Below are 267,583 nucleotides of genomic sequence, written 5' to 3'. Positions count from 1 at the left end.
ATGCAAACCTAGGAGTATAACCTTAAGGAGGTGAATTTTGGATCTTGACCAAAGAAAGAAAAAGCAAAGATTAAATTGATAAAAAGAACTAAGTCAAATCCGTCAAGACATAGATAAAATTTGACTTTAAAAGAATAAAAGGACAAAAAAAAGATTGATAAAACAGACTAAGGTTGCGATCATTTACTCATCAACATAAGGAGAGACTCTAAGATTTGAATTATGTTAGGATTTTTAACTAAATTCAAGGGTCCTAGGTGCAAAATGAGGATTATACTATCAATGATTATGAGGACTATGTAGTGGAGGATTATGCAAAATGCAAAAGGCTTAAGTGCAAAATGAGGTTTATACTAAGGATCAAAAAGAGGACTATGCAAGCTACTTGGAAATGCAGAATGCAAAAATGATCTAAGTACAAATTGACATGTATACAGAGGCTAAGGTTATGATAATGTAAAAATGCAAGGATTATATGCAAAATGAAACCTAAGGGTCATGCCACAAGATCATAACGCTGCAAGTTTAAGGTTCCATGTTCTTAAAATATGTATGGCAAGTTTGATGTTTAAAAAGTATGTTTCAATGTATGAAGGTGTTTGTGAATGTCTTTAAAAAAAATGAATTATCTTGATTAAATAAGAACACTCACACAAGACACAAAAGACATAATGGTTTTTGTTAATGAGCACGCTACAACTTAGGTTGAAAGGACAATATCCATTGAGTTCTCACTTGAACAAAGTTCAGTCACTCTTATCTAGAGCAAAAAACTTAGAAGCTTGGTAGCACATGCTCCCCTTATAGTCCACTCACTTCTCAGGCATACCAAGCTTCGATTCCTAAGGGGCATCACTTCCCAAGGGATTGTTATCTCTACTAAGGAATGTGAGAGTGTGGGATGTCATGTGCTAAAATCCTATAGGATGTCTCCCAACCTTGAGATCCAAGGTTTGATGCACCTCAAAGAGTACTGGAGGAGAGTTATCACCTAGCCATACTGTCGACTGGTTTTTTGTCACAAACATGTATTTAAATAGTAGTTAGGAGGAAGACCTAACTTTAGACTATTACTGCTTGAGATCATCCCTAAGCAAATTCAAATTGAACGCCTTGGAAGAACAACAAATATGAAGACACATCAAACACTCAAAAGAAAATATCTATTTTAAGTACCAAATGAAGTATTTTCTAATTACTAAAAGCACACATAAAGTCTTGACAAACACACAGGGTCTTTGCCAAATGTCCTACATCAAATCCATTAGTAGTTTTGCATCAAACCATTCATCCCACGATTGCTACAAGCTGGAGATAGACCATCAGTAACACTAAATCACTATTCTAAGTGCAGATACATGGCTTTGGAAGTTAGAAATGCAAAATTGAATCAACTTGAAAGCAAAACTAACCAACTACAAAACAATAGTGATAACTACGTAGGTTAGATTCAAAAATAGACCAGAAAGGCCCAAAATACAAAAATAGGGTGCTAAACACTCATCTAAGCTACCAAGTGTGCTGCTAGATGACCAAGTGTGGAAGGTACATAATTGGTCCTCAGAACTGCATAGTTGAGAACCTGAGGAACATAAATCCTAATACAAGAGCATCCTAGGGTAGTTGGCTATCCTACATGATTAAGGGATTTTGGTGGGGATGAGTGGACCTATTTGGGTCTTGGGTGGTTAATTTTGATGCATTTAATAATTATTGTAAGCCTTTAAAGGCATTTGGTATTTAATTCCTATTAGAGGCTGACTTGTGGCTCTTCAAGTAGTTAATGTAAGGGATATTTAATTTGTAGCATACTAGGCTGACTTGTGGCTTAGATTGGTATAAGTAGGGGTTGTGGTGAAGTCTTTAGCCATTATTCATCCATCTTGGAGAAGAGGAGGTGGTAGAGGAGCAAATTTTGTAGAGAGCTAGTAGATGAGGCTTGGGAAACAAGGAGATTGCTTGGTGGCTTGCGAGCACAAGCTGAGATCTTGGTGGTTTCTACCAGAGTGTGGATTTGGACTAGCTAGGGTTTAGATTGAATTTTGAGGGATCTTGCAAAACTATTACTTGCTTTGTATTTGGTCATAACCAGGAAGGCCTTACAACTCGACACATTGCATGTAATCAATTATATCTATGAATAAATTATTGTGACTTGGCTTCAAATCTTGCATTATTGTTTATCTTCTATTGTGTGGTTGTTTGTTGGAGACTAGGACATCTCCTTTGGGGATTCTCCTACCTTGCACTGCATCAAAACCCTAAGGAGAAAAACCCTAAACACTTATCTAAGTCTTGAAAGCTGAAATGTACTACCAAGTGCAAACCTTAATGACCAAGTGTGCAAGGTGCATAGTCGGTCACTAGAACTACAAAATTGGGACACAAAAATGTAGAAAGAAACCAAAGTTATACCTTACACAATTCTAAAAAAGGATTGGAACACCCAAGTGCACAACTATAGTACCAAGCGCACACATCTTCACTAGGACCTATAAGAATACATCAAATCACAAAAATTAGTTAGCTCTCATGATTCACCTCAAGTTCACCAAATGTAAGACTAGAAAAAGGCATTAATAACTATTTACTCTATCATTCATATGAAGAGTGTTCACCACACTATTGTAGAGAAACTTGGCTTTTTGATGAAGAGTTTTTCTATTGACTATAAAATATCAACAAAATCATAGTTCTACAACCTTATAGTTATGAGCTCGCCATGAGCAATAATGTCAACATTACTATGCACTACTGTGCATGTATATTTATTCAAAAATTTATTAAATTAATTTACATCTCGTAAAGTTAACTGCAAATATCCCTAGAGTTAAAAATTAATCTAGAACAACATCTCTAGAAACTATAGCTATCCATCCTTGAGGCCCTAGATTGGTCTTAGTGACCATTGCTAGTGGAAGAACAACAAGTGGCGCAATAGCAGCTGGTGGTCCCATGTTTTCCTTCATCAATTCTTTATTTATTCTTAGTGCTTGTTCAAAGGTAGGAGGGGTTTATAAATTCTCCTCAACTATGTATCCAAATGTAATCTCTCTTTTCAACATTGTAGCAGCACCCTCACTCGGTAGTTATTTGAATTTTATTTCATTGACCTTTAGAATAAGTGTAACCTGCATAGAGATGTTAAATTATATGAGTCTCCTTAGAGACCTAGTAAGATTCCTAGAAATACCAACAAAGATGTTAGCGTGTCTTTTTTCCCACAAAATCCATATAATTTAAATTAAGATCACAGACTAAAAGAGATTGCAGCTATTCTTGGTATTTAGATTCTTTCCTATTATAACATTCGTTAAGTTACAATTCCAATATAAATTGTTGGTAAACAAATTTTTCTTTCTTATTCCTTGTGACAATATGACTCTCAATGCCCAAATGTTGAACAACATCTACTTACAACAGTTGAAAAGCCATCTTCTAATTACCAACTTTTCTCTGAATTTATAGGTACAGCTGCCTATGTGGATGATTTTCAAAGAATTATGTTTTGTTCCTAAAACTAATACGGGGTATGCTCTTAACCCGAGAACAGAAGAGGCTAACCAAACTAAGTCTAACCAGAGCTTAAATTAGGCAAGAAAAACTTTCTAATCTATAAACCAAGTGATAGAACTCACAAATCTTATGAATCCATATACTCAACATCTAATTAACCTACAACAAATACTAACAGAAAAATAAATGAGATGATTAAAGACTTCTAATGAATCTTTCTCTGAATACCCCAAAGCACATCCTATTGTGGTTAATTCATATCCTCGTGACAAAAGAATAAAACATCTTTTCTCTCCTTCTGTAATTTGGATTTTAAAAGAAAGAAACATAGAAACAACAATTCCTAACTAAATGGAACAGAAAATCATTGACATAAAATCCTCTTTATTGGCTCTGCAATATCAGTATGATACATCAACCATTTTGCCAACCCTTTACATTGAGTTTCTTATAGTCTATATAGAAATTTTACAGCACATAGAGTTCGTAGGAACTCATGATCTTCCAGCTTCTTTGAATACAAATAGTCATGAAATAAAACATTATAAAAACATAAGGAAAATGGATCAAGTCGACCCTGTCTCTTTAGTTATCTTGATCTCCTTTAAGAAGGAATCTGAACAGTCCTCTATCGTGAATAGTAAACTATTTATCACAAAATTATAAACGTTCTCCAATTTTTCCATGCCTTTATTTTATTGTCTAAAATTTTGAATTTGCATCAGACATAAATGAAAAACCATTGTTCTTTAATCTTCAATACATTGTTCTTCATTCACGAATAATAATTTTATTGGATCACTGATTCTCTTGTTGGAATTATGATATATTTATTATTAGTGCAAACACTTATTCGGTTCTGAATGCTTACCGAGCTCATCACTTAGTCTATAGTATATACCAAGCATTCAGTAGTTACCTTATAAGTTCAGTAGGTAAACAGTTCTCACCAAGCATTCCAGAGGTTACCGAGTGAATTGGCAATTCAGCAGTGTTCACCGAGCAAACCAAGGTAAATGAAGAACTTAGTGTTCACCGAGCAAAGCAAGGTAAATGAAGAATTCAGTGTTCACTGAGGAAACCAAGGTAAATGAAGAACTCAGTGTTCACCGAGCAAACCAAGGTAAATAAAGAACTCAGTGTTCACCGAGCAAACCAAGGTAAATGAAGAACTCAGTGTTCACCGAGCAAAGCAAGGTAAATGAAGAACTCAGTGATCACCGAGAAAAGGAAGGTAAATGAAGAACTCAATGTTCACCAAGCACAGGAAGGTAGATGAAGGACTCAGTGTTCACCAAGCACAGCAAGATAAATGAAGAAGTTAGCTTTTACTGAGTGACACTATATCTACCGAGTCACCAATGGTTACTGAGTCCCAAGTAGTATTGTGTGGCTAGTATGAATAGAGCCTCTACTTCTACCGAGTGCATGACGATGCCAAGTAATAAAGTAGATGCCGAGTATCAGAAGGTCACCAAGTCAGCTTGAGGAACCTGAGTTTTCTACTATATGGCCGACTCAGTAATGTTTTGTTCACTTATGTTTTAGCCGACCTTGTAATTGTAAATATTGGAATGGTATATATGAAATGTATGATATCATTTGTAGTATGGCATGATGTGTAGAAATAAGAGTAATATTCGCATATGAAGAAGGTATTGATATATTTTGAGAAAAGTAAAAGCAAATTAGTCGTAGAATAAAAGGGAATACAACAAGGTCAACATAGGAGCAAAAAAGTTATGCCTATTACATCAGGTGATCAATGCAACAAGGATCTTATTAGCAAACAGTTGTAGGCAGATCCACTGCTTCATCCTAACAGGTGAATCAGTTCATAAATCCTTTAACCGGGTGGACCTAACATTCTTTTTGTAAATCTCCTAACAGAGTGCATACTTCACTGTATGTTTGTAAATCCTCTAACATGGTGGATCTAGCAGTCCTACTTGCTCCTAACAGGGCAGATCACTAGAAGTGATCATTGTAAGCCTTAACAGGCCAACTTTATACTGCGGTATTGAAGTTTTGTGGGTATCATCCCCACCCCAGTTTTACTTTCTATTTTGGAAGGTTTCTGGGTCACCAAATCTCTGTGTACATGTGCAATGAATGTTTGTTTCTTCAGTTATGCAGTAGTTTAGATGAATGAATGGTGAATGGTTAAAATGCTGAATAGGATAAAAGTTTTATAAGTTACTGATTCACCCCTCCCCTCTTAGTAACCTACCTTATCTTGAATATTTCCAACATCTCCTTCATTTGATATTTTTGTGAATCATTGCTCCTTAACTTCAGATATCTTTGTTCTTGTACAGTCTCCTTAGCATACAAATTTTTAGAAATTCACCTTTTCAATCTTCATCAATATTACTCTCTGCTCTTAGTTGACTAGACCATTGAGTTATCAAAACATAGCTCTGGTAGAGAAATATATCGAATTCCTTGCATCAATTTCTGCAACATCTTACCATTCAAAAGCGACACTTGTCTTTAGAACAACAGAGAATCCATCATCTGTGTGAGTTAAGAGTCTTTGGCCCATGATCATTTGATGCTTTGCATATATTTACCTTCTTTGAAGTATAATAAGAAAAGAAGTTTCAAAATTTAAAGGCTTTGATTGTCTGCAACAACCCGAACTCTGCAAAGCACATCAATTCAGTGCATTTCCATAATAAAAGAAATCACCATTTCTTTTCATTGTTTTAAAAATGTTATGCACTTCTAGGCCACAATTCTTGAAGGAGGAAGGTTCTTTGATCTATTTGGGAATAACCCATGTGATCAGATTGAAGAAGGACGTCGAAATCTCCAAGATATTCACTGGTGGGTTTTGGTACTTACAAGTGTGAAATGCCTCTTCATTGCAGAAAAAGCACTGATCGACTACGAAATCTACTTGGCGTAGGTCATGGGTGTATTTTTTCCCATCAAATTTAGGTGGATGTGCATTTAGCACATGCTTCCTTTAATCTTTTAAAATATCATTATAATATGCTTTTAAAACAATACTTAAGTTGGTAGAAGTCACACCCACCAAGTGTGATTTCCGCACAATGAAAGCTCTCAGCTTTGCAAAAATTGCACTTGATGAGTATGACCTCCGTAATGGAGTAGCTAGATTCCAAAAACTTGTCAGGCCCATTCTCGTCCATTCCTACATCAAATGACCTCCCATTTTTTGCAATAGGATCGTGAGACCTTGTAGTTTCGATCTATGCTTTGCATAATAGATATCATCACCTTTCTTTTCACTATTACAAATGCATGGAAAAGCCAGTGTTTGGCTCTAACATACTGATATGAAGGAGAACAGAGTTCTTAAAGAACTCTTTTTATAGTATGCCACGATCTATTCAACATCTTCGGATAATAGTTCTTGCTTTTATTAGTGGTGTCACATATTGCATTTGCATTAGTGTACAAGCTTGAGAACATAAATTGCACCTCATATGCATTGCACCTTGTGTAATCATCAACACATTCTCATTGCTATACAACCATCAGCACAAGTCCACCACTGTCTCAACTTCGTTTTGAAGATTGCATAAACAAAGAATAACATTTTTATTTTCAAATGATCAATGGTTATAAAAATGCACCTATTATACTTTGAGAAGCTGTTGTTTCCTTAATCAAAGCCAATTCTTTTGATTTGATAAGACTCAATATAATGTGGCACTGCTATATATATAATGAAACTTATATAATTATATCTCCGCTTATCTTCATAGCAATGTATTGATGACATTAATTTATCTTCTCCAAGTGATCCTTTTAATAAAAGAGCCTTTAGAAAATTGAAGTCATAATTTCATAACAATAAAAGATTTCTTTCCCAAGCACCATTGTTTGAACTTTGCCAAAAACTATAAACAATCTGAGATGTGGTTCAATCTTTAACTATCCATAATCTGCTCCTGAAAACTGAATCAACCAGTAGACATCAGGTATACATATGCATTCCATTACAAGGAATAAAATCTGAATCTTCTAAGGCCACCTTTGTCAATATGTCATGTGAAGAAATTTCCTTTGATTTTTATTAATGCTTGAGAATCATGATTCCCACTCATTCCTCTAAAATAGGTTGCTAATAAGAACATATCATCCTTGCTAGGTTGGGATCTATGACCTACCCATTATGAAAAGACTTCAGAACAACCCGCCCGGCTAAGAGAAGAAAAGGCAATAACAAGGAAACCCGACAAAGAAGCCTACCTAAGAAAGACTTAGACCTAGACTCAACCATTACCAGACTTGACTATAACATCAAAATCCTCCATTTTGACAGCATGGGTATAGGATAAAAAGTGGGGCAACATAAATAAAACCCAAACATGGCCCATAAATCTCTAGAAAATATACACTCAAAAAATATACTAATGACTGTTTTGAACTTCCTGCAACATTAATAGATGCTAATGTCTCCATTCATTTTGAAGATAAGTAGCTTGCGCAAAAGGAGATGCCATAAGAAGAAAACCACATGTCAATGCCATAAATTATCAAGTATAGACTCCCACTTTTTGTCACTATATGATAGGTTCTAGCTAAGGTTGAAGAGGCAGAGGATGTCCTCATTATCAATGAGCATATTATAAACAAGTTTGGTCTTGGTACAAAGAAGAGGGATACCATCACTCCAGGAAAGATTTGAGGATCTACCAATAGAAATGCTTCTAGGGAACAACCAAGGTTCACATGCTTTCTTAATCAGGTGTAGGTTCTCTTCTAAAATGTGAGGCAAGTTAAGTTTAGAGTTGAGGCAATCCCAACTAAATGGCACCCTTCCTCCAAAATATCATCAAATGTCTTGATGTCCACACAGTCCTATTTTTTATCAAAGCACCCCTAGGTGAGTGCAAGAAGTTTCTCTCCATGTCTAAGATTTCACTAGGTAGAATTTTGCCCATAGATCTCCATATCATTATTGATTACTCTATTATTACTAATATGCATTTGAGTATTTTCCCTACATTTCCATATTCCTTTGAATACATTAGAGCCTTTAACTTTAACTGCAAACTTTCCTCATAGAAGGTCATTTATATTTAGTCATTTCCAGTTAGAGGCCTTAACTAGGTGACCTCTTGAGATATTATTCCTTATAGTAATTTTACATGATGACTCATTTCCCTATGTGGCTCTTGCGATCCATTTCACTGCTAGGGATATACCTTACATTCTAAGGTCTTCAAGTCTCTATCCTCCCAAGGACTTTCTCACCGTACACCACTTCCATTTTATTGCATGAGGTTTTGTATTACCTCTTCCATCTGACTGTAAAAAGTCTCTAATCAATAATTTAAAGTAATTGATCTAGCTTTGGCTAAACATCTAGGCTAAAGCATAGTATTTACTATATAAGGAGAGGATCTTTGACAAATATGAACCCTTCCTAATAGTGAAAGGAGCATGTTATTCCACTTATTAAATTTCTTATCAAGCTTATATTTCACTGAACTCCACATCTCTCCTAAGTTAAGGCACGTAGAGAAGGGGATTCCTAAATATTTGACAATGTGATTGGGTCCTCCCCAAGCAAGACCAAATTGTTCACACCATGAAGGGGGAGAGTCTTGTCATCCCAACATAATGGATTCAGGGAGAGAGACCTTACTACTAGATGCTCTACAAAAAAGGTCTAGTTTTACCATTAGGTTTTGTAAATTCCTTACTTCCCTTATTAAATTTATGGTTGTATCATCTAAAAATTAAACATTGGATATTTCTTCTCCATTAGGGAGGGAGATACCTTTCACCCTAGGTGAAATGCAATTATCTCTGAGGATATATCCAATTGCATAATTTGTTATTACAAATAAGGTAGGTTTTTAAGGGGCAACCTTGTCTTATAGATCCTATGAGCATAAAGGATTTAGATATGCACCCATGAATCTCAATACAAGCATTAATATCTTTCAAAAATATTTGTGCCATGCAACAATAGAATTATGAAACCCCAACTAATTCATCATCATGGTTATAAAGCCCCATTCAATCTTGTCATAAGCCTTTTCATAGTCTAATTGCACCATACATGCTTGTTGGTTGGATTCCTTTGCCTAATGTAATGCTTCCCAACAAGTTATTAGGTTATCGAGGATGTACATTCCTTTCACAAGGCTAGTATGAGTTTTATTGATGATTTTTGGTAATATATTTTCTAGCCTAGATGTCAAGATCTTGGCCAATATTTTATAAGAGACATTAAGATGGGTGATTGGCCTCCAATTTTTTATCATACTTCTATCTTCCTCTTTATGGATTAATTTTATGACTCCAATATTTATGTTTACTACAAGGGGGTTCTTTGAGAATTCTTCAGTGTATACCTTTAGTAATTCTTTCCCAATCCATTTGTTGTTATGCTTATAGAACTCAATAGGTAAGAAATTAGGGTCAGTCACCCTATTATTATTGATGCTCTAAATAGCTTTATTTATTTATGCCTTTGAGATGGTTTTGTCCAAGTCTAGTATATCTTCACGCTTTAGCTTTTTTTGGAATGAGTTTGTCTATAATAGACCTAGCACTTTACATGTTGTGTCTCGAGTCTTTTGAATCAAATAATTGTTTATATAAGTTTGCAAAAGCCTAGAGAATATCCTCTTGGTCCTTCAATTCCCTTATTTTCATATTTGATATATTCAATTCTTATTCTATCTTCTTTCATCTTCTAGATTTTTAAAAAGTACTTAGTACCCCTATGTCTTAGGTTGTCCCAATTGAGTTTTCCCCTAGTTTAGGCTCGTTAAATATGTTGGTGTTGTAACCTTCTAAAGGTGTCTTTTGCATAAATTACTCTTTCATTTAATACCTTATAGCCCATTTTGTTCTGAAGGGTAGGTTCTACTTCAATGCATTCATTTTGAAATTCAAATTATGCATTCCTCCTATCTAAGGCCTTTTTTTTGCAACTGTTTGGAATAGGGTTCTCCAAGATTTCACTTGAAGATCCCATGTTGTCTATATCTCCTACATTGTTGTTGAACCATTTCATGATATTCACTACAACATCCACATCTTCATCATTTAACAATGAGGTATTAAGGTAGAAACCATCTTATTTTCCCTTCCCTGAGTTTTGATCACCCATCAATGATAGGAAAGATAATGTGGGATGATGGTTAGACATGGAATAGGAAATTACAATTATTAGGGTATCATGAGAACACATTAAAAATCTAAATAAATATCTATTGGCATAGAATCGGTCTAGTTTGCAAAAGGCTTTCTTCCCTCCTGCCTATAGATTGGACTAGGTATACCATATTCTTTTGTGATTCTTTTTTCTCTTTCTAATGGGTCTCTAACTCTCAATTTTCTCACCATCTTGTTCTAAAAGAATCTCTCACTTCCTTTCCACTTGAATTTTTTGCTTCCCAATTTATCACTTGTCATAACCACCATGTTAAAGTCCCCTCCCAAAATCTAGGGCAAGTTAGGAATTGTACACAACCATTTCCATAGTTCAACTTAATCTATATGGTCATTGGGGGCGTAGATGTTATAGATACGAATCTCTCCCCCATTCCCTTGGATTCTAATCCATATAGCTCTATTGCAAGGTGGTACTCCCCAATCTATAATGTTACAATTCTAGTTTGGTCTCACTAAGATTATTGCACCTCCTTTACCTTTGGAATAGGAGGTGGTGTATATTTTTGCATCTCTACATATGCACTTGAGAGCAACATCGAGGCCAAAGCCTACAACCTTTACCTCTTGCAACATCAGAATATAAATTTTCTAATTGGATAATAGGAATATTTTAGCAACATACTTTCTATCTGGGGACTTTAATCCCTTACATTCCAAGACGCAATGTTTAACTCTGTCATTGTGTGGTTTGATATATTTTCTCTTCTGGGGATTGAAATGTTAGAGTAAAAGGTTAATTTAATTTCATTTATTAAATTATCTTTACTCCCTTCATAAGATTTCCCTTTATGCACTTGCATTTCCATTTAATAATTAATTAGTAATTATTAAATGTCTTTTACCTCTGAGGGTTTCCCTTTTAGGTTTTTTGATCTCCTTCTACAAGGATTGATCTTTTGTAATTTTCATAGAGAATTGTTAGTCTCAAAATGGTTTTGACATTTGAGTGCCAACACACTTAACCATTTTCTACATTGGAGCCCATCACACTATGTATGCCGAGCCACAACATGAGCCGAGTCAGGAAATCCAACAAGTGTCGAACAATCTTCAGGTGCCAAGCAGTCTTCAGGTGTCGAGTGAAGAACAAGTGCCGAGTGACTTTAGGTGTCGAGTGAAGAACAAGTGTCGAGTGATATTTGAGTGTCGAGTTACAAACGATGTCGGGCAATACATAAATGCAATAGCAGCCAAGTAAGCTAGTTTGTTACATGTGCCAAGTATCTGGAATCAGTAAGTGCCGAGTAACACAGAATGTACATATGAGTTTGTAACTTTACTAATTCAGATGTAAACCATTTTTATGGCTGACATATGATGAATCTCGAAGGATTAAAATGATTAGATCAAATCTTTTGTATTTCCTATGCAATCTACATGCAGCCAATAAGAAAAATGGAGAAGGCATGCAACCAATAATAAAAGTGCAAGGAATGAGCGGGAAACAGAGATTCAATATGGGTCGTAGATCCACATCTAACCCTAAGTCTTTGAATGTCTTTATAAGGAAGACTAAGTCTCATTGAATACAAGAGTGAATGGATGAAGGTGTATAAGGGAAACTTTTTCAGAGTAAAGAGTATTAGATCTCAGAGGATCAAGATTAGAGAAAGCAGATCAAGTGCATGTATTCAACAATCAAAGGATTGTAAACTATCAGGTTTATCATATCTAATACTCTCTAGCAATTGTATTAGAAAGGAAACCCTATGATGATAGGTTAGCTTAATAGCTATTTTGTAGATCCTTTAAATAGGTGATTAAATCCTTTAACAGGGTAACACTTCATATAAAGTGTTTGTAAATCCTCTAACAAGGTCACATTTAAAAATGTGTTGTAGCCTTTAACAGGGTAGGCCTTTAATAGGGCAGATCATCAGAAGTGGTCAAACATTATTGTTGTAGTGATTTTGTGGGTATCATCCCCACCCCAATTTTACCTTCTTATTCTTGGAGGGTTTCTAGGTTACCAAAATTTCAAGTGTTATGTGGTGATGCACATGTGTTTTTCATAATTGCTTAATGTTGATATGCATGCATGTACCATTTCAATATTATGTTATTAAGGATTTGTGAAAAATAGGTGAAAAGCTAGTACTTTTGATTCACCGCCCCCCCGCCCCCCCCCCCCCCCCCCCCCCCCCCCCCCTCTTAGAAGCATTCTTTCCATCAAGATATTTCAACAATTGGTATCAGAGCGACAAGGTTCTCACAAGGAGAAGTCTAACAGCTTGGAGAAAAAGATCTGAATATGGAAGTCTTCAAACTTGGAAAGATTATTGACAATCAAGTGATTGATGTGCAACTGGCTCTACACAAAGTAGAGGAAGCAACGGAGGAACTGAGAAAATCCTTGAAAAGAAGAAAGGATATAGCCATAGCTGAAAATGATACAAACTACAAGGAGATAGAAACCACAAAACTGTTTGCCAATGAAGACACTAAAGAGTTTGATGCAACAATAGTAGAACTGATGAAGCAAAACAAAGTTCAAACAGATGAGATAAGATCTCTCAAGATGGAACATGAATCATAGGCCATAATGTTATGTGAAATCACTGAACAAAAGAAAAGAGCAGTTAAGGATAGAGTCATGATGGAAGATGACAAAAGAAATCTTGCAAACAGACTTGAAGAAAAGTGTATTGAATTAACAAGGGTCTCAAACGTGCAGATGGATACACTTGCCCAAATGATGAACCTTCACCATGAACTCAATATGAAATATATTGATATCTCTACTTTGAAGATGCAAAATGAACAACTGGTGAATGAATTGAACAGAAAAAAAGAGGTAGCAGAGAATCTAAACAAGTCCAGTGAAACCATCAAGTACTTTGAACAATTGATCAAATTTCCAAGATCTGCCCATGATACATCAGGACTTGGATACAAGAGCACAAAAGTAGGAGAATCATCAAAGAGTGTTGAGCAAAGAAGTGACAAATGTAAGGATTCTAAACCTACTTGTCAATACTGTAATAAAAAGGGGCATATTACTAATATTTGCAGGAGTAGAAGATTCAATCAGCCAAAAACACCCAAAAACAAAAGTTACTGTCACAAGTGCAACATGCAAGGACATATGACACAAGATTGCAGATCCAGAGTTACAAAGACACAAAGATTTGATGGACATTGTCATAATTGTAAGAAGTATGGACATAGAGCATTTGAATGCAGATCAAAGCCTATGTAGACATCAAATCAACCAGCAAAAATAAAAGGAAATGAAAGTCAGTACCATTGGGATTAAAACACCAGGTATAACTGTCATTATTGTTAGGAATATGGACATATACCCCAAAACTGCATAAGAACACATTTTAAAGGGAACTATAAAAGATGGTTGTACCAAAACACATGTTTTCTTTGCCTGAAAACTGGTCATAGCAGCAGAAACTGTCGTACAAGGTCAAAGGCACCAAAGATTGAAGTAAACAAGGGAAAAGAAAAGATTGATGTGGAACACATAAGAACAAACATGAAGAAAACATGGCAGAAAAAGAATGAATCAAGCTCGTCCATTGAAAGGGTCACTTCACCCACAAGGTCAAGTGATCATTTCTCATTCAATTAAACACAAGAAAGAGCCTATGGGGCTAATACATATAAGGAAGTATCATACATCAGCCCTAAACCACAAAGAAACAATGCAAAGTATAAATCTACATGAAACAAGATGCCAAAACAAAATTTTAAATGATGATGCCGAGCTGTCTTTGGATGCCGAGTAAAACTCCAATACATGCCGAGTTCCTAACAGTGACCGAGTTGATAGCTGATGCTGAGTTGAGTAACTCCTATGGAAGCCGAGTAAAGTGGAAATGTAGTGCAAGCCAAGTAATGTTAAAATCTTTTAGAAGCCGAGTTTGCAGTTGAGCATTTAATGTGATGGAAATAGGGTAAATTATCGTGATTTCAATCATTTTTCCTCATCGCGATCAAGAAGCAAGGAAGATAAAGAGAGCAGAGTGACTTCTTAACAGTGAATCTAGCATTCCAAGCAGATTGCAACCTCTTACAACACGTTTTCATCGATCTTGAGGTATTTTCATTTGCGTCGAGCTATGCAGTTTCATATTTCTGTGTAAAGGAAACCCTAGTTTGCATAAATGGCTTCGAGTTCTAAGACAACCCAGGACAAAGAATCGTTTGAAGTCCAACTAATATCTAATGAGGTTAGGTAGCTTGATTTTCGCCCTATCCCTGAAGTTGCATACAAAAATGATCCCACCAGAGATCTTTCTTGCATACCCCCAAATGTTGTTATGGTTCAGGATGTAAGGAGATGCTATAATTGCAAGATAGGAGCCATAGGAGACATGGAAATAAGAGAAGCCTATGCAAAGTTGTGTGTTGATGGAGCCTTGAAAGATGAATATAAAATTGCTGAAAGGAAGGGTTTAACACGAGTTTTGAGTTTTCCCACCGTATTCAAAATAGAATGGATCAGACTTGTGTTGAGCAGAATTCATGATGGTAGTCTGTGGTTAAAAGATGTCCCAGTCAAGATCACAAAAAGAATCATTCATAGGGTAACTGGATATCCTACCCTAGATCGGTTCAAAACCTTGAGAAGTGAATCCAAGGAGGTTATTGAAAAGAACATAGGTGCTCAGTGGAACAAAAGAGGAATGATAATTCACACCATTCAGGATCCTCTAGTTGAGTTTGTTGTTAGAGTTATTGCCCACAAATTCTATCAATCCAATAGACTCAACAGTGTGCCATGTATTGCAGTAGATGTAGGCTACAAACTGGTGAAAAAGGATCATACTTATGATCTTGCAAAATTGCAACTACAACAGATTAATGAAAACCTATTCCATAAGAAGGACAAAGGGTGCACAATGCAAATTTGGAGCAATTCTTTTTTGTGTATTCTTTTATGTTCAGAATGAATTTCCCTCTTTTGGAAAAGTTACATGGAGAAGTGATAGAACTATCATATCCCAAATTAATGAATATATAGAAAAAATGGGAGACAATTTTGATACCCTAATGACAAGCTATTTTGAGGATTTTAAGAAATCCATGAAGCAAAGGGTGAGAATACCAGCTTCCTTAGTGGAAAAACATATTAATTATATATGCTTCTTAGTTGATATTGACTTCACCTATATTTAAGCAGCAATTCCAAGGGTGAGATGGCTAAGGCCATTTGGTTATGAGATCAACATAGATGAAGCATCTGCAGCCATAATCACATTATTGGCAGAAGAGATAGATAAGAGTGCCCCACACTTTGGCACTTATGATGTGGTAAGGTCAAAGATAAATATGGAATTTAAAACTACCTCCACACTGAAGAAGAAAGACAAATTGATGAAGAAAATTAAGAAGAAATTTGGTGAAGAAATAGAGGCTGAAGCAGAAGAAGATGATGATGAAAATGATGATGATGAGGATGAACAAGAGCAAGGCCCAATGGGATTAACTCAAGGCCTAGGTGAAGACAAGGAGGAAGGTGCTGAGGAAGAAGAAGCCAAGGAAGCACCAACCCAAGCCAAGCTAAAGAAGAGAAAGGCAACAAAACAACCTCCAGCTTAGCCCACACCAAAGAAAACTGCCATGCCATCACCCCAAAAGCCAACAACCAGAGCTGCAACAAGGGCCTTCACACAAAAAGCTAAAGAGGAAGCCACAAAGAAGAAAACAATCAAGAAGACACAAGAAGAGCCAAGGAAAAGAAGAAAATATGTGGCTCAACCTGATACTGATGAAGAAGATCAATCTAAAAAGGTAAGCCATTTTTCAGTTGATACATTATGTAAAAAGATTGGAAATGGAGACTTAAGCAACATAAAAAAAGTTGATTTCAATAAGTTCACTAAAGATGAACAAAATAGAATAGAAGAATCAGTATACAGAATGATGGCATAGTTCAAGTATACTCCTCTTAAACTAGATGGACAATTGCCAAATGAATTGTTTAAAATAGTAGAAGACATATGGCATTTTTGTTTGAAAATGGAGAAGGAGATGAGAGAATCAACCCTAGCAAGCATACTGCCTTATTTGACTAAGGAGCAAATAGAGAAAGCAGTCAAAAGGCATAATACTAGGTTTACACCTAAGTAAAGGGTATTCTTCATTCTCCAAAACAAAATGGAAGAAATTGTACAAAGAACAACAAAATCATGGAAGAACTTGTACAAAAAGATTGAAGATTTTCTTGAAGAAGAATACAAGGAAGAAGCTACTGCTCCCCCAGAAGAAAGAAGAAAAAGGAGAGAAGAGAAGATAGAAGTAGATCAAGGTAGAGAAGAAAAGAAGGAAGATGAAGAGAAACAAGAAGAAGAAAAGAAGGAAGAAGAAAAGAAAGAAATAGAGGAGGAGACACGAAAGCAAGATGAAACAGCAATAGCTGGGTGAGAGTAGCAACAAGACCAGAGTGTGCAAGGCACACAATTGCCATATTCTAGCCCTCCTCATGTACCCATCACACCTGCAGAAACTGTAACAGTACAAGATGTTCCTGACACTTCTGCTCAGAACATCAATCCATTAACTGTAGAGGATCTGAAAAGAATCCTTGACCAATCCACACAACAAGCAAAATTGTGTACAGATCCAATATTGGGCAGTGTGGATGAATTACAAAAACTAGTAGAAAACACAGTTATAGATAAGGTGAATTCACAAGAACCACCTTCCATCATCTCTACAGCTACTAGTGGTCAACTTCAAATGCCAACAGTTGTCTCATCTGGCATAGTTGACACCACTGTACAAAAGCCGAGTGCAGTAGAAGATTAAGGAACAGAATAAACAGGACAGACTATTACATCTGATCCTACAGCACAAATACAAGGTGCACTTCCTAAAATTACAATAATTGATCAAGGTAGTAGACAATAGGAGGAGAAAATAGAGGAAACCCCTAAAGAGCAGGAGGCAATACAAACATTGATAAATTTTCCTACTTTGGGGACTCCTGCACAACAACCACTACAAATATTAGCACCAGGATCAAGTTCTACAAAAGTTGGAAGGGTACTTCACTATGGAGACCTTGAACTAGATGAGGAGATAGTCATACTGAGTTATGACTCAAAAACAATAAAAAATGATCAAATCAATGAGGTGCAGGAAGCATTAAATAGAAGAAAGAGGCAAGAGATACTCAGGAAGGAGTATCAACAAAAACAAACATTACATGAAATTAAAGACATATTTATGGATGCCTTCAGTATTCAGTCACCAGATGAGTCCAAGCATATAATGGAACAATTGACAGATATTGTTGACCAGGTGACAAATGCAGACCAAGAGACAAATGTAAAACTTATGGAATTGTCTGAAAGAAAATTTCAAGGGAAAGTTAATGAGAAAATATCTAGTGAAATAGCATTTTCACAAATTGAATTGGCAAAGGTCATAGACAAAGTGAAAAAGGTACTTGAGAATATATTCTCATTGTACAAAAAGTTGTGTGACTTTTCATACTTCACACAGGAGACAAGCCAAAAGATAATAAGCCTGGAGAGGAATTTGAATGTTTCAAGCATGCAGCTACCAAAAGATCCAGCCCAAAGTGAGAAGCATTTTTCTCAAATGCTTCACACTCAGAAAGAAATAGTTGTATTAACAGAAGAAGAGGCCACCATCAAGGCAAAACTAATACATCTCCAATCCTCCATTACCCCTAATTTAGAAGTACTCCATAAAGAACAGGTCTATGTTGAAACTGTTCTCAAGAAAGATCCTAATCTTTCTACTTCAGAAGGACTTATTCACCTTGCTGCCGAGACTGTCATCCAGTACAAGTCATTGGAAATTGCTTTGCATAATTGGGGTGTAGCTCTTAGGATGATTATGGAGGTAAACAACACATTTTTGGCGAAATATGGTCTTAACCCATAAAACCCTTTGACATAAGTGTCAAAAAGGGGGAGACAAGATGAGATGGGGAAGACAAGAAAGGGGGAGACAAGATAAAATGGGAGCATGGTATACATCATAAAATTTTGGTTACTAAGATAGCACAGATAATGGTACAATCAACTCAAGGGGAGTTACAACAATTTTGAGGTATATATTGTATATTACAAAATTTTGATCAAGTTTTTAGAACCTCTGTATATATCGAGAAGATTACTAAATGTACTCATAAGGTCAATTAAGTGTTTTTGTCACTCATGTCAAAGGGGGAGATTGTTCGTCTCAAAATGGTTTTGACATTTGAGTGCCAACACACTTAACCATTTTCTACATTGGAGCCGAGCACACTATGTATGCCGAGCCACAACATGAGACGAAATGGAAATCCAATAGGTGTCGAGCAATCTTCAAGTGCCGAGTAGTCTTCAAGTGTTGAGTGAAGAACAAGTGTTGAGTGATATTTGAGTGCCGAGTCACAGACAATGCCGAGCAATACAGAAATGCAACAGGAGCCGAGTAAGCTAGTTTGTTACATGTGCCGAGTATATGGAATTAGTAAGTGTCGAGTAACATAGAATGTACATATGAGTTTGTAACTTTACTAATTCAAATGTAAACCATTTTCATGGCCGACATATGACGAATCTTGGAGGATTAAAATGATAAGATCAAATCTTTTGTATTTCCTATGCAATCTACATGCAGCCAATAAGAAAAATGGAGAAGGCATGCAACCAATAATAAAAGTGCAAGGAATGAGCGGGAAACAGAGATTCAATATGGATCGTAGATCCATATCTAACCCTGTCTTTGAATGTCTTTATAAGGAAGACTAAGTCTCATTGAATACAAGAGTGAATGGACGAAGGTGTGTAAGGGAAACTTTTTCAGAGTAAAGAGTATTAGATCTCAGAGGATCAAGATCAGAGAAAGTAGATCAAGTGCTTGTATTCAACAATCAAATGATTGTAAACTATTAGGTTTATCATATCTAATACTCTCTAGCAATTGTATTAGAAAGGAAACCCTATGATGATAGGTTAGCTTAACAACTATTTTGTAAATCCTTTAAATAGGTGATTAAATCCTTTAATAGGGTAACACTTCATATAAAGTGTTTGTAAATCCTCTAACAAGGTCACATTTAAAAATGTGTTGTAGCCTTTAACAGGGTAGGCCTTTAACAGGGCAGATCATCAGAAGTGGTCAAACATTATTGCTATAGTGATTTTGTGGGTATCATTCCCACCCCAGTTTTACCTTCTTATTCTTGGAGGGTTTCTGGGTTACCAAAATTTCAAGTGTCATGTGGTGATGCACATGTGTTTTACATAATTACTTAATGTTGATATGCATGCATGTACATTTCAATATTATGTTATTAAGGATTTGTGAAAAATAGGTGAAAAGCTAGTACTTTTGATTCACCCCCCCCTCTCAACAACATTCTTTCCATCAAAATATTTCAACAAGAATTTCATGGAACAAAAATTCTTCGAGCATTTTCATGATGAAAGGAAGCTATGGTAAACTTCGAGTAGCATTTGAAGATCGAACACAGATTTCGAGTAGATACTTGATTTTAGAATGTAATTGACAATTTTTTCATGTTTGCAAAGTACACAATTAATGCAAGTTCAAATTGAATGAATAAGATGGAGTACAGACTTGATTACCACTTCATTGTGATCACATTAGTAGCATAGAGCACTCAGAAGTGACTTGACAAGGTGATTTTGAACTAAACCTTATTTTGGAAAGAGGTATTTATCATTTCTCTGTAGAATTTCTTTGATAAACTTTATATTTGATAAAATCATGGATGTGTCAGTAGTTCATAATGTTGAGAATGAGCAGAGACTAAAATTGAATATTGTTTCTATAAAACTCATAGAAGGAAACTGTAATTCAACATTATCTATTACTCCAAATAATCTAGTGTGTTTGGAAGATGTAGAAAGTTATCTTAATAACAAGTTTGAAACTATTGGGAGCGAGTATATGAACAAAGATATGGAAGTTGTCTTTAACCATGATATGTTAGTAAAGCCCAAATTTTAACATTTGAAAGAACTAGACCTTTTCAAATATTATTTCTATTGTGAACTTGATACTGAGGAATGGACAAAAATCATACTAAGTAGAGTTCATGATGGAAAATTATGGATGGAAGACAACGTAGTTGACATTTCAGCCAACCTTATTCATGAGGTAACTAGTCTTAGAAAACAAGGCAATGTACCTATAGGTGAGAAACTAGTTAAGAATGTTGAGAGCTACATTAAAGAAGTTTATAATGGAAAGGCCATGGTGATCAACACCATTAAAAAATATGATGTGAGATTCCTAAGTAGAATCATTGCCTATTCTATATGTGCAAGTTCTAAGATTGATGAATGATCAGCAAGATTCATCTATGCAGCCTATAAGCTTTGTATTGAGAAAGAAAAAGTTAACCTTAGTGAAATTCGTAGAGTGCAACTCCTAAAAAACTTAGAGAAAACCAAGAGGACCAAATGGTGTGTTTAAATTTCAAGCATTGATCAATCATATATTCTTTCATGTACTTGAGAGATTTCCATACTTATCATTTACAAAGATTATGAATAGTGAGAGATGTACTATGGAAAAGATTATAGATGTATGTAGAAAACATTTGGTAGACAAAATCTTGGATAACATAAATTTGACCATGAAGCTATTTCAGAATGGGATGAAACAAAGATTCAGAATTGCACCTCCAATTGTAGAAAGATTCAAAGATGATATATGTGTTATGGTTGATACAAATTTAACTCATATTCAAGCAGTAGAACCTTGAGAAACATTCCTTGATCCCTTAGGTTATAAGTTAAGTGATGATGTAGCAATTGGATATATTAATCTATTGTTAAACTCTGAGAAGGACCAAGCTGAGCATAGATTTGGGACATATGAAGAGATTACCCAATCAACTCATCAAGCATATTTAGAGAAAGCATATGACAAAAAGATTGAGACAATAATGAAAAAATCTCTAACTGAGGCCGGTATGACAAAAAGTGATTCGTAGGCAATTAGACAGACAATGAAGCAAGGAATAATGTATGTGCAACCACTATCAATTAGGCAACCATCTAGTGTGTTTATTGTAGAGATACCTTCAGAACAAAGCATTCCATATGTTGTAGTATCAACTGAACAATCGAGTGAGCCGAAGAGAAAATCAGAAAGATTAGTGGAAATTGTGACTACCAAATCTAAAAGAGTCAAGCAACAAGCTACTAGACCAAGTAAAAGATAAAAGACATTGTTGACATATGTGGAATCCAGTGAAGGAGAAGAAGAACAACAAGAAGTTAAATAGGTAGAGAAAGTTACTATTTCTAAATAGTCAGTAGGACAAGCAAGACAACCTTGGAAGCCGAAGATCGAGAAGATAAACTTAACAATTGCAAATGAAGGGGACTTTATTCAAATGAACAAATTTTATGATCTATATAATGATATTGAGAAAGATTATATATATACATATATATATAGTGAGTTGAGATATATAATTGCTAACAATTTGAAACTTAAGGATGTTGAAGGCACAATAAATCAGAAAGTCTACAACAAAGTTATAGAAAAAAAAGCACCAGCTCAGGAAGAAGACATAGAACTTTAGAAGTCTATGATAAGGACAATATGCAAAATAAATGATGAGGAAGAAGTTAAGAAATTGTTGAACAATCTGCACCTTACTTAAGGAATGAGGTGAGACCATTTTTATTTATGGTGGGTGAGAAGGATAAAATAAGGAGTGAAACATATGTAGCTATTAGTCAGATGCTGATAGAATCAAAGGCAACACCTTCACTTGCACTTAAAACTTTGGAAGTGTCAGTAAGTGGTGACACTATGTAGATTGACCAGACCAATGTTACTATTAACATTGATGACACTAACCCTTTTGAGAGTTTTGGATAGCCTGAATCTCAAGCTGAGGTTATTCAAGATCAATTGAAACTAATTGAAGAGGAAAAGAGGCAACTAGAGGAATAAAAGAGAAAGATCAAAGAAGCCAAGTAGATATTGCTTGAAGAAGAAAAGAAAAGAAAACTTGAGGAAGAAAAGAAAATAAGAGTAGAGGAAGAAAAGAAGAGGAGGAAGAAAAGAAAGAGAAGGAAAGGAAAGAAAATGAAGACAAAGAGAAAGAAGATAAAAGAGAAAAAGAGGTAGCATAGAAGAAGTAAAGGGAAGATGAAACTAAATCATAGAGTTCATCTACTCCACTTTCACTTGCTAGCCTAACAAGTGATGATGATGTTCAAACTAACTTGATCTCATCTCTAACAAAACTCATTGAGAAGAACAGAAAGGTAAAGAGTTTACAAAGAACCTTAATGGAGGTAATTGACAGATTACATAGTACTTTGATAGTAAAGAATATAGAGGCATATCATGAATAGAGGTCACAAGTAGTATTAAAGTATTTTGATGAGGAATTTACAAATTTTTTGAATGTTGCAAAATCCAAGGCCCAAATTTCTCATGATGCTAATCTATTTAGCACCATTTGTCAAAACATCAAGAATGATTTGCTAAGTCTTGATACTTGTATCAAGGAATTTTAGAGATGTCAACAAGATGGAAATTTATTGTACATTAAGTGTACTTTATCTCATAAGTTGACCAAGGATTTTGATTGTAAGATTGAAGAAAAGCCGAGTGAGCTAGAAACTCTATCAAGCTAGATACAACAAACTTCCAACAAAGTTGATGACTTTGAAGGACAAGTGGTCAGTGTTCACAGTGATATCAAGAAATTGGAACTTTAGAAAGATTTTTTTTGAAGAGAGTATCATAATTCAGATAGTCCATTGCTCTGAAGATATCATCTATTGAGAGACAGTTGGAGGAATGTATCAAAGCCAAGGACACTTATTCAAATTGCTTATACTCTGATCTGAATGCAGTTGAGATTGCATCATATGACCTATGTTCAATTCTCATTTCTACTAAAACAACCAAGGATACATGGGTAAAAGGTTCAAATAGTCTCAAGGCAAGTTTTGGCAATTGCATGAAGACGTTATCAGATTAAGGTAGATGAACAAAGTTTTTGATAGTAGATGAATAGTTTTTGACATTTTAACCTTTGTCATTGATGTCAAAGGGGGAGAAGATGGATAAGAAAATTGTAAGTAAGGTAAGGTATAAAATCATATCAAAAGAGGGAGCATATGTAAGATGGATAAGTTGTAAAAGATGATTAATGTATTGTTACTATAATATTTTGGACAAGTTTTTGTTACTTAGCCAATTTTCCCTATTTTGTTGCCATCAATTACAAAGGGGGAGATTGTTGAAAATTGGCTAATAAAGATATGTAATTGTTGTCATTTATGACAACACATGATTACATGCTTGTAGAAAACTTTGAAAATAAAGATACTTAGCTTTTGGTACCTAGAAAATTGTCTAAGTATGAAATTGGTTTACAATAGTGTATTATTTTGTAACTTGTTACTAAATCATATTATGATTAGCAAAGTTAGATGGAGATAGTATACATGTTGATGATGATGTGTATAACCTCAAACATTAGCACAGACTATACAAAAAAGAGATATTCATATTTTACCAGTGAAACAAAATGACAAAATTAAAGGTAAAGGAATTATTTTGTTTACAAAATAATTGTTGAAAGATTGGTTGGTAGCATGAATGCTGCTGATATTCCTATGGGGGAGTACCACTATGATGATATGTTAGATTCATGACTGAGTTTATCATTGATGTCAACATAGCATTTTTCTATGATATCTAACAAAAGAACAACTGAAAGATCAAGTTGGTATGGATGAGTAGTTGAGCATTGTAATAACCTGAGGTTATGGGATATACTTCTAAGTATCTAGTATATGCAGTTAACATCAGAAGAAGAAAGGATAAGTCTAGAAGAAGTTATGTAAATTTTGGTGATGTATGTTCTGAGATAGAGTTTACAGAGGCATGTTCTAGTAAACTTGTTATGTCTCTTAACAAAGTTGATATCTTGAGGATTGAGGTTGAGAACATGGAGAAGACATGTTGGTGATGATGTGGCTAAGCTTGCTCATCATAATATTGCATGTACAAAAAGTTATTCAAGTTGCAAGGTGGAAGATTTATGTTATCACTAAGTGTAATGTATTCTTAATGAGGTCCTATAATAATTAATTGAGAAGGTCTAACAACTAACTTAGGGAATTTTTTTATAGACTCAATATAAAGGAATGACATTTTCCTTTATCATGATGTATGATGATGTGGATTATGAATGATTGAGAAGCAACAAAGAGTGTGTAATGTGAATTCGAGTAGAGAAAGTGTGGAAGTGAAGGAAACTTCATTGCCAAGGTTTTGTTGAGTGCTCTGAGGTTCATGACCCGGTCTACAAGGTCTGAAAATGATTGGTCTAGTTGATAAGATAGAGGAAAGAGGAACATAATACTAAATTACATTTTTGAGTAGTGAGCTCTTCTTGTAGTTGAAATTGCATGTTTGGGTAGTGGGCTCATCTTGCATACATTTTACTACAACTCCTAACAGGGTTGGCACAACTCCTAATAGGGTTGGAATCTCCTAATAGGGATTCAAGGTCTCCTAGCAAGGGCTCTATGTATTAAATGTTGTAATAGACTCCTAATAGGGTCCATCCTCTAACAAGGAATATTTATATTAGTACATCATCTTGTGGGCATCATTCCCACTAGGGTTTTCCTTCTGATCAAGGGTTTCCCTAGTCAACATATCTAGTGTATTTGTCTATGAGCATTTTATTATGGTTGTTGTTTAATTTGGTTGAATAGTTAAGTTTTTTTAAAGAAGATAAATGTTTTAATTGTTGGATAATTGATTCACCCCCCACCCCCCTCTCAGTTATCTTGGTGGACTATTGCTTCTAACAATTGGTATCAGAGCATCAAGTCCTTGAAGATAAAGTTTAACAACTTTGGGAGATCCATGGTGAACATATTCAGAGAATATAGTCCTAAGTTAGATAGTGGAAATTTTGACATAGAAGATAGAAACTCTTAGTGAGTTATTACAAGAAGACATGAAGATCAAGGAAGGTATTGATATGGTTATAAGAAGAGAAAAGGAAGGTATGGAAAATTTTTCTTGTTGGACATGTAATGAGTTTGGTCATTTTTCATCTACATGCCTTAAGAGAGTAAGGAAAACTAGAACAAGTTTTCTTTCTGATGAAGATGAAGAATTTAAAGAAAGTACGAAAAGATTTTTGAATGGTTGTGATAAAGATAATGAGCTTGAATTAGTTAAGGAAGATGAAGTATTAGAAGAGATAATTTTGGTAACTATTGTTGATCTAGAGGCTAACCATGAAATGTGGAAGTTATCATTAACAATGATTTGCAAAATGCAAATCAGATTGAAGAATAGAGATCTTATCCTAGAGCAGAAGAAAGAGTTGAGTTGAAGACCACTGAACAAAATGGCATTGTAAAGAGAAGGAACAAATCAATTATAGAAGCTGCAAGAGCTGTGTTAGTAGAGAATGATGTATCCAAGACATTTTGGAGAGAAGATGTGCATACAACAATCTACACTATGAAAAGAGTGCAAGTCAAGAAAGACACAAACAAGAAATCTTATGAACTATGGTTTGGTCATTCATCTACAATTAAGTATTTCAGAATTTTTGGAAGTAAGTGTTATATCAAAAGAGACGATGATATTGGTTAGTTTGGTGCTAGAAGTGATGAAGGTATGTTTCTTGGTTATTCATTGAAAAGCAAGGCTTATAGATGTTATAATCAGAGAACTAAGACTATTATGGAAAGTGCAAATGTGAGAATTGATAAAAATTTCAAAATACAAGAGAGAATAGTTGATTACAATTTAGATGATGATGTTGTTACTAAGCCAAGGAATGATGAGGTATTTCTTGAGACTAACAATGATTTTCAAAATGATGGAGAACCAATGCAAAAAAGAAGAAGCTCAAAACCTTCAGTAGAGCCAAGAGTTGAGATAGAAATTCCTACTTTAGGTAAGAATATGATAAAGAATCACCCATTTGAATAGATCATTGGAAGCAAAGACAAAGGTGTGATGACAAGAAGAAGAATAAATGAAGAACTATGCTTGATATCTCAAGTTGAGCCTAAGAATGTAGATGAAGCATGTAAACATGATTATTGGAAACAAGCCATGAAAGAAGAAGTGGATCAGATAGTAAAGAATGAGACATGGGAATTGGTCCCTAGACCAGTAGAAAAGAATGTGATAGGAACTAAATGGGTATTCAAAAACAAGATGAATGAGCAAGGAGAAGTTGAAAGAAATAAAACAAGATTGGTATGTAAAGGTTACTCACAACAAGAAGGAATAGATTATGAGGAGACTTATGCTCCAGTGGCTAGAATAGAAGCAGTACGATTATTATTAGCCTATGCAACACAAAAGAAATTCAAAGTATATCAGATGGATGTCAAGTCAACATTTCTGAATGGAGAACTTGAAGAAGTATACATTCAGCAACTTGAAGGATTTCCTTTGATAGATGACAAGGACATAGTATGCAGACTAAGGAAATCATTGTATGGATTGAAGCAAGCACCAAGAACCTGGTATGCGAGGTTGGACAAGCATTTGACAAAGCTTGGATATAGAAAAGGTATGGTATATAGTAATCTATATTGGAAAGAATTGATGATGGTTTGATAATTTTGGTAATATTTGTTGATGATATCATATTTGGAGGAAATGATAAAGGAACTGAAAAGTTTGTTGAAGAGATGAAGAAATAATTTGAAATGAGTATGATAGGAGAGATGAAATATTTCCTAGGATTGTAGATTGTATAGAGTAAAGAAGGAATCTTTATTTCTTAGACTAAGTACTTGAAGGATTTACTGAAAAGGGTTGGTTTGAAAGCATGTATACCCATTGGAACACCTATGGTAACTGGACACAAGTTATCTACAAAGGATGAAACACCTACTATTGAGAAGATAAAGTATAGATCTATGATTAGAGGTTTGCAATATCTAACTCACATAAGGCCAGATATAGCAAATGCAGTTGGAATTATTGTAAAATTCTAGGCTAATCCTAGAGAAGCACATTATGCAGTAGTAAAAAGGATATTTAGATATCTGAAAGGAACTTTAGAATTTGGATTATGGTATGAAAAATATGATGATTTCACTAGAAGTGCTTATACTGATGCATATTGGGCAGGCAATTTTTAGAAATGCTTTAGAATAACTGGGGGGGGGGGGGGGGGGGTTGAATTAGTTATTCAAGGTCCAGATGTCCTAATAAAACTTTTTCATTAAGTATAGTAAGCCCATTTAAATTAACCATGCATCCAAGCTAAACATTCTTCTTAGCAAGTTATTGATAAATCAACATGCAAGAATAAGACATGATAGATCAATACATAACACAATGATTTATGTGTAAACCCAATTTGGGAAAAACCACTAGTAACATGCTACTCCTTTTTCACTTTTTTGAAGTGATGCCCTATGAGAGGCCTACCCTATTAAAGGCTACAAAACATGCTGTTAAATGTGATGTGGTTAAAGGATTTCAACCACCTTGTTAGAAGTGGGCCTACTTAAAGAACTTTAGAACATTCACTTGGAATGTCACCCTATTAAGGGATTTACAAATGGTTGTTAAACCAACCTAATTCCATAGGATTTTCTCTAACATATACAATTGCTAGATAGTAATAATAAGTGCTTTTGATCTAATAAAACTTACAACATAACTTGCAGATTTCAAATCTCAATTTAGCTCACAAATTTGCCTGGTTGTTAGTCTCTAGAGGTTTGACAACTTATCCTCCATTCAAGCTTTGTCTCCTTGAGTCTCCATGCTTGTTGTGCCAGTGCAATCACCTCTTTGGTCACCTATCAGAATAGAGTCTCTGTACTCTATTCCTCCCTCTTGATGCCCTCTCCTTGACACTACACACACTCTCTAACCACTCTTGCTTCTTGACCTGTAACTCCTTAAATAGAAGTCTGGAATACTTTTCCTACTCTAATCTTCTTTCTCTTATTTTTGGTTCGAATGGATTAGGTAAGATTCAATGAATCTACCCCTTATCTTGTTTCTTCTAGAAACATCATGTAGAATCCACCTGTATTCGCCCAAAAATGGTTTACCTAAAATTCTGTGCCACCAAGTCAACATCCTTATCTTCCATCTAGTTTACAAAATTCAAGATAATAGACTTGTTGGCTCAGATCTGGAAAATCTTTAACTTTTCAAATAATGTAGCAGCTCAACACTATTGAATTTCTGATGCTCAACACATACTATGTTACTCGACATCAACTAAGTTTTTCTGATGCTTGGCACCTACTATGGATTCACTCAACATCAACTAAAATTTTGCTGATGCTCAACACCTATTACTTTTCTGTCTAGCTCGACACTTACTGATAATCTGCTTAGCATGAACTAACTTGCTTGGCACCCATTACTGAATTTAGTCAAGCTTTGCAGACAACTTTATCACAACTTATTCTTTTGGAGTTTCTAAGTGTAGCCAACCTCTATATCTTCAACTCCTCCTTTTTGTTCTACTCCCTCTCTGATCTTGTCATCCTGATTGATTCTTTTGTTTCTGCTTCTCCCTCTTAGTTGTTGTTTCCTTTCTCCTTCCTTTTTGCTATTTTTTCCTCTACACATTTGATCCTATAGATTTTCTATTTCTCCCTCTACATGTCTGATCATTTTCTGCTATTTCTCCCTCTTTGACAACAATACCAAAAACATATTACTTCAACATCTTATTATGCAAGTGTAACATTTGCAAGAACTCCAATTTCTCCCTCTGTCACCTTGCCTGTGACTTATTTGGAATTTTAGTACTTTAATTACTTTAGGCAAAACCTAAAGTAAGTATCCTCTACATCAATTTATAACATTTTAGCAATCAACTCATTTTATGCAGGGCAGTCTTGTTGTTACTTAAACAGCCTTGGATAGGGTATCACCCCTAACTTACCTCTAAGATATTCAAATGCATCTTTGGGTAATGGTTTTGTGAAGATGTCACTAATTTGTTCTTTTGAGTTGATATATTCCATCTTCACTTGTTTGTCTTCTGCTAGTTCTCTTACATAGTGATACTTAATTGCAATGTGTTTTGTTTTGGCATGCATCACAAGATTCTTTGATATGTTGATGGCACTTGTGTTATCGCAATAGAGTATCATAGGTTTAGTTATCTCTTCCTTCATACCTTTTAATAGATGCTTGATCCATACAATATTGGTGCAGTTGATAGCAACATCAACATACTCAACTTCAACTATGGACTGTGAGGTACAACTTTACTTTTTACTAGTCCAAGTGACTAATCTTCTACCTAAGAAGAATGCTCCTCCACTGGCACTTTTTCTGTCATCAATATTACCTCCCTATCTGCATCATTATAGGCATTTAACTCAAACTTCTCACTCCTCTTGTAGTATAATCCAAAGTCATATGTTCATTTTAGGTACCTCATTATTATTTTTATTGCCAAGAGATGATTTTCTCTTGGGTTTGTAGAAAATCTTGCCACTATTTCAATAGATAATGCAATGTCTGGTCTACTATGTACAACATACTGCAACTTTTCAATCATTGATCTATACATTGTTTGATTTACTTCAGCTAACTCATCATTCTTGGATAACTTATGTCCTGTTAGAATTGGTGTACTAACTGGTTTTGAATCCTCTAAGCCAAATGTATTGAGTATCTCCTTGATATATTTTGATTAAGTCACAAATGTGCCATGTTTTAGTTAATGCACTTGCAATCCAACAAAGAATTTGATTTCCCCAAACATTGACATCTCAAACTCATGTTTCATCTGATCAACAAAGTCTTTATATAATGCATCTTTTCCTCCAAATATTATATCATCAACACAGATTTTAGATATCAAAATGTCTTTACCTTTCTTTGCCTTGATATACAAGTTGTTGTTGTCATCTATTTTCTCAAATCCTATCGTCACTAGATACTTATGTAGTTTCTCATACCTTGCTCTAGGCACTTGTTTCAAACCATAGAGTGCTTTATGCAATTTGCAAACCATATCCTTGTTGTTGTCATCAACAAATCCCTCTGGTTGTTCTATGTAGACTTCCTCTTCCAGTATACCATTCAAAAAAGAAAACTTTACATCCATTTGGTAGACTTTAAAACCTTTGTAAACAACATATGCAAGTCGAGTTCTTACTCCTTCCATCCTTGCAATACAGGAAAATGTTTCCCCATAGTCCAGTCCTTCTTCTTGTGCATAACCTTTACTGACTAATCTTTCCTTATTTCTTGTGATCTCACCATTCTCATCTAGCTTGTTCCTAAACATCCACTTGGTACCAATCACATTCTTACCAGTTGGTCTTGGAACTAAAGTCTAGGTTTTGTTATTCTCTATCTGCTCAATCTCTTCTTCCATAACTTTACACCAGTCATCATCTTGTAGTGCATCTTTCACTATTTTGGGTTCAATCTTGCTTAGCAGACATGATTCATTTCATAGTTTTTTCCTTGTCATTGGTTTGGCTTCCTTGTCACCAATGATTTGTTCATTAGGGTGATGTCTTCTCATATACTTGGATAGCCTTAGTTCTATCCTTGTTTCCATGTTTGGTCTTTCAGTTTCAAAGTCATTGTGCACATGTCTCTAAGGTAGCTCAACATCTCTTTCATGTGTATTGATTTCATAATTAGAATGTGCATTTTCTTTATTCTACAACTCAGTTTCTAAATGCAACTCAACATTCAATGGTTGTGACTTGATTGATACTATAACTTGTTGTTGATTCCCAACTTGATTGGCAGCTTCTTCTCCAGTAGGCATTGCTTCATAGAAGTATACAAAGGATCTGTACTCTTTTGGTTTCTTAATGGAATCATCAACTTGAACTTCTATATGCTCATCAAAGTTTACATTTGCACTCTCCACAATTTTGTTAGTGTTAGCATTTAAACACTTATATGATTTACTTCTAGTGGAGTATCCAAGGAATATGCCTTCATCACTTTTTGCATCAAACTTGCCATTTCCAAAATCTTTAAGAATATAGCATAAACAAACACTTTGAAATGTTTTACATTGGGTGAGTGACCATACCATAATTCAAAAGGTGTTGCATTTATAACTTTCTTGATTTGTACTTGAGTTAGGGTGTAGACTATTGTACTTACAACTTCTCTCTAGTACTTTAGAGCAATGTTCTTCTCCATCATTAATGTTCTAACACAATCAATCACTGATCTATTCCTTCTCTCTACAATTCCATTCTGTGGTGGAGTTCTAGGTGCTGATGTTTGTCTCTTATTCCTTTATCATTGCAAAATGTCTCAATTTTTTTTGATGTGAACTCTCCTCCTCTATCTGATCTTAGGCACTTTAGACTCTTTCTTGTTTCCTTATCAACCCTATCCAAGTACCACTTAAACATTTGAAATGCATTAGATTTTTGCTTTAAAAATATGACAGTCATCATCCTAGAGAAGTCATCAACAAACAAGATTATATATATGTCTCCTTTGTAACTTTGCACTTCTATTGGGCCACATAAATCAATATGAACTAATTCTAGTACTTCTTTGGAAGTGTAGGTTTTTCTTTTGAAACTTGACTTGGTCTTCTTTCCTAGCTGACACTGTTTGCACATTGTATTGTTAGGCTTCTTCAGTTTGGGCAAAGCTTTGACTTTCTTCATTTTGCTGATGTTAATCAGATTATCAAAGTGGACATGACAGAGTCTTTTATGCCATAGCCACACATCATAAAATTTTAGAATAAGATAGGTTGCATCCTCCATATCTAGGTAAAATATATTGCTCCTAGTTTGGTCTTGTTGAGATAATGGGTGTTGCACACATTGCATAATATTTTTATTTTATTATTTTATTTTATTATGTAATTTTGTACCTAGATGGACGTGCAACATGTAAAGATTCCCATGGAATATTCTTGATGAGTTGTATTAAAACATTGTGATAATATTTGATGTAATTATTTAATATTGGGGCAAAGAATTAAATGCCCAATATTAAATGTGGGGTCAGTGGGTTAGGTAGCACATGGTTTTAGCACATGGTTTATGTAATACCACTTGGTGGTTTTGTGGGACTTGCTACTATATAAGCAACCACAAGGGTAGTTGTTGTATAGAGAGAGTAAAAGAGTGACAAGGAGAAGACAAAAGGCAAGAGTCGAGTGAGACAAGGCTTGACAGGTTAGCCAAGGGAGCATTTGTGAAGGTTGAAAGTATGGCATGGGATGTGTGGACTCATGCTTGTTCACATAGTTTTCTCGATTGTGGCTATGGCCATGAAGGCTTCCATGGTTGTATGGCAATGGTATTTTTTGCTGAATAATACATGGTGATGGATGCTTTTGGAGGCTAGGTTTTTCCCTCAATGAGGGTTTCCCAAGGTATATCTTGTGTCACAATTTTGTGGGTATGTTGTCTATTCTCTTGCATGTGGATTTTAATTCCGTGATTATTTTAGATTTATTATGGGTTATGTGGAAATGGTTATATTCTTTATTGCCAAGTTTCCTTACAAGTGGTATCAGAGCTATGGTTTTATTATTTGTAACCCTAGATTGAATCCATGGGAATGCATGAGAGGATAAAAAAAGAAAAGGGAAAGATATATGAATGATTTATTGCAGATCTGAGGGTTTTGGATTTGCTGTTATGATGGGATGTTAAAAGATTTGGGCATGTGAAATTGTTGGACAAAAGATTTTTCGGATGTTTCATTTAAAATGAGGGTTTTGGGGGTAGCTTGCAGAAATGACCTCCTGGGTAAAAACATACCTCACCATTGGATCCGTGTCGACATTTCCATAAAATTTGATATATAATATGCCCTAGTTTGGCCATGTTCAGAGGAAATGAAAGAGTTTTTTAGTTTCAGCCCATGATGGCCGTCAAATTTAATCCCGTCGGAATTTTCGTCACTGAAAAAAATTTAAAAAATGACAAATCGTACTGAAAATGGTAAAAAGACTATCTTAGTAAAATGGTCATAACTTTCTCTCAAAATATCGGATTTTAGAGTTCTTATAGGCGTTGGAAAGCTAATTCAGAGCACTACAAGATGGTGTAGGTTTGGTTCTATGATTTTGATATTTACTTAGGTTTTAAGATCCCTAAAGTCAGATGTTGTTTATTTTGAGCATGAATTGGGGCATAACTTGGGCATACGGAGTTGGATTTTAGACTTCGAGTAGTCAACGGAAAACTCTTGGAGAGTTCTACACATTGGTTCAGATTTGGTGCAGGTTTGGCATGATTTATTTGTTGATATATTGATCTGAACAGTTTATTGATATATTTTGACTATGGTAACATTGTGAGTTTATGGCATTGGAGATTTAAGTTTTGATGTCATTGTATACTCAAGTTTGGTCTCATGATGATATGGTTATCAGTGTTTGGTTTGGATATGCATGATGATTTGTTGGGTCTACAAGTTGTGCAGTGTTATAAGTGGTCTATACTTACAGGTTGCATTTATGGCTTGGTTATGGGTTGTCTTTGCCCATTGATCTTTCATTATTGATGTATATTCAGATTGGTGGCTTGGATTTGGGTTGTCTATGCCCTAAGTCACATGATTTACTATTTTCTTCATGTAGAAGGGATGAGATGTTGTTACCAAGTACAGTCATGGTGGAAGATTATGGTTGACTATGCTGACAGGTTGGACACATTGAGAGCCAGATGCTCGGTTCATGGATGTGATCATGGTGCCATGGATTTTGGCATGACATGATTGGATATACAGGTACATCCTTGATGTTCATTAGCTTGGATTTCTTATTCAGTTATGGTGGTATATTTTCTTAGTTGAGGATCATAGTTATTTGGTTTCTTTTGAGGAGCTCATGATGTACACTTTGAGTTCTTTAATGGTTTGATGCCTTGGTTGATTCTCATGGTTAGAGGATGGGTTTTCATCATGATGTCATGGATAGCTTGGATACATGGTTTAGTGAGAGCTTGTGACAGTGATGGGGTGATAGTGCAGGATTAGTTCCTGGTTTGATTTGGATTTTCATATAGAAGATGGATTTTATGATGCCATAGGTGACTTGGTACCACAATTGAGTGGGAGTTGTTGGCATTGATATATTTATTGAGTGTTTGCAGATGTTGGAGGTTTGTCTTAGATCCTGTTGCTGTAGAAGCATCTTTGACATTTGCATGGTGCACTTGTTTTCTTCATGGTGTGTGAAGATGGTTAAATCTTGAGGAATCATGGAGTTCTTGGTTATCTTCATGGTATGTGGAGATGGTTCTTCCTGGTATGTGCAGATGGTTTTCTTCATGGTGTGTGGAGATGGTTGCATCTTGAGGAATCACAGGGTTCTTGGCAAAGGTGTGGTTTATGCTTTTATTTGACATGTTATCCTTGGTATGAGGATGGTTTCATTATTATGTCATGGTATACTCTTGATACGCGTTTAGAGTTGTGACATGTTATGGTGTGTTCATATGGAGCATGTTATCTCTTTGGTTGAGATGGTAAGATCATGTTGTCATGTTTATGTTCTTGAGGCCATGGTTGGAACTTTGACATTGATCTTGGTTTAGTTTCTTGGTATTGAGTACACTGATCATAAGCTGGATACTTCATGATATTGTTATGTTGCATTTGGAGTTGGCATGGATTGATTAGTTACAAGTGCTCATGGATACTTAGAGACAGTGGTGATGCTGATTTCTCTTGGATTAGAGAAGTATTTGTTGGGACAGTTGATGGTTTCAACAGGAAGTCCGAGGGGCAGTCACCTGATATGGACTTGAGAGGAGATTGTTCTTAGATGAGTCTTGGTTGGAGACTTGGGTATCTTGATGAGCATTCTCATTCCCCACTCTTGGTCTACTCGGCGGTTTGCTACTTGAGAGGTATAGCCCATTGTTTCTCTCAGTTGCATTATATTTATGCTTGTCTTTCATGGATATGGATCTTGAGCTATGGTACATGAGTTAGTTCTGGAGGGTTCATTTGAGAGATGGTTTAGCATTGGTTATCTCCATGTGCATATGTTGTTATGCTGGTTTAGTTTGGGAGATGGTTTTATATTGGGCATATTCCTTGGATTAGGAATGGTTATTGCTTTGTTTAGGAATGGGTTTATTGAGTTTGATCTTGTTGTGAAAGGCTTACATCCATGATTAGCTATATGGTATGGTTTGGGTGTTGTTGAGGCTTCTTGTTGGGGTTTTATGGAGGAGATCATACTTGCACAGTTTACATCTAGAGGTGTGTGTAGAAGGACATGATACAGGTTATGATTTGCATGGTTTCTCTGGTCTTGGTTATCTTCCTGGATGTTTAGTTTTGCTTACATTGGATTTGAGATTGGTTAGAGATTGTGATCACTAGTTTGTGCTCATGTATGTCATGTGAGAGATGACATGGTTATTCCTTTATCTCTTTCCTCTGTTGGTTGTGGTGAACTTGGGAGAGCATTGGAGACTTGTTATGAGAGTTGTTCTTGCAGGATATCAGTTTACATGTTGTGGATGTCCTTGATACTACATGGATTCACTTCTTTGAGATGTGTTGAGTGGATTGGTTATAGATTTGACATTATCTTTTGCAGTGGGAGCTTCTTGGTATATATGTGGTAGGTATTGCTCTTGAGGCTTGTAATTGCAGGTTATAGATTGGATATGTCGGTGATATAAGATTCACTTGTTATACCTTTGAGGTATGGATAGTTGGATGGGTTTGGCACTTTTTTGTGGGTGCTATTTCAGCTATGGATATTTTGACAACTATGGATACATGTGATTACCTTTGGATCAGGTTTTTTTGTGCTTGAAATTTCAGTTGGTACAAGATTTTATGATCTTCTAATGCGACAGGTTGGGTGGCTTTCTCTTTGAATGGCTTCTATGTATGTCTAGTGGGAGTGGCATAATAGGAGGTGAGATCATTCATGTTCGAGATGCTGGATACTTTGATTTTGTCGTGGGTACCAGGATGGAGCACTTGGTGTATTTTGATCCATGATGGTGGATGTGCTAGGAGGGATTGTTCCCTTGTTCATTTATGTGGCTACGGATTGACCCTATGCAATGTATACAACAAGTGGGAGATTGTTGAGATAATGGGTGTTGCACACATTGCATAATATTTTTATTTTATTATTTTATTTTATTATGTAATTTTGTACCTAGATGGACGTGCAACATGTAAAGATTCCCATGGAATATTCTTGATGAGTTGTATTGTAACATTGTGATAATATTTGATGTAATTATTTAATATTGGGGCAAAGAATTAAATGCCCAATATTAAATGTGGGGTCAGTGGGTTAGGTAGCACATGGTTTTAGCACATGGTTTATGTAATACCACTTGGTGGTTTTGTGGAACTTGCTACTATATAAGCAGCCACAAGGGTAGTTGTTGTATAGAGAGAGTAAAAGAGTGACAAGGAGAAGACAAAAGGCAAGAGTCGAGTGGGACAAGGCTTGACAGGTTAGCTAAGGGAGCATTTGTGAAGGTTGAAAGTATGGCATGGGATGTGTGGACTCATGCTTGTTCACATAGTTTGCTCGATTGTGGCTATGGCCATGAAGGCTTCCATGGTTGTATGGCAATGGTATTTTTTGCTGAATAATACATGGTGATGGATGCTTTTGGAGGTTGGGTTTTTCCCTCAATGAGGGTTTCCCAGGGTATATCTTGTGTCACAATTTTGTGGGTATGTTGTCTATTCTCTTGCATGTGGATTTTAATTCCGTGATTATTTTAGATTTATTATGGGTTATGTGGAAACGGTTATATTCTTTATTGCCAAGTTTCCTTACAGGTCTCCTTTTCCTATAAGATTTCCTTTAGAGTCATAGATTTTGGCAGTTTTGTTTCCAAATTCTACTTTGCATCCTACATTGCTTAGTTGTGACACACTTAGCATATTGTAGTTCAATTCTTCAACATAATATGCTTTATCACATGGAATTTTCTCTATAATCTTAATGAAACCTTTTCCTTTGATTAGACATGGAGCATCATTTCCAAATCTAACACTATTTCCATCATATTGAGTTAAGGTAACAAACTTACTTTTGTCTCCTGTCATGTGATGCGAGCACCCACTGTCTATGATCCACTTGTCATTCTTGTTTACATAGGTTACCAGTGTTGTTGCCTCATCTTCATCTGAGTCATCCTTCATGGCTACATAGATTACCTCATCATTATTTTCATCAAAATCCTCTTCTTCAACAATGCAACACTTTTTGCCTTTGTCCTTGTAACCTTTGTTATCATCTTCTCTTCTGTTCTTGTGCTTGTTGCCTTCTCTATAGTTCTTTTTTTGTGTGCACCTTGCAACAATATGTCCTACTTCATTGCAATTAAAACAAATGATAGGAAACTTACCTTTGAATTTAACTTTGCCTCTGTTAAATCTTTTGGCCAACAATGCTTCCAATTGTTCAACATCTTCTTCATCTATGCTGCTATCATTGGATGCGTATTTTATCTTTCTTCCCTTCTTCCTTGGTTTCACTTCTTTAGTATCTTTCAACAATAGCTTGTCCTTGAAAGTAGATTCATGATTCTCAATTTTTTAGTTATCAAAGTTGGATAACTCAAATGTAATAAGTCTTCCCACTATACCTTCAAGAGTTAGCTTGTTTCCTAGTATGCATCTTAACTCTTGGATGGCTGATACTCTAATAGCATAGATGGGGAGCAAGGTTCTTAAGAATTTGATGTTGATAATATCATCATCTAAATGACCACCCAAACTTATTATTGCACTTACTACTTCCTTTATTCTAGAGGCATACTGAGAAATGTTCTCACCTTCTTCCATTCTCATGTCATCAAACTTTCCTCTGAGGCTTTCTCTTTTTTCTCTTTGGACATTCTAATCTCCTCAATAAATATTTGTCAAGGCTTTCCACATCTTGAATGTAGTGTCACATCCCTTGATTTCATCAAATTCAACATAGTTGAGGGCAGAGGCAATCTCCAACACTACCTAATTATGCTCCTTCTTTTTATTCAAATCTTTTGTAGTAGGGACTCCAGCTGGATCAACATGTTCCACTTCAATTGAGGTTTGTGCATGATCACCTATTGATCCAAGGTGCAACTTCATTAGACTTTTCCATACAAAAAAGTTATCTTTGTTAAGCTTGGGAACTTCTCTCTTGGACATCTTGATCTTTTTGCTTCTAGTACCTTTAAACCAAATTAGTAGATGGCTTTGATACCAATTGTTAGAAATGCTTTAGAATACCAAAGGGGGGGGGGGACAGGGGGGTGAATCAATTATTCAAGGTCTAGATGTCCTAATAAAACTTTTTCATTAAGTATAGTAAGCCCATTTAAACTAATCATGCATCCAAGCTAAACATTCTTCTTAGCAAGCTACTGATAAATCAACATGCAAGAATAAGACATGAAAAATCAACACATAACACAACGATTTACGTGGAAACCCAATTTGGGAAAAACCATCAGTAACATGCTACTCCTTTCTCACTCTTCTAAAGTGATGCCCTATGAAAGGCTTGCCCTATTAAAGGCTACAAAACACACTGTTAAGTGTGACCTAGTTAAAGGATTTCAACCACCTTGTTATAAGTGGGCCTGGTTAAAGGACTTTAGAACATTCACTTGGAATGTCACCCTGTTAAAGGATTTACAAATGGTTGTTAAACCAACCTAAGTCTATAGGATTTTCCCTAACACACACAATTGCTAGAGAATGACAATAAGGGCTTTGATCTGATGCAACTCACAACATAACTTGCAGATTTTAGATCTCAATTCAGCTCATGCATTTTCCTGGCTTTTAGTCTCTGTAGCTTTGACAGCTTGTCCTCCTTTTAAGCTTTGTCTCCTTGAGTCTCCATGCTTATTGTGCCACTGCAATCACCTCTGTGGTCACCTATCAAAGTAGAGCCTCTATACTCTATTCCTCCCTCTCGATGCCTTCTTCTTGACACCACACACTCTCTCTAACCACTCTTGCTTCTTGACCTATAACTCCTTAAATAGAAGTCTAGAATACTTTTCCTGCTCTAATCTTCCCACTCTTATTTTTAGTTCGAATGGATTAGGTAAGATTCAATGAATCTACCCTTTATCTTGTTTCTTCTAGAAACATCATGTAGAATCCACCTATATTCACCCAAAAATAGTTTATCTAAAATTCTGTGTGACCAGCTCAACATCCTTATCTTCCATTTGGTTCAAAAAATTCAAGGTAACAAACTTGTCGGCTCAAATCTGGCAAATCTTTGACTTTTCAAATAATGCAACAACTCGACACTATTGAATTTTTGATGCTTGACACATACTGTGTTCAACTAAGTTTTTCTAATGCTCAACACCTACTATGGATTCACTCATCATCAACTAAATTTTATTGATGCTTGACACCTATTACTTTTTTGTCTAGCTTGACACTTACTGATAATCTGCTCAACATGAACTGACTTGCTTGGCACCCACTAATGAATTTAGTCAAGCTTTGCATACAAATTTGTCACAACTTATTCTTCTGGAGTTTTTAAGTGTAACCAACCTTTGTATCTTCAAGTGTATTATCAATACATCATTTTACCATTGTCTTAATTGATCCTTATACTTCATTACAAAACCATAACTCAACCTTTCCCTTAGGTTCTTTTGTTACATCTTATTGATTAAATCCTCTTCATCAATCAACTATGTGATAGTACTTGGATCTTATTGTAGATGCTCAAAAATGGTTCACATCTATGATTTCATCACTTCTTCCATACTAATTCATCCTATTTTCTCATTCTAATAACTCCAATATTTTGGCCAAATTGATCATACTTTATTATTTGTATCCTCTTCCACATCAATTTCAACATCATCAGAAATCATATCAAATCAACTTGAAACCATTTCAAATCAACTCAAAATCCCCCAAATCAACCCAGAATCACTCAAAATCAACCATAATCATCACAAAATGTATCAAACATCTCAAATCAATCATCATCTATCCAATCCTAGGCATCATTGTGGCTTTCAGTGCCTTGGAAACCTATTAATCTATCAATCTTATCAATCTAACCTTAGTACTGTCATGGCTCTCAATGCTAGGTCAAACTATCATTCATGTCATCCAATTTTTGACATCATTGTGACTTTCAATGTCGGATCATGGAATCATCAACCACTTTAATAATATTGATAGCATTTTTCGATGTTATTATGATCAACCATATCAATCAATCTCAATCTCATAGCATTTACAATGTTAGTTAAATGTTACGCATTAATCAATTCATGTCACGTGTCCTTGGCATGATTATCAATTTCAATCAATCAATCAATTTGACCATGGCTTTGGTCTACCTATCATCATCCTATTCAATCCATATCATCATCACATTCTCATCAAAGGATACTGTCACATTTATTTAATCAATTTGGCCAATCATTTACTAATTTTCTCTATAGGATTAAATAACCCATAATTTAATCCTATGTCATTCTTACTAATTTTTCTTCTTAACTATCATTCTTAATTAATTAATTGATTCATCATCCAAAAACCATGGAAATTCACAATTATCTAAGTCACATTTTCCATCATTAATTCCATTTTTTACTAATTTCTATTTTGTGGAATGAAGGATTATTAAATTCAAATATTCCATAAAATATTGACATCATCACGACACTTGGGTATGACACCTCGCAGATTCTCCTTTGACACTTGGCTAAGAGATTTCATAATCCAATATTCTTATTCTCTTATGCATGGCTATCTTTGGCTTCTTTATCATAGTTTCTTGGCTTTAAGTGGGTTGAGGTGTCTTATAACGCATCATAGATTCTCTTCCACATTTAGCCAAGTTTGACTGTCATGTGTTATAGAATACTACATTTGGCATCTTTTGTTATATGTGTCATGGATTCTCAAAGGATTCTCTTACTACATTGCATATCTCAGGGTAAAAAATCCAATGCTCTCATCCTCCATGCCAATTATAAAATGAGCACTCTTCCTCTCATTTCCGGTCCTAATTCTTGAGTTCTTGAGTCCCTAGCTTCTTTGCTTTTTCATACCATTTCTCTCAAGCTAAAATCAGAACTTCTAGTATTCTCATAGAATTATCATTATCATAGGCTTTTGCTTCAATTTTGTGTGCACTATAAGCAACTTTGGAGCTACATCATTTTGGAGAAGAAAGAAGGACATGGGAGCTACAAACGAAAGAGGGAGTTTTAACATTGTTTTCTTTCTTTATTAGTTTGGCTTTCATGGTAGACTAGTGGGTGCTAACATATGTTGATTGAGTTTGTGATTTTCTCATAGTATGTTATGCATTTAGCCCATTTTCTAGGTCCTACAATTGGTGAATTTGGCATGAACATGCATATCAAACTTGGATTTTCTTGTTTTGTGCTTGTAGGTACAAGGAAGGAGCTCACTTGGAAGGGTATAACGACTATCTACTCTTCCTTTTCACACCTAGATTAATTAGGGGGTCTAGTAAAATGCTTGTATGCTCTCATTTCATGCATTTTGTTAGCTTGCTATCCCAGGGTGCACTCTGCTCTATCAGGGCGCACTTGGGACCCCTAGGAGCAGTTTTAGGAGTCCATGAGCCACCAAAACCTCTTTCTATTGTTTCTGACTTGCCAACTACATCCAAAAATTACCAACTGCATCATTGATGCAATCTGCACTATTTGGGCTCACTTAGGAGTGCAGCTTTCAAAATTTGTAGTTTCTAGGTCTCATTTAGGGCACAATTCCCCACAACTTGCACTTGGGCTCCCAACTGTGCCTAGAAACTACCAACTATGCCCAACTAGGCCCCATCTATGTCATGAGTGTATTTAGCACTATTTGGGTGCACTTGGGGGCATTCTAAGCCATTTTGGCCTTCTGGGGTGTAGCCTGCTATGTTAGAGCACACCTAGTTCACAGGGAACACACACATAACACAGAATTTGCATCTAAGGTTTCTATCACTCTTTAGGACATAGTTTAGATGATTTTGTGTTGCTGATGGTTTGTTTGTAGCATGTGTCAATCATTGGATGAAGACATGATCATGAAAAACTACTAATGTTTGTTTATAGGACGTTTTCAAAGACCATTATGTGTTTGTTAAAACCATGTGTGTGGATTTCCTAGATTAGATAACACTTTTTTTGGTGCTTAAAATAAACTTTTTCTTTTCTGTCTAACATGTCTATAGTGTTTAATCCCTAGGGGTTACATTGGACGTATCCTCTCCCCTTGCCATTCATGGATCTTGGGTGTAAGAGAGATCCATGTAACTTCTATAGGAGGCTTGCCTTGGACCAAGATACTCAATATTGGGTATGCCAGGGGACGACCTCAAAGTGATAACCAACCAAAAGCCAGGTCAACATTCTAGCCACTATATAAAATTTGATTACGGTGAAAGTCATGTCAGCAATATTGCTGTGTGATAGCTCTCCTCCAGTGTCCTTGTGGTGTGTCAAACCTTGATTCTCGAGGTTGGGAGACCTTCTGCAAAAATTTATCATTCACTTGTCGAATGGAATGCCCTTACTAAAAATTGTGTTTTAGTGGCCAAAATCCTTTCTATCCCTTGGCTCAAGGGGTCACCCATGCCCATGAAGACATCCTACATTTTTGCGGTCCTTAGTAGAGGCAACAGACCCTTGGGAAGTCATACCCCTTGGGAAGCGGATCTTGGTAGCCCTGAGAAGTGAGTGCGCTGTAAGGGGGAGCCTATGGTGCCAAGATCCTAGGTTGTCTACTCTGGATAAGTGTAGCTAAACTTTGGTTCAAGTAGGAATTCAGTGGATACAGTCTTAAAGCCTAGGTTGTGGCATGTTTGTTCACTTTTAACAATAGCTATTCTTGTCTTAATGTGTCTTGTGTGTATGTGAAACATTAATCAAGATAATAGCCAACATTAAAATTTACACCTTGAACCTTCTCCAAACATTACACATTGTCAAAACATTTCAACCTTTGTCCAAACTTTGCAAACTTTGGTTCAACAAATTCAAAGCTTAGAAAACATGGCAACTTGTGATCCTAAATGTGCTTGGAAAAACGTTGATTTCATTCTTGCATAAACTCCACTTGCATTTACCCTAGTCTAGGCCTCATTTTTGCATCATATAGACTTCATATTGCACCTTTTAGGCCTCATTTAGTATCCATTACCTTTCATATTGCATCTGTTTGGGTTTAGTTTACCTCCCTTAGTTTTTGCATTCCAATCTCAAAACTTGCATGTTGCATTGTCCATCTCATATCTTTGCATACCTAACCTTCATCTTGACCACTTTAACCCTCATTTTGAGTGTCCTACACATTATTTTGAGCATTAATTTTGGTATTAACACTATCCCCTGCTATTTACCTCTCTGTGACATCAATTTGGAAAACATAACTCCCAAAATTGCCTTAGTTTTAGCCTAGTTTACCAACTGCATCCTAAAACTACCAACTGTGCCCAAAATAGAGTGCACTTGGTGGTCTAAGGACCCAATTTGGGATTCCAGATAACATTTTGAGGCCTTTAGAGTATCCTTAGGTACCTGGTTAGCTCCCATTGCATTAGCTTGCCTAGATTTGCATTCTGCACCTCCTAGTCTTTATTGCCTTCACTTAGGACATCATTCCTTAGGTAATAACCTCTATTTTTCATCTCCCAACCCATAATAACATCAAACCCAACATCTTAGCTTCTTGGCATATCAATTTGGTGACCATACCTCTCAGAATCAACATACATTCAACCCAGCTTACCAATTGCGCCCAGAAACTACCAACTGCATCCAAACTGGCCCCAACTATGTCATAGGTGTAGTTGGTACTATTGGAGCACACTTGGCACTATCAAGGTGCACTTGGGCACCTGCATGACCATTTTGGGCCTCCAAATTGCACTTTGGAACCCTAAAACTGCATCCAGGAGCCTCTGTACCTTCTCATTCTGCATTCGACCCAAAACTGCATCTTGCACCCAAAATCTTATTTTGGACCTTAGGGCCTTTGCATATCACATATCTGCTCAACATCATCACCATTTTGAGTCTTCTAAATATCATTTTGAACCCCAAAACCTTTGAACTTAGTCAAAAATCTGAACAAAGTATGAGTTTTAGAGTATCTCCTAGTGTTAACAGATGATGGATCTTGACTAGTCATTTTATCTTTTCTCATAATTTTCTTTGGTCAAACTCTATCTATGTCTTGATATATTTAACCTTATCATCTTTTATCAATTTGATCTTTTTTGTCTTTTATCACTTTTTTGGTCAAGATCCAAAGTCCATTATCACAAGGTTAAACTCCTAAAAAAAATACTTTCTAAAGGTTTCACCTAAGTTCAAAACTTTCCATATACACTTGTCATTGCATTGTCATATTTTGAGTGTCCCTAAACATCATTTTTACTTATCTTAGTGGCATATCCCCTTCATTTTTCATTGTTCAAACCTTAGCATCATTTTCACTATCAAACCCTATCAAATTGTCCATCAATCAAAACTATCTTCCTGATCATTTATCCTCATTTTACATAGCCTAAATGTCATTATCAACCCTTGAACACCATCCCTTGCATAGTTTACCTTGCATACATCAACCTTTAGCATTCTTATCAAGCCCAAAACATAACCCTAATCTTCATTTTGCATACCATAACCTTCATTTTGCATACCTTCAAAACGTCACCTTGCATTTGCATTTGCATAACATCCCTAGGACATTTAAACTATGCACATCAAAACCCTAGCTCATTTAGAATTTCCTCAATTTCATAAACTACCTAAACACTTAAAAATCCCAAAAACACTCATATCTTGCATACCCACATCTTAGTTATCAAGTTTTGACCTCTTTTACCAACTACACACTTCAAGTGCACAGTTGGTGTTTTAAGGATGCACTTGGTAGTTTCAAAGTGCACTTGGTAATTAGGTGTTTCATTCTATGTTCTAGAACCCTAATCTACACTTCAACACCTTGCATTGCATCCCAAGACCTTAGGAAACACTCTAAATCACTCAAAACACTCAAAATTTGCATTTTAGGCACCCTAACACCTTTATTTACCCATTGCATGCCTCTAACTTACCAACTACTTACCTTTAGGCCCCCAACTATGTCATGGGCATACTTGGTACTATCTGAGCATAGTTGGTAGTTTAGGTGCACACTGCACACTTGGGAGGCAAAAAGTCCATTCAAGTTTCCCTCCATTGCATCTACATTCTTAGGTATCATGCCAGCACTTTCTAGGATAGAATCAGCCCAGAGACCAGAAGAACTTTATCAACCCTTATTTTTTGAGGCACCAACACAACCAAAACCTCATCCAAGACAAAAGAAGAGCAAGAAAACCCAAAAAACCATTGACGAAGAACAAATTGAGGCATCACAACCTTTACTTGCAGACCCCTTAAACATGTATCTACAAGAGCACCATAATCAAGCTATGACACAATAAAACTTAAACAATGCACCTACCATGAGATTTTCTCCAAACACTTCCCCCACACATGGGATGGTTCAATGGAGTTATGACTTTGAACCTATATTTGTGCCGATACCACTTGGAGGTGAAAGTGTACCAACCACACCCGAGGATGAACAAACACATTCCTTTGAATTCAACAAACCCAATGCAAGTACCTTCAACTATAAAACATCAAACATAGAATAAGGTAATCTACACCTAAGTGATGACTCTAACACTGATTATGGCATCACTAATGAAGAAATGGCTAGGGCATGTCAAGATAATTTTTTTTGCAAGAACTTTAAACTTTTGGCAGCCCAAGAAATTGTCAAATTCAACCCAAATGTGGAAGGACCTAAGTCCAAACATCAAACCAACACAAAAATTGAAAGCATACAACCCATGATCAATTTGGACTTAGATAAGGGAAAACAACCTTTGGAGTTTTCAAACACAATAATGGCACCTATAAAGTCTCATCAAGAACCAACAATCTAAATCCTTCAAAGTACGTTTGAACACATCAACATTAATCCCTTATTTGATGAACCACAACCAATGAAGGTAAATAAGACTCTCCCTAAATATCCCAAGAGGACATTAAGACTTGATTTTAGTCACATGATGCAACAACAAGATGCACCTAAAGGGACTTGTGCTCTAGGGATGCCAAACATACCTCCTTTAGAGACAAATCAACAAAGTGCACCTTTGCTCCTAACTCTACCAAGTGTTATGACATCAAATGTTATGGAGCCTCCCACAAGTACACTATGTGAAACATCAAATACAACAATCCCTATTGACATGCAAAGGAAAAGTCTTATTGACATTACACTATTGGTAAATAGATCTGTTCTTCTTCTTTTCCTCTTTTTATGTGCCCAAACTTATAATGAAGAACAACTTTACGCAACAGTTGGGAAACCGTTTCTAAGAATATATAGTTTCCCTCTGAATTGAGGTACAACTCCCTATGTGAATGATGTTCAAGGAATTCTATTTTATTCCTAAGACTAATGTGGGGTATGCTCTTAACCTGAGAGCAGAAGAGGCAAACCAAATTAAGCCTAACTAGAACTTAATTCAGGCAAGAATACTTCACAATACTGAAACGGATTCACACATCCACATTTCTTATGAATTCATAAATCCACTCACACAAAACTAAAATAAGTTGAAAATCAAATCTAAACTACAACTAATGAATTGGAAAAAGAGAAACTAATAGCATCCTTTCATCAAATGAATTGTAACAATTCTTATTACATTCATTCGTGTTCTATAAAACGGGGGAAATGAAACTTTGTTCTTCCTCAGTTCTCTATAACATAGAAAGGAAATACTAACTAATCACAATACCTATTGGAACAAAAAATGATTGAAACAAAGTGCCATTCAATTGTCTCTGCAACAAATAGTACTTCACACCAAAATTTTGCCGACCTTTCATTAATCATTTAACTTCATACATATAAGGTTGAGAGATGACCGTTACAATAGGAATTTCAATCGGTTCATCTTCTGAATATGACAAATGGAAAAATGCCAGTTTGTCAAATTACAAAAATTTACAAAATTTGCAAAATTTATATCAGGAAGTGGAAAGGGAGTTTAAATAAATCACTTAGATTTCTTTCCTTTTTCAAAATTTACCCTATATGTTCTGGCAGCCACTATAATTGGAATAATTTCTTTGTGACTAGGTACATGTACATTGGTGAATCTTAAGAGCCACTTTGAATGATCTCGAGCCAACTCCTTTACTGCATTCAGCTGACTTGTCAACTCTTTAGACGCCACATGTATGTATCCACCAAGTGTCTACAACTCTACCACTCTGTTTGGACCGCTTGAAGTCATCCCAGATAGATTACTCAAGTATGTGGAGAAGTTATTTTTCATTACTTCCACTCCAATGAGAGCCTTTCCTTGCCCACTATTTTTTGGATCAGTGTGTAATCCTCGCATGAGCTCAAATGCTTTGTCTTGGATCTTCTTCACCCTTTCATTTGTTTCTTTGACTCATCTCCTACTTGAATTGCATGTTTTGAAGCCATTCGAACAAAGGTTCAATCCCCTTCTTCAAAATATTCACTTCAACTGCCTCTTTTGCCTTCATTTGGATGACCATATTTAGGAGAGAAATGCATTCGTCACACCTTGCCTTTTCTGCGGCCAAAGTGTTGTGATTAGAAGTGATATTATCCTTCTCAATTTCTAACCGAAGGATAAAATTTCCAATTTGATCAATCAGAATGGCTCCATCTATATTGAGCTTCTCAATCCATTCTTTTCTGATCTGGCCAAAATGTCTATCTTTTTGGAGCTGTGAGATGAAGGCTTGCACTTCTTCTACAATAGGGTTCTCAGTAGCAGGTACGCTAGTAATGGTTGCTAATGGAACAACTAGTTGCCTGATAAATCTTTTCAATTCTTCAATCTCTGCTTTCATTCTGATTTTTGACAATTTGAGGTTCTCCAATTATTCTTCTATCACCTTGTTATTTGATCTCCATAGGCACACTTTTGTATCATACCTAGCTTCCCCGAGATCAATTGAATGTAGAGTGAAGTCCTTTGGCGTCATATCTTCGATTCTCCTTGCCTTGTTTGGTTTTTCTACCTCCATAGTTAAGTGCCCTGTTTCTGGATCTTGTCCCAATATTGACAAGGTCTTTTTCTTTTTAGCTTTTACTATGGTAGATCCTGAGTGAACCACTTGAGATACAACATCCTTTGAAGGAAAACTTTCATCTTTTCTTTTCCTCTTCTTCACCAAAGTATCTTCGAGCCAAGACTCTATACTAATCACTTTGGAGGCTGTTCCAAGTGATTCAACGCTAAACATTTTCTTCTTCATTGGAGTCGTTGTTGCTGTAGCTATGAAAAAGGGGGTCTTTGGATCTTGAGAAAGAAGCCTAGATGAACCTGGAGCTTTCTCCTCTTCTTGAGTTTTCTTTGCAACTTCATTAGACTCAATGGTTTCACTACTACTACTTTTATCATCTCCAATCTCTACTATTTGAATAGGAGAACCAGCAAGCTTAAGAAAAGGGGCACTTACAGCTGGAGTAGGGCTATGATGAGGGGATAAGATAGGGGTGACATGAGGAGATGGAGTTGGAGTGACATGTGGAGGTGAGACTGGAGCAGGAGATCCATCTTTCTATTCTTCATTTTCTTTTTCAGCTTCAGCTTGAGCTCCAATGACTGGTAGTGATCCACCTTGACAGGTTGGGGCTATTGGAACATTCTTCTCTGGGGGTTGATCACCTCTGCCTGTAGATTGAGTTGGGTCTTGAGTAGGTGCAGTAGTAGCACTGGGTGTGGCACTTTGAGATGAAGCGAGAGTAGCTGCAACTGGAGAAGCTTGAGTAGTTTTGCTCTTGCTCTGGCTTTTCTTAGCTGTCCACTCAACCCACTTCCAAGTCCTTTTGATAATTCTTGCCATCATGACATCAAAGTCTTCTTCTATGTCAACATATGGTTCGGAACTAATGGGAGCATTCCTAAACTTAGTCAAATATGTATTACTGTACATATTTTGACCATCATCTTCCAATCCCTCCACATCTAAATTTATACCATATGTCTTTACCTGATTAATTGTAAATCTAGCAAAGGCACGATCTTGACTCTCCAGTTCATTTTTACAATCTTCCCAATAGTCTTCCATGGTTGTCACATGTTTGATTATGCTTCCAATTTGGAGCACATCTCTGGCATATCCATTATGATCAAATAGGGGCCTTACTGCTTAATACTCTTCCAATTTGTATTTGCTTTCAAATGCTTTGAGTATATTCTTTGCATCTGATCTAGTTTCACAACTGTATGCTCCAGCTTTTATAGGGAATTCATACCCTTTCTTCCTCAAGTTGGTGCTCAACACGTTCACTTGGATTGCTTGCCTCACTATCTCCATGAGCATGATCATATCATTTGGATACTTGGGAAGCTTCAGTGGAAATCCATCAAATGCTGCAAGACACAAATAAGAAAATGATGAGAACTGAATGAAATAACTACCAAATTGACCAATGGTCACCATCACTTCTAGACTGAATCTCCACCCAGGACACCCTTGGAGCTCCCTACAAATCCTCATGGTGAATGCATCATTTACCCGGATGTATTGTACATAACTATTCTGTAATTGCAAGCATGGATAAAACTCATAACTTTTTACATTGTCAGGAAAATTCTATATTCTAGGGAGTCCCGACCACAATTGAAGGGAAGCCAACATGTACATCAAGAAAGAGGACATATAAAATGAATTATAAAACTTGACTGCACTGAGAGCCCTAGAAAGATGCTCACTGACCTCATACGCCCAGTCAATATATTGTGTGTCTGAGAAAATAAATTGCACCAAAAAGAAGTACTTCTCTACAAAATTAAAAGCTTCTACCTCACCTTTGAGTCAATGCAATAGAACCAAAATGTCAACAATTTCTGGTTTAAGGTTTGTGCTGAAAAGAGTTTTAGGGACTTTACTCTTAGGTCCCCTTGGCTTTTGAAACCAAGACTGCATGATCTCCCTCCTCCAAACCATCTTCTTCAAAGAGTACTCAGACATGGCTCCACTCATTGTTAAATAAGAGAACTCCTACCATTTTGGAATCCACAAACAATTCACCACTGCTTGTTGATCAATTGAAATTAGCACTGTTTGGTCAGGCAATAGAATTTGCTTTGTATCCGGGTTGTAATGATTGATGCATTCCAAAATCAACTTTGAGGCTTGCACTGCTACAGGGAACCTAGTTGCTTCCACTAATCCACTTCCCTAATTCCCTATTTATAAAATAACCCTAGATTTGCCCATTGAATTTCATAAATTGCACCACACGAGCAAAATTAAGTGTAAATCCGTTGGATTGGTGGATGTAAAGGTTCTAATGGATTTATCTTTGTCTTTTCACTATTTCTGTTGGCTCAACGATAACTCTCATTAATTAATGGTTTACTTTCCGTTTCATCCATCTTTCCAAAAAACAAGAATGGAGAACTCCCTAGGGCAAAATTTGCTTAACTCAATTTTGCTTGCAAAAGCCTTATCAATTCATTGATTTTCTTCTATTTACTTACCCAAAATAGTCTGCAATCAATTCATGTACTTACCACACTTGCAGGAACAATTTTTCTTCAAATGCGAAAAATGACCTTCGAGGGTAAAAAACTCACAGCGGAGAAGCAGATTTTCGATTTTCCTCTTAAGCTTCCGCTTTTACCTTTCTACCTTAAGAACTTTACTAAAAACCTTGGAGAAACATAAAAGAGGCTTTGCGAGCGAAAAATGGGGCCTGCTAGTAACTTTACCTTTCTATTTAGGCCTTTGCAAAAAATTTACCTCTTAGGTCGAAGTCCGCCAAAGGAGCAGCTACTTCTGAGTTTTTTGACGATGCTTATCCTAATCATCTTAATGGGTTCTAAGTAATTCCCGCTATGAAAACATGATAATTCTAAATTATTTGACCATAATATGGCTTACCTTTCCTTGTTTCAGCCTACAGATAGCATTTATGGATCGCTGCGGAGTTTCACCTTTTGGGTGCGAAAACTCGCTATGGAGAAGAAGAAACTTTGCTTTTCGCCAATGCCCATTGTTTTACTTCTTCTACCCCATTCACTTTATTTTAAGCCTCTGGAAAACACAAAAATGACTTTGGAAGTGAGAGATGGGGCCCATTGGCTCTCTTAATTCTTTAACATACATCTCTTCAAAAAATTGACTTTTGACTTCGGAACTCGCCTCGGAGAAGCTCTTTTCTGACTTTTCGCCGATCACTATTTTGGCTACTTTTTGGACTTTAAAATGATTCTCTTTGTGAAATCATGACATCATTTGGGTGATCTTTTCGTAACCCGATTTGTTTTACTTCAATAAAGTTTGCCAATAGCATTTGCCAATCTTTGTAGAATTTCACCTTTGGGGTGCGAAAACCCTGCTACGGAGAAGCCAAAACTTGCTTTTCTGCCAATTTAATTTCTCTATTTCCAGATCAAACGAGCTGCAAGAAAATCAATTAATGTAGCACAATTTGAGAATCTCCATCGAGTATGGTTTTAAACTACCCTTTAAGGCTCACGAAAATCAAGAAATACCCACCCGAGTTATATGTGACATGGGAGAAGGGAAAAGATGAAAACCCGATGGAGAAACTCAACATCTAAAGAGGAAAGACCTATTGACCAAACTTTGACAGAACATGAAATTAGTTCACTTTCCACTTTGCAAAATTTTTATATGGTGAAAAGTGGGGCAACACACACCTATTCCCAAAAGGAATGCACCTAATTGTCAAGTCAATATGATGTCCCAAGGAGAAACCTCTAACACACAAAGGTGCCAAAGTAACAATTCCAACATCGTGGTCAATTTGCAAGGACTTAGTAAACTCCCACAACAACATCAACCTATGGTGGTACAAGGACCTAACACTTCCAACCCTCAACCAAGTCTACATCCACTTAATGCACATTCCACATATCAACAGCAAAATCAACCACAACAAAAACAATCTCAAGTGGTGCAAACATCCAACATCCCTAATACACAACCCAATGTAAACCCACTTGACTTCTATGTAATGTATCAACAACAAGAGCAACTCAAATAACAATTGGAATATCAAAGACGCCTTGAGAAAAACATTGCATACTAACAACATTTGTTACAAAAATAACACGTGCCACCACAACCTCAACAGATACCTCTACAAAAACAATCACATACATGGTCTCACATACAACCAATAGAGGTATCCCAATAACAACCACAACAAATGGCACAACAACAACACATGGTACATCAATCACAGTCAATACCACAACAAGTGCCACATCAAATACCACAACAAGTACCCCAACATATGTCACAAGAAGGATCCTTTTGTCTTCGAGGTACCAACATACCTCCACCACCTAGTAACACATCACTAGACTCATCATGTATAGAAATGTTAGAACCAAGTAGACATAGTTCTTGCCACAGCAAACAGTCTACTCACTGACACAAAATACTTGAAGGAAATACTATCACACAAAATCCTAGTGAAGAGCTATTACAAAAATTCAAACAACTTTGCAAACAAGTCGAGGCATTGGGAGTCCAAAAGAAACATGCTTTATATATGAAAAGGGACTTACATACTAATCCATTTGATAAAAGTCTGTATATGCCTCCATTCCCAAAACACTTTGAGGCTCCAAGATTTGAAAAATACTGAGGAAAAGGAAACCCTATTGATCATATCAAAGAATTTTGTGCCTCATGTATCGAACTCAGTGATGAGCCCATTTACCTCATGAGATTATTCCCTCATTCTCTGAATGGTACTCCAAACTTCTCGGTAATATCAAATCTTGGTTAGAACTCATAGACAAGTTCATCTCCCACTTTTCCTTTAACATTACAAATGAGGTGACCCTTTACAATTTGTGCTCAACTAAATAGAAGATGGGAGAACCATTTATCACATTCTTGCTATGTTGGTGAAGCCTAGTCAGTTAATGCTCACTAGACATCCCTAAAGAACAACAAGTTAACTTGTGCATTGAAAACTTAGTGCTAGACTTAATATACGAACTCAAAATCAAGAGTCCAAGCACTATTTCTAAACTGATGAAAAAGGGGGCTAGTATTGAAGATGCTCTTATCCATAAGGGAATCCTCAAGATAAACAAGGAAAACACAAACACCAGTTCCTCTAATGACAAGCCAAAAATTTTCTCCAAAAACAAGAATGTGACTAATGATGGTATCATGGATATTAGCATAACACAACCTCAACTAACTTTGAAAGGTGCAAACCCTACGAATTCACAAACCTCCAATCAAACATCAGTGCCACAACAAAAAACTGAGACTTCCACGCAGGAAAAACCCTGAAGACATCCTAGATCCAAGGACAGGAAATTCATACCATTGGGGATACCTCTTGAGACTGCACTACTACAGTTACTGAGTAATAACTTCCTATAGTTACCCCTGATCAAAGATGAACCATTGACTAAAGCCAATTGGTGGGATGACAAAAAGTACTGCGATTACCACCACACCACAGGACATAAGACCTCATCATGCTTCCAACTAAAGCATGTAATACAAGACCTCATTGATGATGGTGTAATCACAGTTGATCTATCATTGTTAGTATCCAACTTTGAGCACACTATTTTCAAAGATCCTTTGGATAATGACGACAAAGAGAAGCCCTCCAGTTCAAACTCAAACTCACAAACTAATTTGAATTACACGTGCATGGGATATGACTACACTATCAACTATTTCAATGAGTTCGATTCCCACATATCCACATTCACTTTAAAGGTTGAAGACCCTCATTGCACTGTCACTACATGCCGTACCAAGATCAACCTACCTAGAGCCCCATCTAGACCTACTACTTCTACTAGACTTGCACCCCCTAGTAGACCTGCGGCTCCTACTTCATCTAATTATAGCCTTTTTGAACAACTCAACAAGACCCCTACGCAAATATCCATCTTGGACCTATTGTGTGCATCTCCCCAACACCAAAAGATCTTGGATCAAGCCCTTAAAGAGTCAATAGTCCCAGATAACATGGATGTCGCCCATTTCCAAGCCATGGTTGGGAACCTATCCACCTCATAGCATATTACCTTTTCCCCTCGAGATAGTCCTAAGGAAAAATCTAATCACAATGATCCCCTTCATCTCGAAGTCTTCATCCATAATGCCAAAGTTAGACGTGTCTTAATAGATGGGGGAGCAAGATTGAACATCTATACTCTTAAGGTTGTCAAAGGTTTGGGTTATTCTGAAGATGATGCGGATCCCTCTCGAAGAATCACAATAAAAGCTTATGATGATGGTGAATGCTTCTCCAAGGGCGTCATCACATTACCTGTCAAAGTTGGCCCAACTACTAAAGACACATTGTTCCATGTCCTAGATATTGAAATGAACTACAACATGATACTGGGATGTCCTTGGCTTCATGCTATGAAAGCAATCCCTTCTACATATCATCAATGTCTGAAGTTTTCCTATGATAATGTGGAGGTTACCATTCCTGGCGATCTAGATCCTTTCCAATTTTGTGCTAATCTAAGAGATGCTACTACATACCAAATCCCAACAAACAATGAAGCACAACCCACAGATTCCTCTAAGTATGTGGATGCTGATATAATCCTCAGTAAGGCCAAGGAAAAGATGAATATTGAAGACAATGGGTGTGGAGAGTACTTTATGTCTCAAGTCTCTCACATTAGGGAGTTGCCACTTTCTCCCCTATCTTATGGTAAATCACAATTATTGCAAGACCAACACTTTGAGATCGGTACACAAAGTGCCACTTCTACCAATGAGGATACATCTGTATGTATTGAGAAAGAAAAAGCAAACCAAGAACCCACTTTGATATCTCCTAGCCAGTACAAACTTGGGTTTACAGTCATGCTGAAACTAAGATATGATGGCTATAGCAGTCTTGGATCTCAGAAACAAGGAATCATTGAACCTATCACTACAAAAGGATGACCTCCTAGTTTGGGGTTGGGATTTAAACCATTACGAATAGGTCCTCCTAGTACTACAGTACCTACGTGTAAGACTATGGATGTTTTGAATGATGAAAAGACATCTGAGGATATCCTAGCTGAATCCAACAATTCTCTAGCTTTTGAGCATAACCCCAATGATACAATAGAATCTAATGCACATATCCATACCTTTCACCAAAGCCCATTTAGCCCTAATGATGACATCCCCTCAAGTTATCCTAAACTATTGGATTGGGACCAATGTGGACCACCAATTTTTGATCAATTCGACAATGATGATACTCTCACAATAGACTTTGAAATCTATGAAGGCATTATGATTGACAATCATAAAGAAGCAATTTCTTCTAAAGAGAACACATTGGCATACTTTGGGGAGCCAACTCCATCTTCTAGTTACAAAGCTAAAAGCAAAGAAAAAAATGACAAAATTAGGTCTCTTGGTGAAAAGCAAAAGGCGCCATTAGACCATAAAAAATCAAAAGCTAAGCAGCTCCCAAGGATACAAAATGAAAAATATGATGCCATGATTATCAGTGTTCCAGTGTTCAACATGCCACAAAGTCTTTTGGAGCTCTCTCGATCAACATTCATGTGGAAGGTCATTGGTCTCAACCCTCCCAACCCTCCCTTATATCCAACTGTTTATCCCCAAATCCTACCACCCAACTTATCCAAAAATGACCATCGAGCCTTTATCTATCAAGCCACTATATATGTCATCATCGGTGACACCCTTTACAAGAGATCCTTTGACCAAGCCCTTCTTAGATGCCTTGACTTGCAAGAAGTTGAAACTACCTTGCAAGAGGTTCATGAAGGTATACGTGGAGGCCATTTCAATGGTCTAAGTCTAGCCAAGAAACTTGTCAGAGATGGGTACTATTGGCCTACCATAGAACAAGATGCCCATGACTTTGCCAAAACATGTCATAAGTGTTAGATACATAGCATTCTAATGCATGCACCAACATAAGAATTGCAGCCAGTCATATCACCATGGCCCTTTTCACAATGGGCATTTGATCTTATTGGAGCTATTTCTCCTCCATCCTTTGATGGTCATAAGTTCATTATCACATCAATAGAATATTTTACCAAGTGGGTTGAAGCTATCCCTTTGACCTTCACCACTGGCAAGCAGATCTCAAGGTTTATTCTAAACTACATCATATGTCGGTATGGAGTCCCCTTGGATATTATTACTGACTATGGTAGTCCATTTCAAAACAAAGATGTAGACAAGCTCTGTGAGAAGTACAACATATACCATGGATATTCTAGTATTTACCATCCACAGGGCAATGGCCAAGCATAAGCATCTAACAAGACCATTGTTAAGATTCTCCAAAAGACTATCAATGATTCGGCTCGAGACTGGCACCTCCAACTAAATCTAGCTCTTTGGGCATACCGAACAAGTGTGCATGCTCCTACTGGTGCAACACCATACTCTCTCATCTATGGCACTGAGGCCATACTTCCCATTGAAGTTGAAATTCCATCGTTGAGAGTATCCCTACAAGATGTTGTTGATGATGAAAACTACTGAATATCTAGACTCCATGAGCTAGAAATGCTTGATGAATGAAGATGAGCTACCTTGACACATTTGCAGGCTCACCAAAATCAACTCAAACAGAGCTATAACAAGAAAGTTTGAGGTTGTCATTTTGAGGTCAGTGATTTGGTCCTAAAGATGAACTACAAGACTCAACAGCATAGAGAAAAATAAGGCAAATTTGAGCCAAATTGGGAAGGACCTTATGTAGTTATTGAATCATTTGGGTCTGGAGTATATCAGCTTGCAACTCTAGATGGTGAACCATTGCCCATGTCCATCAACAACATGCATCTTCGTAAGTATTACACTTGATCCTGTCTAAAAGTCCTGAAAAAATATCAAAAAAATAGCAAAATGTCTTGAAAAAAGGAAAGAAAAGAAAAGAAAAGAAAATTTTTGGCTGCCTTGATGAAAACTTGGCAAATAGGCATCTTGGCACTAAAATTTGAGTCAATAGAAAAATCCGATCCAAAAGTGAAAACTTGGCAAATAGGCGCTTTGGGCAAGTACCATGGTGAAAACCTGGCAAACAGGCATCATGTGTAATCAATTATTTCTCCTCCATCTATCAAGATTCCATCTAATTTTTCCCCCCTCTTTTTTTCATTCCTTGATCATATCTTTCATATTGCAAGACATCTTTGGCTCCTTGACCATGGCTCACAAACTAGTTAATATCCATTGTTATACTACCTAATGCATCACTAGTCTGTACATGCTCTGTCATTGGCCTTTGTACATAGTTTGAGTCTTGTCCGGGGGCATATTTCCTACACATTGCTTGAGTTTGAACTTGGACTAGGGGCATGTCCCTAAGCACTTTTTATCCACTGGACCTATCGCATAACAGATTGGAGCTAACACTTGTATATGCTTTTACATTCTTGAAAAAATCCTAAAAATTCAAATACGATCCTGAAAAAATCATAAACATTCAAATATGATCCTGAAAAAATCCTAAAAAATCATGTAATGTCCTAAGAAAATCACTAAAAATCATAAAATGTCCTGAAAAAATCACTAAAAATCAAAAATTGCCTTGAAAAAAGCACTAAAAATCATAAAATGTCTTGAAGAAACTAGTCACACAGAACATCAAATATCCCTAAAAACCCTAAAAATCAAAAAACCCACCAAAAATCTACAATGAACCTTGTAAATATTCACAGTGGATAACCACCCCTTTTGTGTACACACTTGCACTTTGCAGATTGAAACCCAAAGCACTACACTTTCAAGACAATCACACTATCTGAGCAATGTGAACCAACAATCAATCCAACATGTCGCTATGAACCTATCAACTGAATCCTCAAATAGAGCTATCACATCATCAACATGTCAAACACCATCTAAACACCTAAAACACTAAAAAATAAGAAATAATGGACAAAAATAGCTATTGGCTCATGCTGTTTAGTGAGTGATTTAGTTTTTTCTTTGTTTATCTTTGACCATGTTCCTATGCCACTCGATGATATAAACTGATCTATGAGAGTGGCCAGGATGGTTCATAGTCATCTTTTTCTATTTCTATCTATTGCAATGTACCTTGGAGAGTTTGGGGCATGTGCATATGTCTCAGAAAGGACAAGGTCATTTCTTTTGTTTGCATCGTGCTTGTTTATGCAAAAGGCTTGCATTTGCACTTTGGCCCTTTATGCCATGATGCGTTGCATTCCGTTTGCCATATCAAAATAAAGCTCCATTTGACATATAGTGCACTTTACAAAAGCAAAAGTCTTTCCATTATACTAACATCTCCTCATCTCATCTTTCTTCTTCATCTTGTTCTCCATCACCATGATCATGTCTTCTGATTCACCAAATCATCTTCATCTTGCATTCATGCATTCCTGCATCATCCTACACTATCAATCAACTTTCTGTGGCTTTCCATCTGGTTCAACCTCAGTCTACCATTTTTCTAACAATTTTTGACTAAATTTGACCATGTTTGATTGATTTTCACTCATTTTAGGACATCTTTTCATCATTTTGGGCATGCACACATAGTTTCAGGTCATTCCAAGTCCAATCAGGCTGATTTTGAGCCTCGAAAGCCTTCTAGGGCACAGTCTGTACTTTCAGAGTGTAGTTGGGCTTCCCAAGTGCATCTTGGGCACACTTGGTACTATCATGGTGCACTTGGGATTACCAAGTGTGCACTGGATGCACTTGGATGAGTTTTGGGCGCACTTGGGCACCTACGATGCCCAGAATTGCTCCCAGAGCCCCTATGTTGCACTCTAGAGGCCATAACTTTTGCATTTCAACTCTAATTTATGAACCATTAGTTGCATTGGACTCATGCATTTTTAATGAAAAAAATGAGCTATCATTTTCATTATTTGGTCACTGTATTGAGTGGTCATTCTTACAACTACTATTAGGCTCTTGCTTGACCCCCGTCATGTTGATTTTGGCCCCCTGAGCTTTTTAGGGCACATTTCACACTTTTTGAGTTCACTTGGGCTTCCCAAGTGCATCATGGGAACACTTGGTAATGTCATGGTATACTTGGGCTTACCAAGTGTGCACTGGATGCACTTGGATGAGTTTTGGGCGCATTTGGGGCAGTAGGATGCCCAAAACTACTCCCGGAGCCCCTATGTTACACTCCAAAGCCCATAACTTTTGTGTTTTAACTCAAATTTGCAATTCGTAAATTGTGTTGGATTCTTATCTTCATTTTGGAAAAAATGAATTATCATTTTCATCATTTTGTGTCTTTCTTGAGTGGTAACCCATGCAATTACTCTTGAGCTCCTGATTGACCCTGTTCTGCACTCTAGACTTCATAACTTTAACATTTTAGCTTTGATTTGTGATCCATCAATTGCTATCATTTTCTCTTCTCATTTTTGACAAATTGAATTATAATATGCTTATCTTAGTCAATTTCTCAAGGGGGCAACCATATATATCATCCCTACTAGGGCATATTTTGGCTTTCTCACTAGTTATTCTTTGACACAACACTCTAAATCACATTGTATCAAAGAGAGGCAAAATGTAGACGCTCAAAAATGGTTTGCATCTATGTGTTGTGGTATCCATAACACACACCCCATTCCTCACTAGGAATGGGGACCCCCTACTTTTTTCGACTCCTAGACTCATAGTTCGGGAGTCGGGAGAAGAAAACTCGATTAAATAAGTCAGAGTAAAAAATAAATAAAAATAAAAAATAAATAAAATTTAAATTAAAAAAAATAAAAATAAAAAATAAAAAATAAAAATAAAATCTCGTGCACGCGCTTTGCAAAGACAACGAAGGAAGGGAGGTTATAAAACCCCCTTCCCCCTTTTTCACTTCATTTTTTTTTTAGAATGCTGAGAGGAAGGTATGAAACCTCCCCCCCTCCATCCCCATGAAGTTTTCATGCTTGCGTGCGTGCATAGGAGAAGAAGTGCACGGCACGTGCCCTTTTTGACGCGCGCTCTGCCATGGTGCCTTTCTAGGTTGCGCGCGATGTTGCGCTGCTGTGGCGCCTTTCTGGGCAGCCGCGCCCTTCTGGGTGCTGTGTGGTGTTGTCGCCGCGCCTTGGGATGCCTGTGGCACAACGTCACCACCACACCCTTCTAGGTGTGCGTGCGACACTGTGACCTTTTGGCACGTGTGCGCCGCCACCACTGCGCCCCTTTAGGCCGTGTGTGGGTGCCCCCGCATGCCCATCGCTGCGGGCACTGCCACACCCTTTGGACCATCGCCACCGCGTTTTAACCCCTTCTTTTTTTTTGTTTTTCTAAAAAAAAACAATTTTAATTTTTAATTTTTTTTTTGTGTAAAGTCAAAAACCAAAAAAATAAATTAAAAAAAAAAAGTTCTAGAATATCGCTTTTTAAAATATTTTATATGTATCCAGTAATTAATCATTCTTTTTCTTTGTGAGGTGCAGGTAATTTAATCAAAAGGCGTCCACATCCGAATCAACAACAAAGCTAGTTGTGTACAAGTTCCAAGGCGTAACCCTGAATTCACGATTGCATGATGAACACTGTGAGATCAAAGACGTAGAACTTGGACACACAGACTTGGGAGAGTTTTTGAGGGTTTGTAACAACCCAACTGAAAGATCTTCTTTGAGATCCACCTTAATTCGGTCTGGATTGGTAAATGCAGCATCACATCTTGGGACCGTTCAGTCAGCTGAATTGGTTATGACCTTATCTCGACATTTTGTTCCTGAGGAAAGGGTGGTAAAGAGTGTCACTGGGGAAGTGGTCTTAGATCTACGAACTGATAATATTGAGAGAGTTTTTCACTTACCTAGAGCTGATCAGTTTATCAGGCTTTCATATGAAACAGCTGAGAGGTGGCATAAGGATCATCACCAGAAGGCCATCGACATTGTATATTCCTCATACTTCATTGAGAAGGCATCTTGGGGAAAGACAATCAGTAAAGTAGATATGGCTCAAGGATACATGAAGGATGACATTGGATATTCAATCATTCTCCTGAGCAGAGTTATGAGATTGCCTGCAATGGGTCATATCACTCCATTCATGGTTAACTTCATTGAAACCATCAGACACACAAAGATGCCACTGGATTGGGCCACCACACTTAGTGAGAACTTGTGTGATTAGTTGCAGACAGTAAAGGACAAGAATAAGTTCTACATGACTTCTTCTGTGGTATATCTACTTGTAGTAAGAGCCACTGACTATCTCGGGTTGTACAAGAAGGGTAGTATGTAGGATCCTAATGCATGGCCGTATATAGTTTATCCTCAGCTAGTTAAGAAGAATCTCTCACCGCAAAGCAAAGAGTACATGATTGTGAATGATGCCTTCATCTTTGCCATCATTCAATTCATCAAAGGAGATTATGGGAAGAGATTGTTTGATGAGGCCAAGTCATAGATCATAGCTCTTGGTGCATATTTCATCCAATTCTGGACATTCACATACATTCAGGTTGGTGGTGCATCCATTCATCCAAGGAAGCTCCCAAGGTACCCAAGTGACAAGTTGGTTCTAATGGAAATTTATCAGCAGATTGAGTTAGCTTATGAGAGGATCAAGAAACAATGAAGGCCTTGTTGGGATTGGTCATTTGTAATAGGAGCATACTAGGTAAAGAGAAAGCAGGATATCTCGACTTTCAAGTGGGAATGGGAGAATTATCCTCTCGAAGAATATAATTCCCCACGACCATTCTTCGACAATGTTGGTAAAGTGAAAAATCTGCCTGGAAAAGAGTTCTACCATGAAGACACCATTGAAGATCATTGGATGAATGCCACAAATGACTATGATGTTCGTATCAGGGACTATTGTAGAATGACTTTGTATTTAGCAGAGAAGGCTCTCCATTTGACCATCCCAGATGAGATAAGGTTACAGGATTTGCAAGAGCTACTGGATCCCTTAAATTCAATACAGATAAAGTTGGCAAAAGGCCCATCCTAAATGCAAAAATTGATAGAGAGGAAGGATATGATATTAATCATCGAGTAAGACATATCATTAGAATGACAAAGAGTTGGATCAAGAAACCCTTTCCACTTGATCCAATTCCAAACACAGTGATATTCCATGCACATGCTCACCCAAAAAGGGTAAAGGGGAGGAAAGTCATAGTTCCTATCTTTGCACTCTAGTCTCTTATCAGGCCAGAAATAGTCTACCAGCTTGATCATCCAGTGGGATACTACCATCCTTTAGAGAAGAAGAAATAAAAGAGGAAGAGAGCCTCTCCTTAGAGGATCTAGATAGAGAATGTTGAAGAACATGCCCCTTTGCAACAACATGAATCTACTCCCCAAGACCCTTGAGACCCTAGAATTTCTCATATCCAGGTTGATTTTCCATTGCCTCCTATTTTGTCAAGCCAACAAGAAGAAGGAGAGATTCCAGAGACATCCATTCATCCAATGCATGAAGAGCCCACTTCTCCTATGTTTCCATAGAAGCAAAGGAGGGTTAAGGTTAGAATGAACAAGAGGAAAAGAGTTCGTAAAAGATTAGTGCCTAATCCATCTGTTCCTAAAACCATTCCCGAGGAAGAATCAGATGAGGATGAGATAGAGTCAGATGGGGAGGAAGAAAAAGTGCCTCTACAAGGGAGAACCCGATTGGCCAAAGCCACAAAATTGGAAAGAAAGAAGAATTTCACAAATACCCCACCACCCACCCAAGCTGAAATGGTAGAGCTCTCTTCTTTAGAAGACGAAGTACAATGATGGGTGAATGAGAAAAAGGAGCTAGGTGATGATATTCTCTCCATTCCAGATTTTGATTTCATGCCAGTAGGTACAGAATTGGTTGGAAATAAGATTAGAGATACTCCTACAGGTGAATTTCAATAGCAAGATTGGACGCAGATGCCACTTGAGACACAAGGTCCTCATCCAATGCCCCCATCTTTACCTCAAGCTATGATGGTAGATAAGGTTTCACTGACATCTCCACCTTTGAGTTCAGAGGAACATGTTTAGAAGGAATCATCATTACAAGGAGAACCAGAACCAAGGACTACTAGTGAGCCATCAAAAGAGGCACAAGTAATGGAATGTATACAACAACCTTCCCAGGAAGTTGAGGATCAAACTAAATGATCTATAGAAATTGAGACTACAAAAGAAGAACCCTCACAATAGGAAACTTGAAGCAAAAGCAACAGAGGGAAGGAGGTAGTTGAACACATCCCTTCATCATCTAGAGCCAAGGTTATAGAAAGACATATCCCGAGATGGTTCCGAAAAGAAATAATGAGAAGTTCTAAGCATCAATTCCTTGCTTCAAAGGATGATATTTGTGACATTGCAGAGATTTTGAATAAGCCCGACTCTCCATTATAGGATGCAACACCATTTGCATTCATTAGCACTACTCAAAACTAGGACTTATTTGCACAAGTGGCTCACCCTTCGAAAGGTACAGATGAAGAAGCTATTAGCCTTCAGGACTATGAAGTGAAGGATATCATGTTAGGGAAGCCTACAAGGGATACTTCTCGACAGATGATGACTATGGGAGTCAAAGAGGTTCTTAACCATATGGAATGTGATGAGATTGAAATTAGAGCACTTCAAAGGCAAGTTGAGATCTTGAAAGGATATCTAGCTGAAGTTATTGGTCCTCTTGATTCTGAATGCCCTGAGGAGACTTTGACTACCATTCTTAAAGAAGGGGAAGGTGTACGACTCAGTCCATTCTTGAGAGCTTGTCAGGATTGGCGAGACAACCTTGAGGATAGGGGTGTCACTATAATTACAGGAAGTTTGAAATTATTACATGCTACACAAGACAATGTTGATAAGATCGTGGCAATTTTGAGGTAGGACTTTAGTATTATGGATGAGGTACGGGTTTGGAGCAAGGATTTGCAAATTCTACAGGCCATAAAAGGACAAAGGTACCGTATTCTGATTGATGTATATACCGAAGAAGAGTTAGACATGATAGATGATTGGATAGAAAAGATTGCAGAGGGAAATAAGGTGATGGAGACATTGCATGATGAGATACATAGGCTCAAGGACCAAGCTCGAGAGCAAATTTTGGAAGCAGAAAAGTTATATAGTGATGCATGCTTGGATATTTTTGAAGATGAAGAACGAGAGAAGCTTTTACCAGTTGAGGTAGTTGTGGAAAACTTCAAAAAGACTTTAGAGGAAGCATCGAGTGATGAAGACATCAGACAAGCCTTCAGGACAGAAGAAGCATTGTTAGAGTTGGATACCAAACTTGGAGATTTTGCAGAAACTCAAATTAAGGTGGAAAACTATAGACAAAAGGTCAAAGATAAGTATGAGGCTTTAGATCTTCCTGATGTTGCTAAGATTACTAAGATTATAGAGAAATTCAAGGGAAAACATCCAAACATATCTTTAGGATGAAGATGAGTAAAACCTAGATGCCAAAATTTCAATTTTGACACTAAGTAAAATTTTAAGATTTTGACCCAGTCGAGGTCTGCAGCTCCACAGCTTCGCAATTCAGAGGTGCGCCAACAGTTGACTGCTAGTTCCAAAAATAACACTTTCCATGCATTGGAAACACATTTTGATGGCAAGTTAACTCCGACACACATCAAGTGAAGGGCCAACTTCTATTTTTGGTGTCTCAATGCACTTCTACTTTGACTGATGGCTTCCTCCTACTTTCTCTCTCATGCTTTCATTGTTTTTGACATGTAAAGGGCTTATGCATCCAATTAATGAATAAAATATGGATGGAGTCCCTCTAAGCACCAGTTAGATTACCAGTTTGTATATATTTAGTTTCTTTTAATGTTTTAAAAGCATTTTATTGCATCAAGATATCTCTCACTCTTAACAAAAATTGAGGAGATGATTTCTTATAAATACCCCATTGTAAAATGTATAAAGGGCTACCATTATTATGCAATAAATTTATGCTTTTGGTGCTAGCATTCAGAGTGTAGTTATTCTTGCTTGAATGTGTCATTATTTTATGGATTTATTCATGAGATTGTGATTGAGCCAAAGGTTTATTGCGTTGTTTCTGGTTGTGTGATCTTTTAGTTCTGGTGTTTGCTACATATATATGAATTTCGTTGATGTAATGAGCTTGAGAAGAGATCACCCGATTGTGTCTATATAGCTTTTTGTCTCACATGAGTGCACTTTTCGTAGCCTTGTGATTTGATGAAGAGTGAAACATCATTCGATTTGTCAAAGATTCTCATCGACGATTGCATCAGTGGATTCTAGGAAGTGCTGCTCCTGTTTTCATTGGTTTCCTATCAATTTCTTCAAAGGTTTAACTCGCAACATGTTGTGTTCTATAGCTTATGTCCATTTAGGAATTTCAATTTCAAGTTATTTGATTTCATGTTATTTTCTTTCAGTTTTGTTATTTGCTTTGCTAACCCCCCTGTTAGAATAGGACCTCATAGTAAGTTGCATTGTTAGAGTTGCATTCATTGAAAAATAGAAAATACAAAAATATTGTTCTTTTAGTGTGATATTTTGAGATAGCAAACATATTTTACTTGATTCCAAGGTAAAAGAGTTTTTGGAACTAGCAAAGGCCTCCTCGTGAACATTCACATTTATCTTCTACTAAGCAGATTTTGGTACGTCACAAGACAAACACTGAACCTTGGAGTGGATCCTTAAAAAGATTTGCTTTTCAAGAGAGGAACTACACTATGGATTCCTGCTGTTGACCTCGTGCAAAAGGAATGCCCAACACTATAGTTTCATCACTTCTTCCATACTAATTCATCCCATTTTTTCATTCTACTAACTCCAATCTTTTGGCCAAATTGATCATACTTTATTATTTGTATCCTCTTCCATATCAATTTCAACATCATCAGAAATCATATCAAATCAACTTGAAACCATTTCAAATCAACTCAAAATCACCCCAAATCAACCTAGAATCACCCAAAATCAACCATAATCATCACAAAATGTATCAAACATCTCAAACCAATCATCATCTATCCAATCCTAGGAATTTTGGTGGCTTTCAGTGCCTTGGAAACCTATCAATCTATTAATCTTATCAATTTGACCTTAGTACTGTCATGGCTCTTAGTGCTAGGTCAAACTATCATTCATGTCATTCGATCTTTGACATTGTCGAGGCTTTCAACGTTAGATCATGGCATCATCAACCACTTTAATAATATTAATAGCATTTTTCGATGTTATTATGATCAACCATATCAATCAATCTCGATCTCATAGCATTTACAATGTCTGTTAAACGTTACGTATCAATTAATTCATGTCATGTGTCCTTGGCATGATCAGAAATTTCAATAAATCAATCAATTTGACCATGGCTTTGGTCTACCTATCATCATCCTATTCAATCCATATCATCGTCACATTCTCATCATAGGATACTGTCGCATTTATTTAATCAAGTTGGCCAATCATTTACTAATTTTCTCTATAGGATTAAATAACCCATAATTTAATCCTATGTCATTCTTACTAATGATTCTTCCTAACTATCATTCTCAATTAATTAATTTTATTAATTAATTTATTCATCATCCATAAACCATGGAAATTCACAATTTGCTAAGTCACATTTTCCATCATTAATTCCATTTTTTACTAATTTCTATTTTGTGGAATGAAGGATTTTTAAATTCAAATATTCCATGAAATATTGACATCATCATGACACTTGGGTATGACACCTCGCGGATTCTCCTTTGACACTTGGCTAAGAGATTTCATAATCCAAGATTCTTATTCTCTTACGCATAGTTATCTTTGGCTTCTTTGTCATAGATTCTTGGCTTTCAGTGGGTTGAGGTGTCTTATGACACATCGTAGATTCTCTTCCACATTTAGCCAAGTTTGACTTTCATGTGTCGTAGAATCCTACATTTGGCATCTTTTGTCATATGCATCATGGATTCTCAAAGGAATCTCTTGCCATATCGCATATCTAAGGGTGAAAAATCCAATGCTCTCATCCTCCATGCCAATTATAAAATGAGCACTCTTCCTCTCATTTCTGGTCGTAATCCTTGAGTTTTTGAGTCCCTAGCTTCTTTGCATTTTTCATACCATTTCTCTCAAGATAAAAGCACAACTTCTAGTATTCTCATAGCATTATCATTATCATAGGCTTTTGCTTCAATTTTGTGTGCACTATAGGCAACTTTGGGGCTACATCATTTTGGAGAAGAAAGAAGGACATGGGAGCTACAAACGAAAGAGAGAGTTTTAACATTGTTTTCTTTCTTTATTAGTTTGGATTTCATGGTAGACTAGTGGGTGCTAACTTATGTTGATTGCCTTTGTGATTTGCTCATAGTATGTTATGCATTTAGCCTATTTTCTAGGTCCTACACTTATAAGCAATTGTCATTACAACAAATAGCAGGTTTGACATCAATGATAAAAGAATGATTGAAAACATTCTTTATCAACATTCTCCCTTCTTTAACAATGATCTTTTCAATCAGATTTCAATAGTAGTATGGATGATAGAAAAAGCACCAGTGGAGGAGCTTTCTTTGTTGGAGGAAGATTGGTTTCTTGGTTAAGCAAGAAGTAGGATTGTACATCTCAAAGTATAATAGAAGTAGAGTATGTTGCAGTAGCAAATAATTGCAATCAAGTCATTTGGATGAAGCAAATGCTAAAGGACATAAGGATAGAAATTAGTGAACCTACTATCATACATTGTGGCAACACAAGCACGATAAATATGTCTAATAATGTAGTGTTGCATTCGAGGACTAATCACATTTCTATTAAGTATCATATGTTGAGAGAAAAAGTTGTAAGAAAGGAAATTAGATTGGAGTATGTGAGCACTAAAGAGTAGATTGTAGATATATTCAATAAGCCTCTTCCCAATGAAACCTTTGAGTATTTGTGAGGTATGCTTGGGGTTATGCCCCTTCCCACATTAGAGTAGAAGATGCAAGAGTGCATCAGTCCAAGGTAACAGAACACCATTGTTTTTCTGGACTTAATGCTAATGCTTCCTGTATGGGGAAGTATCTGTGATGAATAGAGTCATCTAGGACTCTTGTTGATGTTGTTTTGAACATTGTCTATTGACACTTGAGCTAGTAAGTATCAATTGTTGTAGAGTTTTGAAGTAGAGATGTTGGTTGCTGAAACCATTGACATTGAAGTTAATGGGGGATAATATTGCATGAAAAACATTATGCTAAGGAAGATGTTTGACATAAGCACAACATAGAATGACAGTTTGACAGGAGCACATTGAAGTATATCAATGGGGGAGAATGATTGATGAAGAGGATTTGAAGATGAACAATCTTTTGTTGGTATTCTTGGAACTGGATGTTTTTCATCTATGTTACCATCAATGCCAAAGGGGGAGATTGTTGGAAGATTGGTTGGAAGCATGAATGCTAATGATATTCCTATGGGGGAGTACCATTGTGATGATATGTTACATTCATGACTGAGTTTTCCATTGATGTCAATATAACAATTTTCTGTGGTATCTGATAGAAGAAGAACAAAAAGATCAAGCTGGTACAGACAACTATTTGAGCATTATAACCACCTTAGATGACGGGAGATACTTCTGAGTATCTAGTATATGTAGTTGACTTTGAAACAAGAAAGGATAAGTCTAGAAGAATTTATGTAAGTTTTGGTGATGTCTATTCTGAGATAGAGATTACAAAGGCATGTTCTGGTAAACTTGTTATATCTCTTAGTAGAGTTGATATCTTGAGGATCAAGGTTGAGGATATGGAGAAGACATGTTGATGATGACATGACTAAGCTTTCTCATCATAATATTGTGTGTATGAAAAGTTATTCAAGTTTCAAGGTGGACGATTTATTTTATCACTAAGTGTAACATGTTCTTAATGAGGTCCTATAATAATTAATTAAGAATGTCTAACACCTGACTCAAGGAATTTTTTTATGGACTTGATATAAAGGAAAGAAATTTTTCTTTATCATGATGTGTGATGATGTGGATTATGAATGATTGAGAAGAAATAGAGAGTGTAGAATGCGAAGTTGAGCAGAGCAGTGTAGAAGTGAAGGGAACTTCATTGCTGAGGTTTTGCTAAGTGATTCGAGATTTAGTATTTGGATTCAAGGTTCATGACCTAGTCTACAAGGTCTAATAGTTATTGGTCTAGTAACCAAGATAGAGGAAAGAAATAGTAAATTACTTGTTTGAGCAATGAGCTCTTCTTGTAGTTGAAATTGCATGTTTGGGCAGTGGGCTCATCTTGCATACATTGTACTACAAGTCCTAATAGGGTTGGAATCTTCTAACAAGGATTCAAGGTCTCCTAACAGAGACTCGATGCACTAATTTTTGTAATAGACTCCTAAAAAGGTCCATCCTCTAACAAGGAATATTTATATTAGTACATCATCTTGTGGGCATCATTGCCACCAGGGTTTTCCCTCTAGTCAAGGGTTTCCCTAGTCAACATATCTAGTGTATTTTTCTTTGAGCATTTTATTATGGTTGATATTTACTTTGGTTGAATGGCTAAGTTTGTTTAAAGAAGATGAATGTTTTAATTGTTGGATAACTGATTCACCCCCCCCCCCCCCCCCCCCCCTAGTTATCTTGGTGGACTATTGTTTCTAACAATAATTACTTGACCAATTAGGGCTGACATCCTAGATGTTTACTCTAAGTTGCAAAAGTATATTATGGTCTTAACTAACCTAGCAAAAATTTGTGAAAAGGCATGGTATTTATGCAAAGGACATCTTGCAAATTTAAATGTGGAAGAGAAGAAGTGTGCATTTTGTATTGTGATAAGTGATATGTGAACTTTTGTAAAAGTGATATATGTAAAGCTTTGAGAACCTAGTTTTTTGATCTAAGATTGAGCTTTGATCAGAGATTAGTCAAGAAAGAAGTTACAATACCTATATATCTAGAAGACCAATTTCTTTTTTGGGTAGTGAGCTCTTCTTGTAGTTGGAAGTGCATGTTTGGGTAGTGAGCTCTTCTTGCATCTACTATACTACAATTCTTAACAGGTTTGGAATCTCCTAATAGGGATTCAAAGTCTCCTAACATGGACTCTCTATACTAAATTTTCTCATTGACTCCTAACAAGGTCCATCCTCTAACAAGGAACATATATATCAATATATTATCTAGTGGGTATCATCCTCACCATGGTTTTCCCTTGGCCAGGGTTTCCCTAGTTAAAAAAAATGGTGTTATGAGTTATCTTTGTGCATGATTACTGTTACTATTTAGCATTACTTGTTTACTTTATTATGTACTGTTCAAAGTAATAAATAATATTTAGTTGGTGACTAAAGCTTGCAGATTATTGATTCACCCTTCCCCTCTTATTAATTCCTATTTCTAACACCATCTGCATTCTTAGGTTTAACTTGAGATATCAAACATAGTTCTTCATTGATTCTACTTCTTGTCATCACACCTTTATCTCTACTTTTGATGAGCTTCTCAGGTGGATGATTCTTTGTCATATTCTTACCCAAAGTGGGAGTTGTTATCTCAACTCTTGGCTCTGTTGAAGGTTCTACGCTTTGTTCTTGTCTTATCTCTCCTTCATTGTACAACTTATTGTTAGTGATAACTTCCACATTTCATGGTTAGCCTTTAGATAAACAATAGTTACCAAAGCTATCTCTTCTACTACTTCCTTTCCCTTAACCAATTCAAGCTCACTATCACAAGCATTCAAGAATCTTTCCATACTTGCTTTAAATTCTTCATCTTCATCAGAAATTGAACTCTTTCTAGTTTTCCTCACTCTCTTAGGGCATGTAGATGAAAAATAACCCAACATATTACATGTCCAATAAGAAAAAATTTGCATAGCTTCTTTCTCTATTTTCATAAGCAAATCAATACCTTCTTTGATCTCCATGTCTTCTTTGGATTTAAATCTATCTTTACTTGCGCCTCTATCCTGAAGCTCAATGTTTAATTCTATACACAATTCTAATCTCTCAGTAAGAATCTCCATCTTCTAGGTGTTGAAATTTCCTCCATCAGACGCAGGACTATCTTTTCTGAAATAACTTGTCACTGATCTCCCAAAGATGTTTAGTTTTATCTTTAAGGACCTCATGCTCTAATACAAATTATTAGAAACAATAGTCCACCAAGATAATTGAGAAGCGGGGGGGGGGGGGGGTGTGAATCAGTTATCCAATAATTAAAACATTTATCAACTTTAAACAATCTTATCCATTCAACCAAAGTAAACAATAACAATAATAAGATGCACATAGATAATTACACTAGATATGTTAACTAGGGAAACCCTTGATCAGAGGGAAAACCTCAATGGGGATGATGCCCACAAGATGATGTACTAATATAAATATTCCTTGTTAGAGGATGGAACCTATTAGGAGTCTATTGCAATATTTAGTATATATGAGTCCCTGTTATTAGACTTTAAATCCTTGTTAGTGTTGGAAATATAAGAGGAGTAATTGAGAGGGGAGGGGTGAATTAGTTACTGCTAAAATAAATCTCAGATCCCTTAGATGTCAATACAAAATGCAAATTGAAAACTGGATTTTGTTGAAGCTCAGTAAACACATACAAAATGCTATAACTCAGTAAATGCTTGACATTTAAACTTTAGATGTTATTTGTGAATACCATTACTTTAAATTAGTTTCAAACACATAAAATAAAATAGCTTGTACACATTTGACACCAGGATTTAACGTGGAAACCCAATTTGGAAAAAACCACCAATTGCAACTAGTTACTATTTTCACCCTTTTGAAGTGAGCCCTATTAGGAGCCAACCCTGTTAAAGGTTGCAAAACACACCATTAGGTGTGACCTTGTTAAAGGATTTAATCACCTTGTCAGGAGTGACCTTGTTAGAGTTATTTAGACAATTCAATAGAACTGCCACCTTGTTAGAGGATTTGCAAATAGCCATTAAGCCAACTTTGTTAGGAGATTTAGATCACTGCTAAAATGTGTTAGGATTAAACCATAGATAGAAGTAACAATTACGTGCAAATATAACCAATAACAACAAAATTAATAGATCACACAGAAAAGAACACAAGGCACCAAGATTTAACGTGGTTCACCCAAACCCTAGGCTATGTCCACCAAACAACAAGTCTAATATTTTTATGATCCAGTGATTACAACTTGATTACAATCCGTAATCCCTTATAGCTTAATACCACCGCAAGAACCAATTTTGAATCACACTTATGAAACAATCCCTAACCCTAAGACCTTTTATACAAGTATTTTAACCGCTTTTAGGGTTATAATTAATAATTACATGTTGGCCCAAAATTCTAATAAAATAGAGCCCAATTTTTTTTTCCAGGGCAATGCCCCGAACCCCAGAGAATTTATGAAGTATGTACATTACTTTCTTGATCAGTCACCACAATCTAACAATCTCCCACTTGGGGACTGATTAGGCTCCACACTAAACAATAATCTCCCACTTGGAGACTGATCCTATAGCTATGCTGCTACTCTATGAGGCTCCCACTAAATCAAACCACCCTGGACTCTACTATTTTTGTATTCATGTTCAGTTTAGAAGACCAACATAAGTTAAAGAGTAGTGCAGCTTCTCCCTTGTTACTATCTTTGTTAACATATCTACTAGATTATCATTTTTATGTATCTTCTCTAGCTTTAACTTTCCATCCTCTAAAATTGACTGAATGAAACGGTACCTCAACTGTATGTGTTTGGTCTTTGAATGCAGAGCTAAATTCTTTGCAAGATGATTGGAACTCTGGCTATCTGTGAACAAATAATTATCCTTCTGAGGATGTCCTAATTCTTGCAAGAAGAACTGAATCTATATCATCTCCTTAGCTACCTCTGTAGAAGTTACATACTTTGCCTCTATAGTGGATAAAGAATTAACCTTTTGTAACCTAGAAACCCAACTCACAGCTGCCCCACCAACAGTAAAGACATAACCTGTATTATTCCACTTGGTATCAATATGCCCTATAAAATCCGAGTCAACATAGCCCTACAAATTAGTAGTAGAGCCCCCAAAGTGTAAACACTTATTAGATGTTCCTCTCAAATATCTGAGAATCCATTTGACTGCATTCCAATGCTCAATTCCTGGATGACTCATATACCGGCTAATGACTCCCACTCCATGTGCAATATCTAGCCTAGTAAATACCATAGCACACATCAAGCTTCCTACAGCTGAAGCATAGGGTACCTTGGACATCTTATCCTCCTCTTCTTGTGTCTTATGACACATCTCCTTAGTCAACTTCAAATGACTAGGTAAAGCTGTGCTGATAGCTTTAGCATTCTCCATAGAGAAACGTTGCAACACCTTCTCCACATAATCAACCTGAGATAGTGTTAATGTTCTATTCTTCCTATCTCTAAAAATCTTCATGCCAAGGATTTTTTTTGCTATCCCCAAATCCTTCATAGCAAATGCATGTTCCAATTGGCTTTTCAGCCCCTTAATGTGATCCATGTTAGACCCAGCTACAAGCATATCATCAACATATAAACATAAAATAATGTAGCTATCATCATCCAACCTCTTAAAGTAGACACAATGATCTGAATGACACATAATGTAACCATGCTCATGCATAAAACTATCAAATTTTAGATACCATTGCCGAGGTGCTTGCTTCAAGCCATATAAACTTTTCTTCAATTTGCACACTAAGTTCTCCTTACCTTTGACTGCAAATCCATGTGGCTGAGCCATATATATCTCTTCATCCAATTCATCATGAAGGAAGGCTATTTTAACATCCAGTTGCTCTAAATGCAAATCTTCAATAGCCACTAGACTTAAAAAAGTACAAATAGAAGTAATTTTAACAATTGGAGAAAATATCTCATCAAAATCAATTCCCTTTTTCTGTGCAAATCCTTTTACAACTAACTTGGATTTAAATCTTTTATTACCTCCTTCCTCTTCTTTCAACTTGTAAACCCACTTATTCTGTAAAGCCTTTTTACTTGTAGGCAATTTGCACAAATCCCATGTCTTATTCTTCAGCAAAGATTCCATTTCATCTTTCATTGTAGACTCCCACTGAATCTTAGTATCCACCTACACAGCTTCATCATAACTTTCAGGTTCACCAGCACCAGTAAGTAAAATAGAATATAAAGAGAGATAAAATCTTGGTGGAGGTCTAATTTGCCTTGTTGATTTTCTAACATTCATCGGTGTGTGTTGTATTTGTTGTTGCGGTTGTTGCACATCATGAGGAATGGCTAGAACATTAGCTTTTGGAGTATCATCCAACACTACATAATCATCTTTTTTCTTCTCATGTTGCTGCAACAGATCTTTGTACAACACTTTCTCATTGAATATGACATCCCTGCTTCTTACAGTTTTATGATTTTCAAAATCCCAAAGCCTATAACTAAACTCATTAATGCCATATCCAAAAAATACACATTTCTTTGACTTAGCTTCCAACTTGGTTCTATTTTCAGAGTCTATATGAGCAAATGATTCACAACCAAAAGTTTTGAGAAAAGAATAACTCACCTTCTGACCAGTCCATGCTTCCTCTAGAATAACACAACCCAAAGGAGTAGAGGGACCTCTATTAATCAAATATATAGTAGTATTGACAACCTCTTCCCACATCTGTAAGGGTAACCCAACATGTAACCTCATGCTCCTTACACGCTCCATTATAGTCCTGTTCATGCGTTCAACCACTCCATTTTCTTGTGAAGTCCTTGGAATAGTTTTCTATCTATAAATACCATTAGTGGAGCAATAATCTTCAAATTCATGACTACAATACTCACCACCATTATTAGATCTAAGACATTTTAATTTCTTACTAGTCTCATTTTCAACCAAGCATTTCCATTTCTTAAAAGTTTGAAATACATTAGATTTCTATCTAAGGAAATGAACCCATAATTTTCTAGTTGCATCATCAATAAATGTAACATAGTAATGAGAGCCACCAAAAGAAGATACTTGAGCTGGTCCCCATAAATCAGTATGCACAAGCTCTAATTTCTCCCTTTTATTTTCCTTCCCAGTCTTTGCAAAACTTACTCTCTTTTGTTTTCCATACACAAAAATTTCACAGAAATCCATATTAACACATTTTAGATCTGGTAAAACTTTTTTTGAATGAAGTACTTGTTGGCGCTCAAAATTGTAGCCCGAATTTTGAGCACTATTAAGAAAGTTTGGTCCTATAAACACTTTTAAATTCATATGTACCTGGCTGTACCTTTGAAGCATAAGAGGTGTTTAATATTTCTAACACCTTCCTTTTAGTGTGTCTACTTGTTCCATGATGTTAAATTTTCATTCCAAGCCATATTGTGAAGTCCCATTTTGAGCAAGTTCCAAATCTGCATTTTCACCTAAGTGTTAGACAGTGATATGAGGTTGTGTTTGCTATTGAATATCTCGCACCCATAATTGTGTCATGACTCACCGCCTTGGGAGTATCTAAATATCCATACTTGATAACCTATGTTTTAGATTTTGAGTCATTTTGAGTTTTTTTGACTAGGTTTTGAATCCCTCAAAGTTGGTTAGTTACTATTTCACGCTTTTGTGTAATTGTGCAAATTTTGGGAAGCCCTGTTTGACGAGTTATAACTTTTGACCAGTTGACCAAAATGATGAATTTTCTTTTGTGTTGTATTGTAGACATCAGATAATTATTATGTTTCAAGTTTTAGCTTATGAAAAATCTGTTTGATTAGTTTTCAAATGCGATTCCAAATGCAATTTCTATCTTTTTACTAGTGTTAGCATTTGCAGAATTGTCAGGACCCCTGTTCGAGATATTATAACTTGTGATATGTGATTGTCTAGATTGAATGGATTATACCACTATGTTTTACTCCAAAAATACTCCAATTGTGTCAGTTTTTAAGTCTTGATGAATCCATATGCACACTTTTCCAAGTCAATTCCATTTGCAAAAAATGTTTTCTGTCAGTGCTTTTAATCTACAAATTCTGAGTAGCTCACCTTTACCACTTGCCATTTGTGCCCCATTATTTTTCATGAGCCCAAATTGCAGATCCATAATGTCCTCATGACAGAGAACCAATGCCCCAGTTTTCATTTCCCCATGTGCTCATTTGCCTAGTTTTCAAAGCCAAATCCGAACGCAATTTATTGTTTTATGACATGTTTATCTGCTGGTGTTTTTAAGTGGTCAACTTTGACAACGAATATCTTTTGAATCTGAATTCATCATGAGACAAGATTTGACATGGTACAAGTATGCGGAGTAGAGATTTAGTATGCCAAATTTTAGAGCTCGATCAAATGTTTGGATCAAATTTCAAGGCCAATCAAAGGACCTCCTAGCACCAAATTCATAGTTTGCAAAAAGTGGGTAAATGAGTTTTTAATGATCAAATTAATGCTTGAAATCACTTTTAGACAATTTGAGGTGATCACTGGATCATTATGCAAAGTCGGTTGCTTGAATTTTTTTTTTTTAGTTGGACCTGTTTTAGGGCCCGACTGGTTCCACCAGATTGACAGAAACACTGAGGTTTTATGATTGTTTTAAAAGGGAGATTCAAGCCCATCAGTTTGGCTATGGTTTTAATGGTAATGCCACCCAAGAGGAAGTATTTAAGAATACAAGATATTTGGTACAATCTTCTATTGAGGGATATAATGTTTACGTATTTGCATATGGGCAAACTGGTTCTGGTAAAACCTTCATTGCTTATAGTTCAGATAGAGATCCAAATCTTACCCCAAGGGAAACTGGGGAGCTCTTTAAAGTTTTGAGCTGTGATAGTAACAAGTTCTCCTCATTAAAGGCGTACATGGTGGAGTTGTATTAGGATACACTAATAGATCTACTTCTAAAAAATGTTAAGCGAAGGAAACTTGAAATTGAGGAAAGCAATTGAAGAGAAAGTGAAGATCATCCAAGTTTTAGCTGTTGCCAGTTTTAAAGCTATGCTACATGAAAAGGGTGATATTAATGAAAATAGCCATTGGTCAAGGATCAAAGATGGCTTGCGTGGTGATTCAAGATATAGAGCAGTAGAACAAGAAGCTGAGTGGGCTGCCAAAGCAAAGCGAGAAGAAGAGGCTATCCTAAGCTACACTGAACGTAGATCTATATTTGATCACTATGTTCGCACTCGTGCAAATGAAGAGAGAAAAGAAAAATGAATAGCTCAAAAGGCTATCATTGAGGCTTTTAAGTAACTTTTAGAAGAAGCTTCAGATGATATAACTTACGAAATAGATTATGCAACTTTTGCTAAAAAATGGGGTTATGACCCACGATTTGAAGCACTAGATCGTAAAGAGAGCTCCACCCATAGTAGACAGGGCAGCCGGCTAAAAACCAAGTGCAGGAAGCAAAGTAGCCATTCAAAGGTGCCATGAAGAGGAAGGAGCGCAAGTTTGTAAGGAGGTGTAGATCTGTAGCGTACAGGAGAGTTGACAATAGTTCACACCAAGGTAGAGAAAAAAATCCAAGAAAAAAGCCCAACACGTAAGCATATAAAGGAACAAGCAGCATGCAAAGAAGCAATCCAAAATGCCATTAAAAAAAGTTGGCATCATAACAAATGGACCCCCATGCAAAAGGGAAAGCCGCAGGTGCAATAAGAGGCATCACAAAATGGAGCTCCATGAAGACTCCCCATGCAGATCAAAGGAGCTCCCACACAATGTAAATAGAGCCTCTCACATAGGTCAAAGGTAGCGCTAAAAGCATGGGAAGTTTCTATGAAAGATTAAGATGCAGAAAAGAAAAGGACATCAACAAGAAGAAAAGAAGACCATCACACTACAGGCAGAGATTCAAGTGAAACTACAAAAGAAATTAGGAGCCACGTGGTATAGAAGGAGGGACAATCCATTTTTTTTGTGCCACATTTGCCAAGAGTAATGTATTTCAGCTTTTAAATACAAGTGCACTCCAACCTAATGTGTCTAGAAGACACCAGGCTTTTGAAAAGCTATGGCCACGTGGAGGGGCCCGTGGGTCTAAAGCTAAATCATTTTGACTTGCAAAAATTTTGAGCCATGTGTATAAACGTAAGGTGGTTTCAAAGTAATTATGATGTCACGCCCAAGCGTATGAGTGGAAGGCAAAATTTGAGGGTCTCCGAGCTTACGCTCATGCGTAAGAGTGGAGGTTAATATATGAAGGCTTCCTGATGCTACGGGAAAGAAAGCATCCTGTATGGATGTAAGAAATTTTTTTGAGAGCTTTGGTGATACATGTAAGCATAAAAACATAAAGGGGTCCCTCAAATGTAAAAGCATAAAGAAAATTTTCAAAGGCTCCAAGGATACGCTCAGGCATGAGAGCTTAAAGCCATTTGGAGCCTGTATGAATGTAAAGGGTAAGCTAGAAGGGTGTCAGGGCTACGGGATGAATGAAATATTAATAAAATATTAATATATTCAGCGTGTGAGCATAATGAAAAAATAAGAGCAAAATTTTGAAGAAATGGATTTAAAGAATTAATTAATCAAAAATTAATTAATTAAAAGCATTGTAAAGATGGTTGTCGAATCAGATTTTGACACATAGCATTGTGGGCAGAAAAATGGATTATAAAATTGAGATTCAAAGTGATTCAACGCATGAGTTTTCAAATTGAAAAATTTGAATGAATTTCATAGTTTTATATTGTCCAAACTATATACTTTTAAATTTTTTTCATTTTTAATGCTTGAAGCCACAGTCTAGGACCAGATTTTCAAATGGCCATAACAGGGGCATTTTTTGTCCAAAATATGCCTTGTCATATACCATCAAAACCAGGAGAACTTGAATTTTTCATATTTGAAGTTAGATTGTGCATAGGTTTTTACTAGTTCGCGTGGTAAGTAGTTTTGTTATTTTTGGGGTATTCTCAGTAAAAGGGGCAAAATTCATCATGGGATGTTAGAATCAGTTGGGGAACATATATTGATGTTTGTTGATGCTTAAAATGAATTCTAGAAATGTTTTTACTCTTCTTGAGTTCATTTTTAACCAAATTTTACTGTTCCAGATCAAGCATCAAATCAGTTACTTATTCAATCAGATATTTTAGATGTTTTGTGCTTTTGGAGGCATAACTGATTGAAGATTTGATTCACCAGTTGAGGGGAGAGATTAGAGAGTTGTTTTTAACCTATTGAGAAGGTTTTCTAGATGGATAGATGTCATGTTCAGATTAGATTTGGGAATGAATTCTTCTCCTATATCTTTCTTTTTCTCATCTATTGTATAGGTTCCATTTTTTCACTGTGAGAACATTGTTGGTAGAAAATTTTTAGTCATTCTGTGAGACCACTTCTTTGGATCTAGAACTGTGATTCCACCTTCATTCTTCAGCATATTCTCTCTTGTATGAACAACACTAGGAAGGAATATACAGATAGTTCAGATCTGTTAGGTTGTTTTATGTTTTTCATTTCATGCATATGATTGTATAAGTTTTAAGGAAATTAATACAAAGAGTAGCAGATGATTGATTTTCAATTGAATCTTGTCTCCATTCTCAGTGAGTTGTAATTTTTTATGACCTTTGAACAAAGAGCCTAGGTCATAGTTGCAGTCCCTTAAGGTTGTATGTTGTTTCATTTTTGCTGATAATTCAAAGAATTGTGTAAATGCTTCATAGAAATCAACAGGGTTACAGATTTATTGAGGAGGATATCAAGTAAGAATGAGATTTAAACTGAACATGGATGTTTATTTACAAGTTGAATAGATAGATTAGATTTCTGAAGATACACATATGTCTTAGATATTCATATGTATGTTTTTGATTCATAGATTTGCCCAATGGTTAAGGCAATGATCAGTTTATAGGATCATTAGGTCTTACTGTTGCATATTTGAGGATTTGTTGAAAATCAACATTATTAATCAAACATTCTTTCCCTTTTATGTTGAAGGACCTAAATGTAATACCCTCACTCAGCTCCTGAGATTCATAGATCTGCATTTAGCTACTGTAGATTGATGTTATTTCATGAGTTATTAGGAGATATAAGGGTTTTCATTTGCTTAATAGATTCAGGGATATCTTTTTGCATTGGTACGATATCATTTGAATCTCAGGTCCACCCACCTAGGTTTACCAGAGCCTAAAGTAGAAGAAGGGTCATGCCTTATAGTTGGCCTTTTGTCAGAAATGGCATGTTGAAAATGGGAGTTAGCTGCCCCTAGATATGTTAGTTTCTTAGTGGGATAATTGAAAACCCTCAAGCAATTTCAAACACCAACAGTACTTTCATACCTTTCTCACTCATGTGCCCAAGTCTGGTGTGCCACAACGCTGTATCAGAATCTACAACAACTATTTGTTCTCCTTGCTCAACTGCAACAATTGTTCCTACACATTCATTTTTCTCTAAAACAATTAAAGTAGAAGGAACAATATGACCTATACAAAGATATAAGGTGCCTAATTTCACACCTTTTTCTACTACAAGGGAACCTTTTGAAACCTTCCAATGTTTATCATTAAAAGTAACTACAAAACCCTCATTACTAAGTTTCCCTACTAAAATTAAATTCCTACTCAGCCTTGGAACATGTTTTACCTCATGTAGTAGCCAATGATTCCCATTCTGCAAATTAATCTTAATTTTTCCTTTTCCAACAATTTGATAGGGTTCATTATCCCCTAAATAAACAAGCCCAAAATCCCTTTGGACATAATCAATGAAATACCCTCTATGAGGTGTAGCATGAAATGAAGCACCAGAATCTACAACCCAGGAATCATCAACACTTTCTAAAGATAGAAGCAAAGCATCCTCTTTGGATTTGTTACTTACCACATTTGCCTCCTTGTCTCCATCTAATTTATCTCCTTCATTTTTCTTTCAATTTCAGTAGTCTTTCTTTTTGTGCCCTAGTTTTCCACAGTACCAACAGTCGTTCGGTCCTCTTGATTGAGAGCTCCTCCCCTTTGACTTTCCTCTTGATTTTCCACAATTTCTAGAAGTACTTCCTCTCTTAGTCGTTTTGCCCCTGTTTTGTACATTCAAAGCACTTCCTGATGTAGATCAACCTGAGGTTTTCCTACGAGTTTCCTCACTCAAAATAACACCAATCACATCATCATATTTTAGGGTACTAGATCCAAGAATAGAATTACTCACAGCCATTACCAAGCCATTCCAACTTTCAAGCAAAGAACACAAAATCAAGAGAGCCCTAATTTCTTCTTCAAAATTGATACCCATAGAAGATAACTGACTAGTAATAGTATTAACTCATTTAAATGATTTATAATAGATCCACCTTCTGCCATTTTCATATTAAATAAACACTTCATGAGAAATACCTTGTTTGAAGCAGAGGGCTTTTCATATAGTATTGCTAGGGTTTTCGTCAATTCTTCTGTCATCTTTGCTTTTGTAATATTAAATGCCACCGATGGTGCTAGGTATAATCAAATGCTTCCAAGTGCCTTTCTATCCAAAAGATCCCATTCATCATTTGACATAGATCCTTGATTCTTGGCTTTGCCTTCCAACGGCTTCCATAAATCTTTCTGATACAGATAGTCTTCCATTTGCATCTTCCATAACTAGAAGTTCTGCCCATTAAACCTATCAACCCTCAGCTTACCATCATTCACCATTGCTCCCACTCAATCATGAAACTTTGCTACAGAAGATAACTAAAAAATAACTAGTCTTTGATACCACGTGTTAGGATTAAACCACAGATAGAAGTAACAATTACATGCAAATATAACCAATAACAAGAAAAATAATAGATCACATAGAAAAGAACACAAGGCACCAAGATTTAATGTGGTTCACCCAAACCCTGGGCTATGTCCACCAAACAACAAGTCCAATATTTTTATGATCCAATGATTACAACCTGATTACAATCTGTAATCCCTTACAACTCAATACCGTCGCAAGAACTAATTTTGCATCACACCTATGAAACAATCCCTAAACCTAAGCCCTTTTATACAAGTATTTTAACCACTTTTAGGGTTATAATTAATAATTACATGTCGGCCCAAAATCCCAATAAAATAGGGCCAAAACCCCAAAGAATTTATGAAGTATGTACAGTACTTTCCTGCTCAGTCACCACAATCAAACACAATGGTTAGAGAGTAACAATGAGATGAACTAATTTTAATGCAACTAATTTTCTGATTATAGATCTCTATTCTGGCTTGTACTTGATCCTTCCTAATTGAATATAGCTTTTCTGCTTCACAAGGTTATTCTGCTTATCCTTCAAATTTGCTTCCTCTTCTCATCATTAAATCTTAAATAACATCTTCATGCATTACATCCACCACATTGAAATCACAACTTGACCTTATAATTATATCTTCTACTTTTTCAAGTTGGCTCAAATACAACTTAGAATGATTAATATTCATCACCTCAGTCGGCTGGAATCAATAGATAAATAAATTAAGCTTACTATGCCAAAATAAGAAAATCCTTCGTTAGCTGACCCAGCTCGGTAGAAATTAACTCAAAAATGTTTTCCTTTGTTAACCAATAGAAGCTTGGTTAACATTGCAAACTTTGCAAAAATCCTTTTGCAACCAAGTGAGCTTGGTTAGCACTAGTTCCATCCAACTTTCCTTCATTAACCGAGTGAGCTCAGTTAACACTCACTTTTTGTATACTTTCCTTCGATGCCTGAGTGAACTCAGTAGAAACTACCTTTTGGAGTAGGGAATCTTAGGAATGCTTGGTACCAATCACTGTCATACTTTTTAGACAAGGTCATGAACCTTGGATCCAAGTATCCAACTTCAGATTACACAATAAAACATCAACAATGAAGTTTCCTTCACCTTCACTCTTCTCTTCTTATCTTCTCATTTCGCTCTTTGTGTTGCTTACAATCATTTTCATTCCTCCATACATTCATCATACATTATAAAGGAAAATTTCCTTCCTTTATATTAAATCCATAAAAAAAAACCTAAATTAGTTGTTAGACCTTCTCAATTAATTATTATAGAACCGCATTAAGAACATGTTACACTTAGTGATAACATTAATCTTTTGCCTTGTAACTTGAATAAATTTTTGTACACATAACATTATGATGAGAGAGCTTAGCCATGTCATCACCAATATGGATTATTCACATCTTTAACTTTGGCTTCTCAAAATAATAAATCTACTAAGAGATATAACAAGTTTACCAGAACATGCCTCTGTAAACTCTATCTCAGAATAGTCTTCACCAAAACTTGGATAAATTCTCCCAAAATTAATATCTTATTCTTTTGAGGTTAGTTTTGTATACTAAACACATAGTATAATCTCCCTTTAACCACATTACTGAAAGTACTCAATGATTTGTTAGTATCAACTTGATCTTTACCACTGTTCTTTTGTCAGAAACCATAAAAAACTACAATGTTGACATTAATGACAAATACAATCATGAATGTAACATATCATCTTGATAATGATATAATCACGTTTCTATAGTACTCACCCATAGGAATATCATCATCATTCATGCTTCCAATACATATCTTGTGTCAAAGTGTTATGAATGTTTTATTGCCTTCATTCTTTCATGCATGCAATTAGATCAAAACAATATATGAAGGATTAATTGGTGAAATAAGGTAAAGTTTTATTGGTTCTTGATTCACTCCTCTCCTCTTAGTAACATTTCCTACCTTATATTTCCAAAAATATTCATGACTTACCATATCCTTAGAGATCTCGCATCTCAAACTCTTTCGCAACATTGTTGGCCAAGCTGGATTATCACAACTAATCGTGAAGATGCTTTAAAAAAACCACTGAGAAAACCATGTCGCACCTTCACTAGCCAAAATGGGACTTTACTTCTAATCATAGAGAAGCTATAGAAGCCTTGCAAAAAATTATGTTGCATCATCACAACCTTAAAACAACTAAGGATCTATTGACCAGAGATGTAGCACTTAAGGGAGAGATGTGACTTCACAACTTAAACATTATAAACCCTCTTGAAGTGAAAAAGGACATATGTAAATGTTTGACCTAGGGGTTTAAAACATGGAAAGGGAAATAATAGGAAATAAGGCATACATGAACAAAATTTAGGAATTTTATAGCAAACCCTCTGCAAAGTTATATGTAAACCCTAATGTCATGCATTTAACCTAAATTTTTATAGTAGACTCTTCAAAATTTTAGAATGGCAAAAATACAGGCCATTAGGTTTCAATCTACTTGAACTTAATAGATAAAAGTAATTAATTTTAAATAATAATAATAATAAATCTAGGCATCTGCCCATTACCTATCAAAAAAGAAATGTTCTTGATGGATTGTCACCTATGAGGAGTATTAGTCATTTTATGGATCTAATTTTGGAAGCAAGTTTTCCTAACAAAGAAGGACATTAGATAAAACCTATAGAGAACAATGAATTAGATAGAAAAGTACAAGAATTGTTTAGTGAGAGATTGATCATAGAAATTTTGAGTTCTTATGTGGTACATGATGCATTAGGACCAAAAAACAATATAGAATGAAAGATGTGTACCAATTATATAGCTATAAATAGGATAATTGTGAAGCATAGATTTCTTGCTCCTAGGATGGGTGATATAATAGATTTCTTGAGTGCAATAAAGTATTTTAGGAGGATTGATTCAAATATTGGTTATTATTAGATTAGGATCAAATAAGGGGATCAATGGCAGATAAAGTTCAGACTCATGAAGGATTGTAATACCTTTTGGATTAGCTAATGCACTAAGTACTTTCATAAGATTGATGAATGAGGTGTTGAATAAATTCTTGGGTAATTTTGTGATTTCTTACCTTGATGACATTCTAATTTTCAGTAGAAGTAAAGATCATTTGATACATATGAGATAACTATTGCAAAGATTGAGGGAAGAGAAGTTGATAAATATTAATAAGTTGTCTTTTTTGAATTTTTATGATCTCAAAAGATGGATCTTGAGAAGGTATTTAATAATTGAGTTTTTTACACCTATAAATTCTCAAGACGTAAGATCATTTCATGTATTAACAAGTTTCTACCAAAAGTTTACAAATAATCTTAGTTTGGTTTGTACCCGCATGATTGAGATGATAAGAGAGGAAAAGAAGGAATCCAAGTCGACTCATTGAGAAAATAATTTTTTTGAATTGTTAAAATAGAAGGTAAGTGAAAAATCTTTTTTATCTTTACCTAATTTCAATAAGGTATTTCTAGTTCATTATGATGCAAGTGGAAATGCAATTAGAGATGTATTGAGTCAAGAAGCTATTTCTTATTTTAGTAAAAAGTTGAATGATGTAAAGAGAAGATATTTAGTTTATGATCATAAAATTTATACTATAGATCAGGCTTTGAATAAGTGGAGACAGTACCTGTTGCCTAAGAAATTTGAGTTGTATATCAATCCTAAAGTATTTTAGTATTTGAATAATCAAGATAAGTTGAATCATAGACATATGAGATGGGTTGAGTTCTTGCAGAGTTATATGTTTGTGTTGAATCATAAAAGTGGTAAGTCAACCATGGTTGACGAATCTTTGAGTAGAAGGAGTTTTCTAATAAAAATAAGAGTTATAGTATTAAAATTTGATGTGTTGAGAAGCTTGTATGAGGATGAATGTAATTTTACAAAACCTTGGAGAGATTGCAAAGAACCTATTACAAAACACCATAGTAAATGGTTGAATTATGTCATTCAAAAAGGTATTTTATTCAAAGGATCCCAATTGTGTATACTTAGGCATTCAATGAGGGTTACCCAATTAAGGAAAAAATTGTGGATGATTATTAGGACACTTTGATATTGAAAATATAGTGGCTTTAGAGAGTGAGAATTAATTTTGGGCTCAAATTTATAAGAATGTATGAATTTTGTTTAGAGTTAAAAAAAAATTGAGTCACTAAAAAGAGTAGTTAGAATATTAGATTGTATACATCTTTAAAAGTGCCAACTAGATTTTAGGGAGACAATAGCATGGATTTCATACTTGGATTACCGAGGAAAAAAAAATGTAATTTATCTATAATTGTGGTTGTAGATAAATTTTCAATAATTTTATAATTCATTCCTTGTAAGAAGATTGCAAATGCAATAGATCTAGTGGATTTTTTTTCAAGGAAGTTATCAAATTACATGCGTTATCTAAGAGTATAGTTTCAGATTGTGTTAGTAAGTTCATTGGTTATTTTTGGAGAAGAATATTGGTGAATATGTACACTAATTTGAAGTTTATTTATGTTGAATTTGATAAAAGCTCAACCCCACAACTCCCAAGAATCACTGCATGCAAACACCTGTTATAGAAAAAGAGGAGCAAAAAACTATAGAGGCTCGAATTGTTAGATCCATAGAAGATGAGATATTCTTGATGCGTAAAAAAGAATTGAAATTTGTATTGTATTAGATGAATTATTACAAAGAGATCAATCCTTATAAAGGAGAACAAAACCCTAAAAGATAACTAACCTAGGTTACATGATAATAATTAATAAAATAAATAATTATTATATACCCAAAGTTTAGCTTAAGTAAACTAGAGATAATAAGTGACTTAATAATTAGATCAATATGATTTAATTAATAAGAAAATAATACTTTATTACTCTAACTCTCCCCCTTAAGATAAACTTAGGGAGTAGCTAAAAACCTAGAAACTATTATTGAAAGTAAATTTGGGTCTTGGCAACAAAGCCCGATGAGTTACCTAAGCACAACTAAATATTTGTAAAAAGGATAAATAGAGAAAACCACATGAACAAAAGATGATCATGTAGAACATCACTAAAGCATGTAGAAGTTGCAAAGCTCTATCAAAAGTAACTACTGATCTGAAGAACCTCCACCAAAATAAAACTAACTAGCTAGAGAAGACTATAATTTGCACGAGTGCTCTTAGAAGATATTACTCAAATTAGGAGGCACACAAAGGAAAATAACTAAAATTGAAGATATAGATGGCATAAAATACCAAAGTCTAAAGAGCTGATCAATCAAACATGGAAGGCTATATCCAAAGTAGGAATGAAAAGAAGAGTGTCTATATGGTAAATGGTCCATCTCACCAAAATGCATAGGTACCCAACCAATGCATCCATCTAGTACATAGGAAAAAATACTAAATACATAGCTCACTCCATTGAACCAAGGAAGCATGATAATCAATAGAAGAACCCCTTAATGTAGACAAGGGTGAGGTGACATGCAACTGGAAAAGTGGGCCAAAAGAACTGCATGTCAAGGAACCATGATCAAGATGCACAAAAGAATACATATGTGTGTACTGAGGTGATTAATCTCAGACACATCATGAGGCTAATGTCATAGAAGGGATACTCACTAGACAAAGGAAGATGGAAAAGAAAGGCAAAACATCAAACCCCATGGCACTTTAATTTGTGTAGTGCATGTACAATAAGGCACAAGATATGGTGAATCCCAAGAATACAATAATCTACATAAGTGTCCTTAGATGATACTGCTCTAATAAGAAGACAAAAAAAGGCAAAAACAACTAAGACAAAAATACAGATGTAATATGACCCTTTATCTCATCGCGTTTGCAAAAATGCATACAATAGATGTCTACAAAGACTAGAAGTGACATAAGGCTGATATAATAGATGGTAAAACCCATGACAAATAATATAAAACAAAAAAATTGATTCTCAAACCTAAAACAACCAAGATATCCACTAGAATGCAAACAAGCAAAAGATTGAATAGAATGTGCTTGGAGTAGAATTTTAAAAAACAACCAACATCACTAGAAAGAGCTTTAAAAGAAATTTCCAACGATATAAGGAATTCCCAAATCAAAGATCCAATGCTCAAAATATCTCTCCTAGAGTGCAAAATAGAACCCCTAACTTTGACTGCATAAATAGGCAACCAAACAACATAAAAAATAAAAAAAACCTACACCATCATGATGTGCTTAGAAAGAGATTTCCAATGGTATATGATTTGTCAAAAAATACCTCTGTATGCCCAAGATATAGGTAAAAAACCATTAATAGGTTTTAAGGACAAAACAAATCATACACGGTGGAAAGACCATCAAAATTTGCCTAAAATTTGATGATGTTAGCACTGAAATGCATCAATATAGTGCTAAGATACATTAGACCTGCCAGTACTAGGCTAATGTCATCATCATTTTCTAAAAAGGTTTCTTTTTATTTCGTTTTTGCATGCCTTTTTAACTATTTACATGGGCCCTTTAAATTTATGAAATAAGTTTTTTTTGAACGCTTCAAAAAATGATTTCTTTTCTTTTAAAAAAAAATAAAAATTTTAATAAAAAAAAAATTGCTCCCTTGGGAAGCATTTCAAATTTGGAGACAAAATTTTTTTGCCTCAAATTGCAAATGTGTCAAAATTGGACAAATTTTATATGGAAATAGGGGTTTTTGGGTGCTACAAATCCAATAGTGAGGTGAGTTTGGGCTCAACATGCACCAAAAAAAGTGACCCCCTAATTCAATACAAAAAACCTCTAAAAAATAACAGATATAATAACTAAAACCAAACCTCTCATGAAGAGAACAAGGGCATGAAAGTCTAAAGCTTTGATACCATGTTGAAGTTGATGAAAGCTCAACCCCACAACTCCTAAGAATCACTACATGCAAACACTAATTACTAAAAAAGAGGAACAAAAAGCTATGGAGGCTCAAATTCCTAAATCCACAAAAGATGAAACATTTTGATGTGTAAAAAAGTGTTAAGTTTCCTAGATCGTTGCTGCAAATGTACATTGCCTGTAATAAGGTATATGTTTTCCATATGCAACATCCTCTTTTTATATTAAACATAGGTCATGAATAGACATGACCCTTCATGGGATATGTCTATTCAATAATCAAATAATTATTTTATATAAACTTAACTATTGTTATATATATATATATATTTCTCTCATATAATAAGTTTATATCTCACATAAAATTATATCTCATAGATAATTACGTATACAATCACATAGTTATCTGACTAAATCTACCAAACATTAATACTCCCTCTTAGCAAGGGAGGATAAACACAAGACAAATATTACACCATTGGTACTATTAGGAATTTAAGGAAAAATCAGAAGTTTTCTACCATTAATATCCCGTACGATATCAAGAGTATTGATCTCCAAAATATCAACATATGATATTCATCAATTACTCAAACTAGGGTATGATATCACATTTGATGTCAGGAGTCTTGATCTCCTAGCATATTGACATCCAATATTCACCAAGTACTCAAATAAGGTTTGATACCACATTTGATATCAAGAGTATTGGCCTCCCAGAATATTAATGATATTCATGATTTACTCAAAACATTTAGATATCACATTTGATATCAAGAGTATTAGCCTCCCATAATATCAATGATATTCACCACTTACTCAAAATATTTAGATATCACATTTGATATCAAGAGTATTGGCCTCCTAGAATATCAATGATATTCACCAAATACTCTAAGAGTAATGTCCTCCTAGGATGTTGAGATACAAGACATTCACCATTTACTCAATTTATTAGATCTCATAATACAAGTTGATTGAAAGATCGTCACCTTACAACAGCTTCTCCCAAATACAAGTGATAATCATTTAGAAGTCTTCACTTCCTCATGATACACACAAGGGAGTAGACCCATTAAAAATCACATGGTCACAATGTATGAATCACAGTCCTCTTGACTACTACAATTCAATGATCACTAGAGAAACCATCTCAACATGGTTTACTCCCTCTCAATCAATAAGACAGATATAACAAAGGTTAACTTAATAAATCCCACAATTTCTCCCTCTCCTTCCAAGATTGCCTCTAATAACATGTCAAGCTCCCTCTAAATCTCAATATCCCTCTTCCTACAATTACATTCTCAAAGGAAAATATTGAGGCACATGGCTCTTATGATAGAAGATAGAAACTAGACAATTGTAATGCTCAAGGAAAATACCTATCAATATCCTTGATTGTCTTCATCATCTTTGATGTGGTGATTTTACATATTATAACACTCAATTTTTTCCACCCTTCTTATAATATATTATATTCATCTCATAAAATATTAATCATTTTAAATAAGCATTATTTATCTCAACTATCTATTTTAAGAAATTCAATTTTTCTACACATCTCTATGAATAATACATACCTCATACCCACCTTTACCATGGTTATGTCTTCAACACCTTATAATCATATCTTAAAATAATAAGCATCATTATTATTGTTAAATGTGTAAGGGTTCAATATTTATTACTGCAGATCCCTTCATGTTACTCTGATAATTACAAAGATCGTTGTGTATATTCTCCTTCAATAGGCTTGATGAAGTTCACCATAACATCCCAAGTAAGAGCAATCGTAGCCAATAAGACTCCTGCCATTATAAACATCTACTGTAGCAAGGTAATGTGAAAAGGCATACTCATAAAGAATGTCTCAATTTAACATCATATGAACTAACAACACCATGAACAACATAGGCACTTCAAATTTAAAACAACACAAAGCTCCTTGAATGCCAACCAACCATAATACTAAAGTTGAATAATCATTATATAAATTGAATCAATGAAAATGAAGAAGGAACCTTGAGTTTCATAAATTATTGATGTAACGTGGAAACAAATTTAGTCACCATCTTCGAACTAGAGCAAGAAAGATGTTGAGTACATAACACGAAGCTCCATGCACATTCCTAGCATTGCTTGAGTGAAACAAGAAATAGTTGCACGATAACCAAAAGACACTCTTCTATAGTGAATATGACAGTGAAGGTAAGATTTTGGCAAACAATGTGAGAAAGACTATGACCACTTCTATATTTGATGGAAGAAGTATTTGCAATGCTCACTCCTCTACATGAATTAAGTGCTTGAGATAACTCCAAACTTAATTGTAGAAGACAGAAAGAAAAAATTATGTTCCCAAAAGAAATTTTGAACATAGAAGTTTCACTCTTGCAACACTTTCACCTCTCCAATATATAATTCCACACCTCCTAGAGAAGCCAGTGATAGCTACAACATGCTAGAGAAAAAAAATTCCTTAATTTTTGTTATTGAACTTGCTCTGATACAATGTTAATGTTGGAAATCTAATTGAAAAGCTCATTGTTGAAGGTCGAAGAGGGAGATTTTTGTAGAGAAGGAAGATTGTTGTTTTCAATCATTGTTTTGTCATTGATGTCAAACCTACTATTTGTAGGAATGAAATTTACTTATAAGATCCAAGTACTATCACTTAGTTGATTGATGAAGAGGATTTGATCAACAAGATGTAACAAGAGCACCTAAGGGAAAGGTTGAGTTATGATGTTGTAATGAAGTGCAAGGATCAGTTAAGAAAATGGTTAAATGATGTATTGATAACATATCTAAAGATACATAGGTTGGTCACACTTAGAAAAATTGGAGGAATAAATTGTAACAAGGTCAATTGCAAAGCTTAAACTAAGATCATTAGTGGGTGTCGAGAAAGTTAGTTGAAGCTGAGAAAATTCTCAGTTGGAGCTGAGTAACAAAAAATTCTAGTGTGTGCCGAGTGATCTTTAAGTGCTGAGTGAAGTTTAGGTGCTGAGCATCAAAAAATCTTAGTTAGTGCTGAGTGATCTTTAGGTGCTGAGCATCAGGAAAAACATAGTTGATGTCGAGTAACACAGTATGTGCTAAGCACCAGTATTTCAATAGTATCGAGCTATTGCATTATTTCAAATGATAAAGATTCACCAAATCTGAGCTGAGAAAATGGTTACCTTGAATTTTGTGAATGAGTTGGAAGATAAGGATGATGAGCTGGTGGCACAAAATTCTATGTAAACCATTTTTGAGCAAATTCAAGAGGATTATTCAAGAAGTTTCTAGAGGAAACATAATATGGGTTAGACACAATACATTCTACCTAATCCATATGAATTTAAATTAAAGAATGGAAGAATTGAGTGGGAAAAGAACTCCAAGACTTCTATTTAAGGAGTCATAGATCAAGAAGCAATGCTACTGCTACTATTGCTGCTAAAGTGCCAAATTTGCAAAGTGGTTAGAAGGGTGTGAAGGAGAAGACATCTAGGAGAAGGAAGAGCATAGAGGCTCTGCTTCCACAAGTGGTCATGAAGAGATAATAGCACTGTTACATTGAGCATGGAGACTCAAGGAGAGTAAGCTTGAAAGGAGGGCAAGCTGTCAAGAGTTGCAAAGATTGAAGACCAGGAAATGGTATGAGCTGAGAAGTGATTTGAAATCTGCAAGTTAAGTTGTATGTTGTAGTTAGGTCAAATATTTTTCTAATACTCTCTAGAAATTGTATTAGATATGAAAATCCTATGGACTTAGGTTGGTTTAATAGCCATTTGTAAATCCTTTAACATGGTGGCATTCCTAGTGAATGTTCTAAAGTCCTCTAACCAGGCCCACTTCTAACAAGGTGGTTAAATCCTCTAACAAGGTCACATTTAGTAGTGTATTGTAAGCCTTTAACAGGGCAGGCCTTTCATAGGGCATCACTTTAGAAAAGTGAGAATTGAGTAGCATGTTACAGGTGGTTTTTCCCAAATTGGGTTTCCACATAAATCACTTTGTTATGTGTTGAATTCTTATGTGTTATGCTTGCATGTTGATTTACAGTAACTTGCTGGTTAAAAAAGTTAAAGCTTGGATAAATGAATGATTGAATGGGATCATTATAGTTAGTGAAAAGTTTGAGTAGGACATTTGGACCCTGAATAATTGATTCACCCGCCCTCTTAGTTATTCTAAAGCATTTCTAATAGTTAAGTTTCTCGGATCGTTGCTACAAATGTACTAAGCATTGCCTATAATAAGGTATATGTTTTCCATATGCAACATCCTCTTTTTATATTAAACATAGGTCATGAATAGACATGTCCCTTCATGGGACATGCCTATTCAATAATCAAATAATTATTTTATATAAACTTAACTATTGTTATATATAAATATTTATATTATATATATGAATATAAATATATTTCTCTCACATAATAACTTTATATCTCACCTAAAATTATATCTCATATATAATTATGCATACAGTCATATAGTTATCTGACTAAAGCTACCAAACATTAACAAAAAGAATTACAAATTGCATTATATTGAATGAATTATAACAAAATGATCAATCCTTATAAAGGAGATCAAACCCCTAAAAGGTAACTAACCTAGGTTGCATGATAATAATTAATAAAAGAATTTATTATTATATGCCCAAAATTTAGCTTAAGTAAAATAGAGATAAGAAATGAATTAATAATTAAATCAATATGATTTAATTAATAAGAAAATGATACTTTATTACTCTAACAATTTCTACACTTCATCCACAAATAGATCGATGAATAGAGGTAGTAAATAAGACTTTATGAGATTTGCTAAGATGTCTAGTTTGAGATGAATTTGGGAATATATATTTGGTGTTAGTACAAGTAGAACTTTTTGTATCTCAATTCAATGATTAGAAGTAAAATAAAGAGACCATTCAAGCTAGTTATAGGCATAAATCCCAAGGGAGTATCAAAGTTAAGAAATATTAGCTAGGAGGTTAAACAAATTGTAGAGCAATAAGAGTTCACATAAGTCATGAAATTATTACATGATGAAGTTAGATAGCATTTGGAGAAGATGAACTAGAAGTATAAGGAGATCTACAGATATGAAGAAAAAACACAAGGAATTTGTAGTAGGAAATGAGGTCATGGTTTGTTTGAAGAAGGGTATATTTCTATTTGGAATGTATAATGATTTGAATATGGGGAAGTTTTGGTCATGTACGATCTTGAGGAGATCTTAATTATCGAATGCTTATGAAGTGGAATTGCCAAAGGACATGGAAATATCACCTGTATTCAATGTTGCAGATTTGTATGAGTACCATGAGGTAGATTTTGAAAACACTAGTGGATCATATGTTGAAAAATAACATCCTAACAAGAAAATGGATGATGTGGAAGATATTTTAGAAAAGAAAATTGACAGAAGTACAAGAGGCACATAGATAAAAGAGCATCTTGTAAAATGTAAGGGTAGATTAGTTGATGATTCTTCTTCAATTTCTCAAAATGAGGTTGACCTTCCTTTAGCTCAGGTATCTAATGTAGGATCATCTTAGGTTAGATTAGCAATATTGCATCAACCAAAAATATTTTATTTCTAGTTTCTTTCACTTTTTCTATCACTAAGTATCTTTCCATCATACCTTCAGTTTGGATCATTATGTATTACACACCTCATGGAGTATTTATAGGTTCATGATTTATCTTCACTTATGTTTACACCATGATTGGTTACTTTTCATTTGAGTCATTTAGACTTCTAGCAACACAACATTATTCTTTAAATTTCATGACAAGTTTTTGTTTCTTCATCACAGGAAGGATTTCCCTAGTTAGTGTAGCTTCATGACTTATCTTGTGACAATTCTACATTGTGGTCAGCCTATTTTTGGTTTTTGATTGTGTTTTACATTTTTTTTTATAGATTCCCATGATTTTGGGTCCCAAATTATAATATAATACACTTTCCTATTCAAATGTAATATTTTCTTAGGCTAACTTGATGCTTGCGAAGGTTTTATGAGTTGTTGTAATTGCACTTTAGTGGATTTTAGTAGTGGAGAGTTGATGACTATAAGATTTCTTTAGAATTTAGTAATATGTAGTATTAAAATGATAACCTCTTAAGGGATCATAAAATTAGGCCTATATGTCTAGAATATAAGATGGTATGTTGCAAATCCATCATACTTGTTATATGATTATTCAAAGGATGATCTCTTATAGCTCTCGATTATTTGTGTTGATAGACATGTTTTTTGACCCCTACTTTAGGGATTGGACTCTAGAACTTATTTGTGGTCCCTCTTATCCTTTCTTGTGTTAAAGTTACTAGAAGATACAACTAAAGCACCAAGGCCTACACTAGAACAACTCAAGGTCACACAAGTTAGGGTAGAATAATGCCCTACCAAGAGATTAGTGGAGATTGAAGGGACTAGTCTTGATCCCTAGAATTACAGTTAAAGGAAACCTAGGAGTACAACTAATAGATAGGTCAAATAATATAATCCCACCAACTAGAGAAGAAAATAGAAAAACATAGAAGAAGAAGTCAAAAGTGAAGAAGAAGGCTACTAAGAAATTTGTAGAGACAAAGCCTATTGAGAAGAGGAGAGCTGTGAAGAAGAAGGAAAATAAAAATGACGAGATAAATAATGTGAAGAAGAAAAAAGAAGTAATTTATGAATATATATTGATAATGAAGCTACTAAATATGATGAAGGAATAAAGACATTTAAAATAAAAAATAGCCATCAAAGGACCAAACTTGTACACCTAGTGGTGGAACTCAAGTGAACAAGGAGACAAACTATTAATCTAATTAACAAGATATGGATATTAAGGATTTTGTAAAGAGTATTTCATTAGAAGGTACATTAAAGCTAGTACCTAATTTCTATGATAATTTTTATGAAGAAGGGAAAAGAGAAAATTGAGGAAGAGAAAATAAGATATCTATCTAGATTCAAAAAATTAGTAATTGAATTTGAATTAGAACTTTCTGAAAGCATGTTCACCATTATAGATGTTACAAAATATTTCACACTAGCTAAAGAAAAGAGAAAAGGAATTAGAACAATTATGTCCAATAATAGATGAAGAGGAAGTAAAGAGAATCCTAAAGTAATTTGAATATAATTTTAGGAGAAAACATATAATGCATAGACTAATGTTAGCGAAGATTGGAGATGTCATAATTTTTTTTTGAGAAATTAATGAGATAGTATCTTAAGAAGAATAATTATGAGGCCATAAAAGAGGATTAAAGAGAAATTTCTTTAATGTATAACTAGGTCTCCCCATAACAAGCATCTCTAATGATGCAGTTAAGAAGGAAGATGAGATAAGTAGTACACAAGGAAGTTAAGGCACATGTGCAACTAGCCAACGTACATGTTTCAAAAGTTTCATATGCTATAGTTGCAATAATAAATTATGTGGATGTACCTAAGATAATCATTGCAAATATTGTTGATGATGCAAAGAATACCCCAAAAGTTATAATAATTCAACTTGATACTACAATAGAGATCTTAGAGAATAAAATGAGGCAAGAACTAGAGAAAGAGAATGAACAAGAGGAAGAGAAGGAAAATAGAAGAAGGAATTGCAAATGAGAAGGAAGTTGAAGATGAGGCAAGGAATGAGAAAGTACCTAAAAGGAATGAATAGGTAGAGGTAATTTATGCTCTAGACATAATGATACCAATATTTACTGAAGATCCAAATGTAGAAGTAGAAAGCAAGGTTGACATTATTGACAATGGAAGGGAAGTTATGAAGGCAAGAGACACTTGTAAATCAATGATGGGATATTAATAGTTTAAATCTATGGATGTTGAGCCACAGATCCCTAAAGGGACATTTAGTTTGTCCATACTCACACCTGGGAAAACCTTAGATTTATAAAACTTTTTGAAGCTCAAGCAAGGGAAGAAACAAAGAGGCACTACATGGATGAGAGGAAATTAATGGGTGAGGCATCTAAAGTGATTGAGAAGATAGTACCAAAATTTGGCAAAGATGCTACAGTAAGTCCTTCCAACACCTTCAAGAAGCTCAATGGCAAAATAAGTTCATAGTTTGAATCCTTTAAGAAAGATGCTAGATTTAAGAATAAAAGAAAAATTGATGAGAGGAGATTCAATGAGATAAAAAATACTTTAGCTTATCATAGAATTTTTATAGAAGAAAACATCAAGGATGCCCAAACTACTTTAATTAAAGGTGTAAACATTTATAAGTCCTTTCTCCTGTTGGAAATGGAAAGGAGTAATTGAGAGGGGAGGTGTGAATTAATTACTACAAAAACAAATCCAAAAGTCTGTTTTAATGTGTCAACACAATATAAAACCAAATACTTGATGTAACTCAGTTAACATTGAATATTTTGTTCTAACTTGGTTAACACCAAATATGTTACTTTTACTCAGTTAGCACAGAGATCTTAAGATATTAATGTGATTATCCTTTATTAACTTATTGATAGAAACATAAAGGTAATAACATGAACATAAGAGACAACAATATTTAACGTGGAAACCCAATTTGGGAAAACCACCAATTGCAACTAGTTATTATTTTTCACTCTTTTGAAGTGAGCCCTATTAGGAGCCAACCTTGTTAAAGGTTACAAAACATATTGGTAGGTGTGAACTTGTTAGAGGACTTAATTCACCCTATTAGGAGTGGCCTTGTTAGAGGTCTTTAGACAGTTCAATCTAGAAATGCCACCTTGTTAGAGGATTTGTTGAATAGCTATTAGGCTAACTCTATTAGGAGATTTGATTAATTGCTACAATTATTAGAAAGTAACAATAACTTGACTTGATTTCTGATGCAACTATCTTTGCTAATTAAAATCTTGATTGTGGCTTGATTACTTGATCCTCCTTGATCAGAATGTTCTTTGTAGCTTGGTCAACTTGGATGCTCCGCCCTTTACAAATATCCTTCAAATTCACTTCCTTAATTCATCTTGTTCAATTTCATATTTCAATCCTCAACTTGACCCTTCATATATATGCTTCACCTTGTCAAATAGTCTTGGATATCATTTTAATCAATCAAATATTATCCCTTAAGTAAGCTTATACTAACTAATAAATTTATTAGACTCAATATGCTAATAGTCGGCTAATACAGAATTGAGTACTTGGTCAACACTGAGAATCCCTTTGTTAACCAACCCAACTCGGTTAGAACAATAGTTCTAACATTAACCAACCCAACTCATTTATTACTGAATTCATGCTAACTTTTCTTTGGTAACCAAGCAAACTTAGTCAATACAAGATGTGCTTCATTAACCAACTGAGCTTGGTCAATACTATTTCTAAACTTGGTTGACACTGAATGCTCGACATACACAGGAAACTGCCTTCGATGCCCCAATGAGCTTGGCTATCATTGATTGATCAGTAAAGGCTTGATATTTTGTGTAACATTAAAGACAACATACAATTGAATAATTTTTTTCAACAATCTCCCTCTTTGGCATTGATAGCAACACAACATGTCATAATATAAAGAAATTTTAGGGAAAAATAGAAGTACAGATAATATCCTTAGTTTTATTTTGATTCTCATTCATGAGAACTCCTCTATCACTGAGAACTCCCTTTGACAAAAATATCTCCCTCTGGAATAATTTTCTTTGATATGAACTTGTTGATGACAATAAACTCTCCCTTCACAAAATTTCTACAAAATTTCTCTGATATCTGATATGACATAAAACTCTCCCTCTTTGACATCTCATTCCAAAGACAACAATCAATGCATTTTTAATGTACCTGATGTACTGATTCATATGCAACCTACTCTGACAATACTGCATCAACTTGATTGATCTTCAAAATTCTTGGTTGATGCACCACTAAAATATGATTAGTGATAGGAGAAAAAGTTAGCGTGAAGTCAGTGATGACAAAGTCAAGTGTAGACCCAATAGATGAAGTTGCAATTAGGAAGCCAACTCGATGACATGGTTTAAGTGCCTTGGTCTAAACATAAAAAATACTCAAATTGTGAATTCGAGCAAGTTTAATGTTTAGTTCAAATTACCAAGCTTAAAATCACCAATCCACTGGTTCAAGCTACTAGATCTAAAATATTCAAAGCCCATTTTAGAAGCTTACTATGGGTTTTCAAGTGTGGGCCCATGGATTTCATGTTTAGGTTTAGTGATTCAAATTTTGATGATGGAAATATAGAAGCAAAGTTTGAACTCAAGTTTTGAGTTTGAAATAAGAACATGAATTCGGAAGTTTAGAACATGGAAGCCAACATTTGAAAAGTTTCATCCTTTGAGCCACGATGTCCAAGTTCATCTATTAGATTTTGATTGAGTGCATTACCAGGAAATGATCAAAATGTTCCCCATACTATTTTGATTGATTGACATGGCCTTTTAGATGGGTTTAGTGTACATTGCATATGTCAGTACCCCATTTATACAAACTCTATGAAATTGATGTGCAATTATGCATATGTATGGGTAGCTTGTCCAACTATTTGATAGAATGCATGAGTTTGTTATGCCACCGCTATAGTGACATAGACACTCACATCTTTTAGATTCAAATGATATTATCAAATCTCCAAGTACAAGGTTTAATGCTCTAAGTGGATCAATGAAGTGTCATAAGATGCTTGGCTAAAATTTTTTGTGAGTGGGTATTCTTTTCTGACACTAGTTTTCCATATGTTTCATGCTCAACCTTCAGTAAGATACCAACTATGTTGTTGAACCCTCATTACTAGGAATGTTTCAGATGGTGAAACTATCCATTGAAGTAGAAGATCAAATATAGATCCCACATGACTCCATCCAACTCCAAGGTGAGACTTTTTGAGTATAAACTTCCATCAATGTAATTGGGTCACATTAGAGATAAGACAAAGTTTCTTTCTTCCATGATCATAAAGATTGTAGGACAAGATCACTAGGTATGTGACCTAGTTGTGATGTTGTCATCGAGTGGTGAAGGATATGGCATTATTTTAAGGTGAAAGTTGAAGACAATACATGGTCAAAACATCATGGAATCATATGTGCATGTGGATTGGAGGTGTATCCTCGATGGAGATTATATGCTTGAGTTCTCAATGCCTTCAAGCTCATTTTCAACAATTAATCACCATTCCTTTTACTTCACATCTGCTAGTTGTGCATGTTCACAAAGTGACATTAATGAATTCGACTTCATTGATAGGGGAAATCTATCAATAGATACCGCATGAAAATAATTGACAAAATTTTTAATTCATAAGAATGCCATCCTAATGAATTTTTGGTACAAGTCCTATACTAGACATCAAGGAGGTCATACCAATACATAGTTTCGATAACATGTCATGATTTGAGTCAAGTGTAATGCTAAAGTTACTCTTCTCACATATGAACATTTAAGGAGAAAGTACCATCATATGAAGGAACTGAAATTTCCCTTTACTGATTTTGTATGATATTTCAAGCCTCAAATCAGATATTTAAAATCAAACAATCCAATATTACAAAGATCCACCAATTTCTCAATAAAACCCAAATCGGGTATGTCCAAAATAGTGCCAAAAACTTCACAACTTCACAAATTATTAATAAATCTGAAAATGGAAATTTTTACAGAAATTTCAGCAGCATAACAGCCTATAAAATGACATTTATAGATCTATAAAGCCTTTACACAATAGTTCACAAATGTAGGACAAAAACTATGCTCATCGGGCTCCCGAAATTAACACAAAAATGCCCGAAAACACCACAAAAACACTAATAATCTACCTTAAAAGTTTAATCATGTCCCAATATATATATTCAGCTCTATTTTAATATCTTAAAGTCTGAAATACAGCAGAAACCCAAACTGATATGAAATACTCAACTAGAAACACCAAACTCATACAAAAAACACACCCAAAAACCCACAAATCTGCACTGTTCAGCACAAAGGCAAACTCTGTATGAGCATGCACATGGAATGGCTTCAAAATCCCATCCTTAGCCTTCCTAGAAACCTAAAAACTCCCATTCTTGGGTCTCCTTCTCCACAGGTTTGGCAGCCTCTGAAGAACAACAAAGAAATGAGCAAAAATAAAGTTCTGGAATGAGCCCAAAATGCCTCCAAACCCCCTTAAAAGAGGGCATAACCCTAACTCACATCCAAGAGGGGTTAATAAAATATAATTTAATAATAATTTTTATTTATTATTCCATTGGTTTCCAAAGATTAGCCCCTTTTTCCAAAACTTCACCATTTTGGAGCTTGCCTGCCTTAGCAAAGTTTATTATTTTTTAATTATTTGAAAAGGGGACATGACAGGAACCTATCAATTAATGTGCGTATGCACCCAACATTAGTTCTCTTAATATTTGGTAAAATATTAGAAGATAGGATTTCTAATGACTTAAGGAGAATTGGTTATTGAATAAATTCAGTTCGCACCTAAAAGAAATTCATTATTCCTTAAAAGTTCACTTAGGAAAATAGGGGAAAATAAAGAAATGAGTTAATTCCCAAGAATTAGTTGCCCAAACTGAATAGAAACTAACAAGAGGAAAAAGATAAACATGCAACTCAAAGCCAAAGAGAGGGTTCTTCTCTTTCAAAAGGAAGCTGACGATGTTTCTTCTTTTTGGGGATGGAGAGTCATGTAGTTTTCCATTGTTTGTGTAGACTATGTGATGTGTGAGAGGGGGAATGAAAATTGTGTGGAAGGGGCAGTTTTTGATTGTAATTAGAGATTCCTATTTTAATTTATTTTTCTTTTCCAGTTCTCTTCACATATTTTGATTGTCAATAGTAGTATTTTTGGATTGAATGAGGATTTTATCATTTCAAATATTATGTGATTTGGAGTTATCTCATTCTTGGTTTAGGTGTGAATGGAGACTAAATAACGGAATCAAATTCTACTATTATATTCATTTATTGCAGGGCTTGTCCTCATTAGTTAAATATTTTCTCAATCTTTCTAAGTACATGTGTGGATGGAAGAATTGTGTGTCTCCATTTCTGTATGCGGGAGTCTTTTCTTTCTATTTTAGTTCTAATATTTCCCCCCCTATCCAAGAATAATGTGGGTAGCCTTTGCTTTTAGGTTAAAAGAATTCTTTAAACCTTATTCATTGTGTATCCAATCGAGGAGCTACACCTTGCAAAATTTAGAGGGCACTTGCACAATTCCATTATAATGTGATCCAACTATTGGTCCTATTTTGTCTTCAATTCTCAGCATCTTGGAGTCATTTTGTAAGAATTTTAGATGAAGACAAATATGTTTACCAACAGAGTTCTAACATGTTACCCAATTTTGAGTTCATCTCATTTTGCTTTAGGTTGAAGTCAAGTCAATGTGTCAATGTTTTGATTCTATGTCTAGAGTGCCCCTAGGATGAACTCTCTTCTCATTACCCCCTTTCAAGATAACCTATGTGGGAAATCATGTGAATATTGCAATAGTCAAGGGATAGGTGATTTAGGATTTGGTGGGTTAGTTATAAGCATTTCCTTGATGAGAAGAAGGTCTACAAATCCTAATGATTCATCATCTAAATATTTAGAAGGATTATGAAGACCAAGATTTACAGTGGTTTTCATTTTAATGGAAGACATCATAGGTGATCGAGCTCTGAATAAAGGAAAACTAGTTATTTTAGTAGAAAAGCAAGTTAAAATCCTTAGATATATTGAAATATAAAGGCAAGAAAATATGCATCATTGATCTCTCACACAAATAGTTTAGATGCGATCTTAATAGCTACGTAGGTGGTTAAAAAAGTCAATCGACAAAAGGAACACATGCTATTGGTTGGTTGAAAATTCATGCCCTTAAGTATTTTAAGTTGTGATGATGTGGGGGATAACCACTATAGTTAGATTAAATTTTTTTGCACCATCGCAACCAATTAAAGTTATGCATGAATTAATGTAGCAAAAGATGAAGATTGAATCATCGCTGGTAGTTAATAGTAACCTGAGGTTAGGGTTGTGAAAGAATGAAAGCATGTATTCATAGCTTCATAGGGTTAAATGATGACTTAGAGTTTAAGTTGTGACCTTGCAAATGAGGTAACAGTTAAACTCAAAATGGTCATTTCAGTGTTGCAGATGTTAAAGATGACTTTCAAATTCAAGTTGCAATGAAGCAAAGAGCATAAAATGATAGTTAAAGGTGGAAAAGAAGTTTTCCATGAAGTTATTTCTGCATTAGAAGGTGTTAATGTTAACCCTCAAAGAAGGTTGCAAGGGTGTGAAAAGGGTGCTACATGTCAAGAAAGAATAAGGTGGACCCACAGGCATCAATACAAAGGATAAATCTCAATCATTGATCAAGCACAAGATCAATGACACTTCTTCATTTTGGGAAATTTTCCTACAAATACAAAATTATTCTAGAAAATCTCCCTAAAATGTGCCACATGTTGTTTTATGTTAGAAATGAAGATGCCGGCCCGCCCCCCCAAGTTTCCAAGTGATGCATCTTTCCAGCTATCAGATCTTAAATGATCAACACCAGTCACTTTTTCACTTTATAAAGATGCATGAAGAATAACCAAAGTGAGAATGTGAGTATTGGACATGTGTGCATAGATGGACCCACAAAGGAACTCATAAAGGAAAAAATAAGAAGGATTGCTAGGTTTTAATCATGATCGTTGATTTAAGATCGACAACCAAAATTCAAACTTATTGTGAACATTGAGATAGGAAATACATGGATTTGGCACCAACAATAGAATATGAAGGAAATGAATATTTTCATAGGGCATCTAAAGCTACATGAAGATAAATGGTTGTTAGGTGTTTTCAGAGGTTCCTGTTGGAATACTTTAGAATAACTAGTGGGGGGGGGGGGGGGGGGGGGGGGGTGGGGGGGTGAATCAATTATCCATGGTCCAGATGTATAAATAAAACTTTTCACAGCTTAGTGAACCCATAAAAAATTTATCATCATGCATGCATCCATTAGATTATGCAATCACTTAAATCTTGTGGGTTACTATTAAATCAACTTGTAGAAATGAAAACATGAAACATAACAGATTTAGCAACACACTTGACACATTTACATGAAAACCCAATTTGGAAAAAACCACCAGTAACATGCTACCCTTTTTCACTCTTCTGAAGTGACACCTTGTGAAAGGCCAACCCTGTTAAAGTTTACAATACACACTATTAAATGTGACCTTGTTAATTTGTTAAAAGGATTTCAATCGCCCTGTTAGGAGTTAGCCTTGTTAGAGGACTTTAGACCATTCACTTGGAATGTCACATGGTTAAAGGATTTACAAATGATTTTTAGGTCAACCTTAATTTAAAGGATTTACCCTAGACTAATACAATTATTAGAGAGTAACAGTAAGGCTTGATCTGATAACAACTTAAAACTCCATTTTTAGATTATAGATCTCTATTTCAGTCCTCCATTTTGCTTGGCCTCCACACATTTCAGCTCTGATAGGTTGTTCACCCTTCAAGCATTCATACCCTTAAGCTTTTTTGCTTAACATGCCAATGCAAACTCTTCTCTTAGGTCACTTGATGAAGCAAAACCTTTGACTCTTTGTCTTCCTTAGGTTCTCACACATGGAAACCCTTGCTTCTAACCATCCATTCCTATGAATAGGAAATTAAGATATTTTGTCGCTTATTCTCCATTGTCCAATTTAGGGTTAGGATAGATTAGGTAGGATACAATGAATCTACCCCATATATCATCTCTTCTAGAAACTTCTCCTCCAATCCTCTTTGAATTCACCTTAAAATGGTTTACCTTGAATTTTGTGCCACCAAATCATCAATCTTATCTTCCACCTGGTTCACATAATCCAAGAAAATAAACTTGTTAGCTTAGATCCTCTGAGTTTATGATCTTTCAAATAATACAACCATTTGACATTAACTTGCTTCTGATACTTGGCACATACTGTGTTGCTCGAGATCCTTTGTAAAACCACTCGGTACTAACTAAAGTTTACTAGTGCTCAAGATTTTAACTAAACTTTACTCGACATCCACTATTTTTCTCGACATACACTAGAATAGACTTTTACTCGGCTCAAACTAATTTTCTGCTTGGCTTGCACTAACTTTTCTCGGCTCCTACTATCCACTCGGTCAAGCTTGGTAGACAAACTTTGTTTAACTTGTTCTTCTATACTTGCTTAGTGTAACCAGCCTTTGTAACCTTAAGTATATTATCAACACATCATGTTATCACTATCTTAGCTAATTCTTGTACTCCTTTACATATCATAACTCAACCTTTTATTTAGGTTCTATTGTTACATCTTTTGATCAAATCCTTTTCATCAATCAAATAAGTGATAGTACTTAAATCATATTAGCAGTTGTCTTACCAAAAAATACTAGGTTTGACATCAATGACAAAACAATGATTGAAACATATTGATCATACTTGTGTCAATTTGTTCTCCATAGTCTTTGTCTTCAACAGTCTTCCTCAATCTATTCTCAACAATCTGCCTCTTTGGCATTGATGGCAAACCAAACTGATCAACAAAACTGACTAGGTTAAAATAGTATGACCAAAAAAATACCAACAAATAAATCTCTCCTTCTATCGAAATCTCTCCTTGTATCAACAACTTTCATCTTCTGAATAGGTTACAAAACTCTTCCTTATAACTCCCTATGAATCACTTCTTCTATCTCCCTCTTACTAGGTAGATGTTAGGATTTCTCTTTCTTTGTTCTCTCAATTCTTTTAATCAGTAACTATCTCCCTCTTTCTTGTATTTCCCTTGATCAACAATTATCTCCCTTTTTGACAACAATGCCAAATACTTGTCATCTTAATATGCAGATATGAATTTCTTCAGTTTCTTCCTTTGTCACCTTGCTTGTGATTGATTTGAAGTTTTAGCTCATTGACTACTTTAGGCACCTCCTAAAGTAAGATCCACTATATCAGTTTGTAACGTATGAAAATCAACGTGTTTGATGCAGTGCACTCCTTTTGTTACTTAGATAGCCTTTGATAGGGTTATCATCCTAGTTTACCTCTTAGATACTCGTGAGCATCCTTGGGTAATGCTTTTGTGAAGATATCAAGAATATTCCATCTTCAACTCTTTATCTTGAACTAATTCTCTCAAGTAGTGATACTTGATTGCAATGTGCTTAGTCTTTGTGTGCATAATATGATTCTTTGATATATTGATATCACTTGTATTATCACAATAAAGTGTCACTAGTTATGTGATCTCTTCCTTCATACCTTTGAGTAACTGTTTGATCCATACAATATTTGTACAATTTACAACAACAACATATTCAACTTCAGCAGTAGATTGTGAGGTGCAATTTTGTTTCTTGCTAGTCCATGGGACCAGTGCCTAGGAAAAATGCTCTTCCACTGGTGCTCTTTCTGTCATCAATGTTTCTAGCCCAATCAACATCAGTATAGGCTCTTAATTCAAATTTTTCATTTTTCTTATCGTATAGACCATACTCCTCTATTCCTTTAAAAAATCTCATTATTCTCTTTACAACCATCAAATGATTCTCCCTGGGATTAGCAACGAATCTTGCAACTATCCATATAGATAATGCAATTTTAGGTCTGCTATGTACTACATATTGTAATTTTCCAATTAGACCTATACAATGTTTGATTCACCTTAGCTAAATCATCATTCTTTGACAACTTGTGTCCTATCACCATATGTGTGTTTATAGGTGTGTCAAAATTTTCATCTAGTTTGTTTCTGAATACCCACTTGGTGCCAATCACATTTTTGTCTTCTGGTCTAGGAATTAGAGTCTATGTTTTATTTTTCTCAATTTGTTCAAACTCTTCTTCCATGGCTTTACTCTAGTCCACATCTTCTGAGGCATCTCTCACTAATTTAGGTTCTTTCATGCTCAATAAACATGTATCATTTCTCAATCTATTTGTTTTCATTGGTTTAATATCTTTATCTCCAATAATTTGTGTAGTAGGATGATGTCTCTTGACATATTTGGACAATCTTGGTTCAACTCTAGTTTCCTAATTTTGTCTTTCAAATTTAGTTTCACTGTGTACATCTCTGTTAGGTATCTTAGCAACTCTTTCATGTACACTAATCTCATAATTAGAATGTGCTTCAAGTTCATTCTATAACTCAATATCTAAATGTATCTCGGTTCCTAAATGCAACTCGACATTCATAGTATGTGACTCGACAATCATTGAAACTTGCTGTTGGTTTATAGCTTGATTTGCAACATCTTCTTTAGTAGGCATACCTTTATAAGAGTATACAAATGATTTGTATTCTTCTGGTTCTTTTATAGTTTCAGCCTCACACACAGACACACACACACACACACACACACACACACACACACACACACACACACACACACACACACACACATCACAATTTATATTTTCACTTTCCACAACTTTGTTAGTGTTAGTATTTAAACACTTATAAGATTTACTTCTTGTGGAATATCTTAGGAATATACCTTCTTAACTTTTTGCATTAAGTTTACCATTCTTGAAGTCTTTAAGAATGCAACATTTTCTTCCAAATACCTTAAAGTATTTTACATTGGGTGAGTATCCATACCATAGTTCAAAAGGTGTTGTATAAGTATCTTTCTTGACTTGTACATGGTTCAAGGTATAGACAGCTGTACTTACAGCTTCTCTCTAGTATTTCAAAGCAACAATTTTCTCCATCATGAGTGTTCTAGCACAATCCATAATTGATCTATTCCTCCTTTCAGCTATTCCATTTTGTGGAGGGGTTCTCGGGGTAGATGTCTATCTTTTGATTCCTTGGTCATTACAAAACATCTCAAACTCATTTGATGTAAATTCTCCACATCTGTTAGATCTCAAACACTTCAAACTTTTACCTATTTCCTTTTCAACTCTTTCTAAGTACCATTTAAACATTTGGAAAGCATCAGATTTCTATTTTATAAATATAACTGTCATCATTCTAGAATAGTCATCAACAAGCAACATAATGTACTTATCTCCTTTGTAGCTTTGCACTTCAATTTTTCTACACAAGTCAATATGAAAAATCTCTAGTATACCTTTAGAGGTATGAGTTTTACTCTTAAAACTTGACTTTGTCATTTTGCCTAACTAAAATTGTTTGTACATTATATTATCAGGCTTCTTCAACTTAGGCAAACCTCTAACTTTTCTCATATTACTAATATTGACCAAGTTATCAAAATTAACATGACATAACCTTTTGTGCCATAGCCACACATCATCAAATTTTACAATTAGACAAGTAGCATCCTCTACATCAAGATATAATAGATTAACCCTACTTTAATCACCCTTCCCAATCAATTTCCCATCAATGTCATATATCTTAGAAATCTTGTTTTCAAACTCAACCTTACATCCAAAACTATTCAATTGTGACACACTCAAGAGATTATAGTTAAGTCCTTCAACATAGTAAGCATTGTCACATAAAATCTTATCTATGAGTTTGATAGAGCCTTATCCTTTTATCAAACATGGTGCATCATTACCAAATCTCACACTATTTCCATCATAACAATTCAAGGTAATGAAATTACTTTTGTCTCTAGTCATGTGATGTGAACACCCATTGTCAATGATCCATTTTTCATTCTTGTTCACACAAATCACAAGTGCAGTTGCCTCATCTTCATCAGATTCATCCTTCATTGTGTTGGTGTTTTAAAACTACTGAACAAAAAAGGCTCAATGCCAAAATAATAACACTCACACAATCTAAGGGTTAGCTATTTCCTATCAAAAATTATCTGTGTAAACTATTTGGAATCAACTTCAACAAAACCAAGACTTGCTTTCTACTCTTTAGGCTCTGTAGAACCAAGGTGGGTGTACCTAAGGGATGACTCAGAATGAATGTTGTTACATGAGAATAATATTAGTTTCATTTTGATTCTAATCTTCATTCCCTAATACATATATATTTTATTGATTTCTTCACACTCTCAGATGATATACACCCCTTGTAAAAAGATTTGGTCACAATTCTTCTCTGATTTTCAAGTACTTCCAGCAATAGCAGCTAACTAAAGCTAAAATGTTTCATGCAAACAAGTGTTGAACACCTTTGAAACTTGTTAAAATAGTGAAATAAAATTGATTTTGATTGTAGACTTGATGCTTATTCATGATCTACATTTCTACAGACTGGATTAATTTGATTAGTGCCTATTCCATTAGGATTGAGAGTCTACTACAATTTATAGATCTGATTTGTTGCATTACAAAAAATATGATCGGCAATTCTTACTAGAATTCATTCTTACATAAATCCTTTATATTACCATGGCAATCCCATTAAACTCATTAAAGCCTTTAGTTAATTCATTGAATTAATAGCAATAATGGATTGACATACAACCTAAGTGAATTGCATTCAATTGGATGAGCTTTACTCCACACAATATTAGAATAACTAGGTAATGAAAAAAAGACAAAATCAATAAGAACAAAAATGGGGAGAACTCAATTTTTGTATTAATTTTCTTTGAAAATTGTACACAATTGTAGTAAAACTCAAAATGACTCTAAAAAGACACAAGTATCACATGATATCAATGTATTTTCATAACATTTACAGAGAAGATACACCATAAAGTTTTTTTTATCATAACTGGACCGAAACATACTTAGTGTAATACTAGAATTGCATTAGAAATCAGACCCTTCTCTAGTCTTGGAATCTCACTTATATAATGTGAGATGCAACAAGCTTTAGGCATAGAGAACTAACAGGTGTCCTTTGCAAAGGGTATTTACATACAACTATCACAAAAAGACAAAATTTTTTGTAACAAAAAGACTTATACATCAAAATATTCTTTTGGTAGGTCCCCCTTCTATTACATCTTCTTGTGTTGTTGATTTCTTGATTGGCTGTTATTCCGAATCTTCTGTGTATGCAACTACTAGACCATCTAATGACGAAGTTTGTTCTAGCTATTGAAAATCAATCTCAACCCGAGGGTTTTCACTATCTTCGTCATGGACTAAAAAAAGTTACTTTTACTCCTCTTTCTTCCTCGGTCATGTCAACATCTTGGACCTCTAGACCTCCAACTGAGACTGATTGATTACCTTTATTCTCTTCTTCCTATTGGCCTTGTGTGATTGTATCAATGATTTGTATTTCATCATCCTACACCTCATCACTATCAATCTCAACTTCTTCAAACTATTCATCAGGAGCAATGTTTTCCATCCACTTGTCAAGTAGTGTGTCATCTAACCAATCAAATTGTAGAATATCCTATTGCTTCTTGATAACATATTCACCTTCTTTGTCAATATCAATAAAATCTTGTTTCAAAGAATCAAAGAATATTTGGGCTTTTACCATTTCTTCTATTGTGGTGGCCCACCATGCATGTCCTATTTCATTTATGATTTTATTCATCCTCAAATAGAATAAATCATCTATTTCTTTAGCCCATTCATCTTTACTTTTCAATTTATTCTTTCTATCTGGGACATGAGGGAATAAATCAAATTTCTAGCTTTTATACTTACTCAAGTAGCCAACTATTATTCTTTGTAGGTGAACCATTTTATTATCAAATTTTGGAAGATCATTAACAATATCATAGGTTTTTTCAATTTGATCATGTGAAGACCTTATGACAGATTAGCACAAAATTGTCATTTCTTTCCTCCTCTTTCTCTTTCCCCACTTATTCACAATAGGCTTCAAAGCCTCATCATTTGCTTTTATTTAATCCCATATATTTATTGCTCTTGCTAGTTGATCATAAAATAGTGGCCGTTCAATTTTATCTCCTAAATACATGAGAGTCTTCCTTAAATTGTCTTCATACTATACATTTAGCTCTACATGTAATGCCCACAAATTGCTCTTTTCCTCTTCAAAATCTTCACCTGTATAATACTCAAGCCTCTATGGTGTATCTGGGATCTCTATAAGTGTAGTAGATTTAAAAGGTTCCATTGGAGGGAAAGGATATGTAACCCTTGGTTTGGAAGACCTTCCCAACACCTTATTTACTAGCTCAATCCTCTTTTGGACCTCTTTATTATAAGCTTCCAAAATTGTCTCATACTTGCTCTTCAATTCAAACATTGCCTTTTCTTCCTTTTTTGTAGTTGCCAAAAAAAATTGAGATGTTCCAACACCCATATGAGTAGCCTATACATGGAAAGTATCAACTACTCTTCATACAATAATATTTCCCATCAATCTAGATTCATCTGGCTATGATGAGGTAGATCTTGATCCTTTCCTTAATGACCAAATGACTAAGGCAGCTTGGTCTTCACTGAATGCAGTACCCTAGGATTCCTTTTTATTTGGGTTTTGTAAATCCAATTTATTTAAAACAGAATTGAAAACCAAGGCATCAACTATGTCCCAATTAGGTAATAGTAAAATATTTGATGCCTTTACCATCTGCCTTCCTTCTTTAGGGCTTATATTTTGAAACTCTTGTATCATTTCTCCTTTCACCTAATTCTGCAGAGTAGTCTCCTCCATTTCTGGATGCTCTATTCTCAATTTATTACATCTTTCTTTATATTTTCCCATATTGGCCTGCCATGCTAATTGGTGGAAGGATCTGAATTTAACAAAGCTATCATCTAATAAAAATTGATGACTAGCTTGCTCTATGATAGGGTCCAATTCCCTACATTTGTAATTTGCCACTGTCAATTGAAGGCTTGGCATAGGAGCCTCTTGAGGGTTTCCCTCATCTAATTCTACCTGAGTAATAAACACACCTCCCTATGACCCCATTTTTTCAATTTGTTCCGTAATGAGTTGCTCTTCTCTAATATACAAAGGGGATTGAGTAGGCAAATATTCCTCAACATGAGGATCCTCTTCCTTCATTATTCTCTGCCTCTTAGGAGAAGGCTCATCAGATCTCTCTTCTAGGACAACACTGGTGTATCCCATTATTTTTTTACCCTTATCCACAATGGCCTTCTTATTTTGAATTATTGTATAACCTGGCCTCTTTTGGACAATCAAATGTCTAGATCCTACGTTAGGGGTGAATGCCAACCTCCTCATGACCTCCTTGGCCTTATCTGGGTAAGAATTAATAAAGAATTATTTCTTCTCATTTTTAGTCTTGATTATTTCAAAAAAAAGTATTCATGAACTTTTTAATCTTATTTTCCTATGTTACAACATTATCCAGAGGACTATAATCTTTATCAAAACAATGTATAAATTCCAGAACCTTTGAGTAAACTCTCCATTTTTCTTTTCTAGTTTCCTGTTCATGCAAGGTAAACTCATTTCTTATGATGTCCTTAGGGTAATAAAATTCATGGTCAAATATTCCAAACTTAATCCTGTGTCTAAAAGCCAAGTTATAAAATCCCTCAGTATCACAAAAATGGTGATGAGAAACAACCATTTGTACTGATCCAAAATTTTATGCAGAAAAAGCCAACCCCCTTTAGTGATCACAAATTGATGGGCTATAGTACAAGTAGGGAATATTGACCCCCTTTGCCTTTTTATCAAAAAAATTTCTTCTAGTCCCCCTAGCCGCCACAAAAAATCAGCCATCCCTATCTTTAGAGGTACTTGGTAAGGCAGTACATGAGGGGTGCCTTTAAAACCATAAACCCTAATGATAGTAGAGATAGAGTATGGGATAATATCTCCCCACTTATGTGAAAATTTCAAGCCAATAGGATTATCCATAGGCCTAATGAGACTCATCAGTGCCTTAGGCACTCTAGGATTGTCACTTAATATGAGGCACCTCAACTTTGATGCAAAGTATCTATCAAACCTGCCAAAGTTAGCCTTCTCTGCATCCTAGGCCATGTTTGCACTCCATAACTAGACTGGCAGTGCTTCTCCATCCTATTCTCTATTTAAGTCCATTTCCTTACCAAAATATGTTACTCCTTTAAACAAGAACATATGCATCAACAAAGAATGATGGCCGAAAGTCTTCTCCACTTTCCACTTTGTAATCCCTACTAGGCTAGTATGAATTTCCTCTGCTAAATAAGATGAAAAGTCAAAAATAACATCCACACCAAAGGAAACAATCTAAACCATCATGTACATAAGACTGATGGGCATGACATTCTGTTCATCCTCACCAAAAACTCGACATAAAGTCCTGTATGTCTCTACAACCCTGGAAGTGAAATATTCTTTCTTGAAAGGTTCCCTAGAAGTTGCTATAATTACTAAAAAATTCATGATTGCACCAATATGGGCCCTCATTACACCCCTCCTAATTACATCCTTCTTTGACACATATTCCTTTTCTAATTCTTGTAAATTAATGGGCACATTATAATCTGTCAAAGGCTCTAGACAAAATACCTCTCTAATCTCCTGAGGACTGATTGTAATCAGAGGCACACCATGAGTTCTTCTTACTACTCTAATTGATTGGTCATAATTATTTGTAATGGCTTCAAGAAGGTCATAATCCATAAAAACACTGGGAACCACTAATTTCCCTAAATCAAAGTTCCAGATATTGGCATGTGGGGAGAATAGATTCCTCTCTGAAAACCATTTCTTGAATAGAGAAAGACTAGTTTGAGAAGTTTTTGCATCCTTGACTAAGTTCCCCTTATCATATAACCCATCTTCTATTTTGAGCCTAGGGTTTAATGAAGTTAGCTTCTTAACTTGTACAGTCTTAGTGGTGGATTCAGGGAGTAATTCAAGTAAGTCATCATGAATATTTCTAGCTAAATAGTCCTCATGCCTTGAGCATACCTTCTTTGGAGGTATTTTGACTATAATTCATAGAAATTGAAATGGTATATAGATTATAGTATATGGGGACTTACTTGATCTTCTGCTTGCTCTTCTCTATAATTTTGCAACCTCTCACGAACAATGGGGAAACTGCTTCACATTCCAATCAAGCTTAACACAATGTTCTCAATAATTTTTCCTGCTCATAAAGCTTGAAATATTGTTTGTGTAAGATGAAAATGGTGCAATCTTCTGCAATATACTCTATTTTTTCTCGCATGCAAAGCCTTCATACCTCAAATGAACTGTAAGGGAAATAGAGTGGCGCCACCTTCCTTTTTCAAATTTCTGCCATTAATCTCAGAAAATCCTATGATCCAATAGTGAAAATAGGGATGAATCATATTCTTCTTGACATGCTAGTAGTCAAACCAATGAAAAGTCTCTAGGTGTACCTTTCTTTCACTATTGGCATTTCAAACTTGACCCACTAGTCTTCGAGGACACGTGTCGCCATGTCACTATCTCACTATGTATAGAGAGTGAGCATTTACCTATGCGAGATAGCAACAACCATTGATCTTATTTTGATTAAGCAGCAGATATTTATTTCATTATTTAATATAAATATGGTGGTTCCCCTTTCCACTTGCTTTAATCACTGTGTAGCTACCCTTAAACTTCGAGCATTTCTCCATAGTGACTATACAATAGTAGTAGATCTTACTTGATCTAAAGGCGAGGAAATTTCACTTCAATCACATAAAATATGGTGGGTCCCCCAATCACCAAGTTGCTATGGGTAAACAAAGCATAATTTCTTATAATGACTTGGTGATGATCATTGATCTGATCTTGATCCAACGATCATCATTGTTCATCTGACATTTAACTTAGGTGTGGGTTCTCATTCTTGATAATGTGGGAAAGTCATGTCATGTTGGCATATACCTCAATATTTTATTTGTTGTTTTTGACATCACACTTTTTGTGCCTTGCCATTTTTCTCATTTTTAGTCTGGGTGCTATATCACTACTAGTGATGCGCATAGATTTTCTAGTCATTGACATAGTGACCTCTGATGGTTTTGAAAATTATGGCACATACACACTTCTAGTAGGATGCCATCATGTCACAAGATTGCATGACTCATTTTTGACAAAGCATTCATTGGGACCCACCTTTTGGAATAATTACCGCATTATTATTTTCCCGATGTCATTACCGGTGCAATGCATTACTTTTCTGGTCACAACATAGTGACCTCCCATGATTTTGTTAAAATTTGTTGCCAGGAAAATATCTCAAACATGATAACATCAATCAATACTATTGACACAATAATAAAGGCACAATTTCCATAATATCTTTCTTGTGATCTTCGTAGTTACTATCCATTTCAAAAGAGCACTATCTTTTATATTATCCAGTCAATTGCTATGTCACTATCGGTGAGGTGCGGTGATTTTTTGGTCGTGACATAGTGACCTCGGTGAAAACTATATTTCGATGACAGGGAAAATATTACCTGTCAATCATGATCATATTAGTTAGTACTTTTGTTAAAACAATGAACATGCACATTTATGATACTACGTGGGAATTCTACGGTCACCGTCAATTTCAAAGGTTGCTGCTTTCTTCATTCTTTGGCAAGGTGCTATATCACTATCGACAGGGTGCATAGATTTTCTAGTTATGACATAATGACTTGTCAAAAAATCTAAATTCTGGTGACACCAATTGCAACTGGTTCCATGTGCATCCTTTTTTGATATTGACAAATTCTAACATGAATTAATGATGAAACCTCCTCCAAAAAAATACACCTTTTTGGTGTGGGCTTCCACTTTATGACACTGCACTTCAAATTCTTGGTAGTCACTATGTTGTTGTAGCAAAAAACCTTGTACTTTCTCATAATGACGACATGAAAACTGTGGATATTACAAAGATCAGATGGTGGGGAACAAATTGAGAAAAAGACATTTGGCACCACAAAAGATTTAAGTAGGACAAGGACTAGTCACATTTTAAAAGGTTTCACGCCTGAATAAATTCAAAAGTAACAAGACCTAGGGTTTGACAAAGAATTTCAAAAGGTACCAAAAATGCAAGACCAAAACCAAAAACCCTAGCCTCCAATAATGAACTCAATTCTAATTTTTTATGTCCAAAATGGAAAAAATTTATCATGTGAAAAATTAGACAAACAATGGCTCTATTTGTGGATGATAGACTACCCAGGTCTATGCAAGAATATAGAATCTATGGTTGAGCAAACTACATACCTGACTTTCTTTGGAACCTAACAAAACTTAGAGAGAAACAACAACATGGAACAATATGTATAGGAGACTACACAAAGATCAAAGAATTTACAAATGTACAACAAAAACCTAGACTACTGTTCATGGAAAAAATAAGTATTTTTAGGAAAAATACCTCTTCAAGAACTATCCATGAATTGACAGTTCAAAAATGTTGTTTGACAAATCTTTGAGAATATAAGAGTCTTCTCCCCATGTATTTTTAATCAAATAGGGACCTAACCATATAGGATCACACTTACCATGTTTTCCTTTATCCTCAATTCTGGCATTCCATATGAGGACTAAATCTTTATCTTCAAAATTTTTGCTTACTATCCTTTTGTCATATAATATCTTAACCTATAATTGCAACTTTTGGTTTTTGAGAGATGCTTCTCTCCTGGTCTCTACTAGTTCCACAAGCTCATCCATCTTTTCTTGCATATCATTAATGATATCCTCATCATATATTTGAATGTAGTAACACAAGCTCATTAGGTTATTCTGTGGCATCCTTTCCTGAATTCCATATACCATATCAAATGGGGTTACACCAATGGCTTTCTTCATAGTCACCTTGTCTGCCCATATTGCTAATTGCAACTTGGAATCCTAAGCCTTCTTATTGTCATCCAAGTTTCTCTTGATTATTTTCAATAAAATCTTATTTGTGGACTTAGCTTGTCCATTTCCTTGTGGATGATAAGGGGAAGAAGTTGATCTTGTGATTCCAAACTTGTCACAAAATTTCATGAACTCCTCAGACCTAGAGCACATTGCATTTATCTGTTACAATTTTTTGAGGACAACCAAATTTGGAAATAATTTTATTCAACAAAAAATGATTGACAACTTTACTGGTTGCATTTCTTGTAGGGACTACCTCCACCCACTTTGTGAAATAATCAGTAGCAACTAAAATCCAAGAATAACCAGTGCTAGATTTAGGAGAGATCTCACCTATAAAATCCATACCTCATTGCTGAAAAGGTGCATGAACCTCAATTGGTTTTAATGGAGGATTACCTAAAAATTTCAATTTTCCAACAAACCTTTGACAAGCATCACATTTCCTAACCATGATCTAAGCATCCTTAAAAAGGGATGGCCACCAAAATCCAACTATGATTACCTTGTGTGCGGTAGTCTTGGCCATATAATGTCCTCCAAAAACTCTAGCATGCATTTCATTTAAGATTTCTTTTGCCTTTTCTTGATAAACACATTTCAATAACACTCCCTCAAAATTTCTCCACGATAAATTGCCCTTGACAATTATGTTCCTGATGGCTTGTAATTTAATGCTCCTCTTCTCATTCTCAGTCAAATGGGATGGGTCTTTCATGTGTTGTAGATAATGAATAACATTAGGATACCACTCATAGTGATCCATGTCACATAAATCAGAGCTGAGGTCATCTATTACCATATTAATCTAATTAGCATCCAAATTATATTGAGCCATAAGTTTAACTAAACCTTAACCTCTTACCAATTTAATTATCTGTATTTCAATGTTAAACTCTTGGATCCTGTTGGTCCACCTACATCTTCTCCCTGACACTTCTTGTTGAGAAAATATGTCTTTTACAAGAACACTGGGCACAAATGCAATGACAATAGCACCTATTAGGTAGCATCTAAAAGCCTTAGCAACCTCTACCAAAGCATATGCTTGTTTCTCATTTATCTCATATTTCAGTTCAATAGGTCGTAATGACTTACTGAAGAATGCAATTGGTTGCTCATATCCTTCCTCATTTTTTTGCAACAAAACTATAGCTACAGTATGGAAAGATGTAAAAGAAAATATGTGCATTGGTTTTGTATAATCTAGGGTCCTAAGGACTGGAGTATTCTTTATGGTAGTTTTAATATCTTGAAATGCCTGTGAAGGTTCCCCATTCCAATTGATAGTGTCTCTTTTCTTGAGCATTTTTGAGATAGGTCTGTTAATCTTAGCAAAGTTAGTGACAAATCTCCCTAGGAAGTTAACTTTCCCAAAGAAAGATTGTATTCCCTTCACATTCTTAGGTTTAAGAACCTTATCAATGGCCTCTACTCTCTCAAGGTCTATCTTCACTCCATCCTTTGATACTATATGTCCCAATAATTTTCCTGCAGTTACCCCAAATGTTCACTTCTTAGGGTTTAATGATACTCCATATTCCAATGCTTTAATAAAAATCTTCTCCAAATGTCTATAGTGGTCTTTAGCCTTTTTGGAATAAGCTATTAAGTCATATTGATATACAACCATGAACTTGTTGATGTACTCATGGAAAGCCACATCCATGGCTCTTTGGAAAGTGGCACCAACATTAATCAATCCAAATGACATTCTCATATATACATAAGTTCCCCAAGGAGTTGTAAATGCTATTTTAAACTAATCTTCTTCTTTTACTAGGACCTAGTTATACCCTAAGAACCCATCCATCAAAGACATAAGTTCAGACCCAGTTACTTGCTGCAACATAGCTTCCATGTTTGGCAATCCATAATTATCTTTTAAGGAAGCAATGTTCAGATTTTTGAAATCCACACACAGTTTGGTGTCTCCATTATTTTTTCTGATAGGTACTAGATTTGAGACCCAAGTAGAATGTATAATTGGTTTAATTATTCCCCCATCCCTTAACTTCATCAGTTCTTCTTGCATTTTAGGGGCTAGAGTGGGATTGATTGGTCTCTGTTTTTGCCTAAAAGGTTTTACATTGTCCTTCAATGGTATAATGTGTTGAAAAAGATCTTCTCTATAAGCTTTTAGGTCATCATACGACCATGCAAAAATATGTCTATATTTTCTCAGTAGGTCAATCAAAGGCTTTCTAATTTTAGCTGAATTTTTTTGACCAATATAGACTTTCTTAGGGACCTCATTAGTACCCAAATTTCTCTCTTCTAGCTCTTGAGGTTTACAATCCTTAGCCCCAGGCCTTACCCTATCTTGGTTGTCAAACGTGTTCTCCAAAACAACCAGACCTTTAGGTACTTTATTAGTTTTTAATTGTATGACCTCTTGACCAAAGATTGTTTCCTTCCCATCTATGGTTTCAACCAAATCACTACAATCCAACTCTTGACCATGGTACTTATCTTCATTTAACAAGAAATTGAAAATGTCTTTGTCATCATCAAATACCTACCAATGTTCAATATTATTAGGTATTGAGGGTCTATCTTGGACCTCAATCTATGAAATTCCTGCAAATGATACCTCCTGTGGCTTAATTGCTACATTTGATAATAAGTTAGCCATCTTATTCTAAGTCCTATCTCTCCATGAAATAAAAATACATCAAAGAATTCTATTTGATCCCAAATAGCATTTCTATATTGTTTCAATCTCTTATTTTTAGATGCATATGTCCCCTTTATTTGCAAGATGACCAACTCAGAATTACCTATTACATGAAACTTCTTAATTCCATGATGGATAGTAACCTTCAATCCTAATAGTAGAGCCTCATATTCAAATATATTGTTGGTGCATAAAAAATTTAGGGTTAAGGAGTATCTAAAAGTATTCTTCTTTGGAGAAACAAAAACTATCCTTTCCCTTGAACCTTCTTTAGAGCTGGCCCCATCAAAGAACATGGCCCATAATAATGGTGAATCCAAACAACATTCAACCTCATGCTCAATCACAATAGGTAAATTTTCAACTTCTTGGATAATCAACTCAGCTTTGAATGCATTCACACCAGTGTCTAAAAAACAAGTAGCATCTTTATCAATTTCTTCCCCCAAAATGTGACTAACCCTTGGCTCTCTATTTACCTTGATAGCCTTATCTCCTATGTGAAAAGTGGCATAGGTTAGGTCATATTGTAGGCTACCTCCCATAGCTACACTCCATTTTATAGAAAGTAACATCCCATAATGTGGAGGAATATCAACTACAAGGACTGATGTGGTCAACTCTACCTCAGGGTATGTAGCTAACTTAAATGGTAAAGCATTTTTAGTACCTATGACAAGAACTTCTCTAGCATCCATACCCCTCCATCTGCCTTGCTTAGTGTCTACTTTCAACCCTAGGGCTTCCATTACTTTGGATGACATGATGGTGTTAGAAGCTCTTGAATCTATCATGCAATTCTTTAGGGTTTTTTCTTTTATAATTAAATTGAGAAAAAAAAGGGTCAATATCTTCTATATATTCTATTGATGAATCATCCAAGAACATTTGGGAAATTTGAGACATAATACCACTATCTTCTACTGCCAATGGGGTTTTCTAAATGATATTTTGTTCTATGTTTTTGTTATTATCTCCTATCCCTCCCAACCATGACAAAGCTTTGCTCTTATGTTCTTCAATTCTAAACAATTCAGATAAGGGCACTTTCATAGTAATTTGTGATAACATGGATATCATGTCAATAGGATCAGATATAGTGGGTTTCACAATCATGCATGGAATGGGAACCTTTTGAGCAGCAGGAACTATTGTTTGCTTGATAGTATGAGATCCTAATCCCTTTTCTTGCAAAATTGCTTTTGTTGTTTCATTTGTTTGGAATTGAACTTTCTTCTTGGGTTCCCATTTCTTGGCTTTGATGTCTTTAATCTTAACTATCTCTACATTAGCCTTCTTGTCTTCATCTTTCATCTTATGTGTAATATCTTTTATGAAGATACCAGAAGGTTTCCCAACATCATTGTTAACTATTTGGTTTCTCAAATTGTAATTGCTATGTACTTGGGAAATCATCTCTGCAGTGATCCTATCAATTTCCTCTTTGGAAGGCATTCTCAAGTTCACATGACCAACTTCAGAAGATGTAGCACATATTTGATCTTCATCATACCCTTCATTATTTGAGAACACTTGTTGATGGTGTAACTGATAAGAAATTTTCTTATCTTCAAGATCACTTTCTATTTCTTCCAAATCAGAATCTAGATGGTCATTGCACATGCTCACCATATTACAACTTACATCATCATGGATTTTTTCTTCTTCCTTCTCCTCATTTTGTGCACTATGATCTGAAGAAAATGACTGAGCAACAACACAATACTTTGAAGAGTGAAGAAACTAACAAATGATATGTCATGGTACGTCATCATTCATATTAATAGAGCTTTTTTGTAAAGGATCTGGTGTACCTTTGTCTTTCACATTTTGGGTCTAGTTAGGAATAGGCTTACCATCCTTCCATTGAGTGGTATAAGGATAGTTCTGTATTCTGGGTTGTCTATTGAAATTTCTATTATTCATTGGGGCTTTCTCACCAAAATTTGGCTTATAAGTATTGAAAGTAGTTGGGTTCATCTTTTTTAACAAGTCCAATACCTAGCCTATTGTGGGTTCTTCATTCTTCTTTCTTACAAGGTTTTTATCAACATCCCTTTTGTTGTTAGTCTTGGGATTGAATAACTTTGGATCATCTCTCCTACCAAGCTTGCTAGATGCTTTTCTATTATTTTCAATATTCACTACAAACTTATAAGCATCCTTAGAAGTTTTGAGATCTTTATCCCTCAATTGGTAAGCCATCTTGCTATCAAAAGCATTAAAATAAGTTATAAGACTAATATCCTCATTCAACCTCATAACTTGGAATAATTTGCACATACCCTTTTGGAATCTTACATTGAAATCAAATGTAGATTCATTAGGGTTTTTCTTGATGTTATTGAAGTCATTCCACATAAATCCAACACTAGTATTATCTCCATACTATTCTTTGAAAAACTTTCCAAATCACTCCATGAACTAATGCTGTCATCAGGTAGTCTTCTGAACCAATCTCGTGCATCTTTAGTCAAGGCATGAACAAACAACTTCATCACCACATCCTCATGTTCAACCTCAAAGTCATTTAGCATGTCTATGAAAATTGTTAAATGCTTTTCACCAGTAACAACATTATTCACAGAGAACTTGACAACTTTAGCTCTCAAAGTAAAAGATATAGGGTGTGGGGCACTGGGAATACCTACAAATGAAATTTGTCTATATTTATCCATATAGATAGGTTTCTTCTGAAAACTATCCAAATTTGAGATCCTTTCCATATTGGCTTGGTTAAGAACAACACTCTGAGATTGTTGAGGTTGGCCAAAAGGAACTTGAGTACAGATAGTGGATGATAAGGCAGGGGTAGCTTGAGATCTTCCCTGAATTGAAATTAATGGACCATAAGCTGGTACAAGAGTTACAGCTGGGATAGACAAATTTGGCCATGAAGCCAATGCAGAATTAGATTTTATGAACTAGATTTTCCTCCTAGTTTCTATGACTTGGGCTTCATTCTCAACCCTTTCAAGTTCTTTTGCAAGATCTTCTTTCTCCTTCCTAGCCTTCTCCAAATCTAGATCAAACTTAGATATGGGAAGGTTTATGGATTTTCATGGTAGAGCTTGGGGTTCATTTATTTGGATTCCTATAGCTTTTCCTTTGCCTTATCAATAGCTTTCATAGTAGGTTCTATAGGGTCCACTTGGATAGGCTTATATGCTTGAACTTAAGTGATGATAGGTTCTTGCTTTTGGCTTAGAACTTTTTCTTGTTCTAGAACCTTGGATCTTAGAGTATCTATATCTCCAAACACATTAGTATGAAGGATAGAGGTCCTTTCTTATAACTTCTTGTTTTCTTCTTTTACGGAAGTCATCCTTCTAAGTAGATTATCTCTCTCAACAATAGTGTCTAGGGTGGCTTGCTCCTTCTCCTTTTCTAGATGAATGCACTTAGCTTCTTCCTCAGCAACCCATTTCTTCAAAAAATCTATCTCTGATTGTACTTCTTTAGGATCTACAGAAGTAGCTTCCGAATCAACAGGGTCATCCAGGTCTATAAGATTAGGTTCCATGTATGGGACTATTCTAGGATTAGAAGGATCTCCAAATGAACTCTTGAGTCCTAGCCTATGATGCATCTTAGCTATCAGATCTGTTGGTCTGACTTTTTGTGTGAAAGAAGTCTTTTTTCCCATTGTAGAAAAGTCAGATTCTTCATTCTAAGTGGAACATAGGGTTTCTAGATAATCCATCCGTTTGCTAGCCTTTGAATGAAAAAACCTTGTGAAAACCCTACTTTCTTTCTATTCTTAAGTTGTCAGGCGTGAAACATTTGAATTTTCAAATAAGGCAAATATTCTGTCATCTTTTATCTTCTGTGCCCCCGAGATACCTTTCCTCTCATATTCCCCAGCCGTTCGATCTAAGTAGATCCACCATTGTCGTTACTTCACTATGCAAACATGGGTACTTTTTATGTATGGCGAGGTAGCGAGTGCTGAATAGTTTATAAAACGAGACCGCAAAATGAAGATACGACAGTCGGAGCTTTGTTTTCTGGCTGATTTATTATTCAAGTACCCATTGCAATTACCATCAAAATAGGAAATGGGACCCAACATAAGCAGTCTGAAGTCAGAGCCAGAATGATGATTTTTTCAATGCTTTGCTACCTCGTTGTCAAAAAAATTTGACATCTCGCCGTTAGCGAAGTAGCGAGGCCCATGAAATTGAAGAGCTAGTGACATTGCAGTTCGTCAGTACCATGACTTATCTAGGTGGCATGACAAGTAATAACTACCATTATCATAAGTAATTTAATAGTAGAAATAATAGTCTGATGGACCCTTACATTTCACAGTGCCAAAATTCATTAAAGTTGTCGCAGCTCACTACCTCACTATTGGAAAAATTTGACATCTCGCTGTTAGCAAAGTAGCGAGGCCCCGTGAAATCAAGAGCCGGTGGGACCTTTGGTGACATGGGATGATGATTAAGACTAAAGTAAGATCTTAAAAGGGTGCCAACTATGTAGAATTTCATACTTCATCAATGCCCTTTTGATCAAATGTGCAAAGAGATCCCGAGTGTCAGATTATAACAGAATCAACAGTCCTCGCTACCTCGCTTTGAATAGTTTCATTTTTTTAAAGCTATGCAACGTAGCGAATATGAATCAAAAGACTATGTGCAGTTTCCTCACTTTTGATTAGACCTATGATCAACGACCGTCATATTCTCACTACGAAGAGTTGCAGGGGAGATATGTATAGCGACATAGCGAATAGGGCCCACCGCCTTCTTCCTGAGAAAGCCCAGTAACATATCATCTACCAATTTCAGATCAGATCAATGGTTTTCGCTGATTCACTATGGAAAGGTGCTCATTCTTTATGCATAATGAAGTAGCAACCTATTGACACGTGTCCTCAGTTGCCAGTGGGTCCTAATATAAGCGCCATCAAGGAAAGAGTTATGTACGTGATAAGTTTTCATTGGATGAATTGACCAACATGTCAAGTGCAACACCTAGTTGTTCTCTCTGTATCACATGATCGTAGGATTTTTGAAGATCGACGACACAGCTTTAAACATAGAATGTAGTGCCACTCTCTGTATTAATTAGACATGAAAGCATCGCGCATGAAAAAATAGAGTATAACACAAAAGATTTCATCAGTTCATCTTATGCAAGCTAAGATTTTGAGCCATTCTTGTGCAAAAGCAATTAGTTAAGGAAAGTGTACTGAAGTTTGGTAGAATTTGTAAAATTGTCTGTTCGTAGAAAGATTGCAGAAATACAGAGGAAAACAAAGATAGAATTCAAGTAAGTAGTACTACCATAATCTTCATAGGTTTTTCCAGTTCTAAAAAATAAGTCCAAGATGCCTCCGAAGAAGGGATTTTCAGGTCAAATAAACTATTTGGATAGAAATGTGTATGATGACTTACTTGAGTTGCTCCCTAAGTCTACTGTAGAGACAGTGCAAGTTAAAAGGTTAACCTCTTTGAACCCTAGGCTAAGGATACCTGCTGGATTGTATGATAAGGGTAATTGGGTCCAGGATGCTCAAACTTCTCAAACTGGTTTGATTTTGTTCAAGAAATGGTTTGTAGAAAGGAAATTATATGCCCCTCATGCCAATATATGGAATTTTGATTTGGGAAAGCTAGTTGTTCCCAGTGTGTTTATGGATTATGACCTTCTTGAGGCAGTGGCAAAAAGTTATGATCAAGCCACTAAGGTAGTGAGAAGAATGGATGGTGAAGTTTTAATTACCATCAGTCCAGAAGAAATTAGGGAAGTTTTTAGTCTGGGACCTCTCACTAGGTATCATGTGCCCATTGATTTGATAGAGTTAGAAAAAGAATATATGTCCAAAATGGATGTAGTTAGACAAGGTGCACTAAAGGACCACATAGGAAAAATTGGAAACATACCGACAATAACATCATCTTCTAAAGAACCTTTCAAGAAATCATGCTTTAATGCTAGGGCAATAGAGATATACAGGACCCTGTGCAAAGTGCTCAGAGAGGGTGAAGAAGATTTTATTCCTGTGAGCTTCATGTATATAATCACCCAAATCTCCTCTTTCGGTGTAGAAATAATTTTTGATTTTGCATCTTACCTGGCTAATGAGATTCACAATGGATTGGTGGGGATTGCAAAGGGCAAGGTGGAAAAGGTTTGGGGTTAGTACTCCCTATTGATGCATATGTTTCTATTTAAAGGGGTTACTTATTTCGATAAAGAAATGGTATTAAATAGGGAACAAGAGGGGGAAGCACTACTAGTTCAATTATAGAGTGTAGACATGACTGGGGAAGCAGAAAATTCTAGTTTTGTTAGATTTGATAGACACTTTGCTTCTAAACTAAGATGCCTCATATTGAGTGACAATCCCAGAATTCCTGAGGCACTAATGCACCTTGTTAGGCCTATGGATAGACCCCATAGTCTAAAAGTTTCACATAATTGGGGAGATATCATCCCATATCCGGTCTCAATTATCATTAGGGTTTATGGATTCAAAGGGACACCCCATGTACTACCCTATCAGGTGCCTTTAAAGGTAGGAGTAGCTGAATTTTTATGGTAGTTGGGAGGAGTGGAGGAGACCTTTTTGCACAAAAGGGGAACATGATCAATTTTTCCTACTTGCACTGTAGCTCACCAATTTGTAATAACTAAAGAGGGGTGGATTTTCCTCTACAAATATTTGGATCAGTATAAGATGGCAGTATCTCACTCTCGTTTTTGTGATATAGAAGATTTCTTTAATTCTGCTCTTAGACATAGGATCAAGCTGCATCCATGTCAGCATAAATTCTATTTCCCTGAAGATGTAATAAGGAATGAATATTATCTCTAGGAGTAAGAAACAAAGAAAGAGAAATGGAGATTCTATTCAAAAGTTTTGGAGTTTATTAATTGTTTTGACAAGGATTATAGTCCTCTTAGTAATGCTGCAACTAATGAAAATAGAATAAATAAGCTCATGAGTACATTCCCCAAAATAATGGAGGTAATGAATGAGAAGAAATAACATTTTATTGATTCTTTTCCAGATAAAGCCAGAGAAGTTATGAGAAAATTGGGTTTCACCCCTAACATAGGGGCAGGTCCACTGGTTGTGCAAAAGAGGACAGGATATACTGTTATTCGGGATCAGATGCCCACTGTAAACAAAGGAAAGTAGATAATTGAATCTACTAGTATTATTTTTGAAGAAAGACCCCCTAAAACTTCTCCCAAAAGAAGAAAAATAATAAGGGAAGAGGAATCCCATGATGAGGGTTACTCACCTTCCCAAACTCCAATGAGAATTGAGGAGGAGCAGCTCACTAATGAGCAAATTGAACAAATAGGGTCACAAGGAGGAGTTTTTGTTACTCAAGTAGAAATTGATGAAGGGAACCCCCAGGAGCCTCCTATGCCGAGTTTTGAATTAACTGTAGTAGATTTTAGGGGAAGGAAATTAGACCCTATTTTGGAATAAGCCAGTTAGCAATTTTTGTCTGATAACTGTTTTGTAAAATCTAAGGCTTTCCATCAGTTTGCATGGAGGGAAAACATGCACATTTTTGAGAAAAGATGTAGGAATATGAAAATGGAGCATCCAGAAATGGATGAAGCCTCTATTCAGAATCAAATAAAGGAACAAATGATACAAGAGTTCCAGAATATAACCCCTGAGGAGGGTAGACAGATGGTGAAAGATGCAAATATTTTATTATTTCCAATTTGGGATATTTCTGATGCCTTAATTTTTAATTCTGTGTCAAATAATTTAGGATTACAGGATCCAAATAAAGAGGAATTCTTGGGAACAACATTCAGTAATGACCAAGCTGCTCTTGTTATGTGGTCATTAAGAAGAGGATCCAGGACTACTCCATTACAGCCTGATGATTCAGGACTAACAGGGAGTATCATTGTGAGGAGGGTCGCTAATACTTCACATATATAGGTAGCCCACATGAATGTGGACTATTCTAAATTTTCCTTGGCCACTGCAAAAAAAGAAGGAAAGGAAATGACTGATCTATAGAGTAAGTATGAAATAGTGGTGGATGCCTACAATAAAGAAGTAAAAAAGAGAATTGAGCTTGAAAACAAGATATCTCAAATGGAGAAGATACTTGGGAAAAGAAAGGTGGGAGAATCCAGTACACTTAGAATTGCATACCCTTCATAGTCATTTGTTGGATCAACCCCTATTATTGAAATACCTCACACCCCTGAAAAGCCCCAATTCTATACTGCAGAGGACTTTGAAGAAGAAAAAACAAAATTACATGAGTTCCAGATAGTATTAAGAAATCAATATGAAGAAAAATTAAAGCAGGGTGTGATATATTTGAGGGATAAAATACAATGGTCAACATTTTTGATCAGTTGACAAGAATTGCAACCCTCATGGATGAGTTGAACAGAGATAAGGATAAACTGACTCCTCTTGCACAGAAATGGAGGGAGAGGAATAATGATGTTACAATCATATGTATATCTCCAGTCCAAATGCCTTATCATCAAGTTGAGAAAATCTTTGATTTATTAAATAAGCTAGAAAATTTTGATGATAAAAGAGATTCTTTATAGAAAAGATTAACACTCTGTTTTTCCTGATATATTGCTGAAAAATTCACTTTATTTCCTTGTGCTTTAGAATCTGTTGATACAATAAAGGAAAAAGAAAAGTGGAAAATGGAGTTGGACAAGTTATTTAATGAAAGAATAATAAACATCATGAGTGAAACTAGCCACTGGTTCTAGGCAAAGACAAATGAAGAGTTAGTAAAAATACAGTTATTTTATATTGCTATGAGAAAAGAATTTGATGATTTAGAAGAAAGTGCAAATTCTTTAATAGTGATACAAAGAGAAGCTCTAAGTTTTGATTGGCCAAATGATGATGCTTATAATAAATGGAAAAACCAGTTTCTAGAACAAATGTCAGAAGATGAGGAAGAGGAAAATGTAAAAGTAAAAGTTACCCTCATAGTTAGTAATGAGGACATGGAAAATCCCTAGGTTGAAATAAATTTGCAAGTAACTAAAGATGATACATCACTTTCAAACCTCATGGCTATTTACTCTGAGGATGAAGAATAATTGAAGAATCAGATCTTATCTTCTTGTTTCAACAACTGAGAAGCATAACAAAAAGGGACCCACCAAGGAATGTTTGATGTAATAAGCCTTTCTGTTTTTGTCTTTTTGACAGAAGTGTATGTAAGTGCCTTTTAAAGGACATCTGTCATTTGTCTTTAGCCTGAAGCTTGTTGCATCTCACACTATTTAAGTGAGATCCCAAGGCTAAAGAAGGGTCCGAATTCTATTGTTCTAAGTATTATGCTTAGTCTATTTTTGGTCCAAATTTTGAAAGCAAGTTCAAGATGTATTTTCTCTATCAATTCTCTGAGAATACATGAATATAGAATGAGTTGTGCTTCTTTATGAAGGTCATTCTGAGTCTATTGTAAAGGATATACCATTTTCAAAGAAGATGAATACAAATTATGAACTGTCCCCATATTATTCTTTCTGAATCTTGTCTCCTTTCAATTACTTGGTTGTCTTGATATTGCATAATTAAAGGCTTGTGCAATTGAATGCAATCTAGTTAGGTTGTATATCTATTTATCATTTATGTTAATTCAATGGATTAAAGAAAAGCTTTGATGAATGTGATAAGGTTTCTTTAGTAGTGGAAAGGGTTTTTGAATGATGAATTCTGATAAGAATTACTGATAGAACTTGTTGTAAGGCAACAAACTAGATTTGAGAACTTGCTGTAGACTCTGAACCCCAATGGATTAGGCACTGATCAGATTGATTCAACTAAAGGAGAGAGATATCATAAATGGTTATCAAAATGCAACATTAAATCAAACTTTACTTTTATTTCCTGTAGATCTTCAAAGTTGGCCAGCACTTGTCTGCATGAAATGTTTTAGCTTTAGTTAGCCACTATTGTTAAGAACATCTGCAGATCTATAGAAGAATTATTGGCCATATCTATTTTATGGGATGTGTTTATCAAGTTAGTGAAGAATTATGTATATGTTTGAGGATTTTGAAATGAGAATCAGAATGAAACTAAGAATAATCCTGATATAGTTGTTCCAATTTTGAATCATCATTGGGTACACCCACCCAGGTTTTGCAGAGCCAAAAGAGTAGAAAACCATCTGTGGTTTTGTTGAAGTTGGGTCCAAATACTCTACATATGCAATTGTTAATAAGAATAGGCTAGTCTTTAGATTGTGTATATACTGTCATTTTGGTATTAAGTATTTTTTCGCTTAGTAGGTTTAGTACATTTTAAAACACCAACAAAATGGCGACTCTGCTGGGGAGTTGTCCAACACATCTGTGAAAAGTACTGCAATTTCTTTGGTCCTGCTGTGTACGTGTGTGTCATGTGATCTAGGTTTTTCCCATGGTTATAAGGGAATCTTTTAGTTTCAAACCTTGAGAATTTAAAGAAGGTAGAGCCCAAGTACCATTGGTACACACTGACATATCCAGCCTATCCAAGTTTCTTATCTAACAAGCAAGAGTTGCAGTCTTACAACATCAGTGATTGGTCTGTCTATGCCATATGTTTTTGTTTCTACTTGTGTATTTTTTTCCTTTAGTCAGAAAAAGTGTCATTATATATTTTCTCGAAATAGGGTGGTGACTCAGTCAAGGTTTTGAAGCTAGTGCTTATTGTAACAAAAAGGTGGACATGGCTGACAAGAGAAAAAACACAAGAGCTTACATGAGAGCCAATCTCGATGTATCAATGTATACTGATCTACCCCAAGGTGGTAGGAAGAACCAAAATAAGAAAAAGATAGATCCAAATCCCACTTGGAAACCTAGAGGTAATACATCCATCAATTCCCACTATCAACTAGTAATAGGAAGAGAGTCTTCTTTGTTGGAAAATGAAGATGGGGTAACTGAGAGGGGAGGGGTGAATCAGTTACCACAAAAACAAATTCAATAGTCCCAAAGATGCCTTAAACTTAGTTGTTGCTGCTACTTGGTAAACACATAAATTGCTGCTTAAAACTGGATAGATGTTTAGTTAATTTATTAAGCATTTACTGAAATAAGCAACCATGCAAAAGAAAGCAATCATGAACACAGTAGACACCAGATTTACGTGGAAACCCAATATGGGATAAACCACCAGCAACTAGTCACCAATTTTCACTCTTCTGAAGTGAGCCCTGTTAGGAGCCAACCCTGTTAAAGGTTACAAAACACACTGTTAGGTGTAACCCTGTTAGAGGATTTAATCACCCTGTTAGGAGTGGCCTTGTAAGAGGTCTTTAGAACAATTCAACTGAATTGCCACCCTGTTAAAGGATTTATGGAATGGCTGTTAAACCAACTCTGTTAGGAGATTTTGGAATCACTGTTACAATGGTTAGAAAGAAACAATGAATGATCTGAAAATACATGCAACTTATCTTGCTGAATACAGATCTCAGTTTAGCTCCACAAGATCCTTACTGATTAAATATATCTTTGTAGCTCCAAGATTTCCTTCTGCTCAACTCTGCTTAGGCACACACAAGTCTCTTCATTGCATTTCCTTGCACTATTCGTATACACTCTTTTTCCACACTTTTTCGCATCTTGAGCCTCTCTTTATATACTATACATGATACCAGGTCAGCCCAACCAACTTGACAAAACATATTCCAAAAGTCAGCTTGAACTAATAATCAAAACAAAATTCTTCATTGGCCGACTCTGCTAAAAAAAAAAACTGCTTCCTGTGTTAATCGGTAGAACTCGGTAAAAACTACAGTTACCAAGGAAATTGGTAAACCTACCACTTCTTTTGGAAACTGACTATACTCAATAAAAGCTATCTTCGATTACCGAGTGAGCTCAGTGAAAACTAAGCTTTCCTTAGCTTACCGTGCGAACTCGATAAGCACTAACCGTTCGCTACAAAATCCTTTGATACCCGAGTGATCTCGGTAAGAACTAAACTTTCCTTAGCTTACCGTGCGAACTCGGTTATCACTAACTCACCGTGTGACATACAGGAATGCTCGGTATACACTGCAAAAGGCTTTACTGACCGACTGAGCTCGGTAGACTCTGTAAACTATTTTCCTGACCGATAGAACTCGGTAGACTCTATCTGATAACTGATATGGCATTTGTGTAACATCAAAGACAATACACAATTACTTAATTGTATCCAACATTCTTCGCTTAGCTCTGAATCCAAAACCACAAGACTCTTAGGAAGCATTTTCAGTACCCCATTACTAGATGAGAGAGTCTTTCAAGACAAAAATGTGTCTACAATAGGAGTTGCTTCATCAAGACTAGATCCTATAACATATATGAACTATAGTCTAGGATTTAGGAGTTCATTTGATAATCCTTTTAATCTCAGAGTAGCCCCATATGTAGAACCAAATCTTATAGATCTGGATGACCCTGTTGATTCAGAGGCAACTTCTGCAGATCTTAAAGAAGTGTATTCTGAAATAGAATTATTGAAGAAATGGATTGCCGAGGAAGAAACTAAACGCATTCATCTTGAAAAAGAGACGGAGCAAGCCACCTTGGATGCCATAATAGAAAGAGATGCTTTTCTAAGAAGGACGACTACTCTGAAGGAGCAAAATAAAAAATTAGAAGAAAATACCACAACTCTCCATAAGGATGTTTTTGGAGATGTTGATAGTCTGAGAGCTAAAGTTCAAGAACAAGAGAAGCGCCTAAATCAAAGGCAAGAACCAGTTATTGCTCAAATCCAAGCTTATAAACCTGTTCAAGTGGATCTTGTAGAACCCACTGCAAAAGATCTAGATAAAGGGAAAGGCAAGGCTATAGGAATCCAAATAAATGAGCCTCAAGCTATACCAAGCAAACCTATACAACCCTCTATGTCAAAACTAGATCTAGATCTTGAGAAGGCTCAAAAAGAGAGGGAAGATCTTGCAAAAGAACTTGAGAAGGTTGAGAATGAAGCTCAAGCTGCAGGAACTAGGAGAAAAATCCAATTCATAAAGTCTAATTCTGCATTGGCTTCATGGCCCAATTTGTCTAACCCACCTAAAAATCTTGCACTAGTTAGTGGTCCAATAATCTCGACTCAAGGAGTACCCCAATCTGCTCCTACTTCATCTTCCACTATTGGCACCCAAGTCCCATTTGTCCCACCTCAACAATCCTAAGCTACTCCCCTGAGTCAAGCTAATGTAGCTAGTACTTCAAATGTTCCTGGTTTCCAGAAGAAACCTGTATACATGAAGAAGTATAGACAAATATCATTTGCTGGTATTCTTGGTGCTCCACATCCCATATCGTTTGATTTAAGAGATAAAGTGGTTAAGTTCTCTGGGAATAATGCTGTTACTGGTGAAGAACATTTGAGAATTTTCATTGATATGTTGAATGATTATGAAGTTGAACATGAAGATATGGTAATGAAATTTTTTGTGCATTCACTAATAGAGGATGCAAGGGATTGGTTTAGGAGGTTACCTGATGATAGTATTAGCTCATGGAGTGATTTGGAGAAATTGTTCAAAGAGCAATATGGGGACAACACTAATGCAGGATTCATGTTGAATGAGTTCAACAATATCAAGAAGAATCCAAATGAGTCCACATTTGATTTCAATGTGAGATTTTAGAAAGGTATGTACAAACTTTTTCAAGTTATGAGGTTAAATGAAGATGTCTGTCTCACAACATATTTCAATGCTTTTGATACCAAAATGGCTTATCAATTGAGGGATAAGGATCCTAAAACTTTAAGAGATGCCTATAAAATTGCAATAAATATAGAGAATAATAGGAAGGCATCTGGAAAACTAGGTAGGAGGGATGATCCTAAGCTTTTTAATCCTAAGAACAATAATAAAAGGGAGGGTGACAAAACTCCTATAGGAAAGAAGCCTGAAGAACCTACTATAGGCCAGGTTTTAGAAATGCTCAAGAAGATGAATCCCACTAGTTTCAATAAACAAAATGTTGTTGAAAAACCCCCTGTGAATAACAACAATTGCAATAGGCAGCCGAGAATGCAAAATTACCCTTACACCACTCAGTGAAAAGATGGTAAACCAGTTCCCAACCAGACCCACAATGTGAAGGATAAGGGTACTCCAGACCCCCTACAAAGGAACACTGTAAATATGAATGATGATGTACCATGGTGCATTATATGTCAATCACCTCATTCTGCTAATTATTGTGCAGTGGCACAGTCATTTGCCCAAGGTCAAGGAGTGCAACATGAAGAAGAAACTGAAGAGAAAAGCCATGATGATATTAGCTGCAATATGGTGAGTATGTGTGATGATAGATTCTAATTCAGAAGAGCCTAAAAAGGATATTACTAGCCAGAGAATTGCTTACCAGCTACATCATCAGCAAGTGCTTTCAGATGATGAAGGGTATGATACAGATAAGGTATGCAGTACATTTTTTGATGTAGGTCTTACAAGCTTAAGAATGCCCTCCAAGGAGGAAATTGACAGAATTATAGCAGAAATGATTTCACAAGTCCATAGTAATTATAATTTGAGAAATAGAGCAATAAATAATGATGTAGGAAGGCCATCTAGTGTATTCATCAAAGACATCACTCATAAGATGAATGATCAAAACAAGAAAGTTAATGTAGATGTGCCTAAGATCAAGGAAAAAAAGGGTAAGAAATGGGAACCAAAGAAGAAGGTTCAATTTTAGATAAGTGAAGCAACAAAACCAGTCGTGCAACCAAAGAAATCAAAACCTGATGTTATCAAGCAAAATGTGGTGCCTACTACTCAAAAGATTCTAACTCCAGGTACTATTGTAAAACCTACTATTGTTGAACCTGTTGATATGATATCCATGTTATCTCAAATTACTATAAAAGTGCCCTTGTCTGAACTTTTTAGAATTGAAGAGCACAAGAATAAGGCTTTGTCATGGTTGGGTGGAATAGTAAACAATAATATTGTTGTAGATCAAATTGTGTCCCAACAGACCCCATTAGTAATAGAGGACAGTGGTATCATATCCCAGATTCCTCAAATGTTTCTAGATGATTCCTTAGTGGCATTTATAGAAGATATTGATCCTTTTTTCCTCAGTCTAATCATAAAAGGGAAGACCTTAAAAAATTGCATGATAGACTCAGGGGCTTCCAACACTATAATGCCTTTCAAAGTAATGGAAGCCTTAGGATTGAAGGTGGATACCAAGCAGGGTAGATGCAGAGGGATGGATACTACGGAAGTCCCAGTCATAGGTACCATAAATGCCTTACCATTCAAACTAGCTGCATATCCTGAAGTAGAATTAACCATGTCTATCCTTGTGGTAGATATACCTCCACATTATGGAATGTTACTCTCCAGAAAATGGAGTGCTGCCATGGGGGGAAGCCTGCAATGTGATCTCACTTATGCCACTTTTCATATAGGGGACAAAGCTGTCAGGGTAAATAGGGAGCCAAGGGTTAACCACATTTTAGGAGAAGAAATTGACAAAGATACCACTTGTTTCCTAGATACTAGGATTAATGCTTTTAGGGCTGAATTAATTATTCAGGAAGTTGAAAACTTACCTGCTATCATTGAACATGAAGTTGAATGTTGCATGAATTCACCAAAATTATGGACAATGTTCTTTGATGGGGCCAATTCTAAAGAGGGTGCAGGGGCAGGTGTAGTTTTTGTGTCCCCTGAAAATAACACTTTTAGGTATTCATTCACCTTGAAGTTTTCCTGCACTAATAATATTGCAGAATATGAAGCATTGCTGCTAGGACTCAAAGTTGCCATACATCATAGAATTAAGAAATTATGTGTCATAGGGGATTCTAAACTAATTATCTCTTAGATCAAAGGAACCTACTCATCCAAGAATAAGAGATTGAAACAATATAGAAATGTAGTCTGGGATCAGATAGAATTATTTGATGCATTTGGGATCTCATGGAGAGATAGGACCCAAAATAAGATGGCTGATCTGTTAGCAGATGTAGCAATCAAGCCAAAAGAGATATCATTTGTAGGAATCTCCCAGATTGAGGTGCAAAATAGACCTCCCATACCTAAAAACATTGAAAATTGGCAGGTCTTTGAAGATGACAAAGATATTACGAATTTTTTGTTAAATGAAGACAAGTACCACGGTCAGGAGATGGATTGCAGTGGACTGATTGAAACCATAAATGGGAAGGAAACCATTTTTGGCCAAGAGATAATGCAATTGAAAACAAATAAGATGCTGAAGGGGTTAGTAGTCTTGGAAAATATTTTTGATAGCCAAGACAGAGTAAAATCAGGAGTTAACGACCCCAAACCTCAGGAGTTAGAAGAAATAAACTTGGGTACTGATGAAGTTCCTAAAAGGGTATATATTGGCCAAAATCTGCCTGTTAAAATCAGAAAAACATTGATTGACCTACTTAGAAAATACAGACATGTTTTTGCTTGGTCATATGATGACCTTAAGGCTTACAGGGAGGATCTGTTCTAGCATTTTATACCATTGAAGGAAAATGTAAAACCTTTTAGGCAAAAATAGAGACCAATCAATCCTACCCTTGCCCCAAAAATGCAAGAAGAACTGACAAAACTAAGAGATGGTGGGATAATCAAGCCAATCAGGCATTCCACTTGGGTTTCAAACTTGGTTCCTGTTAGGAAGAAGAATGGAGATATTAGGCTATGTGTGGATTTTAGAAACTTAAACATTGCATCTCTGGAAGACAATTATGGCTTACCTAATATGGAAGCCATGTTGTAGCAAGTGACTGGCTCTAAATTAATGTCAATGATGGATGGTTTCTCTAGATATAATCATGTTCTAGTAAAGGAAAGTGAACAGTTCAAGACAACCTTCACAACCCCATGGGGAACATATGTATATGTGAGGATGCCTTTTGGCCTGATCAATGCAGGAGCTACCTTCCAAAGAGCCATGGATGTAGCATTTTAGGATTATATTGATAAATTTATGGTTGTGTACCAGGATGATCTTACTGCATATTCTAATAAGGCTAAAGATCACTGCAAACATTTGGAAAAAATATTTATGAAAGCTCTGGAATATGGGGTTTCTTTAAACCTAAAGAAATGCACATTCGGGGTCACAGAGGGCAAACTATTAGGAAATATAGTGTCTAAGGATGGGATGAAAATAGACCCTAAGAGAGTAGCGGCTATTGACAAAGTCCCCAAGCCAAAAAATGTAAAAGGAATTCAATCCTTCTTTGGCCAAGTTAATTTCCTTAGGAGATTTATTACAAATTTTGTTGAGATCAGTAGACCTATCTCAAAAATGCTAAAAAAGGGAGCCACTATAGATTGGAATGGTGAGCCTTCACAAGCATTCCAAGATATTAAAATTGTAATAAAAAATGCTCCAATATTGAGAACCCCAGATTATTCAAAACCCATGCATATTTTTTCTTTTGCATCCTTCCACACTGTAGCTACAGTCTTATTGCAGAAAAATAAAGAAGGATATGAGCAGCCTATTGCCTTCTTCAGTAAGTCACTATAGCCTACTGAACTTAAGTATGAAATAAATGAAAAGCAAGCTTATGCTTTAGTAAAGGCTATAAAAGCTTTCAGATGTTACCTGATAGGTGCTACTATTATCGCTTTTGTACCTAGTGCTGCAGTCAAGGATATATTTTCTCAGCAGGAAGTATCAGGCAGGAGATGTAGATGGATCAATAGAATCCAAGAATTCAACATTGATATACAGATAACAAAGTTAGTAAGGGGTCAAGGTTTGGCCAAACTCATGGCTGAAGCTAATCTAGAGACTAACCAGATAAATCTGGTAAATGATGATCTCAGAATTGACTTATGTGACATGAACCAGTGTGATTGGTACACCAATGTCATATATTACTTGCAACACATGGAAGCTCCTCCCCATTTGCCTGAAAATGAAAAGAGGAATACTAAATTGCAAACCATCAGGTATGTAATTGTCCAAAGCAACCTATGGTGGAGAAATTTTGAGGGAATATTATTGAAATGTGTTGATAAGAAAAAGGCAAAAGAGATTTTGAAATAAATGCATACTGGAGTGTGTGGGGGGCACTATATGGCCAAAACTACTGCACATAAGATAATGAGGGCTGGATTGTGGCGGCCTTCCCTTTTCAAGGATGCTCAAGTTATGGTTAAGAAATGTGATCCTTGTCAGAGGTTTTCTAGAAAGCTAAAGTTCTCAAGAAATACTCCATTGAAGCCTATGGATATTCAAGCACCTTTTCAACAATGGGGTCTGGACTTCATAGGAGAGATTTTCCCCAAGTCTAGCACTAGCTATTCTTGGATTCTGGTTGCTACTAACTACTTTACAAAATGGGTAGAGGTTATCCCCACAAGAAATGCAACAAGTAAAGTGGTCAATAATTTCCTATTGAATAATATTATTTCTAGATTTGGATGTCCATAGAGAATTATAACAGATAATGCTATGTGCTTCAGATCTGAGGAGTTCATCAAGTTTTGTGATAAATATGGAATGACAAGGTCATCATCTGCTCCATATCATCCACAAGGGAATGGACAAGCTGAGTCCACAAATAAGAGCCTATTGAAGGTCATTAAGAGAACCTTGGATGATAATAAAAGGGCGTGGGATTCCAAGTTATAGTTGGCAATATGGGCTAACAGAGTAATTGTAAAGAAAGCAATTGGTGTAGCTCCATTTGATTTAGTGTATGGGATTCAAGCCAGAATGCCTCAGAACAACTTGATGGGACTCTACAATTACATCCAGCTATATGATCAAGATACTACAGATGAAATGCAAGAAAGAATGGATGAATTGGTAGGATTGGCAGAAACCAGAAGAGAAACATCACTAAAGAATCAAAAGCTGCAATTGCAAGTTAAGACACTCTATGATAGAAGAACTGTAAGCAGAAAGTTTGAACATGGAGATTTAGTCCTGACATGGAATGCTAGAATTGAGGATAAAGGAAAACATGGCAAATTTGATCCTATTTGGTTAGGCCCATATCTAATTGAAAATACTTGGGGTGAAGATTCTTATATACTCAAAGATGTATTTGACAGTATTCTTGAATTGCCAGTTCATGGACAGTTCTTGAAGAGGTATTTTTCTTGAAAAATACTTATTTTCTCCATGAACAGTAGTTTTAGGGTTTCCTATTGTTTTGTACATTTTGTAGTTTTTGTAAGTCCTTGTAAGTATCCCTGTGCAGTTTGGTTGTTTGTTTCTATGTGTTGTTTTGTGCTCTCTGAAGAAGTTGTCATTTTTGCACCAAGTATGTGGTTTTCTCTCCCATAGATTCTAAATTCTTGCATAGACTCAAGTAGTCTATCATCCCCAGACAGAGCCACTGTTGGTCTGACTTTTTGTGTGAAAGAAGCTCTTGTCTCATTGTAGAAAAGTCAGATTCTTCATTCTAAGTGGAACATAGGGTTTCTAGATAATCCATCCGTTTGCTAGTCTTTGAATAAAAAAACCTTGTGAAAACCCTACATTCTTTCTATTCGTAAGTTGTCAGGCGCGAACATTTGAATTTTCAAATAAGGTGAATATTCTTTCATCTTTTATCTTTTGTGCTCCTGAGATACCTTTCCTCTCATATTCCCCAGCTGTCCGATCTAAGTAGATCCACCGTTGTTGTTACCTCACTATGCAAACATAGGCACTTTTTATGTATGGCGAGGTAGCGAGTGCTGAATAGTTTATAAAACGGGACTGCAAAATGAAGATACGGCGGTTAGAGCTTTGTTTTCTAGCTAATTTATTATTCAAGTACCCATTGTAATTACCATCAAAATAGGAAAGGGGACCCAGCAAAAGCAGTCTGAAGTCAGAGCCAAAATGATGATTTTTTCGATGCTTCGCTACCTCACTGTCAAAAAAATTTGACATCTCGCCGTTAGCGAAGTAGCGAGGCCCGTGAAATTGAAGAGCTGGTGACATTGCAGTTCGTCAGTACCATGACTTATCTAGGTGGCATGACAAGTAATAACTGCCATTGTCAGAAGTAGTTTAATAGAAAAAATAATAATCTGATGGACCCTTGCATTTCATGGTGCTGAAATTCATTAAAGTTGCCAGAGCTCGCTACCTCGCTATCAAAAAAATTTGACATCTCGCCGTTAGCGAAGTAGTGAGGCCCTATGAAATCAAGAGCCGGTGGGACCTTTGGTGATGTGGGATGATGATTAAGACTAAAGTAAGATCTTAAAAGGGTGCCAACTATGCAAAATTCTGTACTTCATCAGTGCCCTTCTAATCAAATGTGCAAAGAGATCTTGAGCGTCAGATTATAACAGAATCAACAGTCCTCACTACCTTGCTTTGAATAGTTGCATGTTTTTTTAAGCTATGCGACGTAGCGAATATGAATCAAAAGACTACGTGCAGTTTCCTCACCTTTGATTAGACCTATGATCAAAGGCCATCATCTTCTCGCTATGAAGAGTTGCAAGGGAGATATGTATAGCAACATAGTGAATAGGCCCCACCGCCTTCTTCCTGAGCAAGCCTAGTAACATATCATTTGCTGATTTCAGATCAGATTAATGGTTGTTGCTGCTTCACTATGGCAAGGTGTGCGTTCTTTATGCATAACAAAGTAGCAACCTGCTGACACATGTCCTTAGTTGCCAGTGGGTCCAGATATAAGCACCATCAAGGAAAGAGTTATGTATGTGGTAAGTTTTCATTGGATGAATTGACCAACATGTCAAGTCCAATGCTTAGTTGTTCTCTCTGTATCACATGATCGTAGGATTTTTGAAGATCAATGACACAGATTTAAACATAGAATGTAGTGCCACTCTCTGTATTAATTAGACATGAAAGCATTGCGCGTGAAAAAATAGAGTATAACACAGAAGATTTCATCAGTTCATCTTATGCGAGCTAAGATTTTGAGCCATTCTTGTGCAGAAGCAATTACTGAAGGAAAGTGTGCTGAAGTCTGGCAAAATTTGTAAAATTATCTGTTCGCAGAAAGATTGTAGAAATACAGAGGAAAACAAAGACAGAATTCAAGTAAGTAGTAGTACCATAATCTTCATAGGTTTTTCCAGTTCTAAAAAAATAGTCCAAGATGCTTCTGAAGAAGGGATTTTCAAGTCAAATAAACTATTTGGATAGAAATGTGCATGATGACTTACTTGAGTTGCTCCCTGAGTCTACTGTAGAGATAGTGCAAGTTAAAAGGTTAACCTCTTTGAACCCTAGGCTAAGGATAGCTGATGGATTGTATGATAAGGTAATTGGGTCTAGGATGCTCAAACTTCTCAAACTGGTTTGAGTTTGTTCAAGAAATGGTTTGCAGAAAGGAAATTATATGCCCCTCATGCCAATTTATGGAATTTTGATTTGGGAAAGCTAGTTGTTCCCAGTGTGTTTATGGATTATGACCTTCTTGAGGCCATGGCAAAAAGTTATGATCAAGCCACTAAGGTAGTGAGAAGAATTGATGGGGAGGTTTTAATTACCATCAATCTAGAAGAAATTAGGGAAGTTTTTAGTTTGGGACCTCTCATTAGGTATCATGTGCCCATTGATTTGATAGAGTTAGAAAAAGAATATATGTCCAAAAGGGATGTAGTTAGACAAGGTGCACTAAAGGCCCACATAGGCAGAATTGGAAACCTACCAGCAATAACATCATCTTCTAAAGAACCTTTCAAGAAATCATGCTTTAATGCCAGGGTAGTAGAGATATACAGGACCCTATGCAGGGTCTTCAAAGAGGGCAAGGAAGATTTTATTCCTATGAGCTTCATGTATATGATCACCCAAGTCTCCTCTTTCGGTCTAGAAATAATTTTTGATTTTGCATCTTACCTGGCTAATGAGATTCACAATGGATTGGTGGGGATTGCAAAGGGCAAGGTGGAAAAGGTTTGGGGTCAGTACTCCCTATTGATGCATATGTTTCTATTTAAAGGGGTTACTTATTTCAGTAAAGAAATGGTTTTAAATAGGGAACAAGAGGGGGAAGCACTACTAGTTCAATTATGGAGTGCAAACATGACTGGGGAAGCAGAAAATGCTAGTTTTGTTAGATTTGATAGGCACTTTGCTTCTAAACTAAGATGCCTCATATTGAGTGACAATCCCAGAATTCCTAAGGCACTAATGCACCTTGTTAGGCCTATGGACAGACCCCATAGTCTAAAAGTTTCACATAATTGGGGAGATATCATCCCATATCCAGTCTCAACTATCATTAGGGTTTATGGATTCAAAGGGACACCCCATGTACTACCCTATCAGGTGCCTTTAAAGGTAGGAGTAGCTAAATTTTTATGGTAGTTGGGAGGAGTGGAGGAGACCTTTTTGCACAAAAGGGGAATAGGATCAATTTTTCCTACTTGCACTGTAGCTCACCAGTTTGTAATAACTAAAGAGGGGTGGATTTTCCTCTACAAATTTTTGGATCAGTATAAGATGGCAGTATCTCACTCTCATTTTTGTGATACAAAAGATTTCTTTAATTCTGCTCTTAGACATAGGATCAAGCCGCATCCATGTCAGCATAAATTCTATTTCTCTGAAGATGTAATAAGGAATGAATATTCTCTCTAGGAGCAAGAAACAAAGAAAGAGAAATGGAGAGTCTATTCAAAAGTTTTGGAGTTTATTAATTGTTTTGTCAAGGATTATAGTCCTCTTAGTAATGCTCCAACTAATGCAGATAGAATAAATAAGCTCATGAGTACATTCCCTGAGATAGTGGAGGGAATGAATGAGAAGAAACAACATTTTATTGATTCTTTTCCAGATAAAGCCAGGGAAGTTATGAGAAAATTGGGTTTCACCCCTAACATAGGGGTAGGTCCACTAGTTGTCTGAAAGAGGATAGGATATACTATTATTCGGGATCAGATGCCCACTGTAAATAAAGGGAAACAGATAATTGAATCTACTAGTATTATTTTTGAAAAAAGACCCCCTAAACCTTCTCCCAAAAGAAGAAAAATAATAAGGGAAGAGGAATCCCATGATGAGGGTTACTCACCTTTCCAAACTCCAATGAGAATTGAGGAGGAGCAGCTCACCAATGAGAAAATTGAACAAATAGGGTCACAAGGAGGAGTTTTTGTTACTCAAGGAGAAATTGATGAAGGGAACTCCCAAGAGTCTCCTGTGCCGAGTTTTGAATTAACTGTGGTAGATTTCAGGGGAAGCGAATTAGACCCTATTTTGGAACAAGCCAGTCAACAATTTTTGTCTGATAACAGTTTTGTAAAATCTAGGGCTTTCCATCAGTTTGCATGGAGGGCAAACATGCACATTTTTGAGAAAAGATGTAAGAATATGAAAATAGAGCATCCAGAAATGGATGAAGCCTCTATTCAGAATCAAATAAAGGAACAAATGATACAAGAGTTCCAGAATATAACCCCTAAGGAGGGTAGACAGATGGTGAAAGATGCAAATATTTTATTATTGCCCAATTGGGATATTGCTGATGCATTAATTTTTAATTCTGTGTCAAATAATTTAGGATTATAGGATCCAGATAAAGAGGAATTCTTGGGAATAGCATTTAGTAATGACCAAGATGCTCTTGTTATGTGGTCATTAAGAAGAGGATTTAGGAATACTCCATTACAACCTGATGATTTAGGACTAACAGGGAGTATCATTGTGAGGAGGGTCGCTGATACTTCACATATACAGGCAGCCCACATGAATGTGGACTATTCTAAATTGTCCTTGGCCACTGCAAAAAAAGAAGAAAAGGAAATGACTGATCTGCAGAGTAAGTATGAAATAGTGGTGGATGCCTACAATAAAGACGTAAAAAAGAGAATTGAGCTTGAAAACAAGATGTCTCAAATGGAGAAGATACTTGGGAAAAGAAAGGGGGGAGAATCCAGTACACTTAGAATTGCATACCCTTCACAGTCATTTGTTGGATCAACCCCTATTATTGAAATACTTGACATCCCTAAAGAGCCCCAATTCTATACTGCAGAGGACTTTGAAGAAGAAAAAACAAAATTACATGAGTTGCAGATAGAATTAAGTAATCAATATGAAGAAAAATTAAAGCAGGGTGTGATATATTTGAGGGATAAAACACAATGGTCAACCTTTTTTGATCAGTTGACAAGAATTGCAACCCTCATGGATGAGTTGAACAGAGATAAGGATAAGCTGACTCCTCTTGCATATAAATGAAGGGAGAGGAATAATGATGTTACAATCATATGTACATCTGCAGTCCAAATGCCTTATCATCAAGTTGAGAAAATATTTGATTTATTAAATAAGCTAGAAAATTTTGATGATAAAAGAGATTCTTTACAGAAAAGTTTAACACTCTGTTTTTCTAGATATATTGCTGAAAAATTCACTTTATTTCCTTGTGCTTTAGAATCTGTTGATACAATAAAGGAAAAAGAAAAGTGGAAAAGGGAGTTGGACGAGTTATTTAATGAAAGAATAATAAACATCATGAGTGAAACTAGCCACTGGTTCTGGGCAAAGACAAATGAAGAGCTAGTAAAAATACAGTTATTTTATACTGTTATGAGAAAAGAATTTGATGATTTAGAAGAAAGTGCAAATTCTTTAATAGTGATACAAAGAGAAGCTCTAAGTTTTGATTGGCTCGATGATGATGCTTATAATAAATGGAAAAACCAATTTCTAGAACAAATGTCAGAAGATGAGGAAGAGGAAAATGTAAAAGTAAAAGTTACCCTCATAGTTAGTAATGAGGACATAGAAAATCCCCAGGTTGAAATAAATTTGCAGGTAATTGAAGATGATACATCACTTTCAAACCTCATGGCTATTTACTCTGAGGATGAAGAATAATTGAAGAATCAGATCTTATCTTCTTGTTTCAACAACTGAGAAGCATAACAAAAAGGGACCCACCAAGGAATGTTTGATGTAATAAGCCTTTCTATTTTTGTCTTTTTGACAAAAGTGTATGTAAGTGCCTTTTAAAGGACATCTGTCATTTGTCTTTAGCCTGAAGCTTGTTGCATCTCACACTATTTAAGTGAGATCCCAAGGCTAAAGAAGGGTCCGAATTCTATTGTTCTAAGTATTATGCTTAGTCTATTTTTGGTCCAAATTTTGAAAGCAAGTTCAAGATGTGTTTTCTCTGTGAATTCTTTGAGAATACATGAATATAGAATGAGCTGTGCTTCTTTCTGAAGGTCATTCTTGTTGGCATAAAGTTATTTACCATTAGTGACAACACACACAGTTCAAACCGAGCACTGAAGACACAGTTCAAACCGAGTAATACAATGCAGACCGAGTGATGGCAACACAATTCAAACCAAGCACTGAAGGCACAATTCAAACTGATCACTGAAGACATAGTTCAAAATGAGCATCGAAGACTCAGTATTAACCGTGTAAAGTTGCACTTAGTGTTAATTGAGTAAAGATACACTCAGTATTAACCGAGTAAAGTTGCACTTAGTGTTAACTGAGTAAAGATGCACTTAGTATTAACCGAGTGAAGTTGCACTTAGTGTCAACCAAGTAAAGATGCACTCAGTATTAAATGAGTGAGGAAGCACTTAGTGATAACCGAGCTCAGAAGGTTAATGAAGAAGTTAGTTTCTATCGAGTGACACTATATCTACCGAGTCACCAATGGTTACCGAGTTCCAAGCAACGTTGTATATCTAGTATGAACCAAGCCCCTACCTCTATCGAGTGCATGACGATGCTGAGTAACATAGTGGATGCCATGTATCAGAAGGTCATCAAGTCTGTCTGAAGAACCTGAGTTTATTTTACCATTTGGACGACTCAGTTATATTTTGTTTACTTGTGTTTGGCCGACCTTGCATGAATAATTATTGGAATGGTATATATATGTAATGTATTATATCATTCAATATATAGAGAGATAGATACAAGACATAGAATATTGCAAAAAGAAGGGACATAAGATATGATATGCGAATTCATCAGCAAAAAGAAATACTCAGCAAGGTCTACCAGAAGCAGAAATGATTTCATCAATCACAGAAGGTGATCTACAATAAAGAACTCAGTCAAGTTGTAAGTTGATCTATTGGTTCATCCTAACAGGTGAATCATTTTTGTAAATCCTTTAATAGGGTAGACTTAACTGTCTTTATTCAAATCTCCTAACAGAGTGCATACTTGTAAAGTATGTTTGTGAATCCTCTAACAAGGTGGATCTAGCAATCCTCTGTGCTTGTAACAGGGCAGATCACCAGAAGTGATCATTGTAAGCCTTAACCGGCCAACTTCATACTACAGTAACAAAGCTTTGTGGGTATCATCCACACCCTAGTTTGACTTTCTATTTTGGAAGGTTTCTGGGTCACCAAATCTCTGTGCATATATGGTTTAAATGTTTAATAGTTCTTTTATGCAGCAAGCTAGATGAGTAAATGTTGTATATGGTTATTCTAAATTGACTTAAAAGTTTTATTGTTACTGATTCACCCCTCCCCTCTTAGTAACCTATTATATCTTGAATATTTTGAACAATTGGTATTAGAGCATTTTTGGTTCTTAGGACAAAGTTTGATAGCTTGAGCAAAGATCTAAGTTATGGAGATATTCAGACTGGAGAAAGTTATTGAAAATGAAAAGCTAAATCTAAAAATGGCCATGGTTCAACTTAAAGAAGCAAAGGAGCATCTCTCTCAACCCCTAAAAAGAAGAAAGGAACTTGCAAGACAAATGAATGACCATCACTATGTTGAAGAAAAGATTGAAGATTTGTTACCATCAAGTAATTCAGAAGAAGTTGACAAAGCAATCAAAGAACTTCAAGAAAAGAATGGATCTCTGCCAGAAGAGGTAAGAAATCTTAAAAGAGAGCAAGAAATACAATCAATTAGGCTATGTGAAGTTTTGGAACAAAGAAACAAAGCATAAGAAGAATTGGAAGATAAAAGCCATAATCAATCCCATCAGCATGAAGACCTTATAGACCAACTCTCTAATGCAAATGAAGAAATCAGGATTCTCAGAGTACAAAATGAAAGTCTACAGAATGATTTAAGAACTGAGAGACAAATCAATGAAAACTTGGAAAATGATCTAATCTTTGAAAGGCAAGTCAATGAAAGAATGATGAAATCTCAAGCAGATATGAATCAATTAAATCAACAAAATGAGGAAAATCTTTATAGACATAAATGTTGGATAATGTTGTCCTTGATGTCAAACAAATTTCATATTAGTCATTAGTCTCAAGTTCACCGAGCTCAGACAGTCTGCAATGCAATTTATAGTGCCAATCGAGCTCACTCGATCATCAAAGGAAATATGGAAGATAGTGTTAACCGAGCTAACTCGGTCAATGAAGGAAATGTGAAAAGCCAGTGTTAACTGAGCTTCACTCGATCTCCAAAGGTTAGTTTCCACCGAGCTCACTCGGTCATCAAATGAATAATGGAAAAGTCAGTGTTAACTAAGCTTCACTCGGTCTCCAAAGGTTAGTTTCCACCGACCTCACTCGGTCATCAAATGAATTATGGAAAAGTCAGTGTTAACCGAGCTTCACTCGATCTCCAAAGGATAGTTTCCACCAAGCTTACTCAGTTATCTCAAGAAACTCAGTACTTATCGAGTTCTCCTGGCGACTGAAGGATTGTCACTAAGTTCACTGTATACACTGAGCTTAGTCAGTTAACACATGAATTATTTTTTGAACAAAGTTTTTTGTGCAAGGTCGGCCAGTATTAGGATGTGCAAATTAATTACTTTTAGCCAACTATTGTAATTGTTTGTTTTAGTCAGTAATTCGAGCCGACTTAGATAATATGAAAGGTATATATGGTCATTCAAGTTATGGATTAAAGTGTGTGATTATGAAAAAGGTTATGAATGCGAATTATAGCATGAAGAGGCGAATGTTGAGAATAGTCTGATGAAGGATCAGATGTGTTAAAGGAGCTGAAAAGTTGTATTTGATCAGTAAGGATCCAGTCAAGCATAACAGAGATCTGCAATCAGCAAAGATAAGTTGCACATTATATCAAGTCATTTCATTGTTGCTTTCTAACCATTGTAACAGTGTATTCAAAATCTCTTAATAGAGTTGGTTTAACAGCCATTCAATAAATCCTCTAACAAGGTGACAGTTCAGTTGAATTGTTCTAAAGACCTCTAGCAAGGCCACTCCTAACAGGGTGATTAAATCCTTTAATAGGGTCACACCTAACAGTGTGTTTTTGTAACCTTTAACAGGGTTGGCTCCTAACAGGGCTCACTTCAGAAGAGTGAAAAAGTTACATTGGTGGTTTTTCCCATATTGGGTTTCCATGTTAAATCTAGTGTCTCTTGTGTTCTTAATTGCTAAATTACTTTGTGCATGATATCATATCAGTTCTTAATATTTATCATTTGCTGCATTATCAAGATTCAATATTTTATTAATCAGACCAAGGGTATATTCAGACATCTTAGGGACTGTGGAAAGTTTTTGTAGTAACTGATTCACCCCCTCCCCCTCTCAGTTACTCTATTCTCATTTCCAACAATTGGTATCAGATCTTTTGGTGCTTGCAAGAAAAGATTTCAAGGATCTAAGCCAAAGATCAAGATGTCTTACAAAAGAGAAATTCCAAAACTCAACAGAGATAACTTCTCCGCATGGCAAGGATTGATGAGACTTCATCTGGCTACTGTTGGTGATACTGGACTAAAATACCTTGAAGAAAAATATGAAGAACCTCCTGGCACATTGTCTGTCAATGACATTGCTGAAAAGAAGACTCACAACAATATGATGATAGACATAGCATCCGATCTTAGTTATGAAGAATTTGATGACATTAAGGACTGCACAACTGCCTTTGAGATGTTGAACAAGCTAAAAGAGATCTATGGAGGAGATGATAATGTAAGAAGAGAAAAAGCAGAAAGTCTAAGAGGACAATTTGATCAAATGAGGATGAAAACATTGCAAATTATGTTGAAAGAGTTAAAGCATGTGTGAGTGCAATCAGAGCATCTGGAGGTGATATCAAAGGAGAAACAGTTATAAGCAAAATTCTCAGAACCTTGCTTCCCATTTCTGCAATTCAGGAAAGAAGGTGTGAAGCAAATCATCAGATAAATCTTGAGGCCATAGTTGGAAGACTAACTGCATTTGAACTAGATAACTTTAATAACTACGTTCCAGCCTCCAAAAACATTGAATCAACATTTCAAGCCAAGCTCTCACTCAAGGGGAAAAACAAAAAGGAGAAGGAATCTTAGTCAGAAAGTGAAGATGAATCAAGTCAAATTTCAGACAGTGATCTCGAAATGATTGAAGCTCTACTTGCAAGAAGATACTCTAGAGGTAGAGGAAAATACAAATGTAAAGTTCCTCTAATTTGTTTTTCTTGTGAAGAAATTGGTCATATTGCAGCAAGGTGTCCAAACAAGCAAAACAATGATGAAAAGAAAGATTACAAATGGAATGGCAAGAAAGACTTCAAAACATTCAAGAACAAAGTTAAGAAATCATGCTTCATGGCTGAAAATTCTAAAGACTCTGATAATAGTGAGGATGAAATTGTTTATATTGCCGTTAAAGATGATTCTGACAGTGATGAGGAAGATAAAATGGCACTTGTCTCTCATTTAAGTAAGAATGATACATGGATTATAGACAGTGGTTGCTCACATCATATGACTGGTGATAAAACTAAGTTTGATCAGTTTGAAGACTATGATGGTGGCAGTGTAAGGTTTGGTAATAATGAACCTTGTTTCATAAAAGGAAGAGGAAGAATCTTTCTAACCAAAGAACTTGTATGTAATAATGCCTATTGGGTTGAAGGTCTTAAACATAATTTTTTAAGCATGGCACAATTACTCAATATTGGATTCAAGGTGGAATTCATGCATGGAAAAGCAAGACTGTTGAATGAGCAAGGAAAGCTGATAGGATCTGGCACTCAAACTAAAGGCAACTTGTTCTATCTAGAACTTGGGTGAATGCTCATGTTTTATTGCTCAAATTAAAGAAAGTTGGTTATGGCATAAAAGGTTGTGTCATGTCAATTTTGATAACCTAGTAAAAATAAGCAAATTCAAGAAAGTAAGAGGCATCCCTAACATTAAGAAACCTGAGGTTGGACTATGCAAGAATTGTCAGATTGGTAAAATGGGAAAGACTAGTTTTAAAAGTAAGAACTATCAGTCTAAAGATATATTGGAAATTGTGCATACTGATTTATGTGGACCCATTGGAATAGAAAGCTATACTGTAGAAAAGTTTTTCATTCTTTTTGTTGATGACTACTCAAGAATGATGACTGTCATGTATCTAAGGAATAAATTAGAAGCATTTGAGAAATTCAAATGGTATTTAGCAAGAGTAGAAAAAGAAATAGGAAAAAGACTAAAATGCTTAAGGTCAGATGGAGGTGGTGAATTCATCTCACATGAATTCAACAACTTCTGCATTGAAAAAGGTATTAAAAGATAGGTCTCAGCACCAACAACTCCTGAAAAAAATGGAATAGCTGAAAGAAGAAACAGATCCATCATGGATTATGCAAGAACCTTGATGATAGAAAAGATGGTTGCTATCAAATACTGGAAGGAAGCCATCAACACTGCAGTTCATACCTTAAACCGAGTACAGTTGAAGAATGACTCATTCAAAACTCCGTATGAATTATGGTATGGCTACAAACCAAATGTAAGTTATCTAAAAGTATTTGGAAGCAAATGTTATATTTTGAAAGAATCTAGAAAAGGAAAATTTGATGTAAAAGGTGATGAAGGAATATTTTTAAGATATTCTTGCAAAAGCAAAGCATATAGATGTTTAAATCTATCCACTCACAAAGTTATAGAAAGTACACATGTGAAAGTTGATGAGTTTGCAGACAAATCTGAAAAAGAAAACAAAAAGGTACTTGAAGATTACAGAAGATTTGTTTACATTGAACCAGATACTATACCAAGCATACCGTTCACTCAAGAATCCTCAACTCCCGAGTCATCATTAATCGAGTTACAAAAAGTTCAAATCGAGCCACAACAACATTCAGACACTACCAAGCAAGTATCTACCGAGTCTGAAGCACTTGAGCCAATTCTTACCGAACCAGAACAACCTAAATATGAAATTGAAGCACAAGGAGATAGCAATGAAACTCATTCAAGAGGCAAAGAACCTATATTAGCTAAATATGTTAGAAGACATCATGCACCAGATCAGATCATTGGAGACAAGTCTGAAGGAACTTTGACAAGAAGAAAACTGAAAAATACTTGTTTACTTGCTGATTTTGAACCTAGAAGCATTAAAGATGCATTGACAAATGATAGCTGGATTGAGGCAATGAATGAGGAAATAGAACAGATAGAGAAGAACAAGACATGGACTCTAGTACCCAGGCCAAAAAATAAGAATGTAATTGGAACCAAGTGGGTATTCAGAAACAAGTTGACTGAAGATGGTAAAGTATCCAGAAACAAAGCCAGATTGGTATGCAAAGGATACTCTCAAGAAGAAGGCATAGATTATGGAGAAACCTTTGCTCCTGTTGCAAGATTGGAAGGAGTCAAAACCTTACTTGCATATGCTGCTCACAAAGGATTCAGAGTTTATCAGATGGATGTCAAGTCAACATTCCTCAATGGAATATTGGATGAAGAGGTTTACATTGAACAACCTGAAGGCTTTGTTGATCCAGATAAAAAGGACATGGTCTATAAATTACACAAGGCACTGTATGGTCTAAAACAAGCCCCTAGAGCATGGTATGAAAGATTGCATAACTATCTTATTCAGATTGGTTTTCAAAGAACTAATGATAATAGTAGCTTGTATATAAAGGAAGGACTAGATAATAAGATTGTCTTGGCAGAAATATTTGTAGATGATACTGTTTTCACAGTGCATGATGATCTTTGCAAAGAATTTTTAGAACAAATGAAAAAAGAATTTGAAATGTCTATGTTTGGTGAAATAAATTTTTTTGTTGGTCTTCAAATTCAACAAAATAAGAATGGCATCTACATCACTCAATCAAAATACATCAAGGAGATATTGAAAAAGTTTGGTATGGAGGACTGTAAACCTGTTGGAACTCCTATGTGTAGTGGATTGAAACTTACCAAAGATGATGAATCCAAAGAGGTAGATCAAACATTGTATAGATCTATGATTGGAAAATTGCAATACGTAGTTCATACCAAGCTAGATATTGCCCTTGTAGTTGGTATTGTTGCAAGATTTTCAGCAAAACCAAGAGAAATTCATCTGATGCCAATCAAAAGAATAATGAGATATTTGAAAGGAACTGAAGATTATGGCTTATGGTACAAATTTGGAGGAAATTTGAATTTGAAAGTGTTTACTGATGCTGATTGGGCAGGAAACCTTGATGACAGAAAAAGCACAAGTGGAGGAGCATTCTTTCTTGGAAAAAGATTAGTTTCTTGGACAAAAAAAAAGTAGAATTGTACATCCCAATCTACAGCAGAGGTAGAGTATGTTGCTGCAGTAGTAAACTGTTCAAATATTGTTTGGTTTAAGCAGTTATTGCAAGGAATGAAGATGGAAATCAAAGAACCAATTGTCATGTTCTGTGACAATACTAGTGCAATCAACATATCTAAGAATCCAATGATGCATTCCAAGACCAAGCATATTGCAATAAAATATCATTTTGTCAGAGAATTGGTGCAAGACAAGGAGATCAGATTGGAATATGTCCATACAAAAGAACAAATTGCTGACATATTCACAAAACCTTTACCTAAGGATGCATTTTTGTATCTCAGAGGTAAGTTAGGGGTCATTCCCCTATCAAAAGTCCACTAAAAAATAAGTTCTAATGATGCATCAATGCATACAGGATTGAAGATCTATCTGTTGATGCAATTTTATTAGAAATCATTGCATATGAATCAGTACTAAAGGTACATTATAATTCACTTAACTTTTGTTGTCTTTGGCATGTGTTGTCAAAGAGGGAGAGATTTTACTGTCATATCCTTCTGAAATTTGTGAAGATTTGAAAATTTTTCTATGAAGTCCCTTAATAGAGGGAGACTATTGAAAGAGGGAGAAGTCTGTTATCTTGTTGAAATTGTTTTCAAAATTTCATTTTTGTTATGACATATTGTGTTGCCATCAATGCCAAAGAGGGAGATTGTTGGATAATGTTGTCCTTGATGTCACACAAATGTCATATCAGTCATTAGTCTCAAGTTCACCAAGCTTAGATAGTCTGCAATGCAATTTACAATGCCAACCGAGCTCACTTGGTCATCAAAGAAAATATGGAAGACAGTGTTAACCGAGCTAACTTGATCAATGAAGGAAATGTGAAAAGCCAGTGTTAACCAAGCTTCACTCAGTCTCCAAAGGTTAGTTTCCACCGAGCTCACTCGGTCATCAAATGAATTATGGAAAAGTCAGTGTTAATCGAGCTTCACTCGGTCTCCAAAGGTTAGTTTCCACCAAGCTCAATCGGTCATCAAACGAATTATGGAAAAGTCAGTGTTAACTAAGCTTCACTTGGTCTCCAAAGGATAGTTTCCATCGAGCTCACTCGGTTATCTCAAGAAACTCAGTACTTACCGAGCTCTTCCGGCGACTGAAGGATTGTCACTAAGTTTGCTGTATACATCGAGCTCAGTCGGTTAACACAGAAATTATTTTCTGAACAAAGTTTTTCGTGCAGGGTTGGCAAGTATTGGGATGCGCAAATTAATTAATTTTAGCCGACTGTTGTAATTGTTTGTTTTAGTCAGTAATTTGAGCCGACTTAGATAATCTGAAAGGTATATATGGTCATTCAAGTTATGGATTAAAGTGTGTGATTATGAAAGAGGTTATGAATGCGAATTATAGCATGAAGAGGCAAATGTTGAGAAAAGTTTGATGAAGGATTAGATGTGTTAAAGGAGCTGCAAAGTTTTAATTGATCAGTAAGGATCCAGTCAAGCATAACAGAGATCTGCAATCAACAAAGATAAGTTGCACATTATATCAGGTCATTTCATTGTTGCTTTCTAACCATTGTAACAGTGTATTCAAAATCTCTTAACAGAGTTGGTTTAACAGCCATTCAATAAATCCTCTAACAAGGTGACAGTTCAGTTGAATTGTTCTAAAGACCTCTAGCAAGGCCACTCCTAACAGGGTGATTAAATCCTTTAATAGGGTCACACCTAACAGTGTGTTTTTGTAACCTTTAACAAGGTTGGCTCCTAACAGGGCTCACTTCAGAACAGTGAAAAAGTTACATTGGTGGTTTTTCCCATATTGGGTTTCCATGTTAAATCTGGTGTCTCTTGTGTTCTTAATTGCTAAATTACTTTGTGCATGATATCATATCAATTCTTAATATTTATCATTTGCTGCATTATTAAGATTCAATATTTTATTAATCATATCAAGGGTATATTCAAACATCTTAGGGACTATGGAAAGTTTTTGTAGTAATTGATTCACCCCCTCCCCCTCTCAGTTACTCTATTCTCATTTCCAAAAATAAAGGTAAAGCTGGTCTTGGTTACAAGGAAGAAGGTGAATCCTCCAAACAAGGTGAACAAAGGAATAAAAAACCCACTTGTAATCACTGTGGCAAGTTAGGTCATACATCAAACAAATGCTGGAGCAATGGAAAAGAAAAATTCAATGGTAAATGCTTCAATTGCAATCAGCATGGTCACAAAGCAAATGAGTGCAAGGAAAAACCAAAATTTGAAGGCAACTATTACAAATGCAAAATACATGGTCACAAAGCATTCCAATGCAGATCCAAATCATTCAATCCAGTTGAACATCTTGTCAAAGCCACATTTGGATGGGACTACAACACCTAGTACAGATGTCACTATTGTGGAGAATATGGACATACTGACATAAATTGTGCAAGACATCACTTAAGGAAGAAGGACACTCCTGTAAGGTGCTATACATGTACAAAACTTGGTCATATAGCTAGAAATTGCATGAATATAGAAAGAATTGAAGATGAGAAGAAAATCAAAGCAGACAACATTCGGAAGGAAATGAAGCAATAGTGGATTCCAAAATCTACCAAACAAGATAAGCCAAGCAATGGCAATATCACTCAAGAAATGAGTGATTCAACCATTTTCAATTAATATTCATAAAAGAAAGTATGGAACTGTATCCTCCAAGAATTATCCTAAATAGTTCCACAAGAAGAAAGATGATCAAAAGAGTATTTAGATACACTTTGATCCTAGACTCAACCGAGTTCAGTCGGATGCAATAAAGTTTCACTAACCGAGTTATATCAACCGAGCATGGTAGGTCCATGACCTTACCAAGTTAGGTCGGTACATCAATGTTTTCTTTTGGTTGCCGAGTTGATAGTATCTACCGAGCAAGTGGATGACAACCTGTCATTTCATTTACCGTCATACCAAGCATTTATGATGAATGTTTCATCAAAAAGGGCAAAATTTGATCTCATTCTTCACTATGAACTTTGAGCTAAGTTATCTTCTACGATTCCAAAGTAAGCTTAAAGCAATTCTAAGAGAATTTTTTAAAAAAGAGCAAAGAATCTGTTTAGAATTTCTCTTCACTTACCGAGCAGCAATGGCATTCGATAGCAACAGCTCCAAGGCAAAGAGAGGCTAAGAAATGCTGGTTAAAGGTGTGGAATGGAAGACGCTGAACTTCAAATTGGCACCAACAATTGCAGAATCACTTGACCCTAATGGTGCTCAGTCTTGAATTCCTCCAAAGGTACTCCTTATAAATGACATTTTCTCTCATTTCAAATGTTCCATTCAAGAACTTGGAAACCTAGAAATTGATAATGCCCTAGGAGAAATGAGCTTAAATGAAAATTTGAAACCCGAGCATAAGCATCTTGAAACAAAAGGGTTAACCCACATTTCACATTTGCCAAGAAATTTTCAAATTAAATGGGTTAGGTATGTATTTAGTTGGGTTCACAACGGGCAATTGTGGTTAGAGAAACCAGTGCTTATCACAAAGAAAATGATTAACAAGATTATTGGCCTTCCCATGTTGAGCAAAGCTAAGACTACCAAAACCTTAGGTTGAGAAGAATTGTAAAGACTAACCCAGGCAGAATGGGATGGTAGAGGACTTAAGCTCAATACAGTAGCTAACGCTGAATTAAAATTTGGTATTCACGTCATTGCACATAAAATTTACAGTTCTAGCCATCCAAACAGTGTACCTTGCAAAGCAGTAGATTTAGCATATAAGATAGTAAAGAAGAATGTTGAGTTTGATCTGTTTGAATTGCTTTTGTCTCAATTTAATAAACATATGGAAAGCATAAGAACTTCAAAGAACAACTCCTCCAAATTCGGTTCACTTTTGATCTGTCTATTTTTATATGTTCAAAAGTCTTTTCCATCAAAAGGATCAGTAGTATGGAGAAAAGATATTCCCATTTTTTATCAAATAAATGAGTTCATTGCAGAGTTAGGTGAAAATTTTGACAGTGTTTTGGATAATTACTTTAAAGATTTTAAGGAAAGAATGAACAATAGGTTCCGAATTCCACCTAAACTAGTCGAGGAATACAAAGAAGATGTATGCTTTATGATAGATTGTGATAAAGTATACATATAGGTAGTCAGGCCCCAAGTTGCATGGGTGAAACCTCTTCCTTATGAGGTTAATATTGATGAAACCAAAGATATCATAGAAGCACTAGTGAATGAACTAGTAGACTCAAAGCAACTAGTCTTTGGAACTCATGATGAAGCTAAAGCCAGAATTGAGCTTTCAATCAAAATCCCTCAGGTCATTAGCAAAGGAAAGAGGAAGATTGCAAAGCTAAAAATAGAACTTGGTCCTCTAATGATTATTGAAGGGAAAGGAGAAGATGATGAAGAAGAAGAGGAAACCGAGTCAGAAAAAGAAGAGGAGCCTCAACAAAAGAAAGGTAAGGTGATTATCACAAAACCTAAAATGCAAGCTACTGCAGTCTTCTCTAGGAGAACAAGATAGGGGAAGAAGGAAACTGTACTTATCAAGCCTCCACTCACATTTGAGGCAAGGTTGAAGCAATTAGAAGAAGGTACTACCTTCAAAAACTTCAAAGCATTGAAGTTTGAGACAAGAACAGAACAGGAGAAAATGTAGATTGAGGAGTTGGTATTGAATAAAATGGGAAGATGGAAATACTCTTCGAACGAGATTGCCTCTTAGATCCCTAAAGAGCTATTGGAGAGGTTGCAACCAAGATGGGAAATTGCAACCAAGACTATTAAGGATATCTTTGAACAAACCCTGAAAAATCTCCTGCCGAGTCTCACTGATGCAGAAGTGAAGAAATCACTGAAAGATCATGAAGGTAATATGATGATTAGATTCCACACTTGTTTGATACTAATCAAAGACATTGAGCATGTTGTCAATGATGCAACAAACATGTGGAAACATATCAATCATCTACATACATCCAGTGAGGATATTGTTGAAATCAAGGACAATGAAAATAGTGATGATGATGATATTGAAGATATTCCAGGGGATCTGCATTCAATGATGATAAATGTTGAGGAAGAATTCAAGGAAGATGAAATGGAGGAAGATGAAAAGGAAGATGAAATGGAGGAAGAAGAAGCTAAGGAGGAAGATGATCCTGTAAAAATTACAGCCAAAGTCATTGCATCTCTTCCTCACTCTCCACCTAAAGCAGCTACATCAACTGTGGAGATAGCCTCTACTAGTGAGATTGTGTGCACAACAGCTTCATCAATTGCTCAATCTTCACCTATCTCCTCTCAGCTCCGGGCACCATCTATGCAAGTGTCTACCACTTCATTAACTGAGTTGCAGCCATCTTCATTGACTGAGGCATCATCAGCTACAATAGTAAGTTCATCAGGCATATCAACCTCTACTGCAGAGTGTACAATAAGTGTACCCACTAGTACTTCAATTTTGACAACTTCATCTGCTCCAATTTTTTCATCTGTTAGTTCTCCCATACCAACCTGTACATCAACCTTGGGAAGAACATCAATTTTTGATACTATTAGCACTTCTCTCAGTTTTCCTCTAGCTAGTCCTATTCCGGTTTTGTCAGCTAGTCCAACCTTATCAACTATTGTTTCAGATTCAAAGGGAAAAGGTGAAGTCACTGTAGGAAAAGTAAAAAGATACATGATTTCTAGCAAGGTAGTGGATGAGGAAATAGGCTTGGATAAGGACATTTTCATTCCTAAGATAGATCTGGATAATGCATTAGTTGATGAAATGAGAATGATTAGTCAGCTATTAGATCAGAAGGCAAGGCAAAAACAACTGAGGCATGAGAGAGACCAGGAATATAGTATTATTGAAAGTGCTAAGAATATTCTAATAGAGGCTATAGGTGTTGAAGTAGATTCTACTCAACACATTTTGATTCAGTTAGAAGAGGCTATATATAAATTCAATGAGGATACCTCTGGCCAAGAAAAATTGATTGAAAAAGCAGAGAAGAAATTTGACAATAAGGTGCTTGAGCACATTGCGTTAAAACAGGTAGAATTGTCTACAATTTTGAGTAATTTTGAACATTCCTTTAATAATGTAACTTCACTTTTTGGAAAATTTTGTGATGTTACCGAGTATACTAAGGAAATCAAAGAAAAGTTGAATAAAATTGATGATGATATGAAGGTTAATGCACAAATGTTGCAGCTTGACCACAGTTCAAGTTCATCCCATCATCTCAGAATAAGATTTTTGTCAGAGAAACAGGCAAAATTTTTGAGAGAGGAAGCAAGGATTAGGTGTACTCTGATTGACATCCAAAATATGATCCTTCCTATCATGGACACAATGCAGAATCATATTGCCCATTCCAAAACATTGATTCATGACAAAAACTTCTCAATTGCAGATCATATGATTGAACTCTCTGCAAAAGTCCAAATAGCACTCTCCACCAGCAAACTTTTGCAAGAAAATTGGGATAAGACATTGGCTCTTATTCTCAAGGTACATTATGAGTTTATCTCTCATTTTGGACTCTTTATGTAAATATATATTGTTTAATTTGGCATTATTTTCAAAAAGGGGGAGATAGCACACTCCAAGAGATAATTATGCAAGAAATATGCGTAATGACTTGTAAATACTGTGCATATTGTATGGGGGAGATACATGTAAGAAAAATATGTGTAAATAAGACTTGCAAAGAGCAATTTTGAAAATTCAGAACTGTATGTCAATTTTTGCACATAAACTTTGAATCATAATTGTTTTTGTCACTAATGCCAAAGCGGGAGATTGTTGGCATAAAGTTATTTTCCATTAGTGACAACACACAGAGTTCAAACTGAGCACTGGAGACACAATTCAAACCGAGTAATATAGTGCAGATCGAGTGATGGCAACATAGTTTAAACCAAGAACTGAAGACACAGTTCAAACCGAGCACTGAAGACACAGTTCAAATCGAGCATCGAAGACTCAGTATTAATCGAGTAAAGTTGCACTTAGTGTTAACCGAGTAAAGATACACTTAGTATTAATCGAGTAAAGTTGCACTTAGTGTTAACCAAGTAAAGATGCACTCAGTATTAATCGAGTGAAGTTGCACTTAGTGTCAACCAAGTAAAGATGCACTCAGTATTAACCGAGTGAGGAAGCACTTAGTGATAACCAAGCTCAGAAGGTTAACGAAGAAGTTAGTTTCTACCGAGTGACACTATATCTACCGAGTCACCAATGGTTACTAAGTTTCAGGCAACATTGTATGACTAGTATGAACCGATCCCCTACCTCTACCGAGTGCATGATGATGCCGAGTAACGTAGTGGATGCCGCATATCAGAAGGTCATCAAGTCTGTCTGAAGAACCCAAGTTTATTTTACCATTTGGCCAACTCAGTTATATTTTATTTACTTGTGTTTGGCCGACCTTCCATGAATAATTATTGGAATGGTATATATATGTAATGTATTATATCATTCAATATATAGAGAGATAGATACAAGACATAGAATATTGCAAAAAGAAGGGACATAAGATATGATATGCGAATTCATCAGCAGAAAGAAATACTCAGTAAGGTCTACCAGAAGCATAAATGATTTCATCAATCACAGAAGGTGATCTACAATAAAGAACTCAGTCAAGTTGTAAGTTGATTTGTTGGTTCATCCTAACAGGTGAATCATTTTTGTAAATCCTTTAACAGGGTAGACTTAACTGTCTTTATTCAAATCTCCTAACAGAGTGCATAATTGTAAAGTATGTTTGTAAATCCTCTAAAAAGGTGGATCTAGCAATCCTTTATGCTCCTAACAAGGCAGATCACCATAAGTAATCACTGTAAGCCTTAATTGGCCAACTTCATACTGCAGTAACGAAGCTTTGTGGGTATCATCCCCACCCCAGTTTTACTTTCTATTTTGGAAGGTTTCTGGGTCACCAAATCTCTGTGCATATATGGTTTAAATGTTTAATATTTCTTTTATGCAACAGGCTAGATGAGTAAATGTTGTATATGGTTATTCTGAATTGACTTAAAAGTTTTATTGTTATTGATTTACCCCTCCCCTCTCAGTAACGTATTATATCTTGAATATTTCCAACAATTCTGAATCTATTGTAAAGGATATACCATTTTCAAAGAAGATGAATACAAATTATGAACTGTCCCCATATTATTCTTTCTGAATCTTGTCTCCTTTCAATTACTTGGTTGTCTTGATATTGCATAAGTAAAGGCTTGTGCAATTGAATGCAATCTAGTTAGGTTGTATATCTATTTATCATTGCTGTTAATTCAATGGATTAAATAAAAGCTTTGATGAATGTGATAAGGTTTCTTTAGTAGTGGAAAGGGTTTTTGAATGATGAATTCTAATAAGAATTATTGATAGAACTTGTTGTAAGGCAACAAACTAGATATGAGAACTTGCTGTAGACTCTAAACCCCAATGGATTAGGCACTGATCAGATTGATTTAGCTGAAGGAGAGATATATCATAAATGGTTATCAAAATGTTGTATTAAATCAAAGTTTACTTTTATTTCCTTTAGATCTTCAAAGTTGGCTAGCACTTGTCTGCATGAAATGTTTTAGCTTTAGTTAGCCATTATTGTTAAGAACATCTGCAGATCTATAGAAGAATTATTGGCCATATCTATTTTATGAGATGTTTTTATCAAGTTAGTGAAGAATTATGTATATGTTTGAGGATTTTGAAATGAGAATCAGAATGAAACTAAGAATAATCATCATATAGTTGTTCCAGTTTTGAATCATCCTTGGGTACACCCACCCTAGTTTTGCAGAGCCAAAAGAGTAGAAAACCATCTATGGTTTTGTTGAAGTTGGGTCCAAATACTCTACATATGCAATTGTTAATAAGAATAGGCTAGTCTTTAGATTATGTATATACTGTCATTTTGGTATTAAGCATTTTGTCGCTTAGTAGGTTCAGTACATTTTAAAACACCAACAAGATTGGTCTAGGGGATTTATTCCTTACTGGTGACATATCCTTGTCTTGATATGTTCTTTCATGTGGTTATGGAGTACTAAATGTTCCTCCTAGGAGTCTCGTGGTTTCTGATTCAAAACTAAGTGAAGAAGACTCTCTTCTTACCATTGGCTGGTATTGAGAAGTAACTAATACACTACCTCTTGGTTTCCAAGTGGGATTTGGGTCTGCCATTTTCTTATTCAGATTCTTCCTACCACCCTAAGGTAATTCAATTTACATTGGTACATTAGGGTTGGCTCTTGTGTAAGCTCTTATGTTTTTCCTTTTGTTGGCCATACTCACTATTTATAAAATTAGCACTAGCTTCAAAACCTTGACTGAGTCACCACCCTATTCTTAGGAAAAAGTAACAAAAAAATATCTCTTGGCTTTAAGGAAAGGACAAGAGATAATATATCACATACAATACACAACATAACAAATCACACAAATCATAAGACTACAACTCTAGCTTGTAGGATAAGACATGTGGAAAGGGTGTATACATCAGTGTGCATATATGTGGCTTCCCTTTTCTACAAAATTCTCAAGGTTTGTCAAAAGACCTAACAAATATGCACACAACATGACCAAAGACACCATAGTACTTCTCACAGATAGATTACATAAGTCCCCAGTAAAACCGCCATTTTGTTGGTGCTTTAAAACTACTGAACAACAAAGGCTCAATACCAAAATAATAACACTCACATAATCTACGGATTAGCTATTTCCTATCAACAATTATGTCTGTAAACCATTTGGAACCAACTTCAACAAAATCAAGACTGGCTTTCTACTCTTTAGGCTCTGCAGAACCAAGGTCGGTGTACCTAAGGGATGACTCAGAATGAATGTTGTTGTATGAGAATTATATTAGTTTCATTATGATTCTAATATTCATTCCCTAATACATACATAGTTTATTGATTTCTTCACACTCTCAGATGATATACACCCCTTATAAAAAGATTTGGTCACAATTCTTCTTTGATTTGCGAGTACTTCCAGCAATAGAAGCTAACTAAAGCTAAAATGTTTCATCCAAACAAGTGTTGAACACCTTTGAAACTCTTTAAAATAGTGAAATAAAATTGATTTTGATTGTAGACTTGATGCTTAATCATGATCTACCTTTCTGCAGACTAGATTAATTTGATCAGTGCCTATTCCATTGGGATTGAGAGTCTACTACAATTTATAGATCTAATTTGTTGCATTACAACAAATATGATCATCAATTCTTATTGGAATTCATTCTTACATACATCCTTTATATTACCATGGAAATCCCATCAAACTCATTAAAGCCTTTAGTTAATTCATTAAATTAATAGCAATAATGGATTGACATACAACCTAAGTGAATTGCATTCAATTAGATGAGCTTTACTCCACACAATATTATAATAACTAGGTAATGAAAAAGAAGACAAAATTCAATAAGAATAGAAATGGGGATATCTCAATTTTTGTATTAATTTTCGTTGAAAATTGTACACAATTGTAGTAAAACTCAGAATGACTCTAAAAAGACACAAGTATCACATGATATCAATGTATTCTCATAACATTTACAGAGAAGATACACCATAAAGTTTTTTTTATCATAATTGGACTGAAACATACTTAGTGTAATACTAGAATTGCATTAGAAATCAGACCCTTCTCTAGTCTTGGAATCTCACTTATATAATGTGAGATGCAACAAGCTTTAGGCATAGAGAACTGACAGGTGTCCTTTACAAAAGGTATTTACATATAGCTGCCACAAAAAGAGAAAATTGTTTGTAACAAAAAGACTTATACATCAAAATATTCTTTTGGTAGGTCCCCCTTCTGTTACATCTTCTTGTGTTGTTGATTTCTTGATTGGCTATTATTCCAAATCTTCTATGTATGCAACTATTAGACCAACCAATGACGAAGTTTTTTCTAGTGATCACAAATCAATCTCAACCCAAGGGTTTTCACCATCTTTGTCATGGACTGAAAAAGTTACTTTTACTCCTCTTTCTTCCTCAGTCATGTCAACATCTTGGACCTCTGGACTTGCAACTAAGACTGATTGATTACCTTTATCTTCTTCTTCCTATTGGCCTTGTGTGATTGTATCAATGATTTGTATTTCATCATCCTACACCTCATCACTATCAGTCTGAACTTCTTCAAACTGTTCATCAGGAGCAATGTCTACCACCCACTTGTCAAATAGTATGTTACAACACCCATATGAGCACCTTGTACATGGGAAGTATCAACTACTCTTCTTACAATAATATTTCCCATCAATCCAGATTCATCTAGCTATTGTTAGGTAGCTCTTGATCCTTTCCTCAATGACCAAATTACTAAGGCAGATTGGTCTTCACTAAATGCAGTACCTTGGAGATTTTGTAAATCTAGGTTATTTGAAACAAAATTGAAAACTAAGGCATTAGCTATGTCCCAATTGGGTAACAGTAAAATATTTGATGCCTTTACCATCTACCTTCCTTCTTTAGGGATTATATTTTGAAACTCTTATATCATTTCTCCTTTCACTTGATTCTATAGAGTAGTCTCCTCCATTTCTAGATGCTCTATTCTCAATTTATTACATCTTTCTTCAAATTTTCCCATATTGGCCCACCATGCAAATTGGTGGAAGGCTCTAGATTTAACAAAGCTATCATCTGATAAAAAATGATGGCTAGCTTGCTCTATGACAGGGTCCTATTCCCTACCTTTGTAATCTACCACTGTCAATTTAAGGCTTGGCACAGGAGGCTCTTGAGGATTTCCCTTAGCCAATTCTACCTGAGTAATAAACACACCTCCTTGTGACCCCATTTGTTCAATTTTTTCCCCAGTGAGTTTCTCTTCTCCAATCTGCAAAAGGGATTGAGTAGGTGAATATTTGTCAACATGAGGATCATGTTCCTTCATTATTCTCTACCTCTTAGGAGAAGGCTCATCAGGTCTCTCTTCCAGGACAACACTGGTGGATCCCATTATTTGTTTACCCTTATCCACAATGGCCCTTTTATTTTGAATTATGGTATAACCTTGCCTCTTTTGGACAATCAAATGTCTAGATCCTACATTAGGAGTGAATGCCAACCTCCTCATGACCTCCCTGGCCTTATCTGGGTAAGAATTAATAAAGAATTGTTTCTTCTCATTCATAGTCTCCATTATTTCAGGAAAAGTATTCGTGAACTTTTTAATCTGATCTGCCTCTATTACAACATTATCTAGAGGACTATAATCTTTATCAAAATAATGTATAAATTCCAAAACCCTTGAGTAAACTCTCCATTTTTCTTTTTTAGTTTCCTGTTCATGCAAGGAAAACTCATTTCTTCGAATGTCCTCAGGGTAATAAAATTCATGGTCAATTTTTCCAAACTTAATCCTGTGTCTAAAAGCCAAGTTATAAAATCCCTCAGTATCACAAAAATGGGGATGAGAAACAACCATTTTGTATTGATCCAAAATTTTGTGCAGAAAAAGCCAACCCCCTTTAGTGATCAAAAATTGATGGGCTATAATACAAGTAGGGAATACCTCTCTAATCTCTTGAGGACTGATTGTAACTAGAGGCACACCATGAGTTCTTCTTACTACTCTAATTGCTTGGTCATAATTATTTGCAATGGCTTCAAGAAGGTCATAATCCATAAAAACACTGGGAACCACTAATTTCCCTAAATCAAAGTTCTAGATATTGGCATGTGGGGAGAACAGATTCCTCTCTAAAAACCATTTCTTGAATAGACCAAGACCAATTTGAGAAGTTTTTGTATCCCTGACCCGATTCCCCTTATCATATAACGCATCTGCTATTTTGAGCCTACGATTTGATGAAGTTAGCTTCCTAACTTGTATAGTCTTAGTGCTAGATTCGTAGAGTATTTTGAGTAAGTCATCATGAATATTTCTAGCTAAATAGTCCTCTTGCCCCTAGAATATCTTCTTTAGAGGCATTTTGACTATAATTCACATAAATTGAAATGGTATAGAGATTATAGTACATGGGGACTTACTTGATCTTCTGCTCCCTCTTCTCTGTAATTTTGCAACCTCTCGCGAACAATGGGGAAACTGCTTCATGTTCCAATCAAGCTTAATACAATGTTCTTAGTAAATTTGCCTATTCAAAAAGCTTGAAATCTTGTTCACGTAAGATGAAAATGGTGCAATCTTCTACAATATACTTTATTTTTTCTTGCATGTAAAGCCTTCATACCTCATAAATGAACTATAAGGGAAAAAAAGTGGCACTACCTTCTTTTTTAAAATTTGCATTGTTGATCTAAGAAAATCCTAATATTCAAGAGTGAAAATAGGGATGACTCATCTTCTTCTTGATACACTGGTAGTCAAACCAATGAAAAGTCTCCATGTGTACCTTTCTTTCACTATTGGTGTTTCAAACTGGACCCACTAGTCTTTGAGGACACGTGTCACCGTGTCGCTATCTCGCTATGTATAAAGAGTGAGCATATTACCTATGCGAGATAGCAACAACCATTGATCTTATTTTGATTGAGCAGAGGATATTTATTTTATTATTTAATATAAATGTGGTGGGTCCCTTTTCCACTTGCTTTAATCATTGTCTCGCTACCCTTAGCTTCGAGCATTTCTCTACAGCGACTATGCGATAGCCATAGATCTTACTTGATCTAAAGTCAAGGAAATTGCACTTCAATCACATAAATTGTGGTGGGTCCCCTAGGTGCCAAGTTGCTATGGGTAAACAGAGCATAATTTCTTATAATGACTTGGTTATGATCATTGATCTAGTCTTGATCCAACGATCATTGTTGTTCATCTGAAATTTGACTTAGGGGTGGGTCCTCATTCTTGATGATGTGGGAAAGTTATGTCATGTTGGCATATACCTCAATATTTTATTTATTATTTGTGACATCACACTTTTTGGGCCTCGTCATTTTTCTCATTTTTAGGCTGGGCGCTATATTACTACCAATGATGCACACAGATTTTCTGGTCGCTACATAGGGACCTTTGATGGTTTAAAAAATTCTGGCACATACACACTTCTAGCAGGATGCCACCATGTCACATGACTGCATGACTCATTTCTGACAAAGAATTCATTGGGACCCAACTTTTGGAACTATTACCGCATTATTGTTTTCCTGACGAGTCACTATGTTGTTACTGGTGCAATGCATTACCTTTTCGATCATGACATAGCGACCTCTAGTGATTTTGTTAAAATTTGTTGTTGGGAAAATATCTTGAACATGATAACAACAATCAATACTACTGACATAGTAATAAAGGCACAATTTCCATAATATCTTTCTTGGGTTCTTCATAGTTACCATCCATTTCAAAAGAGCACTATCTTCTATATTATTCAGTCAATCGCTATGTCACTATTGGTGAGGTGTGATGATTTTTATGTTGTAACTTAGTGACCTCTAGTGAAAACTATATTATGATGAGAGGGAAAAGATTACCTATCAATCATGATCATACTAGTTAGTACTTTTGTCAGAACTATGAACATGCACATTTATGATACTATGTGGAAATTCCATGGTCGCCGTCAATTTCAAAGGTTGCTACTTTCTTCATTCTCTGGCAAGGCACCATATCGCTACTGACAGGGCACACAAATTTTTCAGTCACAACATAGTGACTCGCACAAAAATTTGAATTTTGGTGACGCCAACTACAATTGGTTCCATGTGCATCCTTTTATGATACTAACAACTTTTGACATGAATTAATGATGGAACCTCTTCTAGAACAATACACCTTTCTGGTGTTGGCTTCCACTTTACAACACCACACTTCAAATTCTTGGCAATTGCTATGTTGTTGTAGCAAAAAACCTTGCACTTTCTCATAGCAATGATGCGACAATTGTGGAGTTTAAAAAGATCAGATGGTGGGGAAAAAATTGAGAAAAAGACACTTGGCACTATAAAAGATTTAAGAGGGACAAGGAATAGTCACATTTTAAAAGGTTTTGCACCTGAATAAATTCAAAATTAACAAGACCTAGGGTTTGACAAAGATTTTCAAAAGTTACCAAAAATGCAAGACCAAAACCAGAAACTCTAGCCTCCAATAATGGACTCAATTCTAATTTTTATGCCTAAAATGGGAAAAATTTATCATGTAAAAAATTAGACCAATAGTGGCTTTGTGTGGGGATGATAGATTACCTAGGTCTATGCAAGAATATAGAATCTATGGTTGAGTAGACCACATACTTGACTTTCTTTAGAACCTGACAAAACTGAGAGAGCAACAACAAAAGGGAACAATATGTACACGAGACTACACAAAGATTAAAGAATTTACAAATGTACAACAAAACCCTAGACTACTATTCATGGAAGAAACAAGTATTTTTAGGAAAAATACCTCTTCAAGAACTGTCCATGAATTGGTAGTTCAAAAATGTTGTCTGACAAATCTTTGAGAATATAAGAGTCTTCTCCCCATGTATTTTTAATCAAATAAGAACCTAACATATAGGATCAAATTTACCATGTTTTCCTTTATCCTCAATTCTAAAATCCCATATGAGAACTAAATCTCCATTTTCAATTTTTTTGCTTATTGTCCTTTTGTCATATAATGTCTTAACCTATAATTGCAACTTTTGGTTTCTAAGATATGCTTCTCTCCCAATCTCTGCTAGTCCTACAAGCTCATCCATCCTTTCTTGCATATCATCAATGATATCCTCATCATAGATTTGAATGTAGAATAAATTGTTAAAGAATAATTTTTGGCGACTCTGCCTGGGAGAATTCAAAATAAAAAGCTCTAAAGAATTTCCCTTCATAATTTTCACTTTATTTCCTTATATATTTTGAGTTGAAAGATAGGTCTTGTGGAGGTGAGGTGTTTCCATAAGAACCTAATACCAATTTTATAGCCTTAACCTACTAGAAAAGGAGAAGCTAACTCAATGTTGAAGACTAGTAAAGTTTCCTTGATCACCAGGGTGAAGGTAAACTCAAAACACCAATGTTGATTCATCTTGGATCCAAAGTATACTAGGAGCTGCAAGGAAAAAGGAAGGATTAACCCAATTTATGAGGAACTCAAGAAGGCCAACTTTCCTATTCTAGAAGATATTTTCAACAAGGGAAGAACACTTACAGGGGAATTTGGGGCTAAGAAACTCCAACAAATTCACTTACTTGTAGTTGTTTCTACTAGAACAAGGAGAAGTCAATCTTCTTCCCCTCTTATTGCTAGAAATTCTATTCCTCCTATCTTTGATTCTTTGTTGTTGCATGGTGTAACAGTCCCTATTTTAGTCACTTTCTAAGAAAATCCTATTATTGTACCAACAGCTATGGAAGTCACTTGGGGAAATGTAATTCGTCCTCTCAACCTTGGGGCTAATAATGAATTGCCAAGAGCATCAAGAATTTTTTTCCCAAGATTCAATGGTGATGGAACAATCTTTGTAGAACTACACCTAAGTTATTTTCATAAAGCCTATGGTGTGGTGAATCCTCAACATGAAGATGTGGTAGTCAGGATGTTTATGGATACTCTTGTAGATAATACTGCTGATTGGTTCCAAGATTTACCTATAGGGTGCATCATAGATTGGAATGACATGAAGCAAAAGTTTTAAGAACACTATAAAAGTATAGAAGATGTACAAGCATTGTTTCTATAATTAGCACAAATGAAGAAAGAACCATCCATTTCTATGAGGGATTTCAATGTAAGGTTTAACAAACTCATCAAGAGAATACCTACTGCAAGTGCACCAAAAAACAAAAATAAAAAGACCTTCTACATCAGCTCTATGCCTCTTGATCTAGGATATCAAATTAGGAGAGAAAATGTAGAAAATTTATAGGCTTCCCAAACACTAGCTGTGGAGTTGGAAGACAACATGATAGCCTTTGGTAAATGGAAAAGAGAACTTTAGTCTAGAACCATAGGTAATGCAACTAGTACTTCAAATGATACAGATGTCATGCTCGAAAAGTTTTCTAATGACGTTATTTCATTGAAGAAAAAATCAATAGCCCTATATATTCATTTTTTTCACCAACCTTATCAAGAAGGTTCTAGACATCCAAATGGAGGTAAGACTTTACTGATATCACCTGCTTAATCGAGGTTGCTCCAAAGAGACAAAACAAGTGTGCTTTCCACTTAAGGGCAGATCATGATGGGGATACATGTGTTGAAATGATCAAGTATAAGTAGATGGTGGACAATAAAGAAAAAAAAGTGGAATATCCAGAAAGTGAATATGATCATACTTTTTGTGGTGACTCTAAAAACTTTCATTTGGAGTATGAATTAGATTTAGAAAATGGAGGGGACTATTTTACAACTCTAGATGGACCTAAATTGATAGTCATGATTAGGGGTTAGAAGAATAAGAACCAAACCTCCAACTTAGTTCATGCTAAAAATTATGCACCATAAAACAAAACAACTAGAGATAGTGGCATGGTTCCTTCAAATTCACAAAAGGAACACAAAGATATGTTATTTAATTCCTTTGATATAATACAATACTGTAAAGAGATGAGAATTTAGATATGTTCACTAGATTAGTTAAAGTCTAATCCTGATCAATTTCAAAGACTTGTTGAGCACTATAATAATAAAGATGGAGGTCATGATAGTATGAAAGCTAATGTTGATAATCAAAGCAAAGGTAGCACTAGTGGAACCTCTCTGGCTGATGAAGATACTACCTAAGTTATTTCAAGAAGAAGAGTCTATTGTCTTAGCTACTTCTCTCAATCAAAAAGTAGACCCCTTTTACATTTCCTTGTTTATTAATGGAAATAGGTTAAGTAATTGCATCATAGGCTCAGGGGATTATGATAATGTGATGCATGCCTCTATAGCTAACACTCTAGGGTTACCCTTGACTAAAATGTTTGGTCATTGTTACTCAATGGATGCAAAACAAGTACCCTTGCTTGGACAAATAGAGGATGCTCAAGTTGCTCTAGCTGCCTATCCTTCTAAGAGACTAAAAATCACCATCTTAGTGGCAGACATTCTTGCAAGTTATGGAATGCTCCTAAGTGGAAGTTTTTGCAAGGACATGGGAGGAGAAATAAAATTGGATTGGTCCTATGCCATCATCCAAGTTGGAGAGAAAAAGGTGAAACTAGAACTAGAAGAAAAGGCAAAGTTTACTGTTTTAAAATCAGATGATCCTAGGTCTCAAATCCTATATGAAAAAGTGTAGTTTGGTAACTATATGCTATTTTTTGATACCCCTAGTTCTAAAGAATAACTAGAGAAGAATAATGGTGATCAATTGTTGACCTTAGAATTTGATGGTAGTTGTGCCAATGCTAGTTTAGGTGCATGAGTTGTTTTGACATTACCTAGTGGAGAAACAATTTGTTTGGCATACAAGTTAGATTTCAAGAATACCAACAATACTGTAGAGTATGAAGCCCTTCTCCTTGAAATAATTGCAAAAAAACCAAAAAGGGTTTAAGACACTCAAAGCTCAAGGAGATGCAAAATTGGTGGTAAGGAAAGTGAAGAACCAATATGTAGTAAAGAACCAAAGAATGAAAAACTACTGTAATAAGGTGTGGGATGAGATTGAAATTTTGGATGCTTTCTCAATTATAGTAGTACAAAGGGAATTGAATTCAAGAGTTGATTCTTTGGCAGTCTCTACATCTTTCCTCCTACTACATCTTGACTTCAAAGATCAAATCTATAAAGTCAAAGTTCTATTCAGGTCCAATGTTCCTGATAATGAAGATTCTTGGTAGGTGTTTGATGATGACAAACACATACAAAAATATATTGAAGGGGCATAACCTTTTGTAGGCCTATATTTTGAAGGAAACACTAATTCAAGTGGTGATACATTGATAGATGACAAAAGGAAACCAAAGCCAGATATGATCCAATTGAGAGGTAACAAGATCCCATCTCATCTCATTTATTTGGAAAATATTTTTGACAAACATGATGCATACATTAGGAGAGAAAGAGTCAAGAAAGGAAAAAATTATGGTGAGTATGATGGAATAAATATAGGGATAGAAATCAGTCCAAAAATGATAAACATAGGGAAGTGTTGAACACAAATGGAGAGGGTAGAAATCAAGAAATTACTCATTGAATATCAAGATGAATTTTCTTAGAGCTATGAAGATCTAAAAAATTTCATGGATGGGAGATTCAAACATGAAATCCCCCTTAAGCTAGGAGAAACATCATTCATACAAAAAAAAGGAACTACAACCCTATATTGAAGGAGAAATATTTAAGGAGGTTTATAAAATGCTGAAGGCTAGGATCATATATCCTATTCATCACTCTACTTGGGTAGCTAACATTGTGCTAGTGAGGAAGAAAAATGGAGAGATAAGGATTTGTGTAGATTTTAGAAATTTAAATCAAGATTCTCTCAAAGATAACTTTGCACTCCCAACATGGATCACCTCTTGTAGACTATTGTAGGGTTAGAGATGATGTCTATGTTAGATGGCTTTTTAGGGTATAATTAGATTCAAGTAGATGAGGTAGATTAGTTCAAGACAAAATTCACCACACCTTGGGGTACTTTTGCATATAATAGGATGACTTTTGGGTTAATTAATGTAGGTACAACATTTCAACATGCAATGAATTTTTCTTTTGGTGATTTGAAGGATAAAATCATTATTGTGTGCCTTGATGATTTGTCTGTCTTTTCCAAGAAAAGAGAAGATCTCATCAAAGAATTAGAAAGAGTACTACAAAGGTGCATAAATCATGGTGTCTCACTTAATCCCAAGAAATCAGTATTTTGTGTGACAGAAGGTAAATTGCTTGGTCACATTGTCTCTCAAGAAGGCGTGAAGATTGATCTAAATAGAGTTAAAGCCATTCAACAATTAAGTTTGACATTGAGAAAAATTGGAGTAAAGTCTTTCTTTGGCCAGGTAAATTTCTTAAGGAGGTTTGTGCCTAATTTCTTTTAAATAGTTAAGTGTATAGTAGATATGATGAAGGGTAATAAAGGCTTCAACTAGAGTGATATTGGGAAAAGATCTTTTGAAGAAATCAAATGTGCTACTTCTAAAGCCCTTTTCCTTGTTCATCTAGGCTACACTAAGGAGTTCATCATATATTGTTATGCATCAGAGCATACAATGTCAACCATATTGATGCAAGAAAACAAAGAAGGAATACAAGTCCCAAGTGCTTTCATGAGTATGCCATTGAAGAATAAAGAATTGAGATACTCACAAATGAAGAAAAATCTATATGTAGTCATGAGAGCTCTCAAGAATTTTAGGTTTAATATTTTTCATTTTCATTCAGTGATACATGTGTTAGATCTTGTAGTGAAAAGAATTTTGACACAACAAGAGGTAGGTTGCAATAATAGAGGAGCTTGGATAACAAAGGTTCAAGAGTATGATATAGAAATTAAGCCAACCAAACTTGTAAGAGGAAATGCACTTTGTAAAGCCTTGGAAGAAGATCAATAAGTTGAAGTAGAATATTTTCCAAAGGTTCTCATGGCTAGCCTTCAAGATCCTTGGTTTTCAAATATTACACAGTTTCTGACCTATAGTGAGTGTCCTAATGGATTCAATGCTAAGCAGAGGAGAGATCTAAAAAAAAAATTCTTAAGGTATGTAATTCATGATGATGTCTTGTACAAGAGAGCTATTGATGGTACATTTCTAAGATGTTTTGATAAGGAACAAGAGGTGAAGCTATTGAGATCTTTCCATGATGAATAATGTGGAGGAAATTTCTCTTCCATTGTTAGCACATTCAAAATTTTGAGGAAATGCTACTATTGGCCTAGTATGTTTAAGGATTCATATAAGTGGGTTTACATTTGTGAGAAATATAAGATGTTTACTGGTAAACCTTAGCTAGCTACCTTTCCTCTTAGGCTAGTGGTGATTAAAGCCCCTTTTCACCAATGGGGTTTGGATTTCATAGGCCTAATTAATCCTCCTTCAAGCCAAGGACACTCTTACATATTGAATTCCACACATTAGTTTAGTAAATGTGTGGAAGCCAAGCTAATAAAGAAGGCCTCATTAGAAGTAGTGTGTGAATTTATTAAAGAACGTATACTTTTTAAGATTTGAAGTTCCTATGAAATTGATAATGGATAATGTGTCTTATTTCTCTTTTGTAGAAATTGTTGAATTTTGTTATGATAATGGTATTCAAATTGGTCATTCCTCTAACTATTATCCCCAAGGAAATGGGAAGGTTGAATCTAGCAATAAGAATCTGATTAATATCTTGAAGAAATTGGTCTCAGATAATTAAAAAAGTTGGCACTAAAAGATACATGATGCTTTATGGGTAGATAGGACTACACCTAAAAGAGCCATTGGTATCTCACCTTTTGAGTTAGTTTATGGAGTAGAAGCTAACTTGTCATTTCCTCTTGAGCTTGCCACTTATAAATTGAAGATTGTGATTGAATACGGTATATGTAGAGATGGATTGCAAAAGAGAATTTTGTATCTCACCAAGTTGTAGGAGGAAAGAGATGAAATGGTAGATAAAATCACTAAACATCAAGGGAGAGTTAAAATGTTATTTGATAAAAGAGCAAGACCAAGGAAATTCATGGAAGGTGATTTGGTCTTGTTGTCAGATAAAGGCATGAACCATGAGGAATGAACTCCAACTTTTAGTCTTTTTGGAAAGGGCCATTCAAAATCATGTAAGTGAACCATAATAACTCTTTCAAGTTGACATATCCCACTGGAGAATTCTTGCCATGTTCTTATAATGGGTAGGATTTGAAGTTGTATCAAATGCAAAATTAATGCAGGTAGCCCTTGTATAATAGCTAGTTAGTAGGTTTTTCTTTCATGTAGTTTGCTTTAGCTTAGTTGCTCACTTTCTTAGTTAGTTGTTGCTACTTTCCTAAATTAGTTTATTCTTTTTATTGTCAGGTTATCCCCTTGTTTTACAAAACTAGAGATTGCTAGGATCCTTTTAAGCATTGTCATGCTTAAATCCCTAGACAGAGCTAGTTGTTGCCCAATTTTTAGTTTGTCTCGTTTTTCTTGTTAGGAATAAGGTGTCTCAACCTTGTATAATTCCTATTCTTATTATTTTTTTTGTAAAATGTATTTCTTGCAAATAATGTTGATGTGTCAACATCTTGAATTGTGTCTAAGGAGATCATGGCTAAAATGGCTATGATGGATTCCTATGACACGTAAGAGCTATGCTAGGAAGATTAAATGATAGGTGAAGACATGTGGCAACTGATAAATTGGAGTACTGTACACTCTACCCCAATTTAGGTTTCCTATTTTCTAGGAGAATGGTAAAAACCCTAATACAGTTTATCTTTGGGAGTAGCCCTAAAGTGAAGCGCATGTTATAAGCATTTTTTAGGGTTACGAAGAGAAGTGATGCGTGAGAGTGTATTGTTGGTACTGTGAGTTGCTATTGGAGTCTTCTGTTGTCGCTATTGAGCTTGCACTGCAAGTTTATTGTAACCTTTTGTTGAAGATAATACATTGTGCAGGTTTTGGAGGGGTGGGCTTGTTTTACCGAAATGTTTTTCCCCACCAGCAAATCTTTGTGTTATGTGTTTCTTTCTCTATCTATTTTTATGTATGCATTGTTGGCCGCAATATTGTTGTTGTTTACAAATCTATAAGTGAAATTTTTTTAAAGGATTTGCACCATACTTTCCTTAAGAGATTAGTGTAGGAAGCTATTTCTGCACCTGAGTTTCCTTACATTTCTTTTGATTGAAGTCAATTCAATGTGTCAATATTTTGAGTGTATGTCTAGAGTGCCCCTTGGATGACCTCTCTTCTCACCACCCCCTTTCAAGCTAACCTATGAGGGAAATCAATTTGAACATTACAATGGTAAAGGGCTAGGTGATTTAGGGTTTGGTGGGTTAGTTATAAGCATTACCTTGATGAGAAGAAGATCTACAAATTCTAATGATTCATCATCTAAATATTCAGAAGGATTTTGAAGACCAAGATCTGTAGTAGTTTGCATTTCAATGGAAGATATCATAGGTAATTGAGATCTAAATAAAGGGAAACTAGTTATTTCAGTTAAAAACCATGTTAAAATCCTTAGATATAGTGAAATATAAAGGCAAGAAAACATGCACCATTGATTTGTCACGTGAACTGTCCAGATGCAATCTTAATAGCTATGTAGGTGGTTGGAAAAGTTAATAAAAAAAGGAATTAATGCCATTGATTAGTTGAAAAGTCATCCCCTTAAGTATTTTAAGTTGTGATGATGCAAGCAATAACCACTATAATTAGATCAAAAGTTTGAACGCAACATCACAAGAAATTAAAGTTAACCATGAGTTAAGGCAGCAAAGCAACGAAAGATGAAGATCACATCATTACTAGTAGTTAATAGTAACTTGAGGTTAGGGTTGTGAAGGAATGAAAGCATGTATTCATAGCTTTATAGGGTTAAATGATGAGTTAGAGTTTAAGTTGCAAGCTTGTGAACAAGGTAATAGTTAAACTCAAAATGGTCACATAGCATTGCGGATGTTAAAGCTTACATTCGAGTTTAAGTTACGATGGAGCAAAGAGCATAAAATGACAGTCAAAGGTGGCAAAGAAATCATCCATGCAGTCATCACAATGTCACAAGGTGTTAATGTTAATTGTCAAAGAAGGCTGTGAGGGTGTGAAAAGGGTGCTATGTGTTGAGAAAGCATAAGGTAGACACAAAAAGCATCGATACAAAGGATAAATTTTAGCCATTGATCAAGCATAAGATCAACAATGCTTTTTCATTTTGAGAAGTTTTCCTACAAGTAAAAACTCATTTCAAAAAATCTCCCTAAAAGGTGCCACATGTTGTCACATGTTAGGAATGAAGACAGACCCCTCTTTAGTTTCCAAGTGATGTCAAATGATATATCTTCCCAGCCGTCAGATCTTAAAAGATTAATGCCTGTCACTTTATTACTTAATAAAGATGCAAGAAGAATAACCAAAGTGAGAATGTGAGCATTGGACACGTGTGCACAAATGGTCCCATGAAGGAAGTCATAAAGGGAAAAATAAGGAGGATTGCTAGGTTTTAATCATGATTGTTGATTTAAGATTGATGACTAGAATTCAAACCTACTATGACCATTGAGATATGAAATACATAAATTTGGTGCCAACAATAGAATAGGAAGGAAATGAAGATTTTCACAGGGTATTTGAAGCTACATTAAGATAAATTGATCACCAGGTATTCTCAAAGGTGCCATGGGATCAAGAAAATCAATGGGAAAGATGCCACACATCAATGACATGTTGCAGATTAGATATTTTAATGTTTTATTCATATTTTATTTCTAATGTGTGACTATTACACTACTAGAACTGAGGAATGATAGACAACTATAAATGTAATTTGTTTTGATAATAAAAATGTTGGAAAAATTGATAGTAGAGAGTTGGTAATTCCATTTACCTTGATTTTTCTTTTACATTTGTTGTTCCAATCATAGGTTAGATTTGGTTTGCAGTGAGGGCTAAAAGACAATTACATTTGGTACTGTGATTTTCTCTTGGATTCCATTCCATTATGGTGATTGCAACATAGGTAATTCTACTTATCTTCCATGTGTGGTTCTTTTTTTGCACCTTCGTACTATATCTACATAATTAGAATCAATAGTCATGGTTGTAGAAGTTAAAATAGTTGCTAATTAGAAGTTAGATGCTATAAGTTTTAGATAACTTATAACAAACATTCCATTGGGGGTTGTGAGTTATCCAAATCCATTTTTCCTGAATTATTTGCGTCTACAAGAAATTTCGTTAGTAGCCTCTTCTGCTCTTAGGTCAAGAGCTTATCTTTTAAAATCATGATCAAATAAAGACATCAATTCATTGTATATCATGGCAAACCAAAGTGAGTTGTAATTCATAGGGTAGTGATATAAAAAATACACTAACTCATTTGTTGATGACATCCATTTGTTTCTCCAAGACATTGGGCATTAAAAAGAGTCAGGTTATAAACCCTAACATGAGAGCAAACTGTTAACCAACATAACATCAACTAACTTAACTCAGTCAATACTGACTTCATGCTAACTTTCCTTTGGTAACCAAGTGAACTCGATCAGTACAAGATCTACTTCATTAACCAACTAAGCTCAGTCAATAATATTTATAAACTTGGTTGTCACTAAATGTTTGACATACATAGGAAACTTCCTTTGATGCTTGAGTGAGCTTGACTATTACTAACTAATCAGTAAAGACTTGACATTTTGTGTAACATCAAAGACAACATACAATTGAATAACTTTTTTCAACATCTTCATGTGTCTAAGTTTATTTATAATATTAAGATGTAGATTAAGTATTGTGTAGAGAGGGTGTAGCAAATTTATCATTGATTTGATCCTATAATTTCTTCAACATTTGATCCTAAAGGTCAATCCCTCCCTCTACTTGACTAGATAGAGAATTCAAAAAATGAAAAGAGAAAAGTTACTAGTAAAGTAAACGAGATAAGATTTTTGATGGAACATAAAATTAAAAAAATTATTCAATGAATTAAAAAGGGAAGAATTAGCATCAGCAAGCTCAGTCCCACTCACCTGAAAGAAGGTAGATGCAACAATCTATTTATTAAATGGGAATACTATTTTTGCATTGAGAAGTTTAAAGAAGGGTTGGGAAAAACATTTATAGTTGTTGAAGACCATTTGTACATACCTCTTATCTCATATATGAGTAAGAAGTCCCCTTTATTTAACATGTGATATTTATATATAATATATAGTTTTTATTGCATTTTTGTATGGATAGTCCATTTTTTATTTATGTCAAAAGGGGAGTGTAGGAAGTGAAATTTTGCACTAGAAGAATGTAGATATGTCAAAGATCTAGGGATAAATCCTTTTGAGTATTGAATTTGTGCATATTTTAATTGTGAGACACACTTATAGAGTTTTCTCTAAGTTTTTCCATCAATGACAAAGGTGGGTATTGTTGGCAAGATGGCAAGAGACAATAAATTTACGCATGAACGTTGTCACCAATTAAAATAATATTTAGAACTCAATCTTATGTGTCTGACCCACCAGGTGATAAAAAAAATATGAGATTGAATTTTGGTTAAGTACAAAGAAAAGAACAAAATTTACTTTCAACATATACAATGTTTGGACTTGAGGAGGTCACTAGATTAATATTTTTGGGCTAGGGGAAGCATGATTAAGGTAAACTCTTTCTGATTCTAAAGTTTCATGCTAAGATATTTTGGCACATAGAAGTTATGAGCTTTTGAGTGATAATTTTCAAGATTGATAGTTAAAACATGTTGACATGATTAAAAATCTAATTGAGAAAATTGGTAAAACATTTTTAATAGTCAAAGCTTACTCAAGTTAGTTGATCTAACATATTTAAGGTCAAAGAAATAATTATCTTGAATTGAATTAAGATTTATCATTTTGTTTTGGTTGTATAGGTAAAAATGGTTTACATAATCTAAGAAATTTTTATGGTGATTGTGTGCATAAAATATGGGCACAATTTTATAGACCATTACACTTGATAATACCCATGATGAAGAGTGTCTCAAGAGATCTATCTATGACATGAAAGAGCTATGGAATTGTGGCTTTCAAATGAACCTAGTTAGGCAACCTTTGTAAGGTGAACCATAGAATGATACATTCAAAGAGTATAGCCAAGAGTGCATCCAATAGTCAAGATGAGTGCAATGAAAATGAAAGTAAATTAGAATGAGATGAAATATCCAAAATTTAGCTAACAGTATGAAGAGTTAGAAAGCCACCTAGTTAAGATACACGAGCTAAGCTATGCATAAAAGGAGACTAAGATAAATAAATAAAAGAGAATGAAGATGTAAGATGAGTGCCAAGTGAGTGCTCTAGGTGATCCAAAATCATGAACAAAACTTGTAGCATAACAATAGCATAAGTGTGTAAGATATGAGAGAGTGAGGAGAGAGACTCCTTTTAAAGAGATGGATGACAGAGAATAAGAGGAAAAATCAAGGGTGGAGAATCATCCTTGAGTGATCCATGTGCACAAGAATCTCACCTCAAAAATATCAATGGTGGTATTTAAGAGACAAAAGATGTATGGAGGAGAATAAATTTTCCAATCTCCTTGAAAATTGTGCTCATCAAGTGAGACAAAAATGTCTCTTCATGTGCACACTTAGGAATAAAGGGGCTTTGAGAATTTTATTTAATTAAAATGGAAATTATCTTTCAATTAAATAAAAGACTTAGGATAAGGTGGTCAAACCATAGGTTATAATTGAATAAGCAATAAAGTGACAATTTGATAAAAATAAGCAATGATAAATTATGCAAAATTTCTAGAACAGGGGCTCATAATCTAAAAGACCATTTTTGGGTGATTAAATTTTCCCCTCTTTGACTAATCTATGATCAATCTAGGAACACATTAAGTCAATGGACAAGGAAGCCAAGCTGATAGCAAAAGTTGACTTTGTAGATTGAAGCACAGAGAAATAATTGATCCTAAAAGCACAATCAATAAGCAACAACATAGAACATTGGGAGGGATAGATCCTGAGAAAATGAAAAGGTTAAGAATATGCCCTAGAGAGATAGATAGATCAATATAAAATAGAAAGGTCAAGCATATTCTCTTGAGAAATAGATAGATCAAGACGAAATGGAAAAGTCAAGCAAATGCTCCTAAGAAATAGATAAAGCCAAATCAATTTCCAACAATGAGAAAGTAATGATAGAGTATTCTTGCCCCATCAGGATCCGAGTTAATATAAAGTAGAGGAGATCTAAAAATGAGATAGATTTAATCAAACTAAGATAAATAATTGTCCATGATGATAGACAACATATTAAGACCAAAGAATGACCACCAATCAATGAAGAGATGCTCTAGTTTTACTAAATTTGACCAAAACAATAAAGCATAAGAATTAGGCCAAAGAAGGAAGAAAGATGAAATGGAATAAATGAGAAGAGTGGAAGACAATAGAAATGATGTATACCATAGAAATATTTGAATATTAATGCTCAAAAGGTCATCAAACTATGCAAAAGAAGAAATAATGTTAAAATATGATTTGGTCCAGAAAGATGAACCCAAATTTTAATTTAAAATGGATCCAAGACACCAAAATTAGGTAGGGTGTAATTTTCATAGAAATTTGATGAGTTCAAAAAATTGGTCAAAAATAGGTCACAAGGGTATATAAGGGGTCATTTTCAAATCATTTTTCTTATTTGATTTTTGGAGTCTAGAGAAAAGAGAGAGAGAGCACAATGGCATAGGTGAGGACTCCAATCGAGTTACACTAATTTGAGCTCAACTGATTACACAACCAACCCTGACAATATGCTTCCTAGCTAAGTAACTAACAACTGAGCATCATTTTTAGTCTTTTAAGTATTTTTGGCACATTTTTTATTATGTTTTTCATAGACTATGTCAACATATAGTATGATACTTATAAAGTATCATACCACTCTAGTGTAAAATCACATACTTTCCAACTTTTATAAAGTATCACCTCACAATTAGATATAGTATCATATTTGAACCACCCATTAATCATATGATTGTAGATGAAGTATCATTCCAGAAGATCGTGTTGTATGATATTTGTTCATCCAAAAATGAAGTATGCTTAGGAATTTTGTCATTTTGTATCGCCAAGACATAGTTGATTTCTCTTGCAATGAAGTAGTGATGTTTTTAGTTTCATTCTAATTCTCATCTAATAGGAATTGATACACTTTATGTTTCTTTGCAATGCAAGAGGTATTTCTAGATGCATCTATCAAGACACTTAAGGTTGTGGGGTAGATACTTGTGCGCCAACTAGATCCCATAGAGAGAGCCATGCTTAGAGACATGCGATTAAGAGAACTATTATGAATACCCCATATTTTGGAAAACATGGTCTCTTGATAGCCTTAGCCAAGTAGTGGCATAGTGAGAATAACATCTTTTATTTACTAATTAATTAGGCCACCATCATTATAGAGGATGCATTTAGGATCCTTCAAATCCCATGTGTCATGTGTTGTGATCTGGAGGCTATTAAGGTTCAAAGGTTTTTTAGGTGTGATTTCCCCCTAGATTATTTCTTAGGGGTTTGGGGGAAACACCCCCAAAATGGGGTCAAGGGACAATGCCCCTTGCAAGGTCTTGGGGTAGCACCCTAGGTGTACTCCCTATTGCAGTATAGGGTGGGGTTGAGGGGCAATACCCTCACAAGGGTTTTTAGTTTCCAAAAATGACTCTACTATTATAAAAGGCATTGACTAATATTTTTCTATTGGACAACTTATTCTATCCCTAGAATTTTAAGTGGTAATTTCTTGTATAAAATGGCTTAGGGTTAGGGATCTCAGAAAGTATGATGATATTTTAGCTTCTTGTGGTGGTATTGAGCTATAAGGGACTACAGATTGTAATCATTGGATAATAATAACATTGGACTTTTTGGTGGACATAGCCTAGGGATTGGGTGAACCACGTTAAATATTTGTGTCTTATGTTCTCTTTTGTGCACTTTATTATTTTATGATATTGGTTTTATTTTCATGTAATTGTTATTTCTTTTTGTTGTTAATCCTAACAAGTGGTATTAGAGCCAAACTACCATCATATTTTTTAGCCCAGACTAATGCCATTTTTTAAAGCTATCCTCTATAGGAAGGTCTCATGGTTGAGTGGGGAGCAATGGAAGATGAGGGTAAGTTGAAGGTTGATAAGTTTAATGGGCATAGCTTTTAGTTATGGAAAATGAAAATGGAGGACTATCTTATCAGAAGGATTTATGGTAGCCATTGGAAGGAAAAGCCAAGAAACATGGAACTTTGATAGGTGAGGAGTGAGAAATTTTGGATAGAAAAGAATTTGGAAGTATTCGATTATCCTGACATAGTTAGTGATATTTAACATTACAAAAGTGAAGACGATGGAAGAGTTGATGCAAACACTAGAAAAACTATATGAAAAGCCATCTACTTTAAAGAAGGTATTTCACATGAAGTGTTTATTTAATATGAAGATTGCAGATTATTTAAATGAGTTTAATATATTTACTACTCAATTATCTTCTATAAATGTTAATTTCAATGATGAAATTAAGGCTCTCTTGATTTTATATTCTTTTCTTGAAAGTTGGAATGACTTGGTAATGATTGTGAGTAATTATGTTTTTGGATCTAATACCCTAAAATTTGATGATGTGATTGGTGTTATTCTGAGTGAGGAAGCTTGTAGGAAAACCTTAGGTGGAACTAGATTAGGAAGTGCTTTGAATGCACAAAGTAGAGGCAAAAAGACTAAGAGAGGAAGTAATTTTGGAAACTGTGGAAAATCAAGAGAAAAATCAAAGGGGAGGAGTTCTCAATCCAAAGAACCAAGAGATTGCTGGTACTATGGGAAACCAGGGAATAAGAAGAAAGATTACTAGACTCGAAAGAACATTGGAGGAGATAAACTAGAAGGGAACAAGGAGGCAAATGTGGTAAGTAAAAAAATTGAAGAGGATGCTTTGCTTCTTTCTTAATAAAGTGTTGCTAATTCTTGAATTTTAGATTATGGAGCTTCATTTCATGCTACACCCCATAGAGGTTACTTTATTGATTATGTCCAAGGGGATTTTGGGCTTGTTTATTTTGGGGATAATGGACCCAGTAAGATTTATGGAAAGGGAAAAGTTAAGATTAAGTTGTAGAATTTGAATAATTGGCTACTATATGAGGTAAGACATGTTCCAAGGCCGAGTAGGAATTTAATTTTAGTGGGGAAACTAGGTGATGAGGGTAGCATAGTTACCTTTAATGATAAAAATTGGAAGGTTTCAAAATGTTTCCTTGTAGTAGAAAAATGTGTGAAAATAGGAACCTTTTATCTTTGTATAGGTCATATTGTGTCATCTACTTTAGTCATTTAAAATAAAAAAGAATGTTCAAGAACAATTGCTGTAGTTGAGCAGGGAGAACAAATAGTTGTTGTAGATTCTGATACAATGCAATGAAACTATAGATTTGGGCACATGAGTGAGAAAGGTATGAAATTATTTCATTCAAAGAAAGTTTTGTGAGGTCTGAAATGTGTCAATATGGATTTTTGTGAAAGTTGTGTGTATGAAAAACAAAAGAGAGCTAGTTTTGTGAAGAGTGGGAAGGAAAATAAAAATGAGAAATTAGTGCTTGTGCATACAGCTATATGGGGACCAACTTAGGTTTCTTCCCTTGGTGGTTCTCATTATTATGTTACATTCATCAATGATACAACTAGAAAAGTATGGGTTTATTTTCTTATATGGAAATATGATGTATTTATAACTTTTAAGAAATGGAAATGCTTGGTTGAGAATGAGACCAGTAAAAAGATAAAATGTCTCATATTTGATAATGGTGGTGAGTATTGTAGAAATTAATTTGAAGATTATTGCTCTACTAATGGTATTCATAAACATAAAACTATTCCAAGGACTTCACATGAAAATGGAGTGTCTAAACACATGCACATGACAATAATGGAGCATGCACAGAGCATGAGGTTGCATGCTGGTCTGCCCTTGAATATGTGGGTGAAGGTTGTCCATACTATTGTATATTTTATTAATAGAGGTCCCTCTACTCCTTTGGGTTGTGGTATTCCAGAGGAAGCATGTGCTGGTAAGAAGGTGAGTTATTCTTTTCTTAGAAAATTTGGTTGTGAAGCATTTGCACATATTGATTTTGAAAATAGAACAAAGCTGGAAGCTAAGTCAAAGAAATGTGTATTTTTTAGATATGGCATTGATGAATTTGGTTATAGGATTTGGGATTTTGAAAATCATAAAATTGTAAGAAGCATGGATATCATATTCAATGAGAAAGTGTTGTACAAAGATGTGTTGTAGTACCATAAGAAGAAAGAAAATAATTATGTATTATTAAATGATACTAGAAAGGAAGATTTTCCATCAGTCCCTCATGCTTTGCAAGAATTGCAACAACAGATACCACACACCCCAGTGAATGTTAGATGGTCAATAAGGGTAAGTAGACCTCCAAAAAGATTTTCTCCCTCTTTGTACTCTATTTTACTAACTGATGCTAGTGAGCCTAAATGTCATGAAAAAGTTATGCAGGTGGATACTAAGATTAAGTGGAAGTCTATGATGAAAGAAGAAATGGACTCCTTGCTAAAAAATTAGACTTGAGATTTATGCAAGTTTCTTGCAGGTAAAAGGGCTTTACAAAATAAATGGGTTTACAGGTTGGAAGAAGAGGATGAATGTAAGAAAATATTTAAATCCAAGTTAGTGGTAAAATGATTTGCATAGAAAAAGGGCATTGGTTTTATGAGATATTCTCTCATGTTGTTAAAATGACTTCTATTTGCATTGTTTTAAGTATTGTGACTAGTAAAGATTTGCATTAGGAGTAGCTTGATGTTAAAACAAACTTTCTTCATGGTGATTTGGATGAAGAGATATATATGGCACAACCATAGGGATTTGAGGTCAAAGGTAAAGAGAACTTAGTGTGTAGATTGCAAAAAAGTTTATATGGATTGAAGAGGGCACCTCAACTATGGTATCTAAATTTTGACGATTTTATGCATGAGCATGGATACAGGTGGTGTCATTCATAAAATTGTGCTTATTTTAAGAGGTTGGATGATGATATATACATTATTCTATGTTTATATGTTGATGATATGCTTGTAGCTAGGTCTATGGATCACATTAAGGGGTTAAAATAATAGTTAGCACACTCATTTACTATGAAGTTGACCAAGGAGACGTGTCCAAAGATACAACAAGAAAAGAATAAGATGTCCAAGGTAACTTATGCTTCAACTATAGAAAGCTTGATGTATATACTATGGTATGTATGAGACTAGATATTGCACATGCAATGAAAGTCATTAGCAAGTATATGAGTTATCGTAGAACTGAGCATTAGAATGTGGTCAAATAGATTCTTAGATATCTGAGAGGAACATTTAGTAAATTTTTACATTTTGGGGGCCCTACTATTGATTTACAAGGCTATGTTCACTCAAATTTGGTAGGGGATATTGATGGTGATGATACTAAGAAGAGTACTATAGGATATGTATTTATTGTTGGTGGGACAACAATGAGATGAGTTTCTTGGTTGTAGAAGGTTAATGCTTTATCCACCATAGAGGCATAGTATGTTGCTTCTACAGAGGCAACCAAGGAGATGATATGGCTTCAGTTCTTCATGGAAGAATTTGGACACCCATAGAGGGATAATTATTTGTTTATAGATACCCAGAGTGTCATTCATCTCTCTAAGAATTATTCTCTACATTCAAAGACAAAACACATATAGCTATGGTACCAATTCATTTAGTTAGTGTTGAATAATGGATAGTTAAAGCTAGAACAGTTACATATAGATGATAATTTGACATATATTTTTACAAAGGCAATCACAAGGGAGAAATTAAACTCCTCTTCAATTGTGGTTGGTCTTCTAGATTGAATAGAATAAAAGAACATAAAAGTCTAGGGTGGTTTGATATTCTAGTGGGAGCTATAGGTTTAGCAGTGCTCTGATAAGTTTCCAAGTGGGAGGTTATTATTGTATTGTCTTATCAGTCTCCAAGTGGGAGATTGATATGATGTGGAGCCTAATTAGACTCAGAGGTTTTTTTGGCACGATTTGGTGGTAGCAGCCCCAAGATGGGGTTAAGGGGAAACTCCCCTTTTGGGGTCCTAGAGCGGTACCCCAGGTATGCTCTCTATCACAATAAAGGGCAGGGTCGAGGGGCAATGCTCTTGTGGGTGTTTTGGGGGCCAAAAATAACTCTACTATTGTAAAAGGTGTTAGCTACTATTTTTTTTATTGGAAGACTTATTCTATCCCTAGATTTGTAAGCAGCAAAAACTTGTATACAATGGATTAGGGTTAGGGATCTTAGAAAGTATGATAAAATTGTAGCTTCTTGTGGCGGTATTGAGCTATAAGGGATTGCAGATTGTAATCATTAGATAATAATAATATTGGACTTTTAGTTGGTGGATGTAGCCTAGGGATTGGGTGAGCGACATTAAATCTTTGTGTCTTGTGTTCTCTTTTGTGTACTTTATTATTATTTGATATTGGTCATATTTGCATGCAATTTTTTGTTTTTTTCCATGATTAATCCTAACATCATAGAGCCAGTGAGTATCAATTGATCAATTTCAGTTGTCATGTATACTTAGTCTTCTTGATAACATCTCTAATGTGAAAAATTTGTGCTGAAGGAGTACTTTAATTATTCCCTTGAGGATAGGAGAGCTTCTCTATAGGAGGTGTTCAATGAGGACACAATCATGGATAGATACATTATACAAGAGCATATAATAGAGCACTACAAGGTCAGTATCTAGTGACATGCATAGTATTCTCCTTGATTAGACATACATTGATTACAGATAGGAGCTAGAAGGGATTCCCATGCGAATGTGATAGACTGGTCATGGATATGGTAGATAGACTAAGACACATTACTTAGGGACACACCATCCTAGCAGAAAAGTGTCATGATCTACACTATATTATCTATAGGAGGGAAAAGAGTTGGGTGTGTTGTGCTATTTTGTCATAGATAAGGGTCTGTGATCAAATCATTGTGGTGAGACCTAGAGTGCAACTAAGAGAGGGGAGACCCTATATATATAGGTACTGAGGGTTCATAGCATAGCCCCATAATGGAGACACTACATACTGCAAGTAGGTGGTAGATGATTAGGCCTTGTTTGGGTGGAGACCATATGTTGGATGTGAGGCATGGGCAGAGGCACATGAGGAGATGAAATACATGTTAGCATGAATGCTGATGATACTATATTGGGGGAGTATCCTAAGCATTAGAGAGTGTTGCAAGTTGCAATCATGACTATGTTTGTCATTGATGTCAACATAGTAGTAAGTTTGTGAAGATTGGTCGAGTAGTAGGCATAGATCTTAGTTGTACAAATATAGTTTTGAGTATTTGGTGATGTGCATTCATGGAAATGTTCAATACAATGTCCTTATGATGAGTTTTAATGCATAACATGTAAGTTGAAGATGTATGGAAGTTGTGCCTAATTTATAGAGAGTAGTACTTTCATAGAATACCTAAGAAGTAGTTTTTGATGTTTGCATTATATCTTTCATCTGAGATATAATAAGAAGATGTGTGGCCAATCAGTGATAGATGATAGTTTGATGGTGATGTCAGCAGTTAGTACGCAGGTCCTAAAGTCACATGTGTGAAGTTTATTATATATCATGAGTTGACAATGATATTCTAATTGTAATTAATTAATTAATTGGGAAAGCGTCAAGGCTGGCTCAAGGAATTGTTTTGAAGATATGGTATAAAGGAAAGATGTTTTCCCTTTTTGTAATGTGTTGCAATCCTTGTATGAAGTGCAAAAAGGAGCAGAGTGTTTATTGAATGCAAGTAAGTAATCCAAGGTATTATTGGATGTGAATATTGTGATCTAGTTACAAAATCAAAAGGACTAGAGGTTCAGTTGGCAAGACAAAAGAAGGAAGTACTATTCATTTCTATTATTCTACAAGGAATAATACATAGATAATTTGGATAGTGGGTTCATTGGTCTTGCCCTTGAAGTTTTTTAGGCAGTGGGTCCAACTGTCTTCTACAACTCCTAACAAGGATGGCACAACTCCTAATAGGGTTGGAATCTCCTAACAAGGATTTAAAGTCTCCTAACAGGAACTAATATGTAGTAAATGTTTTTATAGACTCCTAATAATGTCCATCCTCTAAGAAGGAATATTTATATTAGTATATCATCTTGTGGGTACCATCCCCACCGGGGTTTTCTCTCTATTCAAGGGTTTCCCTAGTTAAAATAACTAGTGTTATTGCATATGAGTATCTGTTGGAAGCATGAATGCTGATGATATTCCCATGGGGGAGTATTGTAGAAACATTATTAGATCATTATCATGATGATATGTTACATTCATGGCTATATTTTTCATTGATGTCAACATAGCAATTTTTTGTGGTATCTAACAAAAGAATAGTGGAAAGATCAAGTTGGTATGAATAGATTGTTGAATAATTATAGTAGCAAGGTCAAAGGGGTATTATACTATGTGTATAGTATACAAAGGTAACATTTTAAGCATAAGATATAAGTATGGAAGAAGTTATGCAAGTTTTAGTGAAGACTATTTCGAGATAGAGTTTAGAGAGGCATGTATGAAAAATAAACTAGATAAAGTGGTAGAGACAACTGATAAAGTTAAAGAGAAGTTCAAGGATAATGAAGATAAGTGTAAGGTAGTGGATGAGGAGGATGAAATCCCTAAATTTTACCCACCTTTACATGAGAAACCATTGTTCTGGTAAACTTGTTATATCTCCTAGTAGATTTATTATTATGAGAAGCCAAAGTTAAAGATGTGAATAAAACATATTGGTTATGACATGGTGAATTTTTCTTGTTGTAATGTTACATGTATGGAAAGTTATTCAAGTTTCTAGGCAAAATATTAATGTTATCACTAAGTGTAACACATTCTTAATGTGGTCCTATAATAATTAATTGAGAAGGTGTAACAACTGATTCAAGGAATTGTTTTATGGATTCAATATAAAGGAAGGACATATTCCTTTTTTATGAGTATGGATGTGAAGTTATTGCAAGTAACACAAAGAGTGAAATGCAAAGTTGAGCAAAGTAGAGTGGAAGTGAAGGAAACTTCATTGCCAAGGTTTTATTGTGTGATCCAAAGTTGGATACTTGGATCCAAGGTTCATGACCTAGTCTAAAAGGTCTGATAGTGATTGATCTAGTTGATAGGACAAAGAAAAAGAGTTTTAAGTACAGTACACACAATTATTATGCAAGGAATAGTTGAGAGATCAGTTGGATAGTGATTTCAGTGGTCTTTCCCCAGAAGCTATTTGGATAGTGGGTCCTTCTACCTTCTACAACTCCTAATAGGGATTCAAAGTCTCCTAACAAGGAATCATATGTACTAAATGTTGTAATAGACTCCTAATAGGGTCCATCCTCTAATAAGGAATATTTATATTAGTACATCATCTTGTGGGCATAATTCCCATCAGGGTTTTCCCACTAGTGAAGGGTTTACCTATTTAACATATCTAGTGTAATTATCTATGTGCATCTTGTTATGGTTGCTATTTACTTTGGTTGAATGGATAAGATTGTTTAAGGTTGATAAATGTTTTAATTTTTGGATAACTGATTCACCCCCCCTCTCAGTTATGTTGGTGGACTATTGTTTCTAACAATTGGTACTAGAGCATCAGGTTCTTGAAGATAAAGTTTAACACCTTTGGGAGATCCATGGTGAGCATGTTTAAGAAAGATAGTTCAAAGTTTGATGGGACAAATTATGATAGCTAGAAGGAAAAGATGAAGACACATCTATTGTATATGGGTCCAGGATGTTGGATCTTGAAAAAAATATCAAAGAAAATCATTGCTGAAAAAGATTTAGAAACTTGTACCAAGGAGGAAAGAGATATTTTTATGTGCCACATGGGAGCTAGAGAAGCACTATTGACTACACTTCCTAAAATTGAATACAATCAGATAAAGTCACTTGTTACTTTACATTTGATTTGGAAAGCTTTAGAAGCTAGTTTGAAGGTGATGAACATTCTAGGAAATTGAGGCTGCAAAGTTGGATTTGTGCATTTCAAGATGCTAAAATGATGGAAGATGAATCTATAAGTAGGATATCAGAAATTGCTGTAGGTATTAGATCTAAAGGAGGAACCAAAGAAGATGATGAGGTTATATGGAAGATATTGAAGAGCTTAGCATCACCATATAAGTTAGCACTTCAAATGATTTAGTTGTTGATATCTTCTACCAAAGATTTCACAAAAGAGACATTGCTTGGAAGACTTAAAATAGTTGAGCATGAACTTGGAAAGTTCGAAGAATTAACCAAAATAGAAACAACTTTTAGTGCGTTGAATATTCAACCTAGTCTATCAAGGAGCACAAGTGCTAGAGGAGACTTTGCCCACAATAGTAGATTTGATGAGGACAAAAAGATTAAAGACAGAGTAGCCCTTCTAGTAAGAAGAGAAAAATATGGTGGTAAGAAAATATTTAAATGTTGGACTTATAATGAATTTGGTTATTATGCATCTAAGTGTCCTAAAAAAGAGAAAAATTATAGAGGAAATTTCAAAACTAGAAGAGATAGAGAATGTTTGTATGCAAATGAAGAAGATGATTATGATGAACAAATAGTAAGTGCTAGTGGCGATGAAATAGGATTTGTAGCAATCAAAGAAAAAAGTCTAGAGAAAGTAGCTTTGGTATCATAGATTGAAAATAAATTTGATTGGATAATTAATAGTGGTTGTTCACATCATATGACTGGTGATATGAATAATTTTTTTGACTTCAAAATTCAGGATGGAGGCATTGTCAGAGTTGGAAACAACACATCATGCCGAGTTGAAGGTATTGGATCTATAACTCTTGATGGTAAAACTAACACTGAGGATGTATATTTTGTTGATGGTTTGAAGAAAAATCTTCTGAGTGTTGGACAACTAGTGGATAAAAGTTATCAGTTGTAGTTCACAGAAAAGACATGCATGATTAGAGACAAAGATGGAAAGGTAATTGGAATAGGAACTAGATCTAGAGGTAATCTATTTTAGTTGAATGCTACTGAAATGCAATGTTTGGTTACAAAGGTAGATGATAGTTGGTTATGGCATAAGAGATTTTTTCATATAAACTTTGAGAGTACTTTGAAGAGTAGTAGTATGTTTGCAGTTAGAGATTTGTCTAAGATTGTAAAACCTACTAATACAATTTGCAAAGAGCGTGTTTTGACAAAGCATAACACAACTTCTTTTCCCTACAAGAAGTTTACTACTACAACAAAATTGGAGATTGTACACATAGATCTGAATGGTCCTGTAAGACTAAAGCATTCTATGGTGAAAGGTATTTCATGATTTTAGTTGATGACTTTTCTAGAATGACGTGGGTTACATTTCTTAAAGAAAAATCTGAGGTATTTGATATGTTCAAGATATTCAAGAATAGAGTTGAGAATGAATCGGGCACGAAGATTAGAATTTTTAAATCAAATAAAGGAGGACAGTTACTTCAAATGAGTTTAACATCTTTTGTGAAGATAATGGAATCAAAGATAGTTATCAACTCCGAGAACCCCTAAACAAAATGGTATATCAGGAAGAAGAGACAAGCTAGTAACAAAAGTAACAATAGCTATGTTATTTAAGAAAGATGTATCCAAGATGTTTTGGAGAGAAACTATGAATACAATAGTCTACACTATGAATAAAGTATAGGTTAGGAAAGACACAAGTAAGACCCCTTATGAACTATGGTTTGGTCACTCCCTATAATTAAGTATTTTAGAATTTTTGGTAGTAAGTGTTATAACAAAAGAGATGATGATATTGGTAAGTTTGATGCTAGAAGTGATGAAGGTATGTTTCTTGGTTATTCATTGAAAAGAAAGTCTTATATATTTTATAATATGAGAACTAAGACTATTGTAGAAAGGGAAAATGTGAGAGTTGATGAGAAATTTAGGATACACAAAAGAATAGTTGATTACAATTCAAATGATTATGTTTTTACTAAACCAAGGAATGATGAAGTATCCCTTGAGACTAAAAATAATTTGGAGAATGATGGAGAGTAAGGGTAGGAACAATTCTTGGATCCTTCAATAGAGCTAAGAGTTGAGATAGCAACTCCTACTTCAGGTAAGAATATGACAAAGAATCATTTACCCTAGAAAATCATCAGAAGTAGAGATAAAGGTGTGATGAAAAGAAGTAGAATTAATGAAGAACTATGTTTGATATCTCAAGTTGAACCTAAGAATTTAGATGAAGCATGAAAAGATGATCATTGGAAGCAATATATGAAAGATGAATTGGATTAGATAGTAAAGAATGAGACATGGGAATTGGTCCCCAATCCAACAAACAAGAATGTGATAGGAACTAAATGGGTATTCAAAAACAAGATGAATGAATAAGGAAAAGTTATAAGGAACAAGGAAAGATTGGTATGTAAAGATTACTTATAGTAAGAATGAATAGACTATGATGAGACCTATGCTCCTGTGGCAAAATAGAAGCAATAATGTTATTCTTATCATATGTGACATATAAGAAATTCAAATTATATCAAATGGATGTCAAGTTACTATTTCTAAATGGAGAACTTGAAGAAGAGGTGTACATAAAGAAACCTAAAGGTTGTCCTTTAATTTATTACAAGGAAATAACATGTAGATTGAAGAAAGAATTGTATGGATTGAAGCAAACACCCAAAACCTAGCATGCAAGGTTGGACAAACATTTGACAAAGCTTGGATATAGCAAAGGCATGGAAAATAGTAGTTTTTATTGGAAAGAAATTGAAGAGGGATTGATGATCTTGGTACTATTTTTTGATGATATCATATTTGGAGGAAATGATGATGAAAGTGACAAGTTTGAAAGAGAAATGAAGAAGGAATTTGAAATGAGTATGATAGGAGAAATGAAACATTGTCTAGGATTACAGATTGTATAGGATAAAGAAGAAATATTTATTTCTCAAACTAAGTATTTGAAGGATTTACTAAAAAGGTTTAGTTTGGAAACATGTAAACCCATTGGAACACCTATGGTAACTAGATGAAAGTTATCTACAAAAGATGAGACACCTACTATTGAGTAGAAGAAATACAAATCTATGATTAGAGGTTTGCAATATCTAACTCCCACAAGGTCAGATATAGGAAATGTAGTTGGAATTGTGAAAGGTTCCAAGTTGATCCCAAAGAAGTACATTATATAGAAGTCAAAAGGATATTTAGATACCTGAAAGGAACACTAGAGTTTGAATTGTGGTATGATAAGCCTAATGATTTCACTCTATGTGCTTATATTGATGTTGATTGGGTAGATAGTATGGATGATAGAAAGAACACCAGTGTTAGAGCCTTCTTTCTTGGAGGAAGATTAGTTTCTTGGATAAGAAAGAAACATGATTATACCTCACAAAGTACAACAGAAGCAGAATGTGTTGCAACAACAAACATGTAATCAAGTTATTTGGATGAAACATATGCTGATGGATATAAGGATAGAAATCAGTGAACCTGTTATCATACATTGTGACAATACAAGAACAATAAATATGTTTAAGAATCTAGTGTTGCATTCTAAGACCAAGAACATTTCTATCAAGTATCACATGTTGAGAGAGAAAGTTGTAGAAAAGGAAATTAGATTGTGTTATAGTATTAGGTGACTCTACAATACCCCCAAGATCAAGTGAAAGACCAAGATAATTTCCACAAGAGTTTGGAAAGACAATTGCATGAAGATGCAAGAATGATATTATTGATAATGGACTTGATTGATATCCAATGGATTAATTTGAAATGTACACAATAGGCCTCCTTATATAGGATAGATGATAAGAGACAATGATAAGGATAAGATAAGCTATTACCCACACGAGGTGGAATCACATGTCTTGCACTAAAGGTGGAATGAGATAACAACTATGACCATCCAGAGTGGAATTCTCCTACACCATGTGTTTAATTGAGGTGCAAAATCCCAAGTGTCTCAATTACAAACTACTATGAAATGCATTATCCTAAGTAAGCTTAAGTAAGTGTAATTAATGAATATTTAATTACACCAACACCCCCCCTTAAGTGAAACTTAGGGGAATGCACTTAAACTCACAATGCAAGATGGGTCCCAGCTACAAGGCCATTTTAGGTACCCATGTACAATATGCAATGTAATACATGAAATGTAATCTCTCATAAAGTGGAGAAAGAGAGAAAACCTCATGGGAAAAACCCTCCTCCAAAAACAAAGATGAAAAAAAATGCATGGATGGATGGAGTACTCAAGACCCCCCAATAATTGCATACATCATGTATATACAAAGAATGATCCCCCCATAGGAAGGAAATAAGGAGACATGATATCACCCCCATAATGAAGAAGCTCCAATGTAGATGAAGAGTACCTACAAGCAAAATATAATCCAATGCCTACAAGAAACATGTCTCTCCTTAGGAAAAGATAAATACACTAAAAGATGAAGAAGCCACTCCATGTAAAAAGCGAGGAAGGAGGAAGAAGTTCTCCTTGTATGCATTTTTGAAGACTAAATAGGTTTCTCCAAGCTCAAAGATTCTGTCACACCATCAAGTTGACCTATGAGATGTGAAAAATCAAGAGAACATGAAGAGTTGGGAAATGCAATCTCCAAAGAAGGTGAATGAGTATCTCAAAGAGAAACCTCCTCAGATGTATTAACCAAATCTACATTATGAGACTCATCTGAAAGAGCATCTACGAATTCATCCCACACTACAAGATCTCAAGCATAAAGATCAACTTGCTGAATAGTAGAACTCATGTATGAAGAAGCAGGAGATGGAGGAGTAGGAAGTTCAACACTTGTATCAAGAAAAAAATGATTCAAGTGTCCAATGTTCTCCTCACATGAATTATTCACCCTTGATAAAAGGTTAGGTACATCATGAATATCATCATCATTATCAACAAAATGTGCAAAAGAATACAAGCATGATGTATGATCAACAACTCCCATAGCTATGACATCTATAGTCTCCATGTCCCTAATATAGAAATAACTAGGAGTGAACTCAACAATTTTACATTTTGCCCCATGAGTAATTTGGTAAATGGAAAGGATATTAATGGTTAAGGATGGTACACAAAGAACATCATTGAATATACCTTGTCCCATAGGAATAGAACCTTTCCCACAAACCTTCATGCATGTATTGTTACCCATCAATATAGGTGAAGTACAAGGCTAAATAAAAGAAAACATATCCATAGAAGATTCCATATGATGTGATGCACCTGAATCAAGAACCCATTTAGCTTTCTTAGGATGTGTGGAAGTAATGAGTGCTTGTCCTTTGCCTCTAGATGATGATGTAGATGTAGCATCTACCTAATATGGAGAAGAAGGAGAAGAAACTGATGAGGGCAACTGGATATTGTTCTTTTGAAGAATGTGAGTGAGCTCATCAATCTTCTTATTTAAAAAATTATGCTCATCATGTCCTATATTTTTGCAATAAGCACATTTATCTCTCTTTCTTCTAGATGTTTTCTCTCTTGAAGAGGACTTGGATTCAATATTAAGTTGTGAAGGAGATTCATCACCTTTGTCATGTTGCTTAGGATCCTTGTGTTGTTTGTTTCCCTTTCCTTTGGGAGCCTTTGGAGAGGAGTCATTTGCAACCAATGCTTGATTCTTTAAAGGCTTCAATTGACCCATGTGTACTAAATTTTCTTGTTCCCTTGTGAGCTAAGCTACAAATTCATCAAGAGAAGGAATTTTGTATGCACTACCAAGAGCATCCATAGTAGCATAGAATGTGGAAACAAAGATTGAATATTCAGGACCTAGCTTGGAACGAATAGATCATATCAATCACTCATCATCTTTAGTAATGCCACAATTAGAAAGCTCCAATCTAATGGAATTTAACTTAGAGAAAAAGACTTGAATATTATCAAAATCACATGGATATAGACTTATAAGCTCATTCTCCAATTTGAATTTTCTTATTCTATCAAGTTTACCAAATATTCCTTCCAATGTTGTCTAGGCATCATGAGGATGTGTGCAGGATGCAATATGATATCACAAATCATTGGAGATTTTAGATCTAAGAGAGTCAAGTACTTTATCCCTTCTATCAAACCATTTCCTTCTTTTTGCAACACTTGTAGCTAGTTCTAGATCCTATCCAAGAATCATACTAAGCAATCCAATACTCATCAACTGATTAGAAATTGCTTGTTTCCATTCATGATAGTTATATGGAGTGAGTAATGGAACTTTTAAAAAGTCCATAATGAAATCAAATGATGACTTAAATAAATTGATAACTCCTTCAAATTACTAATTCAATTAAGAAAATTGAAATCCAAGTATTCACCAAGTGAAAATATAGCCAAAAAGAACCTATTTCTAAAAGTGATATGCCCACTCCAAATCACTGAAATCTAATTATAGATCTAAAAAGTAGAGGAACAATCATGCACTTTCAAAAATAATTGCACCTGAAAATGTTACTAAATGTGCCCAAATAGAGCCTTGAAAGTTGAAAAAAATGAGATTTACAATTTTTAGAAAAATTCAGAGACAGAGATCCAAAATCACCTACACCACCATGTAGATTTTGAAATTCTACCCCAAAACAAACAAAATCTCTCAGAAAAAGGAGTCTGTATGAGGGAGATATCGCTATTTGAAAATCATCTCTAAATTTTTTTTTTCTGAATCACCGTTGCCGCACCTTCAAAAATCAAATGGCTATAGACTTGGCCTCAAATGTCTAATTTGGATGAAACAAAGTCCAATTTAGGGGTTTTTGGACCTCCTATATATGATGCCAACCTCTAATTTGCACTAGTAAGTTCTAATTTTACCTATGATAGAAGGTCACAAAATAGGACTCTCAAATACCCTCCAAATTGTGATGTCCAAATTACCAAATGCTACACTAAAAATGAGTTAAGCCAAGATTTCCCTTCTTGAGAAGAGATCTTCACACCATGAGAGCTTTGATGCCATGTTAGAGTTTTAGGTGACTCTGCAACACCCCTAGGATCAAATGAAAGACCAAGATAACTTCCACAAGAGATTGTCAAGACAATTGCATGAAGATGCAAGATTCTATTATTGATAATGGACTTTATTGACATCCAATGGATTGATTTGAAATGTACACAATAGGGCTCCTTATATAGTAGAGGCAATAAGAGAATGATAAGGAGAAGATAAGCTATCACCCACACAAGGTGGAATCACATGTCTATGAAAGGTGGATCATCCTCCATTATGCAATGAAGTATGTGTGATGACGAGGATGATAATGTGATAAGTACACTAAAGGTGGAATGAGATAACAACTATGACCACCTAGAGTGGAATTCTCTTACACCATGTGTTTAATAGAGGTGCAAACTCCCAAGTGTCTCAATCACAAACTACTATGCAATGCATTATTAGAAGTAAGTGTAATTAGTGACTATTTAATTACACCAATAGATTGGAGTATGTGAACACTAAAGAGTAGATTACATATATTTTCACTAAGCCTCTTCCTAAAGATATTTTTGAGTATTTGCGAGGTATGCTAGGGGTTATGCCCATTCCTACATCAAAGTAGAAGATGCAAGAGTGCATTAGTCTAGTGTAACAAAGTAGTATTGTTTTTCTAGACTAAATGTTGATGCTTTTTATATGGGGGAGTGTTTATGATGGATAGTAATCTAAGACTCTTGTTGGATGTTGTTTTCAAATAATGTCTTTGGACACTTGAGCTATGTAAGAATCAATTATTGCAGAGTTTTATGGTTGTTGAAACCTTTGACATTGATGTCAATGGGGAGAAGTACAACATGAAAAATAGTTCGGCAAATATTTTGGAAGAAGTATAGCAAAAGAAGTACAATGCAATAGTTTGGAAGAAAATAGTTTGGGAGAAGTACATCACAGGAGAATGATTGATGAAGAGGATTTGAAAATAAAGGCTAACAATCTTTTGCAATTGGTATTCTTGGAACTAGATGTTTTTAATCTATGTTGCCATCAATGCCAAAGGGCGAGATTGTTGGAAGCATGAATGCTGATGATATTCCTATGGGAGATTATTGCAGAAACCTAACTAGATCATTATCATGATGATATGTTACATTCATGACTATGTTTTTCATTGATGTCAACATAGCAATTTTTTGTGGTATCTGACAGAAGAGCAATGGAAAGATCAAATTGGTACAGGAAGATCATTGAGTACTTTCAATAGCGAGGTTAAAGAGAGATTATACTATGTGTCTAGTATATGAAGATGACCTTGGAAGCATAAGATATTAAGTTTGGAAGAAATTATACAAGTTTTGGTGAAGATTGTTTTGAGATAGAGTTTACAAAGGCATGTTCTAGTAAACTTGTTATATCTCTTGGCAAAGTTATTATTCTGAGAAGTCAAAGTTAAAGATATGGAGAAGACATGTTAGTGATGATGTGGTTAAGTTCGGTTGTCATAATATTATATGTATGGAAAGATATTCAAGAGGCAATGTGAATGATTAATGTCATCACTAAGTGTAATGTGTTCTTAATGTGGTCCTATAATAATTAATTGAGAAGGTGTAACAACTAAATCAGGTAATTGTTTTATGGATTTGATATAAAGGAATGACATTTTTCTTTATCATGAGTAAGGATGTGAAGTTATTGTAAGAAACATGAAGAGAAAAATGTGAAGTTGATCATAGTAGAGTGAAAGTGAAGGAAACTTCATTGCTGAGGTTTTATTGTGTGATCAGAAGTTGGATACTTGGATCTGAGGTTTGTGACCTAGTCTACAAGGTATGAAAGTGATTGGTCTAGTTGACAAGATAGAGGAAAGAAGTTAAAGTTTAGCACATACAATTATTCTACAAGGAATAGTTGAGAGATAAGTTAGACAGTGAGTTCAGTGGTCTTTCCCTAGAAGCTATTTGGACAGTGGGTCATTCTATCTTCTACAACTCCTAATAGGGTTGGTACAACTCCTACCAAGGTTAGAATCTTCTAGCAAGGATTCAAATTCTACTAACAGGGACTTATATGTACTAAACATTGTAGTAGACTCCTAACAAGGTCCATCCTCTAACAAGGAATATTTATATTAGTTTATCATCATGCGGGAATCATTTCCACTGGGGTTTTCCCTCTAATCAAGGGTTTCCCTAGTTAACATATATGGTGTAATTGTTTATTTTCATATTGTTATGGTTGTTGTTTACTTTGGTTGAATAGATACGGTTGTTTAAGGTTGATAAATGTTTTAATTATTGGATAACTAATTCACCCCCCACCCACCTCTCAGTTATCTTGGTGAACTATTATTTCTAATAGTATCTTGCTATGGTTTCTGATTATATTTATCTTATGGTTAAGTTTTTTTAAGGTTGATAATTGTGATAATATTTGGATAACTAATTCATCCCCCTTCTTAGTTATATTGGTGGACTATATATTCTAACAATTGGTATCAAAACATCAAGTCCTTGAAGGATAAGCTTAACAGCTTTGGGAGATCAATGGCAAATATTTTTAGAAAGGATAGTCCTAGATTTGATGGGGCCAACTATGATAGTTGGAAGGAGAAGATGAAGACTCATATGTTATGCATCGGTCTGGGTTATTGGATCTTGACAAAGAGTGAGAAGACAATTGTGAAAGAGAAAAAGCTTGAAGAATATAGTGAGGTAGATAGAGATATATTCATGTGTAACATGAGAGACAAAGAAGATTTACTATCAACTTTTCTAGAGAATGAATACAATCAAGTAAAATCACTTCAAATATCTCATGAAATTTGGAAAGCGTTAGAATCCATTTTTGAAGGTGATACACATACAAAGAGAGTAAGATTGGAGAATTGGATATGTGTATCTCAAGATGCTAAAATTATGGAAGATAAATTTGTAAGAAACTATATTGGTAGGATATCATAGATTGTTGCATGAATCAAGTTACATGGTGCAACCAAGGAAGAAGATGAGTTTGTGTGGAAGATCTTCAAAACTTTGACACCACCATTTAGGTAAGTTGCTTAGATGATTCGGCTACTAATACTTCGCACTAAGGAGTTTACTAGGGAAATGTTGCTTGGAATATTGGAAGTAATAGAAGTGGATGTGAGACAATATGAAGAATTAATAAGAGTGGAGACAACTCTCAGTGCCTTGAATATTTGGCTAAGCCTATCTAGAAGCATAAGCATAGATGGAGATTTTGCTAGTAGTAGCAAAACCAAATTTGATGAAGACAAGAAGATTGAAGAAGGTGGTAAGAATATATTTAAATATTGGACTTGTAATGAGTTTGGTCATTATACATCTAAATATTTTAAAAGAGAGAAAAAAATATAAAGGAAAGTTTAATCCTAGGAGAGATAGATTTTTTTTGTATGCTAATGAAGATGAGGAATCTAATGAAAGAGTTCAAAGTGAAAGTGATGATGAGCTAGGATTTGTAGGTATTAAGCAATATGATCTTGATATAGAACTAAGAGAAGAAAAGGCTGTAGTTTCCCAAGTTGAAAAGAAAATTGATTGAATAATTGATAGTGGTTGTTCACATCACATGACTAGTAATATGAATAAGTTTGTTAAATTCAAAAACTATGATGGACATATTATTAGAGTTGGTAACAATGTAGCCTACCATATTATAGGGTTTGGATCCATTACTTTAGATGGAAGACCTAACACTAATGATGTTTATTTTTTTGATGGATTAAAGCACAATTTGTTGAGTGTTGGATAGTTGGTGGACAAAGGGTATCATTTGCAACTCATAGAAAAGACTTGCACTATCAAGGATAAGGATTGTAAGATGATTGGAAGTGGAACTAGGTCCAAAGGTAAGGTATTTCAGTTGAGTCCCATTGAAATGACTTGTTTGGTTGATAAAGTGGATAACAATTGGTTATGGCATATTTTGTCATGTAAACTTTGATAATATTGTAAAAGTTAGTAGCACATTTGTAGTCATAGATTTTCCTAAAAAAAAAATCATTCTAATGTGGTTTGCAAATAATGTATTTTGGCTAAGAAGAAGAAGGTATCTTTTCCCAACAAGAAGTTCACAACCATAGGGAAGCTAGAGATTGTTCATAAAAATTTGAGTGGTCCCTATAGAACAAGAGAATTATATGGTGAAAGGTATTTCATGATTTTTGTTGATGATTTTAGTAGAATGATGTGGCTATCATTTCTTAAAGAGAAGTCTGACGTTGTTGAGAAATTTAAGATATTTAAGAATAGAGTTGAGAATGAATATGGAGATAAAGTGTTTGAGATGAGATTAAGGAGTAGAATTCCCTCTATAGAGTTTAACATGTTTTGTGAAAAGAATGGAATCAAAAGACAATTATCTTCTCCTAGGACACTTTAAAAAAATGAGATTATAGAAAGAAGAAATAGATTAGTAGCAAAGGCAACAAGAGAAATGTTGTTTAAGAATGATGCATCCAAGACATTTTGGAGAGACACAATCAATACAATAGTGTACACTATTGTTGGTAGCCAATATGAACCCAATTTTTAAAATTTTCAATTTATGGTTTTGAACCTCTTTGAACTAAGGTTCAAAGTAGTTCAAAGTGGTTGGAAGTGGTTTGAGATAGTTCACCTTAAAAGATTCAAAAGTTCGAGTTCAAAATTTGTATTCATCAATGAGGTTTAGTGAATTGAAAGCCTCAAAGTCACTTCAAACAAGTATTGCAGATAGTGGAGATTAAATTCGGTATAAATTATCGTACCAAGATGATATTGCTCAGATTAGCTCATATGAATGTTTCCAGGCATATACAGATACATTTTGAATTGTACTAAAATAATTACTCTATATTTGAGGTCATCAAGTCATAGATTTAGAGTGATCCACGGGGAACAATACATTCAATTGTAGAAGAGCCCTTACAAAGATGATTTTTCTTCAAGAGACTTTCTCTTTCTTGGTTTGATATAAAAATAGAATTTTGTGTAAATTCACTAGATATTGGGATGTAATTCAATTGATAGTTTTAAAGAGAAGACTACTTGATTAATGATGAATGGGGATGAAAGTCTTCATCCTAAGTGTTGTAGATTGCCAAGTTGACATCTACATGCTGACATAGCTTGTATCTAATTACGAGATGCTTTTCAGAATGCTAGGGTATAGAGAAGTTGATTGCTTGCTTTGGTTATGGTATATGCATTTCATATTAGACATCGAGGCACAATTTTTTGTGAATAACAATATCATCAAACCATAACACTCCCCATAGTTTCCATGATCATGAATTTGTAGGAAGCCAAAAAATTGGTCTCAATGCAGGGGGTATAAATCCTAATCTAATCATTGGATCAAATCCCATTTTGAGATATGTTTGAAGAAAAGTAATTATCTAAACTTTCTCAAAATGGTTTGAAATTATTCTTGATGGATAGAAAGTTACACATGTTTTAATGCATTATTGTTGAAATCATTCATGACACCCAAAAAATGATGCTAGAAAAATAGGTCCTATTTTGAGGGAGATAACTCCCAATGCCACCATTGGATCTTTGAAAAATTGAAATATGTTGGACATAACCAAGATATCTAAATTATTATTGGAGTAATCTTCAAAATTTATTCTGGTTTGTGAGATAGGATAAATGTGTGCAGGTCTATCAAAATTACCTAGAACAGTCACAAAATGCAGCATAGTAAAACAATCATGTTACAGGGGTTGTATCTCACAATCCAACCGTTGGATTGATATGAGATTTGGATATATATTGTAAATGATAGTTTTACAAATCCTCTCCAAATGACATTGCATGCTAGATCAAAATTTATGCTTGGATGAGTGCAGTGCTGTCAAAATTGCATATAACCGTCATGAAACAATGATAGCTCTTTACAACCAACAAGTGCAACCTGTTTAAATGTGCCCTCACTCCTAATTCCATGGGAATCCTTTCTCATTACATTTATAAATATAAAATTTGTAAATATGGAATTCATAATATAATGTAAAGGGGGTATCAAGTCATAGAATGAAGGAGTTGTTTTAAAGATTCGAAAAGATAAAGATGGCCGAGTTAGTTATTCCAAGAATCAATTACCATAACTAGCCTGAGGATTATTTATTGTAAAAATTAAGATGTAGCAAGGGTTCCACTTTTTCTTTATGAGACTAGAGACTGTGTGCTACAAAAGGAGGGAAAAGAGTTGTCCCAGATTTATTTCAGTCCTTCTAAGGGAGAGAAAGTAGACTTTAGAGGCTGTGGGAAGCAGAACTTGTGTTTATTTTCTTTTTCTGAACTGTGTGTTAGAGAAAGGGTTAAATTTTGATTGTTAATGTAATGTAAGAGAAAAGAGTTTCAATTTTTCTTTTAGATAGTTATTTTGACTGCAAATGTGTAATAAGATCTTTGTGATATTTTTCACTTTAGGGAAGGGAGACTGGAGGATAATTGCACATCAAAGCTTTGATTTTGGGGCAATTTCTTTCCACTGATTACAATCTTTGTATCATTTTCAGTTTTATCTAAAATACATTCTAATGTCACTATTTTCCGATTATGTTATCATTTCAAGATATCCTTGAAAGCTTTGATTCTTCATTTTCTCAAGAGGATGGAAGATACATTCTTTGTGTTTGTTTACTTCCTGATTAGTGTCCAGGCAAATGAAATTTGTGTCATCTGTTGTTTATTTCTTCTTAGTCACTTAGTTTCTGCATCTACTTCATGCTTACGAGTGGATGTTTGAAAACCTTTTTTGTGCTTTTTGGTTAAAATAATTCATATTTAAATTCATTGTAAATCATGTATGGGGAGTTGTACCTGATAAATTAAGAGGAAGGTTATCAATCCAATGATAACCTATCCAACTATTAGTGTTGATTCAATCTTCCTATCTAGGCATTTAGAGTTAATTTGTGTTTATTTCTTCGAAGGACAATTTGTTCACTAACAACTATGAATAGAGTACTATAATATCCCTTGCAATTTTTATTTCTTAACTTGAGAATTTCATCAAACACTTTGCACAGAAGGGATATATTGAAGATCTAAATTCTGATTTCTTTCCAAATGCCAAATTTTTATAAATATGCTTGCAAAGAACTCCAAAACATCTAACAATGAAGATAATAATAGTTTTTTGTATTTTTTTGAAACATATAACACTAGTTAAAAATGAGAAAATATGCATCTACAATAATAATACATTAGGGCATCAAATTCTGATATAAATTAGATTACAAATGATTTCTAAATTCTTAAACATGTCCTAAGATCTTCAAATCTATCCTCCATAAAATGCAAAATGAAATGGATGGGAACCTATAAACTGCTCAAGAAATTTGGATTGTAGTAGCAATGCCACTGTAACAATATTAGACTTTTTCCTCCAATCATACTCCACAATCTAGCCTTAGGCCACAAAATTGGCACAATGAAAAGATTGATTTATCTTCTCCAATAGCTGCAACCCTTCAAAATATCTTTCACCAATATTATCAAATAGAACACCTATATGATTTTCTCCCAATACCAAATTCACTGGGTATTTCACTAGCTCAAATGGAGGCACACAAAAGAACTTCGTTCTTTAGTGCCAAGTGTTGAAACCCTTGCTCAGAGCTCAAAGAAATCAAATAAGAAAATAATGGATGCCTAACAATGAAGCTCTGGCCTATATTTATTATTTTCCTTCACCCTTCTAGAAGAAAATAAAATATTATTTAATTGCACTCTCTAGAAGCTTCCCCCTTTTCAATAATTAGTTGTACTTCTAGAAAATGCACTCTCTAGAAGTTCCCTATTTCCAATACAATTATTATTTGCACTTCTAGAAAATAAAATTAATTAAATATAAAGTCACCTTTACATTTATTTATTTATTGACTTTAATTTAATTTATTTCTCCTCATTTTGTCCACTTAGCCTTCGGAGAATGAAAGGATAAGAACTCCTTTGATGGTCTAAAAGATGGGGGATATTACAAGTATAGATCATAAAAGGTATGAGAAAGACACCTTATGAACTATAATTTGGTCATTCACCATCAGTTAAGTATTTTAGAATATTTGGAAGCAAGTGTTATATTAAGAGAGATGATGATGTTGGTAAGTTTGATCTAAGAAGTGATGAAGGTATGCTTCTTGGCTATTCATTGAAAAAAAAGGAATGCAAACACTTTAATCATAGAACTCAGACAATAGTTGAGTCCACAAAAGTAAAGATTGATGAAAAGTTTGGAACTAAAGAAAAGATGGTAGATTATAATTCAAATGAAGAACAAGATAATTTTAGAATTTTTAGACATAATGCTGAAGTTTTCTTTGAGACTAAAAATGATTTATAAAATGATGTGTTAATTGTTGAGAAAAGAGGAGAGTAGAGGTTTGAAGATGAGATAAGAGTTGAGATGTCTACTCCTACCCCTAATAGGAATTTGACAAAGAACCACCCTCTAGAGAAGATAATTGGAAGCAAAGATAAAAGTGTGATGAAAAGAAATAGAGTTAATGAAGAGATATGTTTGATTTCTAAAGTTGAACCTAAAAGTGCAGATGAAGCATGTAAAGATGATCATTGGATTCAAGAAATAAAGGAAGAACTAGACAAAATTGTGAAGATGTTAGCATGAATGCTTATGATGATGCTATGGGGGAGCATTGCAGAACATTGTTTGTCATTGATGACAACATAGCAATAAGATTATATAAGATTGTCAGAGCAGTTGACTGAGACTTATGTATTATAGACATCACATTGAGTATCTACCTATGTGAAATTACTAGCATATACTACAACATGTATTTGACATGTGGGAAAGTACGTAGAACCTGAATTGACAGCATACAAAAAATATTGATAATTTATAGAGAACAACAGGAAAACAGAGCAATAGAAAAATAGTTTCTATTGTATAACCAATATAGAGCATTGTATTTGGAATTAAGGGTTGCACACTTAACTAGAGGTAGCACACTAACTACTAATGATGTCAACAAGTGCATAGGTATGAAAGTCACATGTGTGAAAGTTTATGTATAACTATGGGCTGACAACATTAATTAAATGCATATTTCATTTAATTAACTTATAATAAAGTGTGGAGCTGACTCAAGGAATTAATAATGAGTGTGGTATAAAGAAAAGTTGTTTTCCAAGTTTTAATTATCATGATTGTGATCGAAAAGTAGAGAGAACTTGTAAAGTGCAAAGTTGAGCAACAGAGCAATCTGCTAATGCATGTAACTAACCTCAAGGGTTATTATTGATGGATACATAATTCTAGATCTGATTGCATGATTTGAAGGGGAAGTAGTCCGATGTACTAGATAGAGGAAGAAGAAAAATACTATCACACATCTATTATTCTGAAAGGAACAGTACCAAGATCAATTGGATAGCTGGTTTTTTGGTCTGATCCTTAAGCTATTTGGACAGTGGGTTCAACTGCCTTCCACAAATACGGTTGGAATCTCCTAATAAAGATTCAAAGTCTCCTAATAGGGACTCTTTGTACTAAATGTTGTAATAGAATCCTCATAGGGTCCATCCTCTAACAAGGAATATTTAGATTAGTACATTATTTTGTGGACATCATTCCCACCAGGGTTTTCCCTCTGATCAAGGGCTTCCCTAGTCAACATATCTGGTGTAATTGTGTATGCGCATTTTTTTATGTTTGCTATTTTCTTTGGTTGAATGCTTAATAATTGTTTGAGGTTTAATTATTAGATTACTATATAACTGATTCACCCTCCCCCTCTCAATTATACTGGTGGACTACTATTTTTAACAAAAGAATGAAACATGGGAGATAGTTCCTAGATCTAAAGGCAAGAATGTGATAGGAACCAAATGTGTATTAAAAAACAAGATGAATAAGAAAGGAAAAATTGTGAGAATGAAGGCCAAACTTGTATGTAAAGGTTACTCATAGAAAGAAGTCATACACGATGAAGAGACATTCACCCCTATAGGGAGAATGGAAGTAGTAAGAATATTCTTGGCTTATGTAGCAAATAAGAAGTCCAAATTAGTATATCAGATGGATGTTAAATCAACCTTCCTAAATGGAGAACTTGAAGAAGAGGTATATATTGAGAAACCTGAAGGTTTTCCTTTGATATAAGACAAAGCTATGGTATGTAGACTAAAGAAATCTCTATATGGTTAGAAGCAAACACCTAGAACTTAGTATGCAAGGTTGGACAACTATTTGGCAAAAATTAGATTAATTAAAGGTATGCCAGATAGTAAATTGTATTTAAAAGAAATTGAGAATGGTTTTTTGATCATAGTAATATTTATTGATGACATCATATTTGGAGGAAATGATGAAGCAAGTGATAAATTTGTTGAAGAAATGAAGAATGAGTTTGAAATGACCATGATAGGAGAAATGAAGTTTTTTCTAGGATTATAGATTATGGAGAATAGTGATGGTATTTTCATCTCACAAGCTAAGTACCTAAAATATTTGTTGAAAAGGTTTGGATTGGAAAGTTGTAAGCCTATTGGTACACCTATGATAACTAGTCACAAGTTATCTAGCAAGGATGAGACACCTACAGTTGAGAAGAAGTACATATTGATGATTAGAGTTTTGCAATATCTGACTCACACCAAACCAGATATAGAAAATGCAGTTGGGATTGTAGCTAGATTTGAAGTTGATCCTAAGGAGTATCATTATGAAGCAATAAAGAGGATATTCATATATTTGAAAGGAACATCTAACTATTGACTTTGGTATGATAGGTCGAGTGATTTAAGTCTATGTATAGACTAATATAGATTGGGTAGGCAGTATGGATGATAGAAAGAGCACCTATGGTGGAGAATTTTTCCTTGGAGGAAGATTAGTTTCTTGGCTAATAAATAAAAAAGATTTTATTTCTTAGAGTATAGTTGAGGTAGAGTATGTTGCAACAACAAATAATTGTAATCAAGTTATATGGATGATGTAGATGCTAAAGATATTAGGATTGAGTTTATAGAACTTGTTATTATATACTGTAATAACTCAAGTACAGTAAGTATGTCTAAGAATCCCATGTTGCATTCTAAGACTAAGCTATTATCTATTAAGTATCATGTTTTGAGAGAGAAAGTAGCAGAAAAAGTGATTAGATTAGAGTATGTGAGTACTAAAGATCAGATTACATATATTTTTACGAAGCCTTTACCTAAAGATACATTTGACTACTTGAGACATATGCCCCCACCTACTTCTGAGTAGATGATGTATTAAGTACATTAGTCCAATGGTATAGAGAACTATTGTTAGACTAGACTAAATGCTGATGCTTCCTATATGGGGGATTATCTATGATGAGCTGAGTCATTGAGGACTCTTGGTATTTGGTCTTGAACAATGCCTTTTGACACTTGAGCTGGTTGAAGACTTGGAGTAGTAAGTTGACATAATGAGGCCTTTGTCATTGATGTCAATGGGGGAGAATATACATGAAAAACATCTCCTAAGTTTGTATGGGAAGAGTGCATGGAAATCTCTACTTTATTAGGGAGATTTAGAAAGATTCATGTAAAGAAGAAGGAGGAATATTTCTATGGGGGAGATATGCAACATAAGGAATTTTAATGTATGGTGAGTTATTTACTGTAAACAACTATTACCAATCCTAAAGAAGAAGAAGAACATAGTAGTATTCTAGAGGATTTAAGATCTAATTGATGAAGAGGATTTGAGAAGATAAGAACAAGAAAAAATACAATAGATTACTATTTTGGTATTCATGGAACTTAGATATTTTCATCTATGTTGCCATCAATTCCAAATGGGGAGATTGTTATCATGAATGTTGATGACACTACATTGGGGGAGTATCCTAAGCATTGGAGAGTATTGACACATTGCATTCATGACTATGTTTCTCATTGATTTCAACATAGTAGTAAGTCTGTGAATACTAGTAGAGTAGAAGACAAAGATCTTAGTTGTATGGACATGGTTTTGAGTGTCTTGTGATGCACATTCATGGACATGTTTAGTACAATGTCTTGATGATGAGGTTTAATGCACAACACATAAGTTGAAGATGTACAAAAGTTGTACTTAATTTATAAAGTTTGGTATAGAGACAAAGTACTTGAGAAGTGGTTTCTAATGTTTTTATTATATCTTTCATCTAAGATGTAATAAGAAGATGCATAGTCAATCAGTAACAGAGGATAGTTTGGTGGTGATGTTAGCAAGTACACAAGTTTTGAAGTCACACACGTGAAGTTTTGTATATACTGTAAGTTGATAGTGATTTGTAATTGTAATTAATTAATTATCTTATTATAATTAATTGGGAAAGCCTTAAGGCTGTCTAAAAGAATTATTTTGAAGATATGATATAAAGGAAATATGTTTTCCTTGTTTGTAATGTGTTGTGACTAATGTATGAAGTGCGAAGTGTGAAAAGGAGAAGAGTGTTTATTGAATGTGAGTAAGCGATCCAAGTGATTATTGGATGTGATTTTTGTGATCTAGTTACAAGATCAAAAGTTGTAGAGGTCGACTTGATAAGATAGAAGAAGGAAGTACTCTTCATTTCTATTATTCTACAAGGAATAATATAGAGATCATTTGGACAGTGGGTGTTGGAAATACAAGAGGAGTAGCTCAGAGGGGAGGGGTGAATCGGTTACCATTAAAATAAATCCTAGATCCCTTAGTTGTTAGTACATAACATAAAATTCACAAAAAGTACTGATTCCCAGTAAATACATAGGCACTTGGTTTACAATAGTAAATGTTGAAACTCAGTAAATGCTGAAATAGCAATAGTAACTCAGAAAATGGAAATCTTATGATATTATCAATGATCAACCTTATTTAACTTAGGTGCATACACATAAAAGAAATAGCATGAACACAAGTGACACCAAGCTTTAACATGAAAATCCAATTTGGGAAAAACCATCAATTGCAACTAGTTAGTAATTTTCACTCTTATGAAGTGAGCCCTATTAGGAGATAACTTTGTTAAAGGTTACAAAAAGAATTATTAGGTGTAACTCTATTAGAGGATTTAATCACCCTATTAGGAGTGGCCTTGTTAGAGGTCTTTAGACACTTTAATCTAGAAATGCCACCTTGTTAGAGGATTTATAAATAGTTGTTAAGTCAACTCTGTTAAGAGATTTAGATCACTACTACAATGGTTAGAGAGTAACAATGAGATGACTTGATTTCTAATGCAACCGAATTGCTGATTATAGATCTCAATTTAGGCTTGTATACTTGATCCTTTTTGATCGAATGTATCTTTGTAGCTTAATAAGGATATTTTTCTTATCCTTATAATCACTTCCCTTAAGCATATTCAAACCTTTTATTTCTTACTCACATTCAATCCTCAACTTGACCTTATATTTATATCATACACATTATCGAGTTGACTTGAATACAACTTAGAATACTTAATATCCATCTCCTCAATTGGCTAGAACCAACAAACAAATCTATTGAACTCAATATGCCAAAAAAAGAAAATCCTTTGTTAAGTAACCCTAATCGGTAGACAGTAACTTAGAAATGATTTTACTATGTTAACTTAGTGAACTCGGTTGACATTGCATTTCCATAAAGTTCCTTTGGTAACCTGGTGAGCTTGGTTAACACTTGTTCCATCCAACTTTTCCTTCATTAATTGAGTGAGCTTGGTTAATACTCAACTTATGTGATCTTCTCTTTGTCACCTAAGTGAACTTGCTAGACATTGTCTTCTAAACTAGGAAAACTCTAGAATGCTTGGCAAACACAAGAAACTATCTTTATCACCCAAGTGAGCTCAACATATAGTCATTGGTAATGATATGAAATTTTGTGTAACATTAAAGATAATACACAATTAACCAATTATTTTCAAAAATCTCCCTCTTTGGCATTGATGGAAACACTATTGGGACTCAAAATTGAAGCCCTGATTTTGAGTACCTTTGAAGAAATTAAGCCCTATAAATGCTTTTAAATGCATGTGTACTCGACTGTCCATTTAAGGCCTGTGAGGTGTTTAATATTTTTAACACCATGCATTTAGTATGTCTATGTGTTTCATGAAGATAAATTTCCATTCTAAATCATTTCGTGAAGTCCTATTTTGAGCAATTGTCAAATATGCATTTTCACGTAAGTGTCAAACAACGATAGGAGGCCATGTTTTCATGTGAATATCTCACACCTAGTAATGTTTCATGAATCACTACTTTGGGAGTGTTTAGTGTCTATAAAAAAGAGCATATGTTTTATATTTTGAATCATTTCAAATCTATTTGACTAGGTTTTGAATCCCTCAAAGTTGGTCATTTGTTGTTGTCATGCTGATACAATTAGTTCTAAATTCTAGGAAGCCCTGTTTGACTTCCCATAACTTTGACCCAGTTGACTAAAATAATGAATTTCATTTTGCATTGCATTTTAGAGGTGAGAGACTTACTATGTTTCAATTTTTAGCTTATGATGAATCCGTATGATTAGTTTTCAAACAAATTCCAATGCAATTTCTAACTTTTTACTAGTGTCAAATGGAGTAGAATGATCAGTACCTTTGTTTGTGATGTTATAACTTGAAATTTGTAATAGGTGAGACCAAATGGATTTTACCATTACATTGTACTCTAAAATTACTTCAAATGTGCCAATTTTTAGGTCCCGATGAATCCTTGTACACACTTTCCTAGGTCAATTCCATTTGCAAAAAATGCTTTTCTACCATTGTTTCCATTCTGCAATTTCCAAGTAGCCTACTTTGACCATTTTCCAAATGTGTCTTGTTATTCATCATGAACCCAAATCATAGATTTATACTCTCCTCATGATAGTAAACCAACACCTCAATTTTTGTGCCCCCAAGTATCTGTTTACCTAGTTTTCAAAGCCAAATCCAAATGTGATTTATTACTTTTTGACATGTTTTCTTGCAGGCAGTTTTGAGAAGGCAATTTCGACAGTCAATATCTTTTGACTGAGAAATTTCCATGAGACAAGATTTGATAGGGTGCAAGTATGTAGAATAGAGAATCAATATGTCAAATTTCAGAGCCTACTCAGGTGTTTAGAAAAGTTTTTAAGGCTAGTCAAAGGACCTCCTGACACAAAATTGATAGTTTTTAGATCAATGGTAAAATAAGTTTTAAATGATTTTTTAGTGGCCGAATTTGTTTCAAATCAGTATCAGGCAATCAATGGACCAGCTTGAAAGTTTAGGTGTTTGGGTTCAATTTTTTTTTAGCCGGACTTGCTTCGAGGGCTGACTAATCTATGCCAGAATGATTAGAATAGCAAGCTTTGAAGGTTTTCAAAGTATTATAATTGGTTATAATCATATAGTTATTCTGAAGTGCATATGAATTTGAAACTTCAACCTTTTTACTGGCATGAATGAGCAAAAGTTTTGAAAGGCGAGGATATTTTAATAACACTTGCAAATTCTTAAATGGAAGACTGTAGAGTGAAATGGTAGATGTGATGTCTATCTTAAACCCTATACATCAAAGTAACATGCCATTTGGAAGGAGCTACCAAAATGGATCACTTGAGATGATGAATGCATGAGGTAAAAGCTCAAAGAGTTGGAGAGAAAGCTTTTCTGTGATAATGAAGAGGTCTACAATACAGTAATGCATCTAGTCCAATCAACAATTTTGAATACCCACAAGTCAAAGTTTACTCATTTCCTTATTTTTATTCTCTGCTCTCTTGCCCCAATAACATGTGGCACAAATTTAGCATATTTTCTTTATGATATTTTATCACTAAATCTCAACCACCACTTCTAGCTGATCAAATCAAGCCACTACCTGAACATGAATATGAGGGAGAGGTTCTCTTCAAGATATAAAAGGAAGAGGCTGTGGGCTTGAGTAGTAGTGAAGGAGGTTTTAACAAAGCAAGGAAAGAGAGGACTCCATGTTAAATGCATAGTTGGTATGTTAAAAGGAGGGCGTCTTTCACAAGAAAAGTGACATGCACAAGAAGACAAAGGAACAACAACCAAACTTGGGAGCAATGCTTTCTTAGTGAAGATGCCACCTGTTTCCTAGTAATAGGTCATTAACATCTATACTTGATTCCTTGGAAAATGGTAACGATCTAGAAGAAAGCTTCTTCAGTAGAGGAAAGCATGGAAAAGCCCACACAAGGCATGAACAATAGGGGCTAAATAAAGCAAGGCTAACTTGGGTGCCTACAAGGGGAGGATAGGAATAGGGCAGGACTAGAATCTCCAGCCCCTCTCAAAAATTTTCCTCTCGAGGTCTTGCTGCCCACACAAACCTAAAGACTAGGAAGGAAGGCCAAGATACTCAAGATGAACGTTGTAAAAGAAACCTCAGAGAGGAACTTGAAGAACGAGAATGTAGAAAATTTTCAAAGAATAAGGGATATGTTGATAAAAGAGAACACAGAAAAGGACCAAGTATAGGGAATCTATATCTTGAAGTTTCTAAAAGAGAACTTGAAGGCAGATTGACTCCTTGTAATATAGATGCTGATGATTTTGATAGTGATGTAAAAAGTGATTCAGATGAAAGTGGCAACGATGATGATGGGGAGGATGAGACAATAGCTCTATTGGAAAAATTAGAGAAAATAAGAAATTAAAGAGCTAAAAAAGCTCAAAAGGACCACGACAAAAGGCAAGAGGATGGGAAATTGTAAGCTGCCAGTTGAAGAAGGCAGCCAATGTCCATGCTGAAGCCAAAAGGAAGAGTTTGCAGAGCATGCCATAGAAGAAATCTAACAATCACCAACCCACACATGCAAAGGAGAAAGTCCATAGTGGTCAATAAAGGAACAAAAGTAGGAGGCAATTCGCAGGAGTAGAGGCCCATGCTAAATAAAAGCTACCATAATAAGTAGGGGAGCTTGCGTAAGAAGGTCAACAGAGCAGGCGTTCACGTTAAAAAGAGAAGAGCCCCTGTTACTAAAGCCCAAGGGAAGGAAAGGTTCACAGTAAGGATGATAGGCTGAATGTCTTCATGTTTTGAAGATGTGGAGCATATATCCCACATCGATGATGTGGTGAGTTATTTTGCTATACTTATATGGGAGCACATGAAAGGTAATATGTCTAAAGACAACCGCTTGGAAATAAGAAATGTATGGTGGGCCCATGGCCAACTAGATGCAACCTTAGAGCATAATTTTGACATCCAAATGCCAAGATGAATTGTCGAGAGATTGCAAGAGTTAAGGTTATGGAGCTTCGATCTCACGCTTGCACGATCTCACGACAATTTTGAAGGATCGCGATACAACATAAAAAGAATTACAGTGACATGATGGTCCAAGCTTCCCATAGGAGTGGAAGGAAATATTAAAATGCGCATGGTGGTATGCTAGGGTCATAAAGATGTAAAGAACAAAAACTGAAGCTCCCCAAATGGTCGAAAAATAAAGTTTAGAGGCTCGCGATGCTATGAGTAACCCATATGAGCGTAAAGGAAATTTCAAAGGACCCCAGTGGTTTGAAAATTGAAGTAACCCATATGATTTTAAAGTAAAATTCAAGGGCTCACAGTGCTACAGTGAAAAATTTCATATATTTGAAATGAAAAATTGTGTGGGGCCCACTGGGTGCTATGGCCAATAGAAAATTGACAATTGGCAAAGGGAGAAATAAAAGTAATAAAGTGAAAATGAATATAAAATTCAAAGAAGATCATCAATGCATGAATTTTCAAAAGGATGAAAGATTCAAATGGTTTTAAAGTTTTTATATAGTTTTAACTATATAAAATTTTAAAATTTTCATTTTAATTCTCTAGCCATGAACAGGAGCCTGAATTTCAAATGGCCATCACAGGGGCATTTTTTTTCCAAAATAGGTAGTGTAGTATACTGTTGGAACCGAGAGGAAATGAATTTTCTAGATATGGATTCAGTTTTTGAGTAGGTCTTCACCAGTGCACTCTGCAAGCAGATTTGTGTTTTTCGGGGCATTCTCAATGGAATGGGCATAATTCATTATGGAACATTAGAATCAGTTTGGAGGCCAAGATTGGAGATTTTTGTAGTGTAAATTTTTTTTTGAAAGGGTTTTCATGCCTTTAGAGATTATTTCAACTAATTTTTGCTATATTCCTGAATTCAAATCAGGCATCAAATCAGTTATGATTATCATCAAATATCTGAAATATTTTGTGCTTGTAGAAGCCAAATGATGAGGATTTAATTTTTTAGTTGAGGGGAGAGATTAGAGAGATGTTTTTAACTTGTTGAGGAGGTTTTCCAAGTGGACACTTGTCAAATGTAGAATAGATTCGAGAATTCACTTCCTCCTATATCTTTCTTTTTCTTTCTCCATTGTCGGGGTTCTAGTCTTTGGAGAAAAACTACTCACTACTATGATACCATTTTTTGGTTCTAGTTTTGATGTATTTCCATCACTGAGACACCATATTTTCTTCAAAAATTTTCTCTTGTATGAACGACAGTAGGAAAGATAATAAAGCAAGTTCAGATCTATTAGGTGTTTCTATGTTTTGATTTCATGCATATGAATGTATTATTTCAAGGAAATCAATACAAATATTAGTAGGTGTTGAGTTTCATTTTAAATCTTGTCTCCTTTATAAGTAATTTTTAATGTTTTATGATCTTTGAACAAAGATCTTAGGTCATAGTTGCAGTCCCTTAAGGCTGTATGTTGTTTCATTGTTGCTTATAATTCAAGGAGTTATGTAAATGCTTTAGGGAAATCAACAGGATTGCAAGTTTATTGAGGAGGATATCAGGTAAGAATGAGATTTAGATTGAACATAGATGTCTATTTACAAGGTGAATGGATAGATCAGATATCTGAATATATGAATAGGTATCAGGTATCCATATGTATGTGGTTGATTCATGGAATTGCCCAATAGATAAGGCACTCATCAGCTACAGGATCATTAGTTCTTACTACTTGATATTAGGGGTTTTGCTTAATTCAACATTATTAATCAAATGCTTTTCCCACTTTCATGTTGAAGATCTGAAAAGTCTAACCCTCACTTAGCTTATGAGTTCATAGGTTATGATTTATAGCTATTTTGTTCCTATGTTATCGCATAATTATTAGAAGAAATAAGGGTTTTCATCTGCTGTTATTAGGTTTAGATTTATGTTTAATTGCACTGGTACCATATATCAGAACCTCAAGATTAACTAGCCTAGGTCTTGTAGAGCTTGAAGTGAAGAAGGAGTTATGCCTTATAGTTGGCCCAACATTGCAGTCACGTGTATCCATCATAGGAACTTGCTAGCCTTAGATGCATTAGTTTGGTTTCTTGGTTGTTTTCAAAACTATTAAATCAGGAGCCAACAAACACAACATGTCATAATATAGTGAAATTTTAGAGTAAGCATAAAGTAAGGAACTCCCACTATCAATGTGAACTCCCTCTATCTGCAAATTCTGCCTTTTCAACATCTTCAAACAAAATTTTTGTGATATTACAAAAAACTCTCCCTATTTGACATCTCATGCCAAAGACAATATTCTGATAGTATCATTGTACCTCATCTACTAATTCATATGCAATATTCCCTTTTCAATATTGTATCAACTGGTTGATCTTTAACATGCTTTGGTTGATGCATCACTAAGCATCTTTTTAGTGAGCTTTAGTTAGGAGAATGACCCCCAACTTACCTCTTGTATACAAAAATGCATCCTTAGGTAACAACTTAGTGAATATGTCTGCAATTTTTTCTTTAATATTCACATATTCCAATCTTACCTCTTTAGCTTGTACTAATTTTCTCAGAAAATGGTATTTTATAGCAATGTGCTTGATTTTGGTATGCATCATAGGATTCTTTGATATATTAATTGCACTAGTGTTATCATAGAATATAACCACTGGATCCTTGATTTCTATTTTCATAGCTCCCAATAGTTGCTTGAACTAAACAATATTGGAATAATTAATTATTTTTGCCACATATTCTACCTCTGCTATAGATTGAGAAATACAATTTTTCTTCTTGCCTGTCCAAGTCACTAGTCTTTTACCAAGAAATAATGCTCCACCACTAGTGCTCTTCTAGTCATCAATAATTCCAACCCAATCAACATCTATGAATGCTTACCATAATTCATAGTCTTCGATACCTTTTAGATACCTCATGATTCTCTTGATTTCCATCTTATGTTTTTCATTAGGATTTGTTGAGAATCTTGCCACCATACCAACTGCTAATGCAATATTGGGCCTTGTGTGCACTACCTATTGCAATTTTCCAATCATTGATCTGTATGTGATTTGATCTACCTCTTTGGAATAATCATTTTTGGAAAACTTATGTCCAATAGACATAGGTGTTCCGACTAGTCTTGAATCTTCCATTTCAAACTTCTTTAGTATCTCCATGATATATTTGGATTGAGTAATATAGATACCATATTTATTCTACTAGATCTGCAATCCAACAAAGAATTTTATCTCTCCAAACATGGACATCTCAAATTCTTTACTCATCTTTCCTAAAAATGCCTTGGCATAAATTATCATTTCCTTTAAATAAAGTGTCATCCACAAATATTTCTGCCAACACAATCTTGTTTGGTCCTTCTTTGATATATAGGTTGTTGTTATCATTTTTTCTTTGAAAAAAAATCTTTATGAAGTAGTTATGATGTCTTTCATACCAAGCTCTGGGAGATTTCTTGAGATCATAAAATCTTTGTGTAATTTTCAGGACATATCCCTTTTGCTAGGATCCACAAAACCTACATGTTTTTCTAAGTAAACTTCCTCTTCAAGAATTCTATTCAAGAATGCAAATTTTACATCCATTTGATAAACTTTAAATCCTTTATGTGCAACATAAGAAAGTAAGGTTATAATACCTTCTAATCTAGCAACAGGAGCAAAATTTTCACCATAGTCAATACCTTCTTCATGAGAATAACCTTTGCATACTAACCTTGCTTTGTTTTTGGAAACTTCTCCATCTTCATTCAACTTATTTTTGAAAACCCACTTTGTTCCAATTATATTTTTATACTTGGGTCTAGGAACAAGAGTCAAAGTCTTATTCCTCTCTATCTATTCTATTTCTTCATTTATAGCTTCAATCCAACTTTCATTTTTCAAAGCATCTTTTATTGATCTAGTTTCAAATTCAGCAAGCAAACATGTAACTTTCAATATGTTTCTTGTTATTGTTCCATTTGACTTGTCTCCAATGATATGATTAGGTGAATGTTGACTTTTGACATATCTTGCTAACAAAGGTGCTTTGGATTTAGAATTTGTTCCACTAACCTCGCCATGATCTTCTATATCAAGATCAAGTCCCACTATCTATAACTCTGGTTCATCAGACTCAGTTTTCTCTAGCAACAACTTAGTAGCTTCCAACTGCAATTTGTGTTCTTCAAAATGTGACTAAGGTTTCACTAGTTGCAACTTGGTAGCTTTTGGGGACTCAGGAGGTGAAGTCTGCTGACTTCAAATTTTATTTGGCAATATATTAGGTTCATAGTAGACCAACTTTCTGTAATCTTCAGTTTTTCTGTTGCCCTCTTCTGTACTCTTTTCTTCAAGCTGATCAATTCTTACATGTGCACTTCTATGATCTTATGAGTTGAAAAATTCAAACATTTATATGGTTTTCTTATGAAGGAGCACCCTAGGAATATGCCTTCATCACCTTTGACATCAAATTTACCTTTCCTATATTTTTTCAAGGTATACTATTTGCTTCCAAATACTTTCAAGTAACTTACATTAGGTTCTTAGCCATATATATTTCATAAGGAGTTTGATTTGAGTCTTTTTTTAGCTATACTTTGTTCACCACCTCTGTCTGATCTCAAACACTTCAACTTCTTTCCAGTTTCTTTCTCTACTCTTGCTAGATACCACTTACATTTTTGAAATGCTTTAGACTTTTCTTTAAGCTACATTACAATCATCATTCTAGAATAATTATCAAAAAAAGAAATAAAATACTTATCTCCATTATAGCTCTATATTCCAATAGGTCCACATAAGTTCGTATGAACTAGCTCCAAGACTTCTTCAGAATGATAGTTCTTTCTTTTGAAACTTATATTTCCCATCTTACCAATTTGAAATTTTTTGCATAGGCCCATATTAGGTTTCCTCAGACTAGGAATACCTCTTACTCTTTTCTTCTTACTTTATCTTCATTAGACTATCAAAGTTCACATGACATAACCTTTTATGCCATAACTAACTTTCTTCTTCTTGAGCAATAAAACATAAACTTTTATGGAGATCTAGGTAGAATAGGTTACCTTTTGTTTATTTTTCAAACCCAACCAGATATCCTTTTCTATCTAGTAACTTGGCCTTCCCATTCATGAATTCTACCTTGAATCTAATGTTATTCAATTGTGCTACACTCAATAGATGATGCTTTATTACTTCAACCTAATAAGAATGATCACATCTAAGTTCATTGGTTAGTGAGATACAACCTTTTCCCTTTATGAAGCATGGTTCATTATTCCCAAATATCACACTTCCACCATCATAATTTTCCATATGTTCAAACTTTGTTTTGTCACCAGTCATATGGTGTGAGATACCACTATCAATAATTCATGTATCATTTTTTCTAACATGAGAGATAAGTTCCATTTTATCTCCTTCATTATTAGATTCATCTTTTACAACAATATAAACCATTTCATCATCTTCACTACTATCTGAATCCTTAACCATAAAATAAGACTTCTTACCATTGTCCTTGTAGTCCTTGAGGTTCTTGAAATCCTTCTTGTCCTTGTACTTGTTGTGCTTCTTTTCATCTTTTTCATCTCTATTTGGGTATCTTGCAGCAATGTGTCCAACTTCTTCATAAGTGAAATAGATTAGAGGGATTTTATCTTTATACTTTGCTTTGCCTTTGGGATACCTGTAGAACCAGAATCAGTATGCAAAGAACATTAACAAATAAAGTAAACATTCACAAACCAAAAACTAAATTCACATATATGCTTAGACAAAGAAAGCAAACAAGAAGTGCAAACCTCACAAGAGAAAACACTCCATGCTTTCTTGATTCTGTAGATGTGTCCTTTTGCTGTGGATGTATGCTCAAGATGCTCAAAAGCTACTTCAATGGAGATGGATAATGGCAAATTGGTAGCTTTGTGAGCTCTCAATTTGGCATTATAAGGGTATGGGTATGGCTTTTGGCTCTCAAAAGGGCATGGTAACTTTAGCTCAAAGATTGTTGATGAAATGGCTTGGGATGGGATTCAATTTATAGGCTAAGGGGTAGAGGGATGGAGGGCTTAGATGCAAGGATGGATGAAGGCTTAAGGAGGGCTAGGATGCACTCAAAGGAGAGCACATGGATTGTGCTTGTTTAGCACCAATGGGAAGGTGACACTTGTCACAAGGAGGATGAGTGTGAGAGGGTAGGGTAAAGGGTTGGTTAAAGGCATGATGAGTGGGGTTGAGTATGTAAGAGGGATGTAAGAGGAATGAGTGTGGAAGAGGGAAGAGTGTGTAAGATGGATGTAAGAGTCATGAGTGGGCTTGTAAGAGTCTTTATGTTTTGTAAGAGCACTCATGACTTAGTGGTTGGGTTTTTTTGAGGGGAGACTTTGGTTTGGATTAAGAAAGTCTTAAACTTGTTTAAGGAATGTGACAACATTAGGGGGTGGATTAGGCTTGGGTTTAGGATTAGATTAGGGATGTTAGAGATGTGCAAGTGGATGGCATTAATGAGGGTGGGTGAGTTAGTGGCTAAGATTGGTTAGTATGGGTGGATGGGGTGGATTAGGCTAAATGGAGGATTAGAGATAGGTTAGGGGTTTTTGAATTTGAGAATTTCATTTATCAAATAGATTTATTTAATAAATGGAGATTTTTGGAATTAGATAGAAGAATAGGATTTAATTGATAAATAATAGATTATTTGATTTATCAATTAGGATTATAGATGATTAATTAAATTAATCAACTAGGGGATGACAAAGGATTAATTAAATAGAAATTTAATTAATAATGCCCTTTTTAGATAACTAAATAGGATTACTAAAATAGTGTAATCAAATTTAGGTGTCTACATTTTTCCCTCTTTGACATAGTGTTGAGACAACACTATTTCAAAGAAGTTTGAATGAAGATGACACGAGGAAGATGTTTTAGCAACAAGGTTGCCCCAGTCTCGGATAAGAAGAGGAGAGACTAGAATTAGATGATGCCCCCTCAAGAAGGCGGCGGGGAGAGAAATGAGGGTCGACGACTTCTTGAAAAGTACAAGAAATTAAGATGAGCTGAGACGCAGGTTGGCAAAGGGGCTGAATTAGCTCAAACTCTCACTACGGGAGAATGATAAAGGGAAATTAGAGGCACAATAGTAAAGCAAGCTTAAGACTTTCCAGGATTGGGGGGGGGGGAGATGGAGGAGCAGAGCACTATAAAAGGAATCCATGATAGGGAGATGGATGATAGAATGATAAAGATGATGCAACAGGATTTCAAAGAGTCAGATTGGCGGAAGATGGGTTTCGGAGATCCCTAGGACTAGGATTGTGGATCTCGAAAGATGAGGCTTGGTGGATTGATTTGATTGGTGGATCCCTAAGACTAGGATTATGGATCCCTAAAGCTAAGCATGAGGAGTGATTCAAAGAGATACTGATGCATAAGCTAGGGTAGGAGCGACAGATGTAGGATATGGATGGGGGATAGTGGAGATGAAGGGAATCCATTGAAGCTTTTTGAGCGGGGGGATACTTCAAAGAGAAGTACCACCATGTAGTTGAGCACTAGATTTGCTATAAGACTGTTGGTTAATTGCTAGGGTTACCAAGAACATCAAGGCCTTTTTACCAACCATCTAGAGGACTGACGAACTGACTCAAAACAAACACACAAGGATTGCCCCAGTATCACACATGAATCCCAGAGAAAGCAGCGTGGAAACGACACTAGGTAACCCACAAGCAGAAAAAGAAAACAAGCAAAAGACCTGATCAAGACCTTACGCTCTAATTGCCCCATTTGCAGCATACCATGATATGGAAGATCATGGCAACCTTGAGGAGGGAACAAGGAGATTACTTGGAAAAGATATTTCAAGACCCAAAAGGGAAGATCCCAAATCAAAAGAAAGTGAAAATCCAAAAGAGAACTGTTTGCCAACGAGATGGGTAGGACGAGGTACTAACGGACCAAGATTAGACATGAGGAAAGCTATATCCTGCAAGGACCTATCGAAGAGCACCTAAGCTGATGGATCGGGATGAGTGATGCGTCTGGCAAGCTGAACTAAGAAGGATAACACTTTGGTGACAGGAGATCTAGCTAAAGGATGCATTGGAATATCTAACCAAGGTGTGCGATGTGTGCAAGATGTTGACCAAGGATGAACTAACACGAAAGCCAGATAGATACAATGATACTAAGCTAAAGAGGATGTACAAGCTGACAGACCAAGATATGTTACAAATGTACAAGTTTGTTCATGTTTTGGTTTTTTGTGAGATGGAAATGTTTGTGAAGGATGGGGTGTCTATAATAGTTGATAGGTGGATAGGTAGATGGTTTGTGAAAAGTTTAAGGAAAATGGGATTCTGTGTGTGCATGTGATAGGATACAAGCTAGGATACAAGATCATTTACAAGATGGAATATGGTACAAACTTTGGACAAGATTCAAATATATACAAGGTATGGTACAAGATTTACAAGGTATAATACAAGATTTGGTACAAGATTTACAAGTTGTACAGGAGGTATTGACAAGCTCCATCAAATTTTGGATATTTGATTGGAACACCAAGGGAACAAGCAGGTGTTTTATGGGATGGTGGGTGGATGGATGAGGGATAGGATAGTGATAGATAATGGATTAGTCTTTAGCACACAAGGCGCCTGAATTACCAGGTTTTCACCAAGGTACCTATCCAAGGCACTTGAATTGCCAAGTTTTCACCATTGGACGCTTATTTCTCTTTACAATTTTTTTTTTTTTTTTTTTGTATTTTTTCAAAAGCTGGGTATACCAAGGATCTTCAAGCATAGAACTTCTTGAGATGAATGATGTTAGTGGGATCGTTCAAGAGTTCTCCTTCTGGTGTAGATAATTGATAGGCTTCGGAGCCAAAGGAGGAAGTAACCACATAGGGACCAAGCCATGTAGGTTCAAACTTGCCTTTCTTTTCTCGATCTGCTTGGACTTTCATATTTTCTTTGAGGACCATGTCACCTGGCTGAAAGTGTCGTGGGAGCACCTTCTTGTTGAAATTATTTTTGAGATGAGTTTGATAGACTGTGAGATGGTCATAGGCTTGTTGTCTCTTCTTGTCTAAGAGATCTAGCTGGGTGAGTCGAGCTACTCTATATTCTTCATCTGAGATTTGCCCTCGCAAAGATATGTGTAGTGAGGGAAGTTCAACTTCTATAGGTAATACAGCTTCGGCACCATAGACTAGGGAGTATGGAGTTGTGCCTGTGGATGTACGGAAGGAAGTTCGATAGGCCCATAGAGCCAAATTTATTTGAAGGTGCCAATCATGGCCGGAATCATTGACAACTTTCTTTAGGATTTTGAGGAGGGTTTTATTAGTTGCCTCTGCCTGGCCGTTACCTTGTGGGAAATATGGGCTAGAAAAGTGGTGATGGATGCGGAGGGAAGTGCATAATTCTTCCATGTTGAGATTTTCAAAGTTACCTCCGTGGTCAGTGAAGATGGTGGATGGGATGCCGAAGCGGCAAACAATGTGGTACAAGATGAACTTGGAGAGTTGAACTCCTGTAGCTGAGACTAGGGGGACTGCTTCCACCCACTTAGTGAAATAGTTTGTAGCTGTTATTATCCATTTATGTCCATCAGATGAGAGAGGTGTGATAGTTCCAACTAGATCAAGGCCCCAACAAGAAAAAGGCCAAGGTGGTGCAATAGGTTGTAGATCCTATGCTGGAGCATGCACAAGATTTGCATGCTGTTGACATGGGAGACACTTTCTGACAAAGTCACAAGAGTCTTCTTCAATGGTAGGCCAATAGTAGCCTGCTCTAAGGATTTTTCATGCTAGGACAATACCACTCGTGTGGGCACCGCAAAGTCCAGAATGTACTTCTTTTAATGCCATCGCGGCCTCATTTTCATCTAAACATCGAGAGAGAGTATCGTGATAACCCTGACGATATAGGGTATTGGCTATGATAACATAGTGGGATGATTTTCAGATGAGGTTCTGGCATTGGGTGCGTGTGAGGTTAGGGGATATGATACCATCGTTAAGGTAAGCGTGAATTTCATGGTACCAAGGGGATTGGGGACCAACCAAGATACAAACACGGTTTGAATCCTCATTCGCATAAGCGGGTGTGAGGAGCTGCTCAACTAAAAATTCATACTGCGTAGCATCTTGGGGAATTTCCAAGAGCGAGCTGATAGTGGCCATGGCATCTGCTGCCTTATTCTGCATTCGAGGTACTTGTGTAAACTGAAGCTTTGTAAAATGCTGGGTCAGCTGATCAACTAGCTCTTTGTAGGGTAATAGCTTTTCATCTTTGGTTTGATATTCATTTAAGACTTGTTTGATGATGAGCTGGGAATCGCCAAAGATTTCTAACTCAGTGATATTCCATTCTGCAGCTATCTTTAATCCTGCTACAAGAGCTTCATATTCTGCTATATTGTTGGTGCTAGGGAATTGTAGCTTGAAGGCTTTTGGAATGTAATCTCTTTGAGGTGTAACTAATAATATTCCTGCCCCTGATCCATGAGAGGTGTATGAGCCATCAAAATAAAGCTTCCATGGGGGTTGTTCTTCAATTAGGCAGATATGCTCGTCTGGGAATTCTGTGAGCAAAGGATATGCATCTACTAGAGGTGCATCAGCTAGGTGATCTGCTATAGCTTGCCCTTTGATTTCCTTTCTGTCCACATACTGGATGTCAAACTCACTTAGTAGCATAACCCATTTTGCTAGCCAGCCTATGAGTGCTGTTCTAGAGAGCATATACTTGAGAGGATCAATCTTAGAGACTAGTTGGATGGTATGACTTAGCATGTAGTGGCGAAGCTTTTGAGTTGAGAAAACAACTGCCAAACAAGCTTTTTCCATAGGAGTGTAATTGAGTTCATAACCAACTAGGGTTCTACTAATATAGTAGATGGCTCACTCTCTGCTATAATCATCATGTTGTGCTAGAAGTGCCCCTAGAGCAGTAGGTGTTGCTGATATATACAAGATCAAGGGACGACCAGGAACTGGTGGAACCAAGATAGGGGGATTGGTGAGATACTACTTGAGTTGATCAAAGCTGCGCTGACATAAAAGATCCCACTTGAAGTTCTCATTCTTCTTTAGCAAGTGTGAAAATGGTGTACACTTATCTGCAAGTTGGGAGATGAAGCGCCGGACAGATTGAAGTTTTCCCTGAAGAGAGCAAAGCTGTCGCAGTGTCTGGGGAGGAGGCATGTCTAAGATAGCCTTGACCTTTTTGGGGTCAATCTCTATACCTCATTTAGAAACTATGAAGCCTAGAAGCTTGCCAGATGTGACCCCAAAGACACACTTCTTGGGATTTAGCATGAGATGATATTGGGCCAACCTATCAAAAACTTTTTCCAGGTTAGCAAGACGATCCATGAAGGTGTGATATTTGACCAGGATATCATCCACATAATCTTCCAAAATGCTATGGATAAGATCATGGAAAATGACTGTCATAGCTCTTTGATAGGTAGCCCCAGCATTCTTTAGGCCAAAAGGCATCATGGTGTAGCAAAAGGTTCCCTAGGGGGTAGTGAATGCCGTCTTATGCTGGTCCTCTTCTGCAATCTTGATTTGATTATACCCAGAAAATCCATCCATAAGGGACATAATTTCATGTCCAGCTGTAAGATCTACAATCATATCTATGTTGGGCAAGGGAAAATCATCCTTTGGACAAGCTTTGTTAAGATCTCTAAAATCAGTGCAGATTCTGATGTCACCGGAAGGCTTAGTGATAGGGACCATGTTGGAGATCCATTCTGAATAGTCGATAGGTCAGATAACCTTAGCAGCTAATATTCTTTCTAGTTCAACTTTGACTAGTAATGCCACCTTGGGGTGCATTTTTCTAAGCTTTTGTCTGATGAGCTTGATCTTTGGATTGACTACAAGATGATGAACTACAAGCTTTGGATCAAGTCCTGGCATGTCCTGATATGACCATGCAAATTGGCCAATGTTCTCTCATAAAACCTCAAAGAGGAGGTCAGCTTGGTCTTGTGATAGGGATGCAGCAATGTGAACAATTCTAGGGATCTCTAAAGAACCAATGTTGACTTCTCTAGTATCCTCTATTAGAATAGAAGACACCTCTGGTCGATTATCTTGAGGAGGCAATACTAAATCCTCATGTTCTGCTTGTGGCTCTGGATTTTCTTGTTGAGGGGTTCTCTTTGCTACCTTAGCTAGTCCCAGATTTACCTTAGTTCCAGTTTTGGGTGTATCAAAACTAGGTTGGGTATTTTCTCCAAAATACCCCTTGGGATCTAGCTTGTAGATGTAGGCAGAATTTGGCTTTGTCTTCTTATGAGGAGTTTCAGCTCCCATGAATCTTAGAAGTGCTTCCTCTGATGCGAACTCATCAATATGTATGACACTTGGTTGGTCCCAATCTATGAGTTGTGGATGAGCAAGTGGTAGGTCAATGAGATGGATGGATAGTTCTTGGAGAACAGAGTCTCCTAGGAAGATTTGGTCCGGGATATCGTCGTAGGCTCTCTTTTAAACTTCCTCAGGAATGTCTTTGATTTTGACAAGGTCACGGTGGATGTTCAAAAAAGCGTGACCGTTCTCGTTGGTGCCCCCAGTTGTGGGTATGCCAAAGCCAAGTCCTGAGTTCATTTCCCAATTATGTGCTTCGATGGGACATTGCATGCCCCTTTCTTCTAGTCCTAGTCCACCTCCTTGATAGTTCCATTTTTTAGTGACGAGCTTATGTTGTTGGGGATACTTTTGGCTGAAGTGATCAAGGCATGCTTGATTTTTTGGAGGTGCATCCTTATGTAACCAATTGTTGATATCTGGAGTGAGCTCTTCATGAAGAGGGGTTTTTGAGGACACAAAGGTGGTTGGGCCAAACTGTTTGTATCGAGGAGGTGGAATATCCCTAGCTTTGTGATATGTCGGTCGTCCATGGGTATGTGGATCAAGTGGGATTGCTCCGACAGCAAATGCATCTGATAGACTATATTCTCCACAACCTTTGTTGTTGATCTTTACAGTAGATAGGGTGGAGGCAAGGATGGTTTCTGCATCATTACAAGTGTGGGATGAGCTGGCGATGGTTGTGCCGATGTCTATTCTAGGGCAATGGTTTGTATATGAAGCTTCAACCGCATTGCAGTAAGCAAAGGGTTTAGGATCGGCATGGATGGTTACCTCAGTGCCCTGCTGCGAAAATTTGATGCACTGATGGTAGGTGGATGGAACGACCTTCATAGCATGAATCCATGGGCGACTGAGGAGGATGTTAAATGGTAGGTTTAGATCAACAACAGGGAAAACTGTCTCTTGGATAACTGGCCCAACCTGGATTGGTAGCAAAATAGTCCCTTCTGTGGTCCTTTCCAAGTTGTCATAAGCTTTGATGGTGATAACCTCACTGATCATATCTGCCTCAGTATACCCAGCTTGTTTTATGAATTTTAGGGTGCAAATGTTCAAGGCTGATCCATTATCTATCATTACTCTTTTTACGGCAAAATTGGATACCATGATGGCTATGCAAAGCGGAATGGTGTGATCTGGCTCAACCGCGGGTATGTCAGTGGGTTTGAAAGATAGGGCACATGAGGATGAAAGGTGTCCAACAAGATTACAAAAATCAGTAGCATTGATATCAAAAGGGACACGGGATTCTATGAGAGCACTGTCAAGGATGTCTTTGTACACAGGACTAGTGTAGAGAAGGTCTAAAATGGATATTTGGGCTGGCATGTTCCCAAGGTGTTCCAAGATATTGTACCGGCTTTTTGATGGAGCTGATGGTGTTGATGAGACTGGTGGGCCTGCGATGTTAAATCACGCTCTTCGAGTGGTGACCGCACACTCATTGTCTGGTCCTCAAATATTGATAACATTGACAGAAGGCTCTTTCTCAGATATACAACCTATAAGGCTACCATAGTCTATATAGGATGAAGTGTGGTCATTGTTCTTCCCATGCTGTTGGTTTGGCTGGCAGTTGTTGGTGTTGTTTTGGATAGGTGCTTTTCCAGGATTTTGGTTGTTGTGTGGAGGAAAAGCATTTTGATAAATCTGTAAGCCTGCATTGGGAGAGGTTTGGGCACCAACAGTGATTTCCTTCCGATCAATGAGGTCTTGCACATAGTCTTTCAGTTTCATGCATCTGAGGGTGGTGTGACCGTTTACCCTATGGAACTTGCAATACTCATTGTCCTTGTACCATGCAGCTTTGGATTGGCTTGGATCAATTTGCTGGGTAGGAGGAAATTTGATGAGGTTTTCCTTAGCCAATTTCTCAAAAATAACATCCAATGGCTCACCGAGGGGTGTATAGTTTCTAGGTGCAGGTTGGAATCTGGGCTTTTTCCCTGCAGCTACATTGATGGCATTAGCTTGATTGTTAGACCCTTGAAAGTTGGGTCTTGTATTGTGGTTTTGATAGCTTTGGTTATTTCGTTGTTGGTAATTGATAGCTTGTTGGTTGTTTGTTTGATATGGTGGGTTAGACTGGTTTTGAGAAGGACCAACGATATTCACATGTCTGGTGTCAGTAACCCCATCTGTTGCAACATGCTTGTTTTTGTTCCAATACCTAGACTTGTCATTGGAATGTGATTGATTTTGGTTGGCCTCTTTGTAAATCTTTACCATACCATCTTTAATGAGTCCTTGCTCAAGGATCATTCCTTTCTCTTTGATATCCTTATAGGTCTGCAAAAAGTTCATGGTCATGTGGTGGGCCAAGCTGGGATGTGCATTATCAATAAACATTTTCACCACATGGCGTTCTGGCAAGGTGCAGGATATGCGAGTGGTAAGGGTTTGCCATCTTTGTAGGTATTCGGCAAGGATTTCTCCACCTTTTTGCTTGGTGTGGACAAGATCAACTATTGATAGCTCTGTTTCAACAAGATGGGCATATTGGGCTACAAATGCCTCAGATAATTCAGCAAAGTTTTTAATTGTGCCATAGGGGATTCTATAAAACCATTCAAGAGCTGATCCAGCCAAGCTTTTGGGAAAAAGGCGCAAGAGGAAGACATCATTGTATGCCACGTCCTGGCAAGGCATGTAAAATTCTTTGATATGTGTGACAGGGTCTCCTTTTCCTCTGAATTTGTCAAATTTAGGTACCTCAAAGTGTTTGGGAAATGGTGTCGTGGTAATGGCTCTGTCAAATGGGTAAGGACACACATTCTCAAACTTGAATTTCTTTGGATCATTCCCTTCTTGGATGGCTTTCAGAGCTATCTTCATTTTCTCCCACTCTGAATTGATAGGTGATGGTTGGGGTGCCCCCAATGTAGGAGTGCCTTGAGGTAGGTATGTGCTGGATGGGGCCACTGAATATGGATGGCTGTGAGGGATTTGCTGATAGGGATTGTACATTGTTTGGGCAGCTGCATGGTGGATGATGGGTTGTTGAGGGGGAGGCGGCGCATATTGCTGCATGTGCTGCGAGGCTTGCTGTTGATATTGGATTTGAGGTTGGGATTGAGGAACATAAGCTGGCTGTGGGATAAATGGATTGCTTTGTGGAGGTAAGGTATAAGATGGTTGTGAGGCTTGGGGAAAGAATCAGAGGGCTTGTGGGGTTTGACCAATATATGTGGGTTGTGCCCCCATTTGGGATGGTATCTGCAAATAATTGGTGGTTGGCTGGGGTGGTGGATTACCTCCTAGAAGTGGCATTGAAAAGTAGTTGGTAATTGGAGGTAATGGATTAGTTGGTGGTGGAGGTGGTGGGAATTGAAAGCTTGGGAATGGAACTAATGGGGTTTGATAGCTTTGTGGCTGGATTTGGAAGCTTGGTAGAGTGGTGGTGGGAGCTGGGGTCACTTGGGAGCTTGGTAGAAGATTGGCAGTAGCTTGTGGGATTTGATAGCTTTGTGGAGTGAAGGTAGTAGCTTGTGGATTTGTGGCTGGTGGTATTGAGCTCCCAAGACTTAATGGAAATGATGGGATTGTACTTTGGGCTGTGGTGAACAAGCTAGGGGCAATGAAAGGTTGATTACTTGGCCCCATGGGTGGCAGCCCTATTGTATATTGCTGAGGTTGGCCAAAGATGCTAGCACTGATTTGGGAGATGGGTGGATTTGGAAGGCTGGGTTGGGGAGCAGCAACAATAGTGAAGGGGGTGAATAGTGAAGTGTTTTGAGTAAAGGGGGTTTGGAGCGGAGAGGTATGAACCAAGGATGGAGTGGTGGTGGCTGGGTTGGCTTGCGGCATGGAGATTTCAACTTGGGTGGATGATGGTATGTTTGGGTCTGTTGGGTCATATGGATTGGCTGGAGGCTCTTCTTTTGGAATATATTGAGGATAATTTGGATCATAAGAGCCTATGGGTGGTGGCAGCTACCCAAACAATGGGTGAGATGGATCTGATAATGGAGGGGGTCTTCCAAAGTCAAAGGTTCCTACATTGTCCCTTTGAAAATTAGCCATGATAGTCTCTTTATTTTTGTCTATAATGGCGTTTACCAATACTGCATTTCCTGGTTGGTTCATGAAAGCTTCAATGTCAGTAGGTGATGGCATAGCTTGCTCTGGGCTGAAGGATGGCTGAGTGCTCAAGGGGGGTGAGGCTGTTCGATCCAAATGATAGGACTCCATTGTTTCTTTCTTCTTGGCTAAGTGAGTGACGGGTGGCATGAAAAATGCTCCTAGGGATGAGATGCAATAATGCTGATGGATGCAAAAGGGGGAAGGCTTTTCTATGCAAATGATTTCCTATGTTGAGGCAAAGCTATATGAAAAAACCTAAGGAGGATCGGGTTGGGGATTCTAACTTCAAAGATATGTTGTCAAAGCACAAAAGGTCTGCTTTCCTATGTGCAAGCTTGGTGGTGATTGTGTCAACTTAAGGATAGACTGATGATCCTTTAGGAAGAACACGAGATTGACCACTTGCGAATCCCAACCTTTAGCTCAAGGTGATGAGGGATAACAAGTGACAAAGCTATATTACCCTAGACAAAGCTCTGTCAAAGGGATAACCTTGGTGAGATTGGTGGATTTGGAAGATTTTAGGAATGGCAAACTTTTAGCAAGGTGACAACAATTTTGAAAGCTTAGATGTGCAGATTTTCGATTACTAGCTAGATGGTATGATTCTCAATGAGATGGATGAGCTAATAATGCTTAAGGGGATTAAGCTAAGATGGCTGGCTTTTCTACAAAGATGACTCTAGAGTGAAGCTTATCCAAGAAGATGTGGAGAAACAAGGGTGTCTAATCATAGAAATCATGCCTAGTTGGTAAGGCATAAGCATGATTAACTCCTGGATGTTGGCTAAATTTGATGGTGCACTCTAACCAGGCCTCTTGAAGTGCTTCGTCGGTAGCTTTGTCCTCTGCTTTGTGGAGTTTGGAAATTCATGGGCTTGGTGTTATTTCTTTTCTCTTGGCTGAAAGTTCTTGGTATGCTAGAGATGGCTTGAGTTTGACCTTGTGAAACTTCTGTTTGGGTTTGGGTTGTTCCGACATAAATTCCTGAATTTGCTTGGCTTTGGGAAAAATCTTAGTTGTTTTGCTTCAACTTGTTCAACTTCCAAAATAGGTAGTGACTACGCTAAGTGTGCCCTAAGCTAGGATTGACCAAGTTTGGCAAACATTCATTCAACAAGTAAAATAAAAACAAGCAATAGATAGGAACACCCAGATAGAAGTTTGTGGTTCTCAGAATGTGATACTTGCGCCAAGGAGTGTGTATGTTCTACAAATGTTTCGATCAGTCACTCCAAACACATTAACATCCTAGATGGTTTTTTTGCAAGGCTGACAATTGGTTTAGCTAGGGAGTCCTCGATATACGCAAGGTACGTGAGGCCCAAATCCATAGATGAGACCAAAAGGATGTCACACAGCCGAGAGGAGCGGTAACCCACTTCTCCTCTTTCACTTCTCAAGGGTATAAAGTTCCTTGAGGCTTAGCCCGAATGACAAAATCTTGATCCCAAGAGAGGTGTCATTCGATTCACCTCCCGATTCTTATACTCTGCCAGAGCGCTGGAGTTGAGGTCGTCCAAGGGGTGATGAAATCTCCAAGCAGGCCTCCTAAAAAGAAACAAGGTTTTGGATCCTAATCTTATGCACCCAAGATGGCCTCGAAAGACGACAAGGGGAGAGAAGACTCGGATGACCTTGAGCTAAAAAACACGCTTGTTCTTTTACCAACTGACTCTTATGTGTGCTAATCTAGACTTTGCAAGCACTCATGTTTAAGAGACAATGTTCAATTCCAACTTAAAGCGCCAACAAAAGTAAATCGATTGAAGAATGCAAACAATAAGAAGGGTTAGGGTCAACAAAAACAAACTCGCGCGCTCGGAGGCCTTCCACGTCAAGTATCAATTAATTTTCTTTAAGGCATTCAAGATTGAGTGTGAGTTTGTTTTAAGCCCAAAACAAAAGTGTGTGAGATTCGATTTCAAGCGCGCACTCGAAGGCTCTCCACGTCAGTTGTTGTTCAATTTTAGTGCCCAAACTTGAAGTGTGATCGATTTAATCTAGAGTTTTGGCCATTTAAGAATTTTGATAAAGTTAAAGCAAACGTTCAAAGACCAAGTGAGTGAGTTAGATTGTGGAACATTTAACACCTTTTTCAAGTAGACCCATCCCCATAAATGGCGCTGAGATTGCAACCAATGGTTAATATTTGATGGGTGATTAGAAAAGAGGCGAGTCCAAGGAATTACTCAAATTGATTTTTGTAAATTTGTATTTTAACTTAACAAAGTTTCTTAAATGTCCAAAAATCAAACTTTACCTAGATTGCATGTGAAAAAGAGATTTGTTTTGTTCAATTTTAGAAGCTCCAAATGAAGTGTTTGATATTGTAATGGTTAATTGATCCTTGGCATTCAAGATTGGATTTTTTGTTTTAAGCATGCATTCCAAAGAAAGTTGATTTTAATCCATGACATTCAAGAGTGTGTTTTGAGCAACATTCATTCAATGGAAAATGTGTTTAACCATTCAAGTTCATTTTTTTTTTAGCAACATGCATTCAAAGACAAATGGTTAAACATTCAAGTTCATTTTTTAGCAACATGAAAACTTGCAAGAAACATGGTTAGTGGTTCCATATGTGCTCCAACCTGCAATGAGACAAAAAAAAAGCAATTTAGTTAGTTAGCGAAAATCTTCAAAAATGAGAGCTTAACTATGGGAAAATTTTTTTAAACTTTTTTTGTTGTTTTTTCTATGCGTAAAAATGCTTAAAATCGTCTAAATCCTACGGAACCACTAAAAGTCAAATTTTGATTTATACTATTTTTTTTTTTTTTTCCAGCTACAAAGTGCAGAAATAATAAAGCAGAAATGGAACATAAGCAAGCAAAGAAGACAGTCTGTCAAAATACGAAGACGCTGAAATACAGAGACACCAAAATACGAAGAGGAAAAAATAGATTTGCAGCTCAAAACACAGGTGACAAGCAGAGACGCCGATTTTGCGCAGATGCGGATTTTCGCAGACGACGATTTTCGCAGACAGAATAGGTTGCAGACGCCAAAACTACGACAAAAAAAAGCTAAAAAATGTGAATTTTTTTTTTTAGATGGTATTTCTTCTTCCTAAGTGCGTTCTTTAACCTGCAAAAACAAGCAAAACACCCTCACAACACACTCAAACAACAACAAACATTAGATGGTTAGAAAAATGACATATAGATGAAAATAGATGATTAAATGAACCATAGTGGGGTCCCACCGGGCGTGCCAAAATGTAGAACCAGAATCAGTATGCAAAGAACATTAACAAATAAAGTAAACATTCACAAACCAAAAACTAAATTCACATATATGCTTAGACAAAGAAAGCAAACAAGAAGTGCAAACCTCACAAGAGAAAACACTCCATGCTTTCTTGATTCTGTAGATGTGTCCTTTTGCTGTGGATGTATGCTCAAGATGCTCAAAAGTTGCTTCAATGGAGATGGATAATGGAAAATTGGTAGCTTTGTGAGCTCTCAATTTGGCATTATAAGGGTATGGGTATGGCTTTTGGCTCTCAAAAGGGCATGGTAACTTTAGTTCAAAGATTGTTGATGAAATGGCTTGGGATGGGATTCAATTTATAGGCTAAGGGGTAGAGGGATGGAGGGCTTAGATGCAAGGATGGATGAAGGCTTAAGGAGGGCTAGGATGCACTCAAAGGAGAGCACATGGATTGTGCTTGTTTAGCACCAATGGAAAGGTGACACTTGTCACAAGGAGGATGAGTGTGAGAGGGTAGGGTAAAGGGTTGGTTAAAGGCATGATGAGTGGGGTTGATTATGTAAGAGGGATGTAAGAGGAATGAGTGTGGAAGAGGGAAGAGTGTGTAAGATGGATGTAAGAGTCATGAGTGGGCTTGTAAGAGTCTTTATGTTTTGTAAGAGCACTCATGACTTAGTGGTTGGGTTTTTTTGAGGGGAGACTTTGGTTTGGATTAAGAAAGTCTTAAACTTGTTTAAGGAATGTGACAACATTAGGGGGTGGATTAGGCTTGGGTTTAGGATTAGATTAGGGATGTTAGAGATGTGCAAGTGGATGGCATTAATGAGGGTGGGTGAGTTAGTGGCTAAGCTTGGTTAGTATGGGTGGATGGGATGGATTAGGCTAAATGGAGGATTAGAGATAGGTTAGGGGTTTTTGAATTTGAGAATTTCATTTATCAAATAGATTTATTTAATAAATGGGGATTTTTGGAATTAGATAGAAGAATAGGATTTAATTGATAAATAATAGATTATTTGATTTATCAATTAGGATTATAGATGATTAATTAAATTAATCAACTAGGGGATGACAAAGGATTAATTAAATAGAAATTTAATTAATAATGCCCCTTTTAGATAACTAAATAGGATTACTAAAATAGTGTAATCAAAATTTAGGTGTCTACAATACCTTCTTGCAAGCAATGCTTCAATGGCTTCAAGATCATTATCAAAACTATCTTCCTCTTCACTTTCAGATTGTTTGCTTTTAGACTTTTTATCTTTCTTCTTGAGTAATACCTTGGCTTCAAATGTAAACTCAAGATTTCTAAAACTAGGAGTATAATTGTCATAGTTATCTAGTTCAAATGCAGTCAATCTTCCAACTAGAGCAGCCAAAGTTATCTTGTTATTTGGATTGCATCTCATCTCTTGAATACTAGACACTGAAGAAGGGTTCTGAGTACCTTTCTTACCAGTATTACATCTTCAATTGTTTCTTTAGAGGCTTTGATAACACTAACATTAGCTTTGATTCTCTCAACATATTTTGCATTATTTTCATCCTCTCTCATTTTTATTTGATCAAACTAATCTCTCAAGATTTCTACCTTGGCTCTTTTTATGTTATCATAACCTCCATGGATATCCTTTAGTTTGGTGCACATGTCATGAGTAGTAGCACATCCTTTGACCTCATCAAACTCATCATAGTTAAGAGATGATGCAATGTCAATCATCATTATCTTATGATTTTTCTTTTCAATAATCTCTTCTATAGTCAATATTCTAGTAGGAGCCTTGTAAGAATTTTTCAATTATTTCAAACCTAAATCACTAATGGTTTCCAAGTGCAACTTCATAAGTTCCTACCATGCCTATAAGTTATCTTTTTATTTAATCTTGGGAATCTCTCTCCTGTAAGACATCCTAATCTTTAGCTTAGGTCCTTAAAAGCTTTCTCTACAAGCACCAAGAAGCTCTAATACCAATTGTTGGAAATATAAGAGGAGTAATTGAGAGGGGAGGGGTGAATTAGCTACCACTAGTAAATGTTGAAACTCAACAAACATTGAAATAACAATAATAACTCGAAAAATGAAAATCTTAACATATTATTAGTGATTAACCTTATTTAAATTAGTTACATACACATAAAATAAATAGCATGAACACAAGTGACACCAAGATTTTATTTAGAAACCCAATTTGGGAAAAGCACCAATTACAACTGGTTATAAATTTTCACTTTTATGAAGTGAGCCCTAGTAGTAGCCAACCCTATTAAAGGTTACAAAAAAAAATGTTAGGTGTGACCCTTTGAGAGGATTTAATCACCTTGTTAGAGGTATTTAGACACTTCAATCTAGAAATGACACCTTGTTATAGGATTCATAAATAGCTATTAAGTCAACTCTGATATGAGATTTAGATCACTGCTATAATGGTTAGAGAGTAACAATGACATGACCTAATTTTTGATGCAACTAAATTTTTGATTATAGATCTCAATTATAGCTTGTATAATTGACCCTTCTAATCAAATGTATCTTTGCAACTCAACATGGATATTTTGTTTATCCTTCTAATTCACTTCCTCTAAGCATTTTCAAATCTTCTATTTCTTATTCATGTTCAATCCTCAGCTTGACCTTATATTTATATCATACACATTGTCAAGTAGGCTTGAATAAAAATTAGAATACTTAATATTCATCTCCTTAGTCGGCTAGAACCAACAAACAAATTTATTGAACTCAATATGCCAAAACAAGAAAATCCTTTGTTATCCGATCCTACTCAGTAGACACTAACTCAGAAATGATTTTCTTGTGTTAACCAAGTGAAGTCAATTAATACTACATTTCCATAAAGTTCCTTTGGTAACTAAGTGAGCTCAGTTAACACGGGTTCAATCCAACTTTTCCTTCATTAACCAATTGAGCTCGGTCAACATTCAACTTTTGTGATCTTCTCTTTGTCACCTAAGTGAACTTGATAGACATTGTCTTCTAAACTAGGAAAAATTTGGAATGCTTAGCAAACATAGGAAATTGTCTTCATCACTCAAGTGAGCTCAACATGCACTAACTAGTAATGATATGATATTTTGTGTAACATCAAAGGTAATACACAATTAACCAATTATTTTCAATAGTGGGTTCATTGGTCTTTCCCTTGAAGCTATTTGGGTAGTGGTTCCAACTATCTTCCACAACTCCTAACAAGGTTGGCAAAACTCCTAATAGGGTTGGAATCTCCTAATAGAGATTCAAAGTCTCCTAACATGGATTAATATACTAAATTTTGTTATAGACTCCTAATAGGGTCCATCCTCTAAAAATGAATATTTATATTAGTATATCATCTTGTGGGTACCATCCCCACCAGGGTTTTCCCTCTAATTAAGGGTTTCCCTAGTTAACATATTTGGTGTGATTGTGCATGAGTACCTTGTGGATTCTAATTATATTGGTCATATGGTTAAGTTTGTTTAAGGTTGATATTTGTGATAATAATTGGATAACTAATTCAACCCCCTCTTATTTATATTGGTGGAATGTTAATTCCAACAATACATGTTTTATAGTAGGCCACTAGTAGGGAGGCACCCTAAGATTATGGAGAGATTCATCATTAGCCAAGTATGAATATAGTTTGGGAGGAGGAAGAGAGTGAGTATAGAAATGATCACCTATGCCAAATATATGGAGTGTGAGGATGTGGGGTGACTATTGACTCTTAGGTATGAAGCATGTTTGTAGGAGACACAACAATTGAAATTAGTGACATGTGATCTCCTCCTAGTAGTGAGAGATGCAAGAGCCTTACCAGACTATATGAGGGAGATGAGGAGACATCCCTTCCCTAGGTTTATAGACCTAGATGCAATACATGTGGACAATAAAGGAGAGGGGCATGATGACAATCAATGGAGGGGATGGGGGGATAGAAGGTAGAGGAAAAGAAAGGCTCGATGGGTCCAAGGGTCCATCTAGCAGTCATGCTACTACTAGATCTTGGAACAAAGTAAAAGTAGAGGAGGAGGAGGAGGAGGAGACAGAGGAAGAGGAGAGGCTAATGTGACAACCTCATGTGGAAAAGGAGAGAGATAGAGGTCAATGGTAGGAGAAGCTAGAGAAAAGGCCATGAGGAGGAGAGGATAAGAGGGATCAATGCATTCAAGAAATAGAGACATAGCTCCTATAGGCATATATTACCATCATTGTGAGGGACCATCAGCTCATAAATGAGCATGCCCATAGTGAGGAGTACAAGAGGGAGAGAAATGTCATTAGGAAAGATGCATAGCATGATGGGGCTTGGGATGCATACTACTATGTGATATAAAAAGTTGTGGTGCCTCTAGGATAGGGACTCCCAAACTATTCAAAATGGGAAGGGAGATTAGAGTGAGTAGTACCACCATCAAGTAGGAACAAAGCTCCTCCTCCTTAGCCACATCCAACATAGGAGGGAGGGATCTAGTTATAGCTCTAGAATATGATTTGATATCATTGTGACATTTTGATTTATATTGAGACATTGATCCGTATTTTGTACTCATGTTGGATGCATACTTGATATTTCACCATATATATATGAGATACTAGATTCAAGTTTAACATTGTGTAATTGTCTCTTTTATGCTCATGTGATAGATATATCTTTATGCTTCCATGTGATGTTGATATTTATGCTCATGTTATATTGATATGTTCATAGATGTATTGCTATATCTCTCATTTATCTTGCTCTATGTTATGATATGGATTCATGATTTGAAAATTTATCGCATGGATAGATTAGATATAATAATGAGATTAACCCCTTGTGATGATAGGAAAAGAAGAGAAGTGATGAGATGATGAGATCAAAAAGAGTTGAAGACATGATTGAGAAGAATCAAGGAGATGAACATAGTTGATTTACATGTCCAAGAAAGATGAAGGAGACTCTCTCAAAACTTAAAGTGCAAAACTAAGATAGAATGAACCCTAGAATGCAAGCTAGTATGCAAGGTGAAATTACAAGGGTTAGATAAGTTTGTCCTTATTTTTATTATCAAACCAAAATGTGAGAACCTAGAATAAGCATCAAAGACATAAAGATCAAGATGATTTGTTGATATATTCCTTAGGTTTAATGTAGCAAGATTATGCTCACATAGAGACACAAAAGGTCAAGATGGCCATAATAACACAGTTCACAAAAATAGACAAGGACATAACTTTTAAGGTCTTGAGTATCAGGTGGGTCAAGTGAGATTTTCAAGACACCTAAGACCTACAAAGTGCATCCACAGACCAAAATCAAAGGAAAATATGCCCCATGCCTCCAGTTCTCTAGTTCATGACATCCTTGAGAGACTATTAGGGAGAGAAAACTAAAAAAAACAATCATCATAGACATCAAACAAAGAAAATTGTTAGAAATGTAGATGGAGTAACTGGAAGGGGGGGTGAATCAGTTAGGAAAAAGAAATTCCAACATATCCCTTAGATGTCAACAAAACTACTTTACTGCTATCACTCAGTAAACATACTAAAAAATGCTATAACTCGATAAGTGCAGTGTATGTCTTACTTTAACTAAACTTAAACATTCATAGTGATTAACTTACAAGCATAAAGGAAATAACATGAACACATGAGACACTAGGATTTAATGTGGAAACCCAATATGGGAAAAACCACTAAGTAACTAGCTACTAATTTTCACTCTGTTGAAGTGAGCCTTGTTAGGAGCCAACCTAGTTAAAGGTTACAAAACACACTATTAGGTGTGACCTTGTTAAAGGATTTAATCACCCTATAATGAATGGCCTTGTAAGTGGTCTTAAAAAAATTCAATGGAACTATGACCTTGTTAGAGGATTTACAACTGGCTATTAAACCAACTCTGTTAAGAGATTTTGGAATCACTGCTATAATGGTAAGAAAGTAACAATGAAATGACCTAAATGAGATGCAATTAAGTTTCTAATTACAGATCTCTATTCTGCTTCACAATAGATACTTCCTGATCACATATAATTTTTTTTCTCCTCAAGGATATCTAACCATCCTTTAAATTCACTCACACTTTCCTCTTCAAACAATCAACACACTTGCATACTTGCTCATTACTTTAGAATCTCAACTTGACATTTCATATATACCATCTAGATTATCAAGTCGGCTCATTTACATCTTATAATGATCAATAATTATTACCTTAGTTGGCTAGAAACAATACTTGAATTAATTAAACTTCATAACCCAAAATCAACAAAATCCTTCATTGGCTGACCCTGCTCAGTAAACACTAATCTTGAAATGATTTCTTGTGTTGATCAACAGATACTTGGTTAATACTGAAAACTTGCAAAATCCTTTGGTAATTGAGTGAAATCAATGAACACTAAATCTAACCCATTTTCCTTCATTAACCATGAGAGCTTAGTTAACACTGCCTTTTGCTAATTTTCCTTCAACACTCGAGTGAGCTCGGTTGACACTATCTTCGCAAGGTAATCTCCAAGAATGCTTGATAGACAAGAGAAACTGTCTTGCTAACCAAGTGAGCTTGGTAAGTACTATCTAATAGCTGATATGACATTTTTGTAACATCAAATACAACACATAATTAGACAATTGTATCCAATAATCTCCCTCTTTGGCATTGATGGCAACACAACATGTCATAGCACAATGAAATTTGAAAACAAGATTTTCTTTGATAGAAAGTTTCTCCCTCTTACATTTTATACCACAAGCTTGTCATATGCAATAATCTCCCTTTGCAAAGGAATTAAATAGCTTCTTCCTCCAAAAAAATTATAGTAAACTCTCCCTCATACATATTTCAAAAAGATATGATAGCAAACTCTCCCTCTTTGACAACACATGCCAAAGACAACAAATACCAAATGTGTATTAATGTACCTAGGGTATTGATTCATATGCAATATTCTCTTGACTATGCTACATCAACTAATATATTTTCAACTTGGTTCTTGTTGATGCATCACTAAGGCTTTAATTAGTGAGCTTTAGATAGGGAAATGACCCCTAGCTCACCTCTTAGATGCAATAATGCATCCTTAGGTAATGGTTCAGTAAATATGTCTACAATCTATTGTTTTGTATGCACATATTCCAATTTGATTTCTTTGTCCTATACCAATTCTCTAACAAAATGACATTTTATAGAAATATGATTGGTTTTGGAATGCATCACTGGATTTTTAGATATGTTAATTGCACTTGTATTATCACAAAACATGACAATTGGTTCTTTGATCTCAACTTTCATGCCTTCCAACAACTATTTAAACCAAACAATATTAGAATAATTCACTATTTCTGCAGCATATTTTGCCTCTGCTATGGATTGGGATGTGGAATTTTTCTTTTTGCTTGTCCAAGATACCAACCTTTTGCCAAGAAATAATGTTCCACCACTTGTACTCTTTCTGTCATCCAAATTTCCTACCCAATCAGCATCAGTAAACACTTTTAGGTCTAGATTTGCTCCAAGTTTATACCATAGACCATAGTCTTCAATACCCTTCAAATATCTCAAAATTCTTTGATTGCCATCATATGATTTTCTCTAGGTTTAGCTGAGAATCTTGCTACTATACCAATTGTAAGAGCAATATCAGGCCTTGTATGAGCCACATACTATAGTTTTCCAATCATTGATCTATACAAGGTTTGATCTACCTCTTTTGAATCATCATCTTTGGTAAGTTTTAATCCAGTACACATGGGGGTTCCCACTGGTTTAGAATCTTCCATACCAAACTTCTTGAGTATCTCCTTGATATACTTAGACTGAGTGATGTAGATACCATTCTTTCTCTACTGTATCTGTAATCCAAAAAAGAGTTTACTCTCAGAAAACATAGACATTTCAAATTCTTTGTTCATTTTCTCTAAAAATTCTTTGCATAGGTCATCATTCCATGCAAATAAAGTATCATCCACAAATTTCTGCCAATACAATTTTGTTATCTGGTCCTTCCTTGATGTACAAACTACTCTTATCATTTGTTCTCTAGAAGCCAATCTAGATAAGGTAGTTATGCAACCTCTTATACCATGCTCTACAAAGTTGTTTTAGTCCATACAATGGTTTGTGTAATTTTCAGACCATGTCCCTTCTATTCAATGTAGATTTCTTCATCAAGAATACCATTGACAAATGTAGATTTAATATCCATCTGATATACCTTAAATCATTTATGTGTTGCATATACAAGTAAGGTCCTGACACCTTTCAATCTTGCAACAAGAGCAAAAGTCTCACCATAATCAATGCCTTCTTCTTGAGAGTAGCCTTTACATACCAATCTAGCTTTGTTTCTTGATACCTTACCATCTTCATTCAATAAAGTCTCACCATAATCAATGCCTTCTTCTTGAGAGTAGCCTTTACATACCAATCTAGCTTTGTTTCTTGATACCTTACCATCTTCATTCAACTTATTTCTGAATACCCATTTTGTTCCAATCACATTTTTATCTTCAGGCCTAGGTACAAGAGTCTAGGTTTTATTCTTCTCTATTTTCTCTATTTCTTCATTCATAGCCTCAATCCAACTTTCATTTTCCAATGCATCTTTAACATTTCTAGGCTCAAAATCAGCTAGTAAACATGCACCTTTTAGCTTACTTCTTATCATAGTACCTTTTGATTTATCTCCAATGATCTGGTCTAGTGCATGATGCCTCCTAACATACTTGGCCAATACAGGTTCTTTTCCTTTTGACTGAATTCCACTATCTTCATTTAGAATTTCAACTTCATGCTCTAGTTGATCTATTTATAACTTGGCTCCTTCAAACTTGGTAGGCATTGGCTCAGTAGCTTCAGACTGTAACTTGGGTCCTTGTGACTTGGTTTGAACTTCCTGCAACTTGGTGACTAAGGAAGACTCAGGAGTAGTGGTCTCCTAATTGATAGATGTGTCTAGCAATATATCATGTTCAATGTAAATGAATCTCCTAGAGTCTTCTAGTTCCTTTTTACTTTCTTCTTTAGTCTTTTCTACAAACTCATCAATTCTCACATGTGCACTTTCTTTGATTTTATGAGTAGACAGATTCAAACATCTATATGCCGTACTTCTGCAAGAATATCCTAAGAATATACCTTCATCACCTTTCACATCAAATTTTCCTTTTCTAGATTCTTTTAAGATATAACATTTACTTTTGAATACTTTTAGGTAACTTACATTAGGTTTATAGCCATATCATAGCTCATAGGGAGTTTTAAATGAGTCCTTCAATTTTACTTGATTTAAGGTATGAACTGCTGTGCTGATAGCTTTCTTCTAGTATTTGATAGCAATGTTCTTCTCAATCATTAGAGTCCTTACACAATCCATGATAGATCTATTTCTCCTTTCAACTATTCCATTCTACTTGGGCGTTCCAAGAGCTGATACCTGTCTTTTGATTCCTCTTTCAATGCAAAAGTTATTGAATTCATTGGAGATGAATTCACCACCTCTGTCTAATCTTAAGCTTTTCAATCTTTTCCCTATTTCTTTCTCCACTCTTTCCAAAAACCATTTGAATTTCTGAAATGCTTTTGACTTTTCTCTAAGATACATCACAGTCATCAATAAAAAGAATAAAGAATTTTTCTTCAGTATAGCTTTTTATTCCAATAGGTCCACACAAATAAGTATGCACAATTTCTAAGACATCTTCAGATTGATATTTTTTTCTTTTAAAACCAGTCTTTCCCATTTTGCCAATCTGACATTTCTTGCATAAACCAATGTCTAGTTTCTTCAAACTAGGAATGCCCCTTACTTTTCTAAATTTTCTTATTTTCACCATGTTATCAAAATTTACATGACATAACCTTCTGTGCCATAACCAACTTTCTTCAACTTGAGCAATAAAACATGAGCACTCACCAAGATAGAGATAAAATAGGTTACCTTTTTTTTGTTTGCCTGATCCAATCAGTTTTCCTTTGTCATCCAGCAGTCTTGCCTTGCCATGCATGAATTGCACCTTGAATCTAATGTTGATTAGCTCTGCCACACTCAAAAAATTATGTTTTAGTCCTTCAACCCAAGAGGCATAATCACATACAAGTTCTTTGGTTAATGAGATTTATCCTCTTCCTTTTATGCAACAAGGTTCATTGTTTCCAAACCTTACACTACCACCATCATAGTCTTCAAAGTGTTCAAACTTTGTTTTGTCAACAATCATATGATGTAAACATCCATTGTCTATGATCCATGTAAACTATTTCATCTTCATTATTATTAGAATCCTTAGCCATAAAACATGTTTTCTTACCTTTGTCCTTGAGTGGTTTGAAATCCTTCTTGCCATTACACTTGTGACCTTTCTTCTCATCCTTGTTTCCTTTTTTTGGACACTTGGCTACAATATGACCAATTTCTTCACATGAAAAAAAGATTAAGGGAACTTTACCTTTGTATTTTCCTCTACCTCTAGAATATTTCCTCGCAAGTAGAGCTTCAACAACTTCAAGGTCACTATCAGAACTTTTCTCTGATTCCTCTTCACTTTTTGACTAAATGTCCTTTACTTTCTTGCCTTTCTCCTTAAGTGAAAGCTTGGCCTCAAATGTAGATTCAATATTCTTGGAAGCTAGAACATAATTGTCATAGTTATTTAGCTCAAAGGCTGTTAGTCTTCCCACTAAGGTGTCCAAAGTTATCTTATGATTTGTTTCACATCTTCTTTCTTGAATAATAGATACTCTAATTGCATAGATAGGAAGCAATGTTATGAGAATTTTACTTACAACAATTTCTTCCTTTATTTCTCCTCTAGATGCTGTGATTTCACTAACACTAGCTTTGATTCTTTCCACATATTTGGCAACATTTTCATCTTCTCTTATTCTCATATGATCAAATTGTCCTCTAAGGCTTTCTGCTTTGGCTCTTCTCACATTTTCATCACCACCATAGATATCTTTTAGCTTGTTCCATAGTTGAAAAGTAGTTTTATAGTCCTTGATATCATCAAATTCCTCATAGCTTAGAGTAGATGCAATATCTATCATCATGGTGTTATGGTTCTTTTTCTCAGCAATATCTCCAACAGATAATGTGCCAGAAGTAGTTGTGTATTCTTCATCAAGATATTTTCACCTTGAATCACCAATGGAAGCTAGATGAAGTCTCATGAGTCCCTGCCATGCTGAAAAGTTGTCTCTATTAAGCTTTGGAATTTCTCTCTTGTAAGACATCTTGATCTTTAGCTTAGGTCCTTGAAACCTTTCCTGCAAGCACCAAAATCTTTGATACCAATTTTTAAAAATTTAGATGGAGTAATTGAGGAGGGGGGGTGAATTAGTTAGTACAAAAATATTCCAACATATCCCTTAGATGTCCACAAAACTACTTTACTACTATCACTTAGTAAACATACTGAAAAATGTTGTAACTCGGTAAGTGCAGTGTATGTCTTACTTTAACTAAACTTAAACATTCATAGCAATTAACTTGCAAGCATAAAACAAATAACATGAACACATGAGACACCAAGATTTAACATAGAAACCCAATATGGGAAAAACCACCAAGTAACTAGCTACTAATTTTCACTCTTCTGAAGTGAGTCCTGTTAGGAGCCAACTTGGTTAAAGGTTACAAAACACACTATTAGGTGTGACCTTGTTAGAGGATTTAAGCACCCTATTATGAGTGGTTTTACAAGAGGTATTAAAAAAATTCAATGGAACTATCACCTTGTTAGAGGATTTACAACGGGTTGTTAAACCAACTCTGTTAAGAAATTTTGGAATCACTGCTACAATGGTAAGAAAGTAACAATGAAATGACCTGAATGATATGAAATTGAATTGCTGATTATAGATATCTATTCTATAATCCTTTAAATTCGTTGACACTTTCCTCTTCAAACAATCAATACACTTGCTTACTTTCTCATTACTTTAGAATCTCACATTGAACTTTCATATATACCATCTAGATTATCAAGTCAGCTCATTTACATCTTATAATGATCAATAATTATTACCTCAGTTAGCTAGAAACAATACTCAAATTAATTAAACTTTATAACCCAAAATCAACAAAATCCTTCATTGGCCGACCTTGCTTGATAAACACTGATCTTGAAATGATTTCCTGTGTTGACCAACAGACACTTGGTTAACACTGCAAACTTGCAAAATCCTTTGGTAACTGACTGAGCTTGGTGAACACTAACTTTGACCAATTTTCATTCGTTAACCATGAGAGTTTAGTTAATAATGCCTTCTACTAATTTTCCTTTGATGCTCGAGTGAGCTTGGTAGACACTATCTTCGCAAGGTAATCTCTAGGAATGCTGGATAGACAAGAGAAATTGTCTTGTTGACCAAGTGAGGTTGATTAGCACTATTTGATAGCTGATATGACATTTTTGTAACATCAAAGAAAACACTCAATTAGACAATTGTATCCAATAGAAAATAAGTCAACAAGTTGCACTCAATTTTTAGTTTAAGTATGTTTGTGAAAATCACATGATTTTCTTCCTAGGACTTAAGTCGATTAGTGAGAAATATCATAACATCCTAGATTGTAGCCAAAGTATTTGATAATTGTTGAGAAAAACTTGATATCAAGGGGAAGTGTTGAAAAGAAATTTTTGAGAGTTTCCAAAGAAGCACTAATGCAACAACAAAACCTAGTAAGTATTATAGTTCGTGCCTATAGATGTAGACAAGAGTTAATTCCAAGCTAGGCAAGGAAAAATAGACATGAGATGGATTTAGTTTTGAGTACAAAGTGACATATTGATAGAGATAAGTGCAAGGGTCTCAAGTAGCGTCTATTTCTAGGTTTTCACCATTTGGTAGGATTATTATTATTTTAGGATGTTTTATGATTTTTTTTTTGTATTTTTGAGATATTTAATGCTTAATGCTAGTTTTCACCAAGATAGTCATTTTATAGGACATTTTCCACTTTTAAGGATTTTTTCAACATTATATATGATTTTTTAGGATCTTTTTAGGATCATAAAGTATGAACAAGCTCTAAGAAGTGAGAGAACTAAGCATATAACTTCTTTAGATGTAATATGTTGATGGGATTGGGGAGCTATTCTCCCTCAGGTGTAGAGAGATGATAAGCACCAAAGTCTAAAGTAATAGTAATGATGTAGGGACCCAACCAATTAGGTTTAGACTTGCCCTATTATTTCCTATTTTGCTAATATTTTGGATTCTCTCTAAGGAAAAAGGTTACCAAATTGAGACTCCCAAAGATGAACTTTCTTGTTCTAGCTAGTAGACATCTACTTCTAGTATGTTCTCATGTGATCAAAAGTGGCCTTTCAGTGTTCATCTAGGAGTTAAAGATCCTAGATTCTCATAGCTCTATGATCTTCATGAGTAATCGACCCTTTTAGGGAGACTCACAAGGAAGGAATATCAAACTCTAATGGTAGAACACCTTCAAAACCATAAACTATAGAAAAAGGCATTTTCCTAGTAGGCATGTGTATGCTAGTCGTATAAGCCCATAGTGCTGAATTAATGTGTAGGTGCCAATATCTTATAGACTTGTGTATAGTTATATGTAATATGTTGAGTAGTGTTTTATTAGAAGCTTTGGCTTGACCGTTTCCTCAGGGGTGCTAAATAGAGGACCAATGTTGTCTAATCTTGAATTTATTGCAAAGTTTTCCAATGTATATATATTCTTAGATTGTCCTCCATTATCGATGACTATAGAGGAGGGAATGCCATAGAGACAAATGATGTGATTTAATATGAAAAGCACAACATGATTCTATATAGTTTTAAAGAGAGGGACAACTTCAACCCATTTAGTGAATTATTTAGTAGTAGTAATGACAAACTTATGTCCACTAGGAGAGATAGGATATATCTTGCCAACCAAGTCAAAGGACCACTATTAAAAAGACCAATATGTGATAGAGGGTATCAACTCTCATCCATGAGCATGAATCAAGTTACCAAGGAGTTGAAATGTCTTGCAAGAGTTAGCATATTTCACAACATCAAATTGCATAGTAGGCCAATTAGAATGAGAGCCAAAAAATACCATCATGGACTCCAACCAACTCTCATTTGGACTCATCCTTTTTTAAGAACATAAGTCACATTCCATCTAGACTCTTCCTATACAAGTCATCAGAGACAGGGTGTAGTGAGAGGTATTACAAATGAGTTGGCATTTCTCATTATGGGTTAGATCATCAGGAATGATTTGGTCATGTAAGTAAGAATAGATAATGGTGTAGCAAGGAGAGTCATGACCAATAATAGTACAAATGACAATTGTCAGGGGAATCAAAGGTAGGGTAATGTAGCTCTTCCACCATAAATTCAAATTGAGACTCATGTTCTTGCAATTATGAAATGGATGCAAAGGTAGCCATAGAATCAATAACCTATAGGAAAATAAAATGGGTTAGAACCTAACATACTATGAGCAAGCACAAAAATAAAATAAAATACACTAAAACCTTATAATCTACCATGAAAACTAATTGAAGCATAAAGGAAATAAAACAAATCAAAATCCCTCTTCAATTGTGGTTCCCATGTCCTTCTTTCTTCTCCATTTGATGTAGCTCCAATTGCCTATAGTACCTATACAATTGAAAGCAAAGACTAATGCTATGATGATGCTATTGAGAGTACTAGAAGTGTGGTTTCAAGCCTAATGGGTTCTAAGGAATATGCATTCTTAAGGATTCTAAGGATAAAAAATGAGAGAAAGATGGATCAATTTATAACCAAAGTGAAAGAGGAGAGAATTGAATGAGAGGATGGAAACTTGTCACTTTGAATGTAAAACTTGGAATGATATTCCTTAGAATATCTATGACAACCATGACACTATATGCCAAAAATAGGATTTTATGATGCATGAAAGTCAACATGGCTAAAAGTGGAGGATAACCTATGATGTGCATATGACACCTCAAAGCCACTTGTAGCCAATAATCTATGATGATGTAGGCTTATTATAGACATGCGTAAGAATAAAATATATCAAAAATGACATATTTTAGCCAAGTGTAGGTATAATATCTATGATGAATCATGTCCATCTATCAAGAATAGGTGGAAAATTTAAATTAAAAATTCATATATCCACACAAATAGAAATTAGAGGTGGAACATATGACTTAAGAAATTGAGAATTCCCATAGTTTGTAAAGGTGAATCTATTAATTAATAAATATCAATTAATTGAGAATGTTGGTTAGTAGGAAGAATAATTAATACTACGGGATGAAAATGATTAGAATGACATATGATTAGATTATGGGTTATCTAATCCTATAGGATAAATTAGTAAATGATTAGCCAATTTGATGAAATAAATGTGATGATATCCTTTGATGAAATATGATGATTATGTAGATACACTAGGATGATGATGGGTAGATCAAAGACATGATCAAATTGATTGACTGAGTAGGATTGATAACATGCCAAGGAAATATAACATGGATTAAGAACATGTGACATTTAATAGACATTGAAAATTCCATAGGATTGAAATTTATTGATAAGGTTGATCCTAATAACATCGACATGCATTGTCAATGTTATTAAATTGATTGGATAATGCCTAGATTTGACACCAAGGGACTTGAAAATGTCAATGATCAGATGATAAAATTAAAATTTTGACCTAGCATTGAGGGAAATGATAGTACTAAGGTCAAATTTGATGGGTTTGATAAGATATGATAGGTTACCAAGGTATTGAGGGATACGACACTACCTAGGGCTTGATAGATGATGATTGATTTGAGATATTTGACATATTTTGGGTTGATTAGGGTTGATTTGGGATGATTCAAAGTCAATTTGGGATGATAATGGGTTGATTCCAAAAAGTTTGGATAAAATGGGAATTGATTTTGAAATGATATACAATTGATTTGAAAGGGGATATGCATGATGAATGATAATATTGAAATATAATCAAGTTTGGCCAAAAGATAAAAATTGGTGACATGAGAAAATGAGATGAGTTAGTATGAAAATGTAATTAAATAGTAGAAGGAAACTATTTTTTAGCATCTATTTTTTGCCCCTCTTTGATACAATATGATTTAGAGTGTTGTGTCGAAGAACACTGATGTAAAAGCCATTATTGAATGCACCAATAGGGTGGTATATATGGGTTTCATCTCAAAAAATTGACCAAAAAAGGTAATTGATAGGTCAATTTATCGACAATGAGAAGACCAAGCCATAACAATTGACAAATCACAAATCAGAGCTCAAATATGAAAGTTATGGGGTTCAGGATGAAAAAGACATTGCGACCAACACAGAACATGCCCCTTGCATGTCCATCTTGGTAGAAATAGGCTTTAAAAGGGCTTAGAGAGGTTTTGGATGTCATTTTGACTCTCTCAACTGAAAGAAAGAGCTTTTACCTAGGGAACAACATCACAGAGAATGAGTGTGTACCTATCAATGACAGGAAGATGTAGGACCACTAATGAGTACATCAAGGAATCCTTTGTGTAATTTATGCTTTTGATGCATTTAGATGGCATTTAGTTTTCAAACAGGGTGCAATCATAGTCCTGAGGGTTGACTAGGGCATCAAAATGCCCCAAGTGCACTCAAATGCACCCAAGTATGCACTGAGTGCACTTGGGGTGACCAAGTGTAGATTAAGTGCACTTGGGTTGACCAAGTGAAAATTGAGCACACTTGGCATGCTAAAGTGCACATTGAGTGTAGTTGGGGGCCCTGACTACACTCCATGATGTTTTGGGGCCTTGAAATAGCCCAAATGGGCCTAAAATGGCTCAAAACTTGGAACACATGCCCAAAGCCTAGGAACACATCAAAAAATAGGTGAACTTGATCAAATATGGTCAAATGTGGTCAAAATTTCTCAAAATTAGGTCAAATTTAGGGTAACCTAGTAGAAAGCTAACAGGGATCAATACAAAGGGTCAGAAAGAGTGCAAATGACCTCTGAATGATCTAGAATTTGGTCTACATTCTCAAAACCATGGAAAGAGTTCAAAAAATATGTAAAACTAGTCAATAATTGTCAAATATGGTAAAAATTGGTCAAGCATAGGTCAAACATGGTCAAACCTAGGTCAAATAGAGGCCAAACTTGGTGGAATGCCACATAAGGTTGATAAATAGTGAATGATTATGTAGGAATGGAAGATGAATATGAATTTGGTGTATTTGAGTACACGAATATAGTGGTGGTGGATGAGATGGATGTTAGAAGATAGAGGAGATGAGATGAGGACCAATTAGTATGAGGTGAGGGCTTTTTTCTTTCATAAAGTACACTATATGTCAATGGATCTTAATTTTGATATGGCAAAGAAAATGAAACACATTGTAGCATAAAGGACTATAGTGAAAATGAATTTTTTGTGTGTAAATAGGAACAATGCAGAAAAAAATGTTCTTTTCCTTCTTGAGGCATATATATATATGCCCCAAACTCTCAAAGGTACATTTAATAGACATAAAATAAAAGATGACCATGAACCATCTTGACCATAGTCATAGATTAGTTTATATCATCAAATGGCATAGGAAAATGATCAAATAAAATCAAAGAAAAAATAAATCGCTCACTAAACAAAGTGAGCCAACAACTATTCTTGTCCATTATTACTTTCTTTTTAATATTTTAGGTCTTTAGAGAGTGTTTGATAGATTGATAATGTGATATGTCATATTGTTGGTTTGGTTGATAGTGAAAAGTTGGATTAATTGTTAGTTCATGTTGCTTAGATAGTGTTATTGTCATTGAAGTGCAGTTCTTTGAGTTTAAGTCTACAAAAGTGCAAGTGTTTAAGAAAAAAGGGTGATTATCCATATTGACTATTTACAAGGTTTATTGCAAGTTTGTGGTGGGTTTTGTGATTTTTAGGGCTTTTGAGAATATTTGATTATTTTGTGTTGCTCATTTCTTTAGGACATTTTATGATTTTTAGGGTTTATTTCAAGATGTTTTATGATGTTTAGAGGTTTTGTCAGGAAATTTAATGATTTTTAGTGATTTTTCTACGATATTTTATGGATTTGTTTAGGATATTTTATGATTTTTTTATGGGTTTGTTCAAGATGGTTTATTATTTTTAAGGTTTATTTCAAGAAGTTTTATGAGCTTTTAGTGATTTTTTTCAGGACCGTATTTGAATTTTTAGGATTTTTTCAGGGATACATCCAATGGATAACATGTTCTTAAGGGCATGTTGCAATTTAATTTAAAACTCATGTACTATGTAGGGGATGCACCCCTAGATAAGACACAAATAATGTACAAAGGCTAAAGTATGTATAGACTTGAGACACTTGGGTAAGATAACAATGGATATTAACTAGTTTGTGGACCATGATCAAGGACTAGGGATGTCTTGTAATATGAAGGATGTGATCATGAAATGACAAAAGGGGGAAAACCCAAATGGAATCCCGATAGATGGAGGAGCAACAACTAATTACACATGGCACCTGTTTGCTTGGTTTTCACCATGGCACTTGTCCAAAGCACCTATTTGCCAAGTTTTCACATTTGGATGGAAGTTTTCTCTTGTATCAAATTTTTGTGCCAAGATGGCTATTTTTGAGGTTTTCATCAAGGCATCCATTTTTCATGACTTTTTAAGATTTTTTTTTTCTATTTTTAGGACTCTTTTCTATTTTTTCTAGGTCTTTTAGATGTAATCATGGATGTTGTTGATGAATGCTAGAAATGAATATGTTGTTAGTTTTGCTAATTGATAACCTTTGAACTGATAAGTGACTATAAATATGTAGGATTCATTCCAAGTTTGTCACAAAAACTCAAACCACTGGAATGGCCTCGAGATATACTATCATGTATGGTATGTAATACATTGTATGCCTCTTATGGATCAAGGCATCTAAGGATAGGAGGGTCAAAGGATTCTTTGTATGAGATATCACTGACGATAACATACTCAGAGGCTTGTTCAATAGAGGTTTGATTTTGGGTGTTGGATAGGTTAGGTAGTAGGATTTGGGCATAAGCAGTTGGATATAAGGAAGAACTAGGAGGATTGAGAGCAATGACTTCCCACATGAAGACTGATTAGGAAAGCTCAAAAAGACTTTGTGGCATGTTGAACAGTAGAACACTAATATTCATGACATCATCTTTTTTATTTTGTATCCTTGGGGAGATGCTTAGATTTTTCTTTTTGTACTGTCTAATAATGCCTTTTAGTTTTCACCAAGAGACCTATGATTGTTATTTTTTTATTTGTTTCCATTTTTTAAACTAGAAAATGGAGTTGAATCTTTAAATAATGCCAATGTTTTTGTTTTAGGAGAAATTTCTCCTTTTATGATTGTCAATCATAATGACTTCATAGATTTTTAAGTATGTTACAATAGCATCATCATTGTTGAATCGATCAAATATTGATGGTCCATGCTGGTCCCAATCTAATAGTTCAGAATAACTTGAGGGGATTTTATCATCAATGTTGAATGAGTTTTGGTGAAAGGTATATATATAGGTATTAGATTTTATGGTATTATTGGGGTCATGCTTAGAAGCTGGAGGACTTGGATCCCAGAATGTTTTGATCCAAGGTGTAGGGTTAGTTTGAGTGACATGTGAGTTATAGTATCATATTTATTCTATTGACAATTGGCTAATGAAGATGTGTAATTGTTGTCATTTATGGAAACACATGATGTACATTCTTATAGGAATCCTTGGAAATAAAGATACTTAGCTTTTGGTACTCAGAAAATTGTCTAAGTATGAATTTAGTATATAACAATGTATTGTTTTGTGTGTAACTTTTTGCTCACATCATATTATGACTAGCAAAGTTAGATAGAGATAGTACACATGTTGATGATGAAATGTATAACCTTAGAAGTCAGTATGGACTATATAGAAAAGAGATATTCGTGTTTTAATGAAACATGACAATGAAATTAAAGGAAAGGAATTATTTTATTTATAAAATAAATACTTGTCAAATTAGGGCTGACATCCTAGATGTTTACCCTAAGTTGGAAAAGTGTATTATGGTTTTAGCTGACCTAGCAAAAATTTGTGTAAAGGCATAGCATTTATGAAGAGGACATCTTGTGATAAGAAGTGATTTTGTGATGTAAGTTGTGCGAGTATTGTGATATGAGAACTTATTGTGAAAATGATATAAAAAAAGTTTGTGAAGCTATTTTGAGATCTTAGATTGAACTAAGAAATAATCTATATTCTAGAAGTCTAGTTACTTGTTTGGGCAATGAACTCTTCTTGTAATTGGAAGTGCATGTTTGGATAGTGGGCTCATCTTACATCTACTATACTACAACTCCTAATAGGGTTGGTGCAACTCCTAACTAGGTTGGAATCTCCTTACAAGGATTCAAAGTCTCCTAATAGGGACTCCTTATACTAAATTTTCTCATTGATTCCTAAAAGGGTCCATCCTCTAATAAGGAACTTATATATCAATATATTATCTAGTGGGTATCATCCCCACCAAGGTTTTCCCTTGGCCAAGGCTTCCCTAGTTAATAAAATATAGTGTTATGAGTTATCTATGTCCATAGTTACTATTACTATTCAAAATTACTTTATTAAATTTTTTTATGTATGGTTTTAAGTAAGAAATAATATCCAGTTAGTGATTAAAGTTTGTAGATTATTGATTCACCCCCCCTCAATAATCTCTATTTCTAACATTTGGTATTAGAGAAAAATTACTCTAAAGAGGTTTAACAACTTGAGTAAGATCCTTATGAATATGGAATAGTTAATGAAGAACCTTGAAGAGGAACTTGAACAAATTGATCTCCTTACTGAAGAAAGAGATAAGTTGAATATCTCAAATCCAAGCTTGAATCTATTGAATCTAAAACTAGTGATGATGATTATTCAAAATTGAAGACAAAGTACAAAATATTGAAGCATGAATTAAAGATTATGAATCTAAAGTTAACTTTGAGGAATGATCCTAGTAAAATTGAATGAAGATCTTAGAGCAAGTTTGGCAAAGAAGACATTTGAATTTGAAACATTGAAAGAATATCCCGAAGAACTTCATAAGTAAAATACTATTGTGAAAGGTGAATTAACTTAGTGCAAGAAACAAATTGAGAAGCTTTATTATAGTAGAGAAAAACTTGATGATTTGATGTCGATACAAAGACCTACTTATGATAAGACTAGTCTTGTTTATCCATTTATCATGTTTGTAAAGAAACTTGAGATTAGATCAGATCCAAAAGAAAAAGATAAATTTGATGATAAGATTGAATCTAGTCAATCTTCTGATAAACCTAAAGAAGTTGGACAAGCCAAAAAAGTTGAAATTTTGGATGAACCAAAGCAAGTGGAATCTCCTAATGAAACCAGGTATGAATTTAAAGGTAGTGTTTTTCATGTAATGAGATAGGTCATGTGAAAAGAGATTGTACAAATAAATCATTTAATCATGTTAAGGATTTTTATTGTCATAATTTTCATGGTATGGGTCATAAAGTAATTAATTGTAGGAAACCTAAATATGATAATGATAGAAGGAATAGTAGAATGTCTAGAAATACTAACCCTATAGATAGAAGAAGATCTAATAAAAGGACATCGAGAGAAGGAAGACCTTATGAAGATAGAACATAGATCATGTGTTATAAGTGTAACGACTTTGGAAACATAGCTTAGAATTCTCATGCACCTGATGATTAGTAGAATCCTAGAAGTAGAACTCTAGTATGTCAATTATTCAATAACTTTGGACATACAACAAAGTATTGTAGAATGGATAGAAACTTTAGAGATAGAAGGAACAATGGAAGAAACTTTGAAAACAGAAGGAATGATGGAAGAAACATCAGAAATTAGAAGGAAACATGAAAGCAACTCTAGAACTAAGAAAGATAATGAGGGATAAATAAATGTATTTAGTGAACTTCAAGAAGAAATTAAAGAGGCATTTATAAAAAAAAATAGACATCTCTAGAGAAAAGCTAGAAGATTTTGAGACATGAAAATCGAAGTCAGTTATTAAGTTTGATTCAACCAAGTTAAATTAAGCTTGTTTGCAACACCAGAATTTGAAACTTCATTCAAAGATCAAATTAGAGGTAGTGAAGTTGGGAAAAGGTGTATTAGATAAGTTTAGAGTGTATCTAAGCTCACTTTTAATTTGGAGCTTATCTAAACTAGTTACAAAGGAATTAAGAGTTACTATTATTATAAAGAAAGTCAAATCTACAAAAGATGAAAACTATGTTTTTGCTAAGAATTTCATGGAGTGAAGTTTTGTGGAGCATTGTTATGATGAGAGGAGGCTATGGAAAACTTCAAGTAGAATCTAAAGATTGGATAGAAGATATTGAGTAGATATTTGATTTCAAATGTAATTGACAACTTTTTTCATGTTTGCAAAGTACACAATTAATGCAAGTTCAAGTTTAAGGAATAAAATGGAGTAAAAAATTGATTACTACTTCATTGCAATTACATATGAAGCAAAGAGCACTCATAAGTGACTTATTAAGGTGATTTCAAAGAAAACCATATTTTTGAAAGAGGTGTTTTATTGTTTATCCAAAAAATTTATTCGATAAAACTTTAGATTTGTTAGAAGAATAAATATGTCTATAGTTTATACTATTGAGAACAAGGACAAACCTAAGTTGAAGATTATTTCTATGAAACCTATAGAAGGAAACCTTAACTCAATATTATCCATTACTCTAAACAATGTAGTACATGTGGAAGATATTGGAAGTTATCTTACCAGTAAGTTTGAATCTATTGGGAGTGAATATATGAACAAGGATATGGAATTAGTTTTCAATCACAATATGAATGTGAGACCTAGTTTTGAACACTTGAAGGAACTATCCCTATTCAAATATCATTTCTATCATGAATTGGACATAGATGAGTAGACACATATCATATTGAGTAGGATACATGATGGGAAACTATGGAAGAAAGATAACATAGTTGATATTTTAGCTAACCTTATTCACAAGGTTATTGGTCTTAGTAAACAAGGTAATGTACCTATAGGTGAGAAAATGGTTAAGAAGAAAGTTGAGAGCTACACCAAAGAAGTATATAATGGAAAGGCCATGGTGATAAGCACCATTAAACAAGATAATGTAAGATTCCTGAGTAGAATCATTCCCTACTCTATATATGCAAGTTCAAAGATTGATGAATTATCAACCAAATTTATCTATGCAGCCTACAAGATATGTGTAGAGAAAGAACAAGTTAACCTCAGTGAAATTATAAGAATGCAAATACTTCAAAACCTTGAAAATATCAAAAGGACTAAGAATGGTGTGCTTAGATTTTAGTCACTGATCAATCACATATTCTTTCATGTGCTTAAAATATTTCCATATTTTTTCAGTCATAGAGATTATGAGCAGTGATAGATGTACAATGAAGAAAATCACAAAAGTATGCAGAAGACATCCAAAAAATAAGATATTGGATATTGGGAACTTGATAATGTAGAAATTTTAGAATGAAATGGGATAAAGATTCAAGATTGCACTTGCAATTGTAGATAGATTGAAGGAAGATATTTGTGTCATGGTTGATACAGTTTTTACTTATATTCAAGTAGTAGAACCTTACGAAACATTTCTTGATCCCTTGGGTTATGAATTAAGTGATGATATAGTAGTTGGATACATTAATTTATTGTTGAAATATGAGAAGGACCAAGTTGAGTACAGATTTGGAACCTATGATGAGATTACCCCATTAGCTCATTAGGCATCCTTGGAGAGGGCTTCTCACAAGAAGATAGAGTCAATAATGAAGAAAGCTTTATTAGAGGCCAGTATGACTGAGAGTGAATCACAGGAAGTCATGTAAACCATAAAACAAGGTACATTGAATGTACAACCTTTTTTAGTGTGTATTGTAGAGATATCTTTAGCACAAAGAATTCCCTATGCAACAGTATCAAATGTGCAACCAAGTGAGCTGAAGAGAAAATATGAGAGATTAGTGAAAGCTATGACCACAAAGACTAAAAGGGACAAGCAATAAGCTACTAGACTAGGCAAGAGACAAAAGATATTGTTGACAATTGTTGAGTCTAGTGAAGAAGAAGAATAAGAAGTTAAACAAGCACAGAAGGTAACAACTTCTAAGCAATTAGCAGAAAAAGCTTAGCAACCTTGGAAGTTGAAGATAGAGAAGATAAACTTAGCTATTGCTAATGAAGGAAACTTTGTGCAGATGAAAAAATTCTATGATTTGAATAACAACTTTGAGAAAGATTTGATTGATATCTCTTCTGTGAGATACATTATAACCAACATTTGAAACTAAAGCATATTGAAAGCACAATGAACCAGAAGGTCTATGACAAACTTATTGAGAAGAAGGCCCCATCTAGAGAAGAAGATTTAGAACTTTAGAAGTCTATGCTAAGAACAATATGCAAGACTGATGATGAAGAAGAGATCAAGAGATTGATGAATAATCTTGCATTGTACTTGAGGAACAAGGTGACACCATTTTTGTTTATGGTGGATGAGAAAGACAAGTTAAGAAGTGAAACTATGGTAGCTATAAGTTAGATGATGATAGAGTTTAGGGAAACATCTTCACCTACACCTAGAACTCAGAAGTGTCAGTGAGCAGTAATAATGTAGATAGATTAGACCATTTTTACCATTAACATTGAGGATACTAACTTTTTTGAGAGTTCATAACCACCTGAATCTCATTTTGAAGATATAGAAGATAAACTGAGGAAAATTGAAGAAGAGAAGAGGAAAGTAGAAGAGGCCAAGAAAAAAATGCTTGAAGATGAGAAGAGATGATTAATTGAAGAAGAAAAGAAAAGGAAAACACAGAAAGACAAGAAGAAGAGATTAGAAGAAGGAGAAAAGAGAGAAAATGAAAGGAAGGAAAGAGAAGAAAGAGATGAAGAAGAGAGAAGAGTCAAAGAGGTAGCCAAGAACCAAAGGGAAGATGAAACTAAAAATTCTAGTTCATCTACTCTATTTTCACTTTCTAGCTTGACAACTGATGATGATGATCAAACTGACTTGATCTCATCTTTGTCAAAACTCATTTAGAAGAATAGAATAATGAAGACCTTGGAAAAAACCTTGATGGAGGTTATTTATAGACTACATAGTGTTCTGGTAGTACAAAACATATAGGTAGATCCATAATAGAGGGCACAAGTAGTGCTAAAGTTATTTGATGAAGAATTCACCAATTTGTTGAGTGTTGCAGAAACAAAGGCACACATCTCACATGATGCTAACTTGTTTAGCACCATTTGTCAAAATATTAAGAATGATTTGATAAGTCTTGATACATGTATCAAGGAACTTTAGAAGTGTCAATAGGATGGTAAGATATTGTACTTTAAGTGTACCCTATGTTATAAGCTGACTAAGGATATTGGTAGTCAGATTGGAGGAAAGATGAGTGAGCTAGAAGCTCTATCTAGCTAGTTACAACATCCATCTTGTAAAGTTGATGATTTTGAAGGACAAGTGGCTAGTATTCACAATGATATCAGGAAAATGGAACTTCAAAAGAAACAAATTTTGAAGAGAGAATTAGATTTCAAAGAGTCTATTGCTCTAAAAATATCTATGGCAGAGAAACAATTGGAGGAATGTGTCAAGGCCAAGGACACTTATTCTAACTTTTTATACTTGGACCTTAATGTAGTTGAGATTGTGTGTTATGCCCTATGTGAAATTCCCACCTCTATTGAATAAAAAAAGGATACATGGACAAAAGGTATGAGCAATCTTAAGGCAGATTTTGATGATTGCATGAAGATTCTATCAGCTTAAGGTAGAAGGACAATATTTTTGACAACAATTTTCTAACATTTTTTGACATTTTAACCTTTGTCATTGATGATGATGGGGGAGAAAATGCACGGGAAAATTGTAAATCAGGTAAAGAAAAGATAGTATTGTAAGGTATAAAATCATATTGTAAGGGGGAGCATATGCAAAATGAACAAGTAATGTAACTGTATTATTTTTGTTAAGTTTTTGTCAATTAGCCAATTTTCCCTATTTTTTGCCATTAATGCCAATGGGGGAGATTGTTGAAAATTGGCCAATGAAGATATGTAATTATTGTCATTTATGGAAACACATGATGTACATGCTTACAGGAAACCTTGAAAATAAAGATACTTAGCTTTTGGTACTAAGAAAATTGTCTAAGTATGAATTTGGTATACAACAATGTATTGTTTTGTTTGTAACTTGTCGCTCACATCATATTATGACTAGCAAAATTAGATGGAGATAGTATACATGTTGATGATGACATGTATAACTTCAAAAGTTAGTACATACTATATGGAAAAGAGATATTCTTGTTTTAATGAAATAGGACAATGAAATTAAAGGTAAGGAATTATTTTGTTTAAAAAGTAATTACTTGTCCAATTAGGGCTGACATCATAGATGTTTACTCTAAGTTGGAAAAGTGTATTATGGTCTTAACCAACCCAACAACAATTTGTGTAAAGGCATGGTATTTATGTAAAGGACATCTTGTGATAAGAAGTGATTTTGTGATGTAAGTTGTGCAAGTATTGTGACATGTGAACTTAATGTGAAAGCGATATAAATGAGGTTTGTGAAGCTATTTCAAGATCTAAGATCAAACTAAGAAAGAATCTATATTCTAGAAGTCTGATTACTTGTTTGGGAAGTGAGCTCTTCTTGTAATTAGAAGTGCATGTTTGGATAGTGGCCTCATCTTGCATATACTGTATTAGAACCCCTAATAGGGTTGGCACAACTCCTAATAGGGATCTAAAGTCTCCTAATAGGGACTCGTTCTACTAAATTTTTTCATTGACTTCTAACAAGGTCCATCCTCTAACAAGGACCTTATATATTAGTAAATTATCTAGTGGGTATCATCTCCACTAGGGTTTTCCCCTAGCCAGGGTTTCCCTAGTTAAAAAAAATGGTGTTATGAGTTATCTTTGTGTATGGTTACTATTACTATTCAGCATTACTTTATTACTTTTTTATGTATGGTTTAAAGTAAGAAATAATATGTAGTCGGTGACTAAAGTTTGTAGATTACTAATTCATCCCCCCCTCTCAGTAATCCCTATTTCTAACATATTCTCCATAGGTAGTCTATTAGGGTTGATAAAGATGTAGTCAAGTGTATAAGAAATATTTAGATGATTGGTTTTAGGTTGAGTATCCTTGGATGCCTTTTCATCATTTGAAATAGTCATACTCTCACATGAGGGCAGCTTAGTACTAGGAGGACCTATTCGCAATGGTTTGAATCCAAGTACCAAATAAGGAGGCCTTCCTTTTATAGTGATAGGTTCAATAATTCCTTGTTTTTGATATCCAAGACCAACAAATCCATCATAGCCTTGTTTTTGCATGATAGTAAACCTAGGTCCATACTTGTTAGGAGATATCAAAGTGGGTTTTTGTTCTAATTTTTATTTATCAATTCAAACATATGTATTCTTATAGATATGTTCTTCATGTATGCCACCTCAACTAATAAAATTGATATAAGTGACATTTTGTGTATTGATCTTAGAATATTGTGCTTGCAATAGTTGTGAGTTACCATAAGATTGAGGAGAAAGTGGTGAATCCCTAATGTGGAATACTTGAGACTGTATATGAGCAATGTTAGTATGCTAATAGAAACCAAATTTAAATAAAGCTTCTACAAACTAAACAAAATTCATAAACTTCAAGATAGACTAAGATGAGCTCTCAATTGAGAATACGAGCCATTAATGGACTCTCTCAATAAGAAGCTCTCTTTTTGAGTGTCTTTGTCTAAATAAATAGGATGTATGCTCAAGCTTATGCTTCAAAAATGGCTTCAAATGGAGTTGGAATTTGGGTGTGAGTGTATGGTTTTGATGTAAAATGGCTTCTTAAAATGGAATTATGACTTTACTTCATGGATTGTGTTATTTTTCAAAGGGGAAGGATCCAATTTATAGGCAAGAGGCTTGAGGGATTGAGGGCTAAGATGCAAAGATGGGAAAAAGCTTATGGAGGGCTCAGATTGCATGAGAGGAGAGCACATGGATTGTGCTTCCTTATAGCCAATCAAAGAGTGACACATGTCACATGGTGAGAGGATGGAGGAAAGGGGAAGGATGAGTCAACAAAAGAGGCTCAAGGGATAAAATCTTCATAAAGACCCTCATAATGACTTGTAAGAGCAATAAAAGGGCTTGAAAGAGTCATTTATGGCCTAGTGGGCTTCATAAAGTTTTATGGTTGAGATATTTTGAGGGTGATGAGAGCAATTTCGACTTGGACTTGATTAAGAGGGTTTTAAGCTTGCTTAGGCTTGTGCAAATGATTAGAGGATGGATTAGGATGGTTTAGGATTAGCTTAGGGATAGGCAAGTGGATGACATTTAATGAGGGTGGGTGAAGGAGGAGATATTTGTTAAGTTTGGCTTGGGTTAGTAATTCTTAACCCATGTTTAGGGAATGTGACAAGGTTAGGAGGGGATTAGGATTAGGTTTAAAGACATCTTCTAGAAGAGTCTAGACTTTGGATGAGGATAAAGACTTTCTAGAATAGTCTAGAATTTCCTAAGATGAGGATGAAGACTTTCTAGAAGAGTCTAGAACTTCTTAGGATGAGGATAAATTAGATTTTTAGGAAATAAATAAAATTTTATTTATTTCAAGGGTTTGGGTTGAGGAGATATTTATTAAAATTTTTTTAATAAACATGAGGATTAATTGTGATATGAATATCAGGATTTAACTGTGTGATTTTGAGTCAAACTCGATGACCCATGTTTCATGAGTAGTGATTCAACATGAATCCATCTCTCATGAGAATAAATGGAACACTTAGCACTCATTGGATCTAGGTGATGCTCACAGGGTTGAAGCACCAGGACTTCCCGGGAGGTCACCCATCCCAGTACTACTCCAGCCTGAGCGCGCTTAACTACAGAGTTTCCTCCATAGTTAAACCCAAAGCTTGCAACCCCATTTGCAAAACCTTCACCAAGTGTTGTGCCTTATGAACCATTCATTAGAAAGCCCCTTAAGCTCATCAATTGATAAGTAGGAGATAATTTCCACAGCTAGTCAAATTGTGATATGAATATCAGGATTTAACTGTGTGATTTTGAGTCAAACTCGATGACCCATGTTTCATGAGTAGTGATTCAACATGAATCCATCTCTCATGAGAATAAATGGAACACTTAGCACTCATTGGATCTAGGTGATGCTCACAGGGGTGAAGCACTGGGACTTCCCGGGAGGTCACCCATCCCAGTACTACTCCAACCTGAGCGCGCTTAACTACAGAGTTTCTTCCATAGTTAAACCCAAAGCTTGCAACCCCATTTGCAAAACCTTCACCAAGTGTTGTGCCTTATGAACCATTCATTAGAAAGCCCCTTAAGCTCATCAATTGATAAGTAGGAGATAATTTCCATAGCTAGTCAAATTGTGATATGAATATCAGGATTTAACTGTGTGATTTTGAGTCAAACTCGATGACCCATGTTTCATGAGTAGTGATTCAACATGAATCCATCTCTCATGAGAATAAATGGAACACTTAGCACTCATTGGATCTAGGTGATGCTCACAAGGGTGAAGCACCGGGACTTCCCGGGAGGTCACCCATCCCAGTACTACTCCAGCCTGAGCGCGCTTAACTACAGAGTTTCCTCCATAGTTAAACCCAAAGCTTGCAACCCCATTTGCAAAACCTTCACCAAGTGTTGTGCCTTATGAACCATTCATTAGAAAGCCCCTTAAGCTCATCAATTGATAAGTAGGAGATAATTTCCATAGCTAGTCAAATTGTGATATGAATATCAGGATTTAACTGTGTGATTTTGAGTCAAATTTGATGACCCATGTTTCATGAGTAGTGATTCAACATGAATCCATCTCTCATGAGAATAAATGGAACACTTAGCACTCATTGGATCTAGGTGATGCTCACAGGGGTGAAGCACCGGGACTTCCCGGGAGGTCACCCATCCCAGTACTACTCCAGCCTGAGCGCGCTTAACTACAGAGTTTCCTCCATAGTTAAACCCAAAGCTTGCAACCCCATTTGCAAAACCTTCACCAAGTGTTGTGCCTTATGAACCATTCATTAGAAAGCCCCTTAAGCTCATCAATTGATAAGTAGGAGATAATTTCCACAGCTATTTAAATTGTGATATGAATATCAGGATTTAACTGTGTGATTTTGAGTCAAACTCGATGACCCATGTTTCATGAGTAGTGATTCAACATGAATCCATCTCTCATGAGAATAAATGGAACACTTAGCACTCATTGGATCTAGGTGATGCTCACAGGGGTGAAGCACCGGGACTTCCCGGGAGGTCACCCATCCTAGTACTACTCCAGCCTGAGTGTGCTTAACTACAGAGTTTCCTCCATAGTTAAACCCAAAGCTTGCAACCCCATTTGCAAAACCTTCACCAAGTGTTGTGCCTTATGAACCATTCATTAGAAAGCCCCTTAAGCTCATCAATTGATAAGTAGGAGATAATTTCCACAGCTAGTCAAATTGTGATATGAATATCAGGATTTAACTGTGTGATTTTGAGTCAAACTCGATGACCCATGTTTCATGAGTAGTGATTCAACATGAATCCATCTCTCATGAGAATAATTATCAATTGATGAGCTTAAGGGGCTTTCTAATGAATGGTTCATAAGGCACAACACTTGGTGAAGGTTTTGCAAATGGGGTTGCAAGCTTTGGGTTTAACTATGGAGGAAACTATGTAGTTAAGCGCGCTCAGGCTGGAGTAGTACTGGGATGGGTGACCTCCCGGGAAGTCCTGGTGCTTCACCCCTGTGAGCATCACCTAGATCCAATGAGTGCTAAGTGTTCCATTTATTCTCATGAGAGATGGATTCATGTTGAATCACTACTCATGAAACATGGGTCATCGAGTTTGACTCAAAATCACACAGTTAAATTCTGATATTCATATCACAATTTGACTAGCTGTGGAAATTATCTCCTACTTATCAATTGATGAGCTTAAGGGGCTTTCTAATGAATGGTTAATAAGGCACAACACTTGGTGAAGGTTTTGCAAATGGGGTTGTAAGCTTTGGGTTTAACTATGGAGGAAACTCTGTAGTTAAGCGCGCTCAGGCTGGAGTAGTACTGGGATGGGTGACCTCCCGGGAAGTCTCGGTGCTTCACCCCTGTGAGCATCACCTAGATCCGATGAGTGCTAAGTGTTCCATTTATTCTCATGAGAGATGGATTCATGTTGAATCACTACTCATGAAACATGGGTCATTGAGTTTAACTCAAAATCACACAGTTAAATCCTGATATTCATATCACAATTTGACTAGCTGTGGAAATTATCTCCTACTTATCAAATGAGGATTAATATTTAATCTTAATTAAATATTTTGAGTTGGGATTAGGGGTAGGAAATGATGGGATTAACCTTTAATTAAAATTAAAGAAGGATTAGAAGATTTTGGAAGAGGTTAGTGGTCTTAAGGAAATTGGCCAAGTTTTGGGCAAAAAATAAATTTTTTATTTATTTTGGGTTTTTTGGTCAATTTATTAATTAAATAATTAATAAATAAGGAAATAATGTTTAAATAAGATTTAAACATTTTTGTGAGGGATTCCTTAATTAAATATTTTTAATTAAGATAAATGGATTTAATGACATAAAAATTAATTAATTAATTAATAAATGATGATGTCATCAGGAATTTTTCAGAAAATAAAAATACTTTATTTTCTCAAGGTTTTTAGGTGTCTACAGAGACATAAAGTATCCTCCACACCCTTTGTCTTCAATCTTTAGCTTTTCCTTGGCCTAAGTGAGGAGTATATCAGGGTCCACATTTTGGGTTGTGCTTCATTATTTAGTTGGACTTGATATGTAGTACAATCTCTTAGATTAGCAAAAAATTGGAAAGAATTTGGATCAAAAGGGATGGTAACATCCGCATTATTATCGAAAAACTTTAGACACTAATGACATGTAGAAGGCACCACCTTCATAACATGAATCCAAGGGCATCCTAGTATCATGTTGCAATTCATTTTGATATTTAGGACCTAGAATAATGTATTGTTGGTAGTTAGATTGAATCTTATGGGTAATATGATAACACCTTTGGAGAAGCATTGACCATCATCATAGGCCTTTATTGTGATTCTATGAGAGGGATCCACAACTTCTTTAAAGTAACAAAGAACCTTGACAACTTTAAGGGTACATATGTTTAGTCCCACTCCATCTATCAAGACACGTCTAACCTTGGTGTTATGGGTAAAGACTATGAGATGAAGGGGGTCATTGTGGTTGGGTCTATCTTTAGAAATATCTTGGGGTGAAAAAGTGATATGTTACAATATAGATAGGTTCTCAACCATGGCCTATAATCTTTTAAAGCTTGGTTAAGGATCTTCTCATGCTAGGGTGATGCAAAAAAAAATATAGGATGGATATTTGTGCAGGGGTTTTGCCAAGATAGTCTACAAGGCTATAATTTGAAGAAGTAGGATTAGTAGGTCTACTAGGGGCCATGGGTCTAGCAGAAGTGTAGGTCTATCTGGGGCCATAGGTCTAGCTAGGTCCCTAGGTAAGGTAATGTGAGTGCAACATGCAGTGACAACACAACAAGGGTCTTCATCTTTTAAGATGAATGTGGATATGCTAGAGTCATACTCATTGAAATAATTTATGGTGTACTCATATCTAGTGCATGTGTTATTTAAATTATCCTAGAAAATTGAGTTTGAAATAGAAGCTTTCCCTTTGTTATGATTACCCAAAGGATCTTTAAAAATTGTATGATTAGAATTAGATGCTAGTAGTGATGGATTGACTGTGATCACACCATCATCAATAAGGTCTTGGATTTCATGTTTAAGTTGGAAACATGAAGTGGTGTTGTGTCCTTTTGTGTGGTGGTAATCATGGAATTTGTTGTCATCTGACCAAGAGGATTTTGTTGATGGTTCATCTTTGACCAGAGGAAACTACAAGACATTATTTCTTAGTAATTATTGAAGTGGCATCTCAAGTGGTATCTCTAGGGGTGTAAATTTTCTATATTTGTTTCTAGGGCATCTTCATGGTCTATCTTGTGTTAAGGCATCAATATTCTATTGTTGAGGTGGTGTTTGGTTAGGAGTTTGTGTGTTTGTAGGGCTTGTGCCTTTAAGAGTCATTTGAGGTTGTGTCATGTTGATTAGTCATGCATCCACAATACTATCATTGGTTACATTCTTGTTTTTTAAAGAAAAATTTCACCTTGTAATTAGATGAGTTTACTTTGGTATTTTCCTTGTTTATTTTAAGGATGTCCTTACGGATAAAGGCATCTTTAATGATAGCTACCTTTTTCATTATCCATGGGTATTTGAAACTAATAATCCTAGAAAAAAAAGATTAATTGATGGAAGAACAAGAAAGGTTTTTGAACAACATGTTATAATGGGAATAACTTATATATCAAAATTGTGCCATCAAGTTGATGAAAAAATTCATGCACATTCCCATGGACCTTATGCATTGGTTACACAACAACCTCTAAAAGGAAAATCCTTTAGAGGAGGAAAACAAGTAGGAGAAATAGAAGTTTTGGCTCTAGAAGGTTTTGGTGCTTATCAATGGTGCTCAAACTTTTGATCTTGAGTTTGAACATTAAATTAGAGATGATGTTTTCAATGCACAAATTAACTTGTTGTCCTTTAGGAATATTCAACGAGCATTGATTGACAAGGTTTCTCCAACATAATAGGATTGTTATGAATGGTTCTTCCATTTTTTGTTTTTTTGAGCATAGATCAAATAGTGTCACCTCATTGGTTATGATGAAGGTGAAGTGGGATATGAATTTGTGTATGAGTTTTGACCATGATTTGATATTACTAGGTAGTTTGGAGTACCATTCAAGTGTAGGACCAATGAGAGAATGGAGGAATAGTCTCATGAGATAGGTGGGATTGTCATTAAGCTAGGTACAAGAGGCTCGAAATTCCCTAATGTGGTCAATTGGGTTGCCTTTTCCTTGACACTTTTCAAATCTTGATGCCTCAAAATGTTTTCGGATTGGAGACATATACATATTTTTGTCAAATGGATTAGGACATAG

General features: G+C 35.3%; 1 pseudogene; it reads left to right on the top strand.

Annotated features, from left to right (window-relative positions):
* The first annotated feature begins 77,508 nt into the window (after positions 1-77,508).
* LOC149532505 (uncharacterized) lies at positions 77,509-213,221 on the top strand (annotated as a pseudogene).
* Positions 213,222-267,583: the final 54,362 nt, after the last annotated feature.

Source organism: Cupressus sempervirens, chromosome 10 (genome assembly GCF_028749045.1).
Source record: "Cupressus sempervirens isolate cs-2001-9-10 chromosome 10, ASM2874904v1, whole genome shotgun sequence".
NCBI classification, from domain to species: Eukaryota; Viridiplantae; Streptophyta; class Pinopsida; order Cupressales; family Cupressaceae; genus Cupressus; species Cupressus sempervirens.
Note: the sequence above shows the minus strand (reverse complement) of the source record. Positions and strands in the feature narration are given on the sequence as shown.